Source organism: Paramormyrops kingsleyae, chromosome 16, assembly GCF_048594095.1.
Source record: "Paramormyrops kingsleyae isolate MSU_618 chromosome 16, PKINGS_0.4, whole genome shotgun sequence".
Lineage (NCBI taxonomy): Eukaryota > Metazoa > Chordata > Actinopteri > Osteoglossiformes > Mormyridae > Paramormyrops > Paramormyrops kingsleyae.
Window position 1 is genome coordinate 22,437,830 of NC_132812.1, and position 288,358 is coordinate 22,726,187.

General features: G+C 45.4%; 4 protein-coding genes and 2 long non-coding RNA genes across 13 annotated transcripts; 4 read left to right on the forward strand and 2 right to left on the reverse strand.

The window, feature by feature from the left end:
* Nucleotides 1–449: 449 nt before the first annotated feature.
* Nucleotides 450–59,228, reverse strand: LOC111858342 (myosin light chain kinase, smooth muscle-like). Of its 5 annotated transcripts, XM_023840015.2 has the most exons (33): nucleotides 58,936–59,228; nucleotides 55,104–55,197; nucleotides 44,884–45,038; nucleotides 35,497–35,704; nucleotides 33,066–33,114; nucleotides 32,528–32,687; nucleotides 32,261–32,426; nucleotides 32,013–32,034; nucleotides 31,418–31,872; nucleotides 30,714–30,917; nucleotides 27,724–27,858; nucleotides 25,710–25,862; nucleotides 21,272–21,409; nucleotides 18,183–18,380; nucleotides 17,485–17,731; nucleotides 16,812–16,904; nucleotides 15,242–16,473; nucleotides 14,135–14,251; nucleotides 13,394–13,459; nucleotides 9,574–9,624; nucleotides 9,005–9,132; nucleotides 8,684–8,840; nucleotides 6,663–6,965; nucleotides 6,232–6,279; nucleotides 5,780–5,885; nucleotides 5,483–5,686; nucleotides 4,059–4,276; nucleotides 3,759–3,882; nucleotides 2,652–2,804; nucleotides 2,328–2,451; nucleotides 2,037–2,142; nucleotides 1,807–1,941; nucleotides 450–1,338 (listed from the first exon to the last, which is right to left on the reverse strand). In XM_023840015.2, the coding sequence occupies exons 3-33, from the start codon at nucleotides 45,034–45,036 to the stop codon at nucleotides 1,079–1,081; spliced, it is 5,913 nt and encodes a 1,970-aa protein (XP_023695783.2). In that variant the 5' UTR covers nucleotides 45,037–45,038; nucleotides 55,104–55,197; nucleotides 58,936–59,228; the 3' UTR covers nucleotides 450–1,078. The 5 variants fall into 5 exon arrangements, with proteins under 5 accessions (XP_023695783.2, XP_023695782.2, XP_023695785.2 ...); XM_023840014.2 differs by lacking the exon at nucleotides 55,104–55,197; XM_023840017.2 differs by lacking the exon at nucleotides 55,104–55,197 and having other exon boundaries at nucleotides 5,780–5,864; nucleotides 58,936–59,226.
* Nucleotides 59,229–68,718: 9,490 nt separating this feature from the next.
* On the forward strand, nucleotides 68,719–210,789 carry LOC111858319 (kalirin-like). 2 transcript variants are annotated; one of them, XM_023839981.2, is made up of 60 exons: nucleotides 68,719–69,220; nucleotides 115,342–115,416; nucleotides 117,234–117,348; nucleotides 119,406–119,598; nucleotides 120,854–121,426; nucleotides 125,937–126,059; nucleotides 127,915–128,106; nucleotides 128,331–128,462; nucleotides 129,497–129,727; nucleotides 133,360–133,482; nucleotides 137,912–138,103; nucleotides 143,496–143,665; nucleotides 144,500–144,674; nucleotides 145,115–145,310; nucleotides 148,272–148,438; nucleotides 150,823–150,942; nucleotides 152,399–152,617; nucleotides 153,031–153,180; nucleotides 154,267–154,381; nucleotides 154,755–154,870; nucleotides 155,114–155,236; nucleotides 155,519–155,701; nucleotides 157,020–157,138; nucleotides 157,574–157,640; nucleotides 157,796–157,905; nucleotides 158,301–158,370; nucleotides 158,532–158,621; nucleotides 158,897–158,989; nucleotides 159,604–159,715; nucleotides 160,201–160,391; nucleotides 161,713–161,814; nucleotides 162,825–162,967; nucleotides 163,628–163,730; nucleotides 174,598–174,844; nucleotides 188,132–188,403; nucleotides 190,210–190,350; nucleotides 190,860–190,955; nucleotides 191,147–191,259; nucleotides 191,783–191,849; nucleotides 192,312–192,415; nucleotides 192,500–192,569; nucleotides 194,191–194,277; nucleotides 194,497–194,589; nucleotides 194,709–194,759; nucleotides 195,490–195,567; nucleotides 196,261–196,446; nucleotides 196,583–196,754; nucleotides 196,954–197,183; nucleotides 197,766–198,013; nucleotides 199,585–199,717; nucleotides 200,944–201,003; nucleotides 203,034–203,061; nucleotides 203,406–203,568; nucleotides 204,157–204,278; nucleotides 204,440–204,571; nucleotides 206,135–206,299; nucleotides 206,421–206,499; nucleotides 206,599–206,799; nucleotides 206,875–207,013; nucleotides 207,290–210,789. In XM_023839981.2, exons 1-60 carry the CDS (start codon nucleotides 69,154–69,156, stop codon nucleotides 207,833–207,835), a joined length of 8,973 nt encoding a protein of 2,990 aa, XP_023695749.1. In that variant the 5' UTR covers nucleotides 68,719–69,153; the 3' UTR covers nucleotides 207,836–210,789. The 2 variants fall into 2 exon arrangements, with proteins under 2 accessions (XP_023695749.1, XP_023695750.1); XM_023839982.2 differs by lacking the exon at nucleotides 190,860–190,955 and having other exon boundaries at nucleotides 68,720–69,220.
* Nucleotides 210,790–213,182: 2,393 nt separating this feature from the next.
* On the forward strand, nucleotides 213,183–213,967 carry LOC111858371 (uncharacterized). Its single transcript, XR_002841569.1, has 2 exons — nucleotides 213,183–213,367; nucleotides 213,578–213,967. It is a non-coding gene; the product is annotated as an uncharacterized lncRNA (long non-coding RNA).
* Nucleotides 213,968–221,542: 7,575 nt separating this feature from the next.
* On the forward strand, nucleotides 221,543–224,562 carry LOC111858370 (beta-crystallin A2-like). 3 transcript variants are annotated; one of them, XM_023840114.2, is made up of 5 exons: nucleotides 221,543–221,614; nucleotides 221,864–222,044; nucleotides 222,878–223,019; nucleotides 223,879–224,021; nucleotides 224,343–224,562. In XM_023840114.2, exons 2-5 carry the CDS (start codon nucleotides 221,881–221,883, stop codon nucleotides 224,488–224,490), a joined length of 597 nt encoding a protein of 198 aa, XP_023695882.1. In that variant the 5' UTR covers nucleotides 221,543–221,614; nucleotides 221,864–221,880; the 3' UTR covers nucleotides 224,491–224,562. The 3 variants fall into 3 exon arrangements, with proteins under 3 accessions (XP_023695882.1, XP_023695885.1, XP_023695883.1); XM_023840117.2 differs by having other exon boundaries at nucleotides 223,969–224,021; XM_023840115.2 differs by having other exon boundaries at nucleotides 221,589–221,610.
* A 16,120-nt stretch (nucleotides 224,563–240,682) lies between these two features.
* Nucleotides 240,683–242,473, forward strand: LOC140578694 (uncharacterized). The gene is made up of 2 exons (XR_011982960.1): nucleotides 240,683–241,133; nucleotides 241,652–242,473. It is a non-coding gene; the product is annotated as an uncharacterized lncRNA (long non-coding RNA).
* Nucleotides 242,474–246,117: 3,644 nt separating this feature from the next.
* Nucleotides 246,118–248,705, reverse strand: cdk5r2a (cyclin dependent kinase 5, regulatory subunit 2a (p39)). The gene has a single exon (XM_023839989.2). The coding sequence runs from the start codon at nucleotides 248,397–248,399 to the stop codon at nucleotides 247,455–247,457; it is 945 nt and encodes a 314-aa protein (XP_023695757.2). The 5' UTR covers nucleotides 248,400–248,705; the 3' UTR covers nucleotides 246,118–247,454.
* Nucleotides 248,706–288,358: the final 39,653 nt, after the last annotated feature.

Consider the following 288,358-nt stretch of genomic DNA (forward strand, 5'->3'; position numbering starts at 1 on the left):
CACTCAGACTTTTATCGCTGCCAATTTCTTCTGCATTCAACATGTCGACTACAAGTATTGAATGTTAGCTTACTGTCTAATATATCCCAAACCCTAACATGAACCATTTTAATTAGACTGATATTTTTTATTAGTCAACATTGTTTGCTTCATGTGGGGGTGGTCATTACTTTTTAGCTGAAACTTTAAATAGTCCTCATAATTATCAACAGAGGAACAAGTCATAACTATTCTTGTTATAGGAAATGCTTTTAAAGAATTTACATTCATTGAAGCTTTGACTCACATTCACGACCAGCAATGCATTCAGAATGCATTTTCTCACAATATATCACCTACTCAGACTGCCTCTTCTCTAGTAAAATGAACATTGATGGCTTGAGTTCATGCTTCAGTCAGGGAAGCTCCTTTCTTCACTGTAATCCCATTCATCATTCATTCAGCACAAATAGGGTTTTTGTGATAACATTTATTCTGGAACAGTGAGTAACTACAGCTGTAGTGTTTCTCATTACTTGAAGTCAGCAGTTGGTCAAACCGATACACTTTATAAAAATTAAAGACATAATGGCCTATAAAATAGTGTCACTTGTTTCGATTTGTCTATAACTGCAATTCGGGAAACGGTGGAGAGCTGCATGCTTAAAACTTACGCAGAAACTACGACACGATATGGACTCTGTGCTTAAATAAATTTAAAACTGATGCATTAAAAAACACGATTTCAAAAGGGGGGGGGGGGGCAAACATCTCAGCAACTTCAAACATCAAACTGAAACGAAAACACAATCACATGTGGATGTCAGTTTGGCTTCTTCGGTTTTTCTAAACCTCTTTGGCGAAGTGCGGAATCGGAATACCTGCTTATAAACCGGTTGGAACATCGCTGGAATGTCAAGGATGTTGCAGTATTAATTAACGCCTGATATATGCTATTACTGTTAAGAGAGAAAGTGCAGGATCATAGGGACAGTGTGATGAAAGTGTGCTCTTCCCCCATTGGTCAGTCTGTCAGAGGAAGCAAGCGGTCATGAAAACAGGATAAGTTCACTGGCGAAGGAGTTCACATGTCTTTCTTCTATTCCTCCTCCCCCTCCCCCTCCTCCCCGGCATCCTCTCCTTCTTCCTCGGTCATGAACTCCACAAGGAGCTCGGCCGTGCAGGTGGCCTCACCCAGGCTGTTGACGGCCTTGCAGGTGTACTTGGCGTCGTCGTCGCTGGACACCTCAGAGATGACCAGGCTGCACTTCCCTTCCTCGTCGTAGTCTATCTGGAAGTGACGCGTCTCCTTGATGGGCTGGTCGTCCTTGTACCACACCACATCTGGGTCAGGGTATCCTGCCAACATAAATCAGGAAACTTCAGACGCTTAGAGGTTCAGAAAGACTGCAGATACAAAAAAGAGAGACCTCACAGTACAATCATCAGGGAGTGATGTCTGCATTGCCCCGAAATGGCTATATTCAAAATTCAGGATATACTACATGTAAACTATTTTCATTATATTAGATATAACAGTAGGTTGATCATGATTGTTAAATCCTAGGTTCACTTGCACCATTATAAAAGCAAGTAAACATTTCTCCATGTAGAGGTAGTTTTCACGTGTTTCTTTAAAGTTGAAATGGATCTCATTAATAGCTTCTCTGTGAGTCATCTGTAGGGAATGCTTTGTTGCATAACCGGTGCACTTTAAGGCTACTGAAACCGCACATCTGGTTGTGGCCTGATCATAGGGAGGTGCTTTCCGTTCAGCTGCGGCTGGAAGGTCACACCGGAAGCGGTTCCAGACGGGGATGCGTTTACCCTCGATCTTGCAGTCGAAGCGAGCGGCGCTGCCCTCTACGACCTCCACGTCCTTTATGACGGTGATGAAGATGGGCTTGGTATGAGGCTTTTCTTCATCCTCGATGGTCTCCAGCAACTGGTTGGCCAGATCATCTGTGGGGTCAAAAAGAGAATCATTCATAAAATAATCCCCCTAAAAAGCTTGACTGTCTCTGGCTCCATGGAGTAATTTGGGGTGTCTGGGTCACCTTCAGTCGGGTTTCCGGTGGGAGAGCCGCCCTTCTTTGCGCTGATGCCTGACAGCATGGCCATGGAGGACAGTCTGCCGATGGCTCGGACCGCGTGACCCGTTTTCTGTTCGGAGGAGCAATAAACTGGGTTTATGTCTGTTAGTTGTGCCACTTAATTTCATGATTCCAAGAACACTGAAACACAAATTAGGGGCATCTAAAGTTGGAGAAACTTGACTTCAGGACTGGCGTTTGAGAGGCACCTGGGTGAAGCGGCCTCCTCTTTAGCAGAACTGGGAATCTCCCTACCTGCCATTTCCGCCTCAAAAGGTACTTCTTCATTCTCTCCTTTGAAAGCTGCTTGGCCTCCATAGTCTTTGTGTCTTGCTTCAGCCAGGGATGGTCTAAGCACTGAGGACATGTCAACCGAGCCCTGCGGTGGGAAGGAAGACCAGTGGTCATGCATGAATGTCCTTCTTATAGGCCTCACCCTACCAGACTGGCACCATGAAGATATTGGTAGCCGGTCACTAGCTGTGAATCACTGATGAGTGCAAGTCCCATTTCTGTAGGGTAAGCATGTGACATGTCGCAAATGTTTATTCTAAATTGGCAGCATCAACCGGGGCTCACTTTAGGTTTTTCTTCAGAAGTTTGCTGATGAAGTCTTTGGCCTCCTCGGAGATCTCGTCGAAGGCCTCGTCCTCAAAATCCCACGTGGCCGAAGTCACATTGGACAGTGTTTCATTGTCATCATCTCCCATGAAGGGGGAAAGTCCGCTCACCCTGAGGAACGGCAAACGTCACAGCCGTCAGAGAGGCTCAGAAAGATAAGTCCAATTGCTGTTATGAAGATAATGAGATGACGGCAGGAGAATACTTAATGAAGCTCTGTAGCAGTGATTTACACTATCTTACTGTTAAAATAGCATGCACTTTATACAATTTAAGCAATCTAGTCTAAATAACAGGTCAATGGTACAGCAGCAAGACCATTCCTGAAAGCTAAATTGGTGACCTTTCAAGTCAAGTAACCAAAGCAAAAATGCTACTAGTTAGCGCTAACACGGCTCTTCTCCATGCTCTAGCTAAGGCAAGAAATGTATAGCATGGCAATCTGTAAGAGATTTATGAGATTTACAGTCAGAGCAGGGCTGCCTGAAATCGCCGGTGGTGGGTCTAGATGGCTAATTGAAGTACAAGAATGAAACGATTCCTGCAGAACGGCAGCGACATGAACCTCGGCCTAATTTGCCCAAAAAATGCTCACCTTGATGATTAAAAAAGTAAATGCACCTCGGTAAGTCTATCTGACAAATGTTATCAATTGTGTTTTTGTTAACCAGTATGCAACTATGCTGTTAGATGGTAACTCCTTCGTGGTTGTCTGAATCAGCTTGGCTAACGATTTAGTGAAGTCATCACGGCACCGTTGCTTTGGCCCTCAGATTCCTCCTCCTTAAGTTGAATTTTTGTGCCCCACTTTTAGTCCAAAGGCACGCAAGGGATTACATTTTTAAAGGACTGTTTCACCTCCTCACACGCTGTAGAATGGAATTTGGATTCTTTTATTCTCGGACGTCCTCAAGAAGCTTTTTCTGAGATCAATAATTAATTGTGCTGCCTTGGCTTGCCCCGGTCTGACACAGAGCGACAGATTCCTGGTCACACTCCTCACTTGCTGTCTTAGAAACACCAGCAATATGGTGTGTAGGACAGACGGGACTGTTCCTCACTCACAGGATGTAGCAGATGACTCCTATACTCCACATGTCAGTCTGATAGCTGATTGGCTCATAGTTAATCACCTCCGGAGCCACAAATTCTGGTGTCCCAAAAAGAACCTTGAGGGATCCTGAGTTTTCTGTGAGCAAACGGAAAACAGAATTAAAAGATGCGTCAACCATGTTTGGGGAGTAAGGTTTCCATATTCAAGGAAAGTGATGTCTGAGGGCAGGTCATTCAGAAATCCTTATGCCATTTCACCTACTGCCCTCCTGACAAAAACAGTAAGAGTTTTATTTCCCAGGTGAGACCCACCTAATCGACGGGCGAGGCCAAAGTCGATGAGCTTGATCTTGCTACCCGTCTTGTTGACACACATGATGTTCTCGGGCTTCAGGTCCAGGTGGACGATGTCCTGGTTGTGGATGAAATTGACGCCGTCGATGATCTGCAGCATGTACTTGATGACCTCCCGCTCCGAGAGCTCGAAGTCCTCATCGATGATCCGCTCAAACAGCTCCCCTCCAGAGATCCTGCGACATACGACGTGGGTTTGAAGAGGTCACAGCACATCAAGTCAATGTCACGTCATACCGGTGACATCGCCCTGCAGTATCATAACAGCACGTCAAATCACATCCACGACATGTCATCACAAGGCTTTTCTTAATAATTGTAGACATTGCAAAAGTTTTCATGTCAAACCAATGTCATTCCAGGCACCCTAATATGTCAATAATCCATCTTCAAAAACTAAGCCTACACTACACTAGAAAGAACCTTCTAACAATGTTGCTATATTCACACAGTCATAGCATGCTAAACAGTGCCATCAAATCAGAATTTGACAATCAGTAAAAGTGTTTCATATTTTGGACAGTTACATTTTTTTTACTCGTGCCATATTTTAATGACAATATTTCATGAGAAACCCTTTCCAGTAAGTGATTATAGTCTCTGTTTTGCGCCAGGCAGGTGTCTGGATCACGTCTAGGGGACGGCTAATCCCAGGAATGGGAAAAAAAAGACTCGTTCCGAGGCAAAGGATTTCAGTTCACTCTACAGAGCAGTGAGAAGCCAGTGACTGTGCGGTACTCGTGTTTGGTAATTGTCCTCTCTCTTTCATCAGCATCCTTCACAGTCAGCCCATGACAGCTGGCCAGTCATCATATGATATATGGCACGATGGAAAAGGAGATATCTCAAGTAAGACTTAATTTGTCGATAAAATTGCACAGGACATTCCTCGGTAAATGACAGCAGGCTGTTCAGACATGGGGCCACATGCCGTTTCTTTCCTTATGAGGAACTAGCTTGGGGGGGGGGGGGGGGGGCTTATGGGTTTTGTTCTATTTTTAACTTTCTACCTTTTTCTATATATGGTACAACTGGGATAACTGGGATAACTTTCAAAGCGTTACTTCTATAACGAGACAGAAGCAGGTGATTATTCATTTATTTTCCATTCCCAGTGAGCCAGTGAAGGGCTGCGCTGAGCCTGCAGGCTGTCATAGGCGCACTGGACATGAGGTGCACTCAGCTTCCCTAAAACACGTCTAAGGGCTGCGCATGAAAGCCCTTGCAAACCCTGCACAGAGACAAGGAAGGAACTGATCCCACGGACCAATAGGCTACAGCTCTGCCCACTGAGACAGTATCAGACAGCAATGCCGATGAGAAAAAAACTCTATGTGCAACTCAACACCCTCAACAATGGCTGATGGAACGGGCACACTCACATCTCCATGACCATGACGATGTCGGACTTGCCCTCAAAGGCATCCACACACTGGACCAGCTTGGGGTGGTGCAGGCAGTTCATGATGCCGATCTCCTGTCTCACACTCTCTTTGTCTTTCGCCGAGAACGCTTTGATGAACTTCCCAGCCCATACTTTTTTACTGGACTTCTCCACCAGTTTAAACACCTGTCCAAATTTCCCCCTAAAAAAAGGACAGAAATGTTTTTCACAAACGATCCCTCCTGGACACCTTCATTTAGATATGTGGTCTCTACAGTCACCAGCTGTAACTCACGTCCCAAGTCGTTCCTCCACGTTGTAGAAATCTTTGACCGTTTGGTCGGTTTTAATGACCACATCTCTGTATTCTGGTTTTGTTTCTGCAAAACAATCGGATAAAACTACATTGCAAATAAGAACAGTCAAGAAGGCAACTTTGGCTATTCTAAGCTGAGCTGCTTTTCAATGAGCATAAAGGAGCTGAAGACAGTCGTGGGAGAGGAGAGCCACAGGAACACAGCTGAACAGCCTTAAATCAGAAATGCAGGGTTATGTACTCAGATTGAGCAAGCAGTCATCACTGATATTTCAAAACACAATTGTTGTTGTTGTTGTAGCTACAATCACACCATAATTTGCTCATAACTTATGAATACTTTTATTACAATACTATTAAAATGTGTTTTTAAATGTGTATTATCTCTATAATAAATCCATCCTCCAGGAAAACCATGTGTAGGTGTATACCTTCATCAGAAGCTTCAGGTTCCTCCTCTTCCTCAACCTTTTTCTTTTCTGAGGGATGACAGAAGAACCATAAGCTGTTTTAAAGGTGTGTGTTCCCTTCGTGTGAAGTTAGACTGAGGCCGTGGGAATTTTATGGGGTCTCGACTTGGGACCCCCTTCCCTCCTGTGAGTGGCTAGAATTACCCTTAAAATTTAACTGTAAGGTTTGGGGTCAATAAGTCAGTTACCACACTGAGCAGAGACTTGGGCCCAGTGTTAAGACTATTTTTTGGCGAGGTCAGACCAGTTATGGGATTCATTTTCCATAATTTCTACTCAAAGGTGCATAAAAAAAAAGAAAATCTGCTATCTGCTGAACTGCTTTCAGTCAGTCTTGTTCTGTGTTCTGTAAGTGTAGGTGTATTTAGAAGTGACCACTAGGGGGGGCTAACCTTCTTCTTCCACTCCAACCGTTACTGGATCTGACTCAGCGCTGGGCTCCCCAGTGCCATAAATGTTGACGGCTCGTACCCGGAACTTGTACTGCCTGTCTGCCATTAAGTCTTGGACATTGAAGGAGGTGCTTTTGCAGGAGGTGAGTGGCTTCCACTCTTTGTCCACCGAGTTCCAGATCTCGAGGTTGTAGGACTGGACCACGCTGCCTCCGTCGTAGGTGGGTCCATACCACGACAGAGTGAGGCTCGACTTGCGGATATCGGAGGCTGCTGGTACCCGGGCAGGGGGGTCGGGTTTGTCTGAAATGCACCGTTCACAAGTAAACCTCAGAGGCTCCCAGTGCTGAGCAGGACAAGCAGAAGTATCTTCAGAGTCACCTTCGTGTGTCCTTGGCCAAGAAAACCAGGCCTGGCTACTTAAAAACATATAATTTTTGTTGTCACCTGTGTATCTGGAAATTAAATTATCATGTTTTACAGGAACAGGAAAAATAGCCAGATCTTTGGATTTAAACTCAGAAGCTGTTGGACCTCCAGTGCAGAACAAATCATCACTGCCTTGAATAAACCATGTAAAAGATATATTATCCTGCTGGTCAGTGTTTCCAGGGCCATATAACTTCAGCCATAAGCTACACAGTTACAGTAAGATTTAAACATTAATTTATTGCTGGTTAACCTTATGATCCCAGCATCCAGTTTCATGAATAGAGCTTGGGTATAAAAGGGAAAAAAAAAATAACATTAAGCTCAGCCTAGTCTTGTTTGAATGATGGAGCTTTTATCTTGGTGATGGGAAAGACTGCAGAGCTCCGTCCCCTGGGGTCGCTGAGGGACCGCCATCATGGCCCACGATCATAAAGATATCGCCCTAAATCTCAGCATTAAAATTCTTTGGATCTGAGTCCATGTGGTTCCCCAGCTCAAAATAGAAACTAGCATCGTATGAGTCAGAACGCAGACCCTATTCTCCACTTACACACTCGATTACAGCACTGAGGCGGCCTCTGTCTGACTGGCAGGACGCTTGTTACTCAACAACTGTATGCTTCTAGATGTTTCTGTATCCATTTCATATTCTAACCTCACCCGCCCTGTTTATATTACCGGGCTGAACAGGCTTCACCCAGAATCATCTAAGGTAATACCGACAGAGGGATGATTACTTTCAGGTGGCTACTTAAACAGAGTAATGTGCCAAAGTCAGCACGGGCCACAAACTCCTCCCTGAACATTGCTCTGCTTTTCCTTCTGCAGGGAGCTGCCTCTGCTGCCTCACATGGAGGCCTGAGGCAGGAGGCCGCCTTCGACCCCCCCCCCCCCCACACACACACACACACACACACTCCGCTCTTGATGGTGGTGGCAGCGGCTCCCACGTGAAACGGAATGTCCCGGAGAGGGAAAACAAAGCCGTAGAAGGAAATTGGCAGCGCCGCGGCTAAAGCTAGCGTCCAGAGCGCTCCTGTTTTCCACACGGGAGCTCGCACTCCCCAGCTGCCGCTGACTGGCTAGGTGAGCCTTAAAAACGCAGAGCCGCTATGAGCCTAAATGCACTTATGGTGTAAAAACCATTTCTCATATAAAACAAACAACAAAATATAGTGGGTAAATCCATATGAAAATATTTCATTACCTTTTTTTTCCTAATGCAACAATATTTTACTTTGCTGACTTCACTTTTAGTTATAATACATGATGTACAGTACTTAGACCCCTAATTACTACAACAAAAATAACTACAGAACTTTAACAGATTCTTTCAAGGGAACACAAGGAAATGCAAATGGAACCTTCTGCCGTTTAACGTTTTGAGATTAATGACACGACCAGTTATCAGCCAACTGGTCTTCATCACGACAGAAACAATCATAACCAATAAAGGACCTGAATACTCAACTTTAAAAAATCAGCCCAGTACTAATAGTTATGACATTTGGATCACAGTGCAACACAGACTGAAGACACAACACCAGCCGTGACCGCCGCTCTCCAGCCCCCAGCGCACTGTGACCTACCCACGATGGTGAGGTTGAGTGATGCCAGCTTGGTGCCAAACTTGTTCTGCAGCTCAATGGTGTAACAGCCAGAGTGATCTGGCTTGGTGGGGTATATGGTTAGTTGACTGGTGGACTCAGCGGTCTCCATGGTCATGTCATCTTTCCCTTCTGGGATCTGTGCGGGGGGACATGGTCGCAACAACATCAGCGCTGACAAGTACGTGTCTAAAGTGAGTAAGGTTCAACCAGTGAAAGGCAAGCTGGACTGAATCATAACTGATTATAGATGTGATGAGGGTACAGCTTTTACACTGAGGTTGCCATGGATTCGGTCCTCACCGGCTTCCTGAACTTTAGCCAGGTGCAGGTGATAGGTGGAGCACCTCCAAACTTGCACAGCAGGTCCACTTTCTCTCCCGCTAGGATCTTCATGTCTTCGGGGAACTGGATGACCTGAGGTGGAGCGCCTAGTGGACGCAGAGGAGACAGTCATGCCGCTGTTCCTGTGACCTCTGACCTCTCTGTTTCACTTTCATAATCCCAACCTCCCCCCCCCCCCCCAGGGCGTTCTAGTATAACTCCCTTCCCCTCAACCTGGCTCACTTGCTTCTGTCAATCTGTGGCTGGGATGTTGGGAAAAGCTCAGGGCTTTCCTGTTTCCCCAGTACCGAGGTGGGGTTAACGGCTTAAGGCTGAACTGCTCCAGAAATGCACAACTGCAACAGCTGCTGGGACTGACAGTCTGGCCCAGACGTGAGCCTGTAGCTCTGTTTTTGGAAAGAAACCCAGTGCTAACCCTACCAACAGCAGGCCTGGCTCTACTCCCGTTACCCAGTGATATACATCTCAGGACCAGACATTTCAGGTTATCTTGCCTGATGCTATTTGACAGTGCAGAGGATCCTTACCCTGTTTTGGAGGAGTCTTAGGGGCTGGCTTCTTCTTTATCCTTGCCTCATCTAGGAAGAACAAACATACATCATTGATCATAATGAGCAGGAAAATGATATCTCTAAGTGTTTCATGCACGGTAACATATCTACGACAACAAATCAGGGAAATGAAATGGGTCCCCTTCTCTTGGAAACTGTCCTTACAAGACAAAACATGCAATCCTCAGATTCTTCTGAAATAAATAAGAGAAGTGGTGATTTCCATTTGTTTATTTTAGTAACATTATTAACCGTTGGGTTATTTAGCTGTAGAAAGTATGCTTATATTATGACACTGTGAAATCAAATGGACCAAATGGCCAGAATTCATAACTGAATGGCAGGGAACACATTTTGTAATTCATTTTTTTTTCACAATATTCTTCAGAAATCTGAAACTCGTTACATCAATATGCAGCCAGTATCACTGCAGGGACTTGGTAACAGATTTATAAGCGTATAGAATGACCCCTTGAACTTTGTTCCGGTCATCATGTCACACTGCACAGCTGCTACACAGACAGGCTTATCGATATGTCAGTCGGCTGTAAATATGGCTAAGCGAGATGCACTGGGTTCACCTCAATGCTTTTATTAATCAGCTTCTTCAAAACACCTAAACATCCAAGTGCTTTGAAGCAGACTGAAGTGTTAGAAGAACATTGCTGCAAAAGACTGAAACGGCTTTTATTTGTTTGTGCTGGTATCTCTACTGTATTCCCATCAAAAATAAAACATTTGTCATTGAGGCTGTAATAAAGGAACACTTCCTATCGGGAGGACTGCGGCTTTTTAAATAGATTTTACTTTTTTTGGTAATACTAAAAATAGGCAGAATATCCAGGAAATTGCTCCTAGTACTATTTTTTTAACGTTTGGTCATTGTAAAAAAAACAAAGAAAAACAAGAAATGAATAAAACTGAGAAGCAGCATTTCAGAGCAAATCACAGGATGTGTTTTTCTGCTCTTTTCTATATCAGATAAAAAACCTTTTCAGCTATAAATTAGACCCTTCATTTTGTAGCTGTATCCCAAGAGCTCAAGTGGCCCTATTAAAACAGAGATTCCTACACAAAGCTACATGGGGGTTTGAGGTGCCACATGGACAAACTGAGGACGCTTCGGACGGCGACCACATGGACGAGAAAATAGCACCATGGACTAAATGAACGGCCCTGACACTCAAGCCACACCAGCAGCCATACATGTAACCTGGAAATGACCCTTTACATCCCCGACGACAGCGCAGCCAGCCTGACACTGTTCCCAAAGCCTGTCTCCTGGGACCGGCTGTCAAACACCCAATAATAAGCGTGATGGACTCCTGCAGTCAGGGTTACCCTCCTCCACTATGACTCTCTGCCTTTCTTTATTGCTGTTTGGGTATTAAACCCGGGGACTCCAGGAAGGACTGGGACTCCACAGTCTGGCATTGTGTTCCGCCCACACACCATTACTGCCTGCCCGTTCGGCAAGCTGCAGTCATGTCTGCTACTGAGATTGTGTGGGACGGGATGCCTTCAGAAGGAGCTTCCAACTTCCACCTTTAGTGCTTCTCAGAGGTCTTTCTGTCTCTCTGTCCGTCCATCCATCCATCCATCCATCAAATCAAATATGTATCACATCAAATTCTCCAGTCACGCATAGTATCTGTGTCAGTTGCCCTTAATCGCACTGCTTGACAGTACAGCACAGGAAGGACATTAACCCTAGTGCCTCTGCCTTCGTTTTTCACACACATACTTTAGCATCCTCTGAAAATGTCATTCTATCTAACATCTATGAGCATTCTGCTTCTCCAGCAGTGCAGAACGGCTACCACAACAACAAGACTATAACTATAACTGTGATTTTTTTCTATTAGTATGAACAGAATACTTATCTTTATTTGCAAACATATCAACAAAATAGTCAAACTTAAAGAACTGAACTGCATTCCCAAGTGTCACTTCTCTAGATCAAGATTAAATCCAGACGCCGTGTATTCATTTTGGGCTACGATGGATCATTGCTGAGGAAATTCAGTCTGTGAAAAGGAGAGTTACACGTTTGTCATTATTCATTCTCAGAAGTGATAGAAGAGTTTAGCTCTGTTAAGATCCTCACTGGGTTAAAATAAGGCTCGTTCTTCTCACAGAAGTGCTGAAGTGCTAACACACTAAAACCCAAACCAACGTTACGCAGTCTGAGAGCCTGCGACACTCCAGACATCCACAAAGCTTAGTTAAAGGTAACGGATAAGAAGAAAAGCTTAAAACTCTGTTGTGCTGACTGAACTCCATGTAACATGTGAAGTCTGCTGCCATAAATGTCAGTGATGAACGAGGACGCGTCCCGCCTACAGTGCTAAGAAACGGAAAGGGGAGATGGGGTTTAGATTCTAAAGGCTTGTTTGGGTCAGGCGCATTCCACGAGGGGCTGTGCATATCCCAAAGCTGGCAGAATCGCTGAGCTACATCCGAGGGCGTCGCGGGAAGCCAGCGGGATCAGGGAGATGCAAGCCTTACATGGAAGTCTGGGAGAGACGATCTGGGGCTCGGTGGGTGTGAACCGGCAGGACGCGGCTGCAGTCACTCAGTGGAGAGACTATGTCTTAAATACATCCCATAAACGACACGGCATGGCCCAGTTACCCCGGGATGATATACAGCACTATTACATCTAGTTAATTAGCATTACGTTACCTTACAAATACAATGCTACCATTTCTGTATATTAAACAGTTCATTTATTTCATTACATTATGCAGCTGAGTAAGCTCTATATGTAACACAAATCAATCAGCATTATACATTACCTTAATTATATCATTACTTACAGCTCAATTAGCCATAGTAAATCATACAGCCCAATTAGCCTTTTGCGATATAGATTGCATTTGATTAAACCCCCACCCCCCCTTAACACTACACTGCTCCACCGGCCATTAACGTCACACAGCTCAGGGAGCTTCATACACTCCGCACTGCTCAGTCAGCGTTAAGCATCTCCATGAACCCGTACATTATGCAGCACGATGCATATTTCATACCGCAGCTCAGCTGCCGCATTGACCCAGGCAGACACCTCATTTAATCCTTTGCTTGAACTTTTCACCTTAACACATAAGTGCCCTGTTCATTGTTACAGGAGCAGAGGCCTTCCTTGTGGTCAGAGGGTTATCTCTTTAAGCACCAGGCGCACACACACACACACACACACACACACACACACACACACACAGACCTGTACTCATATCTTTGTGGGGACTCTTCATTCATTTTCATTGGCAAAACCCTAATCCAAACAATCTTAACCCCTACCCAGTCCTAACCTTAACCATAACAAACCAAACAAAATACAAGACAAAATACGATTGCAGTCACAGATTTTTGTAAAACTGAGTTTCCCCCTTTGGGGACCGAAAAAATAGTCCCCACAATGTCAAAATAACGTGTTTTTATCATATTGTGGGGTCATGTGGTCCCCACACTGTTATGTATACCTGGACCATGCAAACCAGTGTACAGCATGGTGGAATTCCAGCCTGTTCATAGGTATTTTTTCTGTTAAATGTAATGCACACATTATATCAGGTGGCATGGTATAATGGCTGTAACAGCTTTTAAATACTCCGTTTGCCAGTCAGCATCCCCACAGCTGCACGGACACAGTGCTAATGTCACTGTTAATGTCACGTGTCGCCGGATCACTATGCTCGCGTCACTGCCTATTAATAAACATGAGCACTGTGCTTTGATTGGCCACATACCTGCTTGTGGTTTTATTTTTATGGATGGAGTTTTAGAAACTTACTCTCTGTGGTAGGAGCTGCCTTTCTGGTCTTCTTGTCTGCTGCCGTCGCGCTCGTGTCCTCGGGATCTGGAAAAGAGCCGACATGACATGCGAACTCGCCGCGCTATTTCTGTAGGCTTAAAGGGGCACGTAAGCTGTTCACTGCACAGATGATGCATGTAGCTTAGCAGAGCATTAATGGCACCAGTATTACGGAAGCTCTTCTGCTACTGCATCCCTAAGGACCTGCACTGCAAATCTGCTTTCCATAAAAGCACCTCATTTTGCAAATGAATGAGCTAAACTGGCCAGGAAGAGAGTAAAGCAGTAAAATGCTATAAATTCTCAAAGTGCAGGAATTAGTGTGACACAATTTGTTTACAAGATGTTTACAATGATGTTTTTACTTTTACTGTTTACTGCGTCTTAACATCATTTCTTGCCTTGTCAGACCATTCAGTGAGGAACTTACAACATCAGAACATTTTCAGAAAGTGATCCAATGCAGAAAATGAAGAAAAACTAATGATTTACTGAGGCCATATTACCTCCATATGAAAGACCTCTGGAGCCCATTGAGTAAGATGACTTTACATTCCCATTTTGTTTTGTTTTGCAGTTTTGTTGAGCAATAAAGATGTTTACAAGAACTGGGGCAGAGGGACATGAAGCAGTGATGAGGGAAGCAGTTTAACGACCGGAAGGTGTGTGTGTGAAAGGGGGGGGTGGCGTGACTAGGCCGTGAGACCATGAGAAGCTCACCGTCCACCAGGACCATGCAGGCGCATTCGACCCTCCCCGCGGCATTCTCAGCTCGACATTTGTACTGTCCTTCGTCTTCCGGAAGGGCCTTGTCAATGGTCAGGAAGCAGTGGCCTTCTGCAGAGGGAGGTGTTTAAAAGCACAGACACTGCACCACATTCCGGAATTTTTAAAAGCTCACAATTCCATGTGCAACTTTAATCGAGGGAGCGGGTTGCACCCGTACTGCAAATGCATTCGAAATAAATGGATGAAATCACGAGACACCAGAAGTGACAGGGATAAAGCAATCATTCCATATCTATGATACTAAAATAATACTGACATAATACTGACATTTTTGCAACAGGAAATCATGATTTGGAAGGAATCACTGAAAGTGCCAAGCAGTTCAGCCAGTAATGCTTGTCCTTCCATCCATCCATCCATCCATCCATCCATACATGTAACCAAATATGTATCACAACAAATTCTCCAGTCATCTATCCATCCAACCAACCTCCAACTGCTTATACAATACAGGGTTTTGAAAAAAAAATACCACGGGGATTAATAAAGTATCACAATACTACAATTGCTAAAATTCCTGTCACTTTCTAAGGCAGAACATCTAAAGCCACAAAATGATAAGGAAGGAATCTGGCAAAGAAAGCTGACCAGAGACAACATGGAGAGCGAATTCTCCAAAGGCTGAGGACTAATACATACTGCTGATACTGTACCTGTATGTTAGTGCTCTCGTTAACTTTACTGAATTAGGAAGGTGTCTGTAGATAGATCTTCATCATACAGTAACTGCACTGCGAAAACTTTTCAAGCTCCCCTGTAAAGCTACAAGGAGCTCCTCAGCAATTCCAGCTCTGAAACCACAAGGCTTAACACACAGAGGAAGAAGGTCTGAAATAACTCTGAACGTCTGTGGTCATTGGGTGGAATAGTATGACTTGCCCAGGTTTTGTACAGTTTTGATGTCATAAACAGGGGTAACACTCACACCTTCATTATAATTTCCAAACATTCTAGTTAGAATATCCAGAAACACTTTCATCATAATCATCATTGAGTATCTGGTTATTTTTAAATTCACTGGATGAATGGATGGCATACCTTGCTCAGAGAGGAGAATGAATTTCGAGGGCTTGATGACCTTCCCATCCAGTGTCCAGGTGATGGTGGCCGGTGGCTCGGCGCTGACTTGGCATTCCAGCTGCAGGCGCTCCCCGTCCAGCACACTGGCATCGCTCAGCGCCTGAGTGAACACGGGCGCCATCCCCACGCCACCGTTCTTCTGCCCATTAATCCTGCCGTCCACGCAGTTGATGTCATTCTTTGACAGCTCCTTGGGGGCCACCTTGGGTACCTGGGGTGCCTCCTTGGATACTTCCTTGGGCGCATCCTTGGGCACCTCCTTGTGTGCCTCCTTAGTCACCTCCTTAGGTGCCACCTTGGGCGCCTCCTTGTGTGCCTCCTTAGTCACCTCCTTAGGTGCCACCTTGGGCGCCTCCTTGGGCACCTCCTTAGGTGCCACCTTGGGTATCTGGGGCACCTCCTTAGGTGCCAGGGGTATCTCCTTGGGGGCCACCTTGGGTACCTCCTTGGGTGCCTCCTTAGGCGCCACCTTGGGTATCTGGGGCACCTCCTTAGGTGCCTGGGGTATCTCCTTGGGGGCCACCTTGGATACCTCCTTGGGCGCCTCCTTGGGCACCACCTTGGGTATCTGGGGTACCTCCTTAGGCGCCACTTTGGGTACCTGGGACACCTCCTTGGGCGCCTCCTTGGGCACCACCTTGGGTACCTGGGGCACCTCCTTGGGCGCCACCTTGGGTGCTTCCTTGGGCGCCGGGCTCTCTGTGTTGTTCTCCACAGCTGCTGGCTTCTTCTTGTTGCTCAGCACCGACCGAAAATCAGTCGTGGCATTTTTGGGTGGCTCCACCTTGCCGGGATCAGCCTTGGGCCCGCCGGCCCCTTTCTTCCCCAGGATGCTACGGAAGTCCACCTGCTGAGGCGCGTTGATCTTCCGCTCATCTTCAGACAGGGTCTTGGGCTTCACCTGCCGCTGGAGGTTGGCCCGGAAGTCCATCTGCTCGGCGGTAATCTCCTTCAGGTCCTCCTCAGAAAGGCTCTTGGTATCGACCTTCCTGCCCAGCACTCCTCGGAAGTCACGCTGCTCGGCCTCCTGCTGTCGGATATGCTCCTCGCCGTGCTGCCGCGTCTCCACGCGCCTCTTCAGGAGGCCCCTGCTGTCCAGTGACTCTCCAAACTCCTGCTCCTGCTCCTCACACTCGGCGCCTCCGCCTTGCTCTGGGCTGTCCTCTCCCCCAGCACCCTGACAAGCCCCTCTGCAGCAGCCAAAATCAGGGGAGGGGTGAGAGAGGGGAAAAAAGAAAAAAAAACAGCTACGTTTAAAGACCCCGGCTGGCTCAGCCTACAGTTTAAAATAGGTTAATTAGACGAATACAATCCATCGTTCTGCTGCATCAATGATGACTCCAGTGGCCTTATAAGGAAACATGCCCCTTCCCAACAGCCCCCCTGCCCCCCCCCCCCCGCATGGCACAGCTCTGGGAGGTAAACAGTGCGTTTGGGGACTTCTCGGAAGTCCGCTGCCTTATGGGCCTGAAAAGGGATGGGATCTGTCCAAAAATAGCATATGGAAAAGGGGGGGTGTCACACTCACAGCTGGGGGGGTCTCGCCGCAGACCCTGTGCACCCAACAGGCTCCTCGCTGAGCAGGACACGGGCCACACAGCTGCAGCCCCCGACTTTGTTTCTGCAAGAGTCACAGCAAAGTAAATCAATGGGGGGGGGGGGGCGGTACAGAGACAGAGGGAGGAGGAAGACAAGCAGAGCTGAACAGAGTCCCGTTTTATGTCTGCAAGGCTGCAGGGGAAGGAGCAGCTCTTCTGGAAACTCCTTGGTTGCTCCTGTTCATCTGAACATGCATGGCGTGTTACCCCCTAACCCCCCCCCGTGACAGTGGGGACCCCTCATCAAGCCGAGGCTCTGGCCAATCGGCACAGGGCTCGCGTATCCTAGCGCCTGTGCTACGCCGTTAAACACACCGGCCTTATATGGTGATGAGTGCTTCCAGTGGGAAGAACACAAAAGATTTTTTCACAGTTGCATCTCATTGCAATGCTGTAGGTATGTGTCTAAGCTCCGTCTGAAGCTAAAAATAAACCTCAGTTGTATATAAAGTCGACAATGCTCCTCAGAATGGAAGAGACCATTTCTCTTTCAAAAGGTTGAAGAGATGCATGCTACAGACAAGTGATGGAGACTGATACACCAGGATGTGGGCCTCAAGAACTCAGGCTGTCTAGCAGAACTCAGAGCCCAAGCATGCGTACTTCAGGCTGATCTCGTAGTCTCCAGCATGGTGAGCCTTGACCCTCCTGATAAGCAGAGACACCACGTCCTCCTTCTGCAGAACCTCGTAGTCCAAGCCTGAGGACAACACCCGGCCAGCCTTCTTCCACTGGAACTGTGGGAAGGGGTCCCCGGCGATAGCGCAGGACAGCAGTGAATGCTGACCCAAGCAGGCCGTCAGAGACTTGGGTTTGGTGATGAACCAGGGCTGGACTCCATCCTGGGGTTCTAAAAAGGAAAGGTACCATTACGACCCGGATCCGTGTTCAGTGGGATTATACCATGACAAGGGGAGAAGGGACTCAGGTGATTGAGGTGTTAGACTTTAGTAAACCAACGTTTAAATTCCCCAAAAAGTAGCTGCCATATGGCACTTAAGCAGATTTATTTCACTGAGCTCCCAGTGTAAACGGTCAGAGCAGAAAATCTGTGCAACACGCCCTAGCTGGTCATCTGCTGGGCAAAAATGGCTGTACAAGCTTTTAGGGACACTGATCACAGCAGAGATATCAAGATGTTTAGTGCTAGATACATCGCAGATAACGGGAGTGACTGTCAACAGTTTTTGCGATATTTATAAACACATAAAGATACATGAAGACCAAAAAAGGTCATGGAAACAGCCGGGTAAAGCTATCTGCCCAAAAGGTGGCCTTTGCAGATGGTTCTGGGTTCGTACCTTGTACCGTGAGGGTGGCCTCGGTGTGTGCTCCCCCCAGCTCGTTCCACGCCTCACAGGTGTACTTCCCAGTGTCCTCTGGGAAAACCTCCTGGATCACCAAGCTGTGCTCGCTGCCCCTCCGCTCAAAGTGGAAGTCCTCGGACTCCTGGACCTCTTGGCCGTTGTGCAGCCAGGCGACCTGGGGCTGGGGGCAGCCTGGGGCAAAGGGGGGAGACACATATCGGGGTGGGATTCTGGATGCCCTACTGATAAGGGATGGGCATAAGGAATAACTGTAAAGGTGTGCATCTCTGTGAAGGCGCCATATTTACTGTGTAAGGAGAGTGGAGGAGGGATACCAACTCTCACAGACATGCTGTAACACTCACGCTTTCAGACTCTCACGCTCACGCAAGAAACCTTATAGCAAATCTACATTATTCCATTATAAACAGGGATGGACATAACTGGTACACAAGTACGCATTCACCTTTAAAAATGATACGTGCGACAATCGATTGTGATAACAGTATAAATGCGTGCTTATTTTATGAGCATTTGCTGATATGACAAGAAAATACCTTGCATTTGAAGTATATAAAGATTAAAATACATTATATTTTATTTTATAGCTACTGTGAGCAGGGGTGGCTTAATGGTTAGGGAAGTGAAGTTGTAATTGAAAGATTGCTGGTTTGAATCCCCGACCAGCAAGGCACCGCTGAGGTACCCTGAGCAAGGTACCGCCCCCAAGCACTGCTCCCTGGGCGCTGAAATAGCTGCTGCTCACATATGGGTTAAATACAGAGGACATGTTTCGTTGTTGTGTGCTGTGGTGTGTCAACAATGACCACTGATCATTAAATTATTTCATATCAACCTGATTATAAACCTCCAATTATATGCCAATATATGCCAAAAATGTTGGGGTAGTTTGCAAACCCTACAGACTATTTACACGGTAATAAACTGTTGCATGCATGTAAATGCGTGTGCATGTGAGCGCAGACTCGTCTGAATTGAAAATCTCACACCAGCCAGCTGACCGAAGCTGGAAACCCCTGGAGGAGACAGGTGTGTGTATTAATAATAGGAAAAACAATGCTTCAAAAACAGCAGTGGGTGTGCAGATCGTGTGCATGCTGGTAACCGCAGACTGGCTTAACTCACTTCCCATTGGTAACTATTTGCTGCTCCTGTGTTAATCCAGGCAGTGACTGATGCAATAAAGGCCAACATGCTAATAATTATGACTGGAATGAAGAGTCAGAGTGACAAGGGCTCAAACACGGTAACCCAAACACAAAGGTACATGTCCTTTGCACAATGTCACCAATGATCTCTGTGTGACTTGGAACGTTTGCCAAAAACAAAAGGACAAATGTTACAATTTCCAGGTATAACTGATACACACTGTTTCTTCCAAGTCTGGACTGAGAAGATTTTTCTAAAAATGACATTTCATGCTTTATTTTTCATAAACTGTCTGAAGTATATGGTCAATGTTCCTGTTCAACCCCTTTGACGTGTTTCAATGTTTGTGTAATTGACAAAATATTAGTTACACAACCAGATGTCCAAATGGTTCATATCCCAGGTGGATGAGGCAGGGTTAGGGTTAGGGTTAGGGTTAGGTTTAGGGTTTGGGACTGAATTCAGTCTGCAGAGCAGCATTTCTGATATTCCTGAACTCCAGTTATATAGCAGACATATTTCAAGGTACGAGCAAACTGATATGTAACAAATATGTCACATAAATATGCAGGAGATTCATTGCCCCTAGGACGAGCAAGGAATCCAGAAAAGGCATAGAATCCACTGCCCTAATGTGAACCTTTGTGTGAAAGGAACAGCCAGTACACAGTGCGAATGCTTTGGAGCTGCTATCTGAGAGGACAGCATGGTTTAAACAGGCAAGCTGGAGACGCCACCATGTTCCTCTAGAGATGTTATCAGAATTTATTAGGAAGACCAAATATAGACCAGGGTAATCGACAATAAAGGAAAGGGCCCGGCAGCTGTTTCGTGTAAGCGTGTTTTTAACCCCGGCCGAACACTCAAACATTTAAAGGGAAATGAAGATTAATGGAAATGGAAAGCATGCATGGAATTCCTCACAATATGTAGTGGCAGCTATCACCCCTTGAAGGGAGGGAAAGGATCAAACACTGGAGGGCAAATCCAGATCTGTTACTGAAACAAGAATGTGAACATCGAAGGCCTTTGTTTGTTAAAGGAAAAAGCTTCTCATCCATATTGCCATTTTTACCTTTAAGTCATATAATAATCCACTTTTTTAAATAGACAATGCTTACACCAAAAAAAATAAAATACCCATTTTATAGCTGAACATTTATTTGAACAATTATAGAATACAATGGCCAGTAGCCTTCCAGAATTTCAGGCAATAGCTCTGAGTCCTTTACCACCAAAGTCAAGGAATGAGACACACATTAAACCTTAGACAAACTAACTATGATGATGAGATGCAAAAACACGTACGTTCTATTTAACAACATATGTTAAATCTTCAAGATGCATAATTTAAAAATCAAACTATGGAATACTGTCCACATAACGGTAAATAGCTTGTCAGACCTTGAATACCAAGTTAGAATAACTGTACCCATCCTCTGCTCATATCTCACATCCAGAGATAATGCAGAACACACAATACTTTGTTCCAAACAAATCATCTCTGGAGTCCTGTGAAGGTATGTTCATTTCTGCGCCCCATGTGGAGAATGACTTACCAGCAGTCACAAGATAAGAGTAACAGGTAATGCAAGAAGAGCCTCTCATTCATATTTACCCTTTATCTGTAGCTTGGAGTAAATCATTTTACCTGTAGGTTAAGATAGGGATGTATATGAGTAGCTAGGGGCAGTACATGTAACTTTGAGGGATAAAAGGTCGACCGTTGTGTCTATAAACTAACCCCAGTTACTAATAGGCTTAAGTAGGAACCATTTCCGTAAGCGAGTAGCAGAGCCGTGTAGCTCTTGTACTGATGCCTGTAGCATTTAAAGGGCCTATAACAGCTTCATCTGTGCTACTTTGTAGAGCTACTCACTCTTGGTGTCCTGTAGCTAAACCGTGACCCTTACCTGCCACCTTCACCGTCATGCAGACGCGGCTGCCGTCCAACACCTGCAGGTCGGCCAGTTCCCTCAGGAAGGCGGGGGCCAGCGGCTTCTTCGCCTCGCTCGCCTTCCCATGCTTCGTCCCTTCAGAAGTCTTCCTCTCTGAAAGCCAGCACACAGCACAACTTCCTGTGATCTAAGGTTTGCTTCCCGATACATGTGCATCGAATCACATCACAGATGCCAAGGAGGCTTAATGACATCAAATCAAGTACTTCTGTATAACCATTTTCTTCGTATTTCTTAGAAAGAGAAAGGGCACACAAGGATTATTATGCCAAAACTACGGAGAACAACATGGAACCATGGAACAGCAGCCCTCCTTGATTTTATTGCTGTGGGAGTTCAGACATGAGTGATAAATAGCTTACTGAGTGGTGTTTATGCTTGAAGCAATTACAGTATGATCTTTTATCCGCTAAAACCTGGTTTTCAAGGAGCTTTTAATTTCCAGTAATGCAAGAGTCATGGTGAACATAAACTGCCCTGGCGGTTCCCCCTGGGCGGGGGGCTGGGACAGCAGCTTGTGTGGGAAAGTCTAGTGTCAGACCTACGTTCTGCCATAATCACTGGCATGCAGAAATTTGGCTGGGAACCCATGTCCAAACCAGACGAAAGAATTCCCTGGAAACTGTTGTTTTTTATTTTTTTATTTTTTTTACTGTGATCTTGACTCCTTTTGTGGTGCGGTGATAACTGGCATCATTCTGCCATGGTGGGAGGGCCAAGGATCAAAATGACCCGGCACGGCTTGGCGGGCTGCTTGGTGGCAAGAGTGACATGCCATTCCGCCAATCAGCAAAGGCACCGAACGACCCATTAAAATGAATAAACCTTGAACAGTCAGCAGAATATAATGGTTAGAAGTATTACTTACCAAAAAAAAAACACTATTTTGAAGGATAACTTCATGGTCTCATGGTATATTAATCAGAACATTTTGTGAGTTTTGCAGAGATCAAACTTCAAATTTTGTCCCCTAGACATTTTTTGAAGGTGAAGTTTGAATGTAAAATGCCATTCAACCTGAATTCTATGGGAGCAGCACTTGGGTAATTGTTGAGTTTCATAGAGTGTGTCCTTAACGTTCAGGCAATAGGGTGATGGGGTGGTGACTGCAGGATTTCAGGAATCCTTCCCAGGTCCGGCCATGAACGCCACCGCACTGAAAGTGCCTTTTGATAGGGGTACGTCCAGCAGGGCCGTCACGCAATTAAAGGCAGCCACTCAAGAAACACAGCCTCTGAAGAGAGTCCCCCGTCACACATGCCCTACAGCATATCAGAAAGAAAAACACTGGCTGGCATTGCCTTTTACATCTACTGGCCTCATCTATGGAGCTGTCCACTCATTTCCATCTATTGCCAAGAAGCGGTGAGACGTCCAGGATGAGAAATGCTCTATGGAAAATTATACAGGCTGGAGAGACAGCACGCAAAGCCCTCGCGTGAAATGGTTCTCAAACTATGTCTCTCGCTATATAAATACCATGTCCCGGGCCCAGCGCTGGTGAACTTGGGTCCAAAGCCCTTTTTTTCTTCAGCGCTGTTAAAGGTAATTACAAAGGCACGTTCTCACTTTACGAAGGAGGTCAAGATCCCAACGAGTGTGCGGAATTCGACAAGGTGGATCTGAAAGGAACCATTGGCGTGGAAACAGCACAATCTTTTTGCTTAAATATGTAGTATAACAGGTCCTCAGAAACTTCTATCTTCTTATCATATCACGGTTAGGTAAACAAAAGACAAAAAAAGGAAATGAGAAATATCTACTGTATAAAAAGATTTGGTTTACCGTAGATTTAATGCGTGTTTGAACTGGTCCCCCCATCCCCCGGTTCACAGGACCCTGAGAAAGTCAGTGAATGTCAGTGGCCTGGCTCGCCCATGCCTCTTTACCATATAGGGATTTTGTTATACGTCGTCTCTCCAGAAGCCATAAATCTAAGCACTCCAAACTGCAGGGCCCGGGCAGGCGGGCGTCCAGGGACGATTCCGCGTGGTTCTAAACACAGGCCCGTCGTCTGTATACATACCCAGCATGCCGCAGGGCAGATCCAAGACTTCTCGAAGATGTTTCCACATGTGCAAATTAAACAGCGCAGGCGGGCCTGGTCGGTTAACAGTGTTTACACGCCGGTTACGTCAAAAGCCCGGTCTCTTCATCACGGAGACGCGCGCTTAAATGTCCGTGTCGGCTGAGACGTTACACACGGCAGGGGTGACTCCACACACCCAGCGAGCATGAAAACTTCTAAAGACAAAGTTTGATGAGCCTGATAGCATAATTTGCCTTCAGTGGCATCAAAGTCACCTAGAAAAAATGTTGGTATGACACATACAAAACATGCAGAACAGTCAATGCCAGCCCAGTCATGCGATGATTAATAGCCAGCCTTGGGGATTGAATGCGAAAGCCAGTGAACGCAATGAAAGGTTGAGTTCCTTCAGCTATCTTTATAACACAATTTGTATTTTGAAGGCAGCCACAATGTGAAAGCATGACTTCTGTATACAAAGGAAGGTTTTTTCTTTGGCCCAAATATGGCAGCTTTTTCTAGCGCCTGGGAGGGCCGGTATGGAAAATATCACTGCCACTGTTTGTGCTGCCCCTGCCCTTTGGGACACCAGAGACGGGGGCTGAGGACTGTCCCCGCGGGCTACCCCCTCCCCCCAGACGCCAACACTCCTCACTGGACGAGCGGCCAGAAGAGCCCTCTTAATCCACCCCTTTTCCTTCACTTTTAACTGATTTCACCTCCCAACATAATAATGACCCACAGCACTCATCCAAGTCAACCAAGGAATGGTTTTAGAAAAAGAAGGTCAATGTCTCGGAATGGTTCAGTCAAAGCCCAGGCCTCACTCCCATAAATCTATGCAATGACCTACACAGGAGATTCCTTGGCAATTGGAAGGAGCTTGCAAGAAAGAGTGGGATAAAACTGCCTAGTAAAGATGTCCAGAGACTGCTTCACAAAGACTTACTACTGTAATTAATGTAAAATGTGTTTCCACAAGGTATTATTTGAAGAGGTGATGTGCTTTAAATTTTAAATTTCCCCTAGTAATCATTTGCTTTTCTCTTGAATCTTGCTATTTCCCAGATCACAATAAAGAAGTAAAAATGGCTGACGTGATTTTTCTTGATTTCCGGCTTCACATCATAAAACCATGTAATTTCAATGGGATATACACTTCGCATATTGACCGTAGATTTATCTTAGGATTATGGGTGCTGTTGGCTCAGTAGAGATGTTTAAGGGGTCCTCTGCCCACGTGACGTTCGGTACGTTTGCCTTGCTCTTCTCCGTTGCCGGGCTGAGCGGGCCCCTCAATGGCGCCCCATAGTGGCCGAAACTGAAGCGAACATTCTGGGGAGAGCTCATCCTGCCACTCTAAACTCATATTCCACCCCTTCTATGTCACCTGGAAGCTTTTACTCATACTGAATATGATTAATTCAAAAGTGCGCTTGTCTTTTTACACACTCTCCCATGAACTTTTATGATTTAGCTAAAAGTCAACAGTGCAACATGACTTGGAGCCCAGTGAAAAATACGACTGGGTGGAAAGATGAGGAGAAGGTGCAGGATGGCTGAGGGACGGCTGTAGGGTCAGTTATGGGACGACTGAGGGACAGTTATGGGATTGCTATAGGGATGGCTGCAAGGACAATTATGGGATGACTGAGGGACAGTTATGGGATGGCTTTAGGGATGGCTGCAAGGACAGTTATGGGATGACTGAGGGACAGTTATGGGATGGCTATAGGGATGGCTGCAAGGACAGTTATGGGTTTGGCTGAGGGACAGTAATGGGACGACTGCGGGACAGTTATTGGGCGGCTGCAGGACGGTTATGGGATGGGTGTAAGGACAGTTATGGGATGGGTGTAAGGACAGTTATGGGACGGTTGAAGGACGGCCAGGTACGAACGTGGCATAGTACTCTGCTGCCTGCACCCACTGAGGGATCCTCAGCACTGAGGAGGTGCCTGCAGGCACACAGCTGTACACTTGCTAATACGCCTGTTTTATTTGCATCCATTCATTCTCCATAACCGCCTCTTGGAGGGGTAAGGAGAAAACCCCTGAAAAACTTCACACATAACCCCAGAGGTGTGAGATACCAGAACTAACCACCTGGCCACTGTGCACACTGGGTTTATTTATTAGTTTACTTTAAACCGGTCTGTCTAGAATGCGAAGTGTAAACATCTGGCGTTGCTGCAAACTCATTAACCGTTAACATCTGCACCGTGAGACCTGAGGCCTGAGGTCATAGTGCTTAGCAAGGAGCAGATGTTTTGCAGACTGAGCCGTGATTAATGGCAGAATGAGACTCACGTTATGAGTGCAGCGGGGGCAGGATGGGGGGGTAACAGCGAGCGCAGCACCCACCTCTGACAATCACCGCGGCCGAACAGGCAGCCCTCCCATGAGTGTTCTCAGCCACACACACGTAGGAGCCAGCATCCCCAAGCTGGGCACCCCGGACCTCCAGACGGGCATCTCCGGCCTCGTATGAGCAGCAGGCCAGAGTGAGGGGCTGATCTGAGAGGAAGCAGCACAGGGGTTACACACCGAGAGAAGTCACCGGCACACGTGTGCAAACATGGAGGAATTTCACACTCCTACGAAGAGAGGAACCCCCAAGGAACACTGATGCCGGATCAGCCCACACACAGACCGAAGACTATCCACACACACACACACACACACACACGCATTTTTATTTTTTTGATTGCATTCACAGATCATCGTGAGGACATGAAATATGGTCCCAACAACGTTAAAATAACAGGTTTTTATCACATTTTGGGGAACATTTGGTCCCCACAATGTAATATAAACATAATCCACACACGCACATGCATGCACGCACACACAATAAGAGTCACCATACACAAAGACACACAGTTACACACATACCAAGGAACAACCGCTTGAACAACAGCCTTATGAATCATCCAAAAATGTACATTTCTTCTTTTATAGATAGCTAATATTTATAAAAGTGCTTTGTTCAATCTTTAGGATCTTCTACCATTCTCCATACACAGTACAGAAGTGCATATATGCATTAAACAGAGAAGACACCTCATGCTTCTATGCTGCAATGAGGTTCACTAGAAGGCCTCTATGCTACCGCAGTACCCCACCCCAAGAAAGGCATCGACGCAGACATGTGGGGGAGGGGTCACGCTCTCTTTGCCTGGTGGTAGATTTTTGTTGATCACATGGTGCATGTCAGGGACAGCTTTGCAGGTCTCCTCTCCTGGTGTAACCGCAAGCCAAGCTGAGGGGGGGGGGGGGCAAGGCATGCCTTTCCTTTATATGGTTCTAAGGCCTCATATTTGTTGGAGCAGTGAGTTTCCCTGCCTGTGAGGCAGTGCTAGCTGATCTCCGATCTCAGTGGCGCGCCCACGCGGGCCTGGGATACACAGGCACTGAGCCGCTCCCCCAGACGGGAGCAACACCCCCTTCCGGCCCCCGGGGGATGTCCGCCATGCCCTCACATCAGCCTCTCCGGGGTTTGTTTGTCTTTTAAGGTAAAAGTACACCAGCCTACAAACAGATGTCCAAGCTCAGTGGCTCTGGAACTTCCGGAAGTTTCCCTTTCCTGTTTTTTTTTTTTAATCGCATTCTTTTTTCCCCGTTCTGTTCTTTTAAAGTATAAACAAAGTATTTTTTAATCCATCCATTAATTTCCTAGTTAGGGACTGGGGGCTTTGCAAAATATTCTGAATTCAATGTAAATAGTCTGTTACTTATAATACTTATACAATGTATAGCTGAAATGTGCTATACATCAGTTTTAAAGTGCTGTGTGCAGCACATATCAAACATCCATTCAGTGCAAAGATTGGCCACCAACATTACTAAAGTCATTTGTCTCCTGGTAGGAAATGAAATATGAAGCAAAAACATAATTGTAGCATTTGACTGACAAAACCTGCTACACAAAAGTGCTCATTGTTTCACGGGAAAGAGACTTTTAACCCAATTCTCTAGTACACTACAGGACAGATATTTGGACACCCCAGACGCGAGACAGTCAAACAGAAGCTTGGAAGATTTCTGGTGTCTCACACTTGGCTCCAAGGCGATGGCTCTCATTTGGTTAATTTAAATCTAAATTTAATTTAAAGCACACGGCACGGGAAATGGATGAATGGATGGATGGTTGGGATTAAGTGGAGTCTCAAACCTAGAAATGTTTTTCAGTCTAAGCCCAAAACCTTCAAATACTCCGCTAGTAACAATTAAAGTATCCTGTCCTTTTAGAAAATGCTGATTCAGACCACTGCGTACTTTTGCCAAGAAGACGAAATTATATTAACGGAAACTGAATAAGATCATGGACTTCACTGCCCTCTACTGGTGTGGTGACAGCACTGCGAGAGCCCCTCACCATTCAGGACCCAGGCGATACGCGGTGAAGGCCTGCCCTGTACGGAGCACCGCAGGACGAAGTCCTGGCCCTCGTTCACCGTGCGTTCCTGCAGCACACTGCTGAAGACCGGAGCCCGGCCGTCCGCTCTGATGCCTGCGGAGAAAAGGATGTGGCTGAATGAAATGCTATTGGATGGTGGTGGCAGTGAGGTAAATCAGTGCAGGTTAGGCCTTCGGGGTGACGTCCCGTCGGTTTAAGGGGAAGGACAGCAGTGAGCAGCACCGACTGGAGGGGGGATCGGAATAAGCCCCCCTATAGTTAGCCTAGAGGAAATTGTGCCTAAGCTGACTCCTTGACAGACAGTACACCTGTGATACTTGTTCACTGCTTTTAACAAAGGTGTCTGTCAAATAGGAATATGCTAAATGTAATGTAAATGTAGCCTCTTTCCATTGTCAAGGCATGTTTCTAGCTACCCTCTGCCAGCTGCACTGTACTATATATGCACTGTCTTGCTATGTCTGTTGTTTTGGGAGGGAAATGGAGGATGGAGCTCCTGGCGTTTTTTTTTTTATATTACAGGACAACAAGGAAAATGCCTCTGAGTGCCTCATCATGCAATTCTGTAAAGAACACCCGCCAGCAGAAGGCTCCTCTGCCACTTCGTTTTACTGTATTTTCACAGAAATTACCGAATAAAATCCATATACTGTACACCAGCAACCCAAAAGGAAACAGGTCCTGTGAAATGCAACACTTTTGAAAAAGCTGTTTGGACACTTTTGTACAAAATCATGCATGATTATTGACCATTTAACTACAGCAATACACTTATAGGGTTTCGCAATAATATATACTTGAAAACGCCCCTCGTGGAACACCTGGAGCTGTACCTTGGTGCTGCAAAGCCATTCACGTAGACATTATGCAAACTCTGTGAAAGCAGGCTGGCTGAGGCATTTTGCCAGCGTATGAAAATATCACCGACAGATTACTGCTCATATAGCATGTTTGATTTGTAGTACTTCAGTGATTTCTGTCGCGATGCCGCCTCATTATTCAGCCTGTAACGGCGGCGGCTGATCGCGCAGCGGCTCGGCGGCTGCGTCTCATCTTTCCGATCATCTGTCAGTCGGATGCCATCCCTGTTGGTCACGAGTAAAGAGACGGCAGCGGGTAACTGCGTCTTTATGATCTTTTACCGATGGGTGCGGCAGGAAAAGCCGTGCTTATCAGATGAAGCCAGACGCGGTTTGCCCAGTCTGTTATCACATGGGACAGAGACAAAATAAAAGCTGTACATAAAAAAACTTCACATCTTGCAGTTGGACTAATATTGTCTGGCCATTCTTTGTGCTTAATCTTCAGCTGAACACTTTCAGATAATTTATTCAGGCTAAATTTAATGTCTTCAGAGTGCCTCGATTATGTCAGTATTTACTATTAGTGAACTACTTTTGTTTTTATTTACTAGTTTGTTGTGCTGTGCTGCTTTTATAAGCCCCTGTGGGTATTTAAGGCGATTAGCGGAAGAGCTTTACAACAGTGCTTTAATAATCAGCATTACCAATTTCCACCAGTAGATGGAGCAGTTGGACCGCCTCAAATGTGCCGCTTCATTCTTGAGTCACCTCTGAGAGCGCGATCCTCCCACGTGTTTCACAGAAAACACGTTATATAAACCAAAAGGAACAATATGAACGTGGTTAATCGCCTAGAACAAAAGTCCCCTTGTACTTTCAGCCTGACAAAGGCTCAATGGGCAGCACAGAAGAAAGCTGCTAACAAACACACTCTGTCTACCCTACCCAAACTAAACGCTAGGGTGTGCCCCCCTCCCCCCGCTTCCCCCAAAACAATTTACCTCTCCGCTGCTGTCATTTCAACATCGGCGCACAAAACAATCACCGTCCATCGCCCCGCTCTTCCCAATGCGTGACAGCGTTTCCAGGGCCTGACAAAAATAACACTGGCTCGCTGCGCTAACAGCACCTGCAGCTGAGGAGATAATGCACCTCTTTCATGAGTCCCTGCAACTTCCCACACACAGGGAACCGATTACAGCCTCGTCTAGCCCAAGGTCAGGACAAAAGACACACCCTCCGAGTTAAAAAATGACTACTATTCACTTAGCAGATGTCCTTCTACATTCTGAAAGGGGCAAATTCTGCAGAAAATTCTGCAGAGGTACCTCCCATAAGGATACAATGATGCATTCCTGGTTGGGATGTCATCGAGGTCCCACCTCGTTTTTGTCTTTAGCTAAGCAAGAAGCATAACCATCTGAATGCAGCTTGGGGTCCATACCGACCAAGAGTCAGCCTACAGCTTCCCAAACTCCCCCAGACACGAGAGGTTAGTCGGTGTTATGGATGCTGACAGCCTGATGGACTGTGGGTCTGTCAAAGCTGAAGCAGACCTGTGAGCCCTTATCAGTATTACACTGTCAGCATCTTCACAAGTCCAGAACGTCCACCTTTACTGCCGTCTCCCACAATCCTCACTTTACCATCCAAGATCTGCTGCTCATGTTGACGAAGTCGCCCAAGCTGACCTATTCCAGTGCAATACCCAGCTGCACTAATGGCGAAAAAAAATTGTTCTAGCCAATAAAATAATAATGTTATTTGTCATTTACATGTATGTTGTGGAGGCTGTGCAAATGTGTCACTGTAACACATCTGCATATTAATACATGCAAATTACTGCATGAACACTGAACTGATATAATCAAAAATGCAACAGAAAAAAATCTCAAATGGCTGTCTGGTTTATCCCACTGAGATCTGTTAAGTTAACCAATGTTAGGCGTTTATTGGTAACTCCACTACCCTGAGTGTCTAATTTCTCCAGTCTTTAGTTCAAAAGCTTGCCTTATTTCACTGAGAACCAGTAAACCGATGGAAAGTGATTGACAGCATGACTCAGCCCCTTATTTCTCCACTCATTGGTTAAAAATTGTGCTTGAATAGGAGGAGCATGACAATCCCCGCCCCCCACCCACTTACTCTTGACAAGGAGTGTCCAGGTTGCAGAGGCCTGTCCCTTGCTGTTCGTCGCCGCGCAGCCAAAGCTCCCGCTGTCCTCCTTGCGAACTCTGTCCAGGCAGAGGAGGTGCAGGTTCCCTTCCTGCTGGATTCGGAGTCCCGCGCCTCCTCTCAGAACCAGCCCGTCTTTGATCCAGCTCAGGGTCGGAGCTGGAACACCTGAAACTGCGTGCAGCAAAAAAACATTGTCTCACATCTTAGTAACCATAAGGTGGCGCAATTGCTAAGGAGCCAGACTCTTTACCCAAGATTTCTCTTTGTAAAGTTCAACAAAAGAGCAATGAAAAGTTCTTTCATTCCTTCAACTGTTGAAAGGGCAAAATCATAAGCTTGCAGCAGACTTTTGTAGAGCAGCAGTGGCAAACGCAACTGCTTTGGGGCCACAGAAATACTTTCCACAAAAAAACATTTCCCTATGAGGAAAAAAAAAAATCAGTGATGTCTTAAATCATGCAAACCTCAAATTCCCATGAACAGAAGATCAGTGAAGCTCGTTAGGACAAATGTCACCAGTCAGACATTAAACAACATCAAACTTAGCGATGGCATCATTCCGAGTTCTGGGTTCACCGAAGGAACAAAGAAAGGTGGAACGCTATGTCTGCGTTCAGAGCCATTTCAAAGAGCTTAACAACAGCATAACTCAAAGGCGGAACGTCAGTTACCTTGGCATCTGAACGTGACCTTTGACCCCTCCAAGACTTCCTGACTCTGTGGCTGAAGGTCAAACAGGGGTGGGCTTCTGGTCTCGTCAAGCCTGCTGTCCCTTCCGAACCTCCGGACCTCCCTGGCAGGCTCTAGGGATGTGGTTTCCGGGAGCATGCGCTCAGCGCTGTCCCCTGCCCGCTCGAACTTCCTCCCGGTTCGAGAATCGGAGCCATGCCTAGGCGGCTGACTCGAACCCAGTCCCATGGCCTTGCTGGGATGCTCCACCATGGCCTCGGATTGAAGTTTCTGGGGTTGTACGCCGGTCCTCAGCCCCTCGGCAGTCTCCTTCCTCTCCACCATCCCAGTTGGCGGGTCACCGCGTACTGGCCCGCGGCTTGTGTGCTTCACTGTTAGCGGTTCGGTTGATTTTGGCACGACGGCAGCAGAAGCGGCCAGACTGCTGCTGTGTTGGCTAAAAAAATTAACAAAAATAAAACATGGTAGAAATCCCATAAAGTAGACCTCCCTGTCAAGGAAATTATGCAGCGTAGAGTCTGGGTGACAAAATATGACATGCGATAATGTAAAACACAGGGAAATGTTTTGACTTACGTGTCTCCTTCAGTACAGGAACCTAAAAAAAAACAGCAATTTTATTTAGCCCGCTAAACCAGCTGTAATAAAAAATGCCCTTCACCACAAGGATCCCGTTTTAAGACAAGGCTGCTAAAATAATGTTGTTTAACAGAGAAAATGGAGACTCAGCCTTCATGCTGCAAACAGATGTGAATAGTATTTACTGCTTTTTACAGGATAGTAGGATGACTGGGTGTTTTTCTGGGTTCTAAGCTCAGTCTGACCTTGAACCATCAGCTCTGCTGTTGCTGTGGCCTTGCCGGCACTGTTGACCACGAAGCACGTGTACGTCCCTGCATCCTCCGCTCGTGCATCGGTGACTTCCAGGTAGTGGACCCCCTGCCTCTCGAACGTGCTGAACCTCCCACCAGATGGCAGCTCCGCCTCCCCCTGAATAGGACGGCCCAAGCCAGGTTAGCAAAGGGGGCGGAGTCACCATGACTGGCGCTCACGTGCCGGCCCGTAACTCCGCCCCCTCGGCTCAGACGCACCCTGAGCCACAGGACCTGAGGCTGGGGACGGCCTGTGATCTTGGCCGACAACTTGCCGCTCTGGCCCGCCCTGAGGTAGAGGCGTGAGGGCTTTGTCACGAACTTTGGTGGGCTTTCGCCCCAGATACTGGGCCGGTTCTCCACAACAGGAGTTCGCCCCCTAGAGGAAGAGAAGGAAAGGATCAAAACAAACCTTAAGACAATACATGTGAATCAAAGTTTACAGGAAGGGTATGCTACCAGTTTCTTAAAAATAAGAAATCATCAATAACCTGACAATGTTTATACAGAATATGACCAGCAACCATAATTTCAACATGGAATTAAAAACATACGAACTGGACACGCAAATAATCAATAAATCAGTAAGTACTCAACAAAGGCATGCAAGAAAGGAATCCTAAGAATTACGGTTTTCTACATTCTCTGATGAATCGGGGGGAAACAGATGTAAGCCATGTGATACAAATCTGGCATAATTAAGATCAAAAGATTAGCACAAGAATGTCTGGGACAAAAGTTAAAAACGCCGACTCACCCTGCTGTCCTAGTGGAGGACGGAAGGTAAAATCTTCTCTCTGCATTTCCTGTTTGTTGTGAGAAATACGAAAATGTATGATAATAAACCAGGCAGACTGGGCAGCTAATTCTCACACTGTAAAAGCAAGAAAGGGCTATAACAGGAAGAACAAAGAGCCTGACCTTCATCTAGAGCACTGCTGCTGAGTGCCTGTGGTTTTTGTGCCTGACTTAAACGGTAAACCAACGCCACTAAGCTTTTGGTTCTCGCTCCAGTGTGTTGCTTTCAGACTTTAGCCATTCAGTGCATTAACCAAGAGCATCCAGTGCAGGGCCTGGATGCTCTTGTCAGAATCAGCTTTATTGTCATTCAAACCACTTGACATGATAGGAACGAAACACAGTTTCTCAAGTCTCGGTACGTGCAACGTGCTACTAAACAATAAATAGATAAAATAATAATAAAATACTAGAATAAAAATATCTGCACTAGGTAAACATAGAATGAGCTAAGATAAAAACCTCTGAAGTAAAATGTTTTTAAAAAGTAATGTACAATATTGCACAATTGTACGGCAGCAGCAATTTAAAGAGATCAGTGCAAGTTGCAAGGGTAAGTAACAGTGACATCAAGGCATGTAATTACAGTGCAAAATGTATTTGGGTGATGGAGCAGTTTAACAGTCTGAGTGCAGTTGGATGGAAGCTGTTTTTCAGTCTGGATGTTTTTGCTCTGATGCAGCGCAGCCTCAGTGAAAAAGCCAGACACATCGATTTGTTCTTACTGCAAAAAAAACAGTGAAGGGCCAGTGTCAGACTGCCATTGCAGAGGTGCAGCCTGTCTGTAATCAGTGTTGGGGAAGTTACTCACAAAGTATCCCGTTATGGACAGAGGTGGAAAGTTCGGGTCCAGAAAGTACAAATCCAGACCAAGATTTTGTTTTAACCAACCAGTTGAATATAAAGAGTCACTGTCACAGAGTGCTCAACTGGTTGGTTGAAACAAAACCCTTTCTTGTACTTTCTGACCCTGAACTTTCTAACACTATCAGTAATGCTGTCAAAACAAAAACTCCCACTAACTTAGACAAAAACAAAAAAAAAATCAATCAATCCAGCTAGACAGCAGATGACGGTTGGCCATACTGACAAACCACCCGAGTTTATACACTCTGAAAGTAGGCAGATCCCTGCTGGGAAATCAAAATGGGGGAACGGTCGTAACTGGATGGCCTTGAAAATATAGGGGCTGTATCACGATTCTAAGAAAAAAAATGGACTGTTTGACAGCAGGCTGCATTCCACTGGTTAATCCATTAAGTAGGAAGAGAAACACAAACCTTCTTCCCTGCTGTTGAACTACATTATTCATTTGCGTGGCAGATACTATTAATGCTGTAACAAATTTCTGCAGCTGGAGTTTAACTGGCCGATTGGGGCAAACCTTGCTCAGGGGCTTTCATTAACAACACCACCCGCAAAGGTAAAGTAATAAACGGAATCCTGGGGCCTGTCGGGTTGTAGATCTCGTCACGGTGGTACTCCGCTGTTTGCAAGACACCACTGAGATATTGAACAGTTATTGAAATGCTTACAGAATTGGACGAGACAAAGAGGCTAAAGTATCTGCTGTTTGTAACTACAAGATAGCAAAGAGGCTTTCAGAATGTGCCATTGGCTGCCTATAGTCCGACCAATCTCGGTCTAAATCCCCCTCTGAGCTTAACACAGCTCCACGGCTGACCTGCGTTCCAGGTTTCCGGTCTTTATTGCAGAAGAGGGATTAGCAAACCTGCCTGCTGCAGCCAGAGCAAGGTGCTAAAAAGCCAGCGTGACTGGTTCCACAATGCAGAACATGTTCTCTATAAAAAAAGATCTCAACAGCATTTTGTTGGACAAGAACTGTGATTCTGACTTTCACGGGCAAAATATTTATTTTATTATTATTATTATTTTTTTATCTATTTAACTGACCCAGCTTACATCGGCACTGTTAAAATTTAATCAGTTTGATAACAATAATATTATTTTTGGCTGAACCCAATTCAGTGCTCTTATCGCAAAAATGCGACAATGATGTAAGAAAAAAATCTTTCTATTTTAAATTTCAGTCACTACAGCCAAGAGCAAACTATGTTTTTGACAACAAACGGCTCAAACCTCAAACAGCGGGCAGATGATAACAGCTCAAAAACTCCACCATACCAAAGTGCTATTGTTTGGTTCTGTATAAGAATGCACTCTTTGTCTTGCTATGGTTGAATACTTAGAGGCCAAATCTCAAGTAATACTGTACCAAATAAGAAAGCCCTGTACAAGAGCAAGTGTGTGTAAAGTATCTGGTTAAACAAGCACTTACTCCTTTCCTCATAAGACTGTTAAAGCAGCTTAGAAGGAACAATATGAGGCACCATGATGGAGAGACTCCATGGGTGTTAGAGGGATCCCACCTTCCGCTGTGAGCTCCACGGTGACCTGACAGCTTCCGGCATCGTTGGCGGCGTGGCAGGTATAGCGGCCGGCGTCCTCCTCCCGGACGGTCCGGACCACCAGGCTGAACCCCCCCCGAGGACTCTGCTCCATGGCGTGGTGGTCTCCCGGCGTCAGCGGCTTCCCATCTCTGTGCCACGTCACGTGAGGTTCGGGGTACCCTCTGACCTGCGCCATACACATACACCACGTCATGATGTCTCTGATGACATTATGAAGGCTGGAGAAGTTCATGTGATGTGACACTTCCTTCCAATATTTATCTCCTTCACTCCCATATCATAAAGCATCCTTCCAGTGCAATATTTCCCAATCCGGTCCTCGGGGACCCACAGCCGGTCCACATTTTTGCTCCCGCTGAGCTCCCTGCAAGTTCCCTGGTAGGAGCTGGGAGGGAGCAAAAACGTGGACCGGCTGTGGGTCCGCGAGAACCGGATTAGGAAACATCGATTTAATGTATTATCCAAACAATTAGTATTGATTACTTCATTCATGTAACCATTTTTTTCTTAAGTATGTCAGGCTAAACCTTCACAGAGGAGGCTAAAGGTACCAGGAAATTCAAATGACTTCTTTGAAATGACGACTTTGGCTGGCACCGGTTCAACACACACACAAAAAAACCTCATATCCATTCACATCATACAGTTACCCCATGTTATAACAAGTGGTTACAAAAAAGCTAAAAATGTAAAACATTTTTTCGTTACTGTGAAGCAATTTAAATATAAATGAAAAAATAAATGTTTTTGCCCTTGAGTGCACTCAACCATCCCAAAGTGTTCATTTCCTTATAATATAATACATTTGGATCTGAAATGTTCATTCCACTTGGATTCTGACCACAGGAAGCCAACGGGCACGAGCAGAGAGTTCTCCGAACCAAATTACAATACTCCATTTACTAAATACCATGCAGCTACAGAATAAAGAAAAATAAAAAGCTAAACCATACTGGCCATGCATTGTTTACTAATGTTTACTATAAAGTATGATGTCGGTAAAAGAGATTCTCTTTCTCTCTCTCTCTCTCTCACACACACACACACACAGATACACACATACACATACACACACCCAGAGACACACATACACACACACCCAGAGATACACACACCCAGAGATACACACACCCAGAGAGAGACACACACACACACACACACTGAGACACACACACACACTCACCGAGACACACACACACTCCTCTACTGTAACTTATACCTTGATGTTTACTTCTCAGTCAGTCCATTTTATATATAATTATACTGATTTTTAGTCCTACTACCCGGAGAGGTGACTGAGATTGAGCCAGGACCCCCGATGACCCCCGTCTCCCTTTCTACCAAAACCCTCCACCTTTTGACAAAGCTGAAAGTATTTTTTTCACTTTTTGTTCAGTTCACTTCAGTTCTAGTTGACTTCCTTAATCTCGCTGCACTTGTTTTCTCCGAAGCTTTTCAACCGTTTCATATGTGCCGGCAGAGATCACAGCTAATAAGGAGACCATATGAGACCATGCCCCCCCCCCCCATTTTTTTCCGCACTAGTGGTCCCGTAAAATCCCTCCATCCAAGAATGGACACCTTAAAGTCTCCTATAGCAATTTATCTGAAGACATTCTGCGTGAAAGTCGTTCAGCTAATCCCTGCGCTCAGTACGTTTCTGAATAACCAACACAAATCACACTTATGGATTAAATACAGGAATAAAAGGAGGGAATGCACAATCACGGCGGCTGCGACTAATTTCAGGTGGAAAATACAAATTAATACAGCTCGACAGCTTGTAGGATTGATTCCATATGTATCACAAATTCCAGCACGGGAACACGTAGGAAATAAAGTAGGTCTTTATACTCCAACTCACATTCCGGACTGTCAAGATGGTCTCTCTTAGCTCCAGTCACAAAAGGTATTACTTCCAGCGCTTGAGCCGCTTCCTTAGGTATGCCCAAAAACAGCAATATCAGGTTGAAAGTCTTTATTAAATCAATTGGACACTGGCATTTCCTCCTGAACTGTGCACAGGAGCGTTTCGTCTGACAGTCTCTTCCCAGGCTTCCCTCTCCATAAAGCTAACTTGTGGTTGAGTCTCCTTGCCTCAAACCTCCCTCACTAGAAAAGATTGCATGCTGACTGAATGAAAAACACCAGGCTGGTTACACAGCGAGCATTTTTTGCTAACCAGAAAACAGAGGAGAGGTACAACTGGCCCGTTTGAGGCATGTAGGTCTATGGGGAATGACCCGACAGTGGCCTGGTGCAGTTCCTGTAGTACACACCAAGATGTCGACCAACCATCCAAATAAAATAAGTCAGGCATTGGTGCATTTGGCAGACCAAGTTCTCCACCATACCAAAGCTTCCAGACTGTAAGGTAAACATGAGAGAGATGCTTAAGGAGTCATAACAGTTGATGGTCTGGCCAAAATGATTAAGCAGCAGACTATTGGTATGAAGCATAACAACTCACTCTGTGGTGCCTTAAATTTGGTCCTGGTGATTCTGGCCCTTGACGTTTCAGCAAAGCTGTATTTTAAGAAAACGTCTACAACAGATTAGTCTCTGACACCTCTGAGTAAGGATTTGAATGACGGCTTTATTTGACAAGGATTCATCATCACTGATATAGAATACCTCAACCAACCAGCCTACACATTCACATCATCTATTCTTGCAACCAATTTGAAATTAGTCATTGTTACAGATCTGTCCATAGAAATGTACACATGGTGCATGGCCCATTCACCATCACCTTTTACTGGTGTCGCTTAACAAAGTTCCCATTGATGCTATAATTGAATAATGATGGCTGCTCTCACAGTCAAACCCCCCAAAAAAAATCTTACAGTGGAAATGCATCACTGAGGTGGCAGAATGCTGTTTACGAAACATCCAAAAGTTCAAATCGGATAAACCCGTCATTAGCGTGCATGACTGACAGCGAGGCCAAAGAGTCCTTGAGACAAGTCAACCGTTTTGCTGGCCAGATGTAAGGATGTAGAGGAATTCGCAGCATCTTTGGTCTTGAGCTGTTGGAGAACCGACTACATCTGGGCAAGGTTATTAAGGGATTGTGGGAGAATTCATTCCTTTTGCAGGATGTGAGACCTAATGAACCTGTTTGAACTGAACCTCATGTCTCCACAATAAACAATCTTTACTTCCTGACACGAACAACCCTATTCTACCACTTCAGTCAAAGTCACATTGATTTTCTTCAAGAATTCCTTGACTAGATATTTATTGGCCACTTGAGCAAACCCCCGAATTCCCCCCAAATGCTCCTGGGGTGCCAGATAAATGGCTTGACCCTTGCTTGGACCCCTGAAGCTCTTGTGTATCTCTCAAAGGATAACACGATAGAGTATGTGAAGAGTATCACTCCAACGTACCTGCACTTGTGTAGATGGCAAATGAAACATCACTTAATAGGAGTGGCCTTTCTCAAAGGCAGCTCTGAACTTCCATGAGGACTAACTCTACTAACTCTTTTACCAACATTCCAGACGTCACCTACAACTGTTACACACAGATGTGTGTTGCCCAAAAGGCCACCGTGCTCGACCACCTGGAAATCTCAGATATTAAATGAACTGAGGTGCAGAGGAGCCCAAAATCATGATACACAGAGGCCGTGTGGTACTGCTGAGCCTGAGGGTACGAGGAGGAGCTCAAATCTCATCACCGGAGCAGCTGCTGACGGGCCCTTCAATAGCTTCAGTTAAATATTTAAAAACAAAACATCTGATTAAAGCTAAGTATTCATTTGAAAAATTGAATCATGTACCCGTGTATATCACAGATGAGTTTTTTCAGTGAACAACACATGTGTTGACAACGCGAGCACATGTGAATGTCAGAACATATGGGGAAATGAGGACTTAAACATAGACACCGCTACCGAGTCAGCTGCCGCAGTCCTTGATTAGTGTAGACAAGTCAGACCACACAACCCCAGGCCTTCAACATCAGTGGCTAGCGCTCGGGAGAGATAGAGCAGCACACATAGATGGAATCCTACCTGGCAACTGCCAATCAGGAGTCTTCAAGTCCCTGCGCATCATGTAATCACATCGTCGTCCTGCTCGTGGGAGTTTTACTTGAATAAAAATGTTCTGAGGGCAGAAGGAACAATGATTGGTTCAGAGAGATAACCAATAAGATTGTAGAGGAGGTGGATCCAAGCAACTAGAGGAGGCAGAACCAAGACATTTGATTGGTTGGCACTGCCTCCTCTAGTTTCTTGGACCCACCTCATCTCCAATCTGATTGGTTATCTCCCTGAACCAATCATTTTTCCTTCTACCCTCAGAATTTTGTATAAATAGAACTCCAATGAGCCTGCTTCACTCACTCGGCACAGCAGTGTGTGTTCTTAGCATTTTTCAGACATTGTATCAATCATCTAATTACGGTGTCAGGAACTCAAGCTGTAATGTTCCAACATCTGCTTTCCAAACATGCATCAATCCAGCTGCCCAGTTCTACAGCACTTCCAGTCGCCTGGGAACACCGCCCCTCAATGTAACACCAAACACATGTTCTGTGAACAACAACCCAGGTCCGAACAGAAGCGACAGACACATGGATCACAGTGGAAGTTGGGTTGAGAAGGACTGAGGAAGGAACACACACACACAGCCACCTAGTGCTGCTGTCATCTGGGCCTCTCCCCCCCCACCTGGGGGGAGTCTCTTTGCGAGTGCATCTGTCATCACGACTAAATGTAAACACAAACTATTGAATGGAAGCCGGTCTGCTCCCTGTGTGTGTGTATGCATGCCGTCCAGCGGGGCCGGTCTGCTCCCTGTGTGTATGCATGCCGTCCAGCGGGGCCGGTCTGCTCCCTGTGTGTATGCATGCCGTCCAGCAGGGCCGGTCTGCTCCCTGTGTGTATGCATGCCGTCCAGCGGGGCCGGTCTGCTCCCTGTGTGTATGCATGCCGTCCAGTGGGGCTGGTCTGCTCACTGTGTGTATGCATGCCGTCCAGTGGGACTACAAAGGAGGGTGTACAGCTGTTGGAAATGCTAAGGTGTTCATTACTGTAGGTGTTTACTGCCTTGGCTCGAGGCCGACACCAGGCCATGTTCATGAAACCCAAACACTAACCTGCGAGGCCGGAACAATGAATAAATGTTACGCTCCTCTATACTGTAGCTAGCTAACACCACCAACACAGCAGACAGTAGGTGTCACACCCGCATCAGAGCGGACCAGACCATGCCCACCTGAACCGCCACGCCTCCAGAGATCATCCTTCCCAGAATTCCAAACAGCTGCAACTCATCTTCAGTGATTAAATCCCTGATTTAAGCTCAGTCCTATCCAAATTCTTTGTGAAGTATTGACTGCACCGAAGGATGGGCAGTATTTCGGATACATGGATTAAAATTATTTTAAACGCTTTTTTTTTTTTTGTATTTGAAGTAATTCATAAAAAATAGTATGTAATTTGTGCCAAATATTTTGATGTTCAGTATTTTTTGCATTTTGGAAATACAAGAAACACTTCCCCCATAATATATGTTTGATGACATCTCGTGTGCGAGACGTTTGTGCATACACAAGGAGGAAGTTTCGTTTTTTCTGACATTTAACAAATGATCATTAGACCCAAGAGTTGATCACTTGTGTTGAACTAAAAGACATTCAAGCATTATTTAGGGCTATTCATGTATAAAGCTTTTAAGATGTTGCTGAGTGAAGCGCTTGAATTATGTTTGTCATTTCTCATTTTAAATTTTGTTGTTTAAATTTATTTGCGTCATGGTGCAAAAAAGGAAGCAGTTTTGTCAATTAAATTACAAAAGAAATATCCTTCTAGGTTTTTCATTATTCATCATTCGATTGTGTTCAAGCAAATAGTTCGAATATATTTAAGACACTTCAGAATATTTGATCTTTTAATCGGTTTCACGTTTGTCTTGTTAAGGGGTGAAAAAATGATGCTCTTAAGTCTTGGCCATTTCAGTCAGTCTGCTTGTAAAGGAACAGTTTCACGTGTTTTTGTCCGTCTCTGTGTACCATAGGGGTGCTTTCCATTGCTTTCTTATCGACCGTCTGCCTATACCTACCCTTTTGCTTTTGGCTTCAGCTTGCTTCGTGTCTCTCTGGCTATTTCTGACTACGACTTGAACCTCCAGATTAAACATCAATTCACCCTGATACTGGATCCCTTCAGTCTGTTCATTATAGTATGATGGTTGAGGAAATGGACCTGAAAAGTGGGAGGCAGGGGTGACCCAGCTCTTACAAGTCAAACATGGCTCTCAGATTACGTGTCTGAACTGCTACAGTGAAACATCCATCTGCTCGACGTTTACTCAGGCAGACAAGAAGTGTACAACTACACACCAAACAGAGCAACAGGGATGCAAAGGTTTCTGCTATGAATCTAAGTAACAGGGAGCAAAGTTTTGTCTCTTTTTCCAACAGACACGTATATTTTGGGAAGTCAGCGCCGTAGTGGATTAGATTCAGGACTACAGATAACTGGGAAGTCTCAGTTGTGCCAGAACCAAGATCAATCAATACAAGAAAGGATTAACAAGAAAATGTAAGATGGCACCATCTACTACAAGAACATAGAGGTTACCTGACCATAGTTTAAGGTCCAGTGACAAGTTTTCAGAGCAAACCAATATCACTCTGGTCTCCTAGAGTAGAGCCTCCTTAAAGGTGAAACTATAATTGCAGGGTAATAGCGTATTTTTCCCTGCCTTCCACATCAAGCAAACCTAATCTCGAATGGAAGCCTACCCACAATTCCTAGTGCTGCTAAATTATTCCAAGATGGAGCTGATCATCGGAGACCGGACAAAACGCAGACAGCTGCCTCAAAATCACCTTAATCCCAATTGAAACCAAAAAAACGAAAACAAATGCTGCCCTTTGTTCATAATCCAGCAACGGAGGAAAAAACGCGGCCTTTAAAAATCCTCCACCAGAACTGGAACAGAAAAACCAGTTAAAAATCCATACTGCTAATTCAGCATTTGCCATTTGGCTCTAATGATGCAGTAAATTCCGAATATCCTCCCGTCACTGTCCAATAAACAACAAGTGCATAAACAAGAGAAAACCATCTGCAGAGAGCTGAACATGAGGAACACAGGCATGCTAGTATTTCAGCTTTAGCAACAGGGATGGAGTTCCAGAATCCAGATTAAACTGATCTTTTGAATTAATCTCAAAATCTTACAAGTTTGGATGTAAATCCAAAGGTCTATGTGAAGGTCTATTGATCTGTTCTGCTAGTGGCTCACACAGGGAACCAAACCACACCTGTGATCTCCCGAGCAAGAAGAAAATCAGACTCGCAGTCTGAGAAGAACGCTGGTTCAGCCAATTAGAGAAGAGTTGGGAAGGTCTTCCAGGTTGCAGCCGCCTAACAATAAGCCCTCATCTCTCGCTTGACACGGACCGATGGTTTGCAGTCATCCATAAAAACATTAACACTATACCATATTTGGGCATCCTGTTCCCATGTAAAACAGCAATCATTTCCCTTCATTTCAGGTCACTTGATATAATTTACCTGTTTGTACAATTCTATAATTTTCCGTCTATTTTTACTACTTTGAGAAATGTGGGCTGCCTTGCATAAACTCGCCTTTGTACAGTCATATTCGTTGAGTTCTGCTTTTGCAGCCTTCACACTTCCACATCCTTTCACATCCGTGTCCAGTGAGCCCTGCATTTACATAAGTTCTGCTTGGCACTTTTGGGCTGATACAAACGGATCCTGTGTAACCTCATTTCCATCCCCAGGCTGAGCTCCTCAAAAGTCACTCCACCTGAAGCTCAGAAGCAAGCTGAATTCCTAAATGACTTATCTTACCAGAGAAGCACACATGTTAGCGGGTAGTTAGGCCTCGGAGTCACTTGGAAGGCGTAGCTAACATTCTACGTACCCGCTAATGTTTTCAACGTTGGCCTACTCACGTTACGCATGTTTCACATAGCGATGCACGACACGCACCTCCTACAGGAGTGCTTTTACGTCAGAAAGCATTCGTTAATTTTATGTTTTGCCGTTAAACAAGGCACTGTGCTTAGTACTGTGTTTAGCCTGAGCTATTTCGGCCTGGCAGAGGTCAGAATGAAAACCAGGTGTGAGGCTGGGCCAGGCTCTGAAGTATGCGGGTCGTAGCATCTACTCGTCTTCAGCGGTGTCCGGGAAGCCGGCACCCAGAACTTCCACTAGAGACGCCAAACACGCTGGGTCTTGTGACAGAAAACAATGAGATCTCCCTTTTAAAAGGAACCTCTGCACAATAGCTGCTTGCGCCACAGCTAAAATCTTGTTCTGTAGACTTAACAATTCTATTAAGTATTATGTTTGTTGGTCGGGGGAAGCACTCAGACAGGATCCCGGGTTCAGGTCTAATCCCCGGCTCCCTGTGTTAGCTGTATGACTGATAGGCGTATTCCAGCCTGTGTGTGAATGCAGGTGCCCTGCGATGGGCTGCTATCCCATCTGTGTCTCCCCCTGCCTTGTGCCCTAGGCCAGGGCTCCCCCCCCCCCCCAAGGCTGTGGGACACTGGGGGGGGTTCATTTCCAAAAATAAACGATACATTTTCAAGCCACAGCTTTTTTTCAACCGCTGAAGCATTTTCAGATCACATCTGAAAGAAAACGGAAACAGCTAAAGTGCCATAAATCTGGCTTTGCCGATTGATGCCCCCCCCCCCATCCCCCCACCGTATGGGCAACGAGTTTTACCAGTCTGTGAGATGTTTCCACATTGAAGTCATCAAAAGGTTGGGAATACCTAACCTATGCTGCTTACTGTGACCCTGTAGAGCAGTGTTTCCCAATCCGGTCCTCGGGGACCCACAGTCGGTCCATGTTTTTGCTCCCTCCCAGCTCCCACAAAAACGTGGACTGTCTGTGGGTGTCTGAGGACCGGATTGGGAAACACTGCTCTAATGGATAAGCAGCTATAGGAAATGGATGGATTAAGCAGATATGTACACATTGACTAAGCGTGAGGGTGGCGAATGTGACACTGCACGACCCCTTAAAAGGAGCTGACAGCGTGAAAGGTCTGTGGCCATGTTTCACTGCTCAGAATGATGGATAAAGTTAATCATTGGTGCGGTTATTGTTGCTGTTGTCAAGGTCTTCCTGCTGGAACGCTGCCATCCTCACTCTATGCTCCACTGAGCTGTATATAAGGAAACAGACTCTACACCCAGAGACAGCATCATCAGCTCTCACCTCGTCCAGCCATGCGGGACCGGAACCTCAAAGAGCGAGGAGCATATCTCAGTGTTCATACTGTCTAGAGGTGCTACATAGTAAATGTGTGTGTGTGTGTGGGGTGGGGGGGGTGGTCCTACCTTCCCCTCAAACCGGGCCGTGCCCCCTTGGCTGACCCGGGCGTTGCGGGGGGGCAGGATGAAGGCCGGCGGCTCGTTCCTCGGGGAAGCCATCGCCAAGGTCAGGTTGGTCTTGGAGATCTGAGTGGCAGTCACAAGCTTAACGTCTCCCATCTCTGCAGGGGAAAGGACAGAGTAGGATTTTACACTAAAATAAAATGTCTCTGTAACAAGGACTGATCCATTTGTCCATACACTCTTAGCCTAGATGCAGGAACCCTAAAGCCATACTGGAATGTTAGGCAGAACCTACTGGAGCCTCAAATGCTGCAAAATAGTCACACCTACATTTCATGAACATTTCCCTGGGTTGGTAATTCCTATCAAAAACAGTCAAAATCCAGTGAAATGACACGAAACGCATTAACAAAATCATGGCCAGTATTAGCCCATGAAGCTTCTTTTGAAATCACACATTAACTTAACAGCTATACAAGAATGATATCTTGCACATGGGAAAGCTAGTTTCAGCAATATCTGCTGATTTACATGCCTTTCTCATGCTTCATACAGCTGGTTTTTACAACATTCAGTATATTATGGCTCTCAGTGTTGACATTTCTGCCCAAAAAAAGCACTCAAATAGCAGACGGCTAGAATGTTCCATCTTCCATTCCGAACAACAAGGATCTGACAGAGATGAGGCCTGAGTTGTATTTGTGCTCCTGCTCAGATCAAACCTTAGCAGAATTAACATATTTAAAGTCTTAATCTTGACCCTGTCTAGATATGCAAGTCTCATAATTGTGAACTTATCTGAAAAAATTTAAAGGTCCACTAACATACCAGCTAACAGACAGTGAGATGATACAAGAGTGATCCGTTGCAATTATAAAATAGGATGTGGTGTATTAAACAGCACCAGATCTTTTATTTATAGACCAGTAAAACCAAATATTTTATCATTCTTACAATGGGTCACCTTCCAACCTTAAAGATCTTTGACAGTCACTCTTTCTGAACGCTCAGATGAAAACATGACAGGACTCAAATGCTGAATACGATGCACAGTTTCCATCTTTCTTCACATGAACCTGTGGCCATTAATGTTCAGACCCCAACACCAGCTGGTAATGTCAGGGTCAGCCTCCCGCTGTGGTCCTTCCGTGCCCCTTCCCCGTTTGACCAGCAGGTGGTGCTGGTCATCCCGTCCTTCATGTTTGTCTTTGAGTTTCCCCTCTTACCTGTCTGGTCTTGTGGCTCAATGTGTAGAGCATGTGGTTGTCTGAGTACCCTTCTGTCCTGTGTTCGAATCCCGCCACCTCCTGTTTTTCTATTTTGCTCCCTAGTGTTTCAGTTGAGTTTGTCTAGTTATTGTATTTGGTGATTTTGTATATGGTTTTTGGTTTTGTTCCTTGTGCCCTCTGCTTATGTCTTTACCTGTTTAGATTCCCCAGTGTTAGTTTCTGTATCCTTGGTTTAGTTATTAGTTTCCCAGTTTTCAGTTCCTTTTGAGTTCATTAGTTTCACCTGTGCCCTGTTTCCTTGGTTTTGTTAATTAGCCTCACCTGTCCTGTGTTAGTCTCGTTACCCATTAGTATTTTAGTTCCTGCCTGTGTTCAGTTCCCCAGTGGTTCATTGTCTATGTCTTGGTTAGTTTGGTTAGATCTGCGTCCTGTTTTCCTTCTTGGTTTTTGTTATTTAGTTTTTGTTGATTAGTCCCATTTTAGTTTTGACCCGTTGTGGTCTTTTTGGTTTAGTTGTGTTTTTAGTGTTTTCTGTTTTGTTTAATAAACCCTGTTTTTGTGTTCCTGGAGCCGCCAGTGGGTCGTCCACCCTTCTTTTTGTGCACCATGCCTCGTTCCCGTTCCCGAGCCACCCAGAACCATGACAGAATGAACCACTCGCAAGGACGATCCCCAGGCTCCACAACACCCCTCATGCTGGGATATGTGTCCCTAGCACCTGCTACTAGGCCTGCAGTGCTCCAGTTGGAGCACTCACCCCCTGGACCTGTTCCTGATTCACCCCGACTCCGTGGCGTCTGGTCCCAGAGTGCCTACCTTGGCACCCGCCTGGCCCTAAAATGTTCCAGGTTTCCTGAGGACACTATTCCACGAGTCCCCAAGGTGCCAAAGACGGGGAGGATAGCCCCTGCTCTGGCATCTGGGAGACCTCTGCCTGCCTGCCTGCCTCCAGGGGTTCCGGTTGGAACGCCCGTCAAGGAGGAGGAAGGACCGGAGGCTTTTGCCCGTCGGCTGAAGGCCTGGGTCCAGGGTCTCCGGTATCCTGTTACTGGCCCAGGGGAAGCCACGGCCGCTTCCGCCGCTCTGCCCGAGCCCTGCCCAGGGGAAGCCACGGCCGCTTCCGCCGCTCTGCCCGAGCCCTGCCCAGGGGAAGCCACGGCCGCTTCCGCCGCTCTGCCCGAGCCCTGCCCAGGGGAAGCCACGGCCGCTTCCGCCGCTCTGCCCGAGCTCTGCCCAGGGGAAGCCGCAGCCGCCTCCGCCGCTCTGCCCGAGCCCTGCCCAGGGGAAGCCGCAGCCGCCTCCGCCGCTCTGCCCGAGCCCTGCCCAGGGGAAGCCGCCTCCGCCGCTCTGCCCGAGCCCTGCCCAGGGGAAGCCGCCTCCGCCGCTCTGCCCGAGCCCTGCCCAGGGGAAGCCGCCTCCGCCGCTCTGCCCGAGCCCTGCCCAGGGGAAGCCGCCTCCGCCGCTCTGCCCGAGCCCTGCCCAGGGGAAGCCGCCGCCGCCGCTCTGCCCGAGCCCTGCCCAGGGGAAGCCGCCGCCGCCTCCGCCGCTCTGCCCGAGCCCTGCCCAGGGGAAGCCGCCGCCGCCTCCGCCGCTCTGCCCGAGCCCTGCCCAGGGGAAGCCGCAGCCGCCTCCGCCGCTCTGCCCGAGCCCTGCCCAGGGGAAGCCGCAGCCGCCTCCGCCGCTCTGCCCGAGCCCTGCCCAGGGGAAGCCGCAGCCGCCTCCGCCGCTCTGCCCGAGCCCTGCCCAGGGGAAGCCGCAGCCGCCTCCGCCGCTCTGCCCGAGCCCTGCCCAGGGGAAGCCGCAGCCGCCTCCGCCGCTCTGCCCGAGCCCTGCCCAGGGGAAGCCGCGGCCGCCTCCGCCGCTCTGCCCGAGCCCTGCCCAGGGGAAGCCGCGGCCGCCTCCGCCGCTCTGCCCGAGCCCTGCCCAGGGGAAGCCGCAGCCGCCTCTGCTTCTGCTCTGCCCGCGCCCGGCCCACAGGGGCCCGCCGCCTCTGCGACACCCCGACCGCCTGCGCCCGGCCTACAGGGGGCCGCCGCCTCTGCGGTGCCCCGGCCGCCCGTGCCTGGTCCACAGGGGGCCGCTTTCGTCTCTGTTCTGCCTGCGCCCGGCCCACAGAAGGCCGCGCCTATGTACTCTGCCCCTGTTTCTCCGTCCAAGCCCGTCCTGGCCCCGTGCCCCGAGTTCTTGACTCCGAACCCCATCCAATTGGACCCTTTTTGGCACTGGTGGGGGTCCGGCAAAGGACCAGCCCGGTTCTCTGTCTCCCGAAAGGGGAGACGGGGACATGCCAGGCGATCCAACCGCCCTGGCCTAGCCCCTTCCTCAGTGTCACCCTCTGGCCCTCATTCTTCATTCCCTTCTCCTTCGCCCTTCAGTTCCCATTCCAGTCCCGTGCCCTTCTCATCGCCCTCCAGTCCCAGTTCCTGTCCCAATCCTGCAGTCCCTTCCGCATTGTCACCCTCTGGTCCCCATCCTTCATTCCCTTCTCCTTCGCCCTCCAGTCCCCGTTCCGGTCCTGTCCCTTCCTCGTCGGCGCCCTCTAGTCCTAGTTCCTGCCCCAGTCCTGTAGTCCCTTCCTCGTTGCCACCCTCTGGTCCACATCCTACAGTCCCTTCCTTATCGCCCTCCGTTCCCAGTTCCCATCCTTGTCCTAGGGTCCCTTCCTCATCACCCTCCGGTCCCTTTTCCCGTCCTGCCGTTGTTACCTCATCGCCCCCCAGTACCCATCCTTGTCCACGTCCCGCAGTCCCTTCCTTGTCACCCTCCGGTCCTAGTTCCCGTCCTAGATCTCCAGTCCCGTCCTTGTCGCCCTCCAAACAGCCACCTACCCCACATCCTACCCAACAGTTCCCTTTTCTGTTTCCCGGTCAGCTGCCCCAACAAGTCCCGTTTCTGCCCTTCCCTTCCGGTTCCTCTGCCCCGTTTCGGTCCCAGTCCCATGTCCCTGGTCCTGTCCCTTCTGGTTCCCCTGCATTTTGTTTTCCTTCTCGTGCCCCGGGTTTTGTTCCTCCGCCTCCGCGTCCATTCCCGGGTCCTTTTGTTTTTGGTTCCCAAGTTCTGCCCCCTACTGTGTTCCCTCGTCTGGTCTTCCTGTCTCAGCTCCTGGTGTCTGCTCTGTCTATTTTCGTGCCCTTCCTGTCTGAGTTTTTGGTTCTGTCTGTCCAGTTCCTCGGTTGTCGTTAGTTTGTTCCCTGTCCGGTTCTGCGTCTTGGTCTGTTCCGTCCGTCCTGTCTGTCCGGTTCTGCGTCTTGGTCTGTTCCGTCCGTCCTGTCTGTCCGGTTCCTTGGTTGTCGTTCGTCTGTTCCCTGTTCTGCTCCGAGTCTGAGTCCTGTCTGCCTGTTTTCTGTGGCCCTGGCAGTGCCCCGGCGCGCGTCCGGTGTCCGCGCGTTAGGTGGGGGGTACTGTCAGGGTCAGCCTCCCGCTGTGGTCCTTCCGTGCCCCTTCCCCGTTTGACCAGCAGGTGGTGCTGGTCATCCCGTCCTTCATGTTTGTCTTTGAGTTTCCCCTCTTACCTGTCTGGTCTTGTGGCTCAATGTGTAGAGCATGTGGTTGTCTGAGTACCCTTCTGTCCTGTGTTCGAATCCCGCCACCTCCTGTTTTTCTATTTTGCTCCCTAGTGTTTCAGTTGAGTTTGTCTAGTTATTGTATTTGGTGATTTTGTATATGGTTTTTGGTTTTGTTCCTTGTGCCCTCTGCTTATGTCTTTACCTGTTTAGATTCCCCAGTGTTAGTTTCTGTATCCTTGGTTTAGTTATTAGTTTCCCAGTTTTCAGTTCCTTTTGAGTTCATTAGTTTCACCTGTGCCCTGTTTCCTTGGTTTTGTTAATTAGCCTCACCTGTCCTGTGTTAGTCTCGTTACCCATTAGTATTTTAGTTCCTGCCTGTGTTCAGTTCCCCAGTGGTTCATTGTCTATGTCTTGGTTAGTTTGGTTAGATCTGCGTCCTGTTTTCCTTCTTGGTTTTTGTTATTTAGTTTTTGTTGATTAGTCCCATTTTAGTTTTGACCCGTTGTGGTCTTTTTGGTTTAGTTGTGTTTTTAGTGTTTTCTGTTTTGTTTAATAAACCCTGTTTTTGTGTTCCTGGAGCCGCCAGTGGGTCGTCCACCCTTCTTTTTGTGCACCATGCCTCGTTCCCGTTCCCGAGCCACCCAGAACCATGACAGGTAAAGCAGCTGATCCGGGGTCAGATGACCCAGAGAAATCAGGACATTTCCTTTATCCCACAGGGAAATCCCTGCCAAATAAAGTCAAAACACACAGTCTCTCGAAACAGTCAACAAATCCCTTTAACCTTCACCTTAAGGTCATTTACACATTTACACAAATCCATCACACAACAGGAGGTTTTCTTTAGTCAGTATCGGAAATCTGATACTCACACACATTGAGCAGCTTCTTTGGACCATGTTTTGGGATGTGATGCTGTATTTACCAGCCAGTGATGTACTTATGGACTATGGATTTTAGATTTCGGTCTCAATGTGGTTTCCTTTGTTCGCACTGACTTGCTGCACAATCTCCTGCCTGTGTTCCGGATTACATTTCAGACTGTGACCAGGAAATAAACCCAGCGCTTCCACAACTGGTTCCTCCCTCGTCAAACCATTACAACCATAACCTGAATTATGGCTTTGCATACAAGTATGCAAGAAGGTTATTGCGGGAATGATTGTGTTGCACATAATTCGGTGTGTAAATGCAGCTCTGTAGAAGGGACTGGGGCAGCCAATGACATGGGGGCTCATTTAAAGGGCCAACCAATTAAAATTAATGCTTAAAAATAAACAGTGTGTGGGTCAGTGGGAAAGGTTTCTGGGTCCCGATCACCACTTTGAATCCCACACTTGAAAGAGTCACATCACAAGGCCCCTAACCCCTGTAAAAATGCCCCCTGAAAACACTGAACCCTGTGCTTTGCTCTCCCCAGTATATGTGTGTGTGTGTGTGGATTAGGTTTATATTACTTTATATTACTTTGTGGGGACCAAATGTCACCCACAATATAATGAAAACCCATTATCTTGACATTGCGGGAACCATTTTTCAGGTCCCCACAAATATCTGCGAATGCAATCAAAAAAGTAAAAATGCCAAAACTTTCATATTTTGTTTGGTTACTTATGGCTAAGATTAGGACTGAGTAGGGGTTAAGGTTGCCATGTTGGGATTGGAGTTTTCCCCAAAGAAATGAATGGAGAGTCCCCACAAAGATATAAATACAAACCTGTGTGTGTGTGTGTGTGTGCACGTCTCAAAGGACAGCAGGATGATCCATATGAAAAGGAACATTCCAATGCACCTGTACTGATTTTTGTACATATGGGAAATAAAGCATGATTGTTTCCATCCATCATCTCCATTTAGCTGCTAATCCTGGTGAGGACCGTGGGGCACCAGTGATTACGGAAACCTGGCTTCTATGCACGGAAAAGCTCGTTAATTAGCCTTATTGCATCGACCTCAGGATGGAATCTGATGTGTGTCGAGAGGACCGGGCGTCCCAGGGGGCCGAGACGGTGTCAGCGATGTGGAGGGAAATATTTTTTAGCACCAAGCTGTGGCCAAAAAATAGAAAAGATGACCTGAACGATAACCTGTTAGGAAAGCACAGAGCAGAGCTGGTCCTCTGAAGATCTCAAGGAGAAGAGACTCTCCACGTCTGCACTCTGTGTCCACATAACAGGCCAGCGTGACCAAACCCGTTGGCCAATCAGCACCCTGGGAATGAGGCCCCTCAGCATGTCACTGGGACGCCCTGGGGCTCAGTCGCTAATTGGCTCTTTCTGCTTGTTAGTTTATTGATCTTCCTGTAAAAGGCATCTACACAGACAACTGTCTGAGAGCCCTTCATACTGTCAGTTCTCAGAGTCTGTCTGAGGCACCGGCTACTACTTTTAACGACGTATGTGTCCGGTCTCACCCGGGGTCCTGAACTCCCCAGGGCACCATATGCCACATATCAATGAATCACATTTTACCGGCTTTCTTACAGAGACATCAGCAGATGCTGGCAGCTTTCAGAATAATAATTCATGGCAAAACATTCCGTGAAGCAACAGCCAAAGGGCTCAGACATAAATCTGGGCCGGGCCGCTCGCGGCGTCGCGCCGGACCTGGTCTGCCCACGCGGCGGGGGATCCCAGCCCAAGCCAAAGATCTGCTTCTGCTTAGGAGGCATTCAGGAAGCTCAGCACTCCTGCTGGCGCCCCCGGGGCCACACGTGCGAGGCTCCAGCCGCGGATGGAGGGCCACGGCGGAGCCGAAGCCGCAGGCAGGCCGTGAGTGTGGGGGGGTGGGCACAGCAGGGCACCAAGGGCACGATGCCAGCGTGGGCTGTCAATGGTGGGTAATGGCATGACGGTCGAAGGCCGCATAATCTGAGATGCTGACACTACATTACAAAGGGACTTTACGTTGGAGGAAGACTGGGCTTGTCTTAGCATGGACTAAACTATGGGAAAGTTTGGGGGGGGGGGGGACACCAGCCTTAAGGGCTACAGCCAATCAGTGTCAGTCATATTTCAGTTATTGATGGAGTGAAGTGAAAGTTGTTGTCCAGAATTTAAGAAAAACTGCAATTAACAAAAGAACCAATAAGCATTCTGATCATCTTCAGGAGTAGAACTGCCCTGAAACTCACTTAGCACTTTTCCAGGAACAGTCTATAAAGAGAGGAACAACAACAGATTGTTGAGTCTGTAAATTTTAGTCTTTTCTTGGAATCACTCCACGCATCTCACTAAACTGGAAATAATGTGAAAACAAACATCAATGTGACCCCAGAGCCTTGGTCTGACGAGATCAGGCCAGAGCATCTGCGTTCCATGGGCCACGTGAACAACGTGGCCCCCTCCTCACGTCAAAAGCCAGAATGAAACTGAAAATGAAAAATATACATCAGAAGTTGTTTCCCTCCTGTCAAAATGACGGCAGCGTATTTGTAAGATTCCCTTTCGCTAATCCCCAGCATTCATCTGACGCTTCCTTGCACTGCGCGTACAGTGCACAAGGAAAAAATTTAAGAGGAATTCTGTTTTCACTTTATGGAGCCCCGTCTGAAGTCTTGAATCAAAGAGCACCTCAAAACTTCTGTAGACAAAATGGTTACAGCTGAATATAAACAAAAGTCTAGTCCATTAAAATAAATGAAAATGTTTCTGGTAATGAGCTTCACTGAAGCCGGCTGTCTTTTACCAATGAAACCACAGCAATGCAGGCCTTCTTGCAGCTAAAGCATGCGAGCAACACCGCAGGCTATGGTGGTGCTCTTTGACACGACACTGCAGGCTATGTCAGTGCTCTCTGATGCGACACCACAGGCTATGATGGTGCATTCTCATGGTGCAACACCGCAGGCTACATTGGTGCTCTCTGATGCAACACCGCAGGCGATCTTGGTGCTCTCTGATGCAACACCGCAGGCGATCTTGGTGCTCTCTGATGCGACACCGCAGGCTACGTCGGTGCTCTCTGATGCGACACCGCAGGCTACGTCGGTGCTCTCTGATGACTTTACCATCTCAGTTTAGCAGAGCTTTGATAGCACATCTGTACATTCAGATGGCTGGCATCTCCACTTAGGGAGGATCATTCTGTTGTTCAGCACGTTCGCATAGAAATGGCTTATAAATTCACCCATTTCTTCATCTGTTTGTTTTCGTTGTACTGTTTCAGATTGAGTCGCATATTAAAGTGTGCCGAAGCATGCATTCGAACTCAAACCAAAGTCTTATCTGCCATAGCACATTGTGTAGCTGTACAACATGAACCATTCGTTCCTCCGTGATGTAGTTACCTGGGCTATAGACCATCAGATCTCTTGCTTCTCTTTACCTAAGATATGGATTGTGGTCAAAGACAAACAGCTTCTCTGGCCGACAATGGCTGAGGGTCCAGAAAAGGGTTTCTGTCGCACATTACCTGCATCAATGGGTAGGCCTGCATCAATGGGTAGGCCTGCATCAATGAGTAGGCCTGCATCAATGAGTAGGCCTTAACTCTAAAAATCGAATCCTGCATCACATGGTATGAGCTGACAGACAGACTGGGGATATATTAAACTGTTTCGAGAACATTTGATTTCCTGACACACTGCAGATCGCGCTCCAGTCCAGTGCCGGTCTGCAAGCTGAGATATGCCTGATTAGTTCAGGCCAGCGACAGATTAGGCGATGATGGTGTGATTGGGGCACATTCCTGTTTTATGATGAATCTGCGCACCCAAATTTAGAGGGAAGTGCTTCTTTCCTTTACTAAACTAGAAACACCAAACTTAAATATGTTAAAGTACATATACAGTCGTGGAAAAAGTTAAGGGACCACTCTATATTTTTATACAAAAATGCATTTTTTAATCCTGGTTTAATCCTGGTTCTGCTGGCAGAAGGCTACACTGAGCAGCAGGTTGCTTCCAAGTTCAAAATTTCTAAGACAGAAACTTAACTTATCCTACAGTTTCTCATGAATCAGACAATCAGACATCAAGTGGCCTTCAAAAGGAATAGGAAACGTTAAGTGCAGGTGTGAGGTTCACTGCTAGGACAGTTCGTTTCAGGCTCCTAGAAGCAGGACTTAAGTCCAATAAAGCAAGGAAGAAGCCCTTCGTTCCTGAGAAACAGAGAAGAGCCAGGCTGCAGGTTGTAAAAAAAAATAGTCTTATTCACAGATGCACAGCCATAAACTGAGAAATGACTGAAAAAAAAATTGTGCTGCGGTCTCTTAATTTTTTCACGGCTGTATTCACTGATGCACCATAATGGGAGGGATTCACTTCCCAAAAAGGTGCCAAAGCTGTCGATGGGGCTCCTGATGGGGGGCAGTTCCCTGCATGCCCACCCTTCCTGACCACAAATCTGCCTCCCCCCCCCTCCGATGTAAGCAGCTTCCTCACCTGCCAGCCCAGACATCAACATCCATAATTCTACTGGACCATATTCATACCTACGCTACACACAATTCTACTTTAGAAACAGGGACTTTGTTACTTTGGACTTACTCTGCCGGCCCAGGAAGGACGGGCTCCTCCTTTCTGGTTCCGTCCTATGACCAGGTTCCCTTGCCGCTGTCACCTCTGCCTTGGACTCTGGGGGCTTTGGGCAGGGACAATGCAAAGCGCTTTGAGACAATGTAATGTCTGTATGCGCTATACAAAAATAAACTGATTGAATCGAAATCAATCATTGACTAATTTGACCAAAACAGCATAAAATTTCTACCTGTGATCAAAAATTTACATCTTAACCTAAATAGCACAATGAAAAGCTGGTTAATCCAATCAGTGCAGGATAATCGTACTAATGGTGAGTTCTGAACTTCTCAAGCAGCTACTCGAGCACTGGGAATAGTCATGTGATCACATATTCTCCTTGGGAAGCATTAGACGCTAAATATCATCATCAGGAGATTACATTTGTTTGGGTGAAGTTGGGGTGGTGTTTCTTGCTTAGTTAAGTAACTTGTCAGATTTGAGATTGTTCAGACTATGATAAAGTCCCTTTAGCCCAGACTGGCTTAAAGCCTATAAGTTATCCAGGTAACAAAAAAAACGCTGCTTCGTGGAACGGGCCCCTGCTCAATGTTGTGCACAATCAAATTCTTTTCAATATACTTGAAATAAACTCTGATCTTTCCAGGCGTAAGTCCATATGACCCACAATCTGGGTTTATGTAACCCTCCCCCCCCCCCCACACACACACACACATGCCAGGGGAAGGAATTAAACCCACAATCCTACAGGCATGAACTTATAAAAATAACTAGCAAACCACCTTAATTCATATCTGTGCAAAACCACTTTCAGAGGAAACTTAAATTTCACATCCACATAACAGCCGCCCATTACATACAAGCTAATTGACAACAAACCCTGAAATAAACAACCGTGTTCTTGTTGTTCACACTGATTAGCCAGGTAGTTTGAATTTTGACATGGAGAGTCAACGGCGTGAATCAGACGCATCGTCATTTCCAAACTCCAAAATCAGAGCATTCAAATGACGAACACAACCGAACGTCAGCTTAAAACGGCAGAATCGGCCTCAGCACAAACAACAGGATCCATAAACATCTCAGACATTCCTGAAGACCGGCGAGAGTCTCTATAAATGCTGTGGAACGGCTGAGATATGGCAGTAAACGTTCCAGCAGGATGTGGGGGCAAACACGAGAAGTATAGAGAGAGGCCCATGAATCACGCCTCGCACGTCTCGCGCCCTTTTCACCAGTTCTCGTGAATGTGTGGAACTTTGGGGTCCTCTGTAAGCATCCCGGATGCTCGTTAATGGCATAACTGTGAACATCTGCAAGTCTGCTTCAAGGATTTCACAGCAATAAAGCAGAGCTTCACGCACCAGTGAACCAAACGTTACCAACCTCACCTTCTGCCATACATCTCATATCGACCTCTGGTGTCGAGGCTCACATTCAGGCTGTGTCCAATCTCACACCAGTGTTTAGTCTTTCATGAATTGCCTTCATCAACCCAGCTAGTGCCACTGCAATGACCCTCTGTGGTTTGTATGGGAGCTTCAGTTTAAGTCAAAATCTCTCCCATGTACAGTACCATAGGAGACCATGAGGAAAACACACATCACTGTACAGCCCCACGTGAGTAAAACATTTTTAGAGATGAGCTGATTTTTTTCAGGTCTTTTTCGTGTGCTTTTGTATGACCCCAATGTCAGAGAACTTTCAGGTCCTACAGTTTAGAAATCAGTTTATGCTGTTCTCAAAACCCTGATGTCTGGCACCTAACCTGTACTATTGGACAGACTAATCACGTGACCCAAGACACCTCCTAGAGCTCAAGACAACACAGTCGTGCTCAGTATTCAGGGCACCTGTCAATAAATCAAAACAAACACATTCGCACTCAAAGGAATGACAACCTTGGGTTAGAACAGGATAAATTGTGACCCCTTTGCTCCAACCGCAGGCTAAACGCTCTGACGAACACTTTAATTGGTGCCTGGACTCTACTGTTGGGGGTGAGAGAGCAGCTAAACGTCTCAATGTCATTCCAGCGCCGCCACGAGCTCTGGATGCTGATAACAAGCCGACTGCCAGGACGCAGCTGGAGAAATGGCATTCTTTGAATACTTTGTAACTATTACAAGCTACCGGTCCAATCTTCTGATTTAATTTCTTTTGGCACTTTCTCAAAAGACCCCATTCATACATATATCAAGCAGGTTTTGCTCAATTTCATTCCTTTTAGAGACAAATAAACAGTTTCTAAAATTACAGTATTCAGTTTGATTAAGTTTTCTTTGGTTTCTTGCAGTGGTTCAGCACTCCCATCAGTCCGGTTTAGATGTCTGGTTGCCATTTCATTTGTTTTTGCTTTGTCCGGGGAGGGGTATGTTTATGTCCAATAATTGCCTTTTACAGGATGGCAGCCGCGGTGACAAATCCTGTTGAGGCACTCGGCATCGGATAACGGGGCGGGGGGATGCGATCCCATCCAAACGGGAAATGTCACACACGCGGCTGCGGAAAATGGGCCGGGGGGGGAGCGTACCCCTTGAACTGCCTGCGAACTGCCACGTCCGTGCAGCAGGGAAAAGACTATACATCTGGGTGCTGGGGCACAGAGCGGACTTCCCTCATAAGAGCTCAAACGGAGACAGTCTGAGGCAGCCGTGTCACAAGTGGTTTTAATCCCGCATTTCCTGTGGAGAGTCTTTAGAAGTCGTAGCAAAATGGAGGGGCGGCGGGAGTAGCTAGTGTGTGGACGGGCGATTACTCTGGTGGCAGGATAAACATCCTAATTTACGGTAAACAGAACTAAAAAGAAATCCCGCTCCTTCTGACCGTGAAATTCCAAGTGCAAGAGCAACTGCTGAATTTGTGCTTTCAGTTTCAGAGGTCAGGATCAGAACTAATTAAGGTAGAAAGTGCAATATTGTCTAGATACTGAGACATAATATGAATGTTTGATATACAAGTTGATATAAGCAGTTTTCTGCTGCGATTTTACTGTATAACCTTCGTAACTTTCTTGGAGGTGCGTCTAAGTTAAATATACTGTGGTATATACTTTACCAAAGACAGTCCAAACACTTTAAAACAGTATATATACAAATGATCAACACCAAAAGGAAACGGAAACCAAAGCATTACATTCTGAATACCAAGAAACACGACTGATGCGCTGTTTAACGAATATGAATCTGATATTGCCATTAAAATAACTAATTTTTCTATTCGTGCCACGAATCGTGGACAATTATTTCCAGTACCTGCAAATAGATCAAGCTGCCGTAGACGTTAAACATATCCACATACAAAGGTATACTGGTTAGATACGAATGATACGAAAAGACTTTCTAACTTTCTCCAAGTAGGAAAATTGATATTTCAAATGTTGCATTCATGTGGCTGCTCTTCTCGAAGCATTCTTCCCATCCTAACTTGGCATGTATGTGTTGATCTGTGTATTTCATTTTTCCTCATACCACATCTTTGTCCACCCACGAATGTAATTGATCACAATAGCTACATATTCTGCCTATATTCAATGCGGCTGAAGTGAGTGACAAATAGGGATTCTGATTAAAATGAAGGTAGTACATCACACCAATGATACCATACCAATGCATTTTTAAACACTTGTCCTTAGAGAAAATCTGCTGTTTTTCACTCAACAGAATCAATAAATCTTATTACATTCAATATCTATCGCTATTAGTTCTGCAAAGGGATTTAACGGAGTTAATGCAAGTAACTGTGCTACTGGCTCTTCGAATTTAAAGTCATTATTTACAAGGGAATTCATGCATCCGAGAGTTCATGCAAGTGCATGTTCTGCAAATTGTGTTTAACTTACCTAAAGCTGCGCGCCGCTGATTCCTCTCGCCCAGGGATGAGAGTAGGCGCACCGCGCCACTTGCCCGTATTTTAATCGCGCTCCGCGGGAGACGCTCTTACGAGCCTGGGAGGCGCGTGTAACCCGATTCCGAAAGTGCCGGTTCACAGTTGATCGCGCCTCTAACCTTCTGCCTTATTTGGATTTTCTGCTTTCTTGGTAAGAAACTGCTGCCTTTACCGTCGATACAGACCGATAGCGTAAAACCCCCGGAGATTAAGTAGGTCTGAAATCAAGCAAACCATTCGAACTTCACTATTTATCGACTGATGTTATTCATAAGCTACTGAGTCCCCCCCCCCCCCAATACTTAGAAGTCACTAGAAACATACGACAATTTACAATTTTACATTTAATTAAATAGTGTGTTTGTATCATTTTCATGACATATAACCACTTAGACTGCCTTTACATTGTCATAGGCCTATCCAATGCGGTAGTTTAGTAATAAACACAGGCGTCGTTAGCCCCCCCGAATAAATGTGTATATTTATTGGCTAAAGTCATTAATAGTTTGCCATCAACCCCCCCCCCCCCCCCCCCCCCAACACTCCATTCATCTCTAACTACGGCACTGGTAATAACGCTTGCTAAAGTTTGTCCCTCCTTGCATATCTATATACTGTACTTAAAACAACTGAGTTTTGGGACACAAAACCCCACCCTTAATCTACCAGAAATCGTCCGCACTGAGCTCCGGTGCGGCGGTGAGCCTCGACTACGGCGGCGCCCCGTCCCGCCCAGTTCCGCCCAGCTCTAAGGGCACCTGGACCTGGGTTTGGCTCTCAGTTGAAAGGGTGTCATAAGGACGAATTTAACATTTTGCAGTGCGTGTGTTGCCCCAGTGCGTGTGTTGCCCTCATCGGCACCAGCAAACTCCTACACGCTATTGGTTTTTGCGGGTTCTAGAACAAAGAAGGTATGAAGACCGTGTTTGGATTGCACTGCGTCATGCTGATGCCCTCAGCACGCCTGTTATAATGATGCTTTTTGCGATCCTTTTGCCTGTTCTGTGTTTATCCTAGATCATTACAACATCTTTGAACATTTCTTTTTCGAGGTTTGTTCTTGCTTATAAACTGAATTGTGTTTCCTTCGCTTTTTATGGACGTTTTATATGTGAACAATAACAATGTTAATGCGCTTTGAAAATAATGAAGACCAACACAGTGGCATCCCTTCCATGGGGTATTCTGGCCCTATCCTAGGAATACCCCTCCTCCCCCCCCCCAGAGGGCTGCCTGAGATAAATTGAAATCGGCTTGTTATGTCTGCATCACTTCAGAAGATGCCGCCCTTGTCCACCACCTATGTCGCATCATTGGTTGACCCTGACCAGCACTGGGACAAAAGCAGAGTAACTCGTCACATCCATGATTCCTTAAGGTCTTTGTAACATCAATGTCTCAGTCATTAGGACTCAGGTTCTGGTCCACGATAAGTTTTCTAAGCTGTTCCCCTACAGAGAAACACAGTCATACTTTCAATACCTCAGATACCGAATCACAGTGACCACCGATCTGATTCTTCTGCATTTGTGCTGCACAGTCAATTAGCTGGTCTTTATGTAAATCAGTGCCTTACAACATTCATTATGTAGTTAATTTAAAGCAGAATATCTGACGACATGCTTTTCAAATCAGTGATTCAAGTGACATTCAGACCAGAGTGCGGCAGACACTTTTGCTGGATGGTAAACTTCGGTTCGAAGAGTGATTCGTTGTTTAATTCTTTCACGAGTGAACAATTCCTTTTAAAGACCTACTGGTATGATATCTGTAAGAATTAGTGTGCTTAACGTAGCATAATGTATGTATGTGAATGTACTGTATCAAAGAAAGATTATTTTAGCTTAACAGTGAAATTGTGACTTCCTTCTCTGTCTACAGTGCACAGAATAGGGTGAGACACAAACACTCCAACCTATTGCACTATATACCACCAGATAGCTTGCTGCCGTGTGCACAAGTCACGAGTGCTGGGAAATGCTGTGGATTAGATTGGCAGTGATCTGTAACAGGAGTACTTCACAGGAAATGGTGGAAATACATACAACCAAACAAAAAAAAAGGCCCAGATTGTCTAGAGAAGCCATTCATAAATAAACACCCCATCTAGTACCAGACTGGTTTGGTCTAATTCGAGTCAACAAAACCTGATATAGTTTTTGTTTTAAGAACAACCACATCATCAAATACATTTGTTAGTCTTTATGTTTTTACATCTTTGACTTTTACAAGATCATTAACTGCTCTGTCGTTGTTGATTGTCAGGGCAGTGGTTGTCATGGATGTGACTTTGGCATATCTGCTGAGTTTATCTTTGCTGGAGTGATTAGTGTCTTCCTGTCAGCCTCTGAGTGTAAACAATCTGTGTGCTTCTAGTGCTGATTAAAATGGTGAATAAGCCAAGACCCGCACATGACCTGCTGCTGAAAGATATTCTGAAGTAACCTACAATGTTTCTGTTTCCAGTGCATCTTATGTTCTGGTTCAGGGGAAATTTTAGCCATTGTTTTATAATATTGCCTTGTAGCTTGTTTATGGATTTTCTGTGATATTGACCTTTGTACATTTTGATTGCAGCTACTCAAGGAAACTAAAACATATCCGAACTGATTAAAAATCAGTTTAAAAATAACAATAAGATTGATTTTTTACAATCACAAATTATATGTGTGTATAACTATATGAATAGCATAATAAGGCATAATAAACATAATAAATAATAATAAAAAATAAAATTAGGTAAATTAGGTAAGAAGTCCTTGCGATTCAATATCTTGCGTTTCAATTAACTGGGTCGACAAAATACTGTAGTCTTCCAGATTTTAGTAACAGTGCCCTCTAGTGGTTTCAAAAAAGAATAACGCAATCAATACACGTCGAATAGCTCTGGGCGAGTAATGTTAATTTTACCATATAAATATGCCCACTTTGTCCCTTGGTTATGTGCTGAATATCATTAAATATGTATGAAAATATTAATGAGAATATTAATGTTAAATGAGAAATCTTGTTAGAACACAGAGCCAGACAGGTGGAGTGAAACATGGTAAATACTAGCCTGCATTAAAGAGTGCTACTTATATCTGTGTTTAATTGTAAATGTTTGATTTTTCCATTGTCCATTCATTTAATCCTTCCAGTCTTGTTGGAAGGAGTCTTAATTAGCTAAATCAATGAAGCAGCGATGTCGCTCCGGCGGGAATCCTGAAGGGTGGAGCCGTGCGCTGTTGTATGCTGGTACTCGTGTTTTCTAAAACAGCCTCTACGAATAACATTATTTACACGCTTAAATTTATCTTCATGGGTTGTAAAAGTCAACCAGTATTTTATTCTCCAGTCTTGGAATTTTTGCTCCCATTTAGCGTAAATATCTAACAGGCCATTAAGATTTCAGATTGTATTCGCATATCCAGCATTGCTATTTTAATCCTTTCTTCCTATTTTTTTTTACTGGAAACCTGATTGGATGTTCACTCCAACAGCAGCTTATCCAATTAGGGAGAAAACATGCTGGTGTCAGAGGTGTTAATTAGTTAATGGATTCTTTCTGGCTATAGCAATATGTAATACTTAATATAATGCACTTGTCTGAACATTTCACTCAAAATGAACAGGGTTATTATTATTAATTATTATTTTTAGTAGTAACCTTAATTACAACAAGATATTTTGCATTCACTTTTCTATATTGTCATTGCTAGAAGATTTTATACAAGGGAACCTACAAGTTCTGTGCCGCAGCATGGAAGACTGTCGTCATGTTGTGAAGGTAATATGGCTAAAAATGGCTGCACAATAGATTGTGCCTGAATGTTGGTTTGGCATGTGTTGCCCCGCAAAAGACTTTGTCCTCTCTCTCTTTGTCCTGTCTGGCTGCATTGGCTGGTAGGTCTCCTCCCTGGGAGTCTGTCTCGGCCTGACGGTTGGCAGAGAACACATCTGAGTCAGAACCGACTGTCACCTGGGTGACAGTCACATGACCTGGCCTAGCATTTCTCTCCGGGCTGGGGGGGTGGGTGCAGTGCGGTCCAGTTGGAAACAGGGAGGCGTGAAAGCTGAACCGCGCGTCAACAGTAGCATTATGTTTACACTGACTTATTTAGCAGACGCTGTTGTCCAAAGCGACGTACAATCGAGGCAGATAATCCATCACTAACATACAGCTGTCAAAGAGCAAATTAGCCGTAAGTGCGGCTGGGCGGAACTTCCAGAAAGCATCACCAGGGCCTAAAACGAGAGCTATTCTAATCAAGGCACTATGAAAATTATGTTCCTACAAAAACAAGTGCAAAAATACAAGAGCATCCAGTATAGATACCATAACCACGGGATAGCAGATGATGACAGAGCTGGTCAGTGGTTGACAGAGGCAGCTGAGGCAGATGAACAGGTGTAGTTTAATTGAAATACAGCAAAAACGGTAGAACAGTGAGCCTGTGTATCAGGGGCAAGATACAGCTCTGTGTCAGAAACAGCTTTATTTGTCCAAGTACATTCACACACTGAATGTGTCACCGGTTGTCAATGGCTGACATACATACAGTGGATACATGCACAGATGACAAGACAATGATCACATACAATTCGACTGATATATACAAAGTGGACGTGTCACTGATAAATGTATAAAAAGTGCAGGATTATGTAATACATGAACATCACCAATCATCATCAATCCGATGTCTGAGGACCCCTCATATTACTCTGTAAACATAAACGTCAGATACATTTAATAAGATCTTTGTTTGATTTAACTCTATCCTATGAACTGCAAAAAGCAACAAGTGACATATGGTTTTCAAGATCACCTGTGGACTAACCATGGTTGTGGATTGAATACTCTTATCTTGCACTTGCAAGCCCTTGAACAGTCTAATTACATAATTTCTTTGTTAATAGTTATGTAGCTGTGTGTAGCTTTTGAGCAGCTCTGGCACCAACACTGCTCACACTTGCACTTGGGCGCTATTGGAAGCTCAGTGTAGCCTCACTTTCGCCTGGTCGTCTCCTTGACAGCATGTCTGTTTGTAATGTGCTATTTGCACCACTTGTACGTCGCTTTGGACAAAAGCGTCTGCTAATTATGTAAATGTGAGTATGGACGGCGTTCTCGTTATAATACCGCGGAGGGCTTGAGGGACTGAGGGACTGAGGCAGGCGATCAGGCTCAGCAGTGGCACAGGGTCCGGCAGGCCAGCACAGCACAGCGCGCCCAAAATAGGCCTTTTGCACGCAGCCTGCGCTTCGGTGGAGAGACACATGCGCGGGCGGCGAACTGCCACTTCCTGGCACCTGGTCTCGCGGCGGGCCCATCTGTGAGTGGACATGCTCACACGGGCCAGAACCTGCCGGCTCCAAGAACTGCAGGACCGAAAACAACGTCGCAGGTCCTTGGGGCCAGAGAGTGAAATATATCAACCTAAGAGGAGCTACGCGGATAGTTTTTTTTTTTTTTTTGAAAATAATTGTTCCATTTTGGGCTTTCTGTTGATGAATGGGGAGTTGCTATGGCACAGGTTTTAAAACCAACATTAAAAGATGCATTTTAGCTAATCTTTACCCAGTGGATGGGACATCCCATAATTATGTGGTTTCCCCAAACAAGCTTTTCATGTTAGAGCATCATACTTGTACTTCATGACATTTTAAACAGCAAAACCCCGTTTATATGTACAGTATGTGTGTGTGTGTATGGATGTATGTATGTATATAAAATCTGATTGTTGTTCCCTCTTGCACCTACAGTATTTCACACCTTATAAGTGCTGCATGAACCGTTTATTGTTATTATTTTAAGGGAAAAAATGGCATTTGCAATGTTTTCACAAACGCAGCACCCTAGAAATAAATAAATATGAAGCTGTATTCTATAAGGATGTTTGTTTAGTAGAATAGAATAGAATAGAATAGAATAGAATAGAATGCCTTTTATTGTCATTACATGGATGTACAATGAAATTAGGTGTCGCCTGAAACAGATTCAACACACACTAGTATAGTTCTGCATATTACGCTACACACACATACAAAGTAACAGCATGAGCAATATGGGCCAGTAAACTTTGAGTGTTTGTGTGTGCAAATGTCTATACAAGGTGGGAGTATTTAAATAATACTGGAGTGGTTCTATTTACCATGATCGCGATGAGTCCCTGGGATATTGCACTTATGTCCTATTGATGCCCTGGGTGAGAGTGAAGGACATGAGAATGGGGGGGGGGGCACTTAATGCAGTGAGCAGTTATTTAACCGAGCTCAGTTCTTTGACAGTGTTAAGGTATTAAGGTATTTCTATATTGTGTAGATTTATTTGTTTGTGCACATTATCATTAATATGTTGTTTATCTAATGATGTAAACATTCTGGGCATATATAATATAATATAATTTCATGTACATTTCATCGGTAGGATGGCAAGTAACTTGAAAGGCAAAAATCCTGCTGATGACAGAAGCCCCTTGATTTTCCTCGAGGGTCTCAATTTCTTTGCTGAATACGGTGTAAAAAAAAAGAGTTGGGGCTCAACTTAATAGGTCCCTGAGAGAGAGAATATTTTAAAAAGATCTGTAATAAGCTGCACACTTATTTGAATGTTTATTAACATTTTATGAAATCAATGGACCCTCAAGGAACCTTAAGAGTCAGGTTAATGAAGTCAAGTCGACGTTTCATCCGAAAGGTCTTTGGGGATTGGTACTAAATCAGACACTCTGATCATGCTGTTGTGCCATTTATGTGAGAGATATTACAGTGTTGAAAAGTAAAGCACAGCAATAAAGCTTAATCCGTCACAAAACAAAGACGCGGAGAGGAAGGACCCACTTACACGGGATTCTCCAGGCAACTGAGCACCTGCTCAGGCCGACCTGAACGCTTCACAGTGTACAGCGGCGTTAAGGGAGCTACATATAAAGTAGCAGACGTGAGTCACAGCATTTTTCATAGTCTGGAAAGATATCAGGACAATTTCAGAAAATGGGAGATTTCATTTTTTTAATCAGCAAACAGAAATATAGACACACACTTTGGTTGGTTGATTGTCATTTAGAAATCACACACAATATGAACATTATTTCAGGTTCATCATAATTTATCTGGACATAGGGACTGACGGGGTCAAATCATGTTAAGATGAAATATCACAGAATGCTGCAGTCTCTGGGCTGAAATACCCGCATGATTGTCTCTGACCCCTCGATTTACCCCGGCAACATAACTGCAGCCAAGAGCTGGGGGTTTAAAGGAGTTCCTCACTGAAACAGGCCAGTGAGAAGATGCAAGTCAGTACGCCTTCCGGAAGGCCGGTCGCCATGCGCTACTGTGAAAACTGCAAGCCGTTAAAACGTGAAGTTGACCATTGACAAGGGTCAGTCGTAGCCAGAAATATGCTGTAGGGCAGGGTTATTCAACTCTGGACCTCGATTCCAAATCCAGGCCGTGTTTTCAGTTCTTCCAGGTAGTTGTTTAATAATTACTGATTCTGATTGGTCAGAGGCTTCACACCTGACTGACAGGTAAAGGAAGGCTGGAAAACCAGCAGTGCTCGGACCTCGAGGACGGTGAGTTGAATAACGATGCTGAAGGGGGTGGGGGAGCTTTCTGCCGATTGGGTCCTAGGCAGCTGCCTAGATGCCTATGGCTAGATCTCTCCCTGAATATGCAGGTAAATGCCCATTTAAATATTTAGCCAAAAAACGTAATGCCAGTGTAGCCATGGTGAATCACTGAAGTAGGCTACCTTCATAACTGAAAATGCGAAACAAAAACAAACGTTCCTAGTTTTAAAACTGAAAAAAATATCCCCATTCTTAAAAATAAAGAAAAAAATATTTCCACAATGTGACGTAGTTCACAAACAATTTAACAAACCTTTTTCTTTCTCCCCAATTAATGGCGACCTCTTCTGAGGACAGTCAGAACTTCGGCTACAAAACGGACTAATCTGTGATGTCACTTGGCTGTGTCTTAATGGCATCTTTGGCAAAAAAGGGTGACCTGCATCTAATCCATGTCAGGATGGACACTCTGAGCTGTAGCAGCCGGATGAGTCTTTCAATCAAGCAAACAAACCAGTAAAAGCACAAGAAAAACTGAACTATTTAGCCGAGCACAGGAGCCTTTCAGCACAGGAGCCTTAAAGTAGTTTGTGAAACCTGAAGTAGCTCATAGCCTCCCTCCTGACATGGATTAGCTGGTCACCCTATTGACAAACCACTTTAAAATCTCTGGAAGTCCTGGTACAGGATGACGTGTTTCCCCAGGTGAGCCACTGGTATTCATGAAGCCCACGGGAAATGGAGGCGCTTGAGTCCGGAAAAAAAACACATGAAAGGGAGTGCTTAAAATTAAATAACAACAGTAAAAGCGGTATAAAAAAAATTATTATCGTCCCGTAATGAGGTCATGCTGTTCCTACGTAAGTCTCGCTGTCGCTGTCAGTGGTTTTGTTTCACTGCCTAAATGAAAGAAGAGCAGAAGCCTCCCACATGTCATTTGTCACAATTATGACGCGTCTGTGACAGTCATGGGGTGCTAATGTGAGTAAGGGAAAAGCGTTTAAGTCACCGCATTCCCCTAGAGGGCGATGTTGTTCTACATACTGATCTTTTTTTTTTCAATCATTGCCTTTTGTAATTGCATTGGTAAAGGCATGACCAATGTCTCACAGTCTCAGTCCTGTTTTAATTTCATTCTTGGAGATACGGCATATTGTGCCAGGCATTTCGATCACAACGTTAGGCCATAACATTTTTAATTTCGATTTTATCTATCTAAATGTAAGACTATTGTAATATATGTTGATCATAGAGGTCAGATTCCAAAACAGGGAGCCTCCGTTTGATAACCATATGATTACGCGACAACACGTTAGTGCGGCGTTATTGCAGTACTGCTATTTCTGTTTGATTTGGGGTCGTAACTGGTAGCATATTAATGTATTTCACATGAAAACAGTTTTCATGTGCACGGATTCGCTGTGTATTTTTATTTATTGTATATTGCCTATGGAGGATCTTTGGCATTTCTTACGTCTGCCCATAAAAGTGGCACCCAAATCGAAGTTCGAAGGATGATGCAGGGCAGACACAAAGCCCATTTCCCCGTTTGTCGAGTTCATAGAGAAAAAGTATAATTATACATTTTTTTCTTTTATATATGTATCTATAATGTTACTACGATCATTCTGTTTACCGCCCATCGAGGTTATGGTCCTTCGGCACTGTATAACATACTGTACATTGGATGAGTCAGTACATTTCACTATTTATGAAAACTACATCCTCACCTTCATTACGCAGTACTGTGATGGCGAGTCCCAGCATAAAACAACGGTCAATGAACCGAAACGAAATATGCATTATCTTTAATTTTTTTATGTCAAATTCAGGATCATTATTCTGAGCTAATTATAGTGTGCCTGAAGAAAGTATGAGTTTGCAGAGACGGCCAGTTCAAGGTAAAGGGATCAAATTGGGAAGGGAGGAGATGCGAGCGGTCCGCTGACGGGGGATGCTGCGGAGAGACTCGTGCCCATTGTTAGGGGCAAAGCCACACCAGCGCCCCCTTACCGGGATGCTGGCGAGTGCGATGGGCGAATTTGGCAACGAGTGAATATCTGTGCGACGAAAGACGTCTTTTAGACGGGCAACTTTTCGAAGTCTTGCCCGGGGGGGCCCAAACGTCCTGCTTTGCAGCAGAGCAGTCGCTGGCGTTTTGCAGATTGTCATGACATCACTGCCATACGCTGCCAAGGTACTCCTCTAAAGCAACCATATGTTGAAGCCGTGTCTGGGCGCATATATTTATTTATTTATTATGGAGCTGGGGAGGTGGGATGCTCAGATAAGTGGAAACGCTCAGCTGAACCTATCCTGCACTCCAAACCCATAGCTCAACCGCGTGTTTAATTTAATTCCCCCCTCCCTTCACGTAAAAGAAAAACCAGCGCCGGGCTCCTGTACTGGGCTGAGCCGTGAACAATAGAGCGAAATACGCCGCGCTGCTCTTTGTCGCTAATAAGTCGCACGGAAAACCACGGCAAGGAAAGCAAGCAGCCGAGACCAGGGACTGGAGAACATGGAGGGGATCGTGCACTGATTTTTATAGCGGACATCACTGGATATACTTTTCGTTAGGTTTTTTTCCCCCTTAAAATCAACAAGGAGAAATAATGAATTCGGCGGAGGCTGCGGAGGATGGACCGACTGACTCGGATACGGACGCGTTTTTTAAAGCAGGTATTGATCTATGAATGCATTTCGTCTCACTGTAACCTTTGTCGAGCCACCGATATCCATGACGCGATGTTCTGTGTATGAAGCACCGATTTCTTTTATTAATCTCTATCTAAGTCTTAAAGAACAAGCATCAGTATAGTGTTTTACTGTACTAACTTGAGAGGACACCGCCACAGTCAATCAGTGCCTCTGAACTGTCCGGAATATGTCATTTCTGACCTTATATCAGTTGGCAAAGCATGTGCTAATATTGGCAGATTATTTGCACGGGAGATGCGGCTGTATGTAAGAGGCCGGTGTCACTTTGCTTGGTCGGGTTACCGCACGCTTGTACGCGGAAGCTGTCAGTTTCGGTCACGACTCTCTATTTTGGCTGGTTTAACAGCCTCTTCCCCCCGGACAGGTTAGAATCGCATCGGTTGAAACTGGATTTTGCTATCAATTTTTTAACATGAAAACTAATATTTCATGAAAACTCGAATTTGGGGTGTAAACTTTAAGGGAAAAGCCAGCTCTTCTGCACGTACAGAGCAATAACATAATTTTGAATATTAAAACATAGGTCACATATTTTAATACCAGCTGTATTCTATCGTGGGAAATACTGTCTTATTTTGAACTTGAGATGTTTCAGTTCTGTTCAATGAGGTAAAGCAGACTGACAGATTTGACTTGCGATTTTCGGGCGGGTGCTAGTGTGTGTAATAGACAGTGCCCCCCCCCCCATCCCCACATCAGAATATAATATCACCCACAGCAAAGGGCAGCCAACTCTTGGCAAACCCTTTTGCATTGTTCAGGAGAACAAGGAAAACATCGAGGTTGGACATTAGTGTACGTAAAACGTTTTGTAATTATTGTGATTAGCTCTTGTCGACGAGGATGCTGGTAACTTTCATGTCAATGCGGTTCTTTGGGTCGCCCCTGGTGGAGGTCTGTAGTTTCCAGATTTGTGTTTACTCGGAGTGATGCTGGAAGTAGGCCGAACCTTTAACGGGTCTTTCGAAATCCCACAGGTTTGTCCGTGGAGTTCTGCAATTATTAATGTTTTAACGTTTAGATGTTTAATGTTTGCTATCTCGTTGTGCGCGTTTTGCGCGTCTCTCGAGCCACATTGATTCTGAGTGATACCGCAACCTGTAGATGCGGTCACGTGACTGGTAAGATATGGGTCAATGGCGACGAGGGTCATAGAAAGTGTTAGGCCCCCCACCCCCGTGGGTCCACAGCGGAATGCAGGCACCTGGACCTTAAGCCAGTGATTGGCTTCTGTTAACCAACCTGCCCTCAGTTTCAGGTCTTGTTGATCAGTGCTTCAGAACCTACTTTTCTGTGCGATGAGAGGACAGACTGCTCTGCAATGCTGTTTCATTCAAGAGTATCAGGAAATAGGAGCCCGTATCTGGTTGCTTGCATTATAATCAGAGCTGCGGTTTCTGTTTCTGGAAGAGCACACTTAGCCACTGCCTACCTTAGCAGATGTGGACAAGGAGGTAAGGACTGCAAACTGCAGAGGAGTGCAGAAGAAGTGTGTTTCGTGTCATCATTCTCAAAGCCCAAACTCTTTCCCCCCCACATTAAAACAGAATTGAAATGACTCACATATGGCTGAGTGCTGCTCTTTGCTGTGGTGGGGTGGCGTATGGGGGCACATCTGCTCCCCATTGGTGGAGATCCGTCATCGATGGATGTGTTTGCCTATTGTGCGCCTACCCCCCCCCCCCCCCACACACACACACGCCCCCACTCCCCCCCCCCCTCCCCAACTAAGAGTGCCGGGCCCTGCCCCAGCCATGTTTCCCAGCTGGGGTCCGTGCCCCCCCCCTGCCTGGGGCAGACAGCTTGGCACATAGTCGAATCAGCATTAATACATTCTCACCACATGGCAGAAAAAGGAGAAAGGTGTGTTTAACCTGCTCAGAGGACCCCCCCCCCCCCACACACACACACACACTCATTAAGAGCATATTAAGCATGGCACCCCGGGTAGGTACATGGATTTCCCCAGCGTTGGTGAGTGTGTTTGTTACATTGCTGTCTCAGTGACTCTCAGGAGATTCCATCCAAAATGTCCACTGAACCTGAAGCCTGTCATAGGAAGAGACACTGTGGCTGTGATGCCTGTCAGCTGCAGCCCGATTATACAGCTGAATATAATTAATGGTTATAATGACATTATCTCATAGATGTTAGACCTGTAAACTTCTAGGTATTAGTTCATTTTATTGGGCATTACACCCTGTTCCTGGATGGCTGGTCACTTTCAACAATACTGATCCAGCCCTTAAAATATGGTGATTAGATGAATTGGGTCATTCTGAATGGCGTCTTCCGGGGCTCTCTTTCAAATCGACCGTTTTTCTTTAATGCGTGAGTTGCCACTTGTTAATAGGGTAGTTGGGCCCACCAAGGTGCTGTTTAACAACATCTGCCATCGCCGTGCGAGGAGCTTAATCTGCGTGGATAACTGGAAATGACTAGCTGACGGGAGCCCGGGGATCGATGTGCTGATCATTCGAGCACCAGGCCAGTCGGCTTTCTTAGTGCCAGGAGTATGGCGGGCAGAGCGAGGCGACCGGTTAATGAATCGCCTGAAACGTGGCCACCAGCGAAACAGCATATGTTCAAAAATGAGGCGATGGTTTGTGTGTGAGGCTGGGAGGAGCAGCAGTGGTGTGTGTCTGGATTTCAGTGGAGCTGTTGGGGAGAGGGGATGAAGATGGAGGCGGGGCCTGTTTGACTGTGGCATACGTGGTCCTGGGGATTTCCACTCATGTTCCTGATATGCAGGACTATGTGACAGGTGGCGAGGACTGAATGTCACACCTGAGTTGTCTGTTGTGCTTGGGCCTCCAGCAGTGACTCAGTTGTCTAGCTGGCTCGTGTTTCTCGCTCGCGCAATCTGCCCTTCGGACTGAGAAGCGGCCCAGCGAGCGACGGGCGGCTCAGGTGGGATCTCAGCCTGACTTGCTGTCGCTACATGTGACCTGTCGGTTTGGCCGTTGCTTCCTGCATGCTTCTCAGAGTCAGATGCCCAACAATGCCCCGGAGGAGTGGGGTGGGGGGGGGGGGGACAACTCTCAGCAAATGTCCAAACATTTACGTTCGTTGGGATTTCCTGTCATCACCCTCAAGTTCGAATAAAGGAAACACTGAGTCCTGGGTTGACATTAACCTGGGATGATGCTGCTACTGTTTTGTGTCACACCCCCCCAAAAGGGAGGAATGGCCAGACCAAGAGTGCATCCTGCCAACCGTGGGTAACATGAACTGACCCTTTCAGCTATGAGGCCGATGCTAATCATATTTAGTCGGTTCCCTCTGCCGGTGCCCTGTAGGTCTTGATCCCTGTCCTCTCTTTCAGAATGGGTTGGGGGGGTCTCTCAATATGGCAGGGGTCATCATGTTCTCATTGTTGGGAAGGGGTTTCTGTCCCCGTCCACCACCTGTGGGGGCACTCGTGGGATGACCCAGCTCTGGGCAATGTAGCAGATGGCTAATTGGGCAAGAGAGAATCCCGCTGGGCTGATTCAGAGGGTTAAAGGAGATTTGTGGGGAATTACTGAGCCCTGGTTCGAAACAAAAGGGAAAATTGGGAGTGGAGACCCCCTCCCATCCCAGGGTCCTCCTTCCCCGGATCTATGGATAATGGACCTGGCGGGTAAGAAAGCACGGCTGCCTCAGCTGTAACGGATCAGGCATCACTTGAAAGAGGCTTTTAGGGAAACGGCCCCCGTGGGCCACGTGTTTGTGATCATTTCAGACGAGTGCTTCCCATTGTTTGTTTTGATGGCTCCGTGACTGGACCGCGTCCCCTTTCGTGTCAGCTTGTCACATCCCTTAATGCTGTACAGGATCGCCACTGTCGGGTCGTTGCCGGGGGGCTTGTTGACACCTCGCCTCAGTTACTCAGGTGGAGGGGAGAGAAAACAGCAGTTTTTTCATCCTTCACATTTTCCAGTTTAAATTATCAGTTGTTAATTAAGATTTAAGCTAGTAATGTAATTCATCTGATCAGTTTTTTATTGATTTGTATAAAAAGTACAGGTATATATTTACACACTTATATATGGATTATATAAAAGGATGGATGGATGGATGGCTATAAAATACTGGATAGGTACCAGTTTTTCTATCTTGCTATAATATGCTGAGCGGCTCCATTTCCTTGAAGGATGACATAGGGTTTGGGGTTTTATGTACAGAATTCTCTGTCCCAGCATTCATTGTGCAATATAGCAAATAAGCAGTCTGCACATTTGCCTAGCCTTGCAAATGGCCTCATGGTGCAGCCGTTGTGTCATCCTCGGGGGAATACAGTGCAGGTAGGTCACACTGTGAACTGCACACCAAAAGCCCTACTAGCGGTTAGCAATAGCAGGTAGCAGTTAGCGAGCGTGGTTGTCTCAGCAACTCAGTTACTACTAAAGCACAAATCCATCCATCCATCCATCCATCCATCCATCCATTTTCTGTAACTGCTTGTCCTATTCAGGGTTGTGGGGGGGGGGGGGGGGGGAGTCTGGAGCCTATCCCGGAGGCTATGGGCAGAAGGCGGGGAACAACCCAGGATGGGGCACCTTCAGAACAATTAGTTTGTCATTAAATAATAGCTAAGTGATAGCATAACACTACGTTATTTTTGACCTAAACACTATATGTGTTACTAAATTACCTGCTTTGAATGTTGAGTTTTCAAAAAAGTTCTCTGGTGGACACATGTAGCATCTTGCATTGTGGTGTCCATCGAACATTGTGGTGTTCAGCTGATGTCCTGTTGTTGATTTGGGTCGGCCGAGTGATGCCGTGTTGATACGGAGCTATGGTGATTTGGACTGATACACTTTTGATACACTGGATTAAAAAAGTCAGAATGGTTGTTGATGTTAATGAATAGGGTGTTAATATGGTGTCGATTTGGTGTGACACGGTGTTGACATCCTGATGGTGTCACAATGTTGTGAACTTAAGCGGTGGGCTGGAGCAAGTGCAGCGGCTGTGGTCCTCCTCAGAGCCTTCTCTCTGCGACACGCCTTTTACTCTGGAGGTCAAGTGTGTTGGCACAATTACTTATAAGTCTAATTAGCCACTTGAACTGCTAATGGGTTGGGTGGCCGCGCTCCCACATGGGAGTGGATTTCTGAGTGGTGGGTCAGCAGGAGCCTCTGTTGGGATGGGGGGGGGAGCTTTCTTTTCATGTGGGTGGGGGGTGGGGAGCTGTGGAGCACAAACCTGGGTTTTAGCTGTAGTACAGCAGCGGGCCAGTAAGCAGATCCCTGCTCACCATCTGAGGACAGGTAGGGTGGAGCAGGAAGATGGGTGGAGAAAATACCAAAAGCCACTGGCATTTTAAAGGTTAACAACGTTAAACGTGATCGAAAGTGTCTATAGGCGCAGCCAAGGCAATTAAGAACTTATGAGAAGCTCAGAGAGTCCAGTTAATGGTCTGAATCCCATTCTTCCCCCAGATGATGGTGTTGCCCTTTTATTAGTGAACACAGACCTTTGGATGCAATTAGTTAGGCTACCTAATTGGCCTTTGTTGTACCGAAAGCCCCAGACGGAGACGCCGATACCGGCATACATCCTGGAGGCCACGTCTGTGTAAATAAAAGAGTCTGCAAAGAAAAAAATGGCTGAAAAAAAAAGGATTCAAACAGCTAGCTTGATTTTTATAAACCACAAATATTCCTCAAAGTCCTGAAGAACAAGACTATGAAGAACAGTCCCATTCCCTGAAGGTGCTGTCATTTTCGGTTTCCAAACCCCGCAGACGAATGTCTACGGGCAGCTGCGTTTCAAAAATCAGCAAGGTGACATGGAAGGGAACTGGAAGGCGTTCATGAATAATTTATTGGATGGCCGCACTCTGATCTCCCACAGGCCGTCGGAGCTGGGGGAATGTCACTGAATCCGACAGCGGCGTGCGGCGGGTTTAGAGACCGTGTTTCTGGCTCCCGTTTCTGTCCGGCCAGTAGCATGGAGAAGACGGCCAAGCCCGTTAATTCAGACCAGTGATTTTCTCGCCGCGGGGGCCATCTTGGACGGATGTCTGCGTGATGGCCTTACTCAGCAACGACTCTGTCTCGCTTTCATTTTCCTCGGGTCATGGGGCCCATAAATTTGCCACAGTGCATGGCGGCAGGCGAGGGTGGGCACCCGTCGAGCGGCAGTGAGTTTGAACCACCCCCGGACCGCCACACTGCAGTCTGCTGCGTTCAGCACCGTTGCCGCAAGCTTGGCTCGGCGTCAGCGTGTGCGGAAAAGGCCAAAAAGAGTGGAAATGTGCCCTGGGCTAGACGGAGGAGTGTCCCAGGGGCTGGGCAACATCACCAATGCCTTTCATCAGTCTGATGCTTCACTCCACAGAAGGTATGTTCAGAAATACCCCTGGATTTAAAGCAGCCTTTTCCCATTTTTTTTCCACCCAGTTACAATGGCTGTTTGCCTCGCGGGCTGTGATTAACTGGGTGACGTGGTCATTTTAAATCACTAGCACTGGCCCCTTTTAACCCCTGAGGACGGCCCATCTACCCAGAATCCTCCACTGGAAACTTAGACCGTGCCTTTCGCGTTTATGGGTTACGTGTAAACTTTAGGAATGCGGGTATTCCACAATAAGGGAAGGGGGAATGTAATAAAAATGACGACAGTGAAATGGCTCATATTTCCATTTCTGCGTGCCCATCTCAGTGGGGGGGGGGGCTCAGATGATTGATGTGACAAAAGACTTGAACCTCTCGTTAAGGATGAGCCCATGGACAAAAGGCTGTCATTAGCATCCGAGTCATGCCAATATAAAGCATCAGAGCAACGACGATCCTGGTTGTTCTCTGTTCCAGCCCCTGTCGTTAACAGGATTCTCTTTAATTAATCATGCACCCCTCCTTCTTCTTACTGCACAAAGAGGATTTTTTCGTCCGCTGTCATGTTTCTCTCGGCAAACCGCCTCTGATCATATCTTGTATGTTATATCTTAGCCTTATTGTGGCTTAACTTTACTGTCGGCAAATTTTACTGGCAGTGTCGCCTCTGAGACCTGTGGGCTGCTATGAAGCTTTGGGATTTAGTTGAGGTCGGCCTTAATAATGTGCCTGGCTTTATGTCCGGAAGCTAGAGTTACTTGTAGGCTCCTTCTGTTCCCCGAACCCTAGCGCGGGTCTGGAGAAACCATCTCTAGGTTTTGCAGGAACTACTGGAAAAAGGCAGGTGCCTAAGAAGGAGAGCATGTCCGCTGGTACTCCGCTTCTAAGAGGTGCGCTCTCGCCCTGTGTGACCGCAGCGATGGCTTCCTGTCTCTGCTGGTCCATGTGATGTCAAGGCAAGGTGCAGATCATCTGGGAGCACCGACAGAGCCCCGGTCATGAACAGATGGCCATAGGTGCAAATCCCAGAAAGGACCATGCTGTTGAAACCTTGAGAAAAGATGCATAATCACAACATCTGACATTTAACGTGTCAGAAGCACGTTCGTTTATTTCTTCTCCAGAACACCTTCATGTCTCTAGGCAGGGAAACGGGTTGGTCCGGCTTGTGAAAGGGTCCAGTTGTGAAGTTAACTGAGAGAGGTTGGCGGGGGGGGGGGGGGGGGGCGGACTTGCCTGGTGAGTTAGCGCAGCTGGTGGATTAATGGGCGCACTGGGAGTACTGGCAGCGGGGCCTCGTTGCGTCGCTGCCAGCCTAAACAAACCGCGTGATAAACGTTTCAATCAAGGCAAGGAGTGGGGGGACATTTTTAAAAATTCCCATATTATCTTGGCCCAGCGAAGGAGGGCCCAGCAAATTGCACCAGCGACCCGTGCTTTGGACCCCTGTCCGGTCCATGGCGTGGTGACTCAGCCGGCAGCAAAAATCGAGATGGACGAACGGGGGGGTGGGGGGCAAAGCGGGGCGAGTGAGCTGCACAGGAATGATTGGGAGCGAGCGCGGAGCCCAGCATGGTCAGGAAACCCACCCCACCCTACGTTACGTGGATTACGTGAAACCAAACCGAACTTAAAAAAGCATGAACTCTTTGGCCGAATGAACCGCACTCTGCAGCACGTAGACATCAATCCCCACCGTTTAATTCTTTGCGGTTCTAAATTTTCAGCATGCAGCGTCAGGGCGATCGATCGCCTACGAAGCGCGAGGAGAGTCAAAGGGCGCCTGATTAACGAGTGCTAATTACAAATCTCCGGGAGCAGACCGGGCTGATGGAGCAAGACTGGTGGGCAAATTACAGACTGCACACCAACCAAAGAGAAGCCTGTTCTTTAATCTGAATAAGTAACTGGGACTACAATTAAAAATTAAACCGCCGGGGTGGGGGGGGGGCACACTGTCTTGAATGTGGGTAACACACCAATTACAGTGAGATAAAACCATACCATACCAACTGGAACAGGAAGATGCCATTTGTGCAATTAGAACACAGTAGTAACAACTTTTATTACATCTGGTTCCCACGCATGAGGTCTGAGGTTTATTAGTGGGGGAAGGAGATTGAAGGAAGGAAAGAGAGCTGGAAAAATGTTTAGGAATACGCCGGGTGTCATATTTAGAAGCGGCAGTCAGGCCTTCCTTGCAGGATTCTGTTTCCTTATTGACTGTAAGTTCCTGCTAGAGCAGAAATCAGGTAAAATGCAGACGCTTGGGTGTCATTCACCCACGTGGCTTCTCCTCTGCTGCAAGGACATCGCCGGGGCCCCCAGACCCAGGGGGCACAGTCGGCCCAATTGCGAAACTGGGCCGGCCGGTTGGGAGAGGATACCTCGACCTTGGCCACCTTTGCAGTGTTTCAGAATGTTCCGACACGAGGAAAAAAATAAAGAAGTGGATGTGCCTTCCCCATGCACCCTGAGATGTAAAAGCAGTCTTGTCATTTTGGCAAGACAGTCAAAAACACTTCTGCCCCCCCCCATATTAATTTTCGATGAGCTTTGCGCCCGTATAGCCAGCTTCTTTCTCCCACCCTCACAACTGAATTGTGTGTCATGTGTCGACACCCATCCGAGTCTGAGCACGCTGCTCCCGTGCCGCTGCTCCCGTGCCGCTGCTCCCGTGCCGCTGCTCCCGTGCCGCTGCTCCCGTGCCGCTGCTCCCGTGCCGCTGCTCCCGTGCCGCTGCTCCCGTGCCGCTGCTCCCGTGCCGCTGCTCCCGTGCCGCTGCTCCCGTGCAGCCTCTGCGCTTTCCGACTAGCTGCATGAGCGAAAGCAGGCCGCATGCCTGCGACCGCAATGGACTGAGCAGACCCGTTGGAGGTTTGCGCTGCAGTTCCAGCTGCTCACAAGACGCACATGAGCGAGAGTTTCTCACCGGATCCTGGTCCCATTGCGGCCCCGAGCCAGCTGACCTAATATGGCCTGATTCGAAAAAAATGTTAAATATTTATTTTTTATTCTAGTAGTTTTTTGGACTCATTCATTTGAAGAGATTGAAACAGCATGTTTAAACTGTTCAATTTGTATGGAAGATTTATTTATATACAGCCATGTTTTTTTTTGCTAAGCTTTTACAAGAATTTTGTTATGCTATTGAACGTGAAAAGAGTTTCCGACAGGGGGTTTAGGGATGTAAATTGATGGCCATCTGGGCCCCTTACCTATTACACTGAGGTCAGCACAAATAAGACACACTGTCAGAAATAGTCTCACCTAGGTGTAGAAATCAGTTTGGCCTAGAGAGTTCTAGAAGTGCTTGTTTATGCATAGAATGCTTCCCACAGTTCCAGAATGTCCCCTGTCTTCTGCTAATAAGTCTGGAAACAGAATCCCTGGGTGCAGAACTGGGCTCCAGCAGTAACCAGATCTTTTAGGACAGGAGAAGTGTGAGGCTTCTTTCCTGGTGGAGACAAAACAGAGTGAGGGATCCTCCCAGTGTGGAGATACCTAACAGAACCGGGTTGTGTGAGGTCCCGTCTCCTCCGAGATCTTATTCAAACACATTCCGGCAGGATTTCTTATTCAAAGTTCCTCCTCTATGTTTCTTTAAGCAATTGGTCAGCCATTCAATACCCTGTTCCCCATTTTTTCCATTCTCTCGTATTATCGGCCTCCGAGTGAAGCGTATTTGACTCTGACATTATTTAATTCGCAGATTATGGGTGCTTTATTCTTGTTGCTGGTGCGGTTTTTGTAAGGGCCACATTTTGGCTCTGAGATGGGCTGTATGGCTCTTTTCTTTGCCTTGAAGACCTATAGATGGCACAAATGAGGCTTTGAAACACCGCAGTGGGTGGAATTACCAGTGTGTGGTTTAAACCATCCTGTCATCCATCTTCCAACCACTCATTTAGCAGTCGGTCACGGGGGGGCTTTAGCCAATCCCAGGCAGCATAGGGTAAAAGGCGGGGGACACCTCAGGTTTTAACCAATGGGAGTCAATGAGCTAACCAATGAAACATGGGATAGCTATTAATTGACAGAACCTCCAACCAATTGCAGTTTGCTGGTTGGTGATTGACAGTATGTTTAAGCAATTGCTTATTAAAGCCCGTTTTGGAACTTTTTAGAGGTGGATAACGACCCAAGTATCACAGGTTAAGTGCCTTACTGATGGGTACCACAGCTGATAATCTGTAACCACAGCGAATCTCAAACAGCAAACATCAGCCAGTGTGACCTAACCTGTGTTCCTGTGCGCTGGTACTGAACCCGGTCACATTAATTGACATGCCAGGGGCAGAACACAGATTGCCCTAGACATCAGAGAGCGGCTGACATTTTGGACATAATTCATCGCTCAATTTGGAGAAGCCTATTAATTCATGTCAGATTAATGAGTTTTCCTGTATGCCTGGGCATTAACTGCTATGGCCACAGCCAGCACTGAAAAAGGCCCCCTCTTTCGTAAAGGGAAAATAACTCAACTAAGCAATATATTAACATGAACAACAGATGTGCTGACTATATTTAGCTCACCTCTTACTGTAGGCTGGCCTTATTTCAGCTTATTCCATTGGTTTGCTTCTTGCTTCATCTGAAAGTACATTTATGCCTTTTGTTACCAATGTTTTAGATGTTTGCATAGCTGGAAGCTTCAATAACATCTAAGGAGAATGTGGAAAAAGGCCCAATAGTGTAGCTTCTTATGCGGCTACCGTTTCGGGCATCCTCTGTATGCTTTTTCTTGAAACACTCACACTGGTCACCGTTACAGGCTACTGGATATGAAATAATCGTTTTTCATTTTATATAGTCAATTGTCAGTATACCGCTGCATCGCTCCCCTCTGCTCCGGTTCTTGTCACCCATGGAGACAACCCACATTTGGGTTCTTCACCATGAACCCCCTCGGTGTCCTGGTGTCGATCCGTGATGCTCATCTCATCGACACATTCTGTGTCTTTGCCTGAGGAGATGTAGATGGCTACCTGCCTTCTTCTCCCTAAGATCAGCTGCCGCTGATCGTTCTCGTTCGACCCACCGCTGCCGCTCATCTAGGAGACGTGAACCTGAAGGAATATTAAGCTTTCTGTGTGAACATGGACCTTCCATGCCGGTGAAAACATCCTCGACGAACGTTTACTTTGCGGCAAATAAAAAAAAACGGAAATGCATGATGAGCAGATATTTGGAGACGCACTTTCATGGGCAGCTGTAAAGATGCAGGACAGATTTTCTGCATTAAATGACCAGACTGTCACTATAAATCTTACTGGTGCCCCATTCTCCTAAATTTTCTGTCTGGTAGCAGATGCCATCCTCACGGTCTGCAAATCGATTCTTTACGGCCAAACGTGTACAGCTCAAAAGATTTAAGATCGCAGTGCGTGTGAATCATTTTACTGGGCCCTGCTTTAACATTGCTTTTCTGAACATTGCATCACTGCTGAATGGTGGGGGCAGCCTGACCAGTCTGTGAGGGGTGGTGAGCTTTCAGATTTCAATGTGCAATGGGATTCAACAGCCCATTCTGGTTTATTTAGGGTCCATGGTTGCAGGGTGTGTGAACTGCAGCTGTTTTCTTATTTTTTTGGCCGTATTTTTTCTTTTTCTTTAATGGCAGGAGAACCTGGCCGATACGGCAGATGAAACACGGAATTATGGTTTTCCCTCAAAGCCAATTACCCAGAAATGTGCACTATGCGAACTCTAAGCGAATGCAGCTAAAAATAGGCTGACGCAGGCGGCGGTAGAGCGGGAGTTGGCGCTCGCTTCATTAGCCTCCCACCGCCATGCCTGTTTTCCCCGCGCGTCGATGAGGCCCCCATTCGCGGGAATGCTAAGTGCGCCGTTTCCCGGGGACCGTGCCTTTCCTGCTTTGGCCCTCAGCTGGGGAGGGGTGAGAATGTTTGCGCGGCGTCTGTTGGGTGCCGCCACTTTCCTGGGTCATTAGTCCTGGAACATGGGGCATGTTTACCTTCTGAAAGCAATGCCTGTGGACGTGTAAATAGCTGCTAATCATTTAGCATTCCAGCTACGTTGTTTTCTGTGTTTTTAACACAGACTGGATATTTGCGCTCAGCATATAGACTTTCGCCTGATGGATGTCCACTCACCAAAAAGTCTATATGGTGAGCATCCTATTGTGTTTTTATGCTCTTTTCTGCCTAGCAACCGGCAGCTCTGTGGGTAAGGCATTCTTAGGGTCACATGACCAGTGAGCGTTCTGTACCACTGTACCCATGCCATCATTACTATGAGTCTCCTGTACAGCAATCCCACAAAGCATCATAGCTTCCTAATTATTATCCAGTACAGGTCTGGGGGTGGGGTGAAGCCTGGCCCAGGCAGAACAGGACACGAGGCAGGGGTAGAGCCTGGATCGGATCACCAGGGGTGACTTTCTGTCTTTGGTCTGTGGGAGGAGACCTGAGTCTGTGGAGGAATCCCACCTCGTTTGGGAGGGAGACGCAGAGCGGAGGTGGGATTTGAAAGCCCAAAGCTCAGAGGTGTCAGGCAGCAGCCCTAACCGCACAAGGTGTCACATGCCCTTGTAAATCTAATTTCGGTTTTGGCCCGGACCCGTTTCCTGTGTGTCTTCTTGGATCGGAGAGTGGGCAGGCTGGGAATCGACTGTGGAAATGCCCAGATTTGGGTACTGCTGACAGCATCGGAGCAGGGCTTCATCCCCCCCCCCACCCCACCCTCAAAATCCCTCTGAGTGGGCAAGCAGCACAGCCCAGCCCTTAGGACATGGACCCATGACCCAGCTGCTGTTATAGCCTCAAGCAGAATCTGTTTTATGCTGTTTGAAATTAAGGCCATAAAAGCAAATAAATGCAAAAATCGCCACTGTAGGGTAGGTTTGTTACAGGGTTGTTGCAGCATAAAAACTGCCCCGGGTCTCAGTGCATGATGGGAGTACACAGCAAGGACATGGGGAGGGAGGGGCGGTGGGGGGGGGGGGGGGGGGGTTGATTTGATGTATGTGACGCGGTTCTCAATGCCGTTCGCTGGCTGCGTGCATTCAGGTTGGGACTGGAGGCAGATACAGACCCCCCCTCACCCACTGCTGCCCTCCTGCTGTGCCCACCTTCCTGTGGAGCCACCCCCCCAGGCCCTGGCGGTCGCAGCTTGATGGCAGGCGAGACAGGAGGCCTTTGAAGTCGGGGCAGGCCTGCACCCGGGGCTGACGGCTCATTACTCCAAAGCTGTGCATAGCATCCAATTCCGCCCCCCCCCCCAATCGCCATCAAGCTTTGGTTTGTGCCTGACACCCATTACGAAGATCCTGTGTCAGTGTGGGGGTGTCAGAGTAACACTCATCTCCCCAGGTTAAAGACAGGTTAATGAATTCCCAGGCGGCATTGATGCCCTCTCATATCAACTCAGTAGGTCCCAATTACCTCCCAAAGTTTACACCACCCCCCTCTAGGGAAGCAAGCTCCCCCTTGTCTCTGCCTTGACAGCCCTCACCCCCCCCCCCCACACGATAATCAACGCACATCGTCGGTGACATTCACACCCACGCCTCATGTCGACGATCTGTAGTGGCCCGTTTTCCTGAGTAAGTTTTCCTGCGTTAGAGATTCGGGGACACCCTGCTAATGAGCTGTGATGATGCGAGACTTGTACAGGGGGGAGAAGTGTGTCTTCTGGGCATCCCTGTGTGTGTGTGTGTGTGTGTGCGTGCGTGCACGTGCATGTATCTATACATGTCTCAAACACAGAGCGAGAGAGAGAGAGAGAGAGAGAGAGAGAGAGAGAGAGTGTCCTTATGCCAGTTGATTACGGTGAATGTCCACACAGCCGTTAGGGATGCATTCCCACACTCCTTAAGGTTCTCCACCTCTTAGTGATGGGACACCACGCCTTTCCGCATCAAACCTACAGGAGCAGGTGCTCTAACGGATGTGTTAGCATTTGTAGCATAGACACAGAGCCTCCTGCAGGAATACCCGAGACTGCAAAGAAGACCTCCCTGTTTATATGCTGTTGCATTGTGGCCGCCTGCAGCCATCCAGACCATAATGAATATTAAAGGTCCTGCATGGAGCAGTATTCTTGCCAAGGTGCCCCATTCCCATATGGCGGGGACCTGACAAACTGTCTGTAGCCTATTTGCTGAATGGCGCACGCAGGTGCGAGCTAATAAACGTACTAACAGATTTGTATTGGAGCCTTAGGTGAAGTCATCTGTCACTTTGGTAACGCTCTGCCCACCGGAGAGGCCCTTAACCTCTTCTGATGTATCTTCCCATGTAGGCCAATGCCTCATAATTTGATTTTTGATTATGATTATGCTTTCAGTCTCATCTCAAACTTGGATTTGGAAATAAAGTAGTTTAAAGACTGAGAGGCTGTGTCTTCGTGGTCTGTCATAGGCAGCATTCTGGAAGACAGATCCCGCGGAGACATTTGGGGGGGGGGGGGGGGGCTGTCAAATTACTATGATGCAATGTCTCACTGGTCATTGTGTGAAGTGATGTCATGTGGTCATCAAGTGACCCAATGACACGTGTGATGTCATTGGGTTAGCTCGATAAATTTGATGCTGATGTTATCTCATCTGGTTATTTCACTAGTGCTACAGCAATGTGTCACCTGGTCATCTGATTAGTATGATTAGTGTCTAGTGGGATGACACTGCATGATGTCACCTGGGTATCTGATCCTGGGTCATTATATCATCTGTGCTGCTTGGGGACATTTTGTGACATCAGACAGCCATTTGATGGCACCCCATGCCATCTCTTTGCTCTGATATGGCTTTCAAATCTGTTTCTCAACATGAATCTGCACAGCATAACATTTCCCTCGTATCCTCGTAAGATTCTCCCTCTGAGGATTTGGATACTGCGTGATGCACAGATCACTAGTTCGTGGTGGATTTGACGTATTAAAACAATATTTTACAACATTTTTAACGTAAAGCAAGATGTGCCAGGTCTGCTGTATCAATACAGCCGTAACAAATACTTAGGAAAGCTAAACAAAGAATAAAAAAGCTTCAGAACTTTCCAGCAGACTTTGGAGTTTCCCTATGCACAGGCATATACTTCTGGGATCGATGTATGTGAGGCAGCATGTGTATGAAATAGTCTATTTACAGACAGACTTCGGGTTAAAAACATCCAACTTACAGACAACTCCTACTTACGAACGGACTGCCATAAAGCCTATTATATGAAAAAATTTGGGTTAAATACAATGGGCCGTAATAAGGTATGCACGTACATATAAGGTAATAAGGTACGCACGTACATATAAGGTAATAAGGTACGCACGTACATATAAGGTAATAAGGTACGCACGTACATATAAGGTAATAAGGTACGCACGCATTATTTCGTGAAAATATTGCACGGCTTCTGCGGTTCATCGGCTCAAGATACAGTACAGTACCATATAGAGATACTTTTACTATTACTGTATAATTATTATTTTTATCATGCAGCGTATTACTGACCATATTATCTACAAATTCGACTAAAAGATAGACTTAGATAGGAGACCTTGTCCGTAAGCTGGGGGCTGATTGTACCATGCAGTTGTGTTTTGATGTCACTGGTGTGGCACAGTCCACGGGCAACCGCTTATTCCGAGGTCGACACCTCCACACCACGGCTGCTAGTTTAGTGAAAAGTGTGGCCACGCCTCCTGGGTTCCAAAGAGGGGGGGGGGGGGTTTCACACATAACATGGGCTGTGCTGGGACTCTAATGCGGCCCGCTTCCTGCCTCTGAGAACTCTGAAATTGGCAATTGGCCCAGTGAAGTGATGCTCGGGCTTTTTGAGACGGTCCCTCCGCTGATGAGTCGTGGCTCGAGGGGAGCACATGGTCATTCTGATACACAGCCAGCGTCCAAACGAGTCCAAACATACATAGGATACAAAGAAAGAACTTCCTAGCGGAGCGAAATGTGAGATCCCAGCCTTTTATCCAAGGTGAGCACAGCTGGTGAGGACAGATCGCGGCGCTGGGCTCAGCTGACTTTGCGCTTTTTGAGGTATGGCTGCATATGGCGCCGATTTCATTTGCAGGTAACATTTCTTTGGGTTTGGCCCTGGAAGGGCCCAAATTAGCATGCAGCGGCCACGCAGGTGCCGGCCTAGAGAAAGAACCTAGGCCTGGCCGAATTTGGGTCCCCTGTGTTGACTCATTACGTTTACAAACATAAAGTCCCAGAAGCAGGAAGGAAATGCATTTCAGCGAATCTGGGGATCGCGGACACCGGCATGACACACGCGACCCCTCATTAGTCACGGCGCACGGCGGCCTGCGTTTCCAATCCTCACCCACATTAATTTACTGGAGGAGAAGCTGTCAGAGGGCAGGGGGCTAGTGAGGCAGCTGTTGCTAAGATCCTGTCTTTGAGTCGCCCAACCCCCCCCCCCCCCGGGGGCCCCACCTGTCCCGCACCCATTAGAGAAGGTGCAGCTGGACGTGACAGCTGGAGCTGATCCAGAGTCAGGGGCGAGAATGTTTCCACGTATATAGGAGGTCAGTGATATGACCATGACATCGTGAGTCGTAAGCAGGAAGGTGCCCGTGTAGAACTTACCTGCGTAAACAGAAGCTTTTTCGGGGTTTGGCCCCTTCTGCTCAAACACAGCTACCATGCGTGTTTGGCGAGAGGCAGCATGTTAATGGCAGACGACGGTCTTTGCGGAACCTGTTGGTTTTCCTGCACTGTCTCTGCCGTTGAAAACTAGCAGCGGTTTCAGGCCGGAATTCGTAGACCTGTCGTCCCCTCGTGACACCGTCGTGGGGAATTGGACGAGCGCTGTCCTGGGCACAGGGGAGATTGAGGTCTCTGTCGCTGTTCCTCCGCTGTATCTCTGCGTGTTTGTTTAACTGCGGGCCTTATCTCGCTCGCCTGTTTAACGCGTCGCGGTGGGTAATCGGAAAGATCAGGCGCAGTGCGTGTTTGAACAGCAGGGCTGGGAGAGGCAGAAGCGAAGGGGGCCGTTAGCTCTTTTTTATTCCCGCCAATCTGATCTGTTTGGCTCATTCTGACTCTTGGTTTAATGAGAAATGGCCGTGTAGAAGGATGAGTCACACAGTCTTTCTACGAAAGATGTCCCACCACACATTACCGATGCTCTCGGAACCCATGCTGAAGAGGAACTTCAGCAGATGAGCGGAATGATGCGTCACAGGCTTGGTGCAGGTTCTGCGGTCGCCGTGAAATAGGGCGTCTTTATGGACGCCGACCACGAAACAGCTGGGATCTGCTCACCTGCCGCACCCAACCACCCCCCCCCCCCGCCCCCGCCAGCTGAAGGGGTCAGCTTCTCCTCCATCCCAGGGGTGGGAAACCCAATCTCTCTCTCATTTCAGTTAGCCGGGCCGCTTGATGGTGTGATCCTCTCTCTCCTACGAGTGCACGCTGATGCCTGCGACTTATGGCCGTTATGAGTCACGGAGGGAGAGGCAATATAAAGTAAATTCTGCATTCCTGGAATAACGCTGCACGCGGTGTGACGTCTCAGGTTACACATGCCCCGCTTCCTGGAGGGACCTTCTAGCGATTGCTGTGCCAGGGGGCTGTGTATAGGTCCCCCCCCCCCCACCGCTGAGTGACACTATGCTACTGCCACAACAGAAGAGTTTCAGCAAAAATGAAATTGGTGCTACTTTCTGGGGACCAGGTAGCGGTAGCCGCTGTCATTGCTATTAGCTTACCTGACGATATAAACGTATGACCCAAATACAAATAAACTTAGATCAATTCATTGCTCAGAAGTTGCAGTAGTATCTGTGTTAGGCTTTGCGCAATGGGAATGTTTTCCATGCTTTATTAATCACTGTTCTCCCTCAGAGAAGATGTCGTGCTGGGCTTGAGTCTTAGGCTTAGGCTTTGTATTCAAGCCGGCTAAAGTGAGCTCACCTCTGTCGACGGCCGTAAGTTGGGGGTAAGCTGGGGGTTCACAGCTTACTAGCGGGTTTCCTATGGCAATCGTAAAGGATGATGGTCTTTTCACTGGAACCAAATTGTCGTTATTGGACAGGTGGATGACAACAGTTATATATGGTATAAAGAGTGAAGTAAATGTTAGCTGATTAGAGTGGTTATAAACTGTCCGTTCATCCATTTCCGATACATCTTCAGTTTGGGCTGTAAGTCTGTGTCGCTGCTGGGTTTTCAGTCTGTCACACACAGAGATTCACACATACACATTCACACACACATTCAAGAGAAGTTTAGAGCTACCAGTTCATGTTGGCCTGTGTGCTTTCCACATAATGTAGCCATTAGAGCGTAATTCACCATTTTAAGACACCCAATTTCAGTAGGACCTGTGTCATATTCTGGAATCTTATAAATGTTTAATTTCAGTGTGGTTTCAGTACAGTGTATGCAGATAGGCAGCACAAACAGTGAGAAGAACAAATTAACTAAAAAATAACAAAAATGTCCCAAACTATGTGAGAAGGCTGAAAGAGAAAAGTAACTCCTTTGTGTTTCCATGGAGCACCGTGTGAGTGTCCGGAGGTTTCTGCACACACGCGGTGTCCGCTGCGTATCTCACTCTCACCTGTGCCCACGCGTGTCAGACCGACTGATTGGGAGGGAGTGAGACGGCACCCCCATCGTGTCCCTCAGCGGGACGCCAGCGTGTGGGCGTGCGGGCAGCTGGCGGGGGGGGGGGCGACTGTACACGTGCTCGAGTACAGACCCCGGGGGAATCAAAGGCCGAACTCCAGTGCAGGCGGGCGGCATCCTGTGGAATGCCCGACCCCCCCCATCCCCCCGACAGTCAGGGGAGGGACCCCCATGGCCAGGGCGGGCAGGGACAGAGCATCCTTAGAAAATGTCTCATGAAGCACCACGAGACAGAGCCCCCCACCCCTGCGCTGCTGAACCCTGTTTTGACAATCACAGCTGTCCATAATTTTCACCTCTGCGAGTCCATGCAATTTTCGACATCCTCACGGATGAACAGCCAGCTTGCACTTTCCAGAAGGAAGCTAGCCAGGTATTTAACGGCCCTTAATTATTCAGCGGCTGGATTGCGTGCTGTTCTCCCGTCCATCTGGTCCTCCTGGGCTGATTCTGCCTGCGCTGCTTCAGTCCTCAGCAAAGCTGCTTCACCACCAGCCCCAACAGCCAAGAGGGAGACTGAACTCAAAATACACCTGCTCTGTCAGGCGCTGCTCAGCGTGTCCTGCAGGAATGACACCGCTAACGGGCATGTAAAGCTCGCAGGACCAGCTGAAGGGTTGTCAGTCACGTGGCCGCATTTTTCCACGGTGCAGCAAACGGGAGCTCGGCTAGGATCGTGCAAAGAAAACGAAATCTTCAGTCATTTAGGCAGACAAATGGGGCAAAATGATGACTGATGATCTCAAATTAAAGTAGATGCTTTGGAAAACTGATTGTTTTGCATAGTTAACATGTTATGCCTGTGAACAGGAGTTATGCTGTGTACACGTCCTGTGAAAGTTCGATCTGCCGCATGTTCTCTTGCCGAGTGCCCCTGCCTCATTTTCACCGTGACTAATTATTGCAGCACGGCGCTCAGCATGCCAGCAGACTGACATTTCCGCTCGTGTCCGGCAGGAGTCTGCTGACAGCATAGCCAATGAATGGACAGATGACGCTGACCACCGTTGACATGTGACACACACGACCACGAGAGAGTTCCGGTTCCTCTGGGGGGCTGGGCTTTGGCTTATCTGTCATTCAGTGCTCTTCATCTCACATTGATTTTCACTCTCTTTTGTTTCTTAATGCATAGCCCCCCCCTATCCTCAAGAGGCTTGCAGCCGTCTTTTATTTTCCCACAATCCATGACTGTCCGTGGTCCAGCAGTCCACCAAAGGATGCTCCTCGGCATCATACCAACAGTCGAATCGGTGACCATGCAGGTTTAACTTGGATGTTGCCTAGCAACAAAGCCTGGCTTCTCCCATACTTCCTGTGTCCAATCGATAGGCCGTTACCACAAAGCCTACTGGGAAGAATTCAGAAGGGAGATGATGAAAGAGTCCGGTCTGTCTATCTCTTTCGCGGGTAATGGTTTGTGAGCTCTGCTCTCTTGTGTGGTGTGGTCGGCTCTAAAGCAAAGCTCTGCTGTGGACTCTTACGGTTCTTCTCTCGACTTCCTACATTATGTTGGAATTCTGGTTCTTTTGTAGGGCCAAGGAGCTGTACAGGTCAACAAAGGATAGCAGCTTCACATCCCTGGATATTCATAGCTGCATATAAGCAAGAGGTTTATGCTCGAATACTCTAGGAGTGTCAATCAGACCTACAGAGACGCTGCCAAGTGACTGAACACTTCAATGTTTTTCTGGCCCCTCTCATCAGTGCAGTCATCACCATGGCCGTGTGTATCTGACGCATGTCTACAAATCCCGGCTAAGACAGACCTCTGGTGGCTTCCATTAATTCATCCTCCATTTACGTTCATCCTGCGATATTTAATTTCCTGTCATTATGCGAGCGCTGTTCCCTCGCTGCAGGCGAGACCTCTCCTCTGTGTAATTTAAAACAGCTTACTGACAGTTCAGGAGAACAGCTGAACATGAAAGGTGCTGGTCTAATGCTGGCCTTTCAGAAATCGCCGGGCCTGTTTTTTTGTCGACTTTGGGCTGGCGGTCAGCAGTCAATCCATCTTTGCCCTGGACACTTGACTGAGAATGAGATTAACCTCTCCTGCATTCTACAGTAATGCATTTACTGGGGGGGTGGGGGGGGGTTGGTTTTGCTTAAAGGGGTAGCAACACTGTGTACCTTAAACACCAATGATTTTTTTTTTCTGGACATGGAATGCTTTTCCAGTGCATGAAAAATCTGAACTTGGGTAAGCCTGCTTTAGGAATAATCCTTAAAAAATATTCAGTGGAACATAGCCTGCCTGCCTTTGCCCTCTTCTTCCATACCCATAATGCATCATTAGTCCAGAAGCACAGGGTTTCCCCACTTCACTTCCCCTGCCTCACTTTCCCCACCTCAGTTCCCCCACCTCACTTTTCTTGCCTCACTTTCCCCACCTCATTTGCCTCACCTCACTTTCCTGCTTCACTTTCCTGCCTCACTTTCCCCACCTCATTTGCCTCACCTCACTTTCCTGCTTCACTTCCTCTGACGCACTTGCCCTGCCTCACTTTCCCAGTCTCACTTCTCCTGCTTCACTTTCCCCACCTCACTTTCCCTGCCCCCCACACCCCCCCCCCCCCATGTGTCCTATATATGCCTTTCTGTGAAACGCAGAGGGTTTGTTGACTGTAGAACAAAAAATGTCGACTAGGAACACTGTTTTGTGCAGCCACATTGTGTTGTGTCTTTGTATGTTTTTTGCATTTTATGTGGTATGTAGCCCATCATCTAATCACTGCGTAAATGTGGTATGTGACATATATTGTCTAGTCCATGCGTAAATGTTAGTATGCCGCTGTATATTGTTTAGTAAATGTGTGAATGTAGCACCATGTTGCTCTAGGAGAGGATTTTCCATCCTGGATGAATACATGTATATTGATGGGCTAACAATGAAGATCTCTTGAATCTTGAATCTTGAGAACCTCCATCAGTGACACATTGCTATCACTTTTACACATCTTGCCTTGATGGGATCCGAGTCGCGCTTGTCCGATACCACCCTGTTTTAAGGCTCGTCTTCCACTCTGTCGATTTACATTTCTATGTAGGCCAGCAAGGACAGTACAATGTTATGCAAATTAAAGGGTTCCTCTGCAATTCCGGCCAATGAACGTCAACGCCGTGTAACACATGCCCTGCAGTGCAGCCTGAGAGGGAGGCAGTGTGGGAGGGGTTGCTGTTTTAAGCCCCAGCTGTCGCTCCCCCCTTTCTCTCTGGATCCAACGCGCTGGCGGATGTGTCCTTTCTCCGTCAGCGCGCATTATAAAGCCTGCGATCCCTGGCAGTTTGCTCGGACCTGATTCCTGTTTATCTGTGAGACTGAGACATCAGAATGACATTAGGGGTTTGATGTAATTCAACAAAAAAAACGTACTTTTAAGTATATGGCCTTATTATAAATGACCTGTCCTGTCACAGACTTTGGTACATAGCAGACAGGCAGAGCTGGGCGATGGAGTAGACAGTAAGAACAAGGGATTGTAACTGTTGGGTTGCTAGGCGCAGATATAGTACTATTCAGTGAAATACTTAGGGTGAAATGCGCCAGTATCTTCTGCGGATATATGGGTGAAGTAAAACCGTTGCTTTGTGCCATTGCTGTCAAAGCAACTTAAAAACATGAAAGCAGAAGATACTGCATAAGAAAAGGAGAAGCGGCCATAGCGTGGAGACAGCTGCCGTATGATTAATTCATTTTGCATACCATTATCACCTGAAAACAGAAAATAATGTGCGCCACTGTGTGGTGGGAGGTGGTATGTGCAGTTTAGTGCCATTACTACCCAGTCAAAACAGTGTTGATTAGGGCTTGTGTATCTGTCAGAGGACATTGCAACAGTTGTTATCTCCTCAGTGGCTGGTTAGCAATTAAAGTCAAATCCCTGCCTGTCATTAGGTCCCTGAGAGTGGGGGAGGGGGTGCTTTGGGCAATTTGTAGTCTGATCTTTGGCAGTGACTCAAGGTGAACTTGACATGTGACAGTTCCTTCTCTATGTCTGATTTGGCGGTAGTTGACATTAGGAAACTACACGGCCTGAAAATGAGAAGCAATTAGGCATCCATCCCTATATAGGCACTACACCTTCCCTTACCGTGACAGGTTTTTCATCTTATTTAGTTCTGCTGGGTATTTTCTGAAGCCAGAGAATCATTTTAGCACTAAGTGAGCACAGTAGCTTCTGCCTGATCCTGAATCAGTGCACCAGCTGGGCTGTACTGAGATATAGAAGGAAGTCAACATCCCATCCAACTTCTCGCCAGAGAAAAAAATACATAAGCAACAGGTCGCTGTCAATGTAAATGGCATCAGCACTGAAATTTGCAGTAGCTAGTTGCTGTGGTTGGTACCAAATATTGACATTTGTTAAAGAGCAGGAACTAATGGATTAATATTGTCAGTGTTTTTTTTTTTGTGTGAATGATAGTATTTCAAGTGGCCATATTCTTGGCAAAGGACGCTTCCTGAATCCAGTCAACAGATGTTTTAAATGCTGTGTCCATTGTTTTATTTTTTTTTACCCAATAAAAATGCTCTGCTCTCGCCGTTTCCCCCCCGCTTCTCGCCAGCATAGTCCGGCCGGCGTAAATGGAACCGTGCGCTCAATTGCCTGCAATCGCGTTTAATATTATGGCTGATTGTAGATAATCAACTCTGAGCAGTCAGGCGCGCCACTTCCAGAAAAGCCACGGTGAAATAAGCTTCCGAAGGGAGACGGATGCTCGGCAAATCGAAGCAGAAAATGAGATATCAAAAGCTGATTATATCACCTCTGCTTTTATCGATTATTGAAAGCATGCGCCAATAGCGTAATCAAACACTTCATTATGAACAGAAGTTGATGTGTGGCTCTCTTGGCCTTTGCAGAAAGTGGGCAGTCCTGTGTTTATCGAGCTGATCCATATGTGTCGTAATAGAAAGAGCGGTGAAATCTTTGAGCCCCTGCTTGACCTCTAGATGACCTTCAGAAGCCTGACCTTTCCTGACTTCCTGGCACATATTGGTTGGCTCCTGTAATCGGAATCAGGCAGATTCATTGCTGAATTAGAGACTTTCCACTGTTATGTTTGTATCTGTCAGTGGGGGCTTGTGGGTAATGTATGCACATTGTTTCGGACAGACCCTGAGAGGTTCGTCACATGTCACACACACAGTGCGCAGCGTGGGAGTGGAGGCTCTGTGTGAGAAACTGCACAAAATGGTCTCTCGGTACAGAGAGAGGAATGTTCTGCAGTATCATCGGTGCTTGGTGAGGTAGAAAATAGGGACATTAGGAAGCTGAGCTGCGGCCAATCCTTGTCCAGCTGCTTAGGAACGTTCCAGAACCGGAGGACATAAATGCCGTCTTTCGGGCAGCGTTTGGCGTTTAGAGTGTTTGGCATTTAGAGTGTCAGGCTCAAGAGCATCTGGAAAGGGGAGGCAGTAAAGAACATCTCCTTTAATTAAAGCCTTAACATTGGGGCAGTGGGCTTCACTGTTCCTGGGCCACAGCCGGGTTCGAACCCTTGGCCATTGCTTGCTAATGTCATGTGACGATGCAGATGTCTGTTGGGTGACAGAATGGTTACAGTGAGAAATGTCCTGTTTTGTTTGTGTCCTGAGATAGATGCCATAGAAAAGCTGACACATGTGAAAACCACTTTTAATCCACCGTTAGCTATTCCAAGCTATTTCGAACTTAACATCTGTGCAAAAACAAAAGTTGTGTTTTGGAGGACCACGAGCCGGTGTCTTCTCAAGACTGATGACCTTAGACCTCATACTGGTTTTGGGGGGGGGGGGGGGGGGTGACGATTCATGTATCGTTTCTTTGAGTGCCGGGGGAATGCATTGACCTTTGACATAGTGCTGATCATTGACTGTGTGCTTGGGGACCGCGCCATCACAGGCTAATGACTCGTACTCAGCTGTCTGGTGTCTCGGAGACATTAATGTGAGTGGTAAATGCTAGGGTGGAATGGGGAAGTCCAGTAACGAGCGGCTTTAGTGAAGCGCTTAGTTCCTGGCTAGAACGCTAAATTAGGGTAGAGGTCCACTTATTCTGCCTGGGCCACTTTCCGTATTGGAATCGCAAACTCGTATGGTTGTCCACCCATGCTAAAGATGGCAGAAGGCTATAAAAATACTTTTTATGGGAGTTAATAAGCATTTTAATTGGCTGCTGAGTAATTCCGAGGTTCCAGTCGAGTTGGGTTTTCCACGGTGCCCAGCAATGCATTTCTTGCGATAATTGCAGGTCGGATGTGACTTTAAAGGCGTGAGTGTTTGTGTCGGGCGCATTCCAGGGTCGCGGCCCCCGCAGGCCTCTTGGGGCAGGGATTCTTGAGTGCAACTCGCTGTTCCTTCTCGGCTTTTCCCCCACAACGACGTGCTAGTCGTTTATCTGAAAGCGCCGCACGCCAGATCCTGGAACAAAAATAACAGCAGGCAAACTGCCAAGACGGATTTTTTTTGCGGTATATTTTAACTACCCCTCCCCCACCGCCCCCTCCCCCGCTGCTGAGCATGTACAATCACACACATGCCGGGACATTTCCTGTACATGGGAAATGAAAATAAGGAAGGCGCCAAGTTATGAGTAGCGGTAATATCCTTCATAACACTTTACCAGTTCACCTACTGCCCATTTTGTCCGTAGAGGGAAAAAGGGGGCTTTGTACTCCTATAATTCCCACCCCTTTTTAGAAATATGGGAGGAACCAGGTTTAATATGTCACTCCCATCACTATTGTTCTGCTAAGACTCTAGCACTCATCAGTGCCCAGTAACGAGGATCAGATTTGACCTGCTGTCCTGGATACACAGTCTGCGGGGTTCCTGACGGCTGAGTCACCACACAGCGTTTACACCTGTCTGTATAAGGGGCAGTGTCAGATGCCTGCCAATTTTTCGGGAATGTGTTCCCCGTTGCCGGATCGGTCCGCTCCTCGTGCAGGACTCTCCCCCGACCGGCGCCATGCTCCGATAATAGCCACAGCCTGTCCTGCATCGCCTCGTCTCGATCCCACGCCAGGGAGATAACCAGACGGCCACATCCGCCCTGATTTTACGCCAGGTCTGCAGTGTCTCTGGCACGTTACAGGCCATTGTCACTGGGGTGGGGGTCTGTTTTACTGCGGCACGTCATCCGAGCCTCATGTGAATTACATTTTAACACAGCAAATCTTAGAGTATGTGTTGGGCTGAACTGGGAGAAGTGATGTGACTGAGGCTGAGTGGGTAGTAATGCTGCCTCATATCTCCAGGGCTAGAGGCTGCAATCCTTCCTTCTTTCGCTGTGTGTGGAGTTTGTGTTTTTCTCAACGCGTCTGTCTGTCCGCTGGGTTCTCCGTTCCCCACCCAGGGTTAGGTGAAGCAGTGGGTCTAACCTGGTCATAGTGTATGTGTGTCTGGCCTGTGATGGACTGGCACCCCCTCTAAGCAGATCCCCTGCTTTGTGACCCATGCCTGGAGTAGGCTGCACCACCCCCCCCCCCCCCCCCCGATCTGGATAAGCAAGTGGATGGATGGTATGAGATGGTCTATGTTGCTGGCACATCTATTGCCGCAGCTACTGGAACATTGCAGTACAGCTGTGATTTCCAATCCAAACATGACCAAATATACAGGAATATAAATAAATAACCTGGTTCAAATCTATTTTTCTCTAGAGTTTAGATGGAAATTTGACCAGGAACTTCTGCAAAAAGCACGTGACTGTCGTCCCATGACCTGACATGACCCTGCCGCCTCCATCCTCCCAATATGTGACTACAGATGCGCGTGAGATTTATGGCATAATTAAAAGCATATTAAGCCCTGGTTTTGATTAAAAAAAAAAAAAAAACTGGAGCCCCCGCAATGGCAGTGTATTTCTGTGATGAGTCGGGCCCCTTTATCTCAGCCACGCGGGACACCGAGATTAAAGGGCCGCTTTGCCTGTGATCGGCCTGCGTCTTCAGCCCAGCCTCTCATCCCTGGGGCTCCGTGGCACTGCTGCCCGCAGCGTCCTCTCCAGCTGTCTCCAAAGCCCGGCGCCGCGTTCATAGGCGTACTTGTTTGTGACTCTTCAGCCTCGGCTCCTCTGTTGCCGTGTCACCGCTGACAGTCTCTGGACGGGGCCCGCCCCACCTTATTGGTGGCTGCCGTGGATCCTGGGCTTCTCGGTTCTTGATGGTTCCCGGTGTTCTGGGTTCACGTAGGGGTTTGTTTAAGGTTTCCATGTTGCGTGCTGCGTACCCAAGAGAACCTATCGGAAATCAGAACCAGATGTATTTATGAAACCTTTGGGGCTCCATACTAGGGATTCACGTGTACATTTGGTCAGTTTCATCGCTTATTGGATCAGAAGGCAATGTTATCCATCCAAGTTTAGATTCATCCATCTTCCACAACTACTTATTCAGTACAGGTCACAGTGCGCCTGAAGCCTGTTCCAGAAAGCTCAGACAACATGAACCCCCCCCCCACACACACACACACAGAGCCAGGGCTAGGAATCAAACCCACCCTAGAGATGTGAGACTTCTGTAATCCCCGTAAAGTTTTAAGTTTTGCCAAATTTAATGCTGTGTAAATTTGGTTTTCTTTACTTAGTAACTATGACTTTATGTTCGCGATTCTGACAGCGACGCAAAGCAGAATCTCGGGATCTACAGGAATCTACAGGTATCTGTCTACATTGGGGACTGATAGTGAAGTCACAAGGGAGTATTTTTAACCAAGGAACTACAGACTTGAATCGTTAAAGTAATCCTGTTGTTGTACCCCTGCATGTCATATTTAATATAAATTTGACAAGAGAATTATGTGGAGCTGTTTGAATTAGGTGTAAATGAATGATGGATGAAAGGCGAGTAACATGGTCTCAAAATGTCTGCTGAACACCGGGGTGACGACGGTCTCCGGAAGGAGCAGCGAGTCCTGATGAAACAGTCAGGCATATAAAGACCTCCGTGCCGATCCTGAGTGTCTCTCACCGTGACGGAGCCGTCACACTGCTGGCATCTTCACGGTCTGTGCCTTCCCAGGCTTCCGTGAGCTGGGTTACTGAGGCGGCGGAACCTCCCATTCACCCGGAACCAACAATCAGACTGCGCTTTCTATGGGCTTTTGCAAGCCCGCTTAATCCGAGCCTCGGCAGGCTGGACCGCGGCCCCTTTGTACGGACACAACCCGTCGTCCTACATTATCCAGGCACTGAGCTCTTTACTACGTACTAAAAGGGGAGATTGCATCGTCTGTCCCCCTCCTCACTGATGTCTCACTCCGTCAAGGGCACCTTTGGTATCGCAGTCTTATAAACTGGCTCCCCAAGTCATAACAGTGATTTATTTGTCTTATTCACAAACATAATTAACACTTTCCAATGTGGCTAGCACGTTTAACCCTTACACTGCTGGAACATTGCAAGGTTCCCTTATGGGATCAGAAGCAGCTGCCTGGGGTTTGAACCAGAAATTATAATAAACCTTCTGTTACTGATCTGGAGAGAAATGTTAGATGATGGTGGCTTGGATGGAGAAATGCGTGTTGGGCATGGAGGACCTGACAGCGATGAGCCTCCTGAATATCCCAGGAGTATCAAAAGAGCCAGACGTCCTCGTCCCTGAAATTGCACGAGCCGGAATTATGGAGTTCGTGCTGAATATTTCCTCTTTGATTAGCCTCTTGCCTTGATGCAGTGTCAAGGACTGAAGATGAAGAAGTCCTACAGAATTCAAAGATGTGACCAAGATGTTCGTTCATTCGCCTTTTGTTAGACAACTGCTGATTGAGCAAAACATAGGAATTAGATTTCATAGGCTGCCTCAGTGTATGAATAAAGCTAAATATTGGAACAATGCCTAGGAGGCTAGTAACAGGTTATTAAAGCAGATAATTTTCTGCTTATCTTAGGAGTTAAAGGTTACACTTTCATTGTGTCGCTAAAATCGTACACAGTGTTGAGATGAGGACCTTCCCTTGAGTCAAGCCACTGTGTAGTTCATCACAGTATATCTCTCAAAGGAACTGTCTGAGCAGAAAGACGGATGTGTAGAATACATCCCAAGTAAGGAGGTTTAGCTATAGATCAGCGTTCCTGGCACGCATTGCTAATGATTTTTTTTTGAAGGAACAGTGCTTGGCATACGATAAGGCTTTTGTGACCTCGCTCATTCCAAACGGCATTCCAAGGTATTTGTTTAACTGCTGAGTCCCATAACTCACTCGTAAGGTATCGATAGGTTTCCCAACCGGAGGCTTGTCGCTCGAAACGTGTTGACAGTCTTCACAGGAGACCATGGCTTTACGGTTCTTTGCAGGCCTTTCCACAACTTTATATCATTTGAGTTCAGCCTCAGCAGTGTCTGCCTGTCTGGGCTAAATGCTTTGCACATATCTCAGGTATAATGAATAGCGTGGACACGTAGGAATAAAACGTATTAACGCCGGACACAGTGGTTGGTACGAGCAATGCCACTCACCTGATTCTGCAAAAATGAGGAACACTGGAAGCAGAAATAAAATTTAACCATCATCAGGAGAAATGTTATCTGTAATGACCCTTGAGCTGGTAAAAATAGGAATACCCACCCTGAATAGCAACAAAATCAGCTACTAGCCTGGACTGTCTTCCTCCGTAACTAATATATTGAAGAAGTACTGTACCTCTCTCACAGCTGTGCTGGTAGGCCAGGGGTTTCTGGTAAAAGACAGCAGCAGAAATGTGGCACTTTATTCAGATGTCATCCATTTTGCACCAGATTAGCTGTTCATAAATAAATATCCATCAGTTCAGTCCTGTTTAGTGTTTGTGTTTTATTTCTATTACTTTCCACTAAATGCAGCAAGCATAAAACATTTCTTCATTGTAAGACTGCTGTGAAAAAATGATTTATTCTTTGGGAAACCAATTCAGAATGCTGACTGTAGCCAGAGGCCGCAAATCGCTAACAGTTTGCTTCTCTTTGACTGGACACCTGACGTTTTAGCCGATTGAAGCCCAGCTTTAGCCCGCCTTGCTGAGGCGTAATTCCTGCAGGAGGGGTTGAAGCGCCCCTTGACCCCAGTTATGTTGACCCGTTGGCAGCAAGTCAAAAATCTCACAAGACGAATGACAGTCCTTTCAGCTGTAGCTATGGTAACGGGTGCAGGTGACAGTCAAGTGTAGCATTTCAGAATTTAGGGACACTGGGCGGTCATCAGTGTTTACTGACACGCTGTTAACGACGCCTTGTTCAGAAGAAGGGAAGGCGTGTTTGCAGTGTCCAAAAATTATGTGCGAGAGTCTGGGAGTCAGGTGGGGAATTTGTAGTTGTTTTTCCTCGTTTCAGTGTTGTTAGCTGGTGATTTTCTCCAGGGCTATTTAAAAGCTGGATTGCTACCAGAGCAGCTGAGCACCTTGTGCGGCAGTCTTAGCGAAACGAACCAATCAGAGCTGCTGCTTTGAGGAAGCCCCGCCCCCTCCGCCTGCTCCTGAAGCCTGATAGGTTGCGCTTGCGTCACAGTGCCAGTCTTGTACTCAGCTGCTTGTTGTCGGCACAAAAAATGGAGCACACGTGTTTCCCCTTTTGCGCTGTTTTTGTGCTCCGAAACAGGGGAGATGAAGAATGACCACAAACCAGACCTCTAATTGCTTTGTTGACATGGCCTGAAAAGCCTACAGAAATCCAATTAGCCTGCCCATTTTACCTCTAATTCCATTTGACGTGATAATTGTATCGCTCTGGTACATGCCACACGGTATGCCCTTTAAAAGTTTGCTTTTTGTTAGCTTTTATTTTGTTTTGTTGGTGCCTGAAATGGTAAAAGGCCAGTGTTTTTAAGTAATTATTTTATTTTGCATATATAATTATTAATATAAAATATTTATATATATCAGATTTTTATTATATATATTACATATATATATATATATATATATATATATAGACAGGTTAGCAGGTGATTCAGTCAAGGCTGGCAGGTTGGGCCCCCCCTCCTTTCTGCACACATGGACTCTGCATGTTACATGCGTTACATGTGTTTCCTCTGGGGTGTTTCCTCCTACCATCCAAACACAGGCAGTAAGGCAAATTGGTATTTCTGAATGTTCTGCAGTATGTGAAGGTATTCTTGTGTGCTCTCAGACAGACTGACACCCCAGTTTGGCCCTATCCTGCCAGGGATTGGGTGCATGGATTTCAATACCTAGTTCAGACATTATACGAGAAAAGTTGCGCACAATTTACACAGATTATGATGAGATGATTTCCATGTATTCATTGTGGATGGTCGTGCACAGAGTCCTGTGTGTTTTGGCCGCTAAGATGAAGACGCGGTCAGCACACAAACCCAGAAGACAGCCAGTACAGCAGTGCGCTGGGTTCCTCCCAAACGTAGCAGCAGCAGTTTGGTAGCTGATAGCAGACGTTACCTCTCCTGATTCTCACGGACCTGGCAGAATGTCTTCCAGTGCCTCTGGGTGTGGGAACTGCACCTCTCTCTCTCTCTCTCTCTCTTTCTCTGCCTCTCTCTCCCCCCCCCCCCGCTCTCTCTTTCTTTCTCTCTCTCTCCATGTGTGTGTGTGTGCTACGGTGTGTGCTATTACACAGAAGTACAACTGAGATGGATCACAATGCTGGCTCATGACCACTCTTCACGAGTCTCACCCAGAGCTGACACTCGGATTTCTCATTAGCATAAGAAAGCAAGAAACCCAGACCTCCTATTTTGTTTGATTTGGCCTGAAGTCCAGCACACTGTCTGAAGACATAAAGTACAGTAGCGCATTTCTATCTGTCCTTTTAATCTTCTTTAATGTCAAGTTTGTAGAACGTCGTCCTAAGATATATTTAACATAACTGTCACTGCTTTTAATAATGGACTAAATAAGCTGACATTAAAATGTCAGCATTCTCTGTTTCCACCGTAACCCGTTACTTAAAATATTACACTTTTAAGTTATATTTTACAGCCCCAAGTGGTTTAGCTTGCCTTAATCAAAGGTATACCCCCAGGTGTCTTCCTGTCAGTAGTTTTTAGGCTCCAAGAAATGATACATGTAAACTTGGCTTACATAGCTTATATACAGCATGTGTATTTATCATATTTGTAATTTAACACAGTGCTACAAATGATACATAGATAGTAACATTAGATGATATACCTGCTTAGATCAGGGTAGGCAGAAAGGGCCAATGTGAACGTGAGTTTTTGCTACAGCTCCCTAATTAGAAGACTGATTGGCTGAAGAGTCCTCACACCTGGGTTCGAACAGCTGACCTAAAGGTTACCCAAAAACCTGCATACACACCGGCCCTTTGCAGATAAGACCGTCCACCCCTGACCTAGACTGTGTCAAAAAGCAAGAAAGGACCAAAATAAAAAGAGATTTGTAACATATCGTATTATCTCCCCTTGTCATTCCGACCTGTGGCTCCATCTTTGGAGCGTTAAATGCCGTCTGCAAAACACCAGAGAGAAAAACGCAGCGTCGATGCTTTGCTGTGCTCACCATGAACCCTTCCGTTCTCCCAGACCATGACAAACAAGCTCATCACCTATGGTCTGTGCATCCACTCTCTGCTCCTCATTTCTGCTGTGGTGGCATTGCAGGAGAGTATAAATATGCCGGATGTTGTAATTTGACATTGTGACTGTATTGTGTATTAATCTACTGGGCTATGAATAATTAGGCTCACTGGGAATCTGTTGGGTGGCCATCAGGTCATATGATTGCAGATGATCACATGATAGTCGCAGTAGCCAATCAAATGTCAAAATTAGCTGTGAAGAGCCGGTCTGCCCATTCCCACTTACACTCATTTATTATCAAACATCGGGGAACATTTTCTGCTGAATTTTCCGAATTATAAATAAAATAATATGACAAAAGCAAGTGATGGGTAAGTGTGGCTCTGCCCCCCGGTGGCTGTGGCTGTTTGAAGCTCGTTGCGGTTGGCGGAGGTCCACGGTGGAGCCGCTTGAGATGCGGGTGCAGCTAGGGCCTGTGGTCCTCTCCCCACCGACAGGAGGGCAGCCTGGTGGGGTGGGCGGCGGTACCACGAGCCGCACGCCAAGCCCACCAGATGGCCGGGGTTGTGGCTGAGCGTTACGTAAAAAGCACCCGCCGCAGGCCAAGCTTCCCTCCGGCCGCGGCACTGGGTATACGCACAGCCATCGTCGCGAGCCTGCGCTCCCGATGGGTGGGGGGCGGGGTCGCGGGTCGCCTCGCTGTGAGGAGGGGGAGGAGCAGCGGGGCCCCGGCAGGCGGAGGTGCACGGCGGCGTGGGGGGGCGTTTCCGATGTCATGTCGCTAGGATCCTGAGCTGCCAGCTTCATACAAACTACGTAGCCGCATGGATGCGAACGAGGCTTGACGTTCCGAAGGGGGAATTCCTGCTTTTTCCGAAACATCCGATCCCATTCTGCGCATTTGAGAAGGGACTGGTTGTCCGGGAAACCCTTTGGTATCTGGGAGGGGTTAAATGTGTGCTTGGTAGATTAGGTACGTGCTCCCCAGGAAACCGATTTGGAGGAATTCCACGAATGAAAACGTTCATCCAGGCTGGTGGAGTGTATAGCCAAGGCGATGGTGAAGCAGCCTGCATCAGCACCCGTTTCAGCTTCCGTGAAGCGCTGTATGCACATGGTCTCACGGGTTTTGTCCTTTTTAGCTTTTCTCAGGGGTCATTTGGCCCAGGAAAGGTGCAGCGCTATGATATTAGGAAGACATTTACACTGCCTGTCTTTGAATCGATGTTTATGTCGATAACACTACCTTCTGGTGGTACAGCCACAGAAAAAGTGTTGGATTCTCATATCCAGGTGTCATAGGGTCCTGGTGACTGGTGATACTGGTTGCTGGACCCACCTTAGCAGAGGCGATTAGTGGGGCTGATGCACTGATGCGCCATCTTTCACCTTTATCCCAGCCCATGTGAGCCAAGATTCAGGGTCAGGTGGGCTTTCCCATGAAAGACAGCACCCTGAGAAAGCCCCTCTCCCTCGATTCAATTCAGTTTATTTTTTTACCCCACCTACCCCAAGTAACAGGCCCCAGCATTATGGCCGTGCCCCCCACAGCCATAAACTGACCGATGAGCTATGTTTAAAGAGAGGCTGCCATAAGTTCTCTGTGTGTTTGAGCAGTGTGAGCCTGTCTATACCACGGCTGTGCAGAGGCTGCTGTGTAGCTGTTGCCATGGCTACCGCGCACGCCCCTGGAACAAGCCTCCGCAGCGGTGTGCCGGGTGTCGTGCTGACAGGAGCTCCACAGCCCATATCGTCCCCCTAGTCTGACGGGCCGTCGTGCAAATTAGTCATGGGGCTAGCTCATGAATCCAGTTCCCCAACAGCAGATAGATGTCCGGACGACTGGTTTGTTAGAGGTGTCCTTCAGATGAAGGGACTGTGAAAGTCATCTGAAAGTTAAACGATGATGTGCCTAAAGCTTCGTGAGATGTGTTTGTGTGTCCGTCTGTGTTTGTGTGTCCGTCTGTGTTTGTGTGTCCGTCTGTGTTTGCGGTTCTACATACAGGTAAGTCATGTCAACATCTTTATATCAACAAGAAAAGATCTCAGTAGAGAGACGGTCTGTGCATTTCACAGGTGGAATGGGAAAATAGGACAAGGATCCCCAAAGGACACTCTTCCTGGGGTGTGACAGGGCTATCCCATCATTCTCTTTCTGTATAGAGGAAAGGCACTGCTGTGGTCACCTGACTGGTATCATGTGATCAGTCATTTCACACCACCGATGTCCTGTTATGGTGGCTATGTTATCTGATCCTGTGTCTTGCTGGATCAATTTTCAACCAACACCCCCTCAGCACGATTGCCTATTTTATTTTTTATTGTTTTTTTCTTTCTTTTTTTCCATCTGCGCATTTTAATTATCTGAGATGTGGTCCTGCACCCCCGAGCAGCAGATGGTAAATAGGACTGATGTACCTGTTTTTTTTCCCTGGCAACACCTGCTGGTACAGCAGAAGGGCATGAATGTCACAGGTACCCTCTTACCAGTGGGGCTTCCGGTTGGATCGATTTCTTGGGCCTGTATCCTAAACTGCGAATGACCCCTGGCACCAGGAGGACCAGCCTTAGTGCCTCTTACCTCCTATCATCTCCTGAAGGAAGGAGTGAACGTAGAGGTGCAATGATGATGGGTGACATATGGGATACATTTTTGGAAGTGTGTGGCCTGGGCTCCCTGAATCTCCCCAGCTCCATGCGGGGGGCGGAAGGGGGACTTGGTGGGCAGTGGCTGAGGGTTCATTACCTTAACAGCATATGTTCCTGCAGCAGTGAGGCATTTTGATGAGGAACATGGAGTACCTGGGCCTCCAGAAGGATTCTTTAAGCGAACCCAGACATGCTTGATGAGGCATAAAACTGTGTTGACCCCCCCCCTCCTCCCCACCATCTGCATCCCCGGTCAGGCTACTGAAGACCAGGCTCCATCACCTGGGCTAAACTCACAATATTGCATGTTAAGCAGCCCCCCCCCCGGCCAAACCTCCTCGAGTACCACTGGAAGGAAACTCCTCATTCAAGCCAGTCATCTCAGATAAAGGGATTTCCTAAGGAACTAATTAGGGGATCATTAATATTACGGTCTGGGTGCCATATGACTTTATGGGCAACAGAGTCTCACATCATAGTAACAGTAGATAGACTGTCGACGAATCAGCAAGATGCCCGGTGACCTAAAGCCACCTGCTCCTACGTCCTCGAGTGAGACGGTTTGCCTGTAAGGCTTCAGGGAATATTCAGCTGTGTGAAACTGCAAGTCATGTAAGCTTCCCTTGAGCGTCTTTCGTAAAGGAATAATCACATGCGATAAAGCGTCATGCTTAGCACCTGTTCACTCAGCACTGTGCGCCTGCCAGAAGATGAGCGTTTCATTAGCAAACTCCAAGGTTCTGCTTTAATTCGAGCAAATAATCGCTTCTGAGCTCAATTCCTGCGATATTTGTTCTTTGATCTATGCAATCATGGTGAGCTATTTGATTCATTTTCCATGCGCGGTGTGTGCACTCTCGCTGACGGGGGTGGCGTCTGAATGCCAATGGGCATTATGAATCAGACAGATGTGCACGTACTGTGTTTCTCGTCGCAGCAGGAAGCAATGAGTTTAAATAGGAGATGTGAAGAACGAGGCGAACAAGACAGACACATCTGGAAGTGGTGATGACGACACTCAGAGTTCCCCGCACTTTCAACGGGCAGAAAACATGTGGTGTGCTTTTGCAAGTCTGAGTATGGCTTTGAAAAAAAGTACAGCACCGTTTCGTCAAATTACAAGCAGACGGAGCAGAGGGCCCGAGCTCGCTTAGGCTGCTTGGTTCAGTTTTGGTTATCCGGTGTTTTTGGTTTCTGGAGTGTGTCACAGTTTAGGGCAGATCAGACTAAATGAAGATCCAGCATGTTTAGTTACTCCTTCTCACCTGGTATATGGTTTGACATGATTCCTTACCGTATCTGAACAGGTACGGGTAGGAAGTGAGACCAAACTTCGTATAACCCAGCTCCCTGCTATCCACTGCTCATGATGACATTGGCATGAACAGGATTGTCTTCTTATCTTTTTTTCCTTTTAGAACCAGATGTTAAAAAGTTATATGGTGGGAGAAGGTTCATTTCAGACTTTCACAGAGAGACGAACAGAGAATCTCATGCTTTGGCCTCTTTCCCAATCAAGTGCTACGAAAAAATGTTGCACAAATTATTCTGCCCAAAAGCGCGTTGATGCCAACATTTTGGGGCCCTTATTTCCAAGTGATGCCTCATGCACAAAAGCATCCGCTAAATATATAAATGTAAATGTAATAAACGTGTCACCTGATGCTCAGCATGTCCTTCTGAGCAGCGCTTACTGAGGTTTCGCTAAGTGGATTTCCTGGAGTAACGGGTCGAGAAATCAGACAGACATCGGCACGGTTCCCTCTATGTAGATTGCGTGGGATTCTGTGTTTTGAAGACGTGCGGAGGCAAAGAACAAAGCCTGCTGAAATTTGGAGGCAAAACGCGCTGCTGCTTCTACACCAAGCTGTGCGGAAGGCTGTTGCATTTAATCATTTGTCTTTGATTTTTTGAAAACCTTTAGAATAGAGATTAACATACTGTATGTGTCTGGAACATCCCTAAATGTGAGCAGTTACCTTGAAGCAAGTTCTGTGTGCCGTTTTTAACATTTAAGGCAGTTTAATGAATTGTAACCTGGCGTTTTTAGGTTCCAGTACCTGAAAACTGAAAAAAAATATTGCACACTTTGCATGTAATTAAGGTGATGTTAATCAAACTAGCGAAATAGGCCTGCCTATCCAATCAATTAGAGCAGTTTTTCCCAATCCTGTCCTAGGGGACAGTCAACATTTTTGCTCCCTCCCAGCTCCCTATTGAGAATTGGGTGGGAGCAAAAACATGGACTGCTGCAGGTCCCTAAGGACCGGATTGGGAAACACTGAATTAGAGTAAAGCAGTAGTTGTCAACCTTTTTGTACTGCGATCCAATTTTTACCATCCCAGCTCAGTCTGACCCTATATCAAGTATAGGTTTAAATTAATGCTATGACCAAGCGTACAGTGCACTTTGCAATTTATGCCAATCAATGCCTATCTCACAATTCTGATTGGATGTGTCAGTGAATTTTGAATAAAGCATTTGTCTTGGATTGGTTGAGTGTTTACTAGTTTTGCCCTAAGTAGCTGCAGACCAAAGATCCATTTATATCGCTTAATTCTAGGACTGGGGCTGGGAAATCCGATAGTGGATCAGCATAGGAGCTTGCTGGTTTTAAAATGCTTACATCTCCAGCTCTGCCTCGCGAGCCTTCCATTTGCTGCGACTCAAATTTGGGTTGCGACCCATGGATTGAGAATCGCAGGGTGTATAGAGATAGGGAACAAACGTATAGATGATTCAGACCTTGGGGTGCAATCTCAGGAAGGCCAAGGCTAGTTAGAATCACTCACGCTCGGTCTACACTGAAGTCTGACTTGTCTTCCCTGCCCAGGCAGCGCTGCAAGCTTCACGTTAATCCCACCCACTCACACCCCGAAGCAGGGGCGGATTAACCTCTCTGGGGGCCCTAGGCTGACATCAGCATGGACGCTCAAGTGTAGCCAATTTATCTAACTGTTCCGGTGTTCCCGAGTTGCGGTTAGGCCCTGATGTTTGCCAGGGTCCTAGACTTTGGCATAGGATAGCGATGCATTAATCTGACCCTCCTCTATGCAAGAATATGGTCCCAGCATGTAACGATCAGGTGTTTCAGTTACAAACATGTACTTGTACACAGGTAAAATCCTGTAAAAGTGCAAACTAGAAAAGAAATAGCACTTATACTCAATAATAAAGTGGGAAATAATGGAGAGAGATCCTGCCTTTTGACTGACGGAGGGTCTTTCACTTCACCGGATGTAGTTTAGACATTTGCTGATCTGCTGGAAGTAGGTTATATCCATAATGTATTCTGTTGATCTAACAGTTCAGCTTTAGCTTGAAGTCCCAGCATCTGGGGTGGTGGGTTAGGTTTTCTGGATGGTAATGAGATTAATGCCCCTGTTGCTCTCCTGTTGTCTCTCTCTCTGTCGCTCTCACTCTCTCTCTCTTTCTCTCTCTCACACACGCACACATACACACCTACACACTCACACACACGCCTGCACACACCCAGACACATGTTTGAGTCACCGGTTTCCACAGTTCGGTGTTGAATGATGTGATGAATGAGGAACGTACAGGGCAAGAGCGACAAGTGCTCTTCATCCCAAACCTTTGCTCAGCTCCTGGCGCTTTAGGTTTTAATTAGTCTTGACCACTCATACAGACACACACCCCCTTACAGCTTTTCCACCTCAGGCACCCGCATGTCTGTCGTCCTCATCACTGACACCCCCCCCCCCCCCCCCCCACCACCACCACCACCACCACCTTCCTCTGCATTACCCAATTCCTGACAAACTCTTGCTTTCCCACAATTTGAAAAATACCCAAAGGGTCAAATTTCCTTGGCATTCCAGGAAGTATCTGACTTTCATTCATTCACTCACTGAGAGATTATTGAGTGATTAGTGATCTTAAAATAGATTCACCAGATCATTATGAGTCCTTTGAACTAAATGGAAATTTACCTTGGCCAGATCAGTTAATCCTAATGCAAAGAATTTGAAACATCACCCTAACATGAATGCAGGCTACAGTGGAAAGAGGTAATATTTGCAATCATCCATCCACATCTGCATCTATACTGCTTGTTTGCTACTGGAGTCTGTCCGCAAAAGACAGCAGCATACCTTTGAACAGAGGTAGATAGTTCAGGTCCAGAAAGTAAAAATCCAGACCAAGATTTTATTTCAACCAACCAGTTCAGTATAAAGAGTAATAGTCACAGAGTACTCAACAGGTTGGTTGAAACAACATCTTGGTCTGGATTTTTACTTTCTGGAACTGAACTCCTCACCTCTGCCTTTGAATAAATGCACAGATGTGTGTCAGTTAAACGCAGGACTGCAGCCGCTAGGCTAGCGGCCGCTGCTGCGCCTGTCAAATTACGGGATGGTATGCTTTCTTCTGTTGTGCTCTCGGTTTTCAATCACTCCCTCATGTTGAGAAATGGCCTGCTAGACCTTCCCGACAGGCAGACACAACCAGACTCCATTTCTGCTTCCTTTGTTCCAGTCAGAGGCTCCAAGGCTGCTAGTTCTGCAAGCAGATCTTTTCCACGGCCCAGCTCCTTGGGACATGAGCACTTTACAGATCTCTGAATTGGGCTTCCAGGGATCGGGGCACCACCAAACCAGCATGACAGCAGTGGGTATTTAAGGGGTTAACGGATCTTCTTATGACACAAATGTTTAGATCTCATGAGGTGCCCTACTCTTGTAACCTTAGCTGTGAATTTGGATTTGGACAAAAGCAGCTACCAATCAAGAAATGTATGTAAGAATAGCCAGTCATGCCCTGTGTTTCTTGAAGTAGGCCCTAGACCATTGCATAAATGGTTATGGAAAAGTGATGGATTGAGAGATTATGCGTAAAGGGTGTCTCCTGTATACATTTTTATTTAGTCAACACATTTGGGCATTTACATGGATACTATTGGACTAGGAACAGTTGTGACAATGATGATGATGATGATGATGATGATAATATTGGTAATTTCATCATTACACAGTCAAAGGTCTAATCCTCTTAAGCTGCTTTCAGTGCCTTGCTTTGGGGTTTATCTCTTGCATGACTGTTTACAACACATTCTTCAGATGACACGACTTGTAATCATTGAGTCATCCACTAAGTGTGTCTATGGCAGTTTCCCAATTCAGTCCTTGGGTACCCACAGACAGTTCCGGTAGGGAGCAAAAATGTGGACTGTCTGGCAGGGAGCTCGGAGGGAGCAAAAACATGGACCGGTTGTGGGTCCCCAAGGACCAGATTGGGAAACACTGCTCTATGGGGTTGAGGATGGCAGGTTCCCTGCTGCTGTAAGTGTGACTGTCCTGTAGACTGTCCTCTTTAACATCTGTTACATGCGAGAGTGACTTTTAGGACCTGGGACTGTGAGGTCTGACATACTGGCGTTTCATAGGTTCTACCCTGTGGTAAATTCTTATTTTCTGTATTCCCATGGCTTATAGGAGAAAATAATACAAGACACATCCTTGGGCAGAGGCCTGTATTTCTTTGACATGCTCTGCATGGCACCACTGATGAGTAAATGCTGTTGTCAGACTAATTTGAGCAGGCAGTGTTTAGCCGAATCAGACACGTTGATCTCTTACCTCGCTTGCTTTCTACTGACTTGCTGTATGTGCACTTTGGGATGGCTAGATATTTACTAGACCTCTAACTGTTTAGCTTTTAGTCACAGCTCCGGTTCCTAGCATTACGCCACCTGCTGGCTGGAGCGAGAATGCAGCTTAATTTCAGGTTGTCGCTTCAGCGGAATGATCAGGGAACCCAGGCCCCGCTGTGGACGTCTGCCCTCCCCTTTCCTGTGCCACCGAAATCCCACGCGATTCACTCACTGCTGTGGTTTCCTGTTCATTAGTTTATTACATCATTCTTGTAACAGCCGGGACGCTTCTGGGGGTTCCGTAAGCTTTTCCATGAGTCTTTAGAAATTCTCCATTCCCCACGTGTGTGGATAAAGCCAGAAAGGTGGGTGCAATAAATCCACTTTGAACTCCCTCGAACACACATGCATTGTATATTGGGGAGAATGTCAATGTTAGAACATGACATCATATTTCTGAGAGATGTTGTGTTAGAATATGACCTGGTCCTGGAGAGCTACTATCCAGTAGGTTTTCTATCCTACCTGGCTTCTGATGAGCCACACCTGTTCCTGGTATTTACCTGAGAGCAAGTGTGGCTCATCAGAAGCCAGGTAGGATAGAAAACCTACTGGATGGTAGCTCTCAAGGAACAGAGTTGGAGACCCCTGGAATATGACATCACGTACCTGAAAGATGTTATATTAGAACATGACACCATATACTTGGGAACGTGACATATACCTGAAAAATATGTTGGAAAATGGTGTCATCTACCTGAAAGATGTCATGTCAGTACATGATATCATATATCTGGGAGATATTATCTTAGAACTTGACGTTATCCAGCTGAAAGATGTTATATTAGAACATGACATCATATACCTGGAAGATGATATGTAGGAACGTGATGTCATATACCTGGGAGATGCTATGTTAGAACATGACATCATATACATGGGAGATGATATGTAGGAACGTGATGTCATATACCTGGGAGATGCTATGTTAGAACATGACATCATATACATGGGAGATGTTATGTTGGAACATGACATCATGTATCTGAAAGATGTTATATTAGAACATGACATCATATACCTGGAAGATGATATGTAGGAACGTGATGTCATATACCTGGGAGATGTTATATTAGAACATGACATCATATACCTGGAAGATGATATGTAGGAACGTGATGTCATATACCTGGGAGATGCTATGTTAGAACATGACATCATATACATGGGAGATGTTACGTTAGAACATGACATCATATACTTGGCAGATGTTATGTTGGAACATGACATCATGTATCTGAAAGATGTTATATTAGAACATGACATCATTTACATGGCAGGTGTTATCTGTGGTCAGTGGTTTGGTGCACCTGACTAGCAATGAAATGAGAAGCAGGTGGGCTTCCAGGATTAACCCCAATCAAATAGCTGCAGTTACATCTGTGCTGGATCTGTATACGGCCCCTGCAAACGTTAAACTGAATGTCCAGAAAGATTACGCTCAACTAAGCCGTGCCATGGATACAAAACACAGCGTCTACTCAGGAAGTTCGCAATTAAATTATTAAGTTATGCTTTTAGGATATCAAATTGCCGCACACACACGCCTGCCCCAGTTCTGCACACCAAGGTTCGGACGTTGCTAGCGGCCAGAGTCTGTGCTCTGTAAGAGTTCGTCCTTTTGGATTTTTGTTGTTTGAGTAGGGTGCCACTAATGACGTTTTTTTTTTTACATGGGGAGAGATCTGAGAGCAGCCGGCATGTCACGTTTGTAAATCAGCAGCTTTTCTGCCAAAAATGCAGCGTCTATGAGTTCGGGTACAGTTCACTGGCCAGAAACACAGGCCTGGCGTAAGTATCTGATCTGGCCATCGAGAGTCGATTGTGTAAATAAACTGAGTAACTGCAAATGTTTCATCTCAGTCATAGGTCAGACATTTCCTGTCTCGGTGACATCCAGTATTTTCTGCTTTACTATATATCATATATATATATATATGAGATATATTAGATTTGGAGCCCTGCCATTTCTTAAATTATTAAATATTTTGATATTATTAAATTATTAAATGTTTTGATATTTTAAGTTTTGTTTACATTCAGAAAAAAGGTGCTTGAGGTTTTCTCGTGTGTTTTCCACCTCCTCCGTGTTTATGACATTGAGAATGGGGTTGATCTCATTCATACGTGGAGGAGGTCTGTTAGGTCCCGTTTTTGGCGTTTGCACTGCGGTTGATGCAGACGGCGCCGTGAAGCTGCTCTATTTACAGCTACAGCCTGGCTCGTTGGCCTGAAAAATGTCACGTGACCATCACATGATTGGCAGCGCCCTTTCATCCCACATCTCATCAGAAATTGCTCGGTGGTGATTCTGTGGTGACCCCGTGGACTCTGGGTGCTGTCCTTATCTCGCCCCCGGTTCTGATGGCCTCTCCACGTAGGGGAAGCTCCTGTGGGAAACACTGGGAATAAGTCCTGGGCCAGCTGTTTACGCCCCCCCCCCACCTCCGCTCCACTGGGGCCATCTCCCCCCACATACATGTCTATGCGTGTATGCCGGCTGGGTTTGTGTCTTCATGCTGACACATGATGGCAGTAGTACGTGGATCTGGCTGTGCACCACTAGGTCGTTAACTCCTGACTCTCGAGATTCTCAGCCCAGGTGTTCAGGGGAACAGCTTCCACAATCTTTCCAGAGGGTTACGCTAAAGGAATAAAAAGCATAGTAGCATATGTTGACGATTATCGATTAGGGTCTGCCTCTTCCCCGAGGAGTGATAGATAAGCATAGAGGTGCAGTCTCTCTGGACTGGAGGGGCTTGAGACACAATGTCCAGGCAGAAAGGTAGACCCTCCCCCCTAGAGGAGGTGGGTCTTATGTCTCAGATTGGGAGGAAGCTGGCTCTCCCTCCAATCAGAACTAAGAGTCTCTCAGGTGCTGGTGCCACATGGCTGAGCCAGGTTTCCCATAAGATGAAACATATGTGAGGACCTACAACTGTCTCAGATTGGTTATGTGTCTTTCTGTTCACTCATTTCCCCTGGGGTCCCTGTAGAGCCCTTCAACACATCCCATCCGCTCAATGGACACAGCTGTGGGCTCCCATGCTACACTTATGCTACTTCACAGTCGGCGTGGGAAAGGCACAAAGAGCACAGATAGGCAGTTATATACGCACCATGAGGCCAATCAGGTCGCTGGACTCCCATCCAATGCTGGAGCATCCCTAGCATCGCCTTGAGCGAGGCGGCGTGATGGAAAGATTTATCTGCACATATCAGCGTTTCCCAATCTGGTCCTCGGGGACCTGCAGACGGTCCATGTTTTTGCCTCCTTCCAGCCCCCAGTCAGGCAAGGAGCAGAAAGGTAGAGACCGCTTGTGGGTCCCAGAAAACCGGGTTGGCAAAAACTGGTGTGTGTGTGTGTGTGTGTGTGTGTGTGTCCAAAATATTAGCCTGGCTGAAGTGTCCGCCTGTCCCAAGGGTAGAAGAAGTGTCCCTCCTGATGCCTTTAAGTGTAACCCCGATTCAGGAGTAACATCCTGGAGACCGAGAGGTGTCGGGAATTCCTTTCACCAAGATGGACCAAGGTGTTCCGGTGGCCACTTTGCACCTCCGCTTGGAGCCACACAGTCGCCATCTCGCGTGGCTGCCAGGCATGGCTGTCTGATATCATTTGTCTATGTGGGACATGCTTTAATCCAAGGTAATTTAAGCAGCTCAGAACCATACCTGTTTGGACAGCTGTTGCAGTTTCATCAAAGCGAGATTCCTCTCTCAAGGGCACAACAGAAGTCATCTTTCAGGGACTTGGTGGTTTTTGCATAAAGATTCTTTCCCAAGCTGCATATTTTATGATGATGAGCTTCAGGTTAGATACTGGCAGAATGTCTTAGGTCTCTTAAGCAGTCAAACCCATTTTCTTACACTTGGGATTGCAGTCATGGTTTGCTTGAAATGGGCTAAAATACAGGTCAGCAGGACAATTATATGAAGCCGAAATTTATAGGAGCTCTAAGTCTTGGTGGGGGGGGGGGGCTCTGGTCTCGGGGGTGGCTTAGGGCTTGACTGAAGGTGATAACCTATTGTAATTGCTATTGTAGGTTGCTGCCAATACAAATGTGAACTGTAATACCGAATAATAATAATAATGATAGCAATATTAATAGCAATAATAATAATAATAATAATAATAATAATAATATACCTGTAGATGTTTTTGTGTACTCTAGTAAGATGTAAATAGTCTGCTCCTCTGTGTTGAGAAAAACCCTATTGCAAGAACAGTACTTTTCTGCGGGATAGTATTTATTTTTCCATCAGAGGCTCTCCAGGATCATGTCAGCTTTACAGTCCTGTTCAATAGGGACCATCTCTTGCTGATCAGGGATCTGCTGTCGGCACATTAGTTGGTCTCTCTCCGAAGGCCTTCTGGCACACGTGTGATTGACAGTTAGTGCCACATCCACATTCACTCTGGTGCGCAGTAAGCAAAAGTTTGTCTCGGCTATGAGGTGATTGATGGTTTTCTTATGATGTTACTCTTTATTTAAATTTAATATATTTTATTTCTTCTACTGGTGTAGGCATTGGAAATCTGACCATGGGAACACATTTTCGGACCATACACAAATGGATCACACGCAAAATGCCTTTTGCAGTGCACGGTTGGGACTCAAAGTGTCCTGCTGATGCTGTACATAATGAATACACCTGGACAGCAGGGGGCGCAGCAGTTAAGGAGCCAGGCTTCTGACCCACATTAATGGATGTATGTTAGAGAAAAAGCAGTGGAGGTCCATTCAAAGCGAGGTGTGCAGTGACTGCAGTGGGGAAGTGCACTGTCAGTTCTGTACTGTGGGCAGACCTGTGAGATTGGCACGTGCCTCCCAGTATATTACAGTGTTCAATGAGGCCTGTAGAGCAGTGTTTCGCAATCCAGTCCTCAGGGACCCACAGCACAATTTATAAATTGATTTACCCCGCTTTGCATCAATCTAAATATATAAACCTGTATTAGCTGTATAAATATATAGAATTACATACACAATACACGTCAGCTAAGCAAATATCTGGCTCTGTTCTTCCTTTGCAAAGTCATTGTTGAATAGTGTTGCTGCTGGTGTACAAAGAGATGTGAAGCCCCACATTGCTGGATTTATTAAAATGATAACCTGCATAACTGTCCATCAGGCTACTGAACATATCTATGTTTTTTCTCATGAAGTGGAGCCTGTTGCCCCCAGTTACTGACAGTACCCGTAGGTACACTTGTCTAACAGCACATTTCTTAAGAGAATGCCCATGTATCCTCTGAGATGCTATTTCATTTGCCAGGAGCGCTGATATTTCTGTCAAAAGAGCTGACAGTATCTTCTCCTGACACTTTCTGTTGTTTTCTCCAGGGTCCTTCAAGAATGATGCCATCAAGGCGTCGGATATCTTACCGGTACTGAAGGAAAAGGTGGCGTTTGTCTCAGGTACGTACGGCGTCTGCTGTCACATGTATCGCCCCCGAGGTGGGGGGTTCAGTTCCTCGGGGCTCGCGTTGTATATCGTCCCCTTTCTGCCCCTACCTTCTCACCATTTTTCATGCCATTAAACTTCACTTTAAAAAGTATGGCCGTTTTTATTGTGTTTGTGATTCCGCCTCTAAAACATGCACGCATTGGTATATAAGCCCATGCTGACGGGGGATGGAATAAAGCAGAAGTGCCTGATGCTGAGAGACTGGAGTCTGTCAGTGCTGGCGGAGAAGGCATTTACGCTTAACCCAGTTTCTTAATTAATCAGCCTAACTGTGTCTGGGGTGTTATAAAATTCCCATCGACTAACAGTTAAACACTTACATTGCCTTAATCAAATTACCGCAGGTGTGTTTATAGCGAAAAAAGGCAAACTATGTTGACTTAATGTAATTAAGTTCATGTGTGTCCCCAATCTAATCTTTTTATGGCTAATCAGTTATCAAATCTATATATACTAAGCTCTCCAGGGACCAGTATGGCAAGTAGTCAATTAATCAACAGATTAAACAGTTTAGCGGTATATTTAGTTGAGGAATGCTGATTAATCCAGACGCTGATAGCATTCAGGCCTGAACAGGTGAGGGACATGCTCATTACGTACCCTTGTGTGGTGCCTCTGGTGTGGGCAGTTCTGTTTGAGCCTGCTTCCCCTTTAAAGGCGAACTCTCTGTCTGCTCACACTTTTCCCATTACCTTTAAAACCGAGAGAGGCACAGCGCCGCCCTTGAGGGGCCTCGCTGCGCCTGCGGCTTCGCGAGCTGCCGTTCCATTAGCTGTTGATTTGCAGCCAGATCTCCAGGTGAGGCTGGTTCAGATCCAAAGTGCGTCTTCAGTTAAGTGATTAGGAGGTGGCGCTCCCTCCGCTCCTCCCTCGCCACGGCCCACGGGAGTCCCCTCGGAACCCAGAGCCGGCGAGTCCACAGCCGGCCGGATGCGGCCCTTCATCACCAGCTCTTTAGGAGCGACAATTAAAAGTGCTGATTGATGTCCCCGGGAGCTGTGAGAGAGATGGTGTTGTGTTTAATAAACTTTAATCAGAGGTGGGTCACCTTTCAGCCACTAATGGAAATCACAGGCAGGTAGGGGGCAGCCTACTTAAGCCAAGTTAGGCAGATGGATTGTTTTAGTCATTCTTTATTCATTTTTATGAGAAAGTTCCGGAGCTACATCCTACTGGATGGAGACCCTGGGGCAGAGGGATTACATCACAGCTGGCTTGGAAAGTCCCAGGCCCCCTTGAGGAGGTGCTGGAATCTGTTGCTGGGGGATGGGAGGTCTGGGTTTTCCCGGAGAGGCTCAGCAGGAGTGAGAATGGATGGGGGGATTTTAATGTTTGGTCAGGGACCGCTGTGATTGCACCTGTTAGTGTGCAATGTGTCCCCTTTTCTGTTATTCTGTGGAATCAACATACCGCTTCATCATGGAGACTGACCATCACTAAAGCCAGCATGGTGTTTTTATGGGTAAAGTGCTGCAAATAAATGTGGAAGATTATAGCATGTTTGTAGGATGTATTTAACCTGCATGACATCATTATTCTGTTCAATTACCCACAATAGGTTTTTGAAGAATATTTTCTTTACACACATATTAAAATTATGAAAGATATTTTCCAAACATATGGTATGAAATTATTAACATTTAGGCATTTCTGTATGTGATATTATAATTGCAGTAGACTTGTTGTACAGACTTGGCACAATAAACTCAAGCTCACGGATTGGTGCCAGAGTTGTCAATCACAGCCTGCCTGACCAATTGTCTTTCAGGTGGCCGGGATAAACGGGGTGGTCCGATCTTAACCTTCCCAGCCAGGAGCAACCACGACAGAATAAAGCAGGAAGACCTGCGGAAAATGGTGACCTACCTCTCCACTGTGCCCAGGTAGGAGGACAGTGAGGCAGAGTGCCCCCATGACCGTTAGCTGCTAGCTGATGTCAAGGCCGTCGATGAGCATCATGGGTAATGGCATGAGGCAGGGGTCTCCACACTTTTTCAGCTTGCAAGCTACTTATAAATGACCATGAAAATGATCTACCTACTATAAAAATGCAAAACATATATTTAATTATAAATATATTGAGTATTCTTTATTATTATTTTCCCTTTAGGATAAATAAAGTATTTTTGAATTGAACTGGGATTTTAGTTCCTTCACCTTTCTCTTCCTCAGCTCGCTTTTCGTTAATGTCGTAGTTTTTATGAACAGTCTGAAAATGCCGCTCCCTTCTTCGGAAAAGCAACGGTAGACTGACAGGTGAAGTAAACACACTTTGAATATGACATGGGGAATAAAAACAGTCCTCCTCCCATTCCGTATGGAAGTGGTAGATTTTTTGGCTTCTTCCTTGGTCCAGCTCCCCCATTCATTTTTATACCTTTTAAGTTTAATAGAAATAAATTGGAGGCTAACTGGGCGACTCGGTCGCTTGCTGGAGTCTTGCAGCAGCTGGTGCGTCATCCATCCTCTATTTTTCATGCCATACGATCTACCCACTCTACCTTTGCGATCGACCAGTAGATCGCGATCGACGTATTGGGCACCCCTGGTATAAGGCCTTAGCTGGCTTTCAGTTTGCCTGACGGACTGAGGACTGTGGCTCTCAGAGCAGAAGGTGCCATCTTTCCCAGTTCGGTCATCCTCGCTGCGTTGCGCGCGGTCAGGGCGTTTCATATTGTGGCACAGTTCTCGTGGCCAATGGCAAGATATTAAGAGGCTTAAGCCTCACGTGCTGCCAACGCCGTCAGGTTGGCGCGTGGGTGGCGACACGGGGCCCTCGGTAGCTGGGGCGAGTGCCAGCTTGTGACGATGTCACTTCCCTGTGAGCTTCTGTCACATATGGCTCATAGATCCTTGTCATGTACAACTATACATTCATCTTCTAATCAGCAATCCTCAATAGTATTCTGGGAGGGGGGGGGCTGGAGCCTTACCCACACATGGTGGGGATAGACCCCGAATGGAATGCAGTGAAAATACCTAAAGACACTCATGCACTACTGAGACAATGGTTAGCTTAACAGCATGTCATTACACTGCGGGATGAAACTGGAGTATTTGGAGGAAATCCTCATCTATATGAAGGTTTTTTAAGATCCACAAGAATTGTAATAAATGCAGTCTTGTGAAATAAGAGTTGCTTTGTTTTATAATAGCGATTTATTTAGGAATTTATATGTAATTAGGCATAAAGTTTTCTGGCAGCTAAAGCATGGTTTCTGATACATGAAGAGAAATCAGTGGGTTGTAAAAGTGACCAATAGCATCCTCTTTAAACTCAGATATACCCAATGAGTGACAGCTACACTACATGGTCAAAAAGTATGTGGACACCAGCTTGTCCAACATCTCATTACGAAAACAAGGATGTTGATGTGAAGTCAGTCAATTTATTGTTGCTTTAGTAGCCTCTACGTTTCTGGCAAAGCTTTCCACTAGATACTGGGACATTGCTGGATTTGCTGCCATTCATTTTGGGGACTGATGTTGGGTGATCTGGTCCCTCTCTGTGAGTTTGTGTGGCTGAACAACTGAACTTGTTCCCAGATGTTTTGACCGATACAGTAACTTCACCTGTATTTGACCAGGACAGCTCCAGTAGGGCAAAAAGATGGCATCTTATCGTGCTGAGTGGAAAGTCACTAACCTCTTCTGTACAGCCACCCATTCTGCTGATGATGTTTGTTGCAGGAGATCATGAGACTGTGCTTAATTATACACCTGTGTCAGAGGTGGGTGTGGATTAAACTGGAAATTCCTCTGATTAATTTGGGTGTTTGCATACTTTTGGCCATATAGTGTACATGCTTCTGTGCCGCCCTGCAAAAATAGACTAAGAACTCGGCAGGGGGAGCGGTTGCCTGTGTGGGCGCAGGCTTTGGGGGGAGGGGCCACGTGGCGGGAAGGTTTAATCCTCCGCCCCTTACGCATCCTTCCCCAGCGAGGACGTGTGCAAGAGGGGCTTCACGGTGATCATCGACATGCGCGGCTCCAAGTGGGACCTGATCAAGCCCTTGCTGAAGACCCTGCAGGAGGCCTTCCCCGCCGAGATCTGCGTGGCCCTCATCATCAAGCCCGACAACTTCTGGCAGAAGCAGAAGACCAACTTCGGCAGTGCCAAGTTCAGCTTCGAGGTGAGCCCGTCCCAGAATCCCACGCTGTGGCGCACCAAAGGATTCTGGGAAATCAGAACCAGGACAAACAATCAGCTCTGCTTCGCTTAATTTCGATCATGATCTATTATCATTAATCAAAGCTGTATGGAAGTGATATCTTTATTGCAAGTTTTACAATGTAGCCTTCAACTGAACTTCCAGAAATGGTTTGTGTCAATAAATTTTTATTTAACTTTAATTAATCGTAAAAACCCCTCCTCTGCTTTCCTAATCCTGCCCGGTGATAACTTTCTGGAGTCCCCTTAGTCCCACTCGTGCTTATTTTTGTTATTTTTTTCCTCTTTCATATTTTAATATTTCGTGCTGATAGAGGTGAGTGCTCTGGAGGGAAGCCACTATGAAGAATGTGATGATTTCTCTACAGTTAATCATATTTAATTGCATTTTAAATTAACGCAACAGAAGAGGAAGAGCGGGTGAAGTGGGGATGGAATTTGTTTTCCACATCCGCGGATTTGAGGCAGAAATCGCTGGGTCGACAGTCATTCCTCAGTGGAGCACCTGGGTCATTCTGGAACACATTGGCTGAGAAATGTGTAGCATCTATTAACATATTTAACAGCATAACCACTTTGAAGCAACATATATATGTGTTTAAACAGACAAAATATGTGCTGCAATCATTATGTATGAGCAGTTTTATCACAAAACCATGCAAACACGGGCAAACGAAACAGGCTAAACATGGCAAATGGATAGATCAAAAATTTGTACCTTTCAAAAAGACCATGTATCGTGGAATACCTTTCAAAATTCTTTACAGTATTGCTAATATATAAACACACTTAACTAATATGGCTCTCTTCTATCCATCTTGGGTAACTGCATCTCCTATTAATGGTCACAGGGGGTCTGGGACCTATGAGCACAGGGCAGGATGAGGTGCCAACCCATCACAGGGCACACTCACACACACCTACAGGCAATTTGGTAACTCCAATCAACCGCAGCATATTTTTGCACTGTGGGGGGGGGGACCCCATTACGACACAGGGATAACATGCAAACTCCACACACAGAGCCATGGCAAGAACTCGAACCCGGGTCCCAGAGATGTGAGGCGACAATGCTAACCACCATGCCACCCTCATATGAATTTTAACTATGCTAATGGTATTATTGGCTAACTGTACTTATAAGCAGAGATGCACGCCGGCAGCTCGCCCCCACGGCCGTGCGGTGACCTCCTGTTCCCTCTCTCCTGCTGTCTCAGACCAGCATGGTGTCTGTGGAAGGGCTCACGAAGCTGGTGGACCCCTCCCAGCTGACGGACGACTTCGACGGCTCACTGGAGTACGACCACGAGGAGTGGCTGGAGCTGCGCGTGTCCCTGGAGGAGTTCATCGGCAACGCCTCGCACCTCCTCTCCCGTCTGGAGGAGCTGCAGGAGCAGCTGGCGAAGAAGGAGTTCCCGGTGGACGTGGAAGGAGCCCGACGCCTCATCGACGAGCATGCACATTTGAAGAAACTGGTAGTCAAGGCGCCCGTGGAAGAGCTGGACCGCGAGGGCCAGAGGCTGCTGCAATGCATTCGCGGGGGTGGGCCTGGGGGCGGGGCAGGGGGTGGGGCTGCGGCTGGGGGAGGGGCCGAGGCCAGTGGCGGGGGTTTCTCCAGCCGGGGTCGGGCCTCTGGACGCGCTGACTTCCAGAGCCTGGTGCCCAAGGTCACCGCCCTACTAGACAAGCTGCACTCTACACGGCAGCATCTGCACCAGATGTGGCACGTGCGCAAGCTGAAGCTGGACCAGTGCTTTCAGCTGCGGCTCTTTGAGCAGGACGCTGAGAAGGTGAGTGTGGTGGCTCTGAGGTCATTTCCTGTGCTTGTCCACTGGTCACTTTGGCCACACCTCCCCAATGGAGGTCTGAATCCCTCCCCTAGGCTGTCCCCCTGTTTTGTGCCCTATGCTGCCTAGGATAGGCTTAAGATGGATGGATGGATGGATTTATGGGGGACAAACTCAACTAAAGTCTGCCTCTGTCACTTATGTTACCTTAGTTAACAGTAACATCAACTGATTTTCCTTTAGCCATCAATAATAAATAATACTTACACTCACCTAAAGGATTATTAGGAACATCTGTTCAATTTCTCATTAATGCAATTATCTAATCCACCAATCACATGGCAGTTGCTTCAATGCATTTAGGGGTGTGGTCCTGGTCAAGACAATCTCCTGAACTCCAAACTGAATGTCAGAATGGGAAAGAAAGGTGATTTAAGCAATTTTGAGCGTGGCATGGTTGTTGGTGCTAGACGGGCCGGTCTGAGTATTTCACAATCTGCTCAGTTACTGGGATTTTCACGCACAACCATTTCTAGGGTTTACAAAGAATGGTGTGCAAAGGGAAAAAAATCCAGTATGCGGCAGTCCTGTGGGCGAAAATGCCTTGTTGATGCTAGAGGTCAGAGGAGAATGGGCCGACTGATTCAAGCTGATAGAAGAGCAACTTTGACTGAAATAACCACTCGTTACAACCGAGGTATGCAGCATAGCATTTGTGAAGCCACAACACGCACAACCTTGAGGCGGATGGGCTACAACTGCAGAAGACCCCACCGGGTACCACTCATCTCCACTACAAGTAGGAAAAAGAGGCTACAATTTGCACAAGCTCACCAAAATTGGACAGTTGAAGACTGGAAAAATGTTGCCTGGTCTGATGAGTCTCGATTTCTGTTGAGACATTCAAATGGTAGAGTCAGAATTTGGCGTAAACAGAATGAGAACATGGATCCATCATGCCTTGTTACCACTGTGCAGGCTGGTGGTGGTGGTGTAATGGTGTGGGGGATGTTTTCTTGGCACACTTTAGGCCCCTTAGTGCCAATTGGGCATCGTTTAAATGCCACGGCCTACCTGAGCATTGTTTCTGATCATGTCCATCCCTTTATGACCACCATGTACCCATCCTCTGATGGCTACTTCAAGCAGGATAATGCACCATGTCACAAAGCTCGAATCATTTCAAATTGGTTTCTTGAACATGACAATGAGTTGACTGTACTAAAATGGCCCCCACAGTCACCAGATCTCAACCCAATAGAGCATCTTTGGGATGTGGTGGAACGGGAGCTTCGTGCCCTGGATGTGCATCCCACAAATCTCCATCAACTGCAAGATGCTATCCTATCAATATGGGCCAACATTTCTAAAGAATGCTTTCAGCACCTTGTTGAATCAATACCACTTAGAATTAAGGCAGTTCTGAAGGCGAAAGGGGGTCAAACACCGTATTAGTATGGTGTTCCTAATAATCCTTTAGGTGAGTGTATAATTTCGATACAAATGAAATAGATAAACTTCAACACATATTGTGGTGTTTCAGGCCCAAGCCCTATCTCTGAACTGGAGAAACAGTGAGTTCAAAAACTGTTTCTTAAGTGCACTTCTGCCTTTGAGTGAGCCGTCATCGAGCTAGCCATGTCATTAAGGCTTGACTGGCTGCCCCAGCTACTGAGAACCGACTTCAGTGTGGCTGCAGACTCCCCACGACCCGATCGCTCCACCAGAACAGGCCACTTGACAGAGAAAAGGGCCGCCGCCCCCACGGGCGGAATTCTCCACGCACGTTTCACATCGGAAAGGCCGCCATTGAGAGCAGAGAGCCCCGGGAGTCAGAGGAGTAAGATCTCCTCTGCCGGAGAAGGAAGCCAGACATCAAAAGGGCAATAATGATAAGCGGTGTAGGACTGGGGGGGGGGGGCGTCTTCTCAGCCTCAAATTCCCCGCCGCCCCGCAATAACGAATCACATCTCCGGCTGGCAGGCAGACGAGCATCTGAGCTCCTTTCCTGAAGACTGGAATTTATGTTGAAAAGCTGTGGGGTTTATAAGTTGTGGTCTCCTCATGACGTTAGAGGAGATGGAGCCCAGAGGAAGGCCTTTCAAGTCGCGGGAGAGCTTTGTGATGAGTGTGCAACTCATTTGAGGGAAGCCATACTACGTCTGGTGCTATGCACACTTATGTAGGTTATGAGGTTTCGGATAAATTAATTCTACTGAACGTTTCTCAGTGGCATCCAGTCCAGGGTGGTCCCTGCCTTGTGTCCCATTGATTCTGGGATGCACTCAAGGCTCAGTGAGAAGGGTGGGTGATAGATGGATGGATGTTTAGATGCACATTTCTCTCTGTTTGCTGGAATTACTCTCCGTCTTTAAAAATGATTACTCCAGTGCCACCAGTGGCAGGGGCTAAACAGGCAAAGGCTTGACCTGAGAAGCACAGGAGAATTCCTCTGGTTATATATGCTGCTGGTGTGAACGTTTGCACACGTCTTTGGGGTTGGTAGCTAAGTAGCTCTACTGTGACTTTCCCAGAATTCACGTCGTGTCGGAATTCTTAGATGCTAACGACCGTCCTATCGAACGCACGCTTTTGTCGCCCCCTGGCACCCCGTGGCGGCAGTACAGTTGTGCGCTGTGAGCACTGACAACACGCTTTCCCTTTTTCGCCTGCTAGAGAAAGGGTTTCCAAATGCGATTCACTGGTGATGAGATCTGCAGAGGCGACGTTCTTTTGTCTCAGGCGAATGTTTTCCGGGGGAAATCCTACTCCCCCATCACAGAATACAATATCATGGTTATCTGCAGAATCTGCAGAATCTGACTTCCATAAGCCCTTATCCAGTGCAGGCTACCCTGGGAAGCTCAGAACGCAAACCTGGCCTCAGTGCGGATGGGATGCCAGTCAGTCACATGTACCCACACTCTTAAGGTGATGATACACAGGGCAACATTTTGAGCCCTATTACTGGGCAGTCGCCAACCAGAAGAGATAAAGGGCAACTCGTCAGGATCTTGATGATCTTTAACAGTTGCCTGCTGCTGATTCAAGTTTTTCACATGTATATTTGTTCCCCAATATCAATGAGAAATTGCGCTAGCCTCATCGGTCAGCAACACTGTTCAAGAAGTTGTACCTTGTATCATCACCCATACAATATGACATCATTTCACCTAACTACACATCTTTGAGTGGTGGGAGGAAATGTGCAGAAGCTCAGGGAGATCATGAACACGCCGCACACTCTCAGGGGGAGAGAACCTGAAATCCCCAATCCTGTAGGTGTGAGGCTGTGCCGCTTCTCTTTGAGCCACTGTGCTGCCAGTGGCTATTTTCAGATGAAAACACAGTTTTGAGGGTAACCCCAAAACACAGGACAGGCTTACTTATGCTTTTGCAGTCGAGCAGCAGAACCTGTCCCCTGATTTCCCTCAGTAATGAGGCAGAAGAATGCTGAAAAGAAAAACACAGTGCCTGATGCAGCCATGTAACTATGGCAACCGAAAACGCCGCACGGCCGGCCGCCCCAAACAAGGCCCGGGCGTCCCCACGACGCCGACATCGTTGCCCCATGACGCCGACAGCTAGTTGCCGGGCTTCAGAGGCACAGCAGTGATGTTCGGCAACACAGACCTGTAGATTAAACATCTAGCGACTCATTTAGCGAGGTCCGGTCTCCCGGAGGGGACGGCCGATGACACATTCTTGTTTGCCGGCCCGGAGGGGCGTACCATCTGCCGAATGGAGAATGTGGAGGCGCGTGAGGGATCGCCCCGTCCGGATCTGCCACACCAGGCTCTTTCATTAAAGGGGACCTGCTCATGACCGGAGCAGCTGTCCTTCTGGCAGGCCGCAGTGGCAGGCCGCTTCCGCACCCATAATGTCCCTCTGCAGCAGGGTCCTGAGCTGGAGGATGAGGCCCTGCTGTTTATTTGTCAGCTAATGACTCCCCTTGTCTGTCCTGGATGCTGAATGGTGGGCCTTCAGCTGTCCACAAACAGGGGCCCTTCACAGCACAAGGCCTGCTTTCAGAGCAGAGCATAAAAGAGCAATTTGGAAATGTTTTACTCAACCCGGTGTTTCTCACTGATGGGTCGGCCTAAAGCGAAGACGGACAATTGATACCTTCTACTCTTTGTCCCCAGCGAGGCCGGTCGATGCCGTGTAATGATAACCTTGCACCGTTCAAATAATATTCTTATGATATTTGCTGCAGGCCAAGGCAGGCCGACATTTCACAGGTTGATATTTTGGGATTTCCGACATTGTTTATGCATTGTCGAATAATAATCATCATAAAAGCTTTTAGGCTGTATTTATGGAGAGGAAAGTGACCGTTTTTACATGTTCGTAGAAATCTAGCTTCCTTAGTATTGTACTCCAAACGCCTGGACAGCTTAATGCGATTCTGTAGCACTATGACATGCCATTTTGAAGATCAGCCTGAAGGCCTGTCAAGCAAGACAGTTACACGTCATTCACTTTTCGCCTCCTCACTCTCCTCTCCCTGCAGATGTTCGACTGGATCAGTCACAACAAGGAGCTGTTCCTGCAGAGCCACACCGAGATAGGAGTCAACTACCAGCACGCCATGGACCTACAGACACAACACAACCACTTTGCCATGAACTCTATGGTAGGTCAGCCTGGCAGGAGCCGGCAGATCGTCGTGGGGGAGGCATGGCCTAAGCAGATCCATAAAAGGCAGGGAATGGACTCATGAAGACCTCCCCCCCCCCCATGTTGACTTTCATTTATTTACTTACAGCATGTATTGAAATTGCTCTGGCCACAAGGGGGGGTTAAAGGAGGAGATAGTCATGGGCCCAGATGCTTGGGGCCCCATGAATGTAATGGTAGCTTTGGTCTAGAGGGGGTGCATTTGGTAGAATTTTTCAAAGGCCCAGCCCCATCTGTGTGCAGCCTTGCCCCCAGCCATGTGACCCCCCGGCACCACAACAGCATTTCAGTGGAGCCTTTTTTTCCCAGAATGCCATTATTAGAGACCCCGCCCAACAGTATGGCCAGTCTGATTGACAGACAGCTGACTGACAGAAAAACACACGGTCCCACCTTGGTACCAGGCTGTAGACTCACACGGTGCAAGGTGTGGGACTCCCTGGCATGTTGGATGAAAGTGTCTCCTACTGAGCAAGTGACTGAAGGAAGGAACCATGGAGAATTTGGTCCGGTTCATATATGGGCATGGGCCACTAGCCCCGCCCCCTTACCTGCCACCTCTGGCTTTGTTCTTTGAGCGATGCAGCAGTGTCTTCCCTAGCCCCGCCCCCTTTACTGACTGGCCCCGCCCCCACAATGGAGAACAATTTCCTTGCATTCCTGGGCAGTTATTCCTCTGGTCCAGCCCAAACAATACAAACAGTTTGATTATGTAACTCAACCGCAGATAAAAGGACACAAACTGATTAAAAAATGGCTCAGCACCTAATTGGCGGTTTGCCTTGTTTTTGGCCAGAGGCAGACCAGGGCTGAAGCTGTGGCCTGGTCACAGATGAATGGCCCATCGCCGCTGATGTGAATCTGGTCACGGACCGCGGGCAGGGGGATGATGGCGGGAGCGAGTGGAGGACTGCCAGGGGTCCTGCTGGGGAGGGAAGGCAGATGGCCGTGCGGGCCGTGCGAGCGAGTGCGCGCCCGTGTGTGGGCGGATCAATCGCCGGAGGGGCGGCCGAGGGGCAGAGTGTCTCCTGTCAGAGTCACGCAGAGTCCGCTGACTTTGCTAACCCCACCCAGCAGATCTCCCTTTGAGGCTTCTGAAGGATGCTCATCGTCACTCTGAATATTATTAATATTATTTGTTTTACAGGGAGTCTTGTTATTTAGGGAGGTGCAGTGCTTAGCACTGTTGCCTAACACCTGTAGCACCAGGATTTGAGTCTAGGCTAAAATCCCACATGTGTGAACATAGGTGGAGATTTCAGGTCCAGAGAGTACAAATCCAGACCAGGATTTTGCTTCAACCAACCAGTTGAGTACTCTGTGACTGTGACTCTTTAAACTCGACTGGGTGGTTGAAACAAAATCTTGGTCTGGATTTGTACTCTCTGGACCCGAAATCTTCACCTCTGTGTGTGGAGTTTGCATATTTCCCCGTGTCGTCATGGGGTTTCCTCCAAGTACTCTGGGTTCCCCCCACAGTCCAAAAACATGCTTGGAGTTATTAAATTGCTCATAGGTGTGCTTGTGTGAGTGACTGATATGTGAGCATTCCCTGCGATGGGCTGGGACCCCCATACTGAGGTGTCTCCTCCCTTGTGTCTCTAGGCTCTTGGATAGTCTGTGGACGTCCCGTAACCTTGAATCGGATAAGCAGTTACAGAAGATGAATAGATATTCATGATTGATATCCATCAGTACGACATCAGTCGCCTTGCAGACAGCCATCTGATCAGAAGTGTTAGAGATTTTGACCCAAATACAACAGGTCCCATTATACCATGACATGTGCCTCCCATGCCCCCCCATCCCAGAACGCCTACGTAAACATCAGCCGCATCGTGTCGGTGGCATCGCGCCTGAGCGAGGCGGGCCACTACGCCTCACAGCAGATCAAGCAGATCTCGGGCCAGCTGGACCAGGAGTGGAAGAGCTTCGCTGCCGCTCTGGACGAGCGCAGCACCATCCTCACCATGTCCTCCGTCTTCCACCAGAAGGCCGAGCAGGTAGCTCTCCAGGATCCTCCGCTTTGTGCCTCCTTGGGCGGGGGCGAGGGGGGGGGGGTGGGGGGTGCATGAGGCTTGAGTTCCACATCAGTAGCAGCGGTTTGTGGCAACCGGTACTCTTACCTGGGTGGGCAGGTGCTCAGGTTGCTAAAGGAGATAGCAGCACAGGCTACATGAGATCCACTCGCTAATTATAACCGGTCCCGCTCGCCCCCTCCCCCCAGTTCCTGTCCGGTGTGGAGGCCTGGTGCAAGATGTGCAGCGACGGGGGGCTGCCCTCGGAGATGCAGGAGCTGGAGATGGCCATCCACCACCACCAGACGCTGTACGAGCAGGTCACCCAGGCCTACGCCGAGGTGAGGCTCCGCCCACGCCGGCCCCCCGCTTCTCAGCTGCTCGTCCGCCAACACGGGCACTTCTCACCCGGCTTTCGCTAATGTGCTTATCTTAGTATCTCTAAGCGACTTTTTCCCCACGCAGGAAACCGTGATAGAGGAAGGGCTGTGGGGCCGGCAACCGGAAACTGAAACGTTAGCAGAGCCTTCAGTAATGCATCAGCACCCGAATGATCTGGATTTATTGCGATTATCACTCAACTAGCCCTTTGGCCCAGAGCACTAAATAAGCTGATCCTAATGTATCCGAAACAAACAATATTGATTTTTACGACAAGATCCTTATAGCTCTCAAGAGATGATAGACAACAGGGAAATGACAGCGTATATGCAGGTAGATTTACTGGCATATTTACCAGGAAGGCTGGACAGACTGTCAGATTTCTGATGAAACAGCACATCTCTTATTGCTAAGATACCGATCTCCAATGTGTCTGTTTAGCCTGTTCTTTTTTTTTTGTTTTTTTCTGGATAAAACAATATTCTGAGCTTAAATTTTTTATGTAACATTCTTTGTGGTTTATGGCCAAATCAGGAAAAGGTTTTGGACCACTGATGCATATATTACTGACCACGCATTTTAACCTTTATACCGTGAACGAAGTACACATTTGGTTAAAATACAATAAGTAAGCATTTGCGCCGTTACAACAAGAAATTGTCGCACAAACCGCTTTATACAGAAAATGTGTATTTGTGTGCCAGTTATGTCAAAAAAAAAAAAGAATTGTGCGTCAAAACACAATTTAATCTGAATGTAAGCCTGCCTCTTGTCTTGTTTTTATTATATATTATGTCCTCCATGTTTTGTTCCCGTTCTGCCGTCAGCAGAACAGGATGGATGGATGAAGGTTTTGTTCTTCATTGTTACCCATTTCATTGAAAATGTACCGTCATTGTCTTCATCCCTTTGTGTGTCGGCCTACGTGATTTAATTTAATTACCGAATGATCTGGTGTATGAATGGCGTGTCTGTTATGCGCCCCCCCCCCCAGGTCAGTCAGGATGGAAAGGCGCTGCTGGATGTCCTGCAGCGACCCCTGAGCCCCGGGAACTCCGAGTCACTGACGGCCACGGCCAACTACTCCAAGGCGGTGCACTGCGTGCTGGACGTAGTGCATGAGGTGCTGCACCACCAGCGCCGCCTAGAGGGCATCTGGCAGCACCGCAAAGTCCGGCTGCACCAGCGGCTGCAGCTCTGCGTCTTCCAGCAGGACGTGCAGCAGGTAGGGTGGGGGTGGGGTGGGGGGGTTGGTTAGGCCAGTTCCTCCTTTTGCTTGATTTACTCCAGGACCTGCAGGTGGAGAAGATATATGAAATAACCACCCTTAACATCCAAGAGACTGCAGAGTAATAATGAGACGAAAGCAAACAAAGGGCCCTCCAGGACCAGTATTAAATGGGTTTGATCCCAGTTTTTCACTGGGTCAGTCCCCCAATGCTAGACTCATACATCACAGTTGAAGTGTCAGGCTGATGTTATATTGCAGCACTGAAAAACACTGTGCTTGAGTCACCAGGTGGGGGGAGGGGGGCAGTATGGAGGACAACTCGCTCCCTCCCAGTTATAGATTAAATTCATCCACTGGTTCCCAGTCCATCCATGTGCAGATCTCACTGTGGCTATGTAAACTTTTTCTCCAAATTGCCTAGTGTGTGAATGTGATAAAAAAAAAAAACCTGTTATGACGTTGTGGGGACCTTTTTTTGGGTCTCCACAAATATCCATGACTGCAATCAAAAAACAAAAAATGCCAAAAGTCTCGTATTTTGTTTGGTTACTTATGGTTATGGTTAGTGCTGGGTAGGGGTTAAGGTTGTCATAGTTAGCATTAGCATTTTTCCCATAGAAATGAATCAGCGGTCCCCAAAAAGAGGTGATTTCATGACTGTGTGTGTGTGTGTGTGTGAGTGTGAGTGTGAGTGTGAGCACCGCAATGGACTGTCAGCCTGTCTGCTGCCTCGTGCTCAGTGCTTCCTGAGACCATCCCCAGGCTCACCACCGCCCCGCACTCAGTAGGCGTGAAAATGGGCATCACAATGGCTATCTAATCAAAAAGGCACTTTGTCAGTAATTTCCTCTGTATTTTGGCCGTGAAGCATGGTTAATATCCTCCAACGCCCCACCCCCCCACCCCGAGTCCTTATTGCAAACGGTAGGGCGAGGCTGGGTTCGAGTATACGGGGATGGGGATCCTCAGTGGGATCGTGCCAGCCCCCAGTGCCGAAAACAAGAGCTGGAGTTAAACAAACCCAGACCTGCACTGGGGGTGGGGGTCAGGGATGCGGTTGACTTGGCTCTCTTGACTTGATGAATAATTACTATGGCTTGTGTGTACTGAGGACTCTGCAGGTGAGCAAAAAGTGTCATGTGATCCTGTGGCTTGGTGTGTGAGTGCAGAAAGTACGTGTGTGTATTATATATTACAGAGTAAGTGTGCTTACTGCGTGTGTGTGCATGTGAATGAAATGCACGCCAAAGTGTGTTTATGGGATGTACGTGGGCCAAACCCAAAACTGCAAAGCATTAATCTTTAAGGGTCTCAACAGAAAATAATTGGTCAGGACATTAGCAAGAATGATTTCCTTAAATGTATCGGTCTTTTGGATAAACATGCCGGCGGCTTTTTACAGAAAGAAGAGTCTGTTTTGTTCCCCTCAGTGTTAATGGCTTCAAACAGTTGATCAGCAGGTAAACAACATTTTCAGGCTAGTGTGTGTTTGATGTCAGACCAGGTTTTCTCTATAGAGCTGAAATCTGGGATTTTGGGTTTTGCCCATGTTTTTTTGCCCAGGAGTGTATGTGAAATGTCTGCCAGTCTGTGAAAGGTGTATGAAATGCGTGTTAATGCGAGTGTGTCAAACTCCACTGGGTTAGGAGCACTGCTGACACCACAGTGGTGCTTGGCTGGCACCTGGTCCTTGGTGGGTCCCCAGGTTTGTGCAAAACATGTAATTTTCCTGAAAGTACACATGCCACCAGCAGGAGCCGGTGAGCCGCATTAAGCTGTCAGAGCGGTGAGATGCTTCAGAAACTGTGTGCTGCGGTGAAAGATATCAAATTAGGGCAAATCTCCCTTTGAGGTGGCGAACCTGCAGACAAAATAGGCAATTTCAGGAGCTGTGGGCTCCTGTAATCAGACATGCAGGTTCTGGAGGTGGTTGGGGGGGGGGGGGCGGGGGGCTGTGAAACGTGTGGCTGGGACATTTGAGGTGACATTTTGTTGCCATGTAGTCACGTTGCTCATTACTGTCCGATTCCCGTTTGCCGTCACTCTGTTTGCTGCATAATTCCTGCGGCAGACAACGCTGCCCTTTATATCCCAGCCTGGGGGGGGGGGGGGGGGGGGGTCGGCGGGGCTAATTGATTATCACCCTTGTGTATTTCTGGCTGGACTGAGGTGCTGTCATGAGAAGTGGGGACAGAGGATAGTCTGCTTTGGACCATCCTGAAGGAAACCCACTGTTCAGAATGGAGGGTTCTGGGGGCATCTGTAATGGTGGGATCCAGATCCCCAATGGGGTGCATATAAAACCCTTCAGGAAACATCAGGCACATAGACCTGCCAGGATACTTTTGCCTCACTTCCAACGGCCAACGTTGACGCATTCATCTCATTTCAACAATACAAGGAAGATGTCCTCTCAATGTTTTGCCACACGGGAAGAGGACAGCACCTCTTTGAGAACTAGGCGTCATGCCGACAGTCTGCAGACTGTCTAATGACTGCCCTCAACTTTCATTCTGAAGTGAAATATGAAATAAAAGCCATGTCGTGTAAACAGAACTCAGCGTCGCCGCAGTTCTGCCGCATGGGTATTCGACTGCCGCTTAGACATTAATGATGATTTATGATTTTGCCTGGATTTTTGGGGGTTTATAATGGCCGTGTGGACTGAGCAGACTGTTTACTTTACGCACATTGTTTGTAAATAGGATGCTGACCCAGAACAGCCCCCCCGGGTCTGAGCGCCCGGCTCATGTTTAAACATTAAACCCCGACGTCGTGTTTAAGGCCGTGCTGTTTACATTCCTGATGGTTTATTGTCGCCCCCTCGGAGTCATCCTCATTCACTAGCTGGAAATCACGTTGCTCTGTGAACACCTCACTAGGTGGGGGGGGGCGACGACATACACCTTCAGTTCAAGGTCAGGATAAATTGCACTTGGGGAATCTGGGGATGGGGGATAAGGAGATAAAAACGGGAAACGTGTCATTTTGGCAAGTCGTGGCTGGGATTGCTGAAGTGCTTTCCCTGAGGCGTCCGACTCGCTTGTTTTGCTTTAAAAAAATGTTAAACACGAACAGATTTTTTTAGGGGGGCGGGTTTAAGTCACATTACAGTGTTCATGGAAGTGTTTACAATCCCTCAAGGCCCCACGTCTGAGCTAAATCAGTACTTTCCGAGCGTAATGGTCTTCTGCACTGTAGGTTTTATGTTTCTGAGAGCCTTACTTCTGCACTGAGCTGCTTCTTGCTGCCCCTATTCCTTCACAAAGCTTGGCCCACCCTATCTCTGCTGGGAATGCAGTACAGCCTTCACCTCAGGGAGATAAAGGCCATCAAATTCTTGACTCCAGTCAACGGCAACCATGACCACTGACCACAAATGACCCCTCCTGCTGTACGGCTGAACATGTGTTCCCGGGGAGGGACAATTATCAGAACCCCTTGAGAGAAACCATCACACAACAAGCGGGAATCCCCCTCAGTTTCATTCGGTGCTTACTGGATCCACTCCTCAGTCTTTCACAAAGTCTCCCATCTTGTGCCAGCACTGGATGTAAGGTTCTCCGACAGTTCCATATGGCAGATAACACCTGTGTCCCGCCTCATCCTCGCCCCCGCCTCTGCAGGTGCTGGACTGGATCGAGAATCATGGTGAGGCCTTCCTGAGCAAGCACACGGGCGTGGGAAAGTCGCTACATCGGGCTCGGGCTCTGCAGAAGCGCCATGATGACTTTGAAGAGGTGGCCCAGGTGAGACGTGGACCTCGAGCGGCCCACCTGCGATGGGGTCCCAGAGCCAACGGCCGTGGTGTGGGATATGCGTATAACGTCATACCTTTCATTTTCTGAGACCTATCTCTTTAAGAAGGCTGTCCAACACTCCGGGGTCATCCATTACACTCTTCTCGATCTTTGTGGGTACATAGCTTTTAATTAATAAATTAAGATATTTTACATATTAAACATCTATAGGCAGAAACATCTGGAATCTCTTTGGCTCTAATAGCCATGATTCATTGGCTGTGGGCTGAAGCCTTTGGTGCAGGAGGTTGTGTGATCTAATAGACAATACCAATTAGCGACAAATGCACTCAAAGCCTAACCTTCCCAATCAAAGACATAGAGTAGTTCTGTTCTGTAAGAACAGGGATTACACACAAAGAATCTCATTTGAATTCTTTCTCTGGGCACTGGAGGTTTAAATCATCGATCTGGCCAAGTAATGTATCTTTATACATTACACTCTGTAGTACATGTCCCTTTGGGCATCGTAGGACTCATTTCCGTTCCACTTAATGCATTTTTTTCAAACACTTCCTCTGTGATGGAGCCTCTCAGTTCTTTGCCAGCTAGTGAGACCAACGACTATGTTTCACATAAGAGCATACAGTTTGTTTGCATATGACACTGTAGGAAAGTCTTTAAAGGGAGACGTGGTTGATGGTCCACAACACTTCTGACATACTGGGGTCTTAGATCTCTAGCAAAATAACCTATGATTCTGTATGTTTTTTACTGCTTTGACTTGTAGTACAAATGTTAACACACACACTGCTTTTCACAGGTGACTGACGCTTGTGCAATTGGCTTGAATTCACAGGCTATTGACTGCGGAGGGAAATGTAACTAGCAGACACCGGATCTCATTCCCGATGTCAGAAATAGCTGTGTGACTCAGGTGTGGGCTTGCGCAAATAACTCTATGTCCCTTTTTTCCAAAGCCCGCTTGAAAGTCTCAGAGTTGAACCTGTTGTTGCTGTTTATGCTGCAGGATAAAATCAGGTACAAAAACGTGGCTAGGAAGTATTGTAAATGTGGGATGACTCTTTAAATGCAGACACAAAGACCTTTTTATGATTTTATACTACAGTGTTCTGGGTGTAGAGCACCTGTATAAAAAGTGGAGAATGTCCACCATCCTTTCCATAATCCTCTAACCTGTGCTGCCTGGGATATGCACTATGTTTACTGCCACCTTATACTGGATAATGGCTGGCAAATGGATGGATGGATGGATGGATAGATGGATATCGGAGCCTGTGGCTGCACCAAAATGAAAGAGACGGCTCACACACGCTAACAGGTTAGCATGTGGCTCACCTGTCCTGTGAGCACAGATTTATTTAAGTCTAGGACAATTAGCTCCAAAGATGGATGAGTTCAGGCAGTTAACCAGCTCATGATTTCAGTTAGTAAAGGTACATAAATCCTAATCTGGCAGCCGTAGCCAAAAGGACCAGTTTACTCATCTGGAAAACGCATAAGTGGACTTTCCAGAAGTGAAACTTCTACAGCTGATATCTCAGACTGTCAAATAAATAAAGGAAAAATTAATAACAATGGACACCACATTTTTTCAGGACTGAAACTTAATACAGACATGTGGTTGATTCCAAGATATGAAAACTTCAAAATTGTGCTAATAGCGTTATTTTCTTTCCTTAAAGCGAGTTGTCCTAGTTTCTGTTCCAGCTGAGCTTGAGTGAGTATAGCTGTGAAACGGCAAACAGAGTCACATGACCCAGGGAGCAGGGATTTTATTTGGGAATATGGAAGCTTTTATAACAAAGCCAGAGAGGTGGAATTAAAAACAAAGGCGGGGGGGGGACACAGATATCTGAAACCTGAACGGTTTGTGTCACGGACTAAAGCCTGAGTTGGGCAGCAGCAGAGTCCGGGTGCATTTACTAGGGGATGAGTGAAGATAAGGGGGGCATGAATATGGGGGGGCGTATAACAAGAGCATTATTACCAAGAGTTCCACATGATGAACTGCATGTCAGCATTAGCCGTAGGGTTGGGACAACGCGTCGACGTAATCGATTACGTCGACGCGTAAAATACGTCGACGTAAAAAAATCTGCGTCGATGCGTCGTCATTTTCAAAACAGACATGGCGGCAGCGGGTAGCGGCAACATGAGTGAGGCAGTCGCGGTCGACCCAAACCACTCCACCCGAACACGCAGTTCTACAGTATGGGGCTATTTTAACCGAAAACCGAAAACCACTCCAATGCATAACTACTTCATGTAATTAACATGATTGAACTCGCGCACACAGAAATGTGAGAAACAGGAACAAAATGGATTTTTTGTGAATGAAGAGCACTTTTTGCAGAAAGCAAAGTGAATGTTACATTTTGTTTAAGGACACAATTGTTGCTATTTATTTTAAATGTTTTGTTAACTTTTCCTTAATTTTATATATGTTTGCACATTTTATTTCTTGTTAAATGCTATCTCTAATATAAGATGGTACGACTACTACAACTTTATTTTGCAATTGTGTTCATTAAAAGGTCTTCAAATTAAGAAATTTGTGTTTTTCATTGATATACATAAATTAGTAAATGTGAAATTGCTATACAAGTCAAATAATGGGGAAATAATCGATAATCGAATCAAATCGAAATCGAATCGGATTGAAAAAATTAATCGTTAGATTCATCGATGCATCGAAAAATTAATCGCTAGATTCATCGATTAGGAAAATAATCGTTTTGCCCAGCCCTAATTAGCCGCTTCTGCTGTACTGCATTTAGGCAGGTATACTAGAGACAACAAGTGCTGACATCTTGTAAATAATGGAATTGACTAAGATGGCTGGGTGTGTTGATTAAAGACATCAGACAACCGAAGAACAGTTTTGTTCCTCAGCATCGACGCCGGTAGGAACATAAACCCGAGGAGCGTAGACTGCTTGTAGGACTGCCTGATGTCTAGCCCCAGTGCTGATTAACAGTTCCGACACAGCCTTCCCAGCATACACAGATTCCTCTTTGATGACCAGCCCCGAGCAGATTCAGGTAACAGAAGGTGCAACGATGATTCATCTTGACCGAGGCATTAATTAAAGGAGACGTGAAGCAGGTCGCTTGAATCACTGCATATCTGACTTCCTGGAACCGTCCCCCCCCCCTCCTTTAGAGTCTGCAAAATAATAATAATGAAGGCAAAGTTCAGCAGGTATTATAGGTTGAAGCTGAAAGCTTCTTGAAGGTGGGAGGTTGGGTGGGGTCTTTGTGATGAGGATAAACGACGTAGGCGCTACGGAACCTTGTGAGTCTGCGGAGAGTATAGAGCAGGGGTCTCCAACTCCGGTCCTGGAGAGCTACTATCCAGTAGGTTTTCTGTCCACTTGGCTTCTGATGAGCCACACCTGTTCCTGGTATTTACCCAAGAGCAAGTGTGGCTCATCAGAAGCCGGGTAGGATAGAAAACCTACTGGACGGTAGCTCTCCAGGACCGGAGTTGGAGACCCCTGGTATAGAGGATGTCCAGATCATTTAGCTGTGGGTGAGATAAAAGTCTAGTTGGGTTATATGTAACAAAATAACCAGAGACAGGGTCATTACTAAGTGTGGGAGGGGCTGTACAAGTCTAAAGTCTAAAGCCTAAATATGAATATAATGAATATATGAAAATAGGGTTATATCTAGGACAAGAGTCAAACTCTAAAATGCGTGAAATACTGAAAAGCAGCTTCATTTCGACATGGGATGATATTTGACTCACTGACTTCAATGTGCCTTTGTCATGGACGGCCTTGGGGAATGGGGCTTTCAAACATCCACGGGGGTAAAGGTGCTATCCACTGTTGGGAGGAGCATTTGTCTAAAGTCGATACCATCGTCATAGTGAACACAAGTGGGGTCAGTTCTGTCTCCGGCTTAATACACTCACATAACATTGGTGGGGCAGATCCGGGGGTTCAAAGCTAATCAAGCAAGTATTGTTCAGATGTTTCTGTGTGGACCTCCTTTATCCGACATGATCCTTTCAGTAAACATTCCCAGGATCAAGGTCCCTTGCTGGCTATACGGTTCATCTGAGAAGGCATTCCTCCATAAATAACACTTTGTTATTTGTTTCAGACAGCCTAAAACCATAGGATGCCAGATTAGTTAGGAATAGGTAAATCTATTTTTAACAGCGAGTAATGTGCTTAGTGTCAGATAAACCCACCAGGGTGTAAATGTGTATTTGACAGATTTTGGCATAAAATACTAAAACCATTCTTCTGGTCTTTTTTAAGATGCCCCTGTGATAGAGGTTATTTTGATAGGAGCCCTGGATTTTATGATGGAAAGCCCGTTGCTTGGGTGTGTGATCGAATCATAGCCGGAAATCGGTGTAGGTGGAGGAGATTGGGTCTAATCAGTGCTACTTGGCTGTGCAGAACACATACACCAATGCGGACAAACTGCTGGAGGCTGCTGAGCAACTGGCCCAGACGGGCGAGTGCGACCCGGAGGAGATCTACAAGGCAGCCCGGCACCTGGAGGTGCGCATCCAGGACTTTGTGCGCAGGGTGGAGCAGAGGAAGCTCCTGCTGGACATGTCGGTCTCCTTCCACACCCACACCAAGGAGGTGAGTCTCCACCTGCGTGATGCTCCGCAGGCCTGGGGGTGTCAGTGAGTGGGTGTGTGCATGCCGGTGACCCCCACCTCACATCTCCTGCACCCTACCCCGACTGGGCAGTCCGGACCACAAGGAACCCAAGCTTTAACAAGCAGCACTCTGTCATGAGCAGAACACATGCATATCTGAATGAGTGAACAGCTTTCCAACTGGGGATTGATTATCTCCTTGATTTGTCTTAGTTTTCTGGGCAACCATTTACGCTAACAGTATTTGACGGTCCACTGTTCAGACTCCTGCCTCCCCCCAATGCCCACACCTCCTTAACTCCTCCTCTTAATCCCCTGATCTCTGCACAGTCGGATAGGGCTGGACAGTAGGCGAGCCTGTTATCGGCTCTGCCCGACGCCGTTTTATCAATGCAGTACTTCGCTGGCTGCCGCATGCTCCAATGATGCACCGTCAGCCCCCTCAGCTGGCCCCCTAATTGAGACAAACTGCTGGAACCTCATGAGGATGCATCCCGACATTATTAATCTAAGGGACCTGCTCTCATCAGTCAGTGTCCCGCTGACTCTCCCTCCACTAGAACGCTTTTGTAGATGCTGGTGTCTCACTGAAGCTCACCCAGACTACACTAAGCCTCTGGCCTACAGACGGGATCGGGTTAATGGTGGATGTTGGGGGTTAATCCGCCGCCTGGGCCGTGAGATTATGCCGGATTCCGTGGGCTCTGTCCTGCTGTTGACGTGCTTGGATTCTAGCTTCAGCTCTATTTTAAGCTGCTGTGGTTTTCCACATATTCTCTTTCGTACAGGACTGGACCGTTACAATTTGCATTCAGTTCCCTGAGTGACAGGGGCCCTAAAAAATTCTGAACGTAATTTGATTGGTCTGGTTTGGGGGCTGAATGTGGTATGCTTTCAAGGGGTCCAAAATCTCTAGTGACAGGCCTACAATGAACCCTTGTTTCAGTTGCTCATTTGGTGATGTTGATCATGTTAACTTGATGTTAAATTGATCATGCATGCAGCATCCTCTGTATGGAATGTGAGGAAGGTTTCTGTGGAAGGCAAAGGTGCCTGGCGCATGGCTGTACCTCCGCGGCTTCTCTGGATGACAGCTTCCTTTTCCAGCTGCGTCTCAACCCCATGGGCTTTCTGGAAGCTTCTGGGAGAGTGTTGGCTCAGAAGCCACTGGATGCTGTTTCCACATGTTCTTTGGTCACTGGGGCTCAGTCTGAATTGCTGGAAGTATTGGCCCCCACGGGGCAAGTGTACGGTGCCGGGAGTCGCTCCCAATCTCAGCCCCTGGGCCAAGTGTCAATCCAGGAGGTGGTGGCCTGGTGCCTGGTGGAACGAGTCATGTCTGTGGTCCTGAATCACTGTTGCTCAGTTTATGTGTCCTGTCTAGGTCATTTATCATTCACTGTACTTATTGAGGAGCATTTCAGGCTGCAGAGGGAATAACGGAAGTGCACATGATGATTGGAAACAACTGCTGACTATCTTTTGAGCAAGTGGGCTATTTTTGTACATCAAGTGTCTTTTGTGTTCTTCCACCCGTTCGGAGTCTCTAATGGCTACAGCTTTTGTTGTAATGACTGATATTCGATATACTCCATATACCAAGTGCATAATGTTTCAATTAGCTTTGAAGGACAACCGACTGCTTAGTGTGCAGGAACCCTCGATATGGTTGGCCCCCACACTGGTTCTGCAGGGATACGACCAATCAGAAAAAAGCACACATGAAAGGTTCAGATTCAGGGGCACCCAATAAGACGCTCTGGCACTGATTGCTGTAAGGCACCACCATTGAATACAAGGGCATAACAGCACAGTTCCTGTTGTGTAAATCATAGTAATAATAGTAGTAGTAATTTATTGTAATGGGGTATTTAAGAGATTCATTTGATTCTACTTATTCAGTTTAGCTATAGATTTTGTTCTCTTGAAGAAATTGGTCATATTTCACAAAATGAGTGGTGTCTACGGAAGAAGACAAAGACCCCTGTTAATGATCTAAAGTCCTTTTAGGGCGTGGCCAACCCACTTTTGATAGATTAGTGAAGGAAAAAATGTGGCTGCACCAGGTGCATGGTCCAAATGGGTTGTACTAAGTCTCGTAATTAGTTATGGGTGTGTTTGGGGTGTGACATGCTATAAACCAATCAGAGTGTCATCTCTCACTCCCTTTAAGAGTGACAGACTTATAAGATGCTAGGAGGAGCAGGACAAAATATTTTACTAAATATTTGATTCATTTACAGTAAACACCTACCACAAAGCCATACAATAAATGAAGCGTAATGAAGATGAAGATCCTGAGACTAACCACTGTGACATTGATTTTGATTTGATTTACATAGTGATCTTTCATATTGTAATCTTAAAAGTCTTTGGCATGGTAGTGTGCTGCTGCACGTCCCTGTGTGTGTAACGAGCAGAGCACGTGCACTGTTACTATCCCGATAAATGCCCTTAATAAAGTAACCGTGAAACACTGCGGCATTGACTTTAGACCAGGGTTTTGTTTGGCAAAAGCACGATCGCTTTCTGCTGCCTCAAAGCGGCAAAGCGCCAGCAATGCACCCGACTCCGCCTCATAAGACCGACACGTCCGCGGGTGCTCAGATGGGCGCAAGTACACTTGCTGTTTAAACGACGTGGGCGCTGGGCGGGGAAAGGACAGCGGCGTCGGGCTCATGCTAGCAAAGACACTTGTGTCGCGTCTGGCACCACTTTGCGTTGGAAGCTATATAGAGCCCAAAGCCTTTTAGCTGAAAGACACATTCATCAGTGGTTAGATTTGCTGCCGGAATTCTTCAGTCGCCTCAGAATTATTCCTGTAATTAGTGGTGCCGCCCCACATCGAAACATTAGCTACAGATTCCACATCAGTCTGATCTGAATGCCAGCTAAATGTAATTGGATTGTTAATGGACTTTATGTGTATCATAAGAAGATTGGAAGTTAGAATGGGATTCATTTCTTCGTGATTCAGACATTAGTGGATTAATTGTTCGGAATGGCATTAGATAAGGAACGGGGCACAAATACAGAATATCTGATGAATAATGAGCTGAAAAATTAAGGCTGAGGTCCTGCTAAAGGGAACGATTATCGTTTGGATCCAGTAGAATGAAAATTTGTGGGGTAATGTTTTGTGATTTTAGTATGATTCCTTTTTACTGATTTTTCAAGATTCACTCAATTGAGAAACAGACAAAACAGACAATGCTGTTCACATAAAATGTTTCAGTGAGATTTGCGAAAGCGAAATACAGACATCTGGATGGAAATCAGGTCTGCAGAACAGAGAGGTGTTTTCAGCAGTTGGATAAAAACGTAATCCGGGTCTCAAGCTTACAGCCATTTACACTGAGCATCCAGTTTGATCCATGTAAATCACATTTTCAGTTTTTTTTTTGTGTGACGCTGATATTTTTCAATGAAAAATGAGGGTGATTCCCTGTGCAACACGGCAAGGCAGCAATCAGTGTAAGATATAAGTGGGATTCCTTGGGCGAGCAGAGGCACAGAGGCGTTCCAGAGTGACATCTGTGATCACGAATATCCTCGAAACTGATGTGAAGACAGGTTTCTATGGGAACCACAGAAAGTGTTTTTCAAGAGCATTAACCCTTATGGAGGGATATTCCACGCAGAGGAATGTTCCGTCTCCCTGATGAATAATTATGTTCATGTTCTGCTGTTTGGAATTATTTTAACATTAGCGATAACATTACACTACGTAACGTTGCAAACATTGCTCTGCTGAAATTTCATAATACTAATAAACTTGTATTAAGGCGAGATTGAAGAGTATGAAGAGTCTTCATCTAACTAGATAACTATGCTTATATTCATGTTACAGGTTTGTTGGATACCTATAATGCAGAATATTTCCCTAAACCTAAAGATACCAGCATACTGAACCACCCTGTACCAGGGCACTGTTTTCATTATGAGAATTACATTTATCAGATGTGGCATGATAAACGTCGTTGCTCGAAGGAGCATAATTACTATCAACAGCACCGCCAGATACTGAAAAATTGTCGGTATCTGCCACTGATTAGATTTAAATGTTGCAATTCACCAGTAGAGTTCAGATTAAATGCTTAGTTGAAGGACGGAGAGTTTCATCCCAGAGCCTGCATCCTGGGCCTCCGTCTGAACCTAAGTCTCCATCCCGAGCCCCCGCCCCTAGCCTGGGCCCCGAGTCTGTGCCACAAGCTTGTGTCCCAAGCCTGCATTCCGAGTCTGTGCCCAAAATCTGCATGCTGCACGTGTCTCCCAAACCTGCACCCCAAGTCTCTATCCTGAGCCTGCGCCCCGAGCTTATGTCCCGAGTCTGTGCCCAAAATCTGCATGCTGCACGTGTCTCCCAAGCCTGCACCCCAAGTCTCTATCCTGAGCCTGCACCCCAAGTCTCTATCCCGAGCCTGCGCCCCGAGCTTGTGTCCCGAGTCTGTGCCCAAAATCTGCATGCTGCACGTGTCTCCCAAGCCTGCACCCCAAGTCTCTATCCTGAGCCTGCGCCCCGAGCTTGTGTCCCGAGTCTGTGCCCCAAGCCTGTGTCCTGAGCCTGCATTCTGAGCCATACCATTGCCTAGCTCACAGACAGAGGGGTCTCAGTCACGCATCCACTGTGTGTTTGTCATTCACTCATTCAGCAGTTCACATTCTCAAACAATTATGTAATACATTTTGTTTATTTCTTTTATGAGAAGTACCAGCGTGTTTCCAATTGCATGTTTGCCTTCAGAAGGTCAGTTCATGTTGTCTTGCTGATTCTTGGGAGGCCTCCACGGGCTTTGTAGAGAAAACAGCCTGTTCTTTACATACAGCTTTAGATTGCTCCTGACAGTTGCTGATATTACATAAGGTTTTTTTCAAAGGGTTTTCCTTCTTCTTGACTGAATGTCGAGGCAGCCGCCAAAGCTTTCGGACCTTCGGATATCGCTATGTTTACTTGATACGGTCAGCAGACGGCCGGGTCAAGCTCGCCGGCGGGCATGTGGGGCCCCATCAGCCCTGTTAGCCCTTTAAGTGGCGCTCTACGCGATGATGTGCCCCCCGGAGCTCTCATGTCACTTTTAAGGTTGAGATTAATAGGTTTTTGAAGTTTAGAGCACCATAACACTGGCTGATCTTCAGTTGGAGCATCTGCTGATGATCGATGGATATGACTTGCTCTCCTTAGTCAATATGTGAAAAAGATGCATCTGTTGGCTCGTAGTGTTTTTTTTTTACCCAGGGCTTGTCTTGTCACTACAGCTCTAACAATGCTGAGGACTCCTCTTAATTATCCAATACACACCATGTCACATTGTACCCCCTGACGGGGAACTACTGAGCCTCACCAGTAACGTAAAGTAACATAATCTCCTCAGCTGTGGACGTGGATGGAGGACCTGCAGAAGGAGCTCCTGGAGGAGGTATGCTCCGATTCGGTGGAATCGGTGCAGGAGCTCATCAAGCAGTTCCAGCAGCAGCAGACGGCCACGCTGGAGGCCACTCTCAATGTCATCAAAGAAGGGGAGGAGCTCATGCAGCAGCTGAGGTCAGTGTGCGACAGGAAAGCTGTCAGCATGGGAGTCAGTTGGAAGCCATGATTGCTGTTATTCTCGAATACCTCAGCCTCAACCATGACTTCACATCACTGTTACTAAGGAAGCCCTCAACCATGACTTCACATCACTGTTACTAAGGAAGTCCTCAACCGTGACTTCACATTACTGTTACTAGGAAAGCCCTCAACCATGACTTCACATCACTGTTACTAGGGAAGCCCTCAACCATGACTTCACATCACTGTTACTAAGGAAGCCCTCAACCGTGACTTCACATTACTGTTACTGGGAAAGCCCTCAGCCGTGACTTCACATCATTGTTACTAAGGAAGCCCTCAACCGTGACTTCACATCACTGTTACTAAGGAAGCCCTCAACTGTGACTTCACATCACTGTTACTAAGGAAGCCTTCAACCTTGACTTAACATTACTGTTACTATGGAATCCCTCAACCATGATTTCACATCACTGTTACTATGAAAGCCCTCAACTATGACTGCACATCACTGTTACTATGAAAGCCCTTAACCATGACTTCACATCACTGTTACTATGAAAGCTTTCAACCATGACATCACATCACTGTTACTAGGGAAGCCTTCAACCATGACTTCACATCACTGTTACTATGGAAGCCCTCAACTATGACTTCACATCACTGTCACTATGGAAACCCTCAACTATGACTTCACATCACAGTATCCATGAAAGCACACAACCATAACTACACAAGTGTTGACTTCACATTGTATTGGTCTCTGTAATTGGATTTAATTAGCTCTCAAATTATTGACGCACAATGCTGCGTGTCCTCTGGCCACAGGGACTCGGCAATGTCGCACAACAAGATGCCACACAACAGCTCGATCGCGCACATCGAGAGCGTGCTGCAGCAGCTGGACGAGGCGCAGGGCCAGATGGAGGAGCTCTTTCATGAGCGCAAAATCAAGCTGGACATCTTCCTGCAGCTGCGTATATTCGAGCAGTACGCCATCGAGGTATGGGGGGCGGGGAGGGGGCTCGGATGCTCCTCCGTGAGACCTAAACGATTCAATGAGTGAAACTGCCATTCACCAGAGGGGGGCTTTTATTTATTCAAAGATATTATGTGATGGGTTCCTGAAGTATGACAGTGTTGAGAAAAATTGCTAGCAAAGCCGGTGTGGAGCTGATGAATTGAAAGTTGTTGAAAGGTACGAAAATTATATATAACCTTGCCTCCTTTTTTTGTATTTGCTCAGAATATATAGTTCCTACTTTTTTTAAAAGGTAAATGAATGCCGACTTGTTAAGTCTAAAAGCTTGGCGTAGCAGAGCATATTTCATAGGGAAATTTGTTTACATCGTTGTTTTGAGGGTGCAGTGGCAGACCTCATCCATGGGCCGCTTAGTCAAATAAGGCTGAGACTGGAAGAGATGCCAACATTGACCCCTGCAGGTCACTGCAGAGCTGGACGCCTGGAACGAGGACCTCTTGAGGCAAGCGGGTGACTTCGGAGCAGAGGAGCTGGCCCCGGCCGAGCAGCGGCTCCAGCGTCACACAGAGCGGAAGCTGGCCATGAACAACATGACCTTCGAGGTCATCCAGCAGGGCCAGGACCTGCACCAGTACATCATGGAGGTCCAGGCGTCAGGTGAGTCCCAGGGTGAATCTCAATATGCGTACTTGACTATACATTTGCTCTCGCATACCCATTTTATGTTATCTTCCCTTGCTGAAGACCAGTTCCAATACTAAGAACAGAAGTACAAAGGATGGTAAAAATCCCCAGATGTCGTTCTTGCCATACCCCAAATATCAAGGATGCATCGGTTGCATCCCTGCCAAATAAGACCTATCCCATGATTCACTATGCCCCAAGTTCGTTCTTAGAAGGCAAATTAGCAAGATCGGTCTTGCCAAGACCACAAGTATGATCTTTGCATCCTTGGTATTGAGAAGCGTCCCTAGCCTTCAGCGCAGAAGTGAGCACTCCACATTCATTTACAATCAATATTTTAATTGATGTATCATTATTCCTTTGTTACTGACGAGACCGTTTTATTGCAGGAGACTCCATGTGATTAATATTTGATTGCATTTTTTAACAGATTTAGTTTCCACGGAGGACATCCCTTAAAGTACGTTCTTCGCAGGTGTTAGAACAGTGTTACGCTTAGTGTGAACCTGCTCAGTGTCACTTTGTTTCACTCTGGGACCATGGCAATCCAGGGGAGATCCCTTCTGAAATACTCAGTACTCATTTTGGCAGATGTTGAGAACGTGTCCTGAGGAGAATTCAGGAATTAGTTTGGAATTTAAAGTCTGCCTCCCCAGAAAATCCTCTTACTCACTCTGTATGGTAGGACGACACACTGGGAGTTATTTTTACCATCAGAGGGAGGCCCCCGACTCCCCCCCCCCCAGGAGACCACGGGGTTCCCATAGTGATGGTCAAACTGTCGCATTCATTGACTCTTTAGTGTTACATTGAAATAGCCAAACCAAGATCAGTGGGTGGGGTTCAAAGACTCGTGGCAAAATCGAGAGGTAAGGCATCGAGTCAGTCCGCGTCTGCTGGTGCATATCAATTAGCTGAGCTTCTCTTTGATGCACATAGATTTTACTATGAATTAGAGTAGCCTTTCAAGTCATTATCTGCTTCTCATTTCCCACCAGCACATACCGGCACGGAGAACAGCTTGTGCGGGACAGGCTATATGTGCACAGAGGAAGTCTGTCGGCTTTAAAGAACGACTTAAAGCAGGATCAGCTGGACTGGTCAGCCCCTCCCCTTATACCCTTTGCTTCTCAGGATTGGTTCCAGGTTACTGGGACTGTAACTGGATTAGCAGTTCCGCCAAGGGTGCATGGATGGACAAAGGAAGGAGCAGTGAAAGCACTTAAAATGTTCAGACTACTTAAAGTGTAAGGTTTACCACCCCCTAGTGGAGAAACCATTAAAGTCCTTTATCCCAGTATCTGAAGAACTCTATCTTCCATGCTGTATTCCCTTTCCATTGACATGAGCATATGGAAGCACCTTCTCTTGCCCTATTTTCCAAATGGAAAGATATTCTATGTATATAAAATCTGTCTCTATGAGTAACAGGACAAATAAATAAAAATACAAAGATAAAGATAAAGCTAATACATTTGCTTGGCAGATATGGTGTATTAAGATTCAAATTTAGCCCATAATAGTATAAGAATTGATCTCTTTGTGGGACGTGAACATTCGTCCAACTCCATAAGGACTAGGTGCTCCTCTGGCGGCCATGTTTATATCTGTGGCATGAAGCCAACTCCTCCACTGAGGAAGCTGAGGTGGTGAGGACCCAGCGAAATACGGCATCCTCCTGGCTGGCATCCACACACAGTCCCCAGTGAGTCCCTGGATGGACGGAGAGGTCCCAGGGCCGGTCCAAGAAAACTGCAGAATAAATGATGCCAGCAGCAGAGCCTTTTATTGTCAGAAGCAGGTGGTCGTGGTGACTGCGAGTCCTTGGCTGCCGGCCCATAAGGTCGAGCTCGCTCATCATGGCGGAAGGAGCAGAGCACGGTCCGTACAGTACGAGCGATTCCCCTCTTACCAGGGTTTGTCAGATGTTCTGAGCAGCTTGCGCCTACCTAATATGCGATGATATACCTCTGTGTAACTGTTTCCTTTAACCTATTTCAGCGCATTAAAGGTATGGACCCTGGGCTAGCACTGTGGCTTCAGCTTGGTGGGGAGTGGGTTCGATCCCTGCCCCCGGTTTTGTGGAGTTGGGGTCAGGAGTTCATGCTGACACACCTGGATCAGTTTTTGGGCTTAAAAGCCATGTTCATTGTCCCAGCAAAGAACATGGCCCAAGTCACTTTACACGGGTGTGTTGTGATTAGGGATGTAACGATACACTCAACTCACGATTCGATACGATTCACGATTCTGAGTTCACGATACGATTTTCTCACGATTTTTTAATAGAATGAGCTGCAGACAAATTTATTCAAAAATATTTCTTTATCTTTCTAAACTGTGCAAAACGTGTCCTCTTCTTGACAGTGCAACTGAAATTGAATAAAATACTGTTTAAAAAAATCCCAAATCAAAATAAATTTTAAAAACATCTTCAAATAAACAAACGGTAACACTTTACATTAACTGCACCTTCATAATTCCTTTATATTGCATTCATAAAACGTTCAGTATACCTTCATAATGTATTCATTAAGTATTCAGAAATCATTCATAAACATCATGTATGCATACCTCAACATCCTAACACCTCTTAACAGCTGTAACATACATTAATAACAAACATTATAATTGTATAATCATGAAATGTTTGTTAAGGGATGTTAGGATGTAAAGGTATACATGCATACAACATCATTAATACAGAATAATACAAAAACAGGGAAAAGGGAGGACAAAGAAAAGAAAAAGAAAGAAAGAAAAAGTCAGATCACAGCTGAGGAGGATCATTCTGCTGTCTAAGGGATTCGACCAACAAATAACATAGATCCCACATCCAACCGCTGTCCTGTGGCAGCTACAGTCCAACTTTGCTGAAGTTCAGTCCCAGGGAGCAGTGCAGGTTTTCACTGTCCTTCTTTGTGTGTCCCTCAGGGATTGAGCTGACAGGGGAGAAGGAGGTGGACCTGGCCACCCAGGTACAGGAATTGCTAGAATTCCTCCACGAGAAGCAGCACGAGCTGGACCTGAGTGCCGAGCAGATGCAGAAGCGGCTGGAGCAGTGTGTGCAGCTTCGGCACCTGCAGACCGAGGTCAAACAGGTGGGCTACCACCCTACACCCCCCCCCCGCACATCTGTACACCTTCACAGCTTTCGTGTTGCGCACCTGCCAGCATACCTGTCCTGCAGCTGCCCGTACACATGTTTTATATGGACCCGTAGGCTTGTCTTACACAGGTCTTTACCTGCGCCACACCTGCTGTTACTCCTGTCCGAAAGCCTTTTCTACAGTTCCCAGTTTGCCTCACCAAGACTGTGTGCGTCAGTGAAGGGGCCGATTGCTTCTGGTTTGTGACGCAACACTAAACGACCCTAACAGCAGCTGTGTGCCACCGTCGGCATGTTCCCGCTACTAACAGAAGATGATCCAGGTTCTCGTTGTGGTTTACCTCTATTGAAAACCTTTCTCATTCCAGCACATTTTTTTCCACTGATGGCCAGCTGAACGAGTTTGGGGCGTGTCTCCTGCTCAGGTTGTGACAGGGCGTTTGATTGGCTTATCAGACTCTCCAGTGAAATTATCCGAAAGTGAAGGAAGGCTGCTGAGTTTTCACCTGAAAGAGACCCACCGTCTCCCTATCCACTGCGCTAGACATGATCAATAAAACATGTGTCCTTCCTACTTTCAACTGGAAATCGGTAGAGTCACCTTCTGCACCAGAAATCACTTATTAAAGTCAGTTTAATAATTCAGACCCTCATTGCCAAATATAATTCATTTATTGAATATTTCTTCAGTCTAAAAAACATAATGAAAAGGTTACTGTGGAATGCAATTTATAAACTGAGGACACTTACTGTAAAGACAAGGCTTGGTATACTTATTTGGAATGGTAGAGGATTTTTTTGTTTACCTGAAGGTCTTGACTTGATGATTGTCGGATTAATTTTAGCCCATATGTGATTAAAGGGGATGATCTTGTAAGCCCTTTGAAAGAGCCAACAGTGAGAAATGAACACATCGCCACACAGGACAACAGCCTCTCAAGGCTGCTTCCTTTGTTAGCTCGCAGTCCCTCCCGGCTCCTGTCTGCCCGAGTAATTGCATTCTGGCAATAATTGAGAGGCAAAGTGAGGCCCATTGGGATCTCCGCTTAAGTGCTGCATGCAGGCTAATGAAGGCTGAGTTTTATCTCTGAGCCCCGGTCAGGGGGAGGCTCAGAAAGGGTGTCCAAGGACATCCAAGCAAACTGCGGGTCTGGATCTTTGTCACGGGTTTGTTTTGCGATTAAGCTTTCTAGACCTGTGCGCGTGTGAAAACAGCTGTTTCTGTTCCTGAAACAGTCTGTACTGTTGACCTGCGTACATGGATATGGAATCTTTTTTTTTTTTTCTTCAAAGGTGACAAATCACTGTTTGAAAAGCTTGCAAATTACCCAGGACTACATGTGTTTTCATAACCACTAGACAAAGGATTGGGCTGCTAAGGCACTGAAAGTACACCAGGGCCAAATGGATGATTATAGGTTCAAACCCCAGGCAGCTTTTTAATAATTATGTTTTTGTAATAATTGTTACATTTTTTATAAGACAACCAATACAATCAAACAGGAAGGGTTTTTGATAATGTCAGCACATTATGGTCAATTTCAAATAAATATTGATGGCCAACATAGAAATTGGCAATGTTTTATCTTGTCAGTTATATTTTTAAAGGGTAGAATATTAAACCTAAATTATTCATCGGTTCTCTTCTTTCATTATGTACATTAGCCAAATGCACAGTGCCAGAGTTTATCTTGCAAGCAGGAGTTGGAAATTAATTCTTGGGTCACAGTTAGGTAAAACTGTGCCTATTACCATTTTCATAGTTTATTGTTATTGTGCTATTTCCAAGCCAGAGACTGGAACATTCATCTTGCAATTCTGCTTAACATACAGTTTACAGGACAGACCGGGTGGGACACATTTATAATGAGCATTTCTGTGTCCAGTCGGCAGGAGAATCAATACCACAAAGACGCTTGTAGTTATTAATGCATCTCCAAGACCTAACTGCAGCCAGAGCAAGTCTATGATGTTTCAATTATTTATTTAATTATTACATCATTCCCGTGCATCGTAAACATTATTACTCTATCCATAAATGTTACAGCTATAAAAGTAAGAAAAAGAATTGAGCTTTATATCTTCTGGGATTTATGAATATGGAGAGAGGGTGTTCGGGAGTTGAGACCCCTCCTACCTTTTTAATATGCTACACCGTTCTATGTGTTCAAATATGTTTACTGCTGGGAATAAAAAATCAGATATTTTGAGATAATGGTTGATTTTTTCATGTTCCTATTTAGGAAGTGTTACGTAAGATTGGCAGGGTTAAAAACAAGCCAGCCATCGCCATAAATAAAATGGGATGCAAATACCTCGAGAGATCAGTGGGGCTGGCAATGATACTAACCGATAGCGGCACTCCTGTGTCCCCAGGTCCTGGGGTGGATCCGGAACGGGGAGTCGATGCTGAACGCCAGCATGGTGAACGCCAGCTCTCTGTCGGAGGCGGAGCAACTGCAGAGGGAGCACGAGCAGTTCCAGCTGGCCATAGAGGTGACCAGGGAGAGATGCGCTCTCGCGCAGGCATGCACATGCACACGCGCACACACACACACACCACAAAGATACACACCCCCCCGTGCGCGCACACGCAGAGAGGCGCGGAAAAGCACGCAGAGACGCGCAAGGCGAGGCGTCCGCACGCGCTCTGCAAATAGAACAGCGGTACCCGCGGCGACCGGAAACGCACGCACGCGCGCGCCGCTTGCATGGGACGACAGGAGGGACCCTGAGGCCGATTCCTCCTACACCCAGTGCCGTTCGCTGCCAGGAAAGCTCTCCCCGGGGCTCGCACTGTCCTGCAATCTCATAACATAAACAGAAAGGAGTATTATGATTTTTCTTTAAATTAGTACTTCTCAGATGTTTCTGTATTTACTATAGGTATTTTTCGAGCTTAACCTGAGTTCATAAAACAGAAGGGAAGCTGGCAGAGAAGAATTAATTCTACAGTTTTCCTGTCTAGACTAAATTCTGGGAGTTTAAGTAGACTTGTAAAACTTTTTTGCCTGTTAAATTTTGATTTATTTTTTCTCCCCTGTGCTGAACACTTACATCCTCTGAGACAGGTGTTGGTGTTGGTGGTGGGGGTGGTGTTACTGGATATGTCCCTACGTTTTAAATAGCAGATGTGTGCATTGGCGAGTGATTTTATAGGGCACTTCTGTAACATCAAGAGCAGACAACGGAGCATCGATGGAGTGGGAGGTCTGGGATTTTATGAAACAGGTCTGATTGCAGAATGATGATCAAGAAGATGTTGCGAAAGTCAATGGTTTTCAAGATACGGCTACGGAAATTGTTTTGAATTAAAGAACTAAAGAAACAGACAGTGATAAACAAAGCAGAAACATCTGTGCTAATATAATTGCGATGAGCAGCCGACCCCATCCATCGCTTTCCTGCTGAATGGTCAGCTGGCGATATCAGTAAATCATTTATATCTTTTTATCGCATTTAAAAATAATCCCTCGTAAGATGACATGTCATAGGTCATCTCAGGTAATACATCAAACTAGTGCAACTGTGATTTTTAAAAAGTGAGGATAAATAATCCCACCGCACTGAAAATAAAACTAAGATCTGATGTCTCTTGTGACAGGATGACTCTTTCGGTTGCTGACTTGAAGTGGTTTATCAAAAAGGTCTCACAGTAACTCAGTGTTCTCTGCACTCTAGAGTTCTGTCAACAGAAAAGTTTGGTTATTTTTGAAGTTATATCAAATTCTGCTCCAAATAGCCTATATGTGTCTTTGCTGCCAGAGTAGGACAACTTAATTTGCACATCCTTAGCTCTACCGTTAACCCAGAGTAATTTTTCACGTTTACGAGGGCACTGGTTAGAAACTGCAGATGCGCAAAGGCCAAATGTCAAACAGATACTTGACTGCTATTAGCTTGTTAGCTAACATGCTCCCTTCTCTCCTGTGACACGCCGCCCCCCCTCCAGTCCCTGTTCCATGCCAATTCACTGCAGAAGACGCACCAGAGCGCCCTCCAGGTGCAGCAGAAGGCCGAGGCCATGCTGCAGGCGGGCCACTACGACCCGGACGCCATCCGCGGCTGCGCTGAGAAGGTGGCACTGCACTGGCAGCAGCTCATGCTCAAGATGGAGGACAGACTCAAGCTGGTCAATGCATCCGTGGCCTTCTACAAGACATCAGAGCAGGTGAGAGGCAGCACAGTGCCCCCTAACGGTCTGGGGTAGCAACAATTTAAAATTCTGGTTAATAATTGTCTTACGGTCCTTTTATAGAAAATTGCCAAGTTAAAATAAACAGTATATATGGAAAATCCAGTGTGGGGGTGTATTCAAATTGCATTGTCAAAATTACCCTTTTGTGTATTAAAATTACAGTGGTGTGTTAAATTACTGGTGGTTACATAATTATATTTCCAAAGAAGCGATCTGCGACTTTACTTACTCTTTTGCACGGGATGGCCCTTTGTGGGGGCGAAACTAGTCGATTCACCTTGAGTAGGTAAAGGAAATGTTCCTTAAGGTAGACCTCACCTACCTGGACTCTGCTGCTTAATCTTTGCAAGTTTGTTTTCCTGGCACCAATCCTGCTTGCTTCTCAGGTGTGCAGCGTCCTGGAGAGTCTGGAACAGGAGTACCGGAGGGATGAGGACTGGTGTGGGGGCCATGACAAGCTGGGGACCATGGCTGAGACAGACCACGTCATCCCGCTCATCAGCAAGCACCTGGAGCAGAAGGAGGCTTTCTTAAAAGTACCCCCTACTTTCTTGGATCCCTCTCCCTTCACTTGGCAAAACCTGAATAACAGCCGTTTTTCAGCATAAAGCCACAGCCTACGGGTTCTGAGATAGAAACCTGCTCCTGTTTCATTTCATGTTTCGTTTGGTCAAGTAATGAAACAAAAATGGCCAAAGCTTTCTAGCTCTAGCACTATAAATATGAAGGTAAGAGCAACAGCGATGGGAAAATGTCATGCACGTGAGCAGAAAGCTAACAGACTTTACGACTGGATATTTCTTGGCCTGACCTCTCTGTTGTGTGTTACCCATTAACGATCACATATGTTTATAAGAGCAGCCAACCCCAACCTACCCTGAGCCCCACAGCACAGCATATGTATCTCATATATGAAATGTTTTGTTAATTGCACTTATCCAAAGTGGTGGCTAACAAGTATAGCTAGAGAACAGTGGTTTCAGGAATGCTGCCAGATGGGATTTCTTGAAAGAAATCATTGCTATTAGTGAATAAAATTTTGTAGAGACAATCACTTGATTCTTCCTGCCTTACAGCTGACCTGCGTGATTAATATCCTATTATAAGTCCCAGCAGAAAGTTAGCAGGGTACAAGGAAAGCCAGTGAGCTTGATGGAAGTCAGACAAATGAACATGTAGCTTTCATGGCCCTGAATAACCCGAGGCAGATACTGGGGACCCCAGGGAAAAATACTCCATGGGGCCCCCAATGCAAGCAGCCTGACATGGTAACATTTAGGACCATTATTTTAGCATGAAGTCTACATTAAAAATTTCAACAAAGACAATTTAATAAACATAATTCCTTTATTTTCACATTACTGTGAAAAACAGAAGGCACAAACAAAGCAGATTTGTTGTTGCAATGTACTATGTAATGGACCAACCTCCAGGGGCCCCGGGCAGTTTCCTGCCTTGCCTGTCCTGTCTCTATATCTCTGTAAACAGTGAGTGGAGCTTCGCGTTTAGTACTGGTGGATTAGTTACTCCTGACTCCCAGCACAGGTACTTACCCTGCCTTTCTCCGACGGGCTGGCCATGGATGTTCTCTTCTCAGAGAGTGCTAACTCCTGTCATGGCAGGCTTGTACTCTGGCCCGGAGGAACGCGGAGGTCTTCCTCAAGTACATCCACAGGAACAACGTCAGCATGCCCGGAGCAGTCAGCCCTGCACGTGGACCAGAGCAACAGGTCAAAGGTCAGTCTGAGCTGAGCCTTATGGAAACCTGAACTTCCATTAAACTCACAAGGGGTATCGCCCAGCTAGGATTCTGCCCAAATTTAGTCTTTTCTCCTGAGCCTGGCACACCAATAAAATATTTACTTTTGACTAGAACATAGTACTGTATAGTTTATTACATTGCCATCTATATTGTAACATCCTCTTCTGATATTTGAAAACCCGGGCCCCATTCAATCCAATAGAGTACAAGTTATGTGCTCTGCCGAACTGTAGTCAAAGTCACAGCTCTGTATTACTTTCCTTTCATGATATATTAGATGATCTTTAACATTCCCTATAGTAGGCTTATATGTAATAAAGCATAAGAGTGCCCCCCCCACCCCTGCAGCCATCTTGAATGAGCTTCTGCAGAGGGAGAACCGAGTCTTGCACTTTTGGACCATGAAGAAACGCCGACTGGACCAGTGTCAGCAGTACGTGGTGTTCGAGCGCAGCACTAAACAGGTGACTCTCCCAGACTCGATCCCATCAACCTGTCTGCTGGTTTTCGGTTTGCCTAGGAAACTTCTACGAAGTCCAGTCACCTTCAAGCATACCCGCTTGATTATGGGGTAGCCGTGATCCTCCACATGGTCCGTAGCACTTTCAGCTCCTCGTTTTGAGGCAGATGGAAAATTAGGCCCTGCCAGTGTGCTCTCTGTCACAAGAACCAGGAGAGAAAATGTTTCTGCTTGACATTTCCTGTAGGCCTTAGACTGGATTCAGGAAACTGGGGAGTATTACCTCTCTACTCACACCTCCCCTGCGGAAACCAGCGAGCAAAATCAACAGCTACTCCAGGAGTACAGGGAATTCAGAGTGTCTGCCAAGGTGAGTTTCAGCGCAGCATGGTGCCATTCGGCCTCCATGCTGAAGAACGCACCTGCTGGAATGGCACGTCAGCACGTGGTAATATGTTCGGCTTGAGGTAGCACATTTCATGTTGCCTTATTTACCTAATTCCCGCTGATCTCATTTGTGGCACCGCAACTACTGAGGCACACAGACTGGTAATGCCCTCCAGTGCCTTAAAAATCTGGTTCACTTCAAAATAGAACGATGTACTCGACTGTGATTGGCCTCCCGGTAATAAACTGGCATTTTGCCCTATAGCAAACCAAGGAGAAGGTGAAGCTCCTCATCCAGCTGGCAGACAGCTTTGTGGAGAAGGGCCACGTCCACGTGACAGAGCTGAAGAAGTGGGTGACCACGGTGGACAAGCACTACCGCGACTTCTCCCTGAGGATCGCCAAGTACCGGTGCTCTCTGGAGTCGTCACTGGGCATTAGCTCAGAAGTGAGTCTTTAGAGCTGGACACTGCCCCATGACAGCCCAAAGTAATTTAATATGAGAATTAAATTAAACATGAAGTATTATAGATTTTAAAAGATATTACATATGACATTTATCAAATGCTTTAGTCCAAAGGAACATAAAACTGGAGATCAGAAAGCAAATTATTTGAATTTATTCTGTTGCACGTGGGATTTAAACCAACAACCTTCCGGACATGAGCACCAAATCCTGAAGGTACACACTACCCTCCTCCACAAAACAAAACAAAATCATGGAAAATTCATCACATCAGATTTTAAAGTAATGGTATTAAAATATGTCAAGTATTAACTTATGATAAGTAAAATCATAACTATGATCTAAAGACAAAATAAGATTCTTTATTTTTTAAATTTGACAGCCACACAAAAATAGCGACTTTGAATGTCAGTTCTATGTGACGTTCTCCTTCCAAGTACAACCTTGGGATGGGGGGAGATCTTTGGTCCTGAGCTGCCAGGCAAACCAAGACTGTCAATTTAAATACAAGACAGTAGACTAAGGCTGTAGACTGTCTTCTAGCTGGGCTGTCATCGTCCTGGACTAGGTGCAGACATGCAGCCATTTCTGTAGACATTCCAGCTGGGTTGTAGTGAAACTAACTAAATAAATAAATAAATAAATGCTTTGGCTTTGAGAACCATGGTGTTTTATTGGCCTTGTCTGGTAACATAATGACCTGCAATTTCTTACCGAGTGGCCAAAGGGATTTAGCGTGAGCGGTAGGCGAAGCAAATAAATGCCTTTTAAATCTTCCCCGAATTTGATTTTTCTATATTTCTATGCCTGTTATTCTGTGACATTATGTCAGGAGGAAATCTGTACGTATTGCTGGCCTCAGTGAAAAGTCTTTTTCTCCTTTAGAAAAAGTTTCCTGTTAGGCAAGCTTCGTGTTGAGCCCAGCTTCTGTCAGCGCACGGCTTTGAAGGGCAATAAACAGCTTCAGGAAGACGCAGTGGTTGTGTCCTAGTTCAGTTCTGCCGAGTGTCATTCCAGCCTCTGGGTAGTTTATGGGGGAAAAAAATGGACACAGGCCTTCACACACACAATGTGTGAATATACCTGCTTGCATTTATAGTAGCAGTTCAGAGGTAAAACCAATTGAAAGAATGGTCTTCATATGGATATCTCTAAGGTCTTCTGTTCATCGATCCCTGGAACTGCATACATTAGTGAAAGTTACCCTGGGGGTAGGTTTTGATTAAGCCCAGTGTGACAGTTACCCAGAGCCTGGTGATTGAGGTCTTCAATCAGAAGGACTCCTGATTTGTCTTGGTAGGATACTGATGAATTGGAGCTGGACATCATCCCAGCTAGCCTGGCCGACCCGGCGGTGAAGCTGCGAGACCCCAACCAGGAGCTCAACGAGGAGAAGAAGAAATCAGCCCGAAAGAAGGAGTGGGTATTCGGTGTCTGCCAAGGCCCAGAGATGAAAGGCCTCTGGATGTGAAATATGGAACAGCCAAGTAGACCGCTCTCCCCCAGTTTCCAAGAATGAGACCTAAAGAAAGAAAGTGTTATAATGCAAACAGCCCAAGACTGTTGAAATGTCCCGGGGGGGGGGGTCCCAAAGTCTCACATACGAAGCCTAGAATCTCTGGGATATCGATATCGGTATATTGGTATGGGCACTTAGAGCTGTGTGTGTATAGTGTTATCTAGGCTTTATCAAGGGGAAGCTGAAGATAATTTTGTTCGCCACCTGTGATCTAAGTGTCCTTTATATTAATCCTGAAACATTGTCCCACACATCTTCCATTACTTATAGTCATTTGTCATGTCTCTGAACACTCAGCCCGCAATTCACTGTCTGGCATGTTTATCTTCTCATAGATACATAATGGCTGAGCTTCTACAAACTGAAAAAGCATACGTCAGAGACTTACATGAATGTTTAGAGGTAAGAATTCGCTTATGACTGTCTGTGTGGCATAAAGCCCACCTCGTGTGTGAATGGGTTCTGTGCAATGCTTCCGGCACAGTAATAACTAGAGTGCCCCCTAGAGGGAGCTGTTTGCAATGTTTAGCCGTCCGTGTTTGTGTGTCCTCGTCTAGACGTACCTGTGGGAGATGACTAGCGGCGTGGAGGAGATCCCACCAGCGATTGTCAACAAGGAGCACGTCATCTTCGGGAACATACAGGAAATTTATGATTTTCATAACAAGTATGTTTTTTAGCAGAATGCTTATCTGCATGTATTTTAAATGTGATCTTAAAGGAATATGTCATGCCAATCCATAGATATATGCAGTTTAAATGAGTTGCAATAGTTGTATGCTGTTGCACATACTCAGTGATGAAGCCTTAGGCAAGTTTCATCACTGTGGCCAAGAAAGCTTCTCTGTGCAGTTATACTTTATCTCAATTGCTCTACATGCTCCTTCTTTGTACTTTCTGAACCTACACTTTCCACCTCTAGTAACTGCAGATCTATAGATTTTTTAACATTAGAATGGCTATTTACAGTTTGTATAATAGTTGTGACACATGCCCATCGTAATGCTAATGACTCTTTGGGAGATCTCATTGTATTCTTTTTTTTCTTCTTTATAATTCCAGCATTTTCCTGAAGGAACTGGTTAACTATGAGCAGCTTCCTGAGGACGTGGGCCATTGCTTTGTTACCTGGGTAACGTGGGATGCTGTGTCCTTATGTCGTTATTTCTAGGAACTTAAGCGTTTGTGTGGCACCTGGTGCCAAAATCGCTAGAAAACCTGTCACAGACCCAGTTTGCCTCAGAGCATGTCAGAAGGATAAGTAACCAGACGTCTTTGTCTTGCTGTTTGCAGGCCGACAAGTTCAACATGTATGTCACCTACTGTAAAAATAAGCCAGATTCCAGCCAGCTGATATTGGAACAGGCTGGGACATTTTTTGATGTGAGTACTTCCAGCTATTCAAACTTTAAGATTTGATATTTTTCTTTAGTGTGTTTTATTTGTGAATTTAGCATCTTGCAAATTAATGGGTCAGTACACCTACTTAATCTGCAGATGGAGCCAGAGAGCTAGTTATTCTGTAAATTTTAGATCTCTGCATTTGGTAAATAGACTAACAGTTTAGCCATAGACTTGAAGCATCAATGTACAATGAAACTGAACAGAGGCATTTCTAGCACATGACCTTGAAGCTGAAGCTCGCTGCATCCTTCCAGGAAATTCAACATAGGCATGGCTTGGCCAACTCCATCTCCTCCTACCTGATCAAGCCGGTGCAGAGGATCACCAAGTACCAGCTGCTCCTTAAGGTGCTGTCAGGATGCCACCTTGGGAATCTCTGCCCAAGTCCATGATGGAGTATCTCAAGTTACTTCTTTCTGTCACACATGCTCTCACACTGGTTTATTGGTACATTTGCAACACTGGATTTTTATGTACAGTTTCGACTTCACTCACTCTCTCTATTTTTCTTCCCCCTCTCAGGATATTGGCATGTTTGCACCATTATCTGTTTGTGTATAGCTTTCTACTGGCTCAGTAATATGTCCTCCCAAGAGCATAAAACACATTTGGCATACAGCTATAAATCCGTTCCCACATCCCACACGGTCTGCGACAAAACTTCTGCGTGTTGCTTTTTTGCTGAAGTTGCTGGGAGTCTGGAAGTATGCAATGTCAATGTCTGCACACCATTAAGTATTATTATACCTTCTGCCCTGATTAGCATGTAGCAATAACTATAAGCAAGAAAGACACTTCTGGCCCAGTGTGGTGGATTTGAGACCGTATACTGGCTGTGGTTGCTGGTTCCAAACGTACCAGTTGCCAGCATGCTGGCCTGACAACCCTGGGAACTGATATTTCTCGCTTCTCCACCTGGATTTACGGAAGGGGTGGCGACTTCCTCCTTGTGGCTCCACAGGAACTACTCAGCTGCTGTGAGGAGGGGAAAGGGGAGCTGAAGGACGGCCTGGAGGTCATGCTGAGTGTCCCTAAGAGGGCCAACGATGCCATGCACGTCAGCATGCTGGAAGGTAAGAGGAACAGGCAGCGAGAAGGGAAGCTGCAGGCTGCAGGGAAACACCAGTCCCTCGCACACTGCGCTCAATAACAGCTGACTATTAATTATCTTCTGGGGTGGCACAGTGGGCAGTGATGTCACTGCAAATTTACAGATTTGAATCTGGGCCCAGCTGCACCTGTCTGAGGTTTGTTTACCCCCCCAACAGAAATGTGGTGTGTGGGGCTAGAGCTAGCAAACTTAAGGCCACAAACTAGAGTTTTGAAATACCAAACCACTCACTACTGCACATCCATTTCTAGCTACTGCTGTCTTCACCAGTGGAAACTAATTATATAAATTTTGGGACCCATGTATCCTTAATAAATCAGTACAGCCTTTTATTGATTCTAGGATGAACATGTATGTGGTTTGGTTCTTCCTTAGTGTTAGAGAGCGGTCTATAGTGACTTCTCTACGGTCTCTCCCCCTCCCCCCTCCCTGCCCCAATCCCAAAAGGTTTTGACGAGAACCTTGAGGTCCAAGGTGAGCTCATCCTACAGGATACCTTCCAGGTTTGGGATCCCAGATCCTTGATCCGAAAGGGGCGCGACCGACACCTGTTCCTGTTTGAGATCTCACTGGTGTTCAGTAAGGAGATCAAGGACTCAGCTGGACGCACAAAATACATGTACAAGAACAAACTGCTGGTAAGACCTGCCTGGCCCTTCTGCTTTCACAATTAAAAATGTGTTTAATTCTATTGTCTTGTTGACTCTTATCTAATGGCTTGGAACCATATGCTTTAAATTTAAATGTGTACAGTTGCAGCCTGCAGTGAGGTGGAGTATTTTCAGAGAAGTAATTCAGATTTAGAATCGTACTGTGAAAGAATGGGAGCTCTTCTTGAGATACGAGTCTTCTACCTGGAGACGTAAATGCAGGTTCATAATAACGAAGTTTTCCCTGAAGAGTGACTGCGTTATCTGATCTCAAACCACTGGACGTGTCCTCAAAGGCTTTGTTTTCCTGTTTTTACCGCACCAGTCCTGCATTTTTGTTCCCGGAATCCATCATTGCATCAAAGCCATGATGCTTTTTCAGTTCATTCAGGAATGGGTTTTGCAGTGACATAATACCTTTATGAACCTCCTATAGGAGGAGCACTTTAGGCACTGCTGGTTGCCACAGCAACACTGGCTCTGTGTAAGAGGTTAGCAGCTGGCGCCTCTTCTGTCCACAGCTGGATATTAGCTGATGTGAGCCCATTAAGTCTGTGAGGGTCAGACCCCTCCCCACCCTAGAAACCCCCTCTGTTACCCGTAAAGGGACCCCAGTACATTCCAGGCCCTGGACGTGCACACACCTGTCTACAACAATCCACCTCTTCTCTGCAGTGCATTTCAGCACTGCTCCCTGCCAAAGCCTGACAAGCCCTCTCTCTCACGCCACCGGCTCGCACGACACCCAGCGCAAAGTGTTCAAACAGTGCAGGTGGTGAATATATGCAAAGTGCAGCAGATGGCTTTGTTTCTAAGCAGGCCTCTTTATGTGCCTTCAGAAGGTATCGATCGTGACAGAGACCCACTTCCAGATGCTGCGTCCCTGCCGACTCTGGCCGCAGAGAGATCGGGCAGAATGCGGCTTTAGATTGGTAGCACGTGCGAGTAGCACAGACGTGTTTCGCCTGTGAATGCATCCAGTTAGATTTGCGGTTTTTTTTACCTTCCACTGCTCTACAATATGCAAAACTATGGTACATATGTTAGTAATCGGTCACATTCATGTCCCTGTTTGCGTCAGATTTTGGTTTGGGAAATAAGTCCACACAAACAATTTATAGAGAAAATGGAAGGTGTCCTAAAAAGGACGCTCTGCCTGCATTAAGGGTTTTATTATTTTCCGGAGAAACAGAAACTGTACAGGAGATAACTTTGAATGGAAGGCAGTGGGTGTAATTTTTTCATGCACTTTTTGTGGTGCTTCATCTCCATCTATTAAGTAAACATGGGTCCATGTTTGTGTTTTTAGACCTCAGAGCTGGGCGTGACGGAGCACATTGAAGGGGACCCCTGTAAATTTGCCCTCTGGGCTGGGAGGACACCATCATCGGACAATAAGACGGTTCTCAAGGTACGTTTCTTCACTGGCTGATGCGATGGAATTCACCCTGAAAGTAGAAGGAAGGTGATATATGGCATCGGATCTAGGGGCTCTTTCGTACTTCTGATGCAGAAACCCACTCAGTCTCATCTTGATCATATTGGTTTGGGTGAGAGACTCTGAGGGGTTTGGGACCAGACCGCGCCTTTTATTCTCTGCCAGCGAATGAGGGTCATCAGCCGAGAAACAGAAATGAAAGTGCTTCAGGACAGACATGCTTTACCTGTGTGCAGGGGTCAGACTTGGTGCAGGGGTCAGAGAGATGAAGCAGCTTCAAAAGGCTCCACAGTGGATCATAAAGGGGAAACGCAGGCTTAGAGCAGACAGTCAGATGCCTCCAGCAGGTTAGCGGCCTGGTCTCATGGTCTCTCCTGGCAGCAGTGTTTCTTTTTAACCCTTTGATCATTCTATCAGGGAGCTGTGAGCAGCCTTCAGTGCAGATCAGGATCACCTGGTCTCTTTGATCTTGCAGGGACCTGCGTTTGCGTGTGTGTGTGTGTGTGTGTGTGTGTGCGCACGAACCAGCCATTGGCGTATATAAAGGGTCCATGCTAATGTTGGGGCTGGATCGCCCATACGAAGCCCAGGGTGTGTGAAGCAGCTCTTCACGCCTCTTCTGTGCATAAACAGACTTGTCTGGTTCAGGTGCCACCCTGTGAGCTCAGACCAATAAACTCACCCAATTCAGAATTGATAAACTGAGCACAATATATCTCAAACACAAACCTACCTCAGGGGTATGGAGAACCACCTCTCATTTCAACATTTAATGGAGAAGATATTGGGACAGGCAAGGATTGATTATACCATGAACATCTCTCATGTGATGCTTTAACGCTCAGAGGAAATTCAGAGGAAATTACTGGAAAGGACACTTTTTGGCATGCCGTTTGCTGTTGTTGCTGGACCAGATTTTGGATGCTTGTTGCGGGACTGCTAGGAACATCTGCACTGTGTCACATCTCGTGACTCACCCGCAGGCCTCAAGTGTCGAAGTGAAGCAGGAGTGGATCAAAAACATCCGGGAGGTAATCCAGGAGAGAATCATTCACCTGAAGGGGGCGCTGAAAGAGCCCATCCCAATACCCAAAACGCCGGCCAAGCAGCGAAACAACAGCAGAAGGTGAGAAGAAATGACTGCTTGGACTTTCTGTCTATCTTCCGGAAGTGAAGTGAGCCGATCCTAGACAGTTCATTGCAGGACACACACACACACACACACACACACCAGTTACCATACTTGTACATTTCTGAACTATGGAAGGGATGCCTCTAGGAGACCCACACAGACACAGGTAGAACATACATGCTCCACACAGACACAGGTAGAACATACATGCTCCACACAGACACAGGTAGAACATACATGCTCCACAAACACACAGGTAGAACATACATGCTCCACACAGACACAGGTAGAACATACATGCTCCACACAGACACAGGTAGAACATACATGCTCCACACAGACACAGGTAGAACATGCATTTTCCACACAGACAGAACTGCAGGTGGGATTTGAAGCCCTAACTCTGGAGGTGTTTGACTACATTGCTACCCACTGAGATACCACAATTTACTTAATTTAGGCAATATTATGCTAAACAAACTATAACTTATAAAGCATAACTTATTGAATGAGGTTCTGATGGCATTTAGACATTGACTAGCGGATGTGTAATCTCATATCTAATATATCAGGATATAAAATCGGAAGCTAAGCATTACTCATCCGGAAGGTGTCTGTCCTTTGTTATGTTAAGACTATTGGGTGTTTCCTTAGGGATGTTGGCGAGGAACTGGACAGTCAGGGAGATGGCAGCAGCCAGCCGGATACCATCTCCATCGCTTCCAGGACCTCACAGAACACGGTGGAGAGTGACAAGGTAGGAGTCCCCGTCCCTCAGAGACTCCCACGATCATCAGGGTCACTGGCCGCGTGGCAGCTGCAGCTGTTCTGATTTTCTGGGGGCGGGGTGTCTGTCCCACGCGTCATTGCATCAGGGGGTGATGGCAGGTGCCGATGTTGTGCTGTGGACGTCTGGGTGAAAGCAGAGAGGGACCAGAATCCAGGTTAACATCTTGGCCTTATTACCAAAGGCTGCCCATGTAGTGCCAGCATGGTCTTTCAGATGGTTCATTAAAAAACACAGCGATCTAATTAAAAAATAAGAAACAAAAATATTATATCACATAACTGACATATCTTGAATGGATAATGTAATTTAGAATTGTAATTGATGTAAGTGTATTTATAGTTTTCTTAAATAATAAATATATCTTTTTACTTCTGAAATACAAAAAAAAATCTAACATGCTTCTGATCTCAAAACTTTTTGTTCATTAAGGAATGACGATAGCATGCTCCACCTGTTTGGTCAGGTGACCTTTGATTGACAGCTGTGGTGCAATAGGGGTTTCCCAAACTTTATTGTTTGAAGCAAGGGGTTTGCCACTGCAGCACAGGTGCATCATATGAAATCATGGAAAGTCTCCTCAAACTCTGTGAAGTCATTTGTCCTCACAGGGCGTATGAGGCACCCATAGAAGTCACAGTAAGGTTTTTATGAACTGTTGTCATCACTTGCTTTGCTTCTTAAATTCATTTCAGCAGCTTTGTAGTGGCAGAGTATTGTTGGATACTGGTTTCTGAGGTTATTCTTCTCTACAAGGGGTTGCGTTTGTTTAGAAGTTTGTTCATTATTCTCTTGTTCTTTGTTAGAGTGGTATCCTCCCTTTTCTTGGTCTGAGACAAATGCTGCTGCTTGTACCGCTGGATTCCTCTGTACTCAGCTGTACCGTTGTCCTAGCAACCAGCCAGTCTGTTCAGGTGCAGTTTGATACAGTTCTCATCTGCTGTTGGGTTCAGTTTAGTCTAAGCCTGTCGTAAAACACGCCTTTGTTCAATTCAGGTTCTGGGCACTGTTTTACAGGCCCTAGAGCAGGGGTGTCAAACTGCAGTCCTGGGGGGCCGCAGCCCTGTGTAGCTTAGCTCTTTCCCTGTTCCACCACAAATGATTCAGCTCAACAGCTATGTGGTAATTAGCACAAGAAGTTAATTCAGGTGTGTTAAACGAGGGGAAACCCAAAAATGTGCAGGACTCCGGCCCTCCAGGACTGGAGTCTGACACCTGTGCCCTAGAGCGTCAAGGCCCAAAGACTGCACTGTTCTGCATACTGCCTCATTTTATTCCCTACAGCAACGTCAATTAACTGGACGTGAATAAAGTCACATGACTTTTTGGGTCTCAATCGATTGCTAATTGAAAGGTAAATCGGCAACTTGCATGAACTAAGGTCCCCAAGGACGACTCAGTTCAGGCCTTGAAGTTATGCCAAGATACGCTCTTTTCTTGGATGGGCTCCATATCAAGGAGAGAGAGAGAGCGTGGGGGCGGAGGTTTGGAGAACGTAATGGAGGTCTGGTTGGACTTTAGCACCATGTTGGATGGACATGTAAGCTTCATAAACATCAGGCTGCCTTTTATCTCTGCTGATTGACGCTTGCCAAACCTTCAGCTGTATTTTTTACACCAACCCCCTCCCCTTGGTGGGGCTCTGAGTAATCAGACCAGCAGTGGCATTTCTCTGTAGACCTTCTAGGTCGTTCAAGTGGGAGGGTCAGCTCTGACTTTCCCAGCTGGCTTCCCTGCCCCTGACTGCAGTACTCAGGTTCCTAGCTGTGAATGTGCTGCTTTGGTGGGGGGGGCAGTATCTGATCAGTCTTATTGTAATGTTCGTGAAAAATGTGTGGCATACCCTAAGAAATATGCTCAAGAAATTAAGTGATTGGGCCCTGAATGCTAAAGTTGATTGCTTTATAACAGTCATATTTTATCTGCTAATGTTTGCCCAAAACAACACTATAGTGGTTTTGACGTGAGTTGCTGCCCAGATGATGAATTTAAGGTGATTTTAATTGAAAAGGTTTTATGATTAATTTCGCTGTTTTATGTTGACTTTCTGCGAGTTGAAAAGCAGTGAGTTCTTTAAAACAAGCCCCATCAGCTAAACTTTTGAGCTCATAGCGCCCGCCAAATGAGAAATGTGGGTTTTCTCTGTCTCGCTACAGATTCACCAGCCAGTCAGCTGTTCCATAAACATGCACTTCTCTGGTTGTATAAGTGCCTCATTGTTTTGGCTCTCTCTAGTTTACCAGTCTTCTCTCTCCTATTTTTGTGTCGTGAGAGGCCCTAGCACAGGAAATGTGGGACGGGGGGGTGGTTCTGCGTGTACCTAGAATGTGTAGGCGCTGTGTGGTTTGGGCCCAGCAGCCGTGGTTGCCTCTGTCTCCTGTTCTGCAGAGGCGATATTTACATGGAGAGATTCCTGAAAGGCTATGGGTGCGTAAGTTTTGATTTACTTGGTAGACAGCAAGCTTCCCGCCCAGTCTGTCTCTGCACCTCCAGGGGGAGTTTCGCTGCAGCGAGGGTTTGGCTCGCACATGCTAGGCCTTCACTTTGAAACGCATTATGCAGTTAAATGAGGGGATTTATCGCTGTGACTGTTTACTCTCTTTAATCGGCACACATTTCATTTTTTTCCCTCCACTCTCTTTTTACACCCGGGTTTATTGATATGAAGTGGTTCTGTTTCAGAGCTGTAGTTAGGACAACGCCCATGTTTTGTACTGAAGGTTGGAGTTCAGTTTAGTGTGTGTGTGTGTGTGTCTGTGTCCCCTCCCTCTTTACATTATGTCACTTGTTACAAAATGTTTGTCTGTGGTGTTTGTGGCCAATCAGAAAGCAGCTCAATGTATTAATGTATTATTTCATTACAATATGAAAAGGTCTGTCCCTCCTGCCTGGCTTTTGATAATGGGCTTATTTTGTTGGTTTTGTGCTTTTGCTTTCACAAAGTCACAAGAATGTCGTCCTATGATATAGACACTCCCTCCCTGAGTGTGACGGCTGGGCTGCTCGCTCTCGCTCGCTCGCTCTCTCTCTCCCTCACTCACTCACTCATGCGTGTCCGCGCTATCTCTCTCAGCCTCAGGTGAGCGAGGACGCAAAAGCCTGGCCATGAGGAAGAGCAACTCAGAGCTTGACCACTCTGTCTCATAGCCTGTTAGCTAGGACAGACAGCCAGCCAATCATATAGCCAGGTAGATAGCCCACCAGCCAATCGGTGACCCCCGTACAGCTCACCATGCCCAAGTGGATGAGCTTCAAGCTGTCAAAGGACAGCCAACGCGTAAGTATCTCTTGTAGTTGAGCAACTCAAGTTGGATTGGCTTAAGGAATCGTCAGGTTTCAAGTTGTGTAACCAAGTCGTGTGTTTGGTAACGGAGGCAGAGAGGCTGGAAAGGTTTGGGTATAAGTGCTGTGCTTTTTCTGAGCTAATTTCTACTTAAGAAAAGCTGGCTCCAGGGACCCGCTTGGCAGTGGTCTACAGCGTCTTCAGAGCTAACTCACATTCTGTCCTGATTTATAGCATTTGCTGAGATTTTGAAATAAGTATAATTTTAAAAAGCTGTGTTTCCATTGAAGGGAAAAAAATCCTTCACATTTGACTTTTAACCTTTTAACTCGGAGGAAAAAAATTAAAGGTTTTTATTACTGGTTTTAACAATGAGCGGGAATTAACAATGACAAGTATATTTTGTGGACAACATGTTTAGATTGAAGATTGAGTCATCCTGCGTGGTTAAAAGTTAGTATCTGTGGAAATTCGGTGTTAAAAGTTGATGCGTGGAACGATGCCGTTGAGTATCAGGAAGGACACGGATAGGCGAGGCTGGTTGTTATTCGCGTGTTCTGTGGGATGGCAGGAGCGCCATACTGGCATGACTGTGCCCGAGGAAAGCGTCGCGCCGTAACAGCGCTCGACGTTTGCCCCGTCTTGCAGCACCGCATGCCCATAGCTCTGTTGGATCTCAGGAAGAAGCTGGACCCTTTTGGGCACCCACACCCACACACGTGCTGGCATCTGAGCTTGCGATTTGGAAGGACCTCGCTGAGTTTGCGTCTATTTTACATGCATTAATTTAAAAAGAGGCTTTTGTGCAAAGTGACATACAAGGAGGGCAGATAATCTATTACGAGCAGCAGCTGTCAGGAGCCAGTTTAGATGCAAGTGCTGTAGGCTGAGCTGCCAATGAGTGACAGGAAACCTTGGAAGTGCCAGGAAGTTGAAGGAGCAACAGGTATCAAAACGCTCTTTAGGACCTAGCGTCAGCTATATGAGTTTCTAGTAGGAAATACGTCTAAGTTCAAACACAAGCAGGCATCCAGTAATTCCAAATGTACCTATTTCTGTGGAACAGTCAATAAAGTGAGAGAGCAGAGGGTCAGTAGTTGGGTTAGGGCAGGGGTACCCAATCTTATCCGCAAAAGGGTCGGTGTGTATGCGGGTTTTCGCTGCAACTCCCTGATTAGATTACTAATTAGAGGACTGATTGGCTGAAGAGTCTTCACACCTGGGTTTGAACAGCTGACCTACAGGTTATCCCAGAAACCTGCATACACACCGGCCCTTTGCGGATAAGATTGGGTTGGGGTTTGTGAGCGATTCCCGTAATGGATGGCGCTCCAGACATTTCTTGAAGGTTGCAAGGGATTCCGCAGGCCTGTTATGGTTTTGGTGTTCCAGTCCACTAGTTCATCTGGACTAGACCAGTCTCGCCTCAGACTAGAACAAGCTGTTGTTTGCAGACTCTCCCGAGGTTCGTTCCCTGGATTTGCAGTGTGTGAATTGTGGAATTGAGTTTCTTTTCAGAGTGTGTTTAAAGATTTAAGATAAAACAAAATGTAATTAAGGACAAAAGTTTTAAAAGGTGACCCCATTACTGACGTGCACCTGAGCAATACTGACCGCGTCATCCATCCCCCTCCCGCCCCTCCATGTTGCCGAGCAACGGGGCCACCATGCCTTCTCAGAGCGACCTGATACGACGCAGATGTTGGGCCGAGAGGGGAGGCCACCGTCACATGTCCGCCCGTGACGCTGGTCCCGGAGAGGGGCTGACATTTCGGGGACAAAAGCAGACTTAAGGAGTAGATAGATCCGGTGTCGGTATGGCAACTAACACCGTGGTGATGCTGTCTTTCAGCAGCCTGGGGAAACGGATAGCGAACGATAATAACATTTAGGTTTTGTGTCAGTGGCTAATGGGTGTTTTTTGCCAAAGTGGCTTTCAATGTCACACTTGCGTTTATTCAGGTTTAAATCCGAGTGTCTTAACAGGAGCTCGGATTAAATACCGGACTTTAAAGTGACACCTCTCAGCATTTGAACCCTTACCCTACTGGTAAATGACTGCAGCGTGGACAAATCGTCTATAGACTGCCTCACCCTAAAACTGCATCCCTGTTAGGTTTCATCACGGTTTTGCATTTTGTCCTTCATTAGCGGATCAGCACTTAAAAAGGGGGCGGCTGTTTAATGGAGTGGTTCAGATTGCTCCCGTCGGAAGCCTAAAGATGAAACGATTTGAACTTGGTCAAGTTCTGTAACTCCTGAGACGCGTTCGCCTTCCTTCTGGCCCTCGGCATCTGCTCAGAGCAGCCGTGCGAAGCTTCTATTCCAGGACTTTGTGTTTGGCACCTTGATCATTTCCACATATGATTGGTGTGTGCAGTGTGTAGCGCTGAGGTCACGCAAGCCTGTTTTCCGTGCTGTGGTTGTCGCGGTCTTTGGTAACCACAAAAGCACATTAGTCTCAGCTAGTCTGGGATTAGTTTCCGTAGTAAAAGATATAAAAATTCCCGTTTTTCTTGTAAAGTTAGCTTTTAAGTACCCAGAGGGTGTGAAACCTGTGACGACTTCCAGCTGTATGTGTTGTGCACGTGTGCGTGTCCAGCCTGTCTGCTCTCTGTGACAGAAATAGCGGACTAGTGGCAGGTCGCCATAGCGCCCATGTCTGAGTAGCCTTTTTGGACGTGACTCTCCACAGTCCTGGAAGCCAGACACTTTAGCACTTCCTGCTTCCCGGAGGGCCGTCGGTGTGCCGCTCTGGGACGTGCCGTTTAAAAAACGCACCCTGCGGTCTTCTGCTGTCAGTGCCATCTTTATCAGGACTGGGAGGGACTGGCTGAGCGCACATCAGAGTGGTGCTGACTCGCTGGGGGGTGACAGGTAGCTTTCTGTGTTGTGCTTCACTTCTTGGGATCTTTGCCCTGGATGGCCAGAGAGATTCTATACAGCTAGTTAGCTTATTCACTGAAATCTGTGATTTTACTGCCTGGAAACTGACTGTCAGACTTTTGAATGGCTGCCATTGCAGACAAACGTGTGTGTGTGTGTGTGTAAGTGTCTTGGGGCAGGGTGGGGGATTTTGGGCAGGGCTGGTGTGAGATGAACTTCTATTCAGGCTACACAGTATTTCTTGCTGTTACCGTATGAGGGGAATAAAATTCTTTTTCTTGCGGTGAAGTTTTCAATACAGGGTAAGAACTTTTCTTTTTAAGTGTTTATTGTAAAGGCAGCTTATTTGTGGTAAAGGACTTTATCTAAGGACCTGTTTTTAATAAGCCTAGATTGTGTTGACCAAATAAAGACTAAATTTCATTTGAAGATTGCATTCGTATTTTCATTTGATGACTTTGATACTTAGGATACAATACTCTGCTAAAGTAATATTTTTCAGCATTTGTATTCATATTAAAAATGAATTTTGGAACATTATAAGGAAAATAATTGTGTTTTCCCTGTCTGTTTTGTAAATTAAGTTAGGTTAAAGGAACTAGTTCAGCTTTTCCAGAATTCAGCAAAAAAGTAACCTTTTCTGTATCTAATGAATGAATCATGCTGGTTTTGCTACCGCGGTAATGTGAAATGGTTCCTCCTATCCTTGTCGGTAATACTGGTTTAGGGGGTCTTGATGTTAAGGGTAGAATGGTAAGTGGTCTTAATCTTCAAGAGGGTAACTGATGGATGGTGTTTTTTTTTAAATTATGGCATCCAAGTTTGTACGCAATGCAAGTACCTGCTGGTACCATAAGGGATGGGAGATGTCTCACAGACATTGTGATTGTGAACAGTAATTCTGAGAGATGGTCTTTTTGTTAATTGTTTGTCATATGACTTTTGGATGACCAGAAGGATGTAGTGTCAGACCCAGCAAGGTAACCTCCTCTTGTGACTTTTCTGTACATTTCTCTTCTGAGTAAAATGTAAGGTTAAATTAGTCAGACGTAACGGGGCTTTATAGTATAATAGGAGGCTGTGTTGACTTTCTGAATATTCTGCAGTTTTCAGCTGCAGTGTTGATTTCCTTGCTGTCTGGAGGGGCGTCTCCCTGTCACTCTTTATCCCCAGATGTGTCCACACATGGAACATGTTTCTCATTTAGTATATAGCGGATTTAGCGCTGGGCTCGCCAGAGAGGAGTACGTGCGTTGCGGTCAGCGCGTGGGTTGTGATCTCGCAATGATGTCTGAGTGGAATCTCAGTGTCACGTTCAGCGGGCGAGACCCCGAGGCTTGCCAACACGCTGCCGCTGCTCGTGCGAGGCGGGCGGTGAGGATGGAGTCGTGTGTAAATGGAGGGTGGGGGCTTGGGGGTGACGTCATGGACGCGTAAGTGAAAGCAGGCGTTTTGGGAAGAGGGAACAGCATGTCCGCCAGAACCAGCGGGAGCAATGGATTCCGCAGCTGGGAGCGGGGGGAGGGACTCGGACCCGACAGACTCCGTCATCGGAGCCAGAGCCAGCTGTCAGGGAATTCCACTGCCCTGGCGACCCCCACTCCACCCACTCCCCGTTTCCCCCACCTCTGCAGGTCGCTGGGCATCAGCTCGCCAACCATGCACCCGTGGGTCTAGTGGGGTCTGTGATTTTTGGGAGTTTTACTTGCAGGGACTCATTTGGTCACTTGGAAAGGGAACTTGGAATGAACTGCAAGGAAGAGAATTAAATCCCTCTTACCGAGTGTCACGGCTGCCATCCTCAGTTACTTCGTCTTCCCAGCGATTCGCCCAGATTTGCACATGGCTGAATTATCACCAGGAAAAAAAAACTTTTTGCTAATAGTTATGTAACCACTTATTTTGTTCAGTTACTTGTGTGATGAAGAGTCTATCGAAAGCACTTCTGTTCCTCCGTGCGTTTGCCCCTCCACACCGTGCATCTCCTGCTTGTTTGTGCAGAGCTAATGCTGCCTTATTCCTGAGTGATGAAATAGCTGTCGCCTGTCTGTCCATGTTGGGGTGGGCTGTCCTGTATGGCATTAATGCTGCTGTGTGGGTTTTCCTGTGAGCCCGCATGTCACGTAAGAACTCACAACCTAGGCGATGTTTAGGCTCCGCCTCTGGAGCCGGACAGGCCTGGTATAGTGGTGGGGGGTGGGGGGTGCGGTGGGGGGAGGTGATTGAGGTCTGCATCTGCCTTGCAGGTGTCAAATTATCCCTCTGGATTGGTGAGAGAGAACTCAGCCAAAGAGCCTGAGAAAAGGGCTTGAGAAGACAGGAGGAAAGTTTTTTTTATGCTGACAATGCACTGTGCAATCGATTAAAAAGGCATTCTCAAAGATTATCTGGAAATATGTTTGAAGTGAACAGTTTCCTCTCTTGAGTCCGTTGATATAATTTACTGTGTCTTACTGCGCCCACCCCTAATACAGACCGTGTGTTAAGTCCAGGACTTTTACATGGAGATATGGTAGTACAGTATGTTCACACACGCACGCAAGTTTCTGCTTGCTTGTTGAACTCCTCGATTACCTGCATTGCAAGTACTATCTGATTCTATTAAGGGTATTAAGAAGGAAACGTATGCTAAGGAGGGACACTCTATATCATAATGTTCAGGACCAAATGGGTGGAGCATTCTAGAACAAAGCAGGAATTGAAAGGAAGTAAGACTTTCAATGGAAGGTGCAGCATTTCTTCAGTGGCTAACGGAAAGCGCCATCCAGGCGAGGGACATCTGAGGATCAGGTTTTCAGGTGTCAGGGGGAGTATGACCCCCCCCCCCCCCCCCCTTTGAAGATCCTATTCTAATCACTGTACTGTCTGGGAGGAAATGGCAAGAGAGGTCTTGTTATAGGCTCGGTCTTTGTCTCAGGGTAATGCGGTCTGGACCGGGATGCTGTGGTCTTACCTAGAAAGAATTCTAACTGAACACTTATTAGTTCTGTAACTGAGCTGTGAAAACAGCGTATTTACAAACACTTATAATCCTGGGGGGCTTTAAAGAGGACAGACGTGGTTCTCTGTTCTTACAGGGGGAGGTAAGTCGAGCTAACGATCAGCCAACAGGGATCACATGTAAAGTACCTAAGGTGCCTTTCATCACATAATTAAGAGCATTTATATGTGAATTCCAGGGTGTACATTGTACATTGAATTATTCACTGTTTGGACAGTAATGGTTTCTGGCCTGCTGCCTGCGGGGGTCTGGGACTGGTGTGGCTGCTGTGGTTTATCAGCAGTGCTGCTGGGCTCCCGCGCAGCTGGGTGTGATGGTGACAACATGACGCTTCAGCCAGTGAGGATCCCGAAACGCAGAGTCATGCTGCCGCCTCCACCCACACCTTGGGGGTCAGCGTTAACCTGCATGCGGTCTAATTAGCTCCCAGTAACTGTTAGGCGGCATCTGTTGGGGTTTATAATCTTAATCTGTTGAGCTTAAGCTTTAAAGGCCTGTCAGTCTTGGCTGTTTTGTAAGCAAATGTATCATGAAAACATGGTGCTACAGCCATTCTAAGAGGAATGGATGCTTTGCTGCATTCCTTCTTAGCATTAATGTGTGTGTGTGTGTGTGTGTGTGTGTGTGTGTGGGCCATGCACACATGCATTGTAGTACTCATTTGTGCCAGCACTGTTGGATGCCAAAGGAAGCTGAATCCTATTCCTGATGGACAATGTCTGGATGACGCCTTTCCATATGATCTGATCATGTGACTTGGGGGTCTTTAAAGAGCTGGCTTTCGCTGAGGAACATGTCCTCTGTGTGATGTTCTTATCAACATGTAAGCTGTGCTTTATCAGCTTCTCGGGCTAGTTAAGGCATTGCAGGCGAGTGCTAGGGGTGTGTGCGTGTGCGTGTGTGTACGTGTGCGTGCGCATGCTTTCACCCTCTCAATTGTGTGAGATAAGTGTCACAAATGCTGGGTCATGCCAGGGTATTGCAGCATCCCATACTTACTACACAATGCTAATAGAAAATTATTTGTTACATTTCAATTAATACAGACACAAAAAAACAATTTTGTAACACAGTAAAATGATGGTCCTTTGTTTAAAAAAAAAAAAAAAAAAACTTTAGATGATTATATGTTAAAGCAATAAAATGCCTTCTCTTGTTTGTTTACAACTGTTGAGAGGGCTGGGAGGTATGACTCATGCCGGCCATTTGGAATCGTGCTAAATCTTATGCCAAACCTCGCAAAAACTTTCTAGCTTTCTGTTCTGCAGCTAAACCTAAAAGTAGGTAAGGAGATGCAGGGAGCCCAGGGGGCATCCTCGGGGTCCTGCTGCACCCGCCGTGTCGTTACGTAACGGGCTGTGATGTCACGCCTTGGCAGCGGCTGCACTGCCTGAAGATCCCCTGGAGACTTTTGCTTTCTGTATGACGAGAGGCTCGCCCCCGGGGTGTGGAGCCCATGGACCGTGAAACACGGCTGTTAGAGGCCAGCGGTTCACCTTCCCTTTAGCTGATGGGTGTGGCACACCTTGGTTGTTTTATTGTTTTTAATCTCACCTCTCTCCCTTTCCCCTTTTCTTCTCCTCCTTTCTTCCCCTTCTCTCACCCCCTTTCCCCTCTTGTCTTTTGCTTGTCTCCTATCCCCCATTTTCCTGCCCCCCCCCCCACAGCTCTCTGGTGGCTGTGAGCACACCGTCATCCTGCAGGACTTCAGCGCCGGCGGTGTCGGGGAGCTCAGCGTTCAGACTGGTCAGACGGTGGAGCTACTGGAGAGGTCCAGCGATCGCCCCGGCTGGTGCCTGGTGCGGACCACAGACCGCAATCCCCCCCTGGAGGGCCTGGTGCCCAACAGCAGCCTGTGCATCTCCCACTCACGCAGCAGCGTGGAGATGGACTGCTTCTTCCCTTCAGGGAGAGGTAGGGCCCCATGTGGTGACCAATCGGAGAGAGGTGGGCGGAACAGGTGGGCTGAAAGGAAAGCCATTGGCCAGTCATTTTAATTGACACTGCTGAAAAGGTTTTAGGCTTTTAGCTGCAAGTTTCAGCATTTTGTTTGTCTCTTATTGATGCTTCTGTCAGGAGTTAAGTAGAAGGAGATATTGACACAGTTCAAAGTATAAATATGTAATTAGTGAAGAAATTCATCACATATGATTCATATTTTGTATTTGTAGACTGTAATTACTGAAGATTTTTATTGTCGGGGTAGCCGTATTTTCGACACCTTGAAAGGGAGCCCAATAATACCCATTTTATTTTCATGGAAGAGAAACGTTGACACTGAGGACTCTGTGTACTGTGTATGTCTCTTCTAATTATCGAATCAGCACGCTGAATGTGATAAATGTTTTCCTCAACTCAAAACAGGCACCATGTATAAAAATACCGCAGTTTCACAGTGACTTTGGAGGAAGCACAAACAGTGCATAGAATGAACTAATTAGGCAAAGGGTACAAGTACAAGGCGGTACATGAGTTTAGTACCCTTGGAGTAAAGCATTAACAAACAAACAGTCAGTTTCAATCATTGTTATTATGAGAAATAATGAATGTCCGTCCAAGACTCATGAAAATATTTAAATCCTCTCTGCCGTGTCCCATTTAATATAATTGGGGGAAAATTGCATGAGTGTATTTTTCAGCAAATCCTAAGAATTCAAATTTGCAGTTTCAGAGATGGTGAAACAGAGTGGAAAATGAAATGCGTTAATTACCTGATTTTCTATGGCTTTGTGGAGTATCTTTGAGTATTCATCAGAAACGCTTTTGGCAATTATTACTGCAGTATTGGGTAAAGTCTGCCTTGGTGTGTTTTAAAATTTCCAAAGAATTCCCAGATTTACTCTTGGAACATCACTTTTTGATGCCACTGGGTGTTTTCTGCATTAGTATTTTCATCTGGGCTATTACTAGGCCTTTCAGAGACGTTTTTTTCTTGCCATTAAAATGCCACACTAGATTTGACTTCATATTTTGCACTATTTTGTATTTGACGCCAGGTTTTTGACTGGAATGTCTTTTCTTGTGCCTTTTGTCTGTAGAATTACTCTGTATGTGTCCAGTTCAATCATAACATGCTTTCCGTTCTCTGCTTGGGGATTATCGGACAGTTCGTTGCTCCATTGTAGTGGTGGCAAGGTGTTCGGTAATGTTTGGTCTGTATTCAACCTCTCATCTAACCAAAGCACCTTTCTCTGAGTAAGTCCAGTGCTCTGAAATATCTTTGCTTTATTCCTGAGAGCACCATTAAGGAGTGTGGATTTCAGAGATGAGATACACTTCTTTCACAGAATGGACGAATAACTGTCAGTGTGGCTGAATAATTGTTTCCCCCAGAAAATAATTGCAATACACTATAATGAATTGTTGAATCTTGCTTACACATTTGTCTCTTCACAAGGGTCATGCTCCTTTTGCTGAGCGTCCTCTAGAGGGCGACATTGTAGCAACGTGAACGTAATCCTCATTGTGTCTTCCTGTGTTTGACTGTGGAAGTACATTTACATTTTATTTGTTCATCAGATGCCATTATCCAAAGCGACATGCACATATTTGAGAAAGAGGGCTTAACCCGTCCCTGGAATAATTGGGGGTTAATGGCCTTGCTCAAGGGTTCAAAGGTGAAATCACTCTTCTGAGATTTGAGCTATGAGAGACCTTCCAGTACCTAACCAAAAAAAATGAATCTCTGTGAAAGAGATGAGTGGCATGTTGTTCAAGTGCATTCTGTTTAATGGGAGCTTCTGAACCAGCTTTGTTTCATGGATCACTGGAATCACTGGAGCCCCAAGGCTGCCAGACTCCACAAGGCGATGGTAGTGTTCTCATTTGTCCTAAAACCTTTAAAAAAAACATCCCTGCTTCCAGCTAGCCAATGATTGGATGATGCGCGGTAGCTTGGAAGACAACGGAGAGACATTTTCCTTTGGGACCATTTCAGAGAGACCCCAGCCAATCATGATCCATTCAGGTGGCAGGGATCCAGTCATGTTCTCAGTCACACTGCAAGCATGTTTCTGGAACGGCAGTGAGCTTTGCTCTTAAACTATTTAATGTGGAGCATAGAGCCACGGTCAGGGAGCCACGCTTGGGAGTGGCCTTCAGATCCAAGGCTTTCATGTATGAATTTGCAGAACAACTGAAATAAGGGAATAGATCAGATCTTCATCACTCGTGTCTTTAAATCTTGAAAGTTTTAGATTTCGCCCATTTACGCCACAGTAAATTATGAGGGGAGTATGTCCCTTCATGGTCCAACAGCAGTTCCTCTCTTATGACCCACCCTCTTGTAACATTTCAGATTCCTAATCTTCTGCGTCAAATGCAGCCAGTCTGTCGCAATAGGTGATTAAATGCTGTCAGTCAAACTGGCCAGCTGGGGCACCATCATCCAAGAGGGATCCCTCTCCCCACAGTCTCCCAGTGTGACGCGTTCCGATGATGCCTGATCACACCTGCCTCGTAACGCCAGAAGTGCGTTAGCTGGTGACCGTTTCCTCCACTGGCACAATCGTCTTCCTCTTTGCAGTTTCCTATTCCAGAAATAGCAGCGTGCCGGCTGTCAATGACTCTTTGTTGGGGGGACACCGGGGCCGGCTGGCCGCGGCGAGAGCGACCGACACCCAGAGCTTCATTTTCCATCTTTTTTTCTCATGCTGGTCTTGGAACAGCCTGTGTTTCCTCCTGCAGAAGCAGGTTCTTACATGTGAAAATTCACATTTGTGTCCACAAGGTCATTCCTGCTGACTTCTGACATATAATTTGCTGTAATGTTACAATCTGAACAAGGGTCTGCATTGTTGGTCCCCCCCCCCCCATCCCCCCCGCCCCATCATTATAAACATCCAGCCATTGCTTTTGCATCGCAGTTCATATCATACTCACCAAAGTTATAGCACAAATCCTCTCTAAAAAGAAATACCCCGTTCACCTTTTTATAGTTGTACTTGATGCTCCTCAGCATGATTAAAGCTGATTTAAGGCCAATTGTTTTTCTTAACCACCGCCCCCCCCGAACTATGAAGGGTGAGGATTTGTGTTCACCTCAGTGCCCAGGGCTCACCCACGTCTCCGTTTCACCTTTTCTCTGAGGAGGTGGTTATGCAAATTTGTTGGGCAGCCCATTGCTCCCTGTCTGTCAGATCCAGCTCGTTTGCATAGATCTGGGCGTTCCCAAGTCGCCATGCAAAGGAAAACAAGCGGATGACCTTGTAGCGGTATGGAAATGTGGAAACATTTACCTGTACGGCAGAGGCCCTGAGGGAGGGTGACTTGCAAAATTAGTGTGTTCGCCAGTGTATATGCCAGTGTATATGCCAGTGTATATCCTGGGCTGGAGCATGGCAGGGGGTGGGCGGGGGGACGACCTACAACCTGTCCTCTCCTGTAGGTTTTTGTGTGTTTCTTATCAAGAAAGAAGATGCAGTATCTTTTGTGCGTTGAATGAATAAAATTCAGTGCATTTTGAGGTTTTGGTATGTATATAAATGCAATTATCAGCCCGGGGGGGGGGGTGGTCCCCACAAAGCAGTGTTTCTCAGTTAGCTGGGGTGAGCTTCTAACTTAAGTTATGATTGTCCAATAAGAGTTTAGATAAGGATCCTTCCTATTGGACAACCATGACTTCTAGCTTAAGTTCACCCAGCTAACTGAGAGATCCTACTTTGTGGAGCACCCCACAGGAGTATATTGACAGAGTAGTACTAGTAATTCATCCGGTTGGGTTGGTTATGATGGAACAGACTAAAATTTCCTAAGTCAGGCTAATAGAGGGCCCATGGCCTCCATGTCTTCACAGCCTTGCAGGGTCTTATCCAGCGAGTGAAATATCTGTATGTCCATGACCCGTTTTGAGGTAGATGGAGAGGTCATTGTACTGAGTAAGTACTCCAGTGGTATGTGACAGTCCTGTTCCTGTCTCGCCCAGAAAGGTGCATCGCTTTGGAGCTGGAGGGCACCCGGAGATAGAGCATCCAGGTGTCTCTGATGGCCTCTCCACATCCAGGTAGTGAGTGGTGATGTAAGACCCCAAGCCAGGCCCTCAAGATTAAACCTGATTTGCAGAATTAATTCAATTCCATGGCTTTCCAACTTCAGCTCTGGAATTTTTTTATTTTATTTTTTTAAATCTGCTTTTTTGAGTCTTGGTATAATCCAGGCTACACTAACCGGTATATTGCTTGCAGGATCAATGCTCCTGAGACAGCAATACACAAGAACAAAGTGAAGCAGGAGACACTGGTAATGACCAAAACCCAGCCAGGCAGAGGTGGCAGAGATGACCATTAACTTATCCAACAGTTTCTCATGAAGTGACCTTCAAAAGGAATGGGAAACATTAAGTGCAGGTGTGAGGTTCACTGCTAGGAGTGTATATCATGCTCCTAGAAGCAGGACTGAAGCCCAATAAAGCAAGGAAGAAGGCCTTCATTACTGAGAAACCGAGAAGAACCAGGCTGCAGTTTGCAATTTATTTTTTTTATTATATATATATATATATATATATATATATATATATATATATATATATATATATATATATATATATATATATATATATATATATATATATATATATATATATATATATAATATTATATTCACAGATGCACACCCATACATTTAAATGAGTGAAACAAAACAATTGTGCTGTGGTCTCTTAATTTCTTCCAGAGCTGTATATTTCAGCAGGTACATAAGTAAATAAAACTGGAAGGAGAATGAAGATGAATGTCTGTCAAAACCTGCTTTTGGGACATAAGTCATTGTTGTCACAGACCTGCATATTGTTTTGGCAAATGGAAAAAACTTCATTTGTATGTTAAATAATATTCAAATGGGAGGATGGTCACTGCATAGCACTGCAGCCTCACACCATCAGCACTGGAGGCCCCAGTTCCATTTTGTGTTTTTTTTGCCACTCCAGTTTTCCCGCAGTCCAAGTTAGGCTAATTAGCATCTCTAAATTAGCTGTAGTGTATGAGTATGAATACGTGTCTCTGCCCTGTGCTGGACTGGCTTGTCATCCTGGGAATGCCCCAGCCTGGAATGAGCTCCAGCCCCCATGTGACCCAGAAGCAAGGATAATATTTAAGCGGATGTTTGTTCATTAATATCTGATCTGTCAAGGCCAGTGGTCACCCAGTTGGCGGACTCTGGTCCACGCCCGGACTGAAATACAATCCAAACCAAACAATGGATTGAAATTTTTCTGTCGAGATTCCCCACAATTGACAAACTTTATTGTGGGGGGACTCCCCGCCTTGGTTGGCAAATTTTTTTTCCCGGCCTTCTTGGCTGGTGGAATTTGGCCCTTGGGGGGGAAATGACTGGGGGCTCCTGGTGGGACCTGGCATGATCACCGGTCAACCTTCATTGATGGTTGCATCCCTTTTATTTCATCATGACAGATGCCTGCTCTGCTAGGGAAAACCCAGACAAAGCTTCAGGGATTTGTTTTGAGAGGTTTTGCGTGGATATTTACTGGGAGTGGTTTATATTGTAATAGTTGCTCTGGGTGTTCTCCCACCTGATTGGCTGCTGAGCCTCACTGGAGCCTTTGTTTAAAAGGGTGTAACTTGAGACGCTCTAAGTGCATGTGTGTCAGCGTGCGGCATTTTTTTTCTTTTCCTCTTGCACATTCACACGGGTTGGTGAGCTGCACGCTGTGTGACCTGCCCCTTCTGGTGGTACCTCCCACTACCCTCCTCCAGAATATCAGGCACAGCAGAGAGCAGGCACTGGACGCCGGCACTGCAGTTCTGCTTGTGGATATCACTGCTTGTGCGGCACTCTCAATCTCTCGTGGCTAACCCCCCTACACCACCCGCCTCTCACCATGAGATCGTAACTGGGCAGGATGAAAGGCGGAATGGGCTGCTGTTCTTGCCACTGGTGCTTTGGCTGGACCCTGGAGCACTGCTGCTGCTGCTGCCCTGCCATTATCGGTGCGTTACTCGTTTCCATTGCTGCTAGATTCCTCCAACTGGGACAGGGTACCCAAGTTCTGCAATTGGTGAGAGTTGCCCTTTGTTGGGCCATGGAGCTCAGGTTCCAGAATGCGTGTGAGGTGCACTTGATTTGGGCATGGATCTCGAGTGTTGGAATGTGTGTGAATGGTTCCATGACTTGACCGTTCTCATTCAATGAATGAATGTTATGGACATTGTACGTTGTGTTGATGTGTGCTTTAAAAGTCCCAGCTTGTACTGCTGGGAATGTTTTTTTATTATTATTGTTGTTATTATTATTGCATAGACCCACAGCCTCAAGGAGTGTGTGCATATATGCATATGTATTAAATATTGGGAAGATACATCTAGCAACTTTTGTGATTTGGGGTTTCATCTCTTCAGTCTCTTTGCTTTCTAGCTGATGCTTGCGTCAAGCTGGACTCTGTAGTTCATCTCCAGCCTTGGGCTTGGCATGAAGCCTGATATATTGGCACAGACTGCCTGAGACTTAACTGGGTGGCTCTGTCATGTCGATGAAGGCTATAGTGTTCCCATCTCTGTCCAATTTGCTGTCTGTCGCGAATGGTGCAGGAAGACTCTGGTGACGAGTAACTCGCCATACCAGGTACCGCTAGGTGATCTGGCCCGGTGCCACAATGCCAGTGAAGAGAATGAGGATGGCATCTTCATTGGCAAATGACACCGGGATGTGTGCGGTCTAGGTTCCAGACAACAGCTCCATGCAAAACAGTTTGGCGTTCAACTCAAATTTGCCTCTGTTTTGATGATTAACATGGAAAGTACAGTAGCTGTTCTCATGTGTTGAGGTATTTGAGTGATAACAGTATTCCTCGATGCGTTTCTTTGAAAGGGAGGTGGGACGTTTATTTTACAAGATGTTATTTTGTCACGGCTGTCAGTGTCGATAAGAGAAACCCTTGGTATGGGGACATTTAACTGTGAGAATGTAAACGTCCTGCAGACCTGTGGTATGTCCCTCTTGGGACTTCTTGGCACTTGCTCTATCATTTGTCACACATCAGGTTCCCTTCACATTTTCTGACTAAACTGAAAGTTAGACTTTTTTATATGCAGAACAGCGGTTCCCTTAAAATCTGTTCAGTTGCTGTTATTGTTGTTAGGAGTTGACAGAAACAGGAAATGGGAATCCACTGGTTTGGGTGTGAAGGATTATAAAGCTTGGAGTAGCCATGCATAAGTCGTGGGTGGAAATGGTGGGTGGAACTGAGCTGTAATCTTGGGAGCAGAGCCGTGTGTCATAGGCTGGTGCCGCCCAGTGGGAAGGTGTGGGGACGATGGACAGACTGGTCAATCAGGTTTCCATACGGTACGACGCCATCTGTCACACGTCAGCTCCTGCAGCCAGGAGCTGTCCCGCTCCTTGGTCTCCTGCTGTGGGACGCTGGCTCAGTGCTCCTCGTCGCCAGGACCTTGTGTTGGTAGCTAAACACGAGACAGCTTGTGTGAGTAAACTCCGACTAGGAAGGTCGTGATGGTATGATAAACGAACCCCCCCGAAACTCCACACCCGTGTTTGTGCATAATTACATCTTGCATAAACAATGTAAAGAAACCAACAACCTGTAATTATGCCGTTTATGTTGTAATGAGTAGCCATTTAGGCTTTAAATATCACGCATTTAGAAGGGAAATCTCTCCAACTTCAGTTTGGTCCTGTATAAATCACTTTCTTTTTGCTTCTCCGTGTGTACCATACATTAATTGTGAAGAGAACCCAGTGAGTGTCTTGTTTTTTTTTTTACGTTTCGTCGAACATCCCAGGCTGGTGGTGTGGAATGTTCTGGAATGTTGGTAGGAGAGCATGTTTTGTCCCATGGGCTGAGACTAGAGTCTCCTGGGGAAGTTGCCTGGCCTTCCTGTGGAGATCATCATGTCAACCAAATGGTCACCGTGGAATCTACATGTGGTATTTCTGTCTGAAAGGGTTAGGGTTTGGGTCAGTCACGGTGCGTTTGCCTGCCGTTCCCTGAAAAGCCCAGATTATTCCGGGACTGACTGTGGGGGCAGGTAGCATCCAAGGTTATTGTACAAGTTCTTATTCTCTCTCTCTTGCTTTTTGTCTTTGCCAGGATAGTATGGTGTTTGTGTTCTTGCTCTGATTTTTGGTTGCAGACGTCCAGTGCTGTGTGACCTGCAGAGTTGTTTGGACCTCTCTGCTGATGGCGGCAAATGCAAATTACTGTGGAAAAAATAAGAAAATACTAATAAAAAGGCAGTAGTTTGAACAGAAATTGCCATTTTGCAATTTCTGATTTTTATCAAAAGCAGAAGCCAAACGCAAGCTTTGGGGAGGAGAATGGAAGCTTTAAATGTGCTGAAGGTCACCGATGAAACATCCCATCTGACACACACAGTTAGCAGATAACAACATTATCAGTCAGCTGGAAGAAAAGTGCTCGAAGCTGTCGTCTGCTTGGAAAAGCAAAGCCCTGGGGTCTTATCAGTACGCACAATGCTCCCGATTAAGGATCTTTAATTTCTGTGGCAGGTCCGTGTAGTTTAGAATATGTGTTATTGTTTGCAGATAATTACACCTGGAATAGCTACCTAGTCTGTACATCTAGCATGGTCGCCTGCTTCCAAAGACTTAAGCTGGAGTGGTATGTTTCTCTTTAGGACGGGGAATTAGTATCCTTCACGCCTTTCTGTTGACTGTTCCTTAGAATACTCATCCCTCTGGTAGGAAATATTCCAAATTCTCTTCCGTTGAGAGCATGGTCCCAGCTTGTTCTGTGACTTGTTTACGCTGATGTCGATTTGCGTTAAATAGATCCATTCTTCCACAATCCCATTTCAACATCTTTTCCGTTCTAACCTGGGAATAAGGAAGTGACCTTCAGTCTTGCTTTTCATGCTGTGTCTGGCCAGTTCATCCACACTGCTCTGAATGCTTCTTTTGAAGTTGGTAGATGTTTCTCCTTTCTCCGTGGCCCTGTTTCCTTTAAACAAGGACATTTTTCTGAAAAGCAGATCATTTTTTTTTTCCATGCAAAATGAAAAGTGATTTTGATCATCTGTTTTTAGGTCTTTGTGTTTAGTGAAAACAACTCCGTATTGTGTGTGGGTCTGTGTGCATGTGTGCTCGGTGCAGGCTTTCTGTGTCTCAGCAGGGAGATGGAGCTAGTGGGACACTGCTGCCCCTCACCGTTTCCATGCTGAGTGAGTGTAGCTGGATGGGGCCATATGGCCAGCAGGTGGCGTAGTGGTCAAGGAACCACAGACCAAATATCTGCTAGTTGATATTCGTCTTTGGGAAGTGCTGTCAACTCTTTTCCTAGCTCCCTGCAAAGTGTAAAACTGTAAGGTGTAAATTTGTTTTGTATCAGAGCTTCACTGTAAATCCGCCACAGAATCCAGATGGAAAATCTGACCTGTGACGGGGGGGGGAGCGTGGAACGACCCGTTTCTAATGCGCTACAGACAGTACTTGTGCGCTGTCGTCAGTCAGAGGGCGATGTCAGGCTTCCATGACGCAGTCCTCCAAGTGCCACCTTCTGGTCACGGGGACCCTGACGTGGGGCAGCCGTCAGCCGTTACTTGCAGCTTTGCGTCCCTCTGTGGATCTGACGGGGCTTGGCGGCGAGCGGACGTGACCCGATTCTCCCCGAAGCCAAAAAGGAACATTGTGGGCTCTGAGAGGAGGAAAGCCGTGACCCCACACTACCCCCCACCCCCCCAAGCTGCATGTACGAGACAGCAGAAGGGCCCCATTCACAACATCAATGCAGCATTTCACTGGTTAATTGCACAGTGTTCGCGGCTCTGCTCGCCTGTCCCTTGGAGCGGCGGACAGTGACTCTGCTCTCTCTCCATCACATCCCGTTGTACGGCTGCCTGGTCCACAGAGCTGTTCTCGGGGGCACTGTCATACGGTACAAGGTCATCCATTCAGCCACATACTTCCTAGTGGAAAGAACTAGGCAGCGTATCCCATGGCTGTGCAGCTGTGGTCTGGCCTGAATTAGGCAGCACCCCTTAGCCTACAGGACTGGTTACCTAACCAGGCAATTTTATACTTCATGTCCCTGGACATCTGCTCTAAGTTCAAGGGCTTTTTGCTTTGCTGTTACTGTACTGTTTTAACCACCTTTTAATTCTTAATCCACCACAGCCCCCCTCCCCAGCCCAGGTCAGTGATCTCTGCTCATTTCCTCTCAGCACATACTTTTGCACAAACACCTCTATAAATTAAAAGAATTGCCAAATTAAGCCACACCCATTGTTGACAGATGTATATAATTAAGCACACAGTAACAATGTCTTACAACAAACATTGTCAGCTACATGAGTCCTTTACAGGAGAGGTTAGTGACTTTCCACTCGTCACCATCACAGGACGCCAACACGAAGGTTCACACCGCATCTCTGCCCTGCTGGAGCAGTTCTGGTCAACTGCAAGTAATCGTGAAGATCAAAACGTCAGGGTGCAAATTCAGGTGTGAATTAGTCGAAATCACAAATTCACAGAAAGGGACCTGACAAGGCAGCATCAATACCCACCCTCAATGGCCACAAAGCCCCCCTGCAATGTTCTGACATCTAATGGAAAGCCTCCCCAGAAGAGTAGTGGACTGATGATATCATGATTTTGCACAAGCTGGTGGCTGCATACTCTTGGCCATGTAGCGTGAGATGGACTGAAAGCAGAACCTTGCATTAAAGATCTGCTCAGCTTCTGTCCTTTAACCTACAGCAGCCTTGCTCACGTTTGCTGCAAAATAGGTTTCCCAGTGTAAGACGTTCATCATAATACCTAAAGAACAGACTTGGTTTGTTACCGATACTGGTTGCTGTCCACCCTGTCGGAAGCAGAGCCCGACGGTGGCTGGGGAGTGCGGCCTCGCTTCGGGGTTTTTTCTGCACGCAGCACATGGGGCCGGCGAGGCCTCACCGCTTCCTGTGCGCGTGACTCGCCTTCTCTCATGCTTCGTTCACCGGGCAGACTTACGGAAGCCGAATCCTGCTCATCACAGCACCGCGTCGCCCCCTTAGCCCACAGCGGCCTCATCGTTGGGGTGGTTAATAGGTGACCCGATTAACAGAGTCCAGTAACACAGTAACTTGGAGTATTTGCGAACAAATTCTTGACCGCTTGACTTAACTTTTCAGTTTTATGCATTTTCAAGGATCCCGCCTCTTGGTTGAATTTTTGCTAGCTGGGGCTGCTTTGTCTGGAATTACAGCATGGTATTATATGTATTATATTATTCATCATTGCCCTATGACATCATTTCTGCGCACCTGTGTCTGGATGGAGTTATGTGGAGAGAAGGGTGGGGCTCCTTAAGGTGTCTCCCGTCTTTAACCATTGCAGCTTCTCTCACTCACGCTAAAGCGACGATTGTGTTACTTGACCTTCCTAATTACTCAGTCAGCCACTTTACTTTGTTACCCACCTTCACAGCCCAAGTGTGAGTTTGGAGAGTGCCGAATCTTCAGTCTGCACGCTGTTCATATGGCTGCTGCTTGTTCTGCTGGATGGCGTCAAGGGTCAAAGCAGACTATGCTCTGAAACAGGTGTTTGTTACAGTGTAGTTGAAATAAGATGTGCAGACACAGCTTAATGCTCTTGATTTAATGCCCTTGAGCAGAATGTTTAAATGACTCCAGCGGAAGCGTCTGGCTGTTTGATTAAAAAAACATGTATGTGTGTCTATATTTCTGTGGCCATGCAGAGTCCTGTCCAGAGCACTGTGGCTTGTCGATGTGCTTTCAGCTGCCTCTTCTTAGGCCAGCGGGTTGGCTGTTAAGGAGGAGGGCTACGCCGCGGAGTGGTCCAGCCGCCACGCCATTGGCCCGCTGTGGTCCGGCCGCCACACCATTGGCCCGCTGTGGTCCGGCCGCCACGCCATTGGCCTGCCGTCAGTAACGTGCATGCACATGGTGAGCCGTATGTCGTCAGTTAGCAGACCCGAGAGTTCCCTGGCTGTACGAGAAGGATCGTCACGCTGTGCTCCGAGCTGAAGTAATGAAGTCCATCTGCACGCCGCTCCGCCCTATCTGCGGGGGCATATCTCCGTACCCAGCGGCAGCAGCCTCGCGCGCGCGAGACCGTGTTTGTGTTGACCATCGTTGTGCATTGAGTTTGTTCCAGTCATTAGGCTACATCGTCCTAAAGATGTGTGTTTGGTAGCCGGTTTTGTTGCAGGAATGGTGTTTGGGGTACATGAACACAGCGGTTCCGCTAACATTTCTGGGCCTGACTTGCTCAGGGCCCCGGAATAGATGGAACAAAGCCTGCCTGTTCAGCATCGTCGGGGACACAGCTGACAAAGGGGGGTACACAAGGAGCCGTGGGCACGTCCGGGGGCTTTCAGACTGTCGGCACTCATGTCAGACCTGCACTGGGCAGGATGCTGAGCAGAACTGTGTGATGCAGGGATGGGAGGAAGGAGGAGGACTGCCTGAAAGAGAGGAAGGGTATCGGGCTGCAGCATCGCATGGGCCCGGGTATCTGGGTCACGTTTTCTGGGCTCGATTTGTTTCAGTCTGGTGCTAAAACACAGATGAAGTGAGGGAATGCTCTCTCCCTCCTTTTCAGTACTCTCGTTTTCTTATGACTCACTAACACACTTTCTTATGATGTCAAACAGGAAGCAATTTCCCAAAAGGTAAATGGTTCATAACCATATGGGGCAGGGTTGTTGTCGAACTGGTCAGGAAGAGAGGAGATGATGATTTGCAGAGAACATGTCTGATGTTGTTCCGGGGGGGTGGGTGGGTGAAGCCCCCCTCGCTGCAGGGATGTGCTCTTCACCCAGCCCTCATGTGACTGGATGACTGCGAGGACAAGCGTGTCGTTCATGACTCATGGCACTGCCTGCTCGTGGAATCTGGGGGAGGGGAAATCGTACGCGATCATGTGCTCCGTGACAGGAACCAGGTGGCGAGATAAGGTTCTACCGCTGAGCTGCGCAGCTTCCAAACTGAGTGAACAGAACCACAGAGCTTGCTGTCATGCCTTAATTGTTATGCCTTAATTGGGAGAGCAAGCATGCAGTTGCATGGACAAGATTCCGGCCTGTTTTGCTTTTGGTGCTTATCGGGGTCTCTGTGCTTGGCTGGCTCCTGTTATGCTGAGTACAGCCTATCTCTGTGTGATTCTCTTTTTCTGCACCCTGAACTGGTAAAGGGTTCTTTACGCTGGATGCCGTGGTTCTCATCAGGATGCACGGCCTTTAAGACGCCATCCCCATTTCTGCTCTTTCAGAGAACTACTCAGTCGGCGGCTCGGAGGCCAAGACAGACTCTGTGGCCACCCTGCAGCCGCAGGCCTCCGTCAGCTCCATCCAGACCGGCTCGCCGGGCTCCAAGCGGCCCAGCAACACGCTGAAGAAGTGGCTGACCAGCCCCGTTCGGCGCCTCAGTCACGGCAAGGCCGACAGCGTCTGCAAGAAAGTGCCCGGCAAGCCCAAGAAGCGGGAAGGTCGCAAGAGCATCGACCTCGGGCCCAAGTTTGAGCAGGACGAGAGTGCCGACGAGGTAACGGGGGCCTCGCATGTGCTCCATGGGCTGATTTCTGTCCCTTGAGGCTACCGGCAGAGGGGTTTATGTGTCTTCTATGCCAATTATCTGTCCCCTTGTCCTAAAGATGGCTGACTCCAGCTCTCTGTAGGTACGTCTCATCGCTAAACAAATTACAACTAAATATAACTTCATGTGCGTTCATGTGGCCAGAAGCCGATGATTTTGGTTTGGCCAATTTCTGTAGAACCTCATTTGCATGGAGCAGAATATAGTAAATGAGGAAGTTTGATCATGGGAAGGTAGCAGGCCTTGCTGGGGAGTACCAGTTGTTCCCTCAAAGGTCACACTTTCCCTGGTTTTGTCCCCCTATCTTGTACGGCCCCCCCATCCTCCCAGTAGCTGCCTCAAACCATTGGTACTGTGTGCTTCAGCTACACAGCCTTTATTTATAACGTCCATTTATCTGACCACAGAGCAAATAACGTTTCATTAAAGCTCCTTGTTTTCGTAATGAGCCTCTGGAGCATTCTGAACTACGGCGTATGCGAAAAACACTCAGGCGGGTCACCTGACCTCAGGCAGGACACGTCATGACACAGTTGGACGTGTCCTTGTTTATGTGGTCAAGCCCCTTGCCCCTGGCTGGGGTTGCGTGTGCCTGTCAGCTGAGTTACACACATCCTGTCCTTTGTACCGGCGCCCCCTGTAGGCCTGGGTGTCTTCACGCATAAGGGATGCCTCTCTGTTCTCAGTGACAAAGGGCCTGCCTTTTGGTGGATCTTGTGATAGTGGTTTTTTAAGGTGTTTGAATTGAAATTGCCTTTCTTTGGCAATTTAGATTCTTCTTGTAAATGACCATAAATTTAGACATTCTTATTTTGAGAATTATTATGCCTTTTTATTTGCAACTGCATTTTCTGTGGTCACTCTTTGAAAAGTATTTCTAGCATGGTATCGCTGTGATTCCATCTGTAACTGGGGTGAAAGCCTTGTCTTCAGAATGTTTCCTGCTTTTAATACATGTGATTTACCACACAAAGATGCTGTTTAAGGCATTTTTGCATTTCAGATTTCAGCAGCACTTCAAAACATCTTTTTTGTTTTTTGTGTAACATTCTTAGCAGATGTATTTATCCAAGAGCGAGAAAGTCGGATCAGGAGCCGAGTGTTCTGGGCCTTGTGAATCACTCGGCTGACCCCAGGATTTGAACCGGTGACCTTCCGATCATAAGCCTGCTGTCCTTACCTTAGTGTATCGTATCACTGTTATGCAGACGGCACACGGTTATACCTTCCACTCAAGCTGAGTGAAAATGGTGACCTTCCACAATCCCTACTGTGTGAGGGATGTGCAGTGCTGGATGTCAAACAGTTTCCTTAAATTAAACCAAGACGATGTGATTTTATTGCGCAGCACCTGCTGTCTTGTAAGTGTGCATTATAAATAAAGGTGCCTTGACTCGACTCGACTTACCCACTGAGCTGCACAGCACCCCCTAGCAGTGTGTCCCTGTTTGCGTTTTTGCTGCCACCTGAGCAGCCCCAGACTGGGCTCGTACGGCTGCTCCATCCCCTTTGATGGAAAACCGATCCCCTTTTCTGGCTCCTCTCGGCCTTTGATGTCACTGATTTCCATCTTTGCTTTGCATGAAATGAATGGCTGCTCCACAGTGGCATCTGGTCTTTCTGGAAATGCTCTGCTGGGGACTCAATGGGACAAAAGAGGGCCTGTCATGTGGGGCAGAGTCAGAGGACGGCCGGAGGGGGGTCGACGTGCCCTCTGACCTCCCCCCCCCACCCTGTGCCTCTGGTCTCTTGCAGAGGGCCAGGAAGGAGGGCACACTGCCCAAATCTGCGTCCGGCATGCAGAGCGGAGGGGAGGAGGAGCTGGAGGACGAGGCGCACACCCCCCTGCCTCCCCCCATGGAGATCATCAAGGATCCCTCATCCCAGGAAGAGAAGGTACGGCCCCTTTAGGGTTCTATGCTGCTGCCGCTTTTTTTTTGTTCCAGTTTGTTCTAAGCTTATCAGAAGCGGATCTGGGTTCTGTATTGGTTCCCAACAGGTCAAACCGCACAGTAACTGGATAATTCTGCCCGCTGTGGGGTCTCCTGCGGGCACTAATCCTCACTGAGTAGGGGTGGGGGGGCATACGGGCATTCTCCTGCTGCTGTTATCTATATGCATTTATCTGCTGACGCACTGTGGATGAGTGAGGTCCCAGACGCGGTGATGCCCAGACCTGCACCCGGCTTCTTCCTCCTGCCGCATCATTCCGATGCTCTGCTACCTCCCCCCCCCCCCCCCCCCGTACTAACTGGGCTGATCCCCAGGCCTGTCTGACTCTCCACACCTATCGCCCCCAACTCCGCCCGCATCTAACAGCAGCTTGTCTCTCTCCCCCTGTCCCCCCCCCCCCCGGCACGCCTACCCACCCGCCTTCCTCTCTCTTGCCAACCCGCTCCGCGCAGTCCGCCGCTTTGCTTGCCGCGCGCCAAAGCTCCGTCGAGATCCCCAGTGCGGCCGAGCTGGTCAGCGCCATAGAGAGGCTGGTCCAGACCAAGACGGTGAGTGCGGCTTCGTGGTGGATCCTCCCGTTCATATTTATAGGGAAATGACAGTTCGCTTTTTTATAGTCCTGCATAAACACGCAATGCTGTCACCCCGCCCTTATTCTTAATTAAATGCTGCATTGCAGTCCTAGTTCAAATCCTAAACCGGTTTGTCTGAAACCGATCGGACGGTTTCCCTCCTGCAGAGCCTGGAGCCGTACCCGCGGCTTTGTGCGCTGACCGCGCCCGCCGAGCAGCCCACCATGGCGCCCAAGAACCCAGAGGCAGAGCAGCGGGCCAAGGCTCTGCGCGGCCGCATGTAAGGGCCGCCGTGCCCCCGCCCCCTGGGCCTAGGCCCCGCCCCCTGGGCCTAGGCCCCGCCCCCTGGGTCTAGGCCCCGCCTCTTTTCACCATGAACACAGTCCTTAGCATTGACACAGATTTTGAAATATAGCATTAAATCACACACACGTTTCTTAGTTACACCCCCCCTTCTCCCTGTATCATTTCCATTTCTTTATCCTCAAGGTTTTATTTTCATTGTTTGATCCCATTTTGAGGATCTTTCCTGACCTTTCTCACCAAGAGAAATTAAGTCTCAGGATGGCATCACATCATGCCTCAAACCAGACTTTGATAATATTTGAGGATGTGTAATAATGTCTCGTCCACGAAAATGAGAAGCTGGACTGACACACGCCGTGGGCGTTTGCACAGCTAGCTGCTGGATTTCGATGACGAGCTGATTTTCGTTAGCCACTGCATCGCCCTCTGCTGGTCATTTTGTCATTGCTGTTCTTTTGATTGGCTCTGGTGATGCTTAAAGCTTTGCCCGTCAACAGGTTTGTGCTTAACGAGCTGATACAGACCGAGAAAGATTACGTAAGGGACCTGGGCATCGTGGTAGAGGTGAGTCAGCATAACCTAAGGTCACAAGGTCACTTCACACTTTATGTTGATGAACTATTCCGACCCACCGCCCTGACTACTGCGGTGGGTCTCTGTTATATCCCTACTAGTCACTGTCCTTGTACAAGCCTGTTTGTGTCAAACATCTGTGTTGTATGAGCCATCTACAGATATCCTGAGCCTTATCTGAATGCATTTTCCTAGTGTGAGTTTGTCTATGCATGTGTGAGCATACACAAGTGCTTCTAAACTTAGATTTTTATTCATGTTTCACAGAAACGTAGACTTTCTGAGAAACGTAGACTCTACAACTTCAATTGTTATCAATTTAAAGATTCGAAAAATCGTAGATCCACTGAAGCCAAAATAATAGTTAAAAAATATATTTAAATATTCATTAAATATATTAAGTCAGCTTTAGTGATGTGCAGGGTTGTTAATGTTTGCGTTTGGATGTCATAGGGCTTCATGAAGAGAATAGAGGAGAAGGGGATCCCTGAAGACATGAAAGGAAAAGACAAGATAGTCTTTGGCAACATCCATCAGATCTCCGACTGGCACAGAGAGTACGTCGGCAGTGCAGAGTTCTGTATTTTGTAGCCCACACTCTTTAAACCTTGAATAATCGTGTTTCATTTCTCTCCTTGCAGCTTTTTCCTGGGTGAACTGGAGAAGTGTCTTCAAGACCATGACCGGCTTGCGGAGCTTTTCATAAAACACGTATGTAGGAGCATGGGCCACGTCCCCGCCATTTTTATGTTATTTATTTCTGTTTAGAGCATCCAATCGGGCTGTAGGCCTCCCGTTCCAAATGCTTCCCTCATGCGATGCGTGAGCCTGCTGTCCGCCTCCTAATTCTACAAGAACTTGTCGGATCCCAGGCCAGTTTCCATGGTCCATTCCAGCAGCGAATGTTAATGTGCCACAGCTGGGCTTTGACCTAGACGCTCTGTGAAACGCCTCTTATATTGGTCCCAGTTTGACTATGAAACTTCTGTTAGCTAACACGCTTAGCGGACACCTTATCAGAAATCTGTGTGTTTTTACTTTTCCAAAGGGGGATGCGTAACCAAAGGCTTGGCTGCACCACGTCTCTTGGTGCGGGCTTTTGTTTCCCCACTGAGAAAAGGCACTTAACCTGCAGTTCTTCCGTAAAAATATCCAAGTCGGTGCATGGGCGGGCTGCCCGGGTCATGTGCTCGGTAAACAAGCCCCATCCAATTACGCCGCTGCCTGGTGACGACTGACAAGATGCACTGATGGCGTTTCCTTTGTCTTGGTGTCTGTAGCAACAGGCTTCAGGGTCGGATCCGACTCATTTTGTCAACTACAGGTTGTGGCTTCTTCAAATTTGTGCCTTTTAAACTTTTTCATTTGCTTTTTAAGTTGTTTTACAGCCCTATAAATTAATACTGGACTAGAAACGTGTCAGTAATTAGCTGGAGACGTTTTCCTGCAGCGCAACGGAACACTAAGGCCCTGATTATTAGCGTGTATATGTATGTAGATGCATGCATTTACTGTGTATATAATCTCCCCACCTGGAACTGGAGCAATCGGACGTCTAGCACAAATTCTGTAATTCAGGTGTGAACTTAAAGTAAGCTGTCAGTCCTGGATGCACAGAAGTACAGTATACATTTTGGCTGGGTGCCAGGTTGCGGTGGGCGTGAGAATGAGCAAGTGGACTCGAAACTTGGATATACAGCAGCGTACATCTTCAGATCACCTTCAGATCTCACACCTCTACTCTCTTCTCATTTAATGAAAAGATGCCAAGCCGAATGGGATGAAAATATTAATGACAAAAAAAGTCAACTTTTAAAAAGGTCGTCTATGCAATATGTGTTGTTGGACCATACAGTCTGACTCATGTTTGTACTTGCAGGTGAAGATCCACCTGTATGTCCTGCACGAAAAACTCATTTAACTGTTACATTTATTGTGTTGTTTTTCTTTTAATTGGTGGAGTTACCATTTTACTAACTCTTTTAAAGAGATTTTCAGTAAAGTTTTTAGATTTGTTTCAAAAGCTATTCTCAAACATCCTTTTTAGATTGTTTTAACTGGTCATAGCATTTTATAGTTATTTATGAAGTTTTTACCGTTTAGGTTATTCAGTTTGTTTTAATACCCATATACTTTCGCCGTGAATGTAGCCGTAGTAGCTGGCTTGGCGTCACCAGTCAACATAACTAACTGATCTGCAATCGCAGTATAAGCATTTTTTATTTTTGTGTCACTGTTAGCAGAACAAAGCCAGCTAAAATTGTATGCCTGTCATATCTGAGCCCTCAGCCAAGGACGATGGTGATGTGTTTTGTTTGTTTTTACATTACAGGAGCGGCGATTGCACATGTACGTGGTGTACTGCCAGAACAAGCCCACCTCTGAGTTCATTGTGGCTGAATATGATGCGTACTTTGAGGTAAACAGCTTTTTTTTTCCTCCTCCTGGTTCAGGGGTTCGCTGTGACCCCATACTGGATAAGCATCTGTGAAGAACAGCTTAGTAATCATTGAATTCAAATGGGCAGTGGGTCTCGTCCCCTTTGTTCCCACATCGCTCTAATGCCTTTCATCTGGAATTGCCGGATTAGTACACAACAGCAGCCCATCCAGTTTGTTTTTGTTTTTTCTGTTCACAGGAGGTACAGCAAGAAATAAACTCAAGGCTGACTATCAGTGATTATCTCATAAAACCCATCCAGAGAATCACCAAGTATCAGCTTCTGCTCAAGGTAGAATGTGCTATATTTGGAAAACTCTGAGTGCTGTCATGCTGTCGCCCCCTGGGGGCTGCATGTGGCGATACAGTGACCGGGAGTGAAAGCTAAAGCAAGGTTTGTTTGTTCTGAAGGATTTCCTGAAGTACACTTCGAAGGCGGGTATGGACTGCCAGGACATTGAGGTACGAAACAGAGCTTGTTGTGTTCTGTTGGGTACAGGTGCTCCCAACTTTACGATGGTTTGACCAGGATATTTTGACTTTGTGCATCACTATTGCATCATCGTAATCAGTAGTCAACTATGAATTTTGCTTTGGTCCTGGGCTAGCAATATGGCGTACGATACTTTCTATTGATGCTGGGCAATGGCCAATCTAGTGTTTGTGAGCGTAAACTTCTCATACAGTGTTTACCAACATATTGTACAGTGTTGCTTTTTTCCCGCTGTGTTTAACCAAAACAATTGGTATTTATTTATTTACTTTTCAATTACTGGTATTTAGTTACTTACAGTAATTATTTATTTACTTATTCGGTGATTAGTAATTATTCATTTATCGTATTCAATATGATACGATATTTTCCACTTATGGTAGGTTTATCGTAGTGTGACAAATTCATAATTCAAGAGTTACAGGTACAGTTAAGTTGAAATGAGACCTGGGGTGAGTTTCCCGAAGCCTTCTTAACGCTACGCCGTTCGTTAGTTCCATCTTTTAAAACAGAACTTAAGAACGACGTAGCGTTAAGAACGCTTCGGGAAACTCACCCCAGATGGATTTGCGGCAGTATGAATTATACATAAAATACCATGCCGAAAACTGAATGACATTAATATCACGCACAGGATGTGGTGTGTATATTGTTACCCCGTAGCGTGTCCGATTCCTTACGGCGTTGTTTACGTTACAGAAAGCTGTCGACCTCATGTTCCTGGTACCCAAGCGCTGTAACGACATGATGAACCTGGGCCGGCTGCAGGGCTACGAGGTACAGTCCTGCCGGCGCCGTCCCGCGGTCGCGTCTGTCGCTCCTCGCTCATCCTGGCAGGAGAGGCCGCCCCACGAGGCGCCGCTAGTGGCTGAAGCGGCGGCTCTCGGCCGAGCTGAGCCGCTGTGCTCTGGGAAAGCTTTGGCCCGGGGTCACCTGGCATTCCCAAAGTGAATAATAAATTAGAGCAAACACACACGCCCTGATGCTGACACCCAGTGACGCACCGCGGCCAAAGGCAGAGTGGGCGTGTGCCTCAGGACGCATCCTGAAGTTTTGTTCACTCTTGGCCCGGGGAGGGGCGATATCTGCATCCCTACGAAGGGGAGACGCTGGGAAATTCATGAACTGTCAGAAAAAGCGCAGCCCTGATCTTTGCTTGCTTGTTGTTGTTGTTATACAGTGGCCAAGGGGGGAGACTGATTTCAGCGTTTGGGGGGATTACAGAGAGACTTGTTTTTCTTCCTCTGTGAAGTGCTGAGTGATTTTGTTGCTGAAGGGGAAATCTTTACAGAATCTATGTTTGTGCATTTTCTAGAAATAGTCAGGTAGATATTTATGTGTTGGAGATACAGCAGCCGTGTCCCTCCGTGAGCTCAGACACACAGCCCCCCTCAGTCCCAGAGCGCGCGTCCCCCCCCCCCCCCATTGCCGGAGCCAGCATGAGCAAGTGTTCCCCCTGTACCGCCCCAGGGGAAGCTGACGAGCCAGGGGAAGCTGCTGCAGCAGGACACGTTCTTCGTGACGGAGCAGGACTCTGGCGTGCTGTCACGCAGCAAGGAGCGCCGGGTCTTTCTCTTCGAGCAGATCGTCATCTTCAGCGAGTTGCTCCGCAAGGGCTCGTCCACACCGGGCTACCAGTTCAAGAAAAGTATCAAGGTGGGGCCCCCCGGCATTGGTGCATTCTTTGTTGACTCGCGTGACTCAGGATGGACCTGGGATGGACCAAATCACTGTAGAGGGGGAGAATATTTCATGGGCGATTAGCTGTTTTTCTGCTGTTTTGGGTCCATAGGTGAGCTATCTGAGCATGGACCCCAACGTGGACAACGACCCCTGCAAGTTCATCCTGTCCTGCCGCGGCTCCTCAGAGCGTTTCACCATGCAGGCAGCCAATGTGGACATCAAGCAGGTCTGGGTCCATGATATCCAGGAGCTGCTGGACACCCAGAGTAACTTCCTGTCAGGTGAGCGATCGTGCGTCTCCCCCAGCCAACACGGCAGTCCGTTTCGCTCAGAGCCCAAACACCTGGGCCACTCTTAGTATAGCAATTGACCTTTTAGGTGATTAACAGTTTGTTTCCATTATTATAAATTTTACAGCACCTTCATTTTACAATTTTAATGGACTCCTAACCCTCCCACTGTCACCCCCCCCCCCCCCAGCCTTGGTATCTCCCATCGAGTTCCAGAAAAAGGAAAGCGGGTCGCATTCCCTGACCAGGAACCAGGCTGGCGGTGGGCGACCAGCCCACTCCAGTGGCCGGCCAACTTCCGTAGGCTCGGAGAAATCCCCCCTCACAGGCCAGACTCCCGCCCCTCTCAAGCTACCTACCTCCAACGGCAGCCCTGGCTACGACCCGCAGAGATACTCCGAGCGTTACGAGGCCAGCAAGGTGGGCTGACCTGCTGACGTCCTGGGGCTGGCGGACCGAGCTGCTCTAGAGCGACATCTTGTATTTCTTCTTATTAAATACTCTTTGACATAATTATCACCATGTTGGTTAGATCAGTGTGTCAAAGCCTATTTTCTGCCACGGCACAGTTTTATATAAGGCAGAGTTTTTCAGCTAGCACGCTGGAAATGTTGAGTGAGATTACACAGCCATTGCATAACCAATTTAGCAGTTTTACGGGAGGCGTGTGCTGTGACTCAGTTACCAGCAAGTGCTTACTAAACATATAGATCACATTTGGGGACCAAAATGTCCCCAAAATGTGGTAAAACCTGAAACTTTCTTACTTACATCTGTGACTGCATTCAAAAAAGTAAAACTGCCGAAAGAGGGTGTCGTGACTGGGATTGGGGAAGGTTCTCATTTAGATAGGTATGCCAACATGTGTGTGTGTGTGTGTGTGTGTGTGTGTGTGTGCGCGCGCGCGCGCGCATGCGCACACACACGCCTGTGTTTGGCTATAGTAAAATCCATAAGCAGTGCTTGTGACTGGTCTTTGGTTTCCAATCTGCCATCCCACAGGACAGGACTGGATGTAACGGGGTGTCCTCCACCATGGAGGTGATCCAGGACTATAATGCTGTGAAGGAGAACGAGATCTGTGTCGCCCAGGGCGAGACAGTGCAAATCCTGGCCACGAACCAGCAGAACATGTGCCTGGTGTACCGGCCTGCCAACAGCCAGTCCCCAGCGGCCGAGGGCTGGGTGCCCGGACACGTCTTGGGCCCCCTCAGTAAAGCCCATGTAGACATTGCTGAAGGAAGCTTCAAGTAAGTGCCGCCTCAGCCTCCAGTGGAGCTCAGTCCCCGTGATAGGGCGCAGAGATGTCAAGCTCCGCCCCCTGCCAATTTAGCCCCACCCCTTCTTGGAACAAACTTCATAATGCTGGATCTGTACACAGGGGTAGCCTTGTTTTATCACTCTTTTTTTTTTGTTAATATCTGTAAAAAATGAAGATAATGAATAAAGTGACTTTAGAGCAGTCGTGGTTTGCTTTATGTAGAGAAATCAAACAGAGAAAAGTGATCTTACGTCAGCGTGAAACTCGGTGGTCTGAATGTTTGTTTTTTATTTTTCTTTGCCCCCCCAACACTGTTGTCTTGATACATTTTGTGAACCAATGTCCCTTCTGCTGGAATGACTGCTCTGTCTCTACCAGCGGAGGATTTCTCTTATTGTCTATTGCAATTTTTTCCCTGTACAGCTTCAATTTTTTTTATTTGGATTTTTTTTTTTTTTTTGCTTTGTTTTTAATTTGTCACTAGCAGGCGTGGTGAGAGTTCGCTGTGAGGTTGTCTTCTGTTTTGTTTACCAGAACTCTTTCCCGTACATTCCTGTAAAAAGTCTTTTTGCACTATTTAAAAAAAGCTCTTATTAATGAAGCTAGACTGTGCAATATGAGGATAGTCACAATGTTCACCATTGTACTTGTAACTGATCGTTTTAAATGTATTTTAAATATGTAAAATACTTTTTATTTTTTTTTGCCATGAGCATGAATTAACAAGGAAGTTGAACCAGTTCCCCGCTCTCCTGGGCTCCCCTATTACCGTACTAAGGGGTGGAGCTCAGCGTTATCTGCTAGCGACACGTTCGCTAACTTCTGTCTGATTTACGAGACTTTCAGATCAATTCATTCTCCCATGAATAAAGTTGGTTTGTCTTCGTAAGTATCTGGCTGTTTCAGTCGGCTTCCTTGTCTTTTTTTGTAATTATGATAGTTTTTTTTTTTTTTTAAGTGATTAGAAAATAAGGGAAACTCCCTATTAAATGCATAATTTTTGGGGAATGTCTTTTTTTCAATTTAACATTTTAAAACCTGCTATGCATTTTGATTTTTATCCTTCTGCATTTTCTCGATGTTTTTTTTTTTTCCTCTCCAGAATTTTGAATCTTTTGGTTAATTTCATAGCACCAGTTGTCCACAGAATTTTTTGTCCCTGGTTAAGTGGTTCCTGTGGTACTAGTGTACTAGTATCAAATAATGCTGTGCCACAAAAAACTACACTGGGTGTGTGTGTGTGTGTGTGTGCGTGTTTGTGTGTGTGCGCGCGCGCGCATCAATTATGGAGGAATTCATTCCAATTGGCCCATGATAAATTCAGTATCATATGTGGCTGACTTTATTCTGAAACCGGTAATTTCTCGTTCCTTTGCGAACACCAGATTTATTTCCCTGTCTTTGAGAAGTTCTTTCTCTCCAGCAAATTGTTTGCGTTCTTTCTGTTTTGAATGTAATACGTGATCCTGGATGGCAGAGCCCCCCTCTCACCCATGTCCAGACCGGCCGCGTCACTCTGCCACCGGAATGTGACGGTTGCGTTTTTTCCCGGTATGACAGGAAGTCTTTCTCATGGCATACCTTGCGCATGAGATCGCGGGTGGAAAAGGAGGGAGGTTTGGCCAGTGACTCAAAGGTTGATCTCAGCCGTCGCAAGTCCAGGGAAATTCAAAGCTGCAAAGTCACTGTCGATGTGAGTAAGCAGGCAGCGACGGCTGGTGTGCCCCTGCCTGTCAGCGCAAGCAATGCAGATGACAAACATTTTTTAATGCCAGTCCCACTTTTTTGTGTGGTTTTGTACGCATGCAGCTAACACAATGACCTTGTGTTCTGTGATCAATAACATTTTACTGGTGTACCGAGTGTCAGTGATCGGAGTCTGGATACCGCGTGCAACTTTGATGCGAGGCAGTGAATTTCAGTTTTTAATTCTGCAATGTTCATTGTCTTGTGTTGGGATTTTACTGGATGAGTTTTGTTTTTCTATTGTCATGTAAAATAACTGTATGCTGTGACTCATTTGAAGTTCATCCTGCCCATATTAACCCTGCAAACGACATGGCATGTGATCGCTTGATTTCAGCACAAACTGGAACTGCTACTTTTGCCTATAAAATTGGTAGCTGCCCTGCATTATTTTAAATCTGTACAATTTAATGATGGCCTTACAAAAAATTGAAATTGCTATCTGAGTAGCAGTTACAGTCAAGGTGTTAAATGGTTTGAATATTTTCATTCTGGAAGTATTTGTTTGTACTATTATGGATTTCTTCATCATAACGTGTAAGCTACATTTTCAGTGCAGCATCATGTATGAGGTATGTTTTTTTTTTTCATGGTAAGTATATCTGAATATGACAAAGTGAAAATTACAAATACTTACGAAGTTCACATTCAATATGTGGTATTTTACCTTACATTTGTGATAATACCATTAAGTTAATAAAAATGTATTGTGTAAGAATAGACCTTACAAGGTCTCATTCTGGAAGTGATGCACAGGCCACTGCACACCAATAAGCCCTGCAGCTTATTATAATAGATTTTCTCTTCTGTATTTATAATATTCACTTGGCATTGCCTGTAAAGATGCTCCATTTTCGTCTAAATGCTCTCTTAGATTCTCTAAACTGCATTCTTATATTAGCCTGCATCTGTAATAAGATGCACAAACTCGGTCGTCCCTGGTATTAGTCGCCATGACGACTTCGTGGCGTCATACTTACCTTACAAACGTTCCACTTAAAATGCAGGACCTGACGGCGAAGTAGAGTTCCCTGCAAAAATAGTAACATTTCTCGAATGGTCTTGCGAGTGCAGTGTGCTGTGATGCATGCTTTGCTGCACCTTCTGATCGCCACTCTGGGGGCCGCCGAGTGGTCCGTTCTAATGACTGCTTTCTCTCGTTCCACGATGCAGGAGTCTAACAGCTCTGAGGAGTCCGAGGGTGATGAGCAGGTTCCTCAGACTAGCATGGAGGTAGTGCCCTGTGCTGCTCTGACATACGTGCGGTGTGTCACAATGTTTGGGTGTTTCCGCGGTTCCACAGCAGAAAGACATCTGTGGCAAGGCCCAGCCCAATGTGCTCTCTGGTTGCTCTGCAGTGCTGTAGCCATTGCTGTGCTGGACAGACCAGTAGTTCTGGGAAGCTGGCAGCCTGTCATTACACTGTTTAAAAGGGTAGAACATCCACCTTCTCAGCAAATGTGAACTTGACCTTAGTTACTGTGCCACCTACAGGCCAGCTGTGATTTCACACACATGCATCAACACCTTAAATGCTACTCCTCCGTCTGGCCAAGAAAATGCTGTTAGGCCCAAATTAATTTTGCTGGTGAATATTGCTTTTCAAAATTCTGTGAAAGGGTCACATTGAAACTGGGCTCCATGGCGCCCTCTCATGGCATTCTATGGATATCAGTGTTTTTTAATGCTAACACAGAATGCAAACTTAAGTTATTTGTCTTTTACAATTGAGCAATTTTGTATCAAACAATTTTACCACCTACACTGAACTTAGATCTATTAAACAGTCCGATTTTGAGAGCACTCTTAAGGTTTGAAGCATTAAGTAAATGCTCATTAGTCAGTCTGCTTACATAATATTGTCACTTCATTAGCCACTTTGATGCTGTTACTCTACAATTTACTGAATTTTATTGCTTAATCTGGACAATTCATACTAGTTTTTGTACTTGTTGCATAACATATGGGTGAAATTGCAAGGCCGAAGATCTCATTTGAAAAAGCAGCATTTTGGCTGTTTATTAAAGATTCAAATGACAAATCAGTTTGTACTGCGAATGACTGGCATACCTTGGTGCCAACACTTTGGTTTCAGACATAGAGATGTGCCGGGGGTCCCTCGGGGGTTTTCTGACATATTCAGGCTCAGGAATGAACTTATCTTGAATCATTTATAAGAAGGAAACATTTGTTGTTCCACCTGCTAGGAGAAAATGCAAAAGACCACATTAAAAATGACAATCTGCTCCTTGATTGGTGAAATATTTTGCTGTTTTGTCGAAATTGCTTTCGGGAACAAAAATGGAAATTAAGTACATGGGAGGGGGCGGAACCCATGTTCTCGATAAAACACGCGTGCTTCCACGCCCATGGAAATCTATTAACTTCCTGTCCTATGCACATGAACATTATTTAAGCCCAAAGATCCTGACTATTCCTCTTAGTTTGCAGGGATAGATTCTGGAATCATCTGCATAATAAGTTAGTTCATCCCTACACCAGACATCTACTGGATGGGGGACAACCGGGAGGGATGATGACCAGGTTTGGGCGGTTTTCCAGTGATACTGTAAACTGCAGAACCCCCCGCCCCCGGCAAATGCTGGAATAGGAAATGCTAGAATAGCGTTGCTTTTTAAAGTGCCGTAAAAATACTTAGGTCTATATGGCCGTAAAAGTCTGGATGGTTTGGTGGTATTAAAAATCAGATACCGTCCAAGCATAGCGATGGCAGAGGCCGCGGCGGTGAAATGTCTTACCGGTTAATTTTTTCCGAAGCTGAATAGCGGACGACAGATTTCAAGACATTGCGCGTCTTTCACAGGGTGTCAGGCAGCTGCTGTCATTTTGGATGAAATTGCAACCCTGTAATTGAAAAACGCTATCATTTGCCCCTTTATATGGGTGCAGCTAGCTGTTATTTTGAACACCTAGTTCAGTTCAGTGCACGTTGACTTTTAGTCTTCTGCATATATAATTCATACGTCTGTTTTAGATTATGAGCCTTGCATATGTCTGAGTGCAAAGTACAAACGCGAAAAATCAATTTAATTTTCGGATCCCAGGTTTGTTCATCATTGCTTCCATACAGCGTTTCTCCTATACGGAAACCGGGGGGAAAGCTGTGACATGGCTGCCTCCTGCCGTTCGAACCGCGAAATGATCCGCAATTACACGTACAGTGTACTCTGCCTGGTCAGCTGAATGCAAATGAATTGTGTTTAACTTTATATTAGCCTAACACGCAATCATTTATCTTGCAGTTAATGAATCCTAATTTCATTCAAGAAGGTAAGATTAAAACCTAATCTGATTATAGCATGCCGTTGTTTAAGAAACCGCTTTAATGGGCCTACACAATAGGCTACTGCTTTAATATAGGCCTGTTTATGTACATATTTTTTTTACTTATTTGTTTCTAGCGTTTTCATTAACTTGGATGAACTGTGGTTTATTTAAAATATTTTGCAAAAATTGAATATACATTTGTATGCTAGTTTTGTACTGCTAGTTGAACTGGCTTGTTCGTTCAGCCTTCATTTAACTACTGCGAATACTCTTATTGCGAGTTTTTTATAATAATAATTAATATTGTTATTAATTAGCCGACAACGTGAACACTTTTATCTTTGAAGTGGCCCCCGAGTTCCTGGTCTCCCTCGCCGACGTGACCTGTGCTTTGGGGGACACTGTCACCTTGCGCTGCAAGGTCTGCGGTCGCCCCAAGCCGGCGGTGACCGTGCGGGCGCCGGACCAAACCCTTATAGTCAACAACACCCGCTTCGCTATAGACATCAGGTAAAAAACGACGCGCGGCTGATCGTCTTCATTACGTATGTCCTGAGATATCGTGGGTTTCTCCTTATACAAGTAGGCTATCGGGGTTTGATTTTAATTACAATAAGATAGCAAAAAATACTACAAACATCTTCATCGACCCAGAAAACGACAGTACAGTATATCATTGCTGCTTTCGCCTGTCAGAGGGACGGCGACTATTCACGACTATTTCTGCTTTTCTAGATTCCGTATGGCTAAACAGTTGAAAAAGTAAAAGTTATGCTTCAGTTATGGCATTTCGGAAGGATTAAAGAGGAAATAAAATTAGCATATTTTATGTCCAATGTGCCTCTTGCATCTACCTGAATCTTCTTTTGAGAATGCCGAGTAATCTGTTGATGGCAAACTATCCATGATTTAAGCCAATTCATTTATTATACACATTTATTTGGGGGGGGGGGCTAAAAAACATCGGGCCTAAGGTCCGCGGACAGAGAGAACACTTACGCAATTTAAAATGTATTCATATTTTGCTAAATTAAATTTGATCATTTACAATTATGTTAAGTTGAAGAATGAAGACATCTTGATGACCTCACTTTTCAGGGAAAGCGGGGAAATTATTCTGAAGATCTGCAACCTAACGCCTCAGGATACGGGAATCTACACGTGTGTGGCTGTCAATGAACACGGCTCCGCCTCTTCCTCAGCGTCCATAAAAGTACAAGGTTAGAAAGCAAGGGTAGGGTGAGAAGGAGAGTGCGGGGGGGGGGATGGAGAATGGAGGGGTGTAAGGAGCAGGCGGAAGTGGGGGTGAAGTAGACGGCAAAATGGTGGAAACTCAGATCGCTGTGTGGACCCTAAAGTAAGACCAAGCTCCTGTGTTCAGGTGTCCCCCCGGCGCCGTCCAAACCAGTGGCCCAGCAGGCGGGCAGCACAGCAGTATTGGTACACTGGATCCCGCCAACCAATTTAGGGAACTGCACAGTGACCAGCTACACTGTAGAGTACCGACAGGAAGGTCAGTGTGCCTCCGAACGGCTCAACGCTGAGCAAGATGGCAACAGTTTTTCTGCATTTATGCCCAATTACTGTATTATAATCTCTTCAAATATTTGCTGAGCTCCTCTGTGGTCGTTAATACACTTGATCAGTCTTGCTCTATAGCAGTGGTTCCCAAACTTTCTCTGCAGGGCCCCCCTTTTCTAGATTGAATGGGGGGTCAATGTTCCAAACTACACAGGTTCAGATTCAAACTTTATTTGAAATACAACTCTCTTTTCTAACTGAGCGAAACAAATGCAATTACAAAATAGAAATGGTGCAATTTCACCATTGTGGGAGAAAAAAAGAGCAAATCAATTAAAAATAAAAGTCCAGCATAAGTTTGAAATTATGCAAATACGGATGTAACATTCCTGTTAATATTCATTGGCGTATACAAATTAATGTTTGCCTTACGATTACCGCATTTTGTTTTTGATGATAACCGCAGGTTTCAACCTATACGTCATGCCCCGATCGTCCGCTCGTCTCATGTGCCACGCCCCCTCGTTAACCTCGTGGAATCCCAGCGTTTTACAGCTGTTTCTGATTGTTGTCATTAGTTCATTGTATTTAGTCCGCGTTTCCGTTTGTTTCCCCAGTCCGGTCATTGATGTGATGTTGTAACGTTGCGTGCTTTGTGCTGCCATTAAACCCCGTGTTCCTGATTCCTGGATTCCTGCCTTGTTTGTCTGCGCTCCGGGCGCGTACGCGTCCATAACACTATACTACAGCACAACACTAAGTCATACCCATTAACTGATAGTCTCTCTGCACATCGTGTAGAAAATTTTAAAATTTTTTATTGGGCTAATAACACTTACCTTGATGCCACTTCCAGAGTGGGTGCGTTCGACTGTATAACCACTTACACAGCTGGCTTAAAGCAATGCATTCTGGTCCTGACGCAATGCATCGTGGTTAGATTTTTTTGTCCGGCGCTGCAAAACGTCGTCATGTCACATGGTACAAAAACCTCGCGAGAGCATGACGAATTAAGACAGATTGTGCAGCACCTCACACTCACAGCCGGCTGAACATACTGGAACCGTCTCCATGACGACACAACTTTGCCCTTATTGGCTGAAGAACGTGACGTTTGTATAACATTTGTATCCCAGGAAGTTCTGATGCGTTATCTGCTATTTCTCCTGAATATCACGTAAAGCAGTGAGAATTGGTTTTCAATTAATTTACCTGGTAAAATTAAGTTTAAATAAATTACATAAATGCTCTAATAGTACACGTAAGTTAGTGGTTTATTTATTGTTAGTTACTGTATTGTTGCGCTGCTTTATTTGTTTAATCGTCCAGTCTGTGAAGAGATTATTTTAGGGTGGCACATGCCCCTGAGGCTATCCCATTGGTGCGCCCCTCCCCCCCAGTTTGGGAACCACTGCTCTATAGTAACTCTGCATGCTGGCCTGTGATTGGTTATGCTCTACAGTATCTCTCTTTATCGCCATCTGGTGGTAATTATTGTGTGATAACTGATTGTCTGTTATTGGCTGTGTTCTTTGCAATACTATTGGTCTTGCAGACTCCCTGATGTGGCATCAGTCAGTGGTGTCTACAGCAGATGTGTGTGTGAAGATAGAGAAACTCATCCCCGGGGGGCACTATCAGTTCCGCGTTAGCGCTAGTAACCGCTGGGGCATCAGCCCCCCCAGTGAGCCCTCTAACATGGTGACATTGCCCAGTGGGAGTGAGTGACACTTGCCTTCTCCAATCACATGACACATACATATGTCATGTATTTATGTCTGTATGCACCTTCTTGTGCTGTGTGCTAAATATAATGACTTTGCCCTATTGTCCTTTTGGAGGTTTTACATGTGATGGCTCTGGAATTCAATGGAAAGACAACTTTGCAACAATATTCACAGAAATTTGCGAGATTGGAAGGTAAAATGTGATCTTGGCCAGAAACTGTGCAGCATGTCACTGATAGGGGGCGCTAATCCTAAAGCTGGCATCCCGCCTGCTCCCTCTGCACCGTTTCAGGGGCAGGTTTTCAGTGGTCAGGAAGTGTCTGAACAAGGTCACCAAGAAGGAAGTGGCAGTGAAGTACATGAGTAAGAAGATGAGGAGGAAGGAGCAGGTGGCCCAGGAAGCCGACATTCTCAGACACGTACAGCACCCCCAGCTGCCGGCTCTCTTGGACGCCTACGAGTCGGACAGCTGCTTCATGCTGGTCCTGGACCTGTAAGAGCCGACACGTCTGACAGGGCTCTGCTCCATGTCATGTCATTTCACTGACCTTCCCTGTCCGTGTCTCAGCCTGGACCACGGAAGGCTTCTGGATTACCTGGTGTCTCTCAACGAGCTGATGGAAGAGAAGGTGGCCTTCTGTGTGAGGGACACCCTGGAGGCCCTTCAGCATCTCCACACTTGTCGGGTGGCACACCTGGACTTGAAGGTAAGTCCAATGAAGAGACTAACCAGGGACGTATTAGCAGAATGTAATTTTATTCAGTTATTGAACATGTTGAAGATCAGAACCATCATCGAAGGAGTCTGTCTGTTTATTTTTTTAATTCTTATATTTTTTTTAATTTTTGTAACCCCTTTAACCTTGTACCCCTTATTGTTTTGCAATATGTAGTGACATATTTTAGTTGTATTTAATCTTAGCTGTACATTGTTAGTCATGTTGGCTATCCTGAAATGATAGCAGTGCACTCTCGGTTACCAGCCGGAGAACCTCATGGTGGATCTCCACGCTCCCGTCCTGTGTGTGAAGCTCGTCGACTTTGGCGACGCCATCCAGATGTCCAGCCACAGCTACGTGCACTTGCTCCTGGGGAATCCCGAGTTTGCCGCCCCTGAGCTGATCCGGGGGGCGCCAGTGGCCCTCAGCACGGACGTGTGGAGCGTGGGGGTCATGACCTATGTCATGCTAAGCGGGGTCTCCCCGTTCCTGGATGAGAGCACGGAAGAGACGTGTGCCAACATCTGCCGGCTGGATTTCAGCTTCCCAGATGAGTACTTCCATGGCGTCAGTCAGGCAGCCCGGGACTTTGTCGCCTCTGTGCTACTGGAGGACCCCAGGAAGCGTCCCAGCACGACCTGCTGCCTGAGGCACCCCTGGGTGAGCGCCCGGGCGGGCGAGCACTCCAGGACCCCCCTGGACATGGCCCGGCTGGCGTCCTTTATCGAACGCCGAAGGCAGCTCAGCGACGTGCGCCCGGTCACCAATATCAAGGGCCTGGTGACCCCAGAGGTGGGGCAGGCCGTCTGAATCCTACTTTTGGTGACACTATGGTTTGATCAGTTCATCTGTCCAGAACATGATGGTTACAGCGCTCTCGGAGTAATCTGGAACTTCTGGCTAGATGCAGCACTTTCTGAGGCTTCCCTTGCAGTGAAGACCAGTTTATTAAAATGTCTAGACATCAGGTGACAGGTCATTATTTATTCAGTTCAGCTCTTTGATATTCTGCTACTATTGAGAGTGTTAATTGTTTAGCCCTTGAATCTGCAACATTGATAATGCACTACAATTATTGATGATGAATCCCATAAACACTATATAAAAAAGCCATTTTATGGTGGATTGAGAATCTTGTATTTTGTACAGTACCAGTCAAAACAATTGAGTGTACCTGCCTGTAACCATAAATATGTATTCTTTAAAATGTACACACTTATCTGTTATTGGGTGTGGAAGTTGATATTAGCTTAAAATTTGTGGGTCCAGTGGATGTTGATATTATGGACTAACTTAAAATATTTGGGCCCGATATTTTTGTAGAAGACAGATGGTGTCCGGACATGAGTTCTGCATGGGTGGTTCCCACTCTCAAGCACTGAAGTGACAGTGTCACTGTCTGGAGCGGCTTTGCTTGTGACAGTTGATCTATATCAATTCCATACTTCAAATACCTGCCATTCCTTCGGAATTATGGCATTGCTGCATCCTTCATTCTGCAGGGAGATGATGGCACAAAACAAACCTCAAAATTGTACGAAAGCTATCAGGCGAAGAAAAGTGAAGGAGAACACAAAGTAATCATCTGAATGTCTCAGTTTCCAAACTTCAGTCCCACAGAAGGTGTATGGGACAGCTCCACAGAAGAGGCAAAGCGAAGCAATCTACTGGCACCTTACGTTTCTGAGATTGCTGCAGAACAACTGGGAGGACATGTTCGGTGGTTTCCTACTGAAACGCAACCAAATGTCCTGCATTTCTGAAGCTGTTATCAAGGCAAATGGTAGCTATTTTGAGAAATCCAAGGCTTTCCAATTTCTTGAATACTGCTTTGGTGTATCATTTTGCATATTGTGTTATTTTCAAATATTTATAGAAGAATATATGATGTAAAAAAAAAAGACTAGTTCTCAGCAAGTATACTCAAACTTTTGACTGATACTGTATGTGAGTTCTATTATGTCAACTGTACATAAACTTTAAGACCTATTGAGTAAACATGGGGGAAAGAAAAATTGAGGAAAAAATTAAAAGTGACACTGTGAATTGATATTAAGCATGTTTTACAAAAATGCACTGTTAATTTTTTGTAAGATTAAAATGCAGTGTATATATGTTATACACACATTTATTGTCTGGAGCAGAGGATACTTTATTGAATCAAACGGTGTTATGCTGAGCAATGTTAAAAGGGGGGAAAAAATTTACATAAACAAAATTCAGAGGTTTTTTCTTAAAGTTATTTCTTGATTGAATTACATACAGTCAGTGCAGAGTTTAAGCAGTTTAAAGCCACTCTGTTGTTTTTGCACAACATATTTTCCTATCGCTGATAGAGAAGTTAAAATTTTGTATAAAAACTAAAATTATATATTGTAACAACAAAGTGGTGGACAAAATGAAAGGATTAACACTATTTCAGATGGCAACTGAAAAGTAACTCTCTTGACCTGTCAGAGATTACCGGCAATCGGGGTTGTGTAGTTTTATTAAATCAGCACTCGGCTGTTCTGCGTAGTGATTTAGGAATTGCTGCGTAAAAATGGCGTGTAGCTGCATCAGAAATGAAAAGTTCAGGTGTAAACTATTATAAAACAGTAACACTGCCGGATATTTTAGATTTATTTTTTTAAATCATGGCAGATTTAAATCTAGTGAAAGTTTAGATTTTTTTTTATCATCTGAACATCTGAAATGATTCACTGTAAATTTCTCTTCTAACAAATAATGACTTAAGTTGCGATGGTCTGACAACGTTGTTTGTGTTACGTGTGACGTAGTCGGCTGAATTTCAGTTTCATGGTATCCCACGCCCGCTGAAGACTAGGAGGCGTTAAAGGGCAGTAAAATCCAATACTACACATTTTGAATTCAATGGCAATATGAATATTTTATTAACTACAGATACTAAATATTTTGATAAGATTTTTGAATATGGTAATTATATAAATTATTTTAAATGCTGATTATATTTTAAAAAGTAACAACACTTGATTTGTTACAAAATAAAAACCCTCTACATAAACGTAAAATGGAAAAAAATAACTTTTACTCGTTCTTAAAGATTTAATCTGCTTGATACAACTGAATATAGAAATAGACTGATCCTTTTTAACTTCTTACAAATTCAATCACGCGGTGGGCTTCTGGTATTTTTGTGTCACTGAGGATCTGTTGTATGCGCTGTGTATTTGCGGAAATTTCGGAAGTGAATTTTTAAAGCATTGTGACTATACCTACGAGAAGAAAAATTGTTGTAAGAATTATGGGTATTAAGGTATCGATCTACCCATCGGTATTGTACAGCATTCCTGAAGCACCCTACCCTTGCTCTTACGTTTGTGTGGCAGTGCTTTTTCTGTGGCGTGAATGAACCCATGACCTCATTTCTCTCCTGACATTTGACGTTGCGGGCCGATGGGGCATCACTGTGAACACCTCCTGTCACAATGCCCGCAGAGCCTCTTTCTGCTTCCTATTCCTACTAAGTCTACTGAGCTTAAGTATTGCCTGGGTGTCTGCTTCTGTGCTGTACGAATGAATCTCCTCGTTTTGAGATTATTCTGATGACAACAACGTTAAGTGCTGAATATGCTTTGTTCAATGCAGTAGCCATTTAATGCATCGTTAGATGCCGCACGGTCTGTACATACACTGTGTCTGTGTTTATGACTCATGAACCAAATCAGGATCTCCTTTATTTGGACCATATGCTGTCTATTTGTTACTGAATGTTTAATAAAATTGTTTGTATTAAAATGAAATCCTGTAAACCAGTGTTTTTTGAGTCTCGAGCAGATACAGTGGTACCTCGATTCTCGAACTCACTAGAACTCGAATTTCTTGAAAGTCGAACAAACCAGTTTGACCTAGAACTCGATCTGTATATCAGAAGTCGAACCGTGAACGTTGACCTAATATAAATTGTACGCGCCAGGAAATGAGTCATACTGCAATGCAATTCTTACTTGAATGCCTTCTTCACAGACTGGACGATTAACCAAATAAAGCAGCAACATTACAGTAACTACTAATAAATAAACCACTAACTTACACGTATTATTGGAGCATTTATGTCATTTGTTTGAACTTTATTTTACCAGGTACATTAACTGAAAACCAGTTCTCACCGCTTTACGTGATATTCGGGAGAAATAGCAGATTACGCATCGGAACTGCCTGGGATACAAATGTCATGCGTGTAACTAAACTCTTCAGCCAATAAGGGCAAAGGTGTGTCGTCATGGAGGCGGTTCCAGTTTGAGCAGCCGGGTGAGAGGTCGCAATGCATCTAACCGTAATGCATTGCGTCAGGATCAGAATGCGTTGCTTTAAGCCAGCGCTGTAAGCAAGTCGAACGCACCCAATGACCGGACTGAGGAAACAAACTGAAACAGCTGATCACATGGGGATCCCACACGAGGTTAACGAGGGGGCGTGGCACACGGAAGGAGCCGACGATCGGGGCAGGACAGCTAGGGTAATGTTGGGATAAGATCTTTATCTTTATAGTTTTGGAAACCATTAAGAAAAAAATGCTCTTCTTCTGTTATCCTGTTCATTCTGTGTTTAAATGCTAAAAAAAAAAAAAAAAAACATATTTAGGTGTCATTTTGGGGGGCCGGGAACCAATTAATTGGTTTTACATTATTTCTTATGGGAAAAAATCGATCAGAACTCGAACTTTTTATGATTCGATCCGGAGTTCGGAACGGATTAAGTTCGAGAACCGAGGTACCACTGTATGTTCTTTCCACGAGCTCGTGTGATGTAATATCTTGATTAAATTTAAGACATTCTCATGTTTTATTCTGAGAAAAAAAACTGTGTTTTTAAGTGAAACTGCGATGTAGTCACCAACTGTTGATTGAAGATCTAATGCGTATATATAGTACCGGCCTACTACGAAACGTACACCAGCGTGGAAAGTCCCACACCACAATTAATCACGGTATTATTGTAAATCAGCACAAGGAGGTGCTGTGGCATAGTTCACGGAATCGATTTGGATAAACTGAAGACTGCTGCATTGTAGGAAAACGATCATGACGTGTCAAAAGGAAACGCCATCTATCTCGATACCTTTTCCACAATTTGGACTGAAAATTTTCAGCGCCGATTTCAGGTAGCCTAATCCTTCCCTGCACGACCTTTAGAATTTTTTTCGCAGACGAACAATAGTCATATAATGCTTCTAATTAATGTATCGGACTTACCTTATATTATGTTGATATTCCATATGTTACATTGTATGCATTAATCACTTATTGCACATAACTCCCCCTATTTTTTGCAACATGACTATACCCCTCTTGTAAACGGAAACGATTTCTCCGATACAAGTGAATGTTAGGCATATGCCTGAATAAATTCATATTGCCTAAGTGGTATAGATTTATGTGAATTCTAAAAAGTTACAATCCCTAGGTGTTAAAATGAGATCTTTTATAAGCATGGAAAAAAATCAATGCTTTTCCCCGCAAACGTTTTTTTTCTGCGTTTATGTTCCACTTTCAGCTAAAATACATTATGGAGGCAGACATATAAAAATATCAAGCATTACATATTTCTAATAGGTGTAACTATAATGGCTCGTGGCACAATGTAATCCTTCTTGTGAAAATCTTAAATTAGCCCTATTTAAATAAATGACTATTTTGAAATTACTTCATAACTCTCAGACGAAATGTCATTTGGAAACTTAATAAATGAATTATAGCGCTTCCACGTAATGTCTCCCCAAGCTTTACCTATGTATGAAGGCCATGTAAATATAGGCTTAACCTGTCACACATTTTATAAACAAATACACACGGGTAAGCAGTCGTTCGGGTGTCTGTTATAGCCTACATGCAGGCACCGTAACAGTGAGTAATTTGCAAGCCATATGGAAATATTTGTGTAAATCAGTTGGAGGGAGGTGACTGGACAGGTGCTGCTCTCTTTCCGTCAACACAGGTTAATGAATAGACTCGGCGCTTCGGCCTCTTCCGTTTCTCGCTCGGCCGCTGGGAGCGAACGACAGCCAATCGGAGCGCACCATGGGCCCTGCCTATTGTGATGCTTCGGTTGGCATGTAGATGCAAGGCTGGAACCATCAGGACGAGTTAATCGTCTGCTAACGGGCAGCCCCACCCCCTCCAAAGGTCTGTGTCAATATTAGGTCTGAGCAAACGCACGGTATGACAGGTGTAGGCAGAGGGATACACACGCGCGCTCTCTCCCCCATCACTGAAAGGAAAGGTGAACTGGGGAGTACTCAGGTAGATTTCGAGTATTTATACTCGCCACTGGCCGCAAAATTTCAATTCCCCTAGGAAGAACAGGGACGTGACTTGGCAGGTAAGTGTGTTTCTGGTACACTAGGTAACTTTTATATATGCTTTTAGGGTACGTCTATGTGCGTATGTACATTGTTTCAGCTGTATGTTCCACTTCACGACGGTCTGGAAATGCGTGTCATTTTTAAGTAGTGCATTTCCACAAAAGGTACTTTGTAAATCACACCAGAACTTGTTACGGCGCTACATTATTTTTCTTTTAAGTTTATAGCGAGAGAGGAAAGGCACCTGGAACTTGGAGTAAGGTGTGGCGGTTCAAGTTTTCCTGAACACGGGAAACGGAGCCCCAGGGCGGGTGCGACACTGACGACAGTAACTTGCCCTGATCCGTCGTACCTGCGACGGTCGCTGTGTTTGCCTCACGCTGAGCCACACGTACAATACCTGCTGATGAAGTTTTGTTCGTTCGGCTCGCGTTAAGCAGGTACAGACTCTCTGCAAGCGGACGCCCAGAAGGAAACTCTACTTCCAAGGACATCGCAGGATTTTTCTTCGATATAGATCAAAATCGTCATTCCACCCAGACTAAATGAGACAGTCTTAATTGATTGTGATTAATTTCCACTGAACCAAATTAAACTGTACCAGCTACATCTGTAAAGGTCTTTCCGCATTTATTTGGCTCTAGGCTAGAATAAGGCAATATCGGCATCTGTAATAAATAGGCACGAGGTATTTGGTTTAATCCCCTGGGCACATTAGAGTCAGAACACGCAACATGCACACTCATTATTTTCGTTTAACATGACAGCGACTTAAACTTTCGCTTGCCTTTCATAAAACTTTAACATATATTTTTTACATAAGTAGATGTCTTTAAAAATAATATTTTAATTAGACGTCTCCAGATTAATTCAATGACCCTACAGAAACCCTACCATAACACTTAATACATTTATTTTATAATCTACCAAAATCTTTTATCGAAATGTTTTTGTCGACACCCTAATTTTTTGTTAAATTATTTATGAATCAGCTTCACCGTGAGTATACAATAAATCCCTCTCTACTGGCTCTGGCAGAATGGCGGTACCCAAGGCTTGTACTGGTAATCTACTTTCAGGTCTACTTTGCGGCAGCCTTGTAGCCATTTTAGCTACATTATCGTCCATGATCGTGACGTGAAGATAATGGATCAGATGTTTTTAATTACGTTACACAGGTATAAAAGCAATATTAATATTGCAGTCCTGGCAGATTGTCTCATCTGATGGAGACAAACCTTAGGGCATAAAGATATAATTCAAATCATGAGGTGACATTAGCGTTGCAATATTTGCATACGTGAAAAACCGGTTTTGTCAGTATGAATCAGCAGGTGCTTCTACAGATGTCCTTTTCGTAAACTGCTTGTTAGGCCTATAAAAATTCTTTCATCAGTCTTTAATCAATCTATCATTTTAGATATATTAAAGCCGTAAAGAAAGCAGGAGACATCATTCGGGTCTTGCCCCACCTGGCTAAACCTGGCAACAGCTGAACTTGTGTTTATTTTCCACCCAGTGAGCAGTTGAATGCCTGGCGCCCTGTCTCCTGCTCTCTGGCTAACTGGCAATATCACAGTGACTTCCTGCTGCTGATCTTTATGACCCGGCCACCTATTATCTTTCTCTTCTGCATTTATCCAGATGCTAACTTTTGTAAAGTGTCAGCAACAGAAGGGGAACACAGAATTTCCCCTTCCCTCCCATTGCGGGAATCAAAAACAATGTCAATTCATGCTGTTTTTGTGTCATACTATTGTTTATTACATGTTACATTTATAAACCATGCAATAAAACTATTGTAATATTGGTCATCATTTTGAATGAAATATGGAGCTTTTCTTTATGCTTTTGTTGGGGGTGGTATGTTGGCTTGGTTGATAGCTCTGTTACCTCACGCCTCCAGGCTTTGCGGATCAGATCCCACTTGTGCTCTGTGTACAAAATCAGGAAAAAAATTACCGGTTTGTACCTTTGAGGGCACAATTACATGTCACTGGGCCTGTACCATCAAGGGTTTGAAAGCCCTAGCTGTAGGTAGATGTACCTTTTAGTCTAAGAATACTAAGGGGCACTTATTTTATACCATTGGGGGTACATTAATGTTATTTGTAACCTGGGGAACAAATCTGTACCAGGACTGTACCAATTTTTTTCTGAAAATGTGTCTGGAATTTGTATGCAAGTTCCCCCCCAGAGTCAAAACACATGCAATTAGACTAGTTTGTCTCTAAATTGCCCGTAGTGTGCATATACCCCTATTAGACTGGCAGGATAAGCAGTTAGAAGTCGGATATTTTAGCAGAGAAGGGGTGTTGGCTTTTTTTGTTAGGCACTTCATTGCCATGATGTGATGGGACCGTGCTGCATGTGTGATGTGCAACACTTCCGGCGATGTGCCCTGGAGCATAATGTCTCCATAGGCTTTTGACTGCAACTACGGGACCAGCTGCTGGTCAAGCAGAAGACAAAGGCAGCCCATAATAGCAGCCCTGTCCCCCATGCTGCTCAAATAGCTAAAGGAGTCGGTGATGAAATATGTAAACTCATCGAGCTTGTGCTCATTGGGTTGGGGGGCAAATCCAAACTGGCAAGGAGCACAAACCATGCACCTTGACAGAATCAAAATCAACTTTATTGGCCATGTCCAGCCCAAGTGTAAGGCAATTGTTGACAGCAAGCTGGTGGTAAGGCGGATGCCACCTAAGCTAGCTGTCACTGGGCGTTCAGGTTTGCCGTTTGGTGGATTAGTTTCCATGGCAATGACAGGCGTGCGGAACAGGTCGTTTCACAGGCCCGTTGGCCGGCTATTCAAATAGTGTCTCACAATGTCAAACAAAGGAGTCAGGCATCACTACAGTCTGGGTTTCTCTTTTTTTTCCCCCCTAAAGGCAAGTTTACCAGACCCAGGTTTTTAATGTGCTTAAATAGTCCTGCTTGTACAATGAACACAGGTCAAAACAAAGAGCGAACACAAATACAAAACATTCTTTATTGGGAAATAGTGGAATAAGCAGAGGTGAGATTTAGTGAATCCCCAAGCTGAAAGCATTGAAAAATATTTTATTGCTTAACAATATGTTTCTGCATGTAACGAGGGTTGCTGAGTCACATACGCAAATGAGCCATTTGCAAGCTAAAGGAGGTCTTATTTAAATATTGCAGGAATACCAAGAAAAATGTTGAATGAAGCTTACGGTTTCACACAGGTGGCAGTGTGGTGGTTAAAGGGTTGAAGAGCCAATCAAAAAGTGACGCTACCTTTCTGAATAACAAGAAGGAAGCAGCCTCAGAACCCTGCTTTGGTAGTTTAACCCACATCACACCGGTAAATATTTAACTATGTGTGAACAAAACAGCAAGCTGTGTACATAGGTTGCTTGGAATAAAAATATATGGCAAGTAAATTAATAATGACCTGGTATTCTTTTACTCACTCCTGCCTAAGCCTTAGGCCATGTTGCATTGTTACGACACCACAGTGTCACATGTGCTGATGTAGTGTGACCTCAGAAACAATACCTGTCCGGGCTGGTGACTTATTGGCCCTTTTTGGGGACGTTGTCACAAAGCTGTCGAGGAGGACATGGGAGTCATATACCCTAAACATGACCTTAGACAGAGGCACACTAGGGGTGGCACGCAGCGTTTAAATTGAAGAGGAAATGGGGGGGTCCCATGATCCCCCAAAAAAGGTCAGAGACCCCCCCCCATAAGGGACAAAATATGTGCCTGGGGGGGTCCTGCTCAAAAGGACCAAATTACAAGAATCAAGCCCCCCCCCCAGTTGATAATTTGCCACCCCCTCAGAAGTCTACGTAGAAGACTACGCAGCGCCCACCCCCCCTCCCCCCCGCCTCGAACTGGGCATGTTATTGGAACACTTGTAGCACATACTGTTTAAGTAACACCGATGAAAGTGGGCTCACTCTCAATATAATGTAGCAATTCTAGAAATTTCATTAATGCTGATTCAGCTTCTCTGCTGCTCCTCACATTAGGTATGCATGTACATACGCTTACCAGTGTTCTGAGTGCCAGGTACTACCAATAGCTTCATGTTGGTGTGTTTGCAACACGGAGACAAAGTGGGTTGCAGGAATGATAAATTTATGGTGATACTGACAACAGTGCATGTGTAAGGGGATGATGGACACACACGCATGGCTCTGTTTGCTCACGCTCACTGGGGCAGTGCTGATTGGCTGTTGTTTTCGGGACTCTCTCAGCTTTGAGACACCCTGGCCAGCTGTCTGCAAGCATAATGGCTACTTACCTTAACGGATCCGTGGAATCTGTCTGGGTGACAGCTAAACACACAGAATTTAAAAAGGGAGCATCAGTTAGTCAATCAATAGTGTTTTATGTAACATAAAACAATTTTAAAAAACTTTATTCTCCAGCTGGAATAAAAAAATAAATCCTAGTATAGAGAAAACCATTATTGTCCCCTGCCTTTCGTTTCTTGCATTTCGTTGCCAGGATTCAGAGTCACCTGACCCTGTAGTGGTTATGAACAATGGATGGATGGATGGACAGATGGATGGATGCCCTTTGAACATGCGGTATATTAATTAAACACAAAATTGTAGCAGTGAAGAGGGCAGCTGGTTTAAGGTCCTGAGTGTGATGTAGATAAATGGTACCTAATGCTGTACCCAATGTAGGAGGAAGGTGGTAGGAGATAAACAGGTCTGAGCAGCATGTCTGCCTGTAACATCACGCTGTGGAGACCACATGGATACAAGCAGGGCTGGATTTTGCCGGGAAATGGGAGTCAGAGCCTCACAATATAGGAACCTGATGTAATCATTCAAATGGGTGAACAAGGGCCACCAGATGCTCCATCTGCCTAATGGGTTGGAGCTGGGCACACAGGAGACTACACTCCAGGAACAGGAAGAGCTGGGCGACACAGGAGATTACACTCCGGGAACAGGAAGAGCTGTGCCGCACAGGAGACTACACTCCGGGAACAGGAAGAGCTGGGCCGCACAGGTGACTACACTCCGGGAACAGGAAGAGCTGGGCCGCACACATGAGACTACACTCCGGGAACAGGAAGAGCTGGGCCACACACATGAGACTACACTCTGGGAACAGGAAGAGCTGGGCCGCACAGTTTAGTATAGTCAGGAAACGGGAAGAACAGGACAGCCCAGGTGAGTATAGTCAAGAAATGGGAAGAACTGGGCCATACAGGTGTCCTGAATCAGAACTCACAGCAAACTGGTAGACGTAATCATTTTCAACACAACCTAAATGAATCTGGTCAGACATGGTGGCCAACAAAATAGAGGGATAATAAATTGTTCTTGCTTTCTGGAATTAACCCTTCAAGTTTATCATGTTGTTGGTGTTTACAAAAAATAAATCTATCCATTTTCTGTACCACGTATCCTGTGTAGGGTTATGGCGTGAACGTGGAGCCCCTGACAAGCAGCAACGGCACAGAACTGGGGACATCTTGGATAAGATGCCAGTCCATCAGGCACATATACACTCACCTAAAGGATTATTAGGAACACCATACTAATACGGTGTTTGACCCCCTTTCGCCTTCAGAACTGCCTTAATTCTACGTGGCATTCATTCAACAAGGTGCTGAAAGCATTCTTTAGAAATGTTGGCCCATATTGATAGGATAGCATCTTGCAGTTGATGGAGATTTGTGGGATGCACATCCAGGGCACGAAGCTCCCGTTCCACCACATCCCAAAGATGCTCTATTGGGTTGAAATCTGGTGACTGTGGGGGCCATTGTAGTACAGTGAACTCATTGTCATGTTCAAGAAACCAATTTGAAATGACTCGAGCTTTGTGACATGGTGCATTATCCTGCTGGAAGTAGCCATCAGAGGATGGGTACATGGTGGTCATAAAGGGATGGACATGGTCAGAAACAATGCTCAGGTAGGCCGTGGCATTTAAACGATGCCCAATTGGCACTAAGGGGCCTAAAGTGTGCCAAGAAAACATCCCCCACACCATTACACCACCACCACCAGCCTGCACAGTGGTAACAAGGCATGATGGATCCATGTTCTCATTCTGTTTACGCCAAATTCTGACTATACCATTTGAATGTCTCAACAGAAATCGAGACTCATCAGACCAGGCAACATTTTTCCAGTCTTCAACTGTCCAATTTTGGTGAGCTCGTGCAAATTGTAGCCTCTTTTTCCTATTTGTAGTGGAGATGAGTGGTATCCGGTGGGGTCTTCTGCTGTTGTAGCCCATCTGCCTCAAGGTTGTGCGTGTTGTGGCTTCACAAATGCTTTGCTGCATACCTCGGTTGTAACGAGTGGTTATTTCAGTCAAAGTTGCTCTTCTATCAGCTTGAATCAGTCGGCCCATTCTCCTCTGACCTCTAGCATCAACAAGGCATTTTCGCCCACAGGACTGCCGCATACTGGATGTTTTTCCCTTTGCACACCATTCTTTGTAAACCCTAGAAATGGTTGTGCGTGAAAATCCCAGTAACTGAGCAGATTGTGAAATACTCAGACCGGCCCGTCTGGCACCAACAACCATACCACGCTCAAAATTGCTTAAATCACCTTTCTTTCCCATTCTGACATTCAGTTTGGAGTTCAGGAGATTGTCTTGACCAGGACCACACCCCTAAATGCATTGAAGCAACTGCCATGTGATTGGTTGATTAGATAATTGCATTAATGAGAAATTGAACAGGTGTTCCTAATAATCCTTTAGGTGAGTGTACATCATCACTGGAGAACACTCCTCACACACAAAAGGGGCGAGTTTCAAAACCCTGAATGTACAGTAAATCACCCAAATTTCAATAAACAGCACATCTTTCTTAGTTTTGTTTTTCACTCACCATTCAAAAGCTAGAATTAACACTGGGGAATGTACACTTGCTTTTGCCAATAGGGCTATATTCTGCATATTGCAATAGCTACAATAGCCACCAGGTGTCACTATAAACACATTATATTTTATTCTACAATCTTCAAAGACTAAACATCTGGCTTAGATAATCCTATTCATCAATCTTCTAACTGTTTGGTAGGCAGCATAGGGGACAAGGTTGGAGAACACTCTGGACAAGATGATAGTCCATCACTTGGTATACAGGTGTACACACAACAGGAGATGCCAATTAGCTTCAATGCATATATTTGTGCTTTGGAACAAGACAAACCTGCACAAGCCAAGGAGAGACTGCAGATTTCTCACGTGCAGCTGAATAAATATACGCAAAAGCAAATGTAGAGCCTAGACCTGTCAGAAACGCCTGTTATGATGTTCAGTCATGTGCTCAGTCTCACTGTTGGGAACTTAATAGGGGTGTGACAGGATTCAGGGGGGCAGGGTAATGCAGAAGGAAGCAACTAGTAGGCTGAGAAACATTCATTGTTTATCGCACTGAAAGTCCATAATTATGGCAAACAAACTGTTGTATACAAGAAAACACAGAGGCATTACCTCCAAACACTGCGTAACAAACAGCAAAACTCTGAACAGTTCAAAACACAGACCATTACAAAGAAAAGCCTGACACAAACAGAACTACAAAGACATAGTCACTGGTAATGACATCATCCACAGAGTGCAAGGAATCATTGGAATTTGTCTTTGACAGACTCTCTGGTAAGATTCTCAGCTGTCCGAAGAGGAGCAACATTAATTCAAGCTGTGTCTGACTTCAGAGAGGAAATCCTGCAGTCACACACATCAAGAAAATACTTCAAGCTTAATTATTGTTTACTTTTTCATGTCTTTCGTTTTAACATGGCTGAATGCTTTATTACAGCATCCTGAGATATTTAGGGAGATTTACGGTCATCCTTGTCTTAAGGTAAACATACTTTAACTGTCAGGTTGGCTGTTGTTTAATCTAAAACTGCACCCTTGTTGGTTTCTGGCAGCAGCCGCTTCCGTGCGGGCGACTGTGTCTCACGGAGCCCAGTATCTGCAAAATAATCTCCCAGAATGCCGCCATTCGGTCAGCTTTCTGAACCGAGCTGTTGCATCAGTGCACTGCCTTTTTAGGCTGCCGTGGGCAAAGTGGGGGTGGGGGTTGGGGGGGGGGGGTGCCACAGTGATGAGTCAGAGGGGCGCTAAGCCCCCCACAATGGCGTGGCCTAAAGCCCTCTTTCAGCCAGGCACTGCTGAGTGTGCAGGGCTTGTGCAACTGCCTCGCTGAAGCGATGAGGGAGGGGGGCCACCTCTATAAATGTACAACAGGGACTGTGATCCCTGACGGATGTTCTTCTGGATCTGCCCCGCTTTGGTCCGTAAGTAGTATACAGCCAGAATGCTAACACCCGCCTCCGGGACATAGATACAGAAAAGAAGCAGAAGGAGGCTGTAGTTTCGCTGTTAGGATTTAATCACAATGACTCACCAGTGTCACACTTACAGCTCTGCTCAGTAATCAAACTTCTCTCCCAGTATCCTCAACGGGGAGAGCTCTGTTTTTAATTAAAGTGTTGCCCCCTTTCTCCCCTCGACTGTCAAACCATGACCCGCTCTTCTGGTGGTAGGCTGAGAAGTCGCAGCCATGGACACCCAACAGATGCAGATGGAGCAGATGGGGCAGTTTAGGATCACAGTCTGGGAGGAGGAGAACTTCCAGGGCAAACACTGCGAGTTCATGCAGGAGTGCCGCAACATCATGGAAAGGGACTTCCGCAAGATCCGCTCCATAAAGGTGGAGAACGGCGTGTAAGTCTCTGCCTGCGTGTAAGCACCCCCAACTCAGACATGGGGGTCATGTTGCTGAAAGCTAAGGGTTTGGGTCCTCATGTGGTTGGGCTGGTGCCATAAGAGAGCAGAGGCTTAGGAAGTGGACTTATAGCCTAAATTAACCCACCTCCATTCCTGTTGTGAAGTGCTCTCCTGTCCTGTGGAAAGGCTTCCACACCCCTCAGGGAATATCCAGTGAATCAACAGATCACAGTGAGTAACATGTCGCATAGTCTTTGGGAAATCCCAGAGAAGGAAGAATGACTTCCGGACTTTAGTTGACAAAAGTGAAATCTGGGAGACTCATCCTGAAGTTTGTAATATTCCTCTGTTGCTTAAATTACCATAACATTATCAATGGATGGCAGGTTAACGTTTATCAGACTGCAGTTGTCACTGGTGTCTCTGAAAATGTAATGGTGGGTTCTTTTGCTCAAACATGTCATTGTGAGCGTAACGAAAACTATTCAGAAGTCATTTCAGTGTTGCGACATCACTGACGCCACTCAGCACACCGAATGCAGTGAAAGACGACCCCTCCGGCAGTGTGTTTGTTAACACCCATCTGAATATAGCGGGCGGGTCTCTGGGTATCAGCTGCTGTTCCTGTCCCGAAAGCGACTGTGAATCACGCGGCTCAGCTGTCTGGCCTCTGTGCTGTGGGAGACTAACGATCTGATAATGAACTGTTCGCTTTTAGCACTGAGCAAAGGGGGTGCAGCCTGACCTTGTTTCTTACCAGTTAGTCCTGATACATTTCTCACCTTCTCTTACTGCAACCCTCCTTCCGCCAACCTTCCCGCTGGTCCCAGTTTCATCGGGTACGAGTATCCTGAGTTCCAGGGTCAGCAGTTCATCCTGGAGAAAGGAGACTATCCTCGCTGGGAGGCATGGAGCGGAAACTCCGGCTACAGAACGGAACACCTGCTCTCATTCCGACCAATCAAATGCGCTGTAAGTTATCTTTGGGGGAATGGGGGAGGGGTCCCAGGTCACAAGATCATGTTCCTGACAAAAAGGACAATATGCCCCGGCTGACACCTGGAATGGATGTGATTCTCATTCATCACTGTCATTTGCTGAAGCAACATTACGAGTGAGTAAAAGGCTAGAATTTCCCACTCTTGGTATCTTAGCAACAAAACGAGCCCCAGTCAGCTCGGCCGAAGAAGACGCTCATCACTCCCTACTGTTCATCTACCTTTCATAGTGGAGAAAACAAATTGGGGAATAAAGGATATTTTTGTAGCTGAAGCAGTGCATGGTTGCCTCTGGAGACTAGGGTTCGAGACTCCACCCCAGCTCTTTGTGTCCTCCCCGTGTCATTGTGAGGTTTCCTCCACTTTCTCTCATTTCTCCCCACAATCCAAAAACATGCTGAGGTCAGTTACCAAATTGTCTGTAGGTGTGAATGTGTGTGTCCTGAAATGGGTTGGCACCCCCTCCTGGGTTATTTCCTGCCTTGCACCCAGGGATTCTGGCATAACAGACCCCCTGCATTGAAGACGCGGGTATGGAAAATGCATAGGTGGGTGGGTTTTTGAAACTAATTCTGTCTTTGTCTGGGAAGTAACCATATAATGATTTTCTGTGTTCAATAAACATACAAAACTAAACTGTTTTAAATGTGAGACTTGTATGATATACGACCTATGAACAAGCAGATATAAATTAATAACAAGAATCACCAATCAGATATTTGACTAGAGGAAGGAGAGGGGTTAAGGTGACGAATCCCTCTCAGCAGGCAGATTCTGAGATACAGTAAATATCTTTCTCATTTGCAAATTCTCCTGAGTGACTCTCTCAACAGAAACACAGTGACAGCAAGGTGACCTTGTATGAGTGCAAGGACCTCACAGGACGCAAGTTTGAGCTTTGTAATGACTACCCCTCCCTGCAGGCCATGGGCTGGTGCAGCAAGGAGGTTGCATCTATGAAGGTCAACTCTGGAGCGTAAGCTGGTCTCTTTTGAAAACCTCACAGCTCGATGTAACTATTACAAACAATCAACATTTTGTATTTTGGGTCCAGTGTAAACTCTCTGGTTTTAGAGTGTTGACCCTTGATAGTCGCTCCTGGGAATTACACACTTGCACAAAAATGTTTTGAGGGCAAAAAAAAAAATTGATTGGTTCAGCGAGATAACCAATCAGGTTGTATATGAGGTGGATCCAAGCAACTAGAGGAAGCGAGACCAACCAATCAGATGTTCTAATTCAGAGCACTAATCTCTGCCTTAGCTGACCTTGTTGTGTCTCCCCTCTGCCTCTGCAGCTGGGTGGCCTACCAGTTCCCTGGTTACCGTGGATACCAATACATCCTTGAGAGGGACAGGCATGAAGGAGAATACAGAAACTACAATGAGTACGGCACCCAAGCCCACAGCCACCAGGTTCAATCAATCCGCAGGATTCAGCAATAGATCAAGGCCAATTATGTACATCCTGTGGAATACCATGCTAAAATATGAAAATAAAGGCTTTATTCAAACAGAGGTGCTTGTGACCATTCCTTCCCTGCTAATAGTTCCTCTCTGCAGGCAGTGTAGTGGGAGATTCATAGATCACCATGGTAACTTTCCACTTTAACGCTAATTCTGACATAGGCGACCATTTTCTAACATACGACGGCATATGAGTCCACTGCGTTTTTGGTATTCTTTATCTTCAAAGCGATACTTCGTCGCATGCAAGATGGTGATGACGGTTTGTTGGTTAACTGCTTTAATTAACAAAACTTAAAACGTTTTCCTTGTTAGTAATCGAATGTGTAATGTGCCCTATCGGACTGAACTTTCTTCCAGATAATTGTAGTTTCTAACACGTAGCCTATACTGCAGTGATTCGTGAATTTGAATAATAAAACCATCCAATTAGGCTACTACGCTACTACTTATCTAAAATTCTCAAGAAACTGCTCTTTACTTTCTTACGGTTCATCTATTCTATCGCAATTTAACTTTTTCAATGTTTGGAATCATTCCCTATCAGCTGACTCTAATAAAAAAACGATCAGTATGTATTCTCCGTAAATATTTCTCATCTTAGTGTTTTCATTAACTTTGCTGCTTAAGTTTGAACATTAAGGTTGATCTTCGTGGACAACAGAGTAATAAGAACAGTAACACTGCTGAAGGATAAAAGATTTTTATATTTTGTCTATGAGCTGTCCAGGGTGCTGACCACGTTATGGGTAAACAATTAGTGACGTCATGTGGGTATATACGACTGAAAGCAAACAAGAAACTCTGCTGGCTTCTCAAAAATGAAATGAAAAATCTCTGGCCAGGTGATTCAGATCAGCTTGTTACTTGTTTACTTTGGTAATTAAGATATTCAAAATAATCAACTTGTGTAAGCACAAACCAATAATGCGCTAAACATTATAAAATAAAACTTTTTGACCTGTCTCCCGGAAAGCACCCCTTTAACACCGAACTTTAGTCAACATGACCTATTTTTAAGGCAATTGCGTTATTTAATTCGAATTCATTAATGCTCCGCGACTTCAGAATCCGATATTGCTAAGTCACTTTCACATCCTGCTTATGATCCGTTTTGAGTTCCCTGTGATGAAGCATAAACTTTAACCTGAAGGAAAGCTGTGTTCCCGTAAAGTATGACGGCCCCACACCCTATCCGGGATCGCGTAATAAGTATTCGGCCATACACACCTTTCACAAACAAACTTTTCAGGTCCGACTGATAAAACTCAGTGAAATAAGGACAGATTAACACTATTCGGGAGCAGGGAACAGCGTGGACTGCACCCGATTCTCACCTGAAATTAATAGGTAAGTTCAGCAAGCTGGCCAACATAGTACGTGGTGTTTTCAATGCTGCATTTTAATTACTCCGGAGTTGTACGAAAATATTTGACAAGGAAGTATGTCTCAAGTTATCATTACAACGGTCCAGTATTCATTTACTATTTAAACATAAGTCTATTTGTTAATTTTAATAAGTAGCAAGTGCATACAAGTAAATGAAAAAAGAACTAGACACTTGTAGTATAAAATAGCCTTAAAACAAGTGAGAAACTGATTAGAAAGTGATACAGACGTGCTTCGGCGTTTCTTACTCTTTTTTTGTCTGTGTCCCTTTTTTATAGCCAAGAAGCATCAGTCCTAATTTTGCTGCCGGTTATGAATTCACTTTGAATTCTTGCTTTCTAGGCTTGTTTTCAGTTGCCTGCGATTTGCTTAAAGACTCAGGCAGCTAAAGCAAGTCTTGGACGCCAGAAAAGATTTCTGCGGGGGAGGGGAGCTAAAGAGCGGCCTGACTCTCCTCGGTTGGCTTAGTGGGGACTAAAAAACTAATCATATATTTTGGTGATTATACTCGAAACCGGACTTTTTTTTACTTAATATTTGTATGACAGCTGTTATGTACGTTGTTGGTGAATTTGCGGTAATGATGCAAAATAATAAGTCTACTAGTATTTATTGAGTGTTGTAGATTTCTGTCTGTACTTTTAGAAACACGTGTTTTGTGTGGAACAAGGATGTCAATCATAACGTGTTTAAATCACATAGCAATAATCTATCAATCCATCCATTCGTCCATTCATCCATCCATCCATCCATCCATTATCTGAATGAATATCTTGGTCAGGGTAGAGCATATCCAAGGTGGCATAATGACTGCATGGTTGTAATCGCAGGGAACACTACAACAATAATACATATAAGAATTACATGTTTTTAATGATACAGTAAGTGGTTCGTTACTCATGTTACTGCTACTGTGTTCATTCATATCAATAACGTGTGTATATATGGCCTGTCTTTCCTTTTTGTGTAGGCCTCCTCCTGCCCATAGTTTGGTATTACAACATTTCACATGATTATCCGAAATGGAAGTTTACCTTAAAAAGAACGTCAACCTCTTTACTATTTGCAGCAGGCCTAGCTGTTTGTTCATTACCCTGCGTAGACATAAATTCCCACAGGCCTATAAGACTTTCTCCATCTGCACAGGGAAAGCAGATATACTCCGATATATGATTTAACCCTAACTCACTATATATCTTGTCCGGTGTTTTATCAGTGGAGGCCTACTTATACCAAATGTTTTGTTTGGATTTAGATCAGATATATAGAATTAAATAGTATATGTGTGTCCCCCCTGCCCCATGAGAGTGCCAGAGCACCTGAGTAGAAGCGCCTGTCCTGCCCCTTTAAAACCTCAGGCTGCCTTGCACACAGTGTGAGGTGTTGTCACCATCCAATGTGTGTACTAAGTGTGTGTCTGGCCTATCCCTGAGCTGTCCTACCTGCCTGGCTCTGGTCCTGCCCTGATCCCGCTCCCTCTGGGCGTCTCCTGTGTTCCCACCCCCTGTCTCAAGCCCTCTGTGTAGCACTGACCCCCCCCCCCCCCCCCACCGGCTTCCGAACTTCCTGCTCCATGACTCCAACCTGATTGCCTAGTAAACTCCCTGTGTCCCCAGTAAACACCCTGTGTTCCCAGTAAACTCCCTGTGTTTTGCAATTCGGGCCCCTGAGCTTTCTGTTCGCCACAATATGACAAATCCATGCATCATGTAAAGAAATATTAACCTCATAAAACAAGGGAGAAGAACAGTGTTGACATGAGACACGAAATTTATGCATCAGCCTACCCAAAAAAAATAAAAAATCGTGTTTGAATGATTAACGACCAAGATCTGTGCAAGATCTTTATTTTTAACTTAACACACAACCCCTTTTCAAGAGATTACTGACCACGTTTGGAAGAGTGAGAACAATAGTTAATTTGGTAAAATGTCATACTGATCCAAAGTCAGATTTTTAAATGTGAAATCGGCGAGTGAATGGCTTGTGCCAAAGGAAATCTGACTTGCCTGAGCGAAGGGCTTCATTGCGTGTCTCTAAGAACTGAAATTCAGTCTCCCAATCTCCAAACAGTGGCAATGATGCAGAAGAGTGGGAGACATGCATTTAATACAAATCCCTTGTAGTCTCCAAGGAAACATAACATTCCCTTAAAATTAAAAATACTGAGGAGATTATTTTATATGATCTGTTGATTCTTATGAGGAATACAATGTCTCATAATAAGAATATTACTGTTCCTTGCATTGCTATGTCAGACACAGGTTTGGAGGCGGCTATCGGCTCATGCTTCTGCATTTCAGAATGTTCTTTCTGCCTTGAGAATGTAATATAATGTAAACTTCAATACACACACGCACACACACACATATATACACTCACCTAAAGGATTATTAGGAACACCTGTTCAATTTCTCATTAATGCAATTATCTAATCAACCAATCACATGGCAGTTGCTTCAATGCATTTAGGGGTGTGGTCCTGGTCAAGACAATCTCCTGAACTCCAAACTGAATGTCAGAATGGGAAAGAAAGGTGATTTAAGCAATTTTGAGCGTGGCATGGTTGTTGGTGCCAGATGGGCCGGTCTGAGTATTTCACAATTTGCTCAGTTACTGGGATTTTCACGCACAACCATTTCTAGGGTTTACAAAGAATGGTGTGCAAAGGGAAAAACATCCACTATGCGGCAGTCCTGTAGGCGAAAATGCCTTGTTGATGCTAGAGGTCAGAGGAGAATGGGCCGACTGATTCAAGCTGATAGAAGAGCAACTTTGCCTGAAATAACCACTTGTTACAACCGAGGTATGCAGCAAAGCATTTGTGAAGCCACAACACGCACAACCTTGAGGCGGATGGGCTACAACAGCAGAAGACCCCACCGGGTACCACTCATCTCCACTACAAATAGGAAAAAGAGGCTACAATTTGCACGAGCTCACCAAAATTGGACAGTTGAAGACTGGAAAAATGTTGCCTGGTGTGATGAGTCTCGATTTCTGTTGAGACATTCAAATGGTAGAGTCAGAATTTGGCGTAAACAGAATGAGAACATGGATCCATCATGCCTTGTTACCACTGTGCAGGCTGGTGGTGGTGGTGTAATGGTGTGGGGGATGTTTTCTTGGCACACTTTAGGCCCCTTAGTGCCAATTGGGCATCGTTTAAATGCCATGGCCTACCTGAGCATTGTTTCTGACCATGTCCATCCCTTTATGACCACCATGTACCCATCCTCTGATGGCTACTTCCAGCAGGATAATGCACCATGTCACAAAGCTCGAATCATTTCAAATTGGTTTCTTGAACATGACAATGAGTTCACTGTACTAAAATGGCCCCCACAGTCACCAGATCTCAACCCAATAGATCATCTTTGGGATGTGGTGGAACGGGAGCTTCGTGTCCTGGATGTGCATCCCACAAATCTCCATCAACTGCAAGATGCTATCCTATCAATATGGGCCAACATTTCTAAAGAATGCTTTCAGCACCTTGTTGAATCAATGCCACGTAGAATTAAGGCAGTTCTGAAGGCGAAAGGGGGTCAAACACCGTATTAGTATGGTGTTCCTAATAATCCTTTAGGTGAGTGTATATTTTATATATATATATATATATATATATATATATATATATATATATATATATATATATATATATATATATATATCCATCCATTTTTCAACCCGCTTATCCTACTGGGTTGTGGGGGGTCTAGAGCCTATCCCGGAAGCAATGGGCATGAGGCAGGGAACAACGCTGGATGGGGGGCCAGCATATATATATATATTAACATTGCTCTATATCATAACCATTCTTTTGTTTTAATTTCACACTCATGGGTGAAATTAATGTGTTACAAAAGGGAAGTTCAACAGGTTTTTCAAAATTATTATTTTATTCTTTTTTTCCAAATTTTTCCCAATAAATTTTACTTAGGCATTTACTGCTAGTAACCAATATGCCAATATTTTTAGCTGACAAATCATATTTATTATACTAAAGCCAGGGTCAAATTTATTTATATATCAAATTTATAATCAGCTAAAGTTGTACCAAAGTGCTGAGTAAGGAAGAAAATAAGTAAAATGAATAGACAACTATTAAAGACAGACATTGTTACACACGGGTTAGTGCTATTACACACCTCTGGGACTCGGGTTCGAGTCTCTGCCATGGCTCCATGTGTGTGGAGTTTGCATGCTCTCCCCGTGTCGTCGTGGGTTTTCCTCACTGTACTCCGGTTTCCCCATCACAGTCCAAAGACATGCTGTGTGATGGGTTTGTGCCCCATCCTGGGTTGTTCCCTGCCTTGTGCCCATAGGCTCCAGACACCCCCCCTCCCCCCCGACCCTGAATAGGGCAAGTGGTTACAGGAGATGGATAGATGGATATACAAAAAACAAATGGCAAATAAACACAAATTAAATAGAACCATTAAAATGGATCAACACTATATAAAATATACCAATGCATCAAAAGATACTGTATTTTATATGAATGACCTAATTTCTTTCTTCAATGTATGTATTTCAGGGGGATATTTCTAACTTCGGATTAACTGGGTCGATCCTCAGGTCTCCTGCAGTTCATGCAGGATTGTATTCTTTGTTTGTACAATTGAGAAAAAACACCAACGGTACAAAATGCTTAGCATTAAACACCAGGTCCTCTAGGCAACAAAAGAGCTACATTTGCAAATATTTACCGTCACTCCAGTATTACACCATTTTATCTACATGTACGTGGGAAAAGGTAGGATTCAAAAATATAGAAACAAAACAAGTAAGTGATACAAGTGTAATACTCAACAACTACTTATAGTGCTCTGCATTGGGTTGCTGCCCCATCCTGGGTCGTTCCCCACCTTGTGCTGGTACCATCTGGGGTAGACTCCAGACCCCCGTTACCCTGAATAAGACAAGAATGGATGGATGGATGGACTATGTATAGCAGGACTACAACCAACATATAAGACCAGCTGTATCATTTGGCATTTTTTCAGGGCCTGTATTTCAGTACGAAAAGGTTAAATCAGTTTCTCTGTTACAAAATTCTGAATCCAGGGCTGAACTGAGATTAGAGATCCGCCCAGGACACTGGCCCAAACTGGGCCACCACACACATATGTTGACATATCTGGATACGACAGCGTGCCGTCAGTGAACGTGGGGGTAGTGCCTGAGTACGGGCCCCTATGATAAAATTATCTGGCTCACAAACCCATCGGCCTGGAATGCCAGTCCAGGCCTGTCTGAACTATACATTTAAACATATTTATGCATTTAAAAGACAGCTGCTACCAGGATATAACTCTTCCCGTCTCGTTTAAATTCACTTTCTCTAGTTATGTTATTAGGATTTTATATGTCAACATATGTTATTAGGTACTTTCCACCCACCTACATGACGTAATTACACTATAATTTTTGATAACCCAGCAAATGCAACCTATGCTTCCAGTGTCCTAGTAATGCATTATTAAACACGGCAGAAGCTCTATGACAAGGTATGAAGCATCTGATAAGCTCACTTGTGACTAAAGAAGACATAAGAAGAAATAAGCTCAAAGTTGTTTTTATTGCAGGATGCGGAAGGATGGTTACTGTAAGCACATAGCGCCCTCTGGTGTAGACTTGGGAAAACAACAAAAACCGCTTAAAATAGTTGTCTTAAATTCGTTCATTTTCTACACCGCTTGTTCTGCGCAGAGCCGCGCAAGGCGGGGAATGACCCAGGACGGGGAGCCATCTGAGTTCACGAATACTTCCAAGTCACCATAGCATGTTTTTGGACTGGAGGGGGGAGAACCCACGAGGAGAATGATTTCGATCACATAGTAGTTCCTCGTTAACTCCATATACATTAAGCCCGGGGCCGAGGCGAGAAACGTAGCAATTATGTTACAGGTTGTGTTATATGTTTATGCTAATTATCTTCCACAGAGTAATTCCACTGTAAAGTATTGTTGACTCTTTCGCAGAAGTAATTTTGTTTTGTCTGGTAAATATGCAGAGTGAGTATTGTGAAAATGGGACAGCTGGCAATACGGGGGACATTAAAGGTAAGCTGTGTTTAGTAAAACTTTATTTTCTCTTCTATGCAGTGTTCAGGGGACATTCATGTAGAAGGGTTTCAAATTGGGATTCAAGAATGTAAATTTTCAGAAACTGTCTCATTTTAATAATACTCACCCTATCGTACGTACTGTACGTAGGCCTATTATAAAATAGCCTGAACAGTATATATAGTAATCATTGGTATTTGTAAATGGAAAACTATATTCAGTTTGAAAATATGAAACCTCATCAAGCTTCACCTCAGCGTGTGGGGCAGAAAACAGTTATTTTTAGCATAGTTTTGAGGCTAATAACTGTTTTTAAAAGCTGTCACATGTGTAACAATATTGCATCATAAGTATAATCTTTTGACTGATTACTTTTTTAATTCAATAATGTTTTATTTTGCAATGACACCGAGATATGATACTAGCTTAATGACACTGCTGCCTTATAGCCCTCTGGCCTCAGCTGCTTGTATGCTCCTTCAGCTCTGAGTACAAACATATACGTCTTTCATGTCGGTAGCTGTAAATTACCTCAGGGCAGAATCCTCTAAAATGAATTACCATATTCTACCACATGGGGGCACTGTTACTGTACTATGGCCCTTCAGAATTCCAAACGCTTTCAGAATACGTGATTGGTCTTCTGAGTTGAACGGTCTCCATAACTACTGGTTATCCATTCAAGTTCCGTCGTAGCACACATAGAGGAATACGTAATTGCGCCGCTTATCGTCGGAACACTGCAATGAATACTGTTTGCATCTAATCTGCAGTTTCCTGTCCACAATGGCTGTGACACAAGAAAAGCACCTGACCTTTAGCCAATATCACACCAGTACTACAAATGATTATGTCATTCCTTTCAGTTAAATGCCTGCTATATTAATGGTTGCTTTTAGGTTAATTGCTTTCTTTTCTATGTGCTTTTTTATATAATTTATAATTTTCCATTAAATAATTAAAGAATAACATGTGAAACACCTTTCAGAAATGCAATAACAAGGAATAACATACAGGCATATAAACGAATCACACGGCAGAGTTAACCAAAAGAATGACTGATGAGTGCATTTTGTAATGCAATAGCCATAATTCAAACAGACGCTAATTTGTTTTATTTAGGAAATAGGAAGAGGCCAGATGAATATTGCACAGGGTGTTTCAATGGTGACTTGTAAAGCTGCGGAGACTTATGGGGCAGTACAGTGTGCAGCAGGCATGGAGACGAGGAAAGGCAGGCTGGCCGGGGCTAATTTGATGTCATTGGTGAGGAATGCTACCCACCGTGGGGCGGCATTGTGGGGAGGCTGATAAGACCAGAGCTCTGTGTGTGACCCGCATATCAATCAGACCCCCGTGGAAACAGGGTCCCCTACAGGCTGCAGTGCCTGGCTCGACTCTGCGATGCTGAATGCATTTCAAGTGCAGCACCCTCTCAAGCCTCCCCCCATGCCAGCCTCCTCTGCCATCACTAGCATCAGCCTGGCAAAGCTCTGACTGGCTGGAGTGAAGACTGCCTGTAGAAGGGCTTTGCCTAGATGAATAAATAAAAAAAACAATCACTAACGTACTACAAAGGCATATTTATGTCTGTTTCTCAGTTCTACTGAATGGTGTGTATGTTGATTTAATGAACACTGTATTGCGTTGGACTGGCATCCCATTGAAGTGGTTCATTACTCTTGTGTCCTAGGCTGTCTGGGAGAGGCTCCAGGTCTCCCCGTGACCTTGCATTGGATAAACAAGGACTTATTAATGTACTGTTGAACAGAATCATTGATTTTTTTTTTTTCATTTTGCGTAACCATTTAACGATACGAATGAGCAAATACTTTGAAATTAAGAAATGTAGCTTAATTTCATACCAAGGATAAAGAAAATTATTAGTTTGTTATATCATGGTGCAATTTTTTTTTTTTTTTTAAATCTTAAAGCTTTAACTTGCATTGGTGTTTTGAAAAAAGCTTCATTGATGAAGGATACAATGGAAAGTACAAAAAGCATATATGTCAGGGTCAGTCCCTGTCTTGTCCATTGTTCCCCCATTTGGCCAGCAGAGGTCGCTAGCCACCCTGCTTATGACGTAGCACTCTTCTCTGTTCCTCGGTTGTTCCCCAGTTCCCTGAGCTGCTGCATGACTGAAAGGGTTAAGTGGTCAGCTGAGAACCGTACTTCCTTTCCATCATGGGTTTGAGGCTGTCTCAATAACTTCGGTCATTTTCATTTTTGTGAGCCCCTTGTTAATTATATTATCTTGTATATGTGTGTTTCTGTATTGGTTGTTTTTGTGCCTTGGTTCTTAATTATCTTTACTTGTATCTAATTTGAATAATAATAATACATTTTATTTACATGAACTCAAAGACACTTCTGTAGTAATGTTCTGTACCCTTGTCCCTAGGGTGTGCTAGTTTTGAGTCTGTAATGATTGTTAGTTACCCTCACCTGTTTCTTGTTACTCCTAGTTCCCAGTGTTTGGTTAATTGTCAATATTCTGCACCCATTCCTTGTCTAGCCCTTGTTACTTGTGGATACATGTACCTACCCTTACCCTCTTCCTCTATCCGCCGTGTGGGTTTGTCGCCTGTATGTGCTGTAAGTGGTTCCTTGGTGCTTCTAGCCTGTTATTCCCTTGTGCTTCCGTTTGCGTGAGTTATAGCCCTTGTTCGTTTTGCTTATCTACTTGCCTTTATACTGACCCTTCATGGTCCCTTTTGTTTCTTGTTCTGTTGAGTTCTGTGTATAATAAAGTTCCCAGTACTTGTAAGCAGCTGATCTATGTAAAACAAAAAAAAATCCTACATTTCCTTAGGGGATGAATGAAGTATGTATGTATGTAATCTATCTATCTATCTATCTATCTATCTATCATGATCAAAATGATCACGATCATCATCATAATCATCGTCATCATTCACAATGCCAAATCATTGTAATATAGTTGCTGTTCTAGCAAAACTGTTTTGATCCATCTCCATAACCACCTGAACATCTCCTGGCCTATTTCAGCTTCACTCTAGAAACAAGCTATAAGCTGTAAACTATGCTTGCCTCTCCCTCACAGCTCCGTCTCTGCTCGTGGTACCCTGGACCGATAGCGCAGGCTTCCTGTCAGCATTCAAGGACACTCTGACGGATGCATCAGCGCTAATAGCACCACGTTCCCCATTAGCGTGATGCTCTCTTTTGGTGATATTGACAAGACCCCTCGACATGCAACACATCCTGTCCACCTCCACTCACCGGCGGCACATTTTCTGGAGCCTGAATTGGGTTAAGCTGACCTTGCAGTTATTATCATGAAGATCACTCGTCCAGCCACTGCAGATCTCTGTGTCTTCAAACGCGATGCTTCAGGCAGACATAGCTCTGTAGCAATATTTAAGAATAAGCAAATGATGAGATTAAGATAATCAACAACGTTATATTGTACTTGCTATTATGCAAATGCAGCTTTAGGCTATTGATTCATAGAGATGGTGAGGAAATGACTGAGATCACAGCAATAGATTTATCTCCAAAAGAATTGCCCAACCACAAACTCTCAGTGTTGTTTTATTCTTAGATTTATAGGAACAAGTACATATTCGAGGCCTTCTTTCTCTTGTAAGAATTCAGAGTAGTACACCACTTAAATCACAAACCTGCCTCCTTCCCTCGGTGGTGTCAAGCCTTTGAGTTTGTTCACAGCACAGTCGCTCGTTGCCATGACAATGCCCTCCCACCTGAATATGACTGGGAGATGGGAAGCATGCTAACCTAAAAAAAATTCCTTGGCAGCAAACTTAACCAGGACAATGGACAAGACTTGTTTAAAAAGGCAGGTTGCTAACAAGAGATCCTTGCTATGTGAATAAAAATATGTGGTGAAAGATATGTGGTAGAATATTCAATAACCATGACCCTTTCGTTGGATAAAGGATGGATAGAACTCACTATGGTTTCTTACTGCAATGTCAGTATAAAAAAGATAGGGTTGGTGTTAGTGGCTTTTTTGCTTGATCAAGAGTGAAAATTCATGGGGAGAGTCATGGTGGGGGAGTGAGAAAGAGTGGGATCAATCACGCAGAACCCCCCCCCCCCCCCCCAAAGGCGCAGTGGAATGGCGTTCGAACGCCCGCACCTGCGCTGTGACATCACCGCGAGCCACTCACCGTGACATCGAGACATGCCAAGAGAAACCGTTCGTGACGTCACTAGAGCTTGGATGTATTTAGACACAAAAAAAAACGATTAAAAAAAAGCCCCTATTAAAACGTGTCTGCAAATTAAAAATCACTTTTGTAATTGCATTCTGACTATATATTATGAGAAACCCCCATAAAGGAACACCGAATTTATTATTGGTTTCAATGTATAGACTTTAAAGAATGTGCCTTAGACTAAAGCCTGAATATATAATTGTGGGAGGATAGGAAATGGATATGGAGATGATGGACGGGTTGCCCCCCCCCCCACAGAAAGTTTTAGTTTAGCTCCCTGGCTGGGTTTCTGTTTTTTTCTCCAGCCTTTCCTGTGAATGAGAGCTGGGGTAGTGGGGGAGGGGTGAGGGGGTGCTGCTGGTTATGTAAAGAAAACTAAGATATGCTAATCTTCAACCAGGTGGAATGAAACTAACTGTTAATCCTTCGAGGACGTTTCTCATTACTCATTACTGCGGTAATGAAAAAACATGCAAGTGGAATAAAAAGCTTCGCGGTACCAAATTATTCATAAGCTTGGGTGAGTCACAAGATCTGACTCGCTGGGTTTCTCGAGGCCCCAGTTTTGCATTCAAATCCAGTCGAAATGACATAAGCTGCCTGGGGTGGCCGCTGGGTCTCGGCTTCGCAGGGTTTCCAATTGAGGAAAATTGTTGGTGTTTTCTGGGCGGGGGGGAGTAAACGACGAGAACCGGCAACGCGGCGCAGCCTGGCCCTTGGCCAGCATAAGCGCAATGAAGCCGGGCAACCAGGCGCCCGCTTTTACTATGGAAGAGTGAACGGATCTCACACTGCAGCCTCTTTGATTAACCGCGACATGGACACCACGGACGTCAGCCGCCGTGTCCCTGATGCATATGTTGGTGGTTGAGCCGTCTAACGTAACTTCTTGGAAAACGATTTATTTGCAGTTTTATAAAAGGTCAACTGATACTGCAACTTTTTGTCATGCAATTTAAATCATTGCCCTTTTTAAAAATGAACGGAAGTTCTATAATACATCGTTTAAAATGAAAAAAGTATAGTCATTAACAGACTGATGTATTCAAAAACTGAGAAAATAAATGAAAGATACGTGAATCCATCTTTTCTTTTATGGTGTAAATGTAAATGGTGTAAGAATAGCGTCCTAGTAAAGCTGATGAGGCCATTTTAGTCCCTACAAGTACTCATTGCAATTGCCATTTGAAACAGATTCAGGCATCGGAGAGCATAAGAAATTTATGCTAAAAAATATAAATGCGTCGGACGCCCCTGAAATAAATCTGCCCACTCTGTTTTTGTGGTGCCGCATTAGGATTTATGACACAATATAATCCCGACCTACTGGTGTGTTATGCAAACCCTGTGATGCCTCGGTGCTTATTATCAGGGGATAATGGCGGATTACTGTTCCACAGGCAGATGCACCGTCCTTTGCAGGAATGGTTTTGCAAGGGATTTGCCGCCAATCTCCCGAACAAAGTGAGTGTCCTACCAAGTCGTTATGTAAATTGCGATGAGTAATTGTTTACTCAAGGAAATGTGATTATGCGCAAATTTTGGCACGGCTGACGGACAGGCCATTGACCTAATAGTATTAAGTAACCCAATAATATATGAATATAGCCCCTCATATCAGTTCATGTGGGAGGTGGGTTTTCACTGAACGCTTAGGAGTGCAGCAGAAACATGCGCCATGGTTCATAATGGTTGGATTTGCCGTTCACTCCGCAAAGCTGAACATTTAAATATTAACTGCTCCGTTTCGTTATCTACCCATGGTGCTGACCTGCCGCATATCTGGGTTTGAATGTGCCTAATAGGCGCGGATCTAGGGGGGGGGGCACCCCAAATAAATAAGTGGTGCCACCACACGTCAAAATAATAAAAACTAAATATGCATTATTTGACTTTCTAAGCAGAACCACAGAAGAGACACGGTTCGGCGCAGTCAACCCCCCCCAAAAAAACAAAAAAAAAACTGCCTCCTGATAGCCACCCCAAACAAATTCTTCCGTAGGCGCCACTGGTTCCTTCGCACCTGGCCTTTTTGCCCGAATGATTGAAAGAAAATGCCCACTTTTGAGTTTCTGAGTGCCCATTCTCCATCATGGACGCTCACGGCACATTTCCCGAGGGGGATTCCCCAGTCAGCAAAATTTACCGTGGGGGGAACCCCTCTCCTCGGTCCAGCATGCGAAAAGTCTGTGTTCCCCCTTCGTACTGCATGCGCTTTATTATTATGTTTTTATTTTTGGCTAAAGACAATTGTTTAGTATCACCTCTGTGTTAAGCTTTTACTGCCACGAGATCTGGGGACTGGGTAACTGTGCATCACGTGTGAAAATGGTTGCATCCCCTTGAAACTATGTGGTGTTTCGCGATAAAAGACAATGGCGTTGATTCTCCGCAACGGAATGATAACTAGCCGCAGCGATGCGCGCCGCTGGAACTGAGCGGAAAACCTGCAGTCTGCTTATTTATTCACGGCCCACGTGGGTTTCCTAGAAAAAAACTGAGCCGTGGAGACCGAAGACGCGTCATTTAAAATTTAATAAATAAAAACGTCCCAGTTTGTCCGCCCCAGTTGAATCTGTCGCGCAAATGTAAACAGCTCATTAACAAAGTGGTTCAAGTGAATGGATTTGCATGTGACAATGGGGATGGATGACTGGAAAAAACTTTTTTTTTTGTTCGATTTAATGCTAATTATTTAAAGATGGGGCATTATAAAAGGGCAGAGTGTGAGAAATGCATGCTTCATTTAATGTATGTCAGTTAAAAAGGTAAATGCTGAAAGAAAACAATCATGAATTTGAGATATACCGCATCCACCCATAATCCATCTTTTCATCTTATCCTGATCAAGGTAGTGGGGCTCACCCTGGATGGGATGCCAAGTCCATCATAGGGCACATATAATCATACACATGTATACACATACATTATGCATGATTTAGAGACACCAGTCAGCCTGACTGAATATGCTTGGACTGTAAGAGGAACCCTGTGTGACCAGAGGGGAATGTTGAACCTTTGCACAATGTCTGGAGGTGGAATCCCTCCTCCTTCCAAACAGTGCTGCAGATTCAGTGCAGGTTACTTGAGTTACTGTCATTATTACTACTGTTACTATTAACAATATTATTTGACGTTGTCATGGGGTTTCCTCAGGTTTTCCAGTTCCCCCCCCACAGTCCAAAAACATGCTGAGGTTAATTGGTGTTGCCAAATTGCGTGTGTGAACGTGCCCTGTGATTGGTTGGTGCCCCATTCTGGGCTGTTCTCCGCGGTGACCTCCCGGATAGGCTCTGGACCCCTGGCAACCCAGAATAAGACAAGTGGATATAGAAAATGGACGAATGGACAAACACTTAAGGTGTTACAGGCAGGTTCTTATGCAGTGCAGGGTGGTGGTGTTCCTGGAGCCTATCCCAGAAAGCATAGGGTGGGCATGAGCAAACGGACACCTTGCAGGGGATGCCAGTCCATCACAGGGCACGCACTCTGTGATCACTCAATTCTATGAGTAATTCAGAAATTCACCTACGCAAACGTTATTGACTATGGGAAGAAACCAGCATAAACACAGGAGGAACAGGCAAACTCTGAGAACACAGAGCACATTTTGTGCAGGAACATTTATGCTGCTCTCCAACGCATGGTCACACCTTCACATTTTTCACATTTTTAAGTGTAAAATTTATTTTAAGGCTCTGGGTATTTTCAGCCTTGGGCTATTATCAGATGGAGGCAACAAACAGGTTCTGAATATATATTTGGGATGGTCCTCATACATATAATAGAGAATACATAGATACGCAGGCATATCTACTGATCTTCTTATTCATATTGGAATAAGGTATACAGCCTCTATGCTTCTGCAGTTGGTATCAAACACCGTCAAACAATGGCGGAGACTGCAGTTGATGAAATGGTTTACTCTATATGCACAAACAGCAGAGCGTCAGGATCGGTGCCCGTCCGGCTCTGTGCCATGCGTCTTCTCCCAGTTTGGCCAGCAGGGCTTACTGACCCTCCCATGTGCTATGACCCTAGTGCTGTGTGGCTTAATGACCTAAGTTGTTGGCCACTGTCCTGATTCCCCCTTTGTTGTGGGTTCAAAACTCAGCTAGTTGTTATTTAACATTTATTTTGTGTTTTTTCTTGGATTATCGTGTGTTTTGGTTATAGTCCCTTGTTCTTGCTTCTCTGTTTGTAGTATGTTCAGTTTTCCTTGTTTTACTTTCCCTTAGTGTTTTTCTGTATCTGACCACCCCCACCCGTTACTTGCTACCCTGAGTCCTTTGTGATTATTCGGTTGTTATTCTCACCTGTCCTTCATCTACAGCCCCCCCCCTCCTCAGCTTATGATGGGGCTACGTTCCGATGAACCCATCATAAATTGAAAATATAAGTCGAATATGAATATAAGATAAATCACACAGAGAAAAAACACTGTGCGGTACATTGTCAAACACTGTATGGGATGTTTACGCTTGCGATTGCTACAGAGACCGGAAGCATACACTCTAAAAAACGCTGGGTTGTTTTTTCAACCCAAATGCTGGGTTGAGACTGCTGGGTAACAAAGTTGGGTTGATTTAACCCAATTTGGGTTGAAAATCGGTCTTGATCTATAACCCAGCAGTGCTGGGTTGGGAACGCGGACGTGAAAGAGAGCACGCACGTCACGTCAACATCCAGGGACATCAGCGAGAGTTGACGGAGTTTTGCGCCGTCTTTAGAGGGAAGCCAGTGAAATTCTGTCTGAAACGTAAGTTATTCAGTGTGTATTTAACAATGTTCATAATAAATAAAACATTTGCTTTACTGTATAATATATATACACGCAAATTTTAGGCTTTCGGTCAGTTGAACTGAGATTACCTAACGACTAAGCGACGGCCGATCTCTTGCTCAGTGGACGGGAAAGCGCGCGTGACATCGTCATCGGAAGGAGCTTGGAAAGGATAACGTAAAATTTTTAAATATTACTTTTGTATATGTTAAGTCTACTTTGTTTATTATTAATGATTTACTGTGTTAGATGCGGTTTTGATATAGCGGAGTTTACTTAACTAATTTGATTTTGTCAGCACATCCACATAAATTTCACGCTCTGCTTGTAAGGTACATTTCGTTCAATTCGTTTGACTTAGTTGTACATTCGACAGCAAACGATGTTAATTTACTACGAACATGTAATTTCTTTAATCCTGTAAATGGTTTGATGCAGGCGGGAATGTCTGATCTTAGCTCAGGCTAAAGGAGGCTTGAAACTAAGCATGTTCGACGGACATTTTCTAAGCATAGTGCTAAGGCCATGGTCAGTGGTTAACTAATGCTGATAGCTTGGTGTGTTATGGTCTTTAATGCTCCTAAAGGTTTTTTAGGTGTTCTGAAGGTAGCTCTAAGGATATTTAACTTTTACACATTTTTGAGTTCCTAATGAATCTATACCATTTCTTTTTTATTTATTTTTCCTTTTTTCAGATTGGGACCAATATGGCTGAGTACCTTCGTTCAGAAGAGTCCATTGAATTTTCTTATGTTCTCATGCTTGGAGACAACCACTGCTTTCAACCCTTTGCTATAATAAATGGCACAGCATTTGAGCAAAGTACATTACTTGCTGCAGTGGACGTTTGAAATGTTTTCATATTTTAAATACATATTTTCTTGGAAGTAAATTTGACTTCAGTCACTTTATATCTCAGGATATATTGATGTTTGCACATAATTGTTAATGGGAAAGTTATAAAATGTTTTCCTATTTTTTCCTAATCTTAAATTTGTATTTTCTTAAGTTTTTTTTTTTGTTTGTTTTTTCAGTCAGTTTGATGCCGTTTCATTATTACTTCTACATATTTTTTCAGTTGATGATTTATATATATATCAGGATATGTTAATGTTTATGCACAAATTTGTATTTTAAAGTTAATCTTTCTGACTTCAGTCAGTTAGATGCTTTTTCATTATTACTTCTACATACTTTTATTTTTCCTGTACTCTGCAATTACATTGCAACTGATTCTTACTGATGATTCCTGTATATCTCAGGATATATTTATGTTTATGCATGATGTAAATGTTATGAAAAGTTTTCATATTTCAAATTGTGTTTTTCTAAAGTTAATTTGTCTGACTTCAGTCTGATGCATTGTTACTGACTTCAGTCACAGTGTTTCTGTGATACAGTTTGATACATTTTAATAGAAATTGTCTTAATGCTGAGGTGGAGATGGGAAAAATGTCTAAAATTCATATGGACACATTTTTAACATGTTTTGTCATAAATAAAATTCCATTACTGAAGTATGTATTGCTGTAGAATTGTTTTTATTTTAGTAATTTTAATCACCAAAGTTACTAGATTAAATTTCTGACCCATTTTGGGTTACATTCAACCCAGCAGTGTAGTCATTTTTAACTAATAGTTGGGTTAAAAATCACAACCCAGCATGCTGGGTTAAACGTGTAACCCAACTTGTTGGGTCAAAATAACCCAGCGTTGGGTTAGTCCCTTTTTTACCCAGCGCTGGGTTACCAAAACAACCCAAATTGGGTTGTTTTTAACCCAGCAGTTTTTAGAGTGTAGCTATGTGGATGTTGTCAACAGCCGGCATTAGTATAAAGTATCGTATGACATACCGCTAGCCCAGGAACAGGTCAAAATTCACAGCTTGATGACTACCAAACGTGCACCACTATTCCACCATCGTAAAGCCAACATATGGTAAATCAACCCATCGTAAAGCGAGGAGCATCTGTAGTCTTTTTCGTAGTGTGTTTAAGTGCCTGCTTTTGTTCTGTTCCTCAGTTGGTCATTGTAGCTTCTGCCCTGTGTTACTTGTGTCATTGTTAAGTGCAGTCAGTATAATTATCCCATGTTAGTTATTGTAGTTTCTTGTATTGTTGTTTTCCGGTGTTGGTCCCTGCCTTAGTTTCTGTTTTGTCAGTTTTGTTTTAATCCCTCGTGGTCCTTTTGTTTTCTGATTCTCCCTTTGTGTTCCTTCCGTTAATAAAACACTGTTTTGTCCTAGTCGCTATGTGGATTGTCTCTCCTTCGTCATGCCGTGCTATAACAGTAGGGGTCCTACTGTATTTGCACAAAAATATACTGTTTAGGCACAAACACAGACAGGCAAAGCTCCCGCAAATGTATTTCTAACTGAAAGCCTGACACAAGTCATTAAAAAACATGAATAGATCTAAATAAATTTCCCTGGCGCAGAATCAAGATTACATGCCATTTGTGTGAAACTGTTGCTAAAACAGTTATTTCCCTCAGTGTTATTCAGAAAAATACTCAAGGGATAAATCATTTTAATTCATAAGTTGCATCCTTTCTGTGTTTTGAAGTGACTTACATACCATTGGATAGGCAGGTTACTGTACACTGGACATATATGGTAATCTTAGGGCAACAGCCAGGACATGCTGAACCCCGGAGTGGTCATTCATCCAGGCTGGAACTTCCCGGGCTGCACAATCAGAGTTGGCCTTTTGTGCAGGAGGTGCAGTAAAGGCCAAGAAGATGTCACTGGGTCCGGTCTCCTTCCCGGGACAACCCACTTGGCGTCGATCCAGATAAGAGAGCCAGAGCGCTGCAGATCGCCTGAGTCGCATCTCTCACGCCGGGGCAGACTGCAGCAAGCAGGAAAGATTAGTAACGCTTCCATTTGCCGGGACGGAAAGAAGCCCGTAGCCTCATTTCTTTCAGGCTTTTTGTGATGAACCCTGTACCTTGTTTACTCTCTTATACAAAAACAGGCCAAGTTGCTCCCACGCATGCGCAAAAATCACAACGCGTTTGTTTCACTTTGAGACGATTGCTTATTTAGTTATTTTTCAGGGGATGTATTTTAAAGGTAATTATACACTAAAGATGCTACAGATATAGGTGGTATAAAAATAAGTATGTACTGTATATGAATGAAAATAATACAACACATTCAAATTACGTTTTACAAATTTAAGGGAGTAAAACAGAAATACTACCCTGATTTAGATTTAGGTTAATCAGACCACAGATTATGAGGTTAGTTCTGTTAGGGTGATATTTGGCATTTCCTGATGTTGTTAGTGAAACAAAATGGAGCCCATGGTTGTTCTTAATTCCAAATGTTAACTAGTTGCAGTTTTAAGTCTCAGAGGGAATAAAATATTCAATCATTGCTCACATTCAGTTAGTCTGTGAACGGGGAACTTCATGATTCAGCACAATGTCCTTATCAATAAGACCAAAAAGAATAACTGAGAACTCTGCATGACTTCTAGAGAAGAATTAAGCATTTCATTAAAAATCCCCCCCCCCCCCCCCCCTGAAAACAAACTGGGGTCCTGCAGTTGGTCTTTTTTCAGTCTGGTGCCTAAAGGTCATGCTGTTAATTCTCTGACCAAGACCTCTGAGCGTGGTGGATGTGGGAACCGATGGGCATGTAGAAATGCCATGTAAATTATTAACAATGAGAGCAAATCTGGAGAAATACAGTGCATACTGATTCATGTCAGTTAGAGACCTTGAGAGGGTCGGTGAATTTGGTCAGTTTGAACTGAAACACAAGGATGTTGCATGTTCTTGAACTGACACGTTGCATGTTTGTGATTTTAACATACATAGTACAGATGTATGATAAGTTGCAGTCTGAGCCATGCAGTGTCCCCATCTCGTTGTATATTGTGACAAAAGATGTCAATGTGAAAGTGTTTTAAGCACAATGGGAATTTAACTATTTCTCAAAGAAAACCCAAATGAAGGTAATTTTATAAGGCTCTGAATATGGATTTAAATTTTATCATAATTAATTGACATCCATAATTAGTTAATGGATACCTCCTCTCCTTTAGAGACCAGCAATTGGAGGTGATAAATACGCCTTTGATGATCTTGTATGACATCCTCCATCGCAAGCCGGGTGCGTAAAATACATTGCATATAAAGCTACATTCTAACCAGCATCAGACATGTCCTTCGGACTAGCAGGCATTAAGTCAGCTTTTTACGGTTTGACTTCTCACTCTCTGAAATAGTTAATATGTTTTCCTGCCGTGTCTTGAGGTTATTTGCTGTACTTTATAAAACACATGGGGAACACAGATAACTGCATGAAACAATTCTGTTTGTAATGAGGGACCAGTACTTTATAGGAGCTATACTCCGATTCAAGGTATCCATCTGCAGAAATGCATTATGGATTTAGAATGCTTGATGTGGATGGTACAGGTTTAGTAAAGTGTCAGTTGCTATGGAGACGGGGAGAATGCGCCTGCACTCATGGATTATAGACTCCTGTGACCCAGCAGCCCGGATCCGCAGCCCTCCGTCAGAATGACAGTTCTAACAGACTGCACCAAATTCCAGCCAATCACCACGAAGAACACTCGGGCCACGTGCGTTATTCATAAATTCAGGATAATTTCTTCACTCGAGCCATCCTCTCGGCGTATAGGTAATCTTTTACCAAGCACGAGTCATACAACTAACTTGACTCGGTTATTGCACATGACACCATCTTCAGACTTTCTGTCACATACATATGTGACATCTCTTGCTTAATTTCAAACATTTGGTAGTATTTCAAAATTGTAACTTCTTTGACAGTGTAATTAGCCTGGCTTATATGAACTACTGAAAACTGAGACAGAGAAAACAAAAACGAAATTAATAAACTTAAAATATATCATTACTACAAGCAGTAATTCAATTATAACCCATAACTAAAATATAACTTTAATAAATAAATAATAGCGTGATATTATAGACAAATAATATGTTTAAATTTACTGACACTACACTTCCATTTAGTAGCTTTAAAAGAATATATCCTAAATTGAAATGCTATTAAATTCCTAAAGCTACCACGAGGGCAATGCAATATCTTTCAGCACCAGGGTCAGCTACGAGCTCGAAAACACAATGTACACGTTCCAAAGACGGCCCGACCAGAAAACACAAATCCAATATTTCTACATATGTTTATTTTATTGTTCCACCAGTTTGCTGACCCTTTGTTTAGAGCAATGTTCACAACTGTTGACTGTACACCAATGTATATTTTGCCAGCGTTTCCAAATATTTATTTTCCCTTCCCGGTAGAAATATTAGTTGACTTCTACTTGGTCACAATATACAGGTAAAACTGGCATAGTGGAAAAACAGCATGGGTGAGGAAAATAAGCACAGATTCCTTTCTTTGCACGTTTGACGTCCAGAAATGATATTAATACATCTTACGCCTGTTTATTTTATTCTTTTGCTGGCATAAAAAGCCCAGGGTATGAAGTCAGTTTCTCACTGGTAATCGAACGTTATAAACCTTATAAGTCTCTGAGAATACGTTCCGGGGTTTCATCGCCGCAATTTAATGAGAAAACTAGCCTACTCGAGTCTACATGGAGAGATTTTGAGATGAGGAGATAAAGCATTCCTTTGCACCGTGAATCTCAAAGAGAAGAGTATTCCAGTAGAGATTTAGGAAATACAATCTGCTTACGAAAAATAAGCCTTTACAGCTTGTAAGGAGAATTGATATCTTTGCCCTGTAAGTAGCGCACATTCACATAGACGATGTACTGACATTCACTGAAACCAGTTGCATTGACTTCCTATCCTTCCTTTCATACTTAAAAAAAGTCCAAACAAATGTTAATAAAATCGCAAAAGAACGAAATAGCATTGGCATTTATATAATTGTTTTAAATATACAATATAAAACAAAGTTTTATACTATAACAGTTGGCACGTACAACAGTAGTTTGACATTTTTCGTTGTCATAAATTTTACATTCATAGTTCAAACAGATGGTGTGATTGAACGTAGCACTTGTGCAACGTGTCCATTACAGACCAGCACCTTGGATAGCTCCAGCTACGCCATACTGCCGTATGTCTCGCTTCTCCTGCCTCTCAAAACTGAAATAAATGTGCAATTAATTAACTAAACACTGACGCACTAGCTAACATTTCTCCACTGTCGCCCCTGCACCACACGGCCATTTTAAAAGCCACAATGAAGGTACAAGTAAAATACTTTAGGCATGCATTTATTGGACTGCCCCTTACCCGAACCCCGCTGTACTGTGATTCACAGTAGCAATGAGGTAATGTTTTAAACTGTTACAACACAAAACGTTTCTTATCTGGAAAAAAACGGATACAAAGTCTCTTTTTGATTCGCCGGCTGCAGAGCACATTCACCTTCCCAGGTCTGCTGCCTGGATCCAGGACTGAACCACCCATGGAGAACGCGAGAAGCGCAATAAGCCTACATATTGAGATATCTGCCTTCCTTTCTTAGCGGTCCAAGTCATTTGTACATCTGCCGTTCGTGTCCCTCGACTCCGCTTCGTTTTTGAGGTCCTGGAAAACCTCCGTGAAGAAATGAGGATCCGAATTGATCTGCAGCATTTTGGGGCTCATCTTATCAATCATCCGCAGCGATCTCTCCCAAAAGACCTCCTTATTGGCCTCTACAAGGAAGGGCTTGAGGGGGTACGAAATCTCACTTCCCATGTACGAATAAGCCAGGTAGAGGCAGGTCAGGAAGGTAGCTTGAAGTTCAAACTCGGTGTCGATGTCGTCGCTGATCGCTTCTCTACAGAGCAAGTAAACAAAAACTACGTTGACGGGATTAATGAATCCCTCATCCTGCCAGCCTTGGATCAGCAGCGACCTGTCCACGTTTCTGAACCAGAGGATGATCTCGTTGTAACTGAGCTCCTTGAGCTTAAAGCACCTCCGGCACATGAACTGGCTCAGGCAGCGCAGCAGCTCTCCGGTGGACGCCTGGACAATCACGCGTCTCGGAGACACCAGAGGCCGCTCGCTGGACGGCTTTTGGACCGACTTGAGCTGTTTGGGGTTCTGTGACACATTCTGGGCTTGGCCGGGCTGGGGGTTCTGGTTAGGGACTGTCGGCACGGGCACTGCAAGCAGTCCAGGCTTCTGTGATCCCTTCCGGTCCGAAGCGGACTGCTGCGACTTCTTCGTATTCTCATTATTTAGCTGTTCGACTGAGTTGCCACCGGGCTGCGACGCCGGCAGGTTCGGGTTCACTTTCTTTGCATTCTTCTTCTTAGCCGATGCGGCGACGAGACGCTTCCATGTCAGAGCCGATATGAGCACCGAGGGCCGCTTCAGGTTCTTCTCCTTGCTGTTCGCCGGGTGGGCGCTGTCGGCTTTCTCTTCCACGGTGCCCCCTTTCCGCGATGTCGGCGATATGGAGAGCACCGTGCCCATCTCTGCCTCTACCGGCCAACACCCTACGGCCTCGGGGAATGTGCTGTCTTCTTCCTCGCTCCGGGTCCCGGAGGCTGCCCCGACGTGTGTTTTTTATCAGATCAGGCGCGTTGATTCAAGTCCATGGATAGATTGTGGTAGAACACTGAGGCTGCAGAGCCAGGGATCCTAGCAAGCGGCGGTACGCACACGGCCACTCCTTCTGCAGCAACCCGGTAACCCACAGCCGCGGTCAATGAGATCAGTAGGCAGGACTAGGAAAGGGGGGGGAGACTCTCGACAAAGCAAGTACAACTCTAATGAAGCTGCAAACCAGGACGAATAGTTCCAGCTCAACCAAACAGAGAAAGGCAGGCAACGACGGGCAGTTGGTAGGACCAATCAGACACGGTCTCGGTGACCATGAGGTGTTTTTTTTTATAACATGCCATATATATACATTTAGAAGCCGAAAGCTTTGATATTTTCCAATAGTACTTATGGACTCGTCCATTCTGTGACAACCGGAAACGGGCGAATTGTTCTAATGATCAGATCTGTTCCATGACAAAACGACTTTGTTTAGCCATAAAAGCTAAAATGCAATGGAATGGGGTCGCTGAAAAGACACAGGACACAGGTGTCTAAAAAGCCCTTGTACGTGGAGGATGTTGTTCCAATCTTTCGTTAATTGCTTAATTTGACTAATTATTTTCCTTCCAAATTCTACTATTGTTTCCTCCGATAGGTCTATGTGAAACTTGCTGTATCGCGTCCAGAAAACTGAATTTAAAACCAAAAATGTATGGACTTCTTATATGAAATACTGGGTGGAGGCAGCACCCAGCAGGGTTAAATGCAGATACAGCAGAAGTGCTAGAGATGACCGTCACGGACCCTGGAAACCGTTAAACAGGGTGGCAAAAAGCACTCAACAAATTCAATTTTAAGTGATATTAAAAATCACATTAAACGAATGCGCAGAGTGCCAAGCCTTCCTTTCCAGCATCAGCAACAAAGATATTTTTAAACACCTAATTTGTCTTGTGTGTGTTGTTTTCTTAGTCGTTATCTCAGCCCAAGAGTACATCTGATGATCTATTTAGTGGAACAGACCTTTAGCCCGTGATAAAGATAAACACATCATTTACGGTTCCCATCTTAAGTTTCAGTCTGGTATCCAAGGATACAGTGGTACAGGTGTTCGCATAAACGATTTCCTGCAGTGTTTGCAATTTGTATAGATTTCTCTTTAGTTTTTTTTTCGGGGAGTGGGGGGCGGGGGTAGTGGCTATTTCATACTTACGAAATGGAAAACCTGCAGTTTTAATATTACTCTGCTTGCTTGGCATTACGTCACAGAGGGGTTTGGCAACAAAAGCAAAGAGAGCGGTATATGTAATTAAATAGTGAACCACTTCCTCCCCCCCGCCCGCTACTGATTTTGTCGGGCTAAGGGCGGCCACACGCGGGTCCTCCATCTGTGAAGCCCCCACTGACTCACAGCCAATAGGGAGGCAGGAGTCTCAGTGCAACAAAGACTGACAACACCTGTGGCCCAGGCACGTGGCGAAGAGGGGGGGCGTTTACAGGAGTGGCTTTGATTTACTTCTCATTACGCGGAGCGCAGCTACCCAAATGTCACGGTCATTAAAAGGATACATCTTTGTACTTCTCGCTTTGTATTTGTTGAGTTCAGACATAGATTTTCCAGTCCCTTCTCTTCTTGTGTGTATTTGAGTGCCTTGTGACGCACTGCCATCCTGCCCAGGGTGTAACCCGTCCCGTGCCATGTGCAATCCGGGCGCAGGCTCACTGTCACGCTGCGCTGGATAAGCACTCATGGAAGATCAATAGATTATTGGTCAAATCAGAGTCAGCTGTTTGCATTCCCATAAGAAAGTCTTTTAAGCTATGAAATTAGAGCAGTCCATTTAGCAGGTGTTGCTTGCTTTGATATTTTATTTGTGTGAAATGTACCAAGTCACCCATCCTGCCCCCCCCCCCCCCCCCCCCCCCCACCTTTTGGGGGCCCTTCTGCATCTCTTGCATCCTGCCGGAGCTGATAATTGGGCAGAAGCCGTGTCTGCTGTCTGCTCACGGGGTGGCTGTCTGAGAGGGCTGCCGAGGGCTCGCAGATGTTCCGCTGTTAATTTATTCAGTCTGCAGACGCTCAAAAAAAGCGCACAGATGTTACAATGTTACATATATAAACCAAAACTTTGTTTAAAGGCACAGCTGGGATTTACACCTTCTCTAGCTCTCAGTTCATCGAAATGATCGAGATGATATTTTTATTCTGTCATTTTGACACTGGCATCTGCCATATGATTTTTATCATAGGAAAAAAGTTTTGAAAAGACATCTTAAAGGAGTGTTACTTTGTGGATATAGATATATATTGTGAGAAAAAATATATAATTAATTAAATGTCTAAGAAAAGTATGTAATTAATTTTGACTGCTCCAGTAAAGTACGTCTTAAATTGATATTTTTTTGACTTCTTACATAAAAGCATCAGTTAGGCTTTTATGTTACTGCAAATACAATACACATATCCTGGACTCCATATGTGCTGCAAAACGTTACATAATTCATTATCCAGGGACTTCAATTTCAGATATTGCTTTAAACAAAAGTTTAATGACATCACATAAACTGTGAAATTAGAACAAAGATTATACAAGGGAAGCGCAACAGCAAACTAGAAGACCAATATCGAAACTAGAGACACTGAAATAATTAACTTAACTGCAATCGTCATCGCAAATAAACAATTACATAAGAATTTCACGGATCCACCTATCAAATTAAACCAATAATTACCACAGAACCACCTCTGCATATATGATCTGGCGTCTCCATCTAGTGGTCATAACGTGCTACTGCACCATCATCCTCCATCCGTTTTTTACCCGCTTTCACTATTCCGGGCGGCGAAGCTATACGGGATCAAGTCAGGGAAGAATCCAGGACGAGTCGCCAACCCACCGCAGGACACACACACCATTCAGACAGACATTCACACCTTAATATACACTAATTTAGTATTCAATTAATTTAATATACAGTTCTTTTAAATATCAAAGAAGACGCTGTGTTTGAAATAACATTATCAATAGTCAAAAACTAAATGGGACAGTAAATTTAAGGTACTATTTAAAATTGAACTTTAAGAAAAATAGAAGAAAAAAATTAGAACGCTTAGTTGTTATATGAAATTAAATATTCATTGTTCATGTCTATGAGATTCCACAATGTTTACAAACCAGAAAAATGTTGAAAAAACACGGTTACACTTTCCCACTTTGTTGCACTTGCAAATGTAACAAAGTTAATTATTAGTATAAGTGAAGATAAGCAGTGCTGTGAACAAGCAGTAGGGGGCAGAACTGTACAGAAAAGCCTATAATACTTAATGACCCAGGCATTTCTGTCAGTAGCGTTCACCAGTGGAAGCCAATATACATCAAGTACTTCTTTTGGCAGAACCTGGGCTGCCACAGCCAACAGTGTAATTGGAGAATAAACAGAAAGTACAGAAAAAGCACTTCATATTAAGGATAATCAGCTTTCCATCCGCCTTCCAGCTGCTTTTCCTGAACAGAGTCATGGAGGATAAGGCTGCTGCAGCAGAAGGCATCTAACAGGGGTACAGTCTGGACTGGGTTCTAATCTATCTGGGTTCTAATCCATCTCAGATCAAAAACACAGACAGAGAGGCGGATAGACAGACAGACAGATACACACACACACACACACACACACACACACACATAGTCCTATCATTGTGTGTAATCTCTATTTCATCTATTGGTGTAACCCTAGTCCTGACTACAATAACCCTAACCTCTACCCAGCCCTAACCTCGATAAGTCACCAAACAAAATACAAGACTTTTGCCATTTTCAGTTGTCTTACAGCATTCACAGATTTAAAAAAAAAAAAATTAAGTTTATATTGTGAAGACCTAAAAATGTTCCCTCAAGCCTAAAAGTAACAAGTTTTTTTACATTGTGTAGATATTGTGAGTAAATGTCACACACTCTCTCTACAATCAATATAGAGACCTCATTTAGCTAAGGTGCATGTATTTCGACTTTGGGTGGAACCCAGACACGGGGGAACCTGCAGACCCCAGACATCCAGAGCAGAGACAGACGTTCTCCACGGGGTGGGGAACCTTCACCACTCATTGAAGAGTCACTTATATTTACCAGAATTTCATTTGCTTTCCCTGTCTTAGTCCACCAGGGCCCTAAGTACATAATTAATTAAATATGGCAAAATTTCCTTCCCTGCTGCTCTGAGAGTTTATGATTGAATCCGTTTCAGGGTAAAAAAAAATTAAAAATCAGTTATAGCATAAGTGGGAGGGGGAGATTAAAACTCCGGTTTAAAAAAGTGCAAGTGCACAGGGTCACCCCCAAGTGATATTTCTGAAAGCGGTAATTCATGCATGAAATGGGAGCTCCGTTTAGCTCCGGCTAGTGATCAAAGCTGCCCAGCTCAAACAGCCACGTGCTGCAGAGGGCTGAGTCACTCCCTCCAGGGGAACATGCCGCTATATTTAGGGTGGAAGATCTCTGTGACGGGTTTCGGGGGGGGGGTTTGGCTACAACCTGTCTCCCCCCCCCCCCATCCTATATCACCCCGCAGAGGCCATTGAGTGCCACCAACTGCCTTACAACAGACACAGATACAGGGAGGACAGGGGAGTCAGGACTGGATTTCTTAAAAAAAGGTTTGTCAGATTACACTTGTGTGGGGGGGGGGGGGGGAGGGGGGGGGTGACCTCAGATGCTGCTCCTCATGCAAAGCAAGGAATATGATCTGCTATAAAAAATAATGTTCACAGAAATTGCTACTTATGGAGGTAAAGCACTGGGTATTCTATCTATCCATCCATCCATCCATCCATCTATTTCTTGCTGCTTATCTGGGGTCAGGGTGGGGTCGCAGGGGCAGCAGTCTAAGCAGGGACTCTAAAATAATTTAATTGCTTCAGATATGATAAGACTAGAGAGATCTATTTTCATTTTAAATGTTAATATTCCTGGTTAAGATTCACTGCTCAATTGTTATGGACTGCAGGCTTTTGCAAATGCATATAACCACTGTAACCACGGTTCGGCTGATTGGACCCTTCTCATTAACTATTTCCATGTCACCGCAGTGCATTGTGGGCTAGATAGCGGGCCATACGACCTTCAGGATCTTTGTGTACCTCACAGAACGCTTAGTTATTTCTCCCTGCAGACAGTGGAAGCTTTATTGCTTTGGACCCCAGTAGGGGTGGAGCCGAACCCGAATACGGTATTCGGAAAAGGTACAAATGATGTATGCGTACTTCCCAAAATAAGCCTGTTTCTTCTCATAGGCATGGAAGCCATCAGATTTCTGACTGTCTGGAAAAATATTCCATGTATAAACAATTGTCTGACAATAAATATGTCTCACTGAGACAGCCAATGGGAGGAGTTGTGAATTAATTAATGAGAAATTAACAAGAAAGTGAGGTGGGCTGTGCTTTTTAAATCTTGGTCCATGTTTGCGATGCCCTTCACTCTGCGGCAGTTATAAGGCGAGACCTCATGTAGCCTCTGGCCAAAAACAACTGCTCTGTTATATCTAAAGTGCTGCGAGACTCAGTCTAGGTCTTTATAACATGGTGGGTGTCATTACCAGTCCCACGACTGAGAGGTTATCGTCATGGGCACAGAGGCTCCTTCGCTGACAGTGTTTTTAATCAATTAGCTACGCTAAACAGATCAGGGAATAGGAAACATCAAAGGCTAACTTCTACGAGGATACAGCTCTGCGGTCGGGGTAAGATCAGTCTGCTCCATACTAGCAACCATTATGCATCAGACATAATTTTATTTTAAAATATATACAGCTCTGGAATAAATGAAGAGACCACAGCATAATTTTCAGTTTCACTCATTTCTGAATTTATGGGTATGTGCCTGTGCAATATATACATTTTTTTATAAACTCCAGCCTGGCTCTTCCCTCCTTCTCATTGATGCAGGGCTTCTTCCTTCCCTTTTGGGTCTTCAGTCCTGCTTCTAGAAGCCTGTTATAAACTGTCCCAGCCGTGCACTTCACACCATTTAATGTTTCCCATTCTTTTTGAAGGTCACTTGAGGTCATCCTCTGATTTTTGAGGCACTGCTGGATAAGTTGATGGTCATCTCTGGAATTAGAATGTCGCTTCCGTCCTTTATCTGGCTGGTTTCTGATTGTTCCCAGTGTCTCCTACTTCACCTTATTCTTGTGTACTGCTGTCTTAGAACCTTCGAGCCTGGAAGCAGCCTGCCTCTTAGTGAAACCTTCTGCCTGCAGAACCAGGATTAAACCAGAATTAAAAAATGCAAATAATTTGAGAATATTGAATGGTCTCTTAATTTTTTTTCCCAGAGGTGTATATATTATCTATTAGTTGAATCTGTTCTTCAGCAAGTAAAACCTTCACTTGCTATCACCCCCCCCCCCCATCCAGCATCCTGGGCACTTCCCTGGTGGGCTAATGGCTGTGTGGGCAGATAAAATGAATTATAAGTCCAGGGCCAATTTTTGACCCCAGTTCAGCCCTGCCCCCCCCCCTCCCCCATCCTTCACCACCACTCCACTTCCCAGTCTGTCTGTCTCTGCTTACCAGGTAAGGAGAATTTTGGGGAACCTCCACACAGCCAATGCTGTAATGGAATCAGTATCCCCCCCCCCCCGCCGAACCTGCAGAAGGTGCCCCAAGTCTGGAGGACATCCTGTGTGGTCTCAGCACCACAGACAGAGCACTCCTGCATCCTGAAGGACGTCAGACCGGCTTTTCTTCCGTCACACATCATGAAGACCTTTCAGAGGCTGGGCCTGACACACCTCCTACCCCTGGTTACGGAGCAGCGGGGTTTTCTGCCCCCTCTGCCAAGCACACATAGCTGATGACGATGTGATGGCAGGGCAAGAGCAAGTCATGGAAAATTTGACTCAGTAACAATGTACTACCCCAGCTCAAATTTTCACTAGCCAACAATGTACAACGTAACTTTCAAGCATTACCAAGAGCGACCCAATACCATCACATCTTACAATAATGAATTACCATGTAAAACCTGCTGTTTTCAGAATATCATTTATTAATTTCCATACATGAAACACAGACAGCACATAGCCATGCCCTACCAGTCATCCAAACATTTTCTGATTCACACATTATGTTCCTTTTTGGTCACACTTCATTTGAGGGTACACGAATACTGTAGTAATATACTATTGCTTATGTATTAATTAACCACAAATCAAGTGTTAATTACAAACTGATGGCATGTTTGTTCATCATTAATAAATCATGATGCAACTTCTATCCCAAGTATTTACTCTATTTGTTACTATGTCTGTTCTGTAAATTTTAGTGAACTACTGAAGGGATGAGTCATGAATAACACAAGTGAGTTTTGTTTGTTCATCATTAATGAATCATGACAAATCTTTCATCTTAAGTAGCGACTACATTTGTTCATGATTTGTTCTTCAGTAGTAACTGAGTTATTTGTGTACCCTCAGTGACGTGTTACCGTTTTAAATGCATTAAATCTAGTTTTTTTTTCTCCAATTTCTTTTTGAGCTCATACTATTTTCCCATTGGGGTATCAAAATGAACACTGGCGGTAAGGAATTATAATGCAATATCACTTTGACATTAATGCATTAACTTTGTCAATCCTACTTGCAATTTTTTTAAGAATAAGATGAATAAGTATAAGTCGGGTAAATGGAATGAATTTGTAGGCGATATGACCTGACATTGTTCGTAAGTTACAACGTGATAAATAGTTAAAAGCAGTTCACTCCAAGTATTCATAGTTGAGCATGTTTGTGGCTCTGGAGAGGAAGCTGTTAGATGATGTCAGGGTGGATTTACCTGAGGGTAGCTTTTGAATGAGAGGGCATAGCAGTGATCTTTTCTGCATGTGTTCTTCCCCAGAGGTCATACAGCTGCAACACAGAAGTCAGCTGGCATCTAATCACCTTCTCCGCAGAGTTTTCAACCCGTTGTAGCCTATTCCTGGAGATCTCTGGGGCAAGTCCAAACCAGTCAGTGATGGAGGTCAGGGTACTCTTCATGGTGGTTCTTTGGTAAACAGGCATTTAGAGACCTTGAATTTTTACATTTCCCGAAGAAACACCAATCATTGTTAAACTTTCTTGATAATTCTGGTGATTGATTGAGACCAAAAACTCCAAATATTTGTATTTGTTGCAGATGATATTAGAATTCAGTTATTGTTATTATTATTAATATTATCATTATTATTTTTAAACATTATTTGTGTCAGGTTCCCCAACAGAGGGCACCAAAAGGACACCAAATCCTGCCACATAGCGACAGAGAGCTAATTGTGTGTATAAAATGCGACATCATAATTTATCCAATTTTTACATACAAAAACAGAAAAAATATCATAAATCATAGTTTTTTTCCAGTATTGTACAGTATATTCTCTACATTATTTATAAATAATTTCCAGTACCAAGCCTGAAAAAATATTTCAACTTCTTCAACCATACATCAATGGCTTTAAAATATCGACATTCCTGTTTTGTTTTGTTCAAAATGCAAACTCTACAGATAAGTAGCAAGCGGGTCACTGTACAGCCCGGCTTGGATGACAGTAGCCCCCCCTAGACGGGGTTGTGGAGACCAGCACAGAGATTTAAGGGGTGAATTTGGAGCCCCCTAACTCATCAGCTCACCCAGCCTTGTTGTTTCCAGAACAGTCTCGGGACACCCAGAACCCAGCACAGGACCAGCGGCTGCGAAAAATGGGCAGTAATAAAACATATATGCAACCAAGAGCATAACTTCGGGTTGAGTATTGAGTATATTACAACCCCCCCCCCCCCCCCCACAGAATTTGCACCCATGTATGCAGCATCATTACTAACAATTATCAGGAGGTAATGGAGTGTTGATTGATCATACTTTTCAAGAGAGGATGTTTCCACACAGGTATACAGTTACTGGGAAGATCAAGTCCAATGGCTGTTACAGAAGGTATATAGTATCGCGTGTGTGTACTATAGTGAACTATATACTCAATTCATTATTGAAGGATTTGTTCCATGAATAGCTGCAAGTCAATCTATTTTATTTTTACAATAAACAGACTGAAAGGATTTAATCGCAGCGTGAATTGAAATTTTATTTGGAGGCTGAAATTATAGTCAGAAACAAGCAGGGTCGAAATCAGAGAGGCAGAAAGCAAAAGAAGCCGCTGAGGAGCCGCGGAGGAGCCGCTGAGGAGCCGCGGAGGAGCCGCTGAGGAGCCGCGGAGGAGCCGCTGAGGAGCCGCGGAGGAGCCGCGGAGGAGCCGCTGAGGAGCTGCGGAGGAGATCCAGAAGCAAAAAGGCAGGTGCAGGTAAAAGGTCGATAATGAGGAAGCAATCAGGGGTCCAGGCAGTCAAAACTTCAGACAGGACTAGGTGAGCACTAGGCTTAAACTGGATACGTAATTACTGGTGATGCGATGCAGCTGTTCAGTATTCAGTGGAAGACGATCGCTGGAGGTGTGGCGGTTCATGTTATGGTTCATGTCTGGGTGTGGTGGGGGCCGCTCCGATGCAGGCGCGACAATTTTCTGATAAAGTATTGCTTGTAAAAAAATATTCCCCCTCATATTCTTTGTAGAATGGTATGTTATAAATGACATTATGGCGGATGTCATGCGGACATCATTTTGTAACAGCGGTCTAACAATCACCATCCATTATAAAATTAAATTAAAAGTTTTCTTTTTAATCCAGCCTGCTGAGAGAACATATTCCCTTGGTAATGAGGGAGACCTGGGAGGTTCCCGGAAACAAGGCTAATGGATGCCTTTAGCACTTAGCTACACGGCACGCGCAGCTCCTCTGGTCAATGATACTGGGCGCCTTGAGCAGTTAATTATCATTTGCATGCAACTCCTACAATCACAGGTATTTGGACATGTTGCTAAATGCAGTCAAGTTTGGATAATATTTTACCAGTTTGACCATGCAGAGCAAATCTGGATCTCTGATTACTTCCTTCACTGGGCGCCATATGAAACACAGTGTCTTCCAAAGCATTGCGACTCTCAGACAGGAAGTGTGATTTAACTCGGACTTCCTCAATGAGCAGGACCCTTTGTGTCTCGCTGTGAACATGCATGTCCGCCTACAAAGCTAAACTTTGCTTCATGTCCCCATCTGGTTCAATTAATCATATGTGATGTGGTCATAACAGTTTTCAATAACACACATGGACATAGTTGTACTGTAGGAGCTGAGGGCATTTAAAACGCTTCATAAAATTCATGGTAGCCCATAAGATCTCTAATGGCTTCCTGAAATATAAATAATTCAACATAAAACCTGGACACAAATGCCTGAATAACTGAGACAGCAAAAGGTTAAAATAGCAGTTGCGTTTTTACAATAAATTAATTTTTTGTACACATTTTCCTCATTTCCATGGAACTTTCCAGGCAATGTGGTAAAAATAATGTTTAAGATATTTTATTGTCTAACCAAATATGTGTTTTAAATTGATTTCTTCCAGACTTGTGTTTGGCTTCAGCTACCATAAAGTCCTGCAATACATAAGAGTCCCTGTGTGTGAACCTCTGCATGCATGTGAAGGCAACTTCCAAGTATTTGTGAATATGCGTTATTTATTTATTTATTTGGGGGGGGGGGGGGGGGGGGATCTGTCAGCCTTTGTTCCTAAAATGCAACATTTCCTAAATGGAGCAAAATAAAATGTAGCTCTGTGGCCTACTCAGATTTTTGAATGTTTCCTTGCAGAATCCACAGTGAAAAAAAAAGACTTCATTACACCTCATGATAAATCATCCGAATGAAGTGCAGACTAGTACTCGTGGAATCATATCTAGAATTTTGTGAGAAGCTCATGAAAACGCTGCGGCTGATTCAAAGCGCAGCAGCTTGTCTGGTATTCAGCTGGCAGAAATGAACAACCGATGGAAGATGGCCGTCCGTAGCCAGGATCGTCATTCCTAAGCGTCTTCCAAGCTTTAGTACACATTTCATTGTTTACTTCCTGTCACGCCCCGCTCCGTCCGCTCCTAGTGTGTGCCACGCCCCCTCATTATCCACGTGTGCTTCCCCGATCGTGCCCAGCTGTTTCCTGTTTCTTTTGCTTTGTCCTGTGTATATGAGTCCGCGTCTCCCCATGTATGCCAGATCCGTCATTGTAGTGTCCGTCGATGTCCGTACCTGTCAGTCCGTTCGTGACAAATAAACCCGTTTACCTGACTTCCTGGCTGCTCTCGCCTGCTTCCCTGCTCGCCTCCAAGCCGAACGTGACACTTCCTTATTTAAATATAATTTTGTAAAATCTGCCACTACCAAGATCAATTCATTATTATTATTATTTAATTTGGAAGTTCTACAAACTTCTGCTCTACACTCAATTGAATTTGATGTATCCATTTCCCACACCCACTTACACACTTACACATTATATGGGTGTATTTATCAGAATGACATGATAATATGACGATAATCTAACTTTTATGGTCAATATTCAGTGCAAATAATCGTTGTGTCTCTTGGAATTATTTTTGGTGAATAGATTTTCTTTCAAGAATTAAACATCCTATGGGGTCAGTGTCAGAGGAAGAGCAACTATTTTATAAAATAAGGCACAGAAATTGAACCTGTTATGGTTACTTTACACAAGTTTATGTAAAGTTCTCATCTGAGGACAGGTCAAAATATCTCAAATATCTCAATGGAGTTCTCTTTGTTGCATAAATATTGATGTGCTGTAATTAATTTTAATTCATAATTTGTTTTCATCAGGTTTTACACAGTTCATGCTCTTTTTTTATAACATTTTTAGCTGCAAGTGTGTTGTAGTTGTAAAAGATTGCCTTCCTTTAGATGAAAAAAGTAGTTTTTCGCACCTAATAAACTTTCACTGTTCCCCAATGTGCATGCTGCTTGAATTCAGATGTACTTTCAGTTAGTAGATTCATTGCAGTGGGTTGGCGCCCGTCCGCATGGTAGGCAGTAAGTCTGACTCGTTTCCGGTGAGGGTTGGACTCCATCAGGGCTGCCCTTTGTCACCGATTCTGTTCATAACTTTTATGGACAGAATTTCTAGGCACAGCCAGGGCATTGAGGGTGTCCGGTTTGGTGACCTCAGAATTAGGTCTTTGCTTTTTGCAGATGATGTGGTTCTGTTGGCCTCATCAGACCGTGACCTTCGGCTCTCACTGGAGCAGTACGCAGCCGAGTGTGAAGCGGCTGGGATGAGAATCAGCACCTCCAAATCCGAGACCATGGCCCTCAACCGGAAAAGGGTGGAGTGCTCTCTCCGGGTCGGGGAGGGGGTCCTCCCCTAAGTGGAGGAGTTTAAGTATCTCGGGGTCTTGTTCACGAGTGGGAGGACGATGGAGCGGGAGATCGACAGGCGGATCGTTGTGGCGTCAGCAGTGATGCGGGCGCTGCATCGGTCTGTCATGGTGAAGAAGGAGCTGAGCCAAAAGGCAAAGCTCTCGATTTACCAGTCGATCTACGTTCCTACCCTCACCTATGGTCACGAGCTGTGGGTAGTGACCGAAAGAACGAGATCGCGAGTGCAAGTTTCCTCCGCAGGGTGGCTGGGCTCTCCCTTAGAGATAGGGTGAGGAGCTCGGTCATTCGGGAGAGTAGATCCGCTGCTCCTCCGCATCGAGAGGAGCCAGATGAGGTGGCTCAGGCATCTGCTTAGGATGCCTCCTGGACGCCTCCCTGGTGAGGAGTTCTGGGCATGTCCCACTGGGAGGAGGCCCCGGGGAAGACCCAGGACACACTGGAGAGACTACGGGATTCCACCAGATGAGAGGGAAGTCTGAGTTTCCCTGCTTAGACTGCTGCCCCCATGACCTGACCTCAGATAAGCAGTGGATGATGGATGGATGGATGGATGGATGGAGGGGTTGGTGCCCCATCCAGGGTTGGTCCCTGCCTTCTGCTGCAGTCTCCAGGATAGGATCTGGACCCCCCACGACCCTGAATAGGACAAGCGGTTACAGAAAATGGATGAGTGGTTGGATGGATGGATGGATGTTTCCTTTCCCTTAGCATCTGCTGAAATATGCAGACACAGAATTTTACTGAAAGGTCTATTAGCATGAAAACACCAGCCACCTACTATGGATTAGGCACCTAGAAGGTGTTTTAGCATATAGCAGCCATGGTGTCTTTATATGATTGGCCATGTTGGGGAGACCAGACTAGGGTTCCCATCTAATCCATGTGAGGGAGGAGACTTTGTTTAGTTTCAAACTGAAAGGGTCCTGTGCTTGGCTAAATAGTTCAGTCCTTCTTGTGCTTTGACTGGTTTGTTTCCTTGACTGAAAGACTCATCCGGCTGATTCACATTACCATTAGTGACGCATGCACGATTATAGGAGACTGACCAATCAGCACACAGCAAGAACTCAGGGCTTAAGTGAAATCCGGGTCCTTTTAACTGAAATGGTCGTTTACAAATCCTGACCTGTCTCAAAGTGTCCACATATTATCTGGTCATCCTAGATCAGACGTCCCCGATTTTAAGTTTAGGTCAGTCAGTAATGATTCTCTACTTGGGTATTGTGTGTGTTGATCAGTAATCGCAGCTAGTAGAAAATTACAAGGGTATTACAAGCAGGCTGCAGCATAAGCTCATTGGATCGCCAACCGCCAGCAGGGACAGATGTGCTGCTCTCCCAGTAAACAGATCCGCTGCCGTTTGGCACTTCCTATGTGCGGCAAGCAGCTAAAACAAAGAGCTTGGCAGGGAAATGCTTTACATGAAAGCAAAGCCTCCGGGAGGATAAGAGGGTGGTGCTTCAACATTTCCATCAGATTAGAGCTGTTGTACCCTGAAGTATTCAACCTTTGGCAGCACATCTACCTTAATAAATGAAAGGAGCAGGTAAGAAATTCTCCACGAGTATGATAAGGCAAGTGTGCAGGGAACACGAACCCGCTACCACATGCTCATCGTGGTTGAAATAAAAAAAACCGTCATACAGAAAATCTGAGTGACTGTTTATGCAGTTCTACAAAGCTCTAAATATGGAGTACTACTGTCAAATGGTGTCTTGATTTATTGACACTCCCTGATACTTTGACAATGATAAATTGTTTAGGTCTGGATCCTGTTCAACTAAATAGTTACTTCAATAATAGTGCAAATGCAAGAACGCATGGCTATAGGTGTAAATTAGGTGTAAATAAACTGGGTTCGGGAAAGCACTTCTTTACACAGTGTGTAGTTAGAGTATAGTCTTCCTGTTAGTGTAGTGCAAGCTAAAACCTTGGGTTCCTTTAAGCCAGAGCTAAATAAGATTTTAACAACTCTGAGCTATTAGTTAAGTTCTCCCAAGACAAGCTTGATGGGCCGAACGGCCTCCTCTCGTTTGTAAATTTATGTTCTTATGTTGTTAAATTGTCTGGCCTTTGTATAAATAAGAAGAATCTAAGGCCACAATAATTCAACTCAAGTGACCTTTGAACAAGAAAGTGCTCAAATGTCTCCAAATAAAATTTCAGCTTGTTCACAAACTGACAAATAGATCAACATGTTCCACAGTTCTTGTTTGTCTCAAAATGATATTAACAGTGGGATTCTTCAGAAATTGTCTTGTGACTAATGACTTAAATTGTAGGGTTTGCTTTGTAGATGCCTGTTATTTTATCATTCTATCTTATATATGGGAATTTATTATTCATTATCCCTGCTGTCTTTGCATTGGGTTTTATGAGGTACGTATTTCAAGGAATATTAGCATGTAATTATAATGTATAGAGATCCAAATGAAGGATAAATGTTTAATTAGGAGGCTCCAATTGTAGTCAAACAGGGTCAAAACCAAAGAAACAGTAAAGCAACCAATGCCAAAGTGGAAATCCGCAGACTCCGGTATAGAAAAAGTGTCGATAACAAAGAGGCAATCAAGCAGACAATCAAATCGAAAGAGACAAACGCAGGTACTGGCAAAGGATAAATAAAGTGACGATCAAATCCAAAGAGACACAAGGGCAAGAATCAGGATCCCAGGTTGTCAAAAGCAGAAATCATACAAAGAGATTGCAAACACATGGGAACAACCAACGGTGCAGAGACTCAACACTTCAAGAGGAAGTAGGTAAGTGCTGGGTTTGTATCAGGTGACTGATTGCTGGAGATGTGTTGCGGTTGTGATGTTGATCATTGCAGGCATGGAGATTAAGGTGAAGGTGGGCGTGGTTGGGGTTGATCAGATGCGAGTGTTGCAGTTATCATACATATCAGTCGGTAAACCCTAACCCTAACCCTAAGCCTAACCCCAAACTGCGAAAAACCCCCGATAGAAGCGAGCAAAATCTTGGAATCACTGGAGGTCTCTCACCGTGGTTGGGCTTTGCCAGTTCCACCATTCTCACTTCCCCCGGACCTAAGACAAGCCCCAAGAAAGAAATTCCGACAGTGAAACTCACATTTTTCAGCCTTAGTGAGCAGCAGGTCCTCCTACAGTCTTTGTGGAACTGGGGCCATGTGACGTACAAGGGAAGCCTGGTGAGGGGGATGGATTAGAATGTCATCAATAAATATAAATAGGAAATGATAAATCATATCCCCGAACAGCTCATGCATAAAGGACTGGAACACAGCCGGCGCACTGGCTAACCTGTATGGCATGACTGGTTATTCCGAGTTCCTTCATGAGGGCACTTCTTAAGTGGTCGCTTCTCATACTGATTCCAGTGCCATGGGGATCAATGGCAGAGGGTGGCCGAATTCCACGGTTACATTATTCGGTAAAGCTTTGCATTAAGTGCACCTTCATAATGCATTCATTATGCATTCATAGAACATTCCGTGCACCTTTATAATGCATAGAACATTCATAAGCAGCATGCAATTACACCTTAACATCTTAACATCCCTTAACAGCTGTAATATACATTAATAACAAACATTACATGATTATACAATTATAATGTTTGTTGTTATTATATAATGTTTGTTATTAATGTATATTACAGCTGTTGAGGGATGTTAGGATGTTATGGTATACAAACATGATGTTTATGAATGTTTTATGAATACTTAATGAATACATTATGAATGTGTGCTGAACGTTTTATGAATGCAATATAAAAGCACAATAATCAATGGAGGGACCTAGACAGCCATCCTTCTGCTCTGCAAAGAACAGCTGTTTTAAAGCTATAATTTGGGTTTCAATTTATTAGTACTTGAATGTTTTATTTAAAAACTTACAGTTCTTTCTAATCTGATAGAATTATTTTTGTAAATGAATGAAGTAATGCTTTTCGTTATAAAACTAATGTTAAGCTAAAAAATGTTTATGCAGTGATACAACAAATCTGATGTTATGCTGGCTGAGTCCAAAGGGTCTCTGAGAGTATCTTTAGAAATGTATTGCAGTATTGTCTTTGTCCTGTAGAGGGAGCACACCCTCAGGCTCTGCTGTTGTCCTCATGGACAGCTGCTGGGTCCACACCTGCTTGGCAGATGTCACGGATAAGGGTGTGAGCCAGAAATCATGATCTACGCGAGGTTCGTTCTTCGATCAGCGAGTTCCCACTGGTGGTAACGATTCATTTCTTCCCCTTGCGTGTTTATGGCACTGATAAACTTCAGAGAGAGAGTCTGAGGCTTTGGGAACCGAACCAGAATGCAGGTCACACTGCGAGTGAGCACGCCACATGGGTCCATGCTGGGGGAGAACAGTCATCTGCAACAAGCTATTAAACGACTCTGCTGTATGTGTCATTCTCTTTGGGCTCGTTATAGAGTCCGGTTTTATATAGCTACTCTTCTGGAGGCTTTAATCTGTAACCATATAGACGTAATAGGAATGGGCAAGCACACTTCTGAGCAACAGTGTGGCAGAGCGGGCGAGGAAACTGACCTGGGTACAGGTGCCTCTGCTCTCGGGTATTTCAGGTGGCAGAATAGGGCAGCGGGTGGAACTCCTGACCTGGGCATGGACTCCAAAAGCTGCTACAGCCCTATTTATACAAAGCCCTTAATCTTAATTGCTTGAGGAAACATCTTGTTGTATAACTAAGTGATATTGTGAGATGTGGTTAAGCTGTCCATGGATATGCCAGCTAAGAAAACATTGCTTATTTAATTTATGGTTAAGTATTGTTCTTAAATCAGCAGCTGCATCCAAACGTCAATTGTCCTTAAGTTAGTGAGTTTTTTAGAATTTATATTTTGCACTTACTGCAAAATATAATAAATCTTAAATCAACTCGGCATCTGCTAGTATTTTTTATGCTTTTTAAGAAAAAGAGGACTGCATATTCCACACTGTTTGTTAAACATCTCAAAGATTTTTGCCTTTCATTTATATTGATCTCCTATTCTCAATTCAGAAGCCATTTTTGTGAGGATACAAATTCTATCCACAGCATTACAGTACATGATTGCAGTTACCTCTGCATCAGTTAGGTGACATTGCACTGCATGGATTGTTACTGTGTGAGGTTTGCAAATATAGATAAACCTCATCTCCAGCTGAGTTGGAGGTTGCCACGGTAACTCCGCTAGTAGGTAAGAAAACAATAAGGAGGCTGAAATTGAGGAGCAGTGAATTGCTGAAATTCCCGTACAATTTTGGCCCTTTTAGGAAAAAAAAAACAACCATAGTGCAAGTTGCTGGAAGTGCTCGGGGGGGGGGGGGGTGGCAAGCGAATGCAGGTTTACTGGTGTATTTTGGGATTTGCGCGGATTCTCAGATATTAAACACACAAATGAATGACTACATGGCAGTTTTTATTTACACAGCCGCAGCATGGCACGCGAAACCGGGGGGGACGTCCAACTGGAAGCATTGGTCTTTAATATTTGTAGGGAAAGCCGCAAGGGAGGGTGTTTCCCTGGGACGGGGGCCAGCGGCGGTGGCTGGCCCTCTGGAGGCCGTTTGATCCTCAAGCCGGACTCCCTGGAAACACCGAGAAACTTTCTCCCCAGAGCTGCGCTGCTCCGGGCCGTCTGCTGGAAACATTACAGCGCGCTCGGTGCTGAAGCGGGGCCCGGCCGTCCCCAGCGCCGCGCTGCAGCGACCGCGGGAACCGCTCGGCTAGGCTGACATATGTCATAGCCACAATTTACACAGGGACGTTCCGTGCGACAGATATACGACACCGCGGCCCTTGCTCGGTTATTTTTGAAAACTCACTTTCTGAGTCAGTAGCAATTTAAATCACATTTGGGGGGGGGGGGGGGGGTAACTCTGGGGTAACATGCACTGATGAGCAGATGTCCCTCACAAACGGTGAGGAAGGTCCAGTTGGCTCCTTACACTTAGTAGGAACAAAGCCAGCTGGCTCTTCACACAGCCTGATTCACCACCTTGTCTGTGTCCCTCTGTTGTTCTGTGCCGTCATTCCGCCCCAAATGATTCCTGGGACAGAACCCAAAACTGGTCCGGGAATTCCAGTGTGATGTTAGTGCTTATTATTTTTTATTTAATGTATTCATTTTTAATTTAAATTTTATTTTAAAATATTTTTACATTTCTTATAATGTATTCTAATGTGACAGCACAAAACTATACCTGCACTCCCAGTATGAAGAAGGGCAATGGCTTGGCAGTATCCCAGTGGGTGATGATTCCACAATCCCACTCAAGATGCCATGCAGGAGTGCTGCAAAACAGCACCATGTGCAGTTCAACTAGGCGTTATGTGCATTCACAGTGCAATATGACACGTGCATTTTTAATTCGTATAGCTAGCTGTATGACATAAAAGGGTTAAAGCTTACAAGCTACAAATTGTTTACTGCAGACTGATGACTTTAGGTTTAACTGGAAAAATCTTGGTAAAAATAGACACAAATGAATCAACTTGCACAAATAAATATTAAGTGAAAACTGCTGTTTACATAATGAAAAGTATAATATTGTCATATAATAGTGTAGCATAATAGTGGCATGAAAATGAGGAATAGACTATTGTTTGGCTCTCCTGACGGCTGCTTCCACCCAGCCTGGCTGAAGCCTTCGTAGATTTTTTGCGAATCCTCACGCAAAACATGGTAATGGAAAATCAAACCTTCACCGTAATTCCTGATGCAACTTGACAGCGGGGAAAACAACATAAAACAGGGCAAACAATATGCTGCGAAACATGTGGGGCGGAAGGAATGAGTCACCGGACCTCGATACGCTAAATCGAAGCTTCTCCTGAGGTATCCTCAGCCACCTGTCCTGACAGCATGAGATCGAAGCCTAAGGAAGCATTTCATTACACGCCACCTTGGAGGATGCAGCGAAATCGAATACCTAACAGTTCCCCTCGGTCAAAGTTTGACAAACGGGATTCAAAGAGGCATGTTAAAAATAAAGACTTTTTTTCATTCCTTTTCATGGAGAGGAAGTGTCCTTGATGTCAGAATCTGTGGAGCAACTTTAAGCAGCTCTGGATGTTTTCATATGTTGTTATGAAGCTAAACATTTGATAAAAAGCTAGATAGACACCGGCCCCTTGTTCTTCTGATAGCTGATCTTCTTGCTACCTCTGCGCTCGCTGTGATTGTTCTGTGTTTTGCTTCGGAGCCAAACAAGCCTCAAATGCTGATATCTCTGAAGGAAGTTTCTCTTTACGGCCCTGCATTGCGGAATGCTTTGTGGAAGCAGGAGATAAAGGTGTGAATTAAAATGCCTCGAACGTTTCTGCACTCACGTAAACAGTCCGCATAAACTGTTTACGTATAACACAAGCAAAAATCACCGTGATTTAAATGAGCCAAAAAGTGCCTTCCTGAAACTTCCACCAAGAAAGAGGTAACAACTGACAATACTGACAATATGTCAACATTATTACTTTGCTTATCATAGTGAAAGAACAATTTAAAATGGTTTATTTGTGCTTAGTTGCTAATAAGAAAAAATACTGATTCAACATGCAGAGTACTGTTACTTTACTGGACGTGAGACCCATCTATGAGTCTCTCTGAAGAGCATCAAGAAGTCTGCTTCTGTGATGTCTCTGTTGAGCATTACAAAATGCAGCATCCCACTTAAAAAACATCAGAGCCACGACTAGGCTAATAAACCGTGAAACGGGTTGATCACTGAAAGCTGCGCTAGTCTGCGTACCGGCGAAGGAGGAGGAGGCTGCTGTCCAGCGCAGGTGAGGCCTTGGTCTACAGGCATGAAGGCTGCGGGTTAGCGAACGGTACCGGAGCACAATCTGATGGTTGCTGGTTTAGCTCCCTGGAGAAACTCTGCCCTGTTGCCCTTAAACCAGCTGCTTGTCTTAAGACACATTCATAAAAACCATCCTGTCACGTACCCTATGGCTGATGCAAGGCACACACTAAAAACTCCCCACAAAATAATATAATATTTTCCTCCCGTTCTCGTGGGACATCCCCGCTTTCCATGCCGGACAGCCGTGAAAGCTAATAGGCTCTCGTTTGCACGCAGCCTCCAGAAAACACGCGTCTGTCTCGTTGCTGAGCAACATTCTGACGGCAGACCATTAATCACTTAGCGTTTGAGTGTACTCGAGGCGTGACGCGCCACCCCCCCTCCTGCCTGCCATGGGGGCTTATGATTCAAAACCGTAGCTGTGCTGAGGCTCGCCCCGTCACCCCCCCGCTCGGGGAGATCCGAGGTTCCCCGGGGCTGGGGAGTTCGGCTGGCGGGGGGGGGGCAATCACCACGCCAAAGAGGAAATGAAATCCAGGCCTCGGCCCTGATGTCGTCTCCCGGGGCTGACGTTCAAAGCCGGGCGCCGGCTTTTCGTCAACATCGACATAAAACAAACACGAGCAAAAGGGACGGGGGAACAGAACGGGAACCGGCGGGAACACGGGGGGAACGCTGCAAGTGGTGAGGACAGAGAACGCGGTAACAATCCGGGACAGAGCGACATGGCCACACGCAACATGAGAGTGTGACAAACAGACTAAGGGGTGACACGCGTGTGCTCTCCCCACATGGGATGTGTCCAGGACACGGTAAGAGCAAAACAGAACTTCATTACCTGCTATCGGGTCTCAGACGTCTGTGTCTCAGTGCTGTTCTGACCAAGTTGCGAGACCGAAATATGCATTTTACCCCAAAAGCTGCTGAAATATAAGAACATTTAGACAAGCCTAGACCAATCAATTGCATTTCTATGTGGCCGATGTAATTTTAGAAGGCAAAACAGAAGATAAATATTAAAACATAAAACCGAATTATATTCAGTGCAACGTGCAAAATAAACATTCCTTATGTATGAGGGTGACAGATATGTTTAAGGTTTTTTCTGTTATATGAAAATAAAAGATGCAAAGTAAAACACACCAATCAATGACATGCTGGATTCCTCATTGCTTGCACTATACCACATATCTTTGGAGTAATCTCATGTCTCAGACCTTTCCAGTGTACCTGATCTCCGGCTTAAACTCAAACGTGCACTTTCAACAAGGACTGCAAATTCCACTCTACTTAATTTCCGCATTTTCTGGTGCAGTTTGCACACTGATTTGAGGTGGCGCAAATAAAGGGTTTCAAGGAGCAAACTGCATAGATCTGATTAAAGTGAGAGGCACGGCATTCAACATAATAGTAGCATCAAGTCATGGTTCAAGCCTCTGTGAGTCAATCAGGCCTAACTCCGCAGATCTGCAGATGAAAGCTTGTGTGCTGTGACCCATTTCTTACTGAAGTGGTTGGAGCAAGTCAGTCGGGTTCTCGTAAATTGTCACGGGAGTGTGCGCTGGTGTGTGCGAGACTTTAAAGCCAGCTCATCATCTGGTTGCCATTGTGGTATTGCTGCTCTGAAGGAGTGTGGCGACCTGAAAGGGCAACCTGAAATGGCACAGCCGGTGACTGGTCGCGGTACTGGGGACGGATTGGCATTGATGCAGGCCAGGTGATGGCAGCATTTAATGGCTGATGCTTTGTGCTAATTTTTTACATTCGTTTATATGCTTGTATATTTAACTGTAACAATTCTGGCTCAGTACTGTGCTGTAGAGGGTCTCTCCATGTTAGAATGCCACCCCCATATTCACTATACAACCATTTTCCAAGCTTTTGTGGTGATTGTAGGTAACGGGATCTGAAGCTACTGGCTGCATACTGATCTTCCTGTACCTGCGCTTGAACACCAGGCTCAAAGTCTCCCACCCCTGGTGGATTCAAAGCTACTGATAAAATGCTTCAGTGGATAATGTCAGCCGACAGGCAAAGAGCATCAGAGCCGTTAGCGCTAGCAGTAAACAGTTAAGGATTTAATAGATGAGAAGTCAGACAATACTTCCCTTTACCTCTTGCAAATCCACATGACATATTGTGGCCGTGTATCATTACATACGATGGCTGCAGTCATTAACGATGCATGTGGACGCATGCCTGTTAAGATTCTGCACCCTCCAGGAAAAAAAGAGCAGCTTAAATGTCAACAAACAGACGGACAGAGAGCTTAGCGACGGCACAGGGGAGATCTGCAAAGTTAATTTTCATTTAAGAAAAGTCTGTTTTTTTTTCCCTCTGAATCCTACAGGTTTTTTCTTCTGTGTAATTATCTTGTAAACTGGGTTATATTGGCTTGCAGTGATTGGGTTGTTTTTTTTTTTTTTGCAGGGAAGGCCATGCTTTTGTTGAACAGGGTGTTTTCGTTCATTTCGGTTCATGGGAAAGTTATATGTAATTATGCAGTGCGGTGTTTCATGTTTATTACAGAACGCAATATCAAAAGTTAAACGAAGCCTGACATATGCCTGGGATGCCTTTTCCCCCTTAAGCAGATGCCTCAGTCGCATCTGACCCCGTCAGGATTTAGCAGAGTTTCCAGCGTGGCGGTAAATCACAACTTCGACAGCTTTCAAGAAAGGAACTTCCTTTCCGGCCCTATTCTTAAAGGTTAAAGTGAACAGAATTTAATAAACACATATCCACGTTAGTCTAACCTCCCATAAATTACCAGGGTAACAAAACTACTATCTTCAGGCAGTCGACATAATATATATTAACCTCAGAACATAAACCACTGACACAGGGATTTTTTTTTTGCATCGAAATCCTTCACCACAGACAAAAAAAAGAAAAAAAAACAAACGAACTGAATCTTGCCCACTGAACTGCATGATTTAATAACAGAAGAATCTACTGAAAAAAAAGAACTGTTGCAAAAAAAATTGTGATAAGGTGTGAATTAGTCTTTTTATTCATTATGTTAAAAAACACATAAAACATTAACTGGAAATAACAGGCTTTGAATTAAGAGCATTGTCTTCCTGTTTAAGAAAAAAGGTATTTCTTTTCAAATTCCAATTTACTTTGGAAATGAGACATGACCAATAATCACAACCAAAACAGTGCTTGTCACCATAACGCCCTCCAATCTCACCTGAGGTTTGCAAGCTCAATAGTCATTACCTCATCAGGAAACAGTTGTAACAGGTCACTGTCAGTGGATGTGGAGGTGACATGTACTGCTGGCTCTTCCTTTACATACCAGCCTGCTGAGCTGACTGGAACCGTCTAAAAGACGGCAGCTTGTTTCGTTAGGAGAGGAGCACATGCAGACCACCCGCGTCTTCTATGAGCTGCCCGCACCGTCGCTTTCTAACATTGTATTGATAAATGAAGCTAGTAGAGGTGTTTAATATGGGCCCAGGTTAATTGATCAGTCTTTATTTATACAGCACTGTCTTAACCATAGGGTCTACAAAGTGCTTTACAGACATTAAAAAGAAAGGAATTTAAATAAGCATACACAGAATGAATGATTGAATGAATAAATAAAATAGAACCAATAAAAAAAATAATAAATGAATAATAATAATAATAATAATAATAAAATACCTGGGCGGTATAGTGGCTCAGTGGTCAGCACTGTTGCCTCACACCTCTGGGCCCAATCTTCAGGTCTCCACCATGGCTCCATGTGTGTGGAGTTTGCAGGTTCTCCCCGTGTCGTTGTGGGGTTCCCCCTGGGTACTCTGGTTCCCCCCACAGTCCAAAAGCATGCTGAGGTTAATTGGAGTTACCAAATTGCACCTAGTGTGAATGAATGGTGTGAGTGCACCCTGCGATGGGTTGACAGCCCATCCTGGGTTGTTACTTGCCTTACGCCCATAGCCCCCCCCCCCCCCCCCAACCCATTGCATTCCCCCAATGCGACTTGTGTGTGATAACAAATGCAATAGCTGTTGGTCTGTCTTTTGACTCTTTAACAGTGTCTTAGGTAATGAAATATCCCACATAATTATTTTGTATTTCAATTTTTAGGCCTGCAACGCTATAAAAGCGACTTTTTGAAGCCAGAATTCAACTGTGCAAAGAAGTCGGCTACAGTATAAGTTTGTCAACCCAGTATTGGTTTATACCCAAAAAGTTCTGTTTTAATAAGTATATAAATACATGTAAAAATTATGACTTCATCAAGAAGAGCCTGCATCAACAATCCAATTTTACCAAATGCATGACTGACACTGAGGCTTTGGCCTGGAAGAGTTTTGTCTCTGTTGTGAAGAATTACTTGGGAAATCACAGAGCAGACAATTATTGGTGCAAGATATGCTTGCTCACTTCAGAAATTTGGGAGTTAATATGAGCATAAACATGCACCTTTAAACAGATTTCCAGATAACCATGGAGACTTCAGCGAGGAACAAGGTGAGAGGTTCCACCAGGATATGAAGGTGATGGAGGAGAGATATCAAGGCAGATGGGACATACACATGATGGCAGACTACTGTTGGAGTCTCCAACGTGATTATCCTGATGACACACATAAAAGGAAATCGCATACACAGCGTTTTTTGAAGCATTGACATTAATAACAATTAATAACTAATTAATATTGTATTAATTAATCAAATCATACATAACTTTTTCCTGTCACTGTTAGATATTTTTTTATTTCTTTTTTGTATGATGATAGACTGTTTACTTACTAGTTGTAACTAAAATAAAAATATTCTTGCAATTCTGAATGCTTTTCAAACGTGTTGCGTTAATTAATTACCTATTAAATATTTCAGAAACTAGAGCCAATCTGGCAAAACCGAAGTCATATTCTTAATCAGCACCATAAACTTGATATAAATCAGTTCAGACACCGTTGGCTGTATACCAGTGTAATAAAAAACCACCAAAAACACAGGACTTTAACCACCCATGTTCTCGTTAGGGGACTGTAGACTACCCTGTCTGGTTTCCATAGGGGACTGTATACCACCTGCTCTGCTTTCCATAGGGGACTGTAGACCACCCTGTCTGGTTTCCGTAGGGGACTGTAGACCACCCTCTCTGGTTTCCATAAGGGACTGTAGAGCACCTGCTCTGGTCTTTGTAGGGGACCACCCTCTCTGATCCTCCTGCAAGGGGACACACACTCTTGCCACACTGGGACCCAAACCCAGTGTTCTCTAGGGGACACAAAGGACCATCTCAGAAGATCCCAGGAATTATGGCAGGCAGTATCTAGGATCCACCTCTCTGCCCTGCAGTTTGGACAGTTCATTATGGCCTTGACTCTGTCTGTGGTAAACGGGGTCAGAAGGAAGGTGGACAAACTCAAGCATTGTGTGGTTCTGCTCTTTGAGCATGACCCATGCTGACCCATATCCCTGGTTCTGTACCTTGAGCATGGCCCATGCTGACCCATATCCTTGGTTCTGCACCTTGAGCATGGCCCATGCTGACCCATATCCTTGGTTCTGCACCTTGAACATGGCCCATGCTGATCCGTATCCCTGGTTCTGCACCTTGAACATGGCCCATGCTGATCCGTATCCCTGGTTCTGTACCTTGAGCATGGCCCATGCTGACCCATATCCTTGGTTCTGCACCTTGAGCATGGCCCATGCTGACCCATATCCTTGGTTCTGCTCTTTGAGCATGGCCCATGCTGACCCGTATCCCTGGTTCTGCACCTTGAACATGGCCCATGCTGATCCGTATCCCTGGTTCTGCACCTTGAACATGGCCCATGGTGATCCGTATCCCTGGTTCTGCACGTTCAGCATGGCCCATGCTGCCCGTATCCCTGGTTCTGCATGTTGAGCATGGCCCATGCTGACCCATATCCCAGGTTCTGCACCTTGAGCATGGCCCATGCTGACCCGTATCCCAGCACTGCATCTCAGTCGACCTTTCTGTATCGCGACTTTCCCCATCTCGATTATGATATATCGTGGGGTCGGCATAAGAAATTAAATGCGAATTTTCAGTTTTGCAAACGACACACGAAGGCCAGCAGATAACACACAAAAAGTTCAGTAACTTATAAATGCATAATATTTATGTACAGTGCTGGTTTGGAGGATGCCAAGCGTGTTTACGGCAGTGTCCCGCGTGATATCTCGCAGTGATCTTTGTATCTCGCGTTTGTCTTATCGTTTTGTGCGGCTCACCAAGGGGATCAAAAAATTTTGTGGTTTTTCCAGATTGCAGGAGGCTGTACCCCTAACCCCCGCGATGTGCAAGGATCCACTCTACTTCTCTTTGATGTGCTGATTCTGTCTTGACTGGGTGAGGGGGGGGGGGCAGTCGGGCAGCTCAAGGCATAGTGTGTTTGCCTTTGTGATCTGGGTTTAGCTGGATTTCCCACCCCCCCAAAATGTATTTCTCAGGGGAATTGGTGACCCTAAATTGCCCCTGTGGTGAGGGGAAATGTGGCAGCCTTATCGCCACTGGGAACCCTCCTCTAAGCAAAAGATACTGCATCAACACTACCCTGATCAGATATGAAGGTACTGAAGAAACTGAATGATGATGAGGTCTCTCAAGGGACACCTCTCTCCATTCATCTATCTTCCTGCCACCGATTATGGTTCTCAGGGTGCCTGCACCCTATCCCAGGCTGCACAGGGCAGAAGGCAGGGGTATTCCCTGGATGGACTCTCATCTCTTTTTATGTGTTTGTTCACATTCAGGGTGTATTTTTATTTGTACATTCCGGTAGTTTGGGGATTAAGGACACAAGGTTGTTGGCTCCGAAACCAAAAGGGCTTCTAATACTGCACCCCAGGGAAAGATACTTAGCATGATCCGCTTTGGTACAAATATACATAAAGAAGATATATAAAGAAGAATTAAGTACAATAAAGGCTGAATGAATAGATAACAGACCACATAAGCTATATAGGTAAAAAAAAACTAATTATGAATACATTCTTTTGTAAAATAACAGAGAACAAACCTGCTGCTGAGAATAGCCTCCATGTCTATGTGTGTGTCCCCATAAGCAGACACTTAAAATGATTAAAAGCACTGAGTAATAATTACATGGCTCATATATCATCCCCAAGGGATGAGAGATAAAAGCCAAATGCCGCCACCGGTTACCAGATCCTCTCTACTGGAGGTGCCTGGGTCTCAGTGCCAGGTCCAAGAAAAGCAGAGAGCAACGCAATGAAGCATCTGTCCAGATTGACATCAACTGAGATTCTAGACCTCACATACCTTGGTTACCTGAGCTTGGAACGTAAATTGTCAATCTGTAGAACTGGATAAATTCCTGAACATTAAGATCACCTGACTTAAAGGCTGAAGTCCTTTATCTTTTATCCAACCTGTGGAGTTAACCTCCTTCTACACCAGTTTGCAGCAAGTATTTCTTCTGGATAAACATCAAATATGTGCAAGAAAGAATTGAATATTAATACAGGTATGACTGGAACTATCTACTGCGTGTTGTCAACTGATACTGTTTTTTTTTTTTAATGTTACAAGAATTATTAAGTCTGGTTTTGTGTGTGTCAATGGATCTGTTTCGATGATTCATGGGGACGCACTGGGTGAACACCTAGTGTCAGTTTTCTTGAAAAAGGCCCAGTTGCCGCCTCCTGCACAATGCCAAGTCCGTGTCACGATTGTGGCTCAGCACCACAGTAATGACGGGTCAGACCCCCCAGAGCGACTGCTGTCGTCTGCCCCCGGAGCATCTCAAAATCCGAGCGGCACAGCTGGCCACTAACAATGCCCATGACTCCTTGTCAGTGAGGGCTTTATAAAAGCTCAGGCCTCGCTGGGTGGAATGGCTTCTTTCCACACTGCATGCCCCGCCATTGAACAACAATCCCTCACGCAAAAAAATAAAATAAAACACCGGGGTGTGTTTTGGTGAGTACGTTGCGAAATTATAACTCGGGTGAATGTGGCTGGATTTGTGCAGCATGAGTCAGACTGGGAGGTTTGGGAACGCCATAGCGGGCATGCTATTGGGAACAAGTCGGGTGCTGGGTGGAACACGAGGGAGTCATGAATTAAAATCAAGATTTGACATCGCTTTACTAGTCTTTACAGAGTATCTGTACGTTAGGGTGACGCTGTTATAGAGACCTTATATAAAAAGCTGTTCAGACAGGTTATGGGGCCACTCCCTCATTGTGTGTTTTTATGTTTCCCTGCAAACCCCCCCCCCCCCCCCCCTCAGTTCTGAAGTATTTCAGAAACAAGCGCAGTAATGTCTGAGGAGGCCTTACACTATCTATACAACATACTACATATGAGCATACCTTTCCAAGTTGCCTCCAGCCCAAAAATCCCTAAGTCTGAAGGGTTTCCCCACAATCCTTTGCACCGTTGGTAACAGTGGATGAGTCTGAAAAGCAGATGTTCCTTTTTTTCCTTTGCGGTACAGCCATGGGCAGGTTGGGCGCGACCCACACGCCGAACGCGCCGCACAAGTCCTGACAGCGAGTGCTGTGATGCAGGAACGCGGGTCTATGCAGCCGGACTGATAGCACTGTGCTGAGCACACAGCCTCTAACCATAAGACAGAGTCACAAATGATAGTGGCTGACAGTGATCCTGAAGACATGCTCAAGGCACAAACTACATTAGGTGACAGTCGGTGGTGGCACTAATGCTTTAAGGATGAAAACATCCACCATCAGGTCCATACTAAAGGATATTATATTGTCATCATGCCTAGGACAAGAATTTAATGTATACTTTGCAATTCTCTTTATAGCAGAATACAAATTCCTTGTGACTGAGAATATGCTGCATATTTTACTGAAAGCATCCACCCTAGTTAATTTCCACTCTAGTTAACCTGCCTAATAGATAATGCTACGGTTCTATTTAGTATTTTTCACACGCTACTGGTTTCATGAACCAGAAGTCAACCAGGAGTCAATGTGCATTTCAGCTATAAAAGTACATTAAATTTCCAGGTCCTCAGTGGCCTTACGAAGCTAATGCCGCACTGAGGAAGGAAGTCTCTTTTCCTGTGGTGCTCAGATAACAAAATAGTTTATATGAGTGGGCAAAATGCAGTATATTGCAGCAGCTTGCCGTTATGGGCTGAGACATTGAGCTTATCCAAAAGCGTGTGGCTTTTAGAGGGCCGCTGGATCTATCGTCTTCATGTTCCCAGATGTAAGGAGACCACTGACCTCAGGACCAGATGTATGGGCGGGACCCTGGACAGATGTTGTCGGAATCTTGCTGTGGTCGACACTTTGGAACAGCGCATCAGTGAAAGGATAAGTCGGGTGACATTTTTAAGTTGCATTTGCTTACAGAAGTTTGAAAAGTAGAATACAAGGGTTTCAGAGAGTTACTGAAATGAAGCCCACACCTTTGACCCAAAGTGGTAAATAAGTCAAAGCCATTTTTAAACGGAAGTCCACGCAGTAGAAAAGTGTGAAGCAATAAGGTGTCAATAATGAATTTATTAGGAAACGACCACAGCACAGCTTGGATGACTGCGCCTGTGACTGAGCTACGCTCTCCGATTACGCACCAAACGCCAAAATCTCCTAACCAAAAACTTCCGCTTTTTGTGCATGTGGGTTAAAGTGTATTCTGAGAAATCGGGCGTATTCACTTCCACTACCATAAACTCCACTGAAACATAAAATAAGTTATTACCTTAAAGATAATACTTAATGCTGCTGAAACTGCCAGCAGTTGGAGGATCTTTTTACACTAATGAGCTAAAACATCATGACCACCCCCAAGCGAATAATGTGAACTGTCTTGTAAAAATGGTGCACGTCAGGGTGTGGGATATATTAGATGTTAAGCTAACAATTGGTACTTGTTGAATGCAGGAGAAAAGGGCAGCGATAAAGATTTGAGTAACCCCACAAGCCTGGCTGTTTCCGAGATGCTCTGACCCAGTCGTTGAACGCCATAAATTCCCAGTATCTTCTGCATTCAACAGTTGACTATGAGTGCTGAATGTTAGCTTACTGTCTAATATATCCCAGTCCTTGACACTCACCATTTTACTAGATAGTCGACATTATTCACTTTACGTGAGAGCGGTCGTTTTGATTTGGCTGCTTCGTATATGTAGCACGTTTATATCGGATTATAAGTGTTAAATCTTGAGAGTCAATTGAAGCAAATTCACGGGTGTATATGGGCTTGTCGATATGCTCCACCAGTTGACCAAAGCTGAGGCCCCTTTAGCTATCTGAAGCTCGTACGTGTTTTTAGAAAGTGTGCTGGAAAGCAATTTTGCTTATTTATGACTTTAAAAATGCAAAGTTAAAACATTAATGACAAAGTGCTTCTGCGTCGGTGACCATCGGCAGAATATCGTATCGTGACGTGTAAATGGGCATCTGTGCAACTCGTCTGTGATAATTAGTCATTTTCCAAACTTAAAATTGACATGTTTAAATTGTTAACTATCTAAACATTACATGATGATTGAATTGTATGTTTCCTGAACTGGATTCCTGAGGGCTCCTTGCTGTATATCATCGGTGATATCTGATAGACTCTTTTTCTGTCACACTGCCATTGTTACTCTAGTGTTACATAACAATAAAACAGCCCTCAGAAAGCTGCATGCTCCCTATTATCTTTTTGCGGTCATGCAAAACTATTGTGTTCACTGCAAACACTAATACCGGTTGGAAATTATTCACAATTACAGTATGACTACTAGCTAAATACAAACTACAATGCTTGACTGATGACAAAAAGTGATTTGTGTTTGGAAGCTTTCTGCTACAGATGCAATGTAGATATGATTTTCGGTTTGACGTGATGGGTGGCTGAGTATGTGAATGACAATCGATCTTTTGTAATTATTATTTTTTTGATCTGTCTTATAGGTACTTGACATACGCCTTTATTAACTTTGAAACTATTATTAATCGTAATTTCTTTATATCTTGCATTACTGCCTTAGCCTTCTGCTGAAATGGAGTTGACCTGAATGCAGCTGACACACTTCACATTTCTTAAATTTTAACATGCTGGGGCAAAAAAAAATTTGCTACAGATCTTGCTGAAACCTGTCACAGTTGACATCCAAATATCTGAACTGAGATACAATCTCACGCCATATTTGTCTGATTCACCTAATGTGCCTTGTCGTATATGCAAAGCATAATATACTGGTGGCTATGAAATCTATCTCTTCATTTTAAACCAACACAGTTTATGAACAGAATCTTTTAGGATTGTTCTTGGACTTGTTCACAGACAAGGTTATTTTCACATAATTATTTATTGACTCATTATTTATTATTGAATGAATTATTCAGAGTCCTGGGCAGAAAGCATTTATGAGGATGTGGGGAAATATTGGGTGGGGGAGGGGTCAAGGGTGGGGGCAAATTTAGGAAGAAACTGAATTAATGAGTAAAGGCCAATGAGATAACAGCACGTAAGTAAGATACCTAGCTAGTCAGAATTATAACAGAACACCGTAATATTCATCAAATATATTCCAAAATTTGTTTTGGTATTTTTAATTATAGTGGGTAATGTATAATCAAGCCATCTGATATATGATATATAAAAAATGTTACAGTCAATTTGCTCTTGATCAGTGCCATTGAATATAGGCCATTGTGGACAACGTGTAGCCAGATAAAACGTGTACAGTATGTAACAATGAACGTTTAAATATGTGTGAGGCCCCCTAGAGGCACATGCAAGCACAGCAAGGTCTTGAGCTACCCATCCTGGGCCGGAACACTGACTCTTCAGTCTTTCTTATTTTGGGCTTTGAATGGGATTTTGTGAGCCTTTATAATTAATAGGCGGATGTAAAATGTAAATGGTGCTGGAAGCAGGTCTGGTGAATGTCACGTCCATCTGGGAGATGAGAATGGACGTTGCATCCACCAGCGATGACAGCACATGGTCTCATGAGCTTAAAAATATTCATTGTATTTTAGTCAAAAACTTGCCATTGATTTATGGAGAAAAGTTTTTTGCCAATTTAATTTGTCCTGGATCATCTGCCTGCAGAATATTCTGAAAATATTTTTTCCTTTCACGTATCAAGTGATCTTCGCATTAAGCAATGCTAAACTGGGGTTATTCAAAACCTCTGTTTCTCCTGATGGCAAACAGAAGATTTGGCAGAGTTGTGTTTAACGCTGAGAGTGTTTATTTGCGGTGATATGTGGGCAAATACACTAATGACCCACCTGGCTCTGTGTTTAAGATCAAAATATCAGACTTCTGCCATTACAGGCTTACACGTGTTCCTCATATACAACGGAGCGTGTGTTTGTGTGGCGAAGCCCGGAAACAATGAAAAAAATCAAAAACTAGTTGCTACGTGGCCTTGTAACCAATCTCAAAGTACACGTTGAAAAAGCTGTAGATCTTGGTAGTTCAAATATTTTGGTACCTGAGGAGCAATTGGCATTATGGTTACGGACAAATTAAACACCAAGACGACAACAATTAGTAGTTATTACTATGTTTGTATGATTGTGCATAATGTACATTGTTATGGATCATAAAAGATTTCTGCTTAATATAAGCACCTGGCTTATTAACGTGACAGGCTTTGCTCAAGATGTAAAGAAAAATAACTAAAAACAAAGTTAATACAAATGAAACAGTATTAACTTGCTCAGCCCTATTAACAAATCTGTCCAAAAATATGCCCTGACACTTCAGGAAAAGGAGTCGTATATGTCAGATGTTTTTGGTGTTTTTTTTTTTTGCGTAATATGCTCTGAGATTGTTTTCCAAAGTGATTAGGAGCGACTTCTTTTTTCCCAAGCAGAGGTACTGGTAAGGAAGCGTGGTCAGCCTGGAGAAGGAAGGAGATAAAACCTACTATGGTGGCTTTTTACATCATACAGGTCATGGTGAAAGAGATAGCAAGCGCCGTTTTGCTCGACTCTGGGCGGTGTGTTCGGTTAGGTTATAGTTTAATGCACCTGCCATCCACCTGCTTCACTGCCGTCAGAGTCGCTGCATCTTTCCCTGCGGATGTCAGGCGATGCCTCCTGCACTGTCATTGGTAAAAATAAATCAGGTACAAACAAAAGCACCTGACAGCTAATTAAACCTTTCTGTTTAATAAGCATTGCTATTTTAAATCGAAGTTTCGAGTTTTTGTTCTTGGGTATCTCCCGACTGAGTCTTATGGAAAAAAAGCAGTTTCTGTTGTGTTTCCTTCACACCCTTGTGCAGGAGATGGAACCCGGAGCGCGGCTGTTGACAACAAACATGGGTGTGACATCGGCGTGCCAGCCCCAGAACAAACATCTGGAGAGCATTCTAAGCTGACCTTCTCCCTTGCTTCTCACCTGTAAGGGCTATGAGGATGAGGAGGGAAATGAGGAAGGCTGTTTGGATGAGGAGGGCTGTGTGGATGAGGAGGGTTGTGTGGATGAGGAAGGTTGTGAGGATGAGGAAGGCTGTGTGGATAAGGAGGGCTGCGTGGACAAGGATGGCTGTGTGGATGACAATGGCTGTGTGGATGAGGAGGGCTCTGTGTATGAGGATGAGGAGGGCTGTGTGGATGAGGAGGGCTGTGAGGACGAGGATGGCTGTGTGGATGAAGAGAGCTGTGAGGACAAGGAGGGCTATGTGGTTGAGGAGGGCTGTGAGGACGAGGAGGGCTGTGAGGACGAGGAGGGCTATGTGGATGAGGAGGGCTGTGAGGACGAGGAGGGCTATGTGGATGAGGAGGGCTGTGAGGACGAGGAGGGCTATGTGGATGAGGAGGGCTGTGAGGACGAGGAGGGCCGTGTGGACACCAACAGCAGTGTTCAGGCTAGCCGGGCACACGGTGTCGCTCCCAGGGCAGCAGCGCCTCTTTATGCGGACGCTATAATTAAGCTCTCCTGCTCTCTCTCTCTCTTGCTCGCGCTCTTTTTTTTTTGGAAAGTCCCCATGGCGGAGAGCGATGGGGGTTGAGGCAAGCCGCTCTGCAGCTGCGCGACCACATGAGAGAGCCCCGCCGGAGAGGCGAGGAGATAATGAGAACCATTGGTCGGGGCCAGCCGCTTCCCCGAGATTAAAGGGCTCTGCTCACTGCGCGTGCCCGCTGTACGTGTGCTGCCGCACACCCGCACCCCCCCAACCCCACCCAACAGGATCGAAGACCCGGTCAGAGATTTCCCTCTCAGGATTAGTCTCAACCTCCTGCTAGACGTGTTCTTGTTCGTTTTATTTCAACTAGATTCCCAATAAAGGGTGACCGGCCCAGAGCCCTGTAGCATCTCTTAAGTGTCTTGTTTGAGTTGCGTGGTCATCATTTCAAGCATCTGCTGTGCCTTGCCTGTTGCTCACAGCAGCCACACTCTCACGTTAATTGACCGGGCTGTCTCTTGACCACGACTGATTAAAATCTTCCAGCGGTCAAATATCCATTGCCAGATACATGCCGTTATTTTTTCTTTCACCCAACATTTACAGGGAATTTGCAGTGACTCACTTGCCTTCCTTTAAAACTACTTTGCAGGCCGTGGTGAGAGTCTGGACTATTATCTGGCTGTAGTGAGGTGGGCCCAGTACAAATGTTCACCAGAGCTTGAAGCTTGTGCCAAGGAAACTCCAAATGGCTGAAAGAAAGGAACACAGTTTGGGTAGGAGATAAGAGGAGAAACGCTGGCCGGCGTGTCAAGCATATAAAGGCCCATGAGGGCTGACTTCATAGTTCTGTCCTCGAGTCAAACTCAAAACTAAGCTAATGTTGATTAGGGTGAACACATTCCATCAATCAGATATGAGAAGCTCTTGGATGCTAGACTGCAGCTCACAGTCTTGGGCCTGTAGTATACCTGTGATACCATGAGCTTGTTATGCCTTTCAGCTACTCTCCTGTACCTTTGTATTTTAAGCTATGTAAAGAGATACTCTGATGTCATAATCCTCATAAATGTGTCCTTATTCCCTCAGTCTTTGAAAGATGTGTCCCGAGTCACATTTTTGGCAGACTGGGACAGACTGAAATTACACATCAGAAGGCACTTCAGGTTTCAGAGACGTCTTGGTGCGCTGCCCGGACGCCTGAGAGGTGCTCCGAGGAGCCACAGCACTGACGTGGGCAGCCTTCCTGGAGTCACCACCTCCCGGGTTTTCTGTGCAGTTCTGAAGTGCGGTCCTCTGCGACCGTTTTTCCAAGGACTCCAGCAGAAGGGACGGGCCCCGAGGCACAGGAAAAGCACGGGGGCCCGGTGTCCACGCTGTAGCTGAGGCGGAAGGGGGAAAGCTCAGCGTAGCCCTGTCACAGCCGCAGGAGGAGACGAACCGTGACTCCTTCCCCGAACACGTGACTCACCCACCTGTCACATTCCAGCTGCATTTAAGCGGCAGCTTTCGTGCAGAGCCGGGAGCGATGGTTCCGAAAACGTGTCGTTACGTTATTATTAAATGGCACAAACCCGAACTCTGAACATGAATGTTTAACACAATGGAAAGAACAAGTCAGAAAAACCTAACAGGAAAATATACTGGTGGGACCAGTTGTCAGAGACAAGGGCTACTTTCAAAGAGTGATGTTCGGTGATTTCGAGCTAATAGGTTCCTAGGTTTGAGCTTTATATAATATGCGATAAGGTGTGTAGTGAATGCCTTTGCGTTTGACCGTGTGTCAGCCTATGTACAGCTGCAAAGCAAATTACAAAAGAAATAACACTGATTGCTTTTGTGGCGTACCAGGGGTGGCAGAATCTTGGGTGAGAGAAGGGGAAAAATGTCAAGAATGATCCCCCAGCTCAGTGCTACAGGTCTGAGCAGAGCTTTAGTGACTTTTGTTTGAGGGAGAGAAGCTGCCCCAGGGCTCTCTGGTTTTTCTAAACAAAAGGGCTGTCCCGAACGCCCACTCGCTAAACTCCATCAAACACTCAGGCCACTTCTTTTGTGAAAAAAGAAAAAAATCAGTTGAGATTTGGTGTGTGGGTGTTCAGTCACCTACACAGGTGTTTTCACATGCCAGACAAGTCTGTTTGCAAATTGTCACTGATTTAAATGAAGAAATCAAATGAGTGTCCCATTTGCACCCAAGTGTTGCTGTTTAAAGGCTGCTGAGTTTGGCTTACTCTCACTGGCCGAAACCCATTTTTACTTAGACGTGAGTGATGAACAGACCCACCCAACAAAATTACTGCCTGTGAACAAGGTAATGACTGTGGCATTTTGAATTATTTCAATAAATAAGTAATATTATATGAACCGCAACCCATCGTGGTTTTAAGCCCAAGTGAAGACGGCAGCTGCATTGCATTCTGGGGCAAATGGGGTATTATGGGAAATCTCACCCACTGAATGATATGCCAGCAAGGTGGTTAGGGATTCTGCAAACGAATAATCTAGCAGTACAATGGCAACGTTTAGAAGAGGCTATTAATAGAAAAAAATGCAGTCATACAAGTGAAAAAGTATGGATTGTAGGTCGAGAAGATGATTACAAAGAAAAGTAATGATCTATCACGTGCAGATATTTATAAATGACAATGAAGGACATTTGGCTTTATTTAATATTTAATAAGCGTAAAATATTTTACTTATTGATTCAAGATTCAAGATTGTTTATTTGTCACATACATGTTATGCAGTGAAATGTGTTACTCCTGGACTGTGCAATAGAAAGAAGATCCAGTAAAAATGATATTCCGTGATAGTGGCTGAGAAACCGTGAACCGAATCCAAATAAATGCTATAAGAAAAAAATGTCAAAAATGATGAAAGCTGGCATCCCGTCCAGGGTGTCCACTACTGTCTGGCCTGTGCATCCTGGGAATGTCCCTCACAGCACCCTGTACTACATCCAGGCAACAGATGGCCACACATTCAAATTATTCTGTGTGCAAACTCTTATATAAACATAGAAGGAAAATCATTTTCAGATCCAGTGCTGTCCCACCCATTTTAGTTTGCATGGTGAAATGATGAAACCAATCTCAAATTGCTGAGGACTCTTGGGGACATGGTGACTTAGTGAGTAGCACTGCACCCTTACACCTTCAGGGTTGGGGGGTTTAAATCCTTCCGGCACATTGGTTCCCTCCCACTGACCAAAGACTTACTGTTAGACTAATTGGCATCTCTAAATTGCTTGTAGCGATTGTAGTTTGCCTGTTCGACCTGCCGTGGCCTGGCATTCGGTCCAGGGTATACTCTTGGTTTGAACCCTGTGCTGCCTGGGATAGATTCCAACATACCCCCCCCCCCCCCTTCAGGATAAGCGGTTGGAAAATGGATGGATCTGGCAAGCCCATCTTTGAAATACATTTTCATTTTTTGAGCTCTACAATTTATGGACAAGTGTTCAGCTCCTGTTGACAGTCAAGCGTTGTTTTCTCAGATCTGTCAATGAAACAGATTTGCTATTTAAAGCACTGTGATTTAATACAAGGCAACCATCGTACAGTTTGCGGCTGCAGTGGGTCAACGAAAAACCATAACTGCCGAGCTCAAGATTAAAGGGTAGCATTTCTCTTACGTTTATATTATTAATGCCGAAATTGCTAATTATACTCTTTAGAAGTTCGAAGGGATGGTTGATGATCCAGCAATTTAACTCATTTAGTGCAGATAACTTTGATCATTGCAGGAGCGCCTGGGGTCATGGTGGGGTTACCTTCAGGGCTCCGGAGTTAAGTCAAGCAAACGGGCAAAAAAAATTACATTTAAAAAAATTACCATTTCCACCATGACCGACAAACATTTCTCAAAAACCATATTGAAATTTCTGAGAAGATCTGCAGCGCTCTGAGTTCTCAGCAATAGTCATTTGGCAATTGGAGAAAGCATGACTGACCAAAACAGCACATCTTGACGTTTAACTACAACGGCATATGTAAAATTTCCCAGAATGCAATGCTTTGTTTTGTTATAATCTGATTTTTTTAAAACATTCTATGTAGTTTCCAAAGTTATGTTTAGATTAGTCACAGATGAATTGCAGTATCAACAATTACACAATGAGAAAGCTATATATCATTAACATTTATTTACTTTAATTCATTTGATACATTGCCTTCCAAATCTGACAACAACTGTCTTTAGATCAAATGCCACAAAGGTAACCACTGTTGTACGCTTGCCAGGTTGCCAACTTGTTTACACAGAAAGAGATATAAACTCTCTGCTCTTGCGCAGTAACCTGTATTTCTGTGAGTTCCAGGCCTTCGCCATTTCAGAGTCAGCATTTCAGTGCTTCTTCAAACGAGTCGCTGACTGCATTTGGTTGATGCTTGTGAACCTGATGTTTAAGATCGGCTAATGCAGAGATAACATCCAATGTCATACTTCAGCTGAGACTGTTGATTATGGGGTCAGTACCCGTTCACGTTAAACTGTGCTGTGAAATGTTTTGGCAGACTTTTTGTTAATAAAATTTTGCGTATCTTTAGCTGCAGTTAATTGTAAAATTAGTATTGTGGATGCTGTGAGAAAGTCATAGAGATTCTGCAGCTCATACGTGTGCATTGACATCTTCAATTAAACAAATAAGGTAGTCTGCGGTTTTTAACTAACATCGTTCACGTATTGTGGGAGAACAGCCAAAAGGTCCCAGTGGGATTTCATCCTGTAACGTTTTTTTTGTAAAACTTGGACCCTTTGAAGCAATTTTTAACCTTGCAGTACCTTTGAAGTACATTGACTCTCTTGATTTGAGTTAAGCTGTTACATATTCTCAGCTCAGGGCATGTTCCTGGAGCTGAAACTGTAAGACAAAGCATAAAATAATGGGCAATATACCTGCATGTATTTCACTGAATAAGTAAGATCCACCATCCGACCTCCAAACGCTTATATATACATATATACTAATATATACATATACACCAATTTATTGATTTTTATTCATCTCTATTAAATATTAAAATATGTTACATGCATGATCTGTTGTACAGCATCTCCAAAGAAATGATAACATTCCAAAATCGAATTACATTTGTCACTCAAATCCTGACCTGGATGGGCGGCGTGGAAGCAAACATGAGCACAAGGCGATTGACAGATCGGTCAGCAAAGCCTCCAGGCTTCAGGTGCAAAATTATCGACTCATCAGGAGCTGAAATAGAAAACTGAACGTTCACTGGTTCCTAATGATGCAGATAAACAAGAAAAGCAAGACACATCTTTACAGACTCAATGGTTTTTTAAAAATCTTTGCCTCGTTTGATTTAAGTATTAAATTGCACCATAATAAAGAAATGCTACACTCAAATCTCAGAGGCAAATCACAAAATGATGTACCGATTATACATTTATGGGTGTAAAAGACTTAAGGGAATCTTTATTTACTTCTTTCGTGTCAGAAATCAAACACTCGCGTACACTGCACCTGTCACACCCTTCACAGGTGTGGTTGTCGTGTAGGCCGGGGGGAGGGGTCAGAGGTCATCGCCAACAGTAGGCAAAACGCCAAAGGGAACTGTAGTGAACCAGGCTCAGCAGATTTTCACCATGACACATTTCAGCACTCTGAGCTCTGAGGGACACTTAAAAGGTTTCAGCTGATCTTTCCTTAAGACTCACGTCGCTCACAGCTGTGCCTGAATCAGCTGGTACCGGCAGTCGGCTCAGTGTGATCCACCCTCAAGGAAAATTTACTTAGAACATTTCATTTCCCATCAGGTTCTAATATGGAACCATCTGCTTTTCAGTCCAGCGTTCTTGAGCATGTTGCCTCCATTTTTTATCACAGTGCTGGTTTTCGATTCAAAGAGTCTCTCGCTCCACTTGCCACAGCATGATGCGGAATTATGGTTCAAGGTCATGTATAGGGTACAGTACACCCCTCCCCCA

Excerpts from the sequence above, each read along its gene's own strand:
- LOC111858319 (XM_023839981.2), top strand. The coding sequence starts at position 69,154 with ATGAATTCGGCGGAGGCTGCGGAGGATGGACCGACTGACTCGGATACG. Across the intron at positions 153,181-154,266 it reads AGAAGGAGGCTTTCTTAAAA|GCTTGTACTCTGGCCCGGAG; the intron begins GTACCCCCTACT and ends CTGTCATGGCAG. Across the intron at positions 158,990-159,603 it reads AGTACCAGCTGCTCCTTAAG|GAACTACTCAGCTGCTGTGA; the intron begins GTGCTGTCAGGA and ends GTGGCTCCACAG.
- LOC111858370 (XM_023840114.2), top strand. The coding sequence starts at position 221,881 with ATGGACACCCAACAGATGCAGATGGAGCAGATGGGGCAGTTTAGGATC. Across the intron at positions 222,045-222,877 it reads ATAAAGGTGGAGAACGGCGT|TTTCATCGGGTACGAGTATC; the intron begins GTAAGTCTCTGC and ends CGCTGGTCCCAG. Across the intron at positions 224,022-224,342 it reads ATGAAGGTCAACTCTGGAGC|CTGGGTGGCCTACCAGTTCC; the intron begins GTAAGCTGGTCT and ends CTGCCTCTGCAG.
- LOC111858342 (XM_023840014.2), bottom strand. The coding sequence starts at position 45,036 with ATGGGAGACGTTAAGCTTGTGACTGCCACTCAGATCTCCAAGACCAAC. Across the intron at positions 25,863-27,723 it reads TATCGCCTGGGTCCTGAATG|ATCAGCCCCTCACTCTGGCC; the intron begins GTGAGGGGCTCT and ends GCTTCCTCTCAG. Across the intron at positions 21,410-25,709 it reads GGCCGCGGTGATTGTCAGAG|AGAGGAAGACTTCTGAAGGG; the intron begins GTGGGTGCTGCG and ends GCTGGCTTTCAG.
- cdk5r2a (XM_023839989.2), bottom strand. The coding sequence starts at position 248,399 with ATGGGCACGGTGCTCTCCATATCGCCGACATCGCGGAAAGGGGGCACC.